The sequence below is a fragment of the Zonotrichia leucophrys genome, chromosome 12 (assembly GCF_028769735.1).
Source record: "Zonotrichia leucophrys gambelii isolate GWCS_2022_RI chromosome 12, RI_Zleu_2.0, whole genome shotgun sequence".
Classification (NCBI taxonomy): Eukaryota; Metazoa; Chordata; class Aves; order Passeriformes; family Passerellidae; genus Zonotrichia; species Zonotrichia leucophrys.
This window is the reverse complement of record NC_088182.1, coordinates 9,725,386-10,012,130: the sequence shown is the minus strand read 5'-3', so window position 1 is coordinate 10,012,130 and position 286,745 is coordinate 9,725,386. Positions and strand designations below refer to the sequence as shown.

Here is a 286,745-nt window from a genome sequence, read left to right as displayed (position 1 = left end):
GGACAGACATGAGCCTCAGCACCACACAATGTTCTTCGAGGAGACAACTTTCAAACAGCGCAAAGTGGTTACCTCAACATAGCTGGCATGAGAAGGAACTGGAGCTGAAGGTATTTGGTGGTTTTGGAGAAACACATAATGCCCTATTTCACCAAATACCATTATTTTTTTTTCATTTAAAAGCAATTTTTTTCCTATTTGGCTATGTTATGCCTGGAATGTACAGATTCCATTAATTTGTTCTCTTTGCTATTCCTTGAAATTTCTCCTCCAGCTGCTTTCTCCAACAGCAGACTTTGCAGACCAACTCTCTCTCCATATGCCTGCTTTTCACTGTGAGAAAATATATCTTCTGGCATTCTGTTTAGCAGAGATGCATGGCCCTTCCAACATCCACACTTATACACAATAAAACAATTAAATCTGTTTCTTTTCCAACCTTTTGCTGTGCACTCAACTTGCTAATTAATGCACTTACATGCTTGAAGATAATCTCATCCATGTTGGATCTGCATCTCCCATCCATGTGTGAAAAAAGCAATAAAATTCAGTGAAGAGAGGACATTTGGCCAGAGCCACAAGTTCTGCCTCTTTCATTCTATTCTAGCACAGAAAGCAGAAATAAAAGAACACTGACAAGTAAATTGGAAATCCTGGCTGCTTTGGAACGTGTGTTCCCTCCTCATTTCTTTACAGCACTTTGGCTTGCTGTTCTCTGTCATGTGAGCAGTGTCCAAGAGAGCCAGATTCTTCTTGCTTGGACATTGATGGTCTATGAATCAGCATTGATCCAACTGCCTTTATGGCCCAAGGGCTACATTTTAATCTTTTTCTGTCCCCTCAAGCTTCTTAAAGTTATAGGATAGATTGATACAGAGCCCTAACATTTATATATATGCCTTCACTCAAATCCTCCTTTCTGAGGCTGCTACAAAGCTTGAACACAATCCCAAGCCAACTGTTTCCACATCCAAGCATCCCACCCTTCTCTTACGTTTATACCACTTGCCCTGCTTACTTTGACTTTCTCCTGGCTGATTTCCCAGAATATCCTTTGCCTCTGGCAAGATAATTACACAAGTGTAAAATACTGTCACCGCAAAACTCTAGTTATAATATATGCTGTTCTCAATACACCCAAGGGACTGGAAGTCTGTGGGAGAGAAGTGCTAGTTCCTGAAGAGTTAATTATCTTTCATGTTCCAGAAATCCAGGACAGTCCTTCCAAGTTTAGCCTTTTGGATTTTTAAACCTGGGGTAAAACATTCAGGTTTTACCTACCAAGACCGAAATAGTGAGTGAGGGTAAAGGGGGTGGATTTTTGTCCACAAATTAAAAAAATAAAGTATTTTAAAGCAATGTGGGTATATTCACACCTTTTATTTTATTCAATACTTAGTCATCTGCTGAAGAGCAAATGGAAAATTTTAAGCTGCTGTCTTGAAGTGTTTGATCCACTTTCACTACACTTTTCTTAACTATGCCCTTAATAGAATGAATGTTACCAGCCAAATGCCAGTCAATGACACAGCAGAGACTAAAACCTCAGGTCAGTGACCTTTCATGGGCGCCATGAAAAAATTCAGCCTTCTTTCCAAAATTAGAGGGTGAGGATGATGACAGACAAGGCAGCCGTGCTGGCAGGGCAGAGTTTGAGAGCTGCAGTTCCAGCGTTTCATGGAGGCAGTGCATTGCTGTCAGCCACTCACCTCTCTGCTAGGTAGCAGCAGCCAGTTCCTGCTATTCTGGGATCTCACAGGGGCCAGGCACTCACCTCATTTCCCAAACCTGCCCCAGCCCTCCTGCTCCTCAACATCTGCCCACTGCCCTCTTTAACAGAGTCTCTGTGACAAAGGGACACAGAATTACCCTCTCTACCTCTTCTTTGCAGGCAATTGCAAAACATCCTGCCCATGGGAGTGTTGTTTACATCAATAAGGCTGTTCATTCCAATTTATGTCCATTTCTGCTGTTTGGTTCAGGCCATGTCACATATCTTGGTGACACCAGTATTAGCACATAGTAGTAAATGGATTTTTACCTTTACCATTAAGGGCAGACTGTATTCTTGTCTTCACTTTCACTGGTTTTGTTTTGCATGTGTGGTGGGAAGGAAAATGAAGTCAGTCAGCAAGGATTGCTGGCACTGGGGGGAATTTGAAGGTTGTTTGGATTGTTTGTGTGATCCTGGGATAGGAAGCCAGACGTGGGCGTAATTGCAAGGACAACAGGCAAGGCCAGGTAAAAGTTTCATGCTCTGAGCACTTGTTTTCCTTGTGCTACAGCCCTAGAAATGCACAGGGCTGTCTGAGGGAGGGCATAAGGCACCTGGAGCAGCAGGTGCTGATAGCAGATAATGGAGGGGAGCTTTGTGAGAACAGCCATCAGTGCCCCCAGCCCCAGGTCTCCTCCTTCAGCCTCAACCCCAGGCATTTGTTGTGTCTTTCTCAGTGGAAGAACAGCCTGATCCTGTTCCCATTACAGTTTCCAACTCCACCTATAACCTAGAGAGCATTGTGCCAGCTCTGCCCACAACCCCAAGGATACTTAGGTACTTTGCCTTTCTTAAATGTGAAGTGAGCTGGATCCTTTGAAAAATCTAGGCCAGAATATCTCAGATCTTTGTTTGGACTTGAGGATTTACTAGCTCTTCTGACATTCCCCCAAGTTCTTGTGTTCCTCAAAATCTTTCTTACCACTCCGTGTGTTTGTGTCTCCCTGCCTTCAGCTCTGTAAGGCATCCTTCAATGCTGACCTTCCTTCCTTGCACACACATGTACACTGTGGTATTTAAAGGAAAGCATTTCACTTTCACAGCAGAGTAATTGCTTTAAAAAAACTGAAAAGTGCTTTGCTTCAGCAGAAACCCTTACTTAGAAATAAAGAGGAACTTCTTATTCAAACAAAAGGTTAAACAAAGGACAGTGATTGCCACACTGCTCACAGCAAAAACACTGATCAAGTATGATTGAATTCAGTCCAGGATTATATTGATTATAATCACTTGGTATTCACTTTGATGAAACTAGAGATGGTGTTCTGCTCTCAGTTACACCACAGGTTTCAGTGAAATCGCTTTGAATTGGTACTGTTGACACAGGACAGCACACACCCCAAGTCTGTCATTCTCCCCACCCCAGCTTAGTTCCTCTCACATAATTGATGGCCAAATCTCCACTGCTGAGATTTAACAAGTACCCAATGAAAAAGGCCATTCTTCAAATAAACATTCAGGAAAATGTTAATAAAGTAATAAAATGTCCAGCAAGTCAGAAGCCCAAGTTTTGCCGTATGTCAGGAAAGCAAATTTTATTTGGAGCTTGGGAAGTAAAATTACAAAACAATTCCATTAGTTGGTAGAAATCCAAGGAATGGTTTTACACCCGAATTTTTGATGCCCAAATTCAGACTTGCAAATTACTCTAAAGAGTCCAGCATTTCTGGCTGGGCTGATCTATGCAATGAAGGAGGAAAATGGAGTTTAAAAATCCAACTTGCACACAAATCCTAACAACCCTTATTCTTATTTTACTCATCCCCATGAGCAGCACATTGAGGAGAGTATTTCAACAATCTGCGTAATTTTATCTTTCCTGTGTTCTTTGGATATTATGTGTCATCCCTGTTTGCACAATAGCCAAGTGCCTGATCCCGCTTTCTTTGCCAGCCATACATATCATAAATCAGTGAGCACAGTTCATAAATCTTGTGCCACTGAATACTGAATCAAAGTAGAGCTTCCTCTTGGTAGGAGCTGCAGGACTTCCCTGGGGCTGGGGGCAGCTGAAGGAGCCCCTGAGTACATGGGGATGGGCACAGGCCATCAGCAATAAGGGTCCCCTGGTGAGGTGCCTTGGCCAAGCACTTCCCAGTCTGCTTCTTCTCCTTGGCCCATCCCAAGCCCATCTCTATTCCAATCCACGTACATGGATTGGACAGTGCAACTTTTGCACCATGTCCCTGTAATCCAGTCTGTAAATATTCTGAGCAAGAGGAAGAAGGTCCACAAAACACTCAGACTTCTGTGGGTAGCAACTTTTGCTTTCAGTGACACGAAGGTTTCTTTCAAATATTCTCTATGTGTACATCTAAGGGAAGGCAACCAGCCAGCAAACAGCCCAGTTGTGCTCAGTGAGGCACTCCAGAAACATCCTTCACAAGGTGTATCATGGCCCTGAAAGCACCACAGCTGCTCTCAGCACCCAGCCAGCCAGGCTGCTCATGCAAGGACTCCTCAACCCAAGCAAACAGGAGCCAAATCAGTCTGAACACCAGATCTTTACAACCCCATCACTCTCAATCCCTTCCTTAAGCAATGCAGGATGGAGCACCTGCTGTGCTGGAAAGAACCATATAAAATGCAGCTAAAAAATACCCATATGCAAGGATCATCAGAAATGGGCTCAGCAAGCAGCCTGCACCCCTTCTCAGAGCTCTGTGCAGCAATACATCCCTGGATGTGGGTGGGGAACATTGCTTGTGCTTTGGGGAAGAGCAAGCTTGGAGTGACTCAGTGTTGCTTTTGGCTCTCTGTTTTTAAAGACACGGGGAGGAGAGGCTAACAACATCCCCAGTGAGCTGACAAAGAACCTACAGTGGAAACTCTCTCATTGCCTGATCTCTATTGTCCTGAGTAGTGCTCCAGTAGTGTAGAAATGCATGGAAGGTCTCTTAGCAGGGTCCCAGATGATACTGGATGATAGGGGAACAGGAATGATAAAACCTGGATGCATAGGAACAAAACCATGTGCAAGAAGTTATGCATCTCTCCATTAGACACCTGCAAAGTCAGTCTCATGCTGAGCTGTCTGTTTGGTGGATTAGCCCACAGAACTGCAAGACCTAAATTCCAGCTTAGCAGAACCCAGATCTCAATTTATGTCCCACCTAAACTTTGATGGGAGTTTTGGAAGTCAAAGAAAATGAAAAGCTTGACTTTCTTCCAAAACCCTGGCAAGTTGCATACCATTAACGCAGACATCTCTCACAAGCTGTTGGGGGATCACATTTGGTTATTCTTCACCTTATGTAAGGAGACTCCATCTACAACACATGAAGTCACTGAACCAAGGTAATTTGTTTCCCCAAAAGCAAGTTCACCCAAGTGAGGTGAAGAGGTTGTTATGGTGGATTCCAATTAAATGAAAACTGTATTTTAATCACAGTCCACCAATTATAAGTGAGGAACTGCAGTTTTTAGAGCACAGGGTAAGACCTTTCTCACTCTAGAAATCAAAACACAATACACTAAAATACCACTAGTCTTTTGTTTCCTTCTCTCCCTAGAAATAGTATCAGGTACCATCACATTTTCATACCTATACTCTGCACTGCAAAAATCTGCTTTAATACAGACTTTTTCCAAGCACTGGATAGCCACATCTAAGATAGCCCCAGGAAAGAGGTGACAGAGAGAAGGATGGACCAGAGGAACTTGGCTCCTGGAAAGGATCAGTGTGGTTTGCAGGACCAGAACAAAGGCAGCTAAGGGGAGGGAGCTGAAAAAGGGAGGTAAACACTCAACCTGTGCCTGCATCCACCTTGCTACTCCTGACAAATCTTTGCTTTAAACTGGGGATCCATGGGTTATGCCAAAGCAAAAGTAGAGTGCTTGCAGTTAGTTGCCTCAAATGCAGAGTAAACACTTCAGGATGCACAGAAAATAGGTGCTTTTTTTTTCCTCTTTCTTTTACATTTCTTAAATTTCGGGTTATCTGCTTGCTATGAGGAAGAATACCGAGCAGCAGCAAGAACACAGTGCCTTCCCACAACAGTATTCTGAGAATGACACTTGTAAACAGTTCCATCAAGCAGAGAACAATAATGCAATTTGGCAGAAAGAATCTTAGAAGCCAAGTTACACAGAGAAATTATAGTTAAAATTACATTAATCAAAACCAGTTAGGAAAAGATGAGAGGAAGACTCTGGCAGAACACATGTGGGATGTTACCAATTAAACTTGTTTTTCTTCCTAAAAGGCTACAGCATTCTTTTTAATTAGCCTCTGTCATTGTAATTCTAACAATAACCCTCAGCACAATTACTATTTGAGCTACTTGAAAACTTAAAGCATGTGCCCAGTTTCTTTAAAAGACTCCTCTGTGGACATCCAATGGGGTTGGGTAGAGAGAAATAAACAGCTTCCTTTTTCATTTCTGAAGCTAAGTTATATTACAAGATTTATTCAAATGCTGAGAAGCCATTCTGGGAATAGAAAAAAAACAATCTGTAACAAATAAATCAACTAGCTAAGAGTCAGAAATAAGCAGAAAGACATTTCTTTCCAGATTTAACTTTAATGTTCTCTGTGGAGCAGCACACTGGCATTTGTGAACCACCGCAGAGTTCTGCATCTCCTGAGCTCACAGCAGGCACACACTGGCATTCCTCCTGCTCCTGCTGCTGCTGCCATTGGCACTGAAGAAGTTAATGCCTCTAGGTTGCAATGCCAACCCCAGTTTGGCTAATCCTCTGGCATTACTACGCTATGCAAAATAAAGGCTTGGCTGAAATGAGATTAGAAAACCTAATGGCATTAACAAAAGCCTGACCTATAAAAACGACTTGAAATATAGAAACACTACATTTTTCGTGTTCTCTGCTTTAAAACACAGGTTCTCCACTTCTCTGTGCTGATACTAGCTCAGAACTAGAAGTGCAGTACTTCAGGCCTTCCAACTTCAACACAAAAATCTAACTCTTATAATAATAGGTTACATTTTCTCTGTCTGAATTTGTACTAGATTCTGGTCTTTGAAGTTTTTTCTTCCTCCACCACCAAGGACACATCTCTTTATCTCTACCTCCATGGTGTGAATTATAGAAGATAGTTAGGGATGACAGGAAAGGTGAGAGTTTGATAAAAGTTGCACAAGGTGAAAAATCTCAGTTCAAAGACAACCAATTAGACCTGCTCTAGAAACACACATTAAAACAATTACAGACCAAACTGGTAAAATACACCTATTGTTATCAATAATCTGTTTTCTATCCTGATTGTGACCCATTCTCTGTGCTGAAATATCCTAGTTGGGATAAAAATCTGCAGTATATTCAAGTTATTCCTTTCCTGTGGAAATGTGTTACTGCTAAAAGGGTCACTGCACTCTTCATATCTTTACTAGAAAACAGAAGGCACTGCCAGTAGATGTATCTGCTTTCCAGCTTTTCCAGTGCTTTTCTGCAGCAGTCCATACAAATGGATAGTTTCCCCTTAGACAATGGGATTCTCTGAAATGGAGTCAAGATCTAAAGAAGGATTTTGCACTCAACTCTGTATTATGAATGTTCACAGTGGTGGCCTTTATCCAGAGGTGTGAAATAGCCAGTTTCCATCTGGTCACTTTTACCTTCCTTCTGTTGTTACAGGAGGACAAGACACAAAGTGAAGTCAAGAGTCAGGAGAGCTGAAATGGGGAGATCATTTGTGCCTGCACAAAACACATCCAACTGGTGGGACATTACCCCAACAGCACAAGATAAAAGGAAAACAGGCAATTTGAGGTACAATGGAACACACTGAAGGACTGAGAGAAGGATTCAACCCTTATCCAGATAATGAGAAAAATATTCACTGTGATACTAAGGAGGTGTGAGATATCTACCTCCAGGCTCCAGTGTACCAACCAAGTATTAACTGCCAGGAATTCAGAGGAAAGTGTCTCTTAGTAATAATACCATACAATTATTTAATAGGCTTTTACACCATGCTATGAAGTATCTGTTAAAGTACTGGATGGAATACCTGGCTTGACCAACTAATGTTAAACAGGGTGGAAATACTCATATTTTGCCTTACAAAAGAACATCATAGAACTCACAACAAAGATTATATCAACCATGCTTTACAGCTTCACATATTCTTGTCATGTGCAGTTTCCATTAAAGGCTAATAGGTATTTTAAAAGCCTCTCAGCTCTTTTACAGAACAGAGCTTTAAAATAGCCCAGCATAAGCCATGTGGTATGCTGGCAAACGCTGTGTGTGTTGGCAGCCAGTCTGAGACCACTGCTGGCAAAATCAGGACACCTGTTGTCAGTGTTCTATCAAACACGATCATTTTAGCATTGGGAAAGTTTGGAACAGCTCCATGAAAACCTGTCTGATGTCAAGTTAGCATCCCAGCCAAACAGCAACTCAACTGAATTTTCAAAGTGTCATCAATTGACTAATGAAGTGACAGGAAAATTTAGATAGGCTCATGGGTGAAACACAGTGCATGTCAACTTGAAATATTTACTTGCAGAAAATACATATGCTAAAAATACTGTTTGAAAGGCACACAAATGTTATAAACAGGTATTTTTAGTGGAAGCCCCAGTGAATGAACAAGAATGACCAGAAATGCATGGCAAAGCAGGCAGAAGAATGCTTTGACAAAAAGCCATGTCAGAGATTGACATCACTGCTGTAACTAATCTGGGAACTGATGAAAAAACAAGAGGAATTGAATAGCCAGGATTCCACCAGTGAGGCTAGTTCTGCCCTTTCATGCTCTCCTTTGTGAGCATCTTTTTTGTATTTTCTTATTGGAAACAAGTGTCAAGTTATTTGTCAGTATGAAGAAGCATGATGTGAGCTTGAGAACAACTTCAGACCAAGGCCAGCAGAAATGAACCTGTGAGATGCTCTGGAGAACACAAACATTTGGCAGAAGATTTTTGCATCAACTGCTGCAGCAAGAGGGCATTTAGAGGAACATAGCTCGGTCAGAACAGAAATACACTGGGCACCACACTTTCTATTCCAAGGAATCCCAGAGATAGCACAGTTTATTTATAAAGCTACCCTGAGGCCAGCATTCAGAGAACTTCCCTTTTCCAGGATATGTATTGCTGCAAATTCAACTAAGGCTCCTCCAGAGAGAGGAGAACATTTGTGATTCAACACTAGTGGTTGCAAAATGCATTGCTATTAATGTCACTGTGATCTACCATGTATGTGGCACTGCCCAAGCCAGCCAGATTTATTTCTAGCATCAGTTAGGTCTGAGTTTGATCAGTAAAACTCTGGTTCTTACAGGAGCTGAGCTTGTCAAACCCAAGAAGTCTCCTTTAAGACGGAGGATACACTGAAGTACTCTTGAGAATCAGACAGGAATGATAAATTCTGATTTATCATTCCTGTAAAATCAGGAATCCCTCCCATGAGGAGAACAGGAAGTTTTTGAGATGCATGGAAAGGGGAGCAGCAGAAAGATAAAGTTACCCTATTCATGCCCCCAGCGAAGTGAATGGCACAGCACACAGTATGTGATGGGAACAGTTGTGTTACACAGCAGAAGCAGCTCTGATCCCTCCAGGCACTGGATGGAACAGGGAAGCAGCTTTTCTGCCATCAGCCTGAAGCAATGCCCTGTGGATAACACTCAGATCCCAGATGCAGACTCAGCTTGATAGGTGTAGCCTGGGAATGACTTCACTCATTGCCACGTTTATGCTGGCACAGTCAAAAGCTGAAATCAGTGCCTTTGGAAAGGGATCAAGAGGAAATGGTGAGCAGAAGAGTAAGGAAGTTCCAGAACATGAAAGAAATGGACAGGCATCCAGCAAAACATAAAACCAAAAGGCAATTTCTTTCCCATGTGTTTCTTTTGTCTCCTTTGTTACTATTAATTCAGTAGAACCTCAAGGCTCCAGAAAAGATCAATGTCTCTTTTCATTAAGACACACCATGTGAAATTTGGCCTCCAAAATCAATTATATCAGCAGAGACAGCATTTCTCCCACAGCAATAGGCCTTCCCTGCCATAAGGTGTTTTTAATTAAATAAGCAAGACCAGTGAAGGAGACAACAAAAAAAGATGAGCAGACAGATATAAAGTTCAAAATTCACAGAGCAAATCCTCAACAAGAGCAAAGAGAACCAGAACTCCAAACGTTGCCTCATGTGCTGCAGTCCATGACAATACAGCAGCAAATCCTGTCAAGCTGCACAGTATCAGCTGTGGATAGCACAGGAGAGAAACCATCCTTGCTCTTAAGCTGGTACCTAATGTCCAAAAAAAAATGCAGAAAGAATGCATTCAAGCCATAAATAAGATTACATTAAGCCATCCAAGGTGGTGAAAGTGGTACTAAAGGGTAGAGAACATTTACACTGTGGGAACATGCCAGCTCTCTGACTGGACTGAGATGTCCTTTGGGTAATACCAGGAGCAGCTACCAGACAAATCTTGCCAGTGTCCTTAAATTCTGCTGTTAAAGAGCTGCCTGAAAAGGTCAGATAAGCCTCTGTGATTGCATTTGTCTTGACTTCCCTGTGTACACAAAGTCCACTTACTACCAGAAATGTCTGGGGTATTGACAGAGAAATGGTAGTGGATAACATTCAGTTAGGATGGCAAACAGTGCAGCAAACCCATAATCTCTTGGCTCAATTCCAGCTCCAGTGCACATTTCCTAAACTACTCTGGACTTCCATTTGTTTACTATAAATGCAAGCAAGTCCAATAGTGGAAAATACACAGAGTAGAGGAGCCAGAGACCAGAGCACAGTCCTTAATACACACAACCTGACCCTACTGTGATTTTCCTCCCTGGCAGCACTAATTTGCTGTGAGTTGACAACATTTGGATGCACAGGGGGTGTTCAGACAGCAGTCACATCCTGGGTGCTGCATGGAAGTGCAGGGATCAGGTCCTCCACAACCCAGGGTGATTTGCACAGGCTGCACTAAGTGTCTGCACAAATATTACAACACCTTTTTCTTACAGGTACAGTGATAGCATTGGCCTCCACTGTTTTATAATTAACATCCTCTAACTATTCCATGCACAGTCAGCAGTAACTTTCACCAGGGTATTTTCCATGCAAACACATGCCAACAGTCTGAATTTTGTACTACACCACCCATCTGCATTCCCTCCTTTTTTTGGCTTATTCCTTAAGATCTGTCATATGATATAGTCAGGAAGAAGGCAGGGTTAATATAGAAAAACCCTCAAAAAACTACTGTTCTCTTTGGGTAGGAAAGATCACCACAATTTTCATGCACTTCTCTACAGATGCAGGATCCTAAAGCAGAGAGACTCTTAAGCGCCTGGAATGTGAACACTCGCAAAGCTGTCAATGTGGGGGAAAGGAAAGGAAGGGTAGAAAGAGATGCTTTTTTTTTTTTTTTGCAGGTGTTCCAAAGTGCCTGACTTGATTTTGGTTTTAATTAACACCCTGGATTGCTGTAAAAATTGAGTTTCATGTCTAAATCAATCTAAGAGTGAGATCAGAATAAGAGCTACAAGATTATTCCTTTGCAAAGTTAGATCAGTCTAGAGAAGATGCTACTTTATTCTGAGCACTATTTGGAGACATTTTTTATGTTAAGCACCATACCCCCAATTTTTATTACACAAAATTGTGTCTTTGCTCATGAATCTCTCTCTCCATTGGCTGACCTGTCCCTAAGAGGTTTTGTAGTGTCCTAAAGAATTCAGCTAAAAAAGAGTCCCCTGTCTTGTGTCTTTAGTTTGATACCAGCTCGGAGATGAAGGGAACATTTATCACTTGAATTTCTGGAGAAAAGTAACAATGGCTGTACCAGAATGACTCCAGGTTTATTCCAGGGTAACTGCAATCACAGTTTGTTACCAGTGCTGGAGGTTATGTAAACAGGCAGAGTAAATAACAGGTCTGAGCAAACAAGCCATGTCCTGTCCTCAGAGGAAGTCTGAGCACATCTACATGAGGATGTCCACAAGGGGAATGTGGAGTCAGGACTCATAAAGTCAGTGGAGTCAGACCACTCATAAAGGTGGAAAAACTCTGCAAATGCATCTCATTCTCAAACCTTCTTTTTACAGTTGATGCCTCCAAGAAAGCCAGCTTGCCAAAGGAAAAAAAAAATAGAAATCATCATATGGAAGTGAAAAAATGACAATAAGGAAACAGAAACCTCAGGGAGGGAATGGGGAGGAAAGGAAACAAGAGCAAATAAAACCATAAAACTCCAGCCAAAAAACCCAACTAATGAAATTATTACATAGTAATAATCTTGAACTAAGTCTGTCCTGCAACGCTCACATCATTCTCTCTCAAACTACAGTGTACAAAATAAAGGAAATGGGCTGAGATTGTGAATATAGAATATAGCACAGTATATATATGTAAGAGTGTGTATATATATATATATATGCATGCAATGTTTTCTCCCCCACAACAAAGCTCTCTAATAATCTCAGGCTGCAAGATCTTTGGGAAAGAGCATTTGCTGTGGTTGACAACAGCTGAATTCAGTCAACCTCTGGCTGACACGGCAGCACAACACCATTATTATCCTTTCTGTAAAAAGGCTGTTTCACCAGGGTAAACTCTAACACTCTTGATTTACTCTTGAATAACCCAATCTATTTTTGCTGAGTAACTTGGATCTGGAGTAAGGAATTCAAGGACACTCAATACATCCCACACAGGTAGCCGGAATTTTTGCTTTTGTTTTGGTTTATGGGGAGATTTTTAAACTCTGCCCTGGTTTAAGAAACATCACCAACATAACAAGAGTGTTTCTTGATTATTTTACTAGTATAAAAAAAGCTAATTAATATAAAACACATAAGGCCTGATTTGCTTCTCACATGGGGTTGTTCTTTAACAACAAAGCATGGCAGCCTTCCACAGTCACACCATTAACTCATTTCCTTTTTGGAATAGGCTGGTGACACCTATGGAGGCTGGTGCCAGGGAGCACTGACTCCTGAACCATGCCAAGGAATTGTTTGGGAGAGTGCTGCATGACCAGCAGCATGCCAGGGACAATGCCAATAACATAAAGGCACAGGTTAGTGAGTTGCCATCTCTGAGAACATTTCTAACATGCTTTTGTAGGCATGAAGGCTTAAGGGCTTAAGATTTTTCTTCTGCCACCACTGTGTAAGTACACATGCAAAAAAACAGAGGTAATATCCCCAGTATGGTGTTTATAGAAACTCACACTAATATAATATTACAGATCCTCTACCTTAAAAAGTTAGAAATACTGTAGAATAATTTGTTGTATTTGATAAGTTTATGTATAAACACTGTACTTTAAAGGCAAAACTGTTCAAAAGTAAAGTCCTAAGGAGTGCACATAGTTGGGAGGATTAAAGCTATTAAACATACAGAAGCATACATTGCCTGGGGATGTGTTAATCCACATTCTATAACAAGGCAATTACTGAAATCTTCAGGAAGAGCTTTCACAGCTTCCATGGCATTCAGCTGATAGAGATACAGTGATGGATTTTTTCACTTCTGTGCAAAAGGTGTTTTCTACACAAATGTAGAATATGTAGGAAGTCTTGGAACACCTCACCTGTGAGACCAGGTAACCAGCAACTGAAAATACACATTGCATATTTTGAAACTATGGATTTAGGACAGGGCTCTTAAAACCTTACACTTAAAACTTATCCCCATTTCCTGCCCCCAAACTATTAATAAATACCAAAGGACAAAAGAACACAGTTTGGCTTCAGTCAACTGGTGAAAATCTGGAGCAGCTCAGCTGAGGCCAGCGTAACTGAGATCAGAACTTGGCCCAGGCTCAACAAACTGAGCCAAATTCATTACCATGCTCTTCCCCTACATGTCTGCATATTAAAGAGCATGCTTTTTTGAGGGTTGTTTTTTGTTTGGCTTTTTTTTTTTTTTAAGTGCACATTTCAACCAGTCTAAAAGTACATTTTGTAATTGTAACAAAAATGCCAACTGACGTAAAGAAGCTCCCCAGATTTAATAATATTTTGCTTGGAAATGGGTGTAGAAATGCATGCATTTTCTAATCCAGTGTGCCTTGGCTCTGAGCTGTAGGAAACACCTTTCTGAGAAGCAAGAAAAGGGAAACTTTTCTCCCACATGCAAAGCTTCAAACATGTCAGCAATTACAGTTATTTTTATCAACTTGGACATTGTCTTTAGTGCTTGGATGAAGAAAATTTAATCAAGATAAACAAAGTAAAAGCAGCCAGAAATGAAACCAGAAGATTTTGGACACACTGTATGAGTCCAGTGTAAAAATCTTCCTTCTTGCCACCTTTTATTTTTATCAGTTATATATTTTTAAGCTGAGCCTGCAAAATGTAAGAGCACTGAATTTTTTAAAAAAAGGTAGTTATCTGTCTGCATCTTTGGTCTTCTTTCAAAAGATAAATTTAAAACCTTGCCAAGTTCTGCCCCCACATAAATAAGCTCTTTGGTAGTCAGTCTTGGTCCATATTCATGAATGTGGGCTTTGAAAAGCCTGGGCACAGCTCTGAATCCAAATCCATGGAGGGGAAGGGGCCATGCACAGCAACAAGAGCAGCAGAAAGAGAGAGAAAAGCAGTGGGGAAAGGGAGAGATGGGTCATGTCCTGGCATCACCAGGTACATCCCTGTGCACCACACCACAGTCAGACCTCTCCTACACTTTAAAGCACTGAGAGCTATACCAGACAGGAATTTTGGGTTCAGACAACAACTGAAATCAAAACCCAGCTCCCATAGCCAGTGCACAGTTTTCTCAGTAGAAGGAGAATCATCCAGTTTGCCTCTCCAAGAAAAGGATGGAATTGATGCCATTTTTCTCTTGTGATACAGTGAATTCTGGAGGGGACAATTGTTACCCACAGCACTGTCAGCTGCAGAAGATCCTAGGGAACCTGAAAACAATTGGAATTTATGATCAGCCTGTCTTTTCTACTCTGTTCCTAGCGTCTCCCATTGTCTCAAGGACTCACCCTCCTTATGCAGACACCCTGAGAACCTACATTCTTGGACATACACACCTCTCCTTTATGCATTCCTGGGACACTCACATGCCTCTCCTTTATGCATTCTCTGTCCCTGGAGCAGCTGTGGAGGGCTCCCTGCTCCTCCCTCCCCACCATCAGCTCCCAGCCTGGGCTCACAACACCCAGAGTGGAAGGATGATGACCTCTGCCAGGGCAGCATGGAGCACAGGCACAGACACCTCAAGGTGTGCAGGAAAGGGGCCAGACACACCAACCCCTCTTCTGCTCCTCAAGCCCAGGTGCTGCAGAGGCACAAGGAGATGCAGCAGGACTCTGGAATTCCTGCTTTGGCTGAGCAGAGGAGCTCTGCTGCTCAGAGCAGCTCCTGGAGCACCCATTGCCAGAGCCAGCCCCAGAGCCACAGCTGGCAGCAGCCCAGCCCACCTCCCTGGCCAGCTGCCCTCACACTGCTGTAGCCTCCAAGCCAGCTCTGGTGACTTCTACACTCCCTTAGGGCTGCTCCTGTCACAGACATCTTTTATGAAAAATTCTTTCCTTAAGAGTTTTTCTCCTGAGAAGCCTCAGAAACAAAATGTAAACAATGATTATCTGCTGCTGTGGAATGCAGCACGTGGATCTGTGATTGGCCCATGTTGATTGTTTCTAACTAATGGCCAAGCACAGTCCAGCTGTCCAGACTGTCTCAGTCAGCCACAAACCTTTGTTATCATTCCTTTTCTATTCTTAGCCAGCCTTCTGATGAAATCCTTTCTTCTATTCTTTTAGTATAGTTTTAATATAATATATATAATAAAATAATAAATCAAGCCTTCTGAAACATGGACTCGACATTCTCGTCTCTTCCCTCATCCTGAGACCCCTGTGAACACCACAGCTCCTCACAGCCAGATGTTCTCAGAGTGGCTGTGCACTAAATTAAGTCTGGCCTTAATAAAGCCTATTGATGCTGTCCCACTTAGCCAAGCTCATGTTTACAGGGATTTATTAGGCACTTAACTTCATGAAAGAGGAAAATATTTGCTTGTAATTTCAATTGCTCCGAATGGCTCTCCTGACTCAGTGGCCTCCAAAAGCACACAAATATTTTCCAATAAACAAAGAACTGGTTCAAACTGCTGTCCATTGAAAATGAAAGACTGAACACAGACACATTTGATTCATAAGATTTTTGCCCCCAAAAATCTGGAACAGGTACAACTTTTATTTTTTTTTTAAACTCTAAAGTGACTAAAATTTTCAGTTAGGATGTCTACACAGGGCAGTGACTCCTTTAGGCCTCAAGGAGTCACTGACTTAACCAGGGGGTGAAACAGAGCCTGAAGCTTGCCATTACATTAACCTCAAAAGCACAAAACACTTGGTCATCATTTTGATCCTTGCTACTCACCTCCTTCAGTGACAGACCCAACCAGAGATTTCTGGCATGCAAACACCTCTCAAACTGAGCCCATGGGTGGAACTATCAGTGAGTACCTTTCCTTTAGGTCAAATTTATGTACATGTGCACCCACATGAACAGGACCCAAAGAACTTGCAATGTCAGAAAACAACAGGAAATCACAAAACCAAGAAGTGACTAAATAACTGAGCCACTGCATCACGTTAGTGACTAGGCTGAATAGGCAAAAATCAATGAACACAAAGAAACTGGGCCAGTCCTCATCAAGAAAAAGGTGTTCCATTGTCCTTAAGGCTCCCTGTTTCCTTGTCAACAGTGGCAGTTTACCCCACAACTACTGTTTGTTTCAGTTTTTCAGCTTGTCAGAAAGCTTGTTAGAATGTTGTCAGCTGGGCTAATTTCTCATATTTATTATGCAAATACTTCTCTATTTGTTCTTGCTTTGTTGCTAGTTCTCTACATCTCCCTTCTGACTACAGAGCAGCCAAGGCACCAACCAAAATGTCAAATTATTTGTTGTCTGGCATATTGAATTGTGGTTCCTCATCAAGCCCAAGAGTTCTGTTTGAAAAAACTGGAATCTTATTGAACTGGTATTTGTTGATATTCATGCTGAACTGTATCTTGTTCTCTACTCCCTCTGTTTTTGTATGTTCCCCTCTCAATAAACCTTGAAATTTTCATTTAAAGCCACTGAAATTAGTCTAAGAAGAGACTCAAAGTCAGGCTCCATCACTCTTCCAAGAGAATCATCCTTAAGAATTTGAGGAAAGGGAGAGGAATGTGTCTGTTTTAGATTTTTAATAATCATTTCTTTTTGAAGGTCTATCAGACCTAAATAAAAAAATCATTGCCCACAGGTTTCTCCCCTTTTTTCCCCATCCTCTTCCCCATCCACCAGACCTTCAGGTACTTAACTGACAGCTGGGGTTAAACCACAACAGCACCTGCACAGACCACATTTCACTGTCAGTACAGCTCCTAGACATGAAATATTCACAACAATTGACAGAATAAACTGTTACAGTTAATCATATCAGTGGATTTAAACATAAAAATCAGATTTAGATAAGTTCTTCATAGTTTGGTACTCTGGCAATGAAGAAACTACACATGAAGCAATTACTAGCACTATTGTTTACAGGATATTTAGCAAGCCATTAACACTGGCCCAAGAGCCTGCTGGACACTCTGGTGTCCCTGAGGAGTGGATTTCTGTATCTGCTTGCTCTTAACACCACAGGGCATCTCTCCAAAACTGTGTACTAGGAAGAGTGCACACATTTTTGCTTCTTTAAGAACTGAGAAAAATCTTGTCTGTGTCAGAAGTTTTCTTCCTGAATTATTTCTATCAGTTGGCTTAGTTTCTACTTATTTATTGGTTTATTTTTTAACAGAGCAATTTAAAACTTTGTTAGAAACTTGCTCATCACATAATTGAGGTAAGCTGCATCTTTCTTCTCCCAAATGTTCTCCACAAGAAACAGGGTCTCTAAAGCAGATTTTGTGTGAAAAAGTTGCTCCGTCATTTTTTTAAAGGAATCTTCTGGATCCAATGAAAAACCAATAATTTTTCTTTTCTTCTTTTTTTTTTTCTTTTGGTCAGAAGACAGAATTTCCTCCTCCAAATGGAAGAATTTCAAAACTCACTGCAGCAATAATATCTTAACTCTGGATGGAGAGAGATCTTATTTCTCTGGAAATAGTTTTCTCAGAGGATGAGATGTTCAGAACAAAATGAGAAATTATATTCAGAAAGAAAACAGTGGAGTTCTACATGCAGCTTCCCACTTACTTCCATTTAAAACAAAGAAGAAAAGTTGCTTTTGTACAGTGGCCTTTTCTGTTGAGAAACACAATCAGCTTCCCACCAAGCGACATACATTGAACAATTTCAATACAGAGAGCACAGGAGAGGCTCAAATTTGATCTGCTTGATGAGTGATGCACTTGTCCCTGCCCAGGATTTCTTTATGTCCAGTTTCTTCCCATAACTGCTGGGTTTTCAGGCACAGGAGACTGAAGGGACACTCTGGATACCAGGAGTGCCATCAGCTCCCTCCAAGAGAACACTTCCTTGTGTTCACATCCATTTCTCACAGGAAAACCAACACCAGAAATATTTAAACCTCTTCTTGGGCTGCCACATTATTATTCTTAAGCCACTCTTTGAACTTCAAAATCTGAAAATCTTTCATTTATAGATAAGAATATTAATAAGATTTTTTGCATCATCTTTGGCATGATGTCAAGATTAAACATCACACACAACCATGAGGGAAGGCTCACACATGGAGCATAAACCTGGCAAAACCCAATTGTTTCACATATTGACTTTTGGGTTTAGAGGACTGTCACTATAAGGAAAACTCACTCAGTTTATTTAGCATTTGCCCCTTTCAGAGATTGCAACAAACTGATTGCTTTACCATGGACTATGAATCATAAAAAGCTGTGCTACATTCTGGAAAGTCCTTGATCTCAGCTGGGCCCAGATCACACACTTGACTCCTACTGTCAAAGAAGAAAAAAAATAAAGGCTTCTTTCACAGCATTGCAAATGTCATTATTTCATTTTGAAGCTTGTGATCAGCTCTGTCTTGTGATTATCAGCAAGTCCCAGCTTCCTCTTTAAAAAGTCACTGTCTAATTTCAGCGTCCTTAGAGAACAACATAATCCCATGGTACCCTTAAACCTCAAATGGTTCAATGACTAAGCCATAGGATGCTCATTTAACTCTTTTTGGAGAAAAACACTTCTTTTCACTGTTTTGGTGTTAAAATCCTCTATTATTTCTTTTTCCTCCTTGCCGAAAAACATCTCCACCAAAAAAAAAAAAGTTAGCAAACATGTTTTGAGATATTGAAAGCACTTCTCAATTCCAAAAGCTAATTTTGATTTTTTTCTTACAGTTCCTCCATAGTTTTTCATTAATCAGTGTTCTGATAGTCAAGCCAGCAATATTTAAGGAGGACTTAGACAACATTTAAAATTTTAACAATTGCTCTCCCATATAAAAGATTTATGTGTTTTCAATTTTGCAACACTCACTGTATAAATGCTGAGCTTTGTGTAACTGAATTACAAACATATTTTAATTTAAGATCTCACAGTACCTAGGAGCCATAGCTTTTAGAAAATGTTGCTCTTTTGGGAGAAAAACAGCCTAAGATTAAAAAAAAAAAGGTATACTGATGTGTCAAATAACATTTATTTCTTCTCCTTTTCTGATGCTTTGAATTGAAATTGTTGTTGTAAACTGTGCTTACACTTATTGGAATAGACTTACTCTTAATTGAGCAAATCTATCACTGTGGATTTTACTGACCAGGAATGGCAGGAGAAGCCTTGAATAGCATAACAATTGGGCTGCTTCTGCTTTGAGATCACATAGATTCAGAAATAATATTTTCATTTATTCCCATGGTTTTGAAAAGCCAATATTCCCCTAGAGAATGACTAAAAAAAAAAAAAATCTGATATTTTGATACTTTGCGTGATTCACTCTTATTTATCTTAATACAATTTTCTCTACAACAGTTCAGCAAAAGGGACTAGAGTCTTACACTCACCATATGTTCCAAATTATCACTGTTTGAAGCTTAAGTGGCAGAAAGGATGAAATTAATTCCTCTTTCCCTTTTAAAAAACACAAACTGACAGAAATAAGAGAATTTACTCCATCTGCTTCCAGTCTCAAGTCCACCTTGTAAAGTTCAGTACTTCAGATTCAGTTTGATACCAAAAGTGAAACATAGGATCAATAAAGGCATGCAAAATCTTAATAACAGTGAACTTATTTTTAACTGTATTGTGCTAAATTAGACTGGGGAAAAGAAAAAAAATCAAGTCCTGAACAGGTCCAGATAAAGCCAGAATTCCAGAAAAATACAGACATGATACAAATTTTATATCAGACATTGGCAACAAGTAGTCTGGTCTCCAAACTAGTTCAGTGAATGGCTCAGTCAAATGTTGTACAAAACTGTCAGGTTTACACTGCACAGATCTGCTGAAAAGCTTTTTATTTACAGCAGTATTTGTATGCAGCTATGCCCTGACATTCTTTCTAGAGTGCTTTTGCAAGCCTCCCCCTTGCAGAATTCCTCCTCTACCTTGAAAGCAATAAAGAGCAGATTGTTACCAGAAAGCAAAGAGTGCTCCAACCAGCTGAAAACACAGAGGGGAAGTAAATACGGGATTTCACAAATTACAATCTGGCCAGGGCTCTGCGATGGGGACAGAGCTCCAACCTCCAGCTCTCTATCTGCTGATCTCATCACTGCTGCTTCCCCCACCTCCCTTAAGGTCCTGCATTAAAACCAAAAGAAGCAATAAAGAGCTTGTAGCCAAAACACATGTTTATTTCAAAACTCTCCACACAGCCTTTAGATAAACAATTCCTGTGGAGACTACTGAAAATTCCTCTGTTACAATGAGGAAGGAAATGCAAATATTGGACTCTCCAGTATAACACAGACATCCAACAGCCTCCAAGGTCCTCAAAATGTTTTCCCCAACTTCTTCTCAGGGCAATCTTTCTTTCCACATCCTATAAAGTATATGAAAATGTACTTCCAGCATATTGAGGTAACCAAAAGAGGTACTCCCAGCTCCTCAAGGACAAGCACCTTGTTTCAGGGAAGCTCCAAGGTAATGAACTCAGCTTTAGCAGAGTGGCAAGAAGGTCCCTTAAAAACAAAGGAAGAGGTGGAATGGAAAGGAGGGTTCAGACTGAGCTGGATGTACCTACATTTATCGCATAAAGAAAAGGGACCTCCATAAATTGTGTGTTTGATAAACAGCCCCATACCATTGATAAAGAAATGCAGCCAAGGGGAAAGGTGAGCAGGGTAAACAGCTCCACTGCTCCAAAGAAAATGATCTTTTTTTTCCCTGACTAATGGCCTAGTGTGAAAGGAATGCAGCTGTCTGACATCCTGATGGTTTTGTTTGTTTTTGCAACAGATAATTGTCCTTTTAAGCTCCACTACCTCCTTTGTGTTATTTGTGCTGTCCAGGATAATGCTCAAGGCTATAAAGGCTGAAACTCAACCAGATCTTTTTTGTAGATATTCTGAGCTGCAATGCAACAGCAGAGAGCACTGCAGCCCCACAGCCTGCATCAAGTGTCCCCACATCACCCACCATCAGTCCTCATTCCACCATCTGCAAATCTCTGCCCAAATTTAATGTTGCTGCCCCTTCACTTTCCTTGAAGTAGAGGGTCCAACCACCTGCAGTGGGATTAACAGGAGAGAAGAGACTCTCATTTCATGCAATCCTCTCCAGAGCTCTGCTCTGCCAGAGGCACCAATCTCATCACCAGAAAGAGGACAAGTGAATTGGATCTCCTAGGAAATGGGGACAGGGAAATAATTCCCACCTTGAAACAGGAGCAGTTGACCTTAGAAGTTGTGGCAGGATCCTGCATCAGCTCAGACTGTAACAAGAGGCATCTGGAAATGCTTTTATATCTGGTCACAGAATAAGCCCATAAGAAGAAGCTCAATGGTTGCTGTTCTGGGAGTTCTAACTTAACTTCAGTTCCAGATAAAACATCTCTCTTATGGGTAAGAAGCAGATTTTAAAAAGGCATCTATTTATGGGTTCTGTGACTTGCAGTCAGTTTACAGGAGCCTGATTCTGGGTTTCTCACTTCAAGAAAGATATGGAAATGCTGGAGAGCATCCAGAGAAGGGCAACAAAGCTGGTGAAGAGTTTAGAGAGTCAATCATACAACAAATGGCTGAGGGAGTTGGGGTTTTTTTGACCATCCTTCCTTTCTGTGTCCCCTTTTACAGCTACTGTGTAAATCAGATTTCTCTCAAATAGCTTCTGCTAATCTGACAGCTCATCAGGGACTAACCCTGTCACTTCCTGCCTAAAGATAAATATCTGCTACAGCATAAAATCTGAATGAGAAGCAAGGGATGCTCTAGGTCAGCAGCTATCTTTGTATCACAGAGTGGGTGGGACCCAGGGAAAGAGTAAAAGCACCTCAAGCAGTATATTTGACACCAAAATAACAGCTCTGAGATAGGAAAAAGAGGTGAACCATGTTTATCCATGCCTATCCACCAGGCCACATCAGACCTGATCAATGTGGCTCACAGTTTGTATTAAAGGCCAGCGTGGATGTTCATTATTTAAACCTTTCAAGTTTTCCTCATATTGACCATTATGACTCCCTTTTACACTCTCAGTAACACATCCAGCCAGCTCTCATCTCCTAAACAGTGGCATCTCACAAGGTTACAAACCCTCCTGTCAAGAGGCAATAGGCCAACGGAGAAAACACAGCCCAGTCTGTAATCCCTTCTGCCCCACACACATCCACTTCCAGAACAAACAGAACAGTTACACATCCTCATTTCCTCCTCACTCCTCATTCCTGATACACCTTTCAGTGACGGAGGCAGGAGGTGAGGAGGAGACAGGGCACAGTGGGGATTTCAGGATGGGTTCAATTCCAGCTGCCTCGTGCCCTGTGTCACAGCAGAGGTGCCACACAGCTCACATTCAACCTCCTGAAATTGTCAGCATGTGGGTACCAAGGGAAAACAGAAGGGAGCCCAGATTTATTATGTTCAAATTATCACAACTTAAGGCACATCCAAGCCTGACACACGAATTAGGAATGACAGGAGCAGATGCTGTAAAATACATATAAAGAATAATGCATAATTGGGATAGCTCATCACACCTTTCCTTCAAGTAGCTGCATTTGCTGTAAATCCTGCTGCTTTTTCACTCCCCTGGCAATGGGAAGCTTCACTTTCCAGAGGAGTATCTGCACCATTAGCCAGCCTCCACCAACCAGGCACCACGAATGAGAGCAATACCTGAATTCTCCCTGCATCAAGAAGCCCAGGAGGTGATTACTGAGGTGTTTGCAGAAACACAAACTGACTCCAGGCTCAATAACAAAGCAGAAGAACAGCCAAAATGCTCAGGCCCAGCGGAGGTGTCACTGATGGCAGCTGAGCAGAGGTTTCAAAGATTGAGGGACATCCAATTGCCGCTACAGCAGGTCCTGCCAGCCCACGGACACAGCTCGAGGCCACTCCTCAAAAGAAACATTTGCAAACATCACACACTTGGAAAGAGAGTGGCAACTTCAATTCTGGTTTGAGAACCAAGGAATCCAGTCCTTGGTTCTTACCTTGAAGATTTTAAAACCTGAGAATAAATTATATCTATATATATAATTTATATATAAATAATATTATATATATAATTATATTTACACATAATTTAAAATATATTTATTTTATAAATACTTTATATATAAATATTTATATTATATTTTTATATGTATATATATATAAAATATAAAACCTGAGAATAAATATCCTAGAGAAAACTAGCAGCACCTTCCATCCCTAGCAAAGATGGTCAGAGTTTTGTTCCCACTCAGCTGGTTGCAGATCCAAGGAAGATAACTGAAATTACACTGTGACAAAAATAGAGCCCCTGAGCCGGGCATTGAGAAAACAACACCAAGCTACAGAGGAAAGCACAGAAATATATTTTTTCAGTAGAAGGCTGATGATTTTGGTGGCAGTTGAGCTGTACATGACTATTCAAAGGATGTTTCAGTCCTGTTTGGGCTCAAGTTCCTCCCATCCCACTATTTCTCCAAGAAATCACAAAAGACAACCTAATGCAGCAGCCTCCTAGAGAAATCAGGTGATTCCTGTCTTTACTGCAGAAAAGGCTGCATTTTAAAAAATTTTGAGTAACTTCTCTGCTATTATGTTACCAATTGCAAATATAAAAATATAGCAAGGACCAGGTACTGGTTAATCTTCAACTTACTTTGGTTAGAAAATTTACTCCATATTTTCATCTTGGAAATGCTGATGTGCCTTTGTTACTCAAGAGACAAAGCACATTCAAATTAATCTCAAGTCTGTGGTGAAGTTGATTAAGCACTTTTTACCACTCTGTCCCTTTGAGATCTGTCAGTTTAGGGTTGCAGAATGGGAGATAAGGTAGCAATCCACCAGGGCAGCCTCCTCCCTGTGCATCCATCCCACTGCAGCAGTAACACAGCACTGGAGATTTGCTCCTTGGAAAAAAATCAAAATGAGAAAAAAATAAAGTCATGTTCAGTCTTAAAGAGAAAGGTCTAAGTCAGCCTTCCAGAATGTAGCATTTAGACCCTGGAAAACTTCATTCTTGGATCCCAGCTTTACAGCCTGGCCCTAGAAATGCATCTGGTTTAACCAACTTCATCTTACCCTTTAGCAAAAAAACCAGCCATTGTCAAGGAGTTTCCTAACTGCCAAGAATTCCTTTCCTAGATACATCTCCTTCACTGTCCATTGTTCAATTTATTTTTAACTAACTACTTCAAGCTTTAGGCTTGATCTTGCTGCTCCTTGAACAATTCTTTTCCTCTGTATGCTAATGCATTTTAGAGAGTGTGTAAAATGCTAATAAAAATTTCACCATCTCCCTGATCAAATTAAGGCAAGTTATTACCATGATCTCTTCTCAAACTGCTGAGGAGAAGGGCAGGATAGCAGGGTCCATGGACGAATGAAGGAAAATGTTTTGTTGAAGGGGTCAAGACATGGGAATGGAGAATAATGAATGCAGTAGGAAGACCAGATTTGTGTAAGGCAGCATTACTTCTTGAGAGCGATTTTGCTTCACCAAGTGCAATTAGAAACAGCTAGGAAGGCAAATTTGTTGTGTTTATTAAACTACAGACCAAGAAACTGGAAAGGGAGAGAAGTAACACATCACAGTACAGAAGCAATCACAACAAACCTATAGAGACCTTTGTGTCTCTTAAATATTGTGCTCACTGTAGTTCAGTAAGGCAAGCCCCACTTCTCAGTGGCTACAGAGGCTTTGCACGTTGTAAGAACCTGGATGAACTCAGTGATGGTGAATTAAGTCAGCATAACACATGTTCATAATCAAAGCAGCCTTTCTAACCCAATTCAGCACTTTTCCCCCTCCCTTGCACTGCCCTAGGCAGGGCAACCTCAGGAAGTTGCATGTGCAACAGAAAATCTCCCACTTCCTCCTTTAATGTGCTCCCATAGCAGTTTCTATGGTCCTCACAGCTTCCCCACCTCTTCCACCGTGGTGCACTCATCTTGCTTTGGTTACCAAAGGGTTCAAAGGAGCACTGGAACAGCCCTCCTGGCCACTGCACACAGGTCACAATTACCCAGCAGAAACCAGGAGCTAAACAATTTGACTTGAACAGTATCAATTTCAGGAGAGAATCAACTCTGTTCGAGGCAGTCTGCTGCTGGCCACTGCAGCATTCAAAACTTCAGAGCAGAGATTTGTGCACATGAACAAATGGTTTAATTGCTTCTAATCCCATCTGTACCACACTTTCTCCTCCTAGGCTTCACCACATTCTGGTTGCTTACAATCATCTCGGCTCATTAAGTCTAAAGAGTTAAAGTTTTGACCTTTGCATCATATTCAGAGCCACTTTCCTACCATGTTAATATAAAGATGCTTCTTCAGCATGTTTTGACACATCTGCCCTGCTCAGAAGTGGCAGAACACCTCTCCCATGAGACATCTTGGGAAGAATCCACGGGAGAATTAACCAGAAAACCTGCATGGGAAAGACAGATGTTTATATGGGAGAAGAGCTGCCACTAATTACAGCTATTACAGCACTGAAAGGCGCCAGCACAAGTTCATGTTCAATGGAACAACATGTTATGATACAAAACATCCTACAAGGCCTGATCTGACCCAATTCCCAGAAGTTGCACCTTATTAACAAGTGCAATTACTCAAACAAAGGTATCCACAGACAAGTCCTGATTCAGTAACCTGCACAATGTGACTGGAGCTCTGGAATGTGGGTAGTCAGCATTACTTAGAGTGACTCAGGTCACTCTAAATATAAGATACCTACTTTGCCTTATAGCTTTAGAGGGTTTTAAATCACACATAAAATGATCTCATCATGTGCTGCTTTGAACCTTATTGCTCAATCAGGTGTTGCTAAACAGAAGCATTAAATGATTTATTGTATAGTAGATAGCACTCACCGTACAGAGAATTCCACTCTAATTCCATCAGCAGTTTGCTGTGCAATTTCTGGTGCAGGCAATATATTACTGTGTCCTGTATAGTAATTTATAGGCCCTTAAAGGTTTATAAGGGCTGAAAAGAGTGCATTGCATAATGATAGATGCTACAAAGTAAGTGTGATTTTGAAAGAGTCAGAGAAGCTTCTGAAGTCCAGCACTCAAATAGCCTCCACAGAACCATCCCTCTATCATTTGACTTCTTTCTCTCTGTCACTTGGCAGTCACAGATCTGATAAAACTGAGGTACAGCAATGTGTAAATGGAGCAGAAGGGAGATACATGCAATCTGAATTGGGTCACCATCAGTTAGTAGATTTGTGATAATTTATACCAGCAAAGATTTGAACTTGTAATTGCGCACACTGAGTTTTACTCACAGATTCAGAATCCAGTTTGGATGTTAAAGCCTTCTTGCCTTCAAGAGGTCTCAGTTTCAATGTTCAGAATTAGGAGGGGAGATAGAAAAATTATGGCCCATGCTTATTTTTCCTATTTCAGACACCTTTTTTTTGGTCATTGTATTTTGTACCTCATTCCCCCCTTGGCTGATTCTCTGTACTAAGGTGGAAGAAAGAAACCAGCATTCCTGTGCTTCAGGCACAAAAAGCTTTACTATAGCTGTGGCTATTTTGTGGGTATTAGTCTGATACATCATCACCTAAAGCCAGGGGGTACAGCAGCTTAGGGAAGAGACCAGAATTCACTATGAAAAGCAAATTTCGTGGAAAAGATCTATGCCTCCTGATGCATGGTCAGGTTCTGCACAAACCTGCCTGCTTGCCCAAGCCCCAAGGGAAATAAATCCTTGGCACTGTGAGAAACCCAGCCCCTCACCTGGCCATGGAGGAGTCTTTTCTCAGCTGCACAGGGAGATTTACCCAGGATGGAGCACGCTGCTCCTGCACCTGCCTGCTCTCACTTTGTGGTGGAGCAGGAAGGTCTTTAGTGAAATGAAATCAGCAGCAAGCCCTGAACTCCCACCAGTTGTGCTCAGCAGGAAGGAGATGCCGCATCCACATCTCCTGTGGCAGATCACCAGTCCCTCCAGAAGAGACTTCACCAGCTGGTGTCTGTCACCTTCAGGAACCACAGTGGGCTGAGTCCATACCCAGCTGTATCATAACTCTCTGTTAGCAACCTGTCCCTCACAGTAGGATAGAACAAAATAAACTGCTATAAAATAAAATAAAATAATGCAGGGTCATCAAACAACCTTCAAGCTTATGTGGCCATTTTGCTTCTGAAGCACAAAAATCAAATATATTCTCTTCCCATCTCCATTTGAAATTTGTTCCTGTACTAAACCCAGCTCAAAACCTTCTGTCATTCAAAACTGTGCTTCCCAGTAGTGCTAAGAATTCAGCAGCAAGTAGCAATTTAAAGGGTTGCACCTGATGAATTAGGTCCAGCTCAGTTAACACTTCCTTGTGGACAACTTAGAAACACTATGAATAAAAGCTACGGAGAGAGAGAATTTTGGAAAAGTCTTGCTTGATTTTGCTACAATTAGCAGTAAATTTGCTCATTTTATTTAGGAAAAAAGCAGCAAGGGATTATATGCACAAGGTGTTTGGAAAGAATGGGTGCACCAGGAGGCAAGACCTTGCTGGGAGGAACTTTACCTGCAGAGCTGCACACAGAAACTCTGACAACATGTGCTCACTGCAATGGTGCAGACAGCAGCATGGGGATGGGTCTGTGCTGTCCCCTCACTGATCTGTGAGGAGCTTTCTGGATCTGCCTTACCACTCTGGTGTTGCTGTCTAGTTGCTGTACACAGCCCAAATAAATTGATGCAGGTATCTGGTGAGTCCATCACCCATATCCAGGAGAAGTCAGAAAATTTCATCTACAGTGGTATAAAGGGAACAGATCAAAGGCAACATCTACCAGCACTCTCTTTGCCTTAAAATAAAGCATTGCCCTTACTTGTCCCACCCAGCACATGCTGCTCATGTGCAATGGCCATGTCCTTTAGAGATGTGCACATCAAGGGCAGGGTACAGCACAGAGGCAGGTCAGGAGGTACAAGGGAAACAGGCTGGAAAAACCCAACCAAACACCTCACACCAATTATCACTCATTCCATGCTTTTGTGAAGGTGGTTGATATTTGAAAGCAGCTGCCAAACACTTTGAACAAACAATTTTTATTCTGAAGGGATCTGGACCCTTTGCTGCCCTTTCTTTGTGAGTGGATGGCATTGTTTCTTCTCCACAGCTGAATGGCAACAGCATTTTGAAAAATGAATTACAAAAGGGGAGAACTGCAAGTACTTGTCTGAGCAGAAATTGCTTTGTTTGCCTGAGAGGGAAGGTGTTTATTTGGAGAACAATCACTCCTGTGCAGGCACCTTCAGAGACAGCACACACTCACAACCACAGTGGGGATCCCACAGCAGCTCAGCAGTGAGCACCAGCAGCTCCTGCCTCCAGAGAGATCACAGAGTCACAGAATAATGAGGTTGGAAGAGACCTCTAAGAACATCAAGTCCAACCCATGCCCTAACATCTCAACTAGACTACAGCACCAAGTGCCATGGCCTGTCTTTTTTTTAAACACATCCAGAGATGGTGATTCTACCACTGCCCTGGGAAGAGCATTCCAGTACTTTATTATTCTTTTGGTGAAAAAATTCTTCCTAATATCTAACCTATACCTTCCCTGACATAGCTTGAGACTGTCTCCTCTGGTTCTGATTAATTAATTAATTCTTAACTGAGCACTTTCTCAGTTCTCATCTCACCAGAAGCTGGCATTCCCAGGCCTGCAGCCAGTGATGCACCAGCAGCCATCTGTCTTGCTGTGGTCCCCTTGAAGCTAAACATGTTTTATTTGCTGCCATTCACCTCTCCTGATGTGAGCTGGGAAACAGAACCCTGCAGTTTGGGAAAATTGCTCCTCTGCATCATTTGAAGACTTGTGGTTTGACATAACCCATTATAGGGAGAACAGATCTGAAGATCAGTGCTCCCATACATCCACACGCCCAGCAGCCCAGGAGTCACTGGGGAGAGGAATTTGGCAATACAGGATGGGCTTCCATGCTGGTATCTTCCTCAGTCCTGCAGAGGGTCCCCTGACCCTTTCCACAGCAGCTCCCCAGCTGGGGCAGCAAACACCAAACACTCTCAGTGCCAGGATCTTGCACAATTTACTTGCAAGGCTTTGAGACAGATTCTGTTGCCTGTTCTGGGCTCAGGCTGGAGAGCAGGGAACGCTCCCATTTTAGCTTTGGATCATTTTGAACACATGATGACAGAAGCTCTGCAGTGAGGAGGGTTCTGCAGCATGAGAGCACACAGGCACGAATGCCTGTGACTCAGGGGATGGGGAGAAGAGCTCACACAGGTTCTTGCCCAACCAGGAGACCCTGCTGCATTCTGAGCTGCAGAGATACAACCTGCACTCCATTTAGGTGTCTCCTGGTCATGTGTTTCTGTATTGAACACCAAAATAACTTACAGGAAACAAATCAATGCAAAAACAACAGAAAGCTCACTCCTTGGTGCTTGTTTCCATGCCCTCAGTCCAAATGCCCAGGGTTGCCACAGCACAAAGGCACTTTCTGCCAGACTTCAAGGAGGAGCAGTGGATGGGTTTGGTGCTGTCTCTCTTCTTTGAACTGCTATAGCTCCATCTGAACTGGATGTAAATGCCTAAACCTGGGATTCAGAAATATCTGAAAGCAGATTTAAGCATCACAGTCATTCCCCTTTTCTGGAGTGGTCTGAACTAACTTTGTCACCTTTTTGACTGACAGAGCACAATGCAGGTCTCTCTTCAACTCTCTGCAGCATCAACACCTTCCACAGGCTTTTACTGCCTCTAAAATCCAAGACAACAATTTTTTCTCCAGTATTATTGGAAACAAGCAGCAAACATTCATTAGATATCCAAGATGACCCAAGGACAGCCATTATTTAGCTGACATTGAAGATCTGTGCCCATAAATCCCTTCACATTGAGAGATGCTTGAACAAGACCCTGAGACACAGATGATCACCTCATCACTTTAGAAATTGATCCCATCCCCTACCAAGAGAAACTATCACAACTTAAAATATTTTTGTTCTCCTTCCTTTTTCCTTGAAAAAGAATTCCCACTCAGATGCAGCAAAGTGGATGCATTTCAAGAACAAATTTAAAGCACATACACATCAGAGGGTTACAAAGGAAAGAGCACACACTCTCTGGGGCATTTTGCTTCAGTTCTTAGGCTCCAATTATACAAACACATAGGCCTGTATTTAATTTTAGTACAGAAACGGGCAGGTTTTGTAGCACAGTTGTGGAAACTCAGGTAGGCACACTCCCATCTGAAGATCCAGGGCCAAAGCCATGGCTCTTATTGGAGTCAGGGCTGAGAAATATCACCCTCCACAAGACAGAGGTGAGCAAGGTAAGGTCAAAAAATCAGAGCAGAAACTGTAAGAAAAGAAAACAGCCCTGTTGGCAAAACCACAGTGGATGGATCTGCACCATCTGTTTAATTTGGTCCTTTATTTTGGGGAAAAACTGCAGTCTGAAGGGCTTTCCATTTCTATCCACATGGGACACTTAATGAGTGTTCAAACATAGTCCATATGACAGCAGAAACGTCAAAGGGTTAAGCTCATAATCACACCAGAGGGGAGCTAGGGAAGCACAAGCATTCAGATGGAGAGCACCAGCCCAGACCATTCCCAATCCCAGCTCACATATTGGAGCAGCAATTTCCAGCAGGTGCTGTGGCCACCTTCTCACTGTGGTCAGGCTCTAAGTTATCCTGGTGCATTTTACCTACCAGGAGCAGCCTTGAAGGAAGAAAAAAAAATAAAAAGAAAGGAAAAAAAATTGACTTGTTTTTTCACAATCTGGGAGGCATCCACTCAGCAATAAATAGCACAGCGTTCATTTAGCAATATCCCCTTTCCTCCACCCACTCAGCCTGGGCTGAGCTTTTAGCACCTCATAGTCTATTCATCCTTGAAAGCCATCAGGATGCAAACAAGTGCTCAGAGGGGATCAAGGATCTGTGCCTTCCTGTGTATGAATCATTACAGCAGACTCACCGTGCTCAAGTGAGCCTCAGTTAAGGTACTTCCATCAGAGTTCCTCTCCAAGAACATGAATAGAACGGTTGAGTAGAACATTCTAGTCTGCATAGACTTTGAAATGCAGCTGCCTCTCCTCAGGTGCCCGGCCCTGTGACATGTCCAGCAGCATCACCAGGACCCAGGGGACTCAGCTGAACTGCTCTTGTCTGATTGTTCCCTCCCCAGGCACTGCGACTTCCACGGCAGGACCTTTCACAGCTTCACTCACAACTTGAAAGTTTTCTATCACAAACAGTTATCTATTCAATGTTTTAGATAGTTTTGCAACCTGAGTTGCCTTGATGGTCTTCCAGAAACTTGGCACAGCAGATTAACAGATGGACTATTTGGCATTTGAAGAGATTTGCTTTTTTGCATTGGTCAGATGTAGGAATTCGGCCTGCCCCAGGTAGGAGCTTATTTTACTGCTTTCTGTACTGATATAGAGATCAAGGATCTCAGTCATAAGCAGTCCTGCTGAGTAGGAGCTGTACAAATGCTGAACAAAAAGACACCTCATGCTTTTTGCTTCACTTTGAAATAGATATTTAGATGTGAGACAACAAGATCTTTTCCTGACAATAAGTACACGGAGCAGCATAAAGAGAGATGGCCAGCAGAAAAAAGTTCTTTCATAGAACTCCCTAGAGGAGGGGCTGAATGGATGCGTAAGCAGGCCTAGATGTGAAACAGGCTTTGGGAGACTTCCACAAAGCAGAGGTTTAGTGTTTTCTTCTCTCATCACTTAAAATCACCCAGACAAATACACACAGCAAACACAGATTTCACTTAGCATGTTCCCAACTGCGTCTGGTTAATTTATTTAATGCATCCGTTCTTTGCTCATAAAAGGAGGCACACACAGAAAATCCTGTGAATTTCAATCGTTCCTTTTGGGTGATAATTGTACTCTTATTATTTCTAGACATACTCCTGACAACTCCATAGTTCATTGCAATTCCCAGAAAAAAGCCCAAAGAATGCTGACTAGCCCTGTTTTTGAGGGAAAGAATAAGTGATGATGCAGACAGCTGTGAGACATAACCTGGTCAAAGTGTGAAATTGCAAGGCCATGGAAGCAAAACCCCTGTGCATGCCTGCAGAGAGAGCTGCACCTATGCTCTCACTCACTGTCACACAACTTCTGCATCAGCTACTGCTGCAGACCTCAGATCTAAAGAGCTGCAGAGCCTATTAGATGCCTAATCAGCCATGATTAATTCAAATGGAGCTCTCCCATTCACAGGAACACTCCCTGCTCCTGAACAAGAACAGCAGTGTTCTCCATTGTGTCTCAACATGCTCTATAAAGTGTGATGAAAGAGGACAAGAAATTTTCCTCGAGAAAGACAACAGCCTACTCGTGTTTTAATAAACTTGTACGTTTAGTTCTTCACGAGTGCTGACTTTTATTACCTGTGGCAAGCCAAAACTGCTAAGCAGCACAGCCCCGTGGGACAGCCCCTGTGGAGCTCTCAGAGCCCACATTAACATGCCAAACACGCCGGGGTTCACTTCTCTTTGTCCCTCTCACAGTCCCATCTGCTATTCCCTTAAAGAGAGACCCAGTTCCAACAGCACGGAGGAAGAAGTGAGTTCTGGCAGGTTTGGAGCTACATCTGCTGCTCCTTGCACGAGGATTGTGTATTTTAGAAATAGCAAATCACATCCCTGGGAGCCCATTCTCACCTGAGCACTGCAGCAGACAAAAGCCAAATAGGTTTCTCTGGATCAGCCTCTAGATTTAGGGTACTTGTAGGTGGAACTATTTCCTGCAGACAGTTTTTTCTTACTGAAGGAAGAAGGTGAGGGCAAGGTAAGAATTTTTCTTTCTTGCCTAAGGTGGATGCAAGGTATGAATTTTTCAAATACATGTATTATTCAGACAATTCACTTTACAGCACCTGGAATTGTGCACTGAAAAGGCACCAAATACCTCACAGACAGGAGTGCACACCTGCAGGGCTGATGCAAAAAAGCAAAACAGCAAACAAATAAAACCCAAAAAACCACACACCAGTTTCTATTAGAGGTCTTGCACTGAGACACCCAAAATCATCAGTTCTAACCAAAAGTCCCACCCTGAACCCTTAAGATCTCTCAATGATTTCTTGGTCACTCCCTGCCTCAGTTTCCTCAGTTACACAATCAAGAGATTAAATCTTATTTGCCAATACTGAATGTGGATGGCAGCAGTTTGGGAGTTGGTGGTGCTGTGTTTGGTTTTTTTAATCTGGGACACTTCCCATGAATTACTGCTTCATGTCATGAAAAAGCTCTGTCTTCTTTTTATTTTTTTCCTTTTAACAACTGCAGAAGCCCCAGCCTTGGCTTGGGGCATGCAATTCCAACTGAAAATGCCCAGAAATTTTCTCACAACCATAAAATTTCATGTGGAAGAACCATGCCAGCTGCATCAGCCAAATTCTGCTTCTATAACCCCTGTGAAACGTAAAGAGATTCATAAACCAAACATGGAGAAAGGAAAGTTCCTCCAGTGCTGTGCTGAGACAGCCAAGCCTTTCTCTTGCCACCAGTTGTATGAAACAACCTCTTGGTACTTCACTTCCAGCCAGACAACAATGTGAATGTTATCCCATGGAAAATGAGTTGTTGTAACCACAAAAAGAGGTGTTACAAGTTTCCAGGTAAGCAGAGAAAAACAGGAAACTAAGATGGATAAAGCAAATGTAAATTAAAAAAAAGTAAATAAAAAAGAACAACCTAACATCACAGAAATACATGCCAGGAGCTCCAGCTCTGCTGGCCCAATCCAGCTCTCCAAATACACCCAGAGGGTGAAACAAGCTGCTCTCACACACTTGCTGTGAGCAGGGTCTGCACCAGCAAGATAACACTGAGATAAATGAGCCCAGAAAGTCCAGAGAGTTCCTTACCTGCTGCCCTGGACCTTCCCTGCCAGCTCCACACAGGCTGGGCTCTCCTCCAGAGCCTTTTGGGATGAGAGAACAACACCAATGCCTCCCTCTCCCAAAGCAGCCAAACTGCTCACTCCTAAATAAAGGCAATTTCCCTCCGCTGTTTTAAACATTCTGCAAACTGAGCCCACCCACCCCTGCTGGCCAAGGGGCTCCTGTCCCAAAGCCCACCACCTGAACTGCTGTCCCTGGGCGCCTGGGTGCCTTCGGACAGCCACAGCCCCTGCACCTGCAGCCACCATCCCTCAGCTCTCACAGGGGAAGAAGGAAAGTGAGAAATTGCTAGAAAAGAGTCGCCTTCCTCCCAGTGTCCTGCCCAGGCTGTTAATTGACTCTCTCAGAGATGTTCACCAGCCCCTCAGCACTTTTGACAAGGAGGCTCTGCAGCCTGGGGGGAAATGACAGCTTTGCCCAGGGCTGAGAAGGGGATGGGCAGAAATTTGGAAGCCCCTTTCTCCTCCTGATAAACTGTGAAGTGTCTTGGGATCTGTTTTCAAGTTAGCAGAGTATTACAGGGCTTGTATTCTTGCAGTACAGAAGTAGTCCTGGGCTACTGTGAAATAGCCACCAGCTGAGGTACTGCACTGCTTTGTGAAGCAGGAGGTGACACGAGGCCAGAGCACACCATTAATGCAGTTTTTATAGGATCCCTGCACAGCCACAAGTCACTCTGTGATTTTACACCCTGCTCTGGCCATCCTGTAAAACTGCCTCTACTCTCCCCCGAGTTCACATCCATCATTTACTGTGAGTGTGAAGAATAAATGAAACTCTGTTTAATGGGGAGATTAACCTGCCTTCTCAAACCAGAGAAAATGTGTGGTTAGGGCTGTGAGTTTCCCTGATGCATCTGAATCATCAGTTTCATGGAAGGGAGCACAGGGTTGACCGAAAGGTCTGACCTCAATTTCCCAGGAAGAAGCCTTGGTGTTGTAAACTCTGCCCTCCTCTGCTAAAAAGGAAGCTATAAGACTAAGAAAAAAAGGAAGCTATAAGACCAAGACTTAGTTCATTCCTCCCACACATCACTCCTTTAAAGTACCACACCACTGCCCTAGGTTGATGCAGTTTATTCAGTTTTCTTCGCTATTCCCAGCTTGTCCTTAGAGCTGATGAAGTCATTTATCCTGTAACTTAATAGTAAAATTCACCTATAGAATGCACACAAGCTCCCAACTGGCTGCCAGATGGCAAGAAAGCCATCTGATTTCTATTAACTTTGTTGGATTTGAACCTGGGAGCTGAAAAGTCCCTCATCTCACAGCCAGTCTTGGCTGAGTCCCTTCCCTGCTGCTCTTCTTTCTTTGAAGATTGAGATTCCATTCACACAAGTCTGGCCAAGCACCACCTCCAGCCCCAGCTAAGCTAAACCCAGCTACCCATGTGAATGATGAGCACAAACTTGACTTTGCAAATCTTTGAAGTGCAGTGTCTGAGCAGACACTGGGAGGTGATCTCTCCCAGGACAAGCGTAGCCAAGCCACCCACACCTGCATCTTCCAGAAAGAGAGCTTCAAATACAGCAATGATTTTAAATTCACAGTTAAGTGTGACTGCTCACACCACACTGCAGTTTAAAAGCCATGAGTCAAAGGTATGCTAATCAACCCAGATCCATGGCAAAGCTCATAACAAAACCCAACTCTCTCTGCCCATAGTGCTAAGCTGTGACTAGAAACACATTCTTCCTTTATATTAGCACCTCCTCTGCCCAGTGTCATTGAGAACAACGAGATAAAAATTGCAGCAACATAGCTGGAATGGAAATTAGTTGGAAGTCTTTGATAAGATTGTCTTCATTGCAAGGTGATATTGCTTTGTTAGCTTCCAGCTGACAGCAGAGAACTGGCAATAGCTCTGTGCCTTGCATGGAGCCTGAAATGGATCCATTCCACCTCTGCAGTTGAAAATTGAATGTCATACATTGATTTTCTGCCCAGCCTAGAGGTGTTCTTCACCACCTGGAGGATCAGGCAGTAGCCCTGAGAGCTCAGGCCAGAACTGGAGATTTTGACAGGAAAGTTCTGCTAGATGTTACACCATAACTTTGTTTGAAGGGTGTGGAGGAAATGCTGTCACACGTGTTAACTGCGTAAAAGGCCCTTTGAACCACAGTTACCTGTTGGCACAGAGCTCAGTTAGGCAATCTTAATTGTTTGCATTTGATTATACATATAAAGAAAATGTGGAGCTGTGTCACATTGAACTAGGATATTTTCAAAAAGACGTGGACAAACAGCTCAGGAACACACTGCAGGAACACTTGGAAGTCTGCCAGGGGAAAAACAGAGGAGAGAGACCTCAGGTCAACCTTTTACATTCATTCATCTGACTGTTCATCTATTCACAGTCACCATCCTGCTCTTTAAGTGCTAGTGGGTTTTGGTAGAGCACAAAGAAGGAAAGTTTTGAGTGAACAAAACACAAAATCAGTATCCTCGTGTGGTGGCCAGTCCTTATGTTTGGACTGGGCTCTCCCACAGCATCTACATTTTGGGAGAGTGAAGGTTCACGTTCCAGACCCAGGTTCATATTGCACATGCAAAGAAGCACAGCAATGGGCACTTAGGGTGTTTTATGGGACTGGTGGCAGCCTAAAAACACACAGGGGAGCAGAAGTGTTCTGGTCACCCAGCGTACAGGCATCCCCCACTCCCCATGGCCAGGCTCTAGAAGGCATTTATTATGTTATTATGTAGTGTGGGAGTTTTGGTAATGGGGACACTACCAGAGATACAGAAAGGCAGCTGGTGTGGTTAACAGAGGATGCACTGTGGCTGTTTTATAGAGGAAGAATATAGTGATGACTAAGGGAGGAAAAACAGGAGAGGAAGAAGATATTCAATGTCAAAGGGCTCCAATGTACATCCTGATTTTTAGCATCACCCTTTAAGGGTCAACACATGTTTATGTGGAATGATTCCTGGGTGGTGAGAAAGCAAATAAATGTAGTTCTGTAGGCTATATGTCAGAATGTTCTTGACAGCTGTAGGTGATTTATATCTTAGCAGACACTGAGATCAGTGCTTGGACCACACTGGCTCTTTTCCCAAGACAAGACACAGGTCCATATAACACAGAGGGTTTAGGGCCTATCTGTCCATCTGAGACTCTCATGGGAAATCATATTTCTGATGCCAGGGGGAAAAAAGTTTCCATTTACTGCCTGCTGGCTCTGCCCCATGAGCTGCAGCATGTCATGTGCACCAGTGGTGCCTCAGCTGCTCTGTTTGCTTACAAAGCAGATGTTTGACAGGCACAGAAATAATTCCTTCAAGATCTGCAACAGCTGTGGCCAGCTCTTATTCAGATAAGAGGCCCTATATTTCTACAGCCACCCAGCCAAGGCCTTATGCAACTTGCTTAAATTGCCTTTTGAGACCCTGCCTTGCCAGCTCGAGTAAGTGGCAGATACCTCTCTATGGAGAGGAAAATAAGTCTTTTGTTAGACGTCAATTTGCTTTTCCTTTGGGCTCACATTTTGAAACACTTTATTTTTCCCTTGTTTTGGGAAGGTTGTCGTAATGTGGAGTCTTCATGCATCAAAAAACGTGCTGTTCCTGCCCCTGCCAGCTTCTGTGCTTTGGTGTGGAGGCATGTCAGCTCTGTCTCTGTAGGATCACAGAGCTGTCCTGAGCTCCACTGTTGGCCTCACTGGTGTTGAGTGGCTGTTTCCATAACCCCAGGCCTCATCCTCTCTTGCTGACACTGTTCACTCCCTGCAGGCTAGAGTCTACAGCTGACATGGGGAGGTTAAAGGGTTCTCTTTCCAGGACTAAAATATCATTCTGTGACCATCCTTAAAGGAAGGGGAAAGAGAAACCAGGCTGAGCTCATCAAAATCCTCCTCTCAACAAGCAGAAGAGAGTCCCAGAACACTTTTGCACACAAATGGGAAATGGAGGAATGTACTCACCTTGGTTGGACACGAGCCATCCTCAGTAGCTTAACACTGACCTAACATTGCACCCACTCAATAGAGCAAGCCCAGCACCAGGGAATAGTGCATGGTCTCAGCAGCACCAAGTGGTGCAGACTCAGCTCTTCTTGGCTTAAATGAGTTTTGCTATAGCCCCTATCTGTGGTGTTATCAAAACTTCCTGGTTCACTGAAATCACACCTGGCTCAGAATTTAAACACAGGACCTGTGTACACGAGGCAACAGAAAGTCTACCTGGAACATTTCACATGTGGTTTTTTGATCCTATATATGTGCTGATGACATGGAAGAGCTGACACCAAAGCAGACAGAATTAACCACAGATTTTTAATTGGGAACACCTTGGGGAAAATGCAGATGGAAGAAAAACTTCCATATTTCCAATGAGAAGCTGAGAATAAACCTGAGCTTCACCAGTTCAGACATGAGTTTCCTCCAGGTTGACTGCTCTGGGAGTGGCCATAACAAAGGTAGATCTAGGAAATAGAAAAAAACATGAGTGAATTTCAAAACAACAGCACATGACCACTCTTTGTAAAACAGGAGTAATAAAACCTCAAAGGAGCTATTAACACTTCACCATTCTGTTGTACCTCCCTCTGCAGACACGTGCCAGATTGTGACACCTTTACTCTGCACCTCACTATCTCTGTGACCCCATTTGATTTTATGGTTCAAAGCAGTATCTCAAGTACAAAGGGATCAGACTCCTGCCCTAGCTGGTGCAGGGTCACTCAGCTTAGCACTGATGAAAATGTTGAGTGGCTTTCCCTTGGCTTTAGTTTTGATATTCAGAGTCCAATGTAGCATCAGTTACAAATACAGAAGTCTGATAACCAAGGTACTCGTCAGGGAAAAATGGAAAACTGCCTGAGGAGTTAAGCACTGTTCTCAGTGGTTGATACACTGCATATTCAACATTATTTTCTGCATGAAATCTATCAAGGGCTCTGGCCTGCTCTTACACCAGATCTTACAGATTCAGATGAGGGACCAGCTTAGCTCCTCCTTGGAAAGGCCACTGATGTAAGGGAAGGTGAATCAGGAGCCTGCTCTGTGCTACATTTCACCACTGCTCAAAGGTCACCCACAGTGGCAATTCCACAGTGAGTAAAGTGCTGATCATTAGATCATCACAGCATGGCACAATCCTATTGTTGCTACAATGATCCTAATAAAAAAACCTTCACAAGGCTGCTCTTGGGTGTAGCCACCATTAATAAGCATTTCCTCTTGCAATTTATCTCAGTTAAATTAAATGAAAATTCCACTAAGAAAGAATGTCCATATAGCAATGGTATGCATGACATGATCCTGCAGGTAGCCAACATTTAAAAGAACTAAACAGCTGCCCAAGAAGACGAGGAAGAATGCTTTGAAGCACCAGCACAGTTTCAGGAGTTATTTCTCAGTAAAAATCTTCATTACAGTGTTGCTCTCTAACCAAGTATTTCCATTTCTGGTTCTCATTGCTGGTGTTTTATCTTATAGAGGTACTTCAGAATGGGGAAGATCTCTTCCCCTGAACAATGGCTCAACATGCTCACAATTTTGAGACAATCTGTATTAGTCAAAGGCAGAACTTGGACTGCCATGCCAGAATTTGGCATTTGCAACTTTTCTGCAAGCATATTTTTTGGTTTAACCCTCAGGTCAGACATGTTGCTGATATATATAGAAATTACTTTCTGTGGACCCAACTCAAATGAATCTGAGTGTCCAAAGAGGGAATTACTGTTTGCAACTGATTGCAGTTAGAGTTGCAACACAGGGGAGAGTGGTTTTTGCCTTTTTTGCTTTTTTCTCCCTTGTCGCCTTTGGAAATTTCACAACCGTCCGTTAGCCAGACTCTGAGTCTGAGCTGAGGATCTTGCAACACTGCCTCATCAATGCCACTGAAAAACAAATCTGTACCGTGTCATAACTTCCATTGATCCACCAGGCTGGACCCAAGCTGATAGCAGAGCAGGTGAGATCTCAGCAAAAGGAGAAGTCAGATCTCCTGATCCAGACTGCCCTGGAATTGCAGCCTGGCAGCACACCAGCCTCCTGGCTAGCACAGAGACCCCTGGCCAAGGCTTCACCCAGCACAAACTCTGGCACAGCGCAGTCAGGCAGGCATGTCCCAGCACAAAGAGAAGGATTCTCATGTCCTGGGACCATGGGGCACAGCCAGGAGAGGCCCTACAGCCATGTTATAGTGCAGGGTCTCCAAAGCCAGCCCAGCCAGAGACCCAGACATCATCCATCTAGATAGCCCCATCTAATCAATGCTCACTGGTCCTGCTCTTGCCCAACAAGACAGGCTTAGGAATGCTCTCATTGATGCTTTTGGAATATGTGGCCTTGAGGCTGCTGGTTGTGTTTGCAGTTTCCTCTTTGTTTGCTCTTTGTTACTGCGTTAAAGTAATTCTCCCTGCATGTACCATAGCCTGGATCTGTCCCATGTTCTTGTTAGTGGTGTCACAAGCAGGGTTATGACCACTTGTGACTGCACATGCTAAAACAACACTTCAGCAGATAAAGAAGCATTGGGAGCACTGACATCCTGGGGGCAGAATTCCCACTTCTGTGTGAAATGTCCCATGTCAGCAAACTGTCAAAGAGGGGGAAGCATGTGGAGCTTAAGGAGCTCAGCATCAAGCACAGGATTTTCCTTTAGATCTCATTCCAGGCTCATCAGAGAGACAAAGGATCAGGGACTTAATGTTGTCTTCATCTCTTTCATCCTGTATTCTTGAAGGGAACAACTGAAAACGTGAGAACAGACCTTTCCTGGAGCCCCTTCCACTTTTCCTGGAAATCAGTGCTCAGTCACATGAGAGGGTTTTGCTGCTCTTTAGGAATTCCAGATCCTGAATGAGGCAGACTGTAAACAAGGAAACCTGATACCTCAAGGACAGAAGGAGAGAACAAGATGTCCATAGACACACTGGAGTGTTTTCAAGCATTGCAATGTGTTCTGTGGTTTGTTTATAAATGTGCCTGTCTCTGAGTGTACACACACATATACACTCACTCCTGCAGAGTACATACTACCAATTTTTCTCACCCATCACTGAAAGGACAGAGAGCCAGTTGTAAACACAGTGACATTCTCCAGGACAGGCACTGCTCCTTTAGCCCAGCCCCGACCACAGCTTTGTGTCTGCAGCCCTGTGGTTTAAAACCCAGTTATTTTCTAACATAAGGCTGAGATTGCAGGGCCTTGTTTGTGGGTGCAAGCAGGTATATGAGTACCCACAAGCTACCACTCAACACCAGCCTCTCTTTACTAGTTGGTTACTAAAACCCTGTCAGGCTTTTAAGGAATGTATCTGACTTTGTGGCTGCTGGAGAAGAGACATGGGATGGGCAAACAGAGATTTTTTTCAGCAAATAAGCAGTGTGGTTAAAAAGAGAGGGCACAGATTCCTCAAAATGCACAAGGAGGAAAAAGAATCTTGGGGAATCAGGGTAGCAGCTGGATTGGTACATCCCAAAGGAAAATGAGAACTGCAGGAGAAGTTGAACCTTTACACTAGAGCATGCTTTTTCTCCTCCAAGTCAGATGCAGTTTGCAGTACTGTGCCAAATATTCACATTAACTACTAGGATTTCCTTATTTCTAAGATATTTTTATTCTTAATATTAAATATTTACCCCTTATCAGAAACTAGCCTTAAACCTAATACAGCTGGAACTCCGTCAGAAACAGGGTCAAAAATGGCTTCTTCACCCTCCATTTATAACAGGCAACTTTTGGACAGTTGGAGACAAGTACTTGCTATCCAGAACTTCCCAAGTGAGTTAATTTCTTCCCATTTGCAAAATGTTGATTGAGGAGCCCTGTTTGCTCAAGTCTGTTTTGGAGGCACAGCTCTGAGTGGTACTGTGAGAGGAACACTCACAATCACAGCATCCAGACCACTAATTAAAGCTTTATAAAATCCCAGCAGAAGTTACTGGAAGGATTCCCATTGATCCATTAGATTTTGGATAAGTCTTGAAATACAACAACTTAACTGATAAATGCAGAGACCTCTTCCCTCTCTTGCAGCCATTTCCCCTGCTATTTTAATCCTTTGCATGTCCAATGCCAACAGGATCAGTGGCCAAAATCTCTGCTGGGAAGGAAAGGTGGTTTGTTTTGTGTGTGGTCCCTTCAGGATTGGTGTCAGGGCTTGGTTTGAGCTGCCAGGTGCTGTGTCTCCATCTTCCCTCTGCTGTGGGCTCTCCAAGGCCTTGCAATCCCAACATGATTGTGCTGCTCTGCACAGAGTAAGGAGGGAGACCCATGGCCACTTCTGCCATATCCAGCTGAAATGGGCTGTGGCCTCTGGGCATTTATCTGAGCAACTCCATATAACAAAACTGTTTGCTTGCACTGCATGTGGAGCAGCCATCCAGAATCTTTTCTCAGTCCTCTCCATTGTTATGCTCTGCTTCAGCCAAGGAAACACCAAGAGCAAAACAGTGGAGAGGTGTAAATCTGAAACTACTGGAATGGAAAAGCCTCTGTCATCTCAAGGACTCTGGCAGTAATGCTTCTTGCTTAGGCAGCTGCTGGGGACTCATTTGGTTCTAGCCCTGAGCTAAGCACCTGCCAGGCCATTTTTCTGCTACAGTTTTACTTTCTGTAAAAATAGAACTAATTATTAAATGTCACTAACACAATTTACACCCATCTTAAGAGGTCTAATAAATAGCAGCAAATTCATGAGGAAATACGCTTAGACTTGAAATACAATGTTAATACTAATCACATAATTGAGAAATTCAGCTCCCCTGGAAAGCCAGAGGGGTTTTGATGCTCCTTTTGCTCCCTCCTGTTCAAGCGCAGCTACACAAACAACTCCCTGTGACTTTGCCATCCTGCCAACTGCCCCCCTTGGGCAAATGTCACTGTGCTTCCTTGGCCATGGAAATATGGGAAGATGCTTTTTACCCTCTGCAGTGCCATAGTGGGCAGCTGGGCTCTTACTGGGACAGGCCAGAAATCAGCCCCAATTTATCTTTTCATGCAGTCATAGCCTGGAGCTGCTGCAAGACAATTTTGGTCACAGATTTTCATCTTTGGATTCTCTGAAGATAGTTCTAATGGGCTGAAACATCTCAGAGGAAGATAAAAAAAACAGCCAACAGCAATATTTTTGGCCAATCAGCAAATTTTTTTCCCAACAGTCCATCAGTGTGTGGATGCCTGATGGTTTATGTCCCTTCTGATACTTTTCTCTCCTATCACTTATAGCTGTGAATCCTCTCATTAGTCATACTGCACTCATTCCAGCACATCATTTAATCTTTCTTCATCAAAACATCATTTAGACAAAGATGATCTTATTTGAAATGTGGTTGCTGTCATCACTTCCCTCTCTGCTGTATTTGTTCACTGCTCTATTCTTTTTTTAGCAAGTCATGCCAGGTAGTTTTTGATGAGTAACACACTGTTCATCTGTTGCTGTCATGTAGCCAACAAAGCCTCAAAGATGCCATCAGAAGTAAAAATAAAGCCCATTCCACAATACTGAAATAATATTTTCTGCGTGAGAGTGTCAGACAGCTCTTTTTTCCTACCATTCTCTTAATCCCTCTCAAGAAAACATCTTGTTTATTTTCACAAAAAGAAACCACAAACCCCCTAGAGTTCACTTGAAAGAAGCATTAAAAAACTAATTGCAGATAAAAGTTGCTAGAGAGGGTGCAGGATACTGCACATCTGCTTAGAGAAGCAAATTGTCCATATTGAGGTTGGTGTGAGCATGCCCAGGTCCTGGCTGAAAAGTCATGGATGCACCATGGATGCTTGCAAGCATAAGATAATTTATGTTATTGACGAAAATGTGTTTGCAAGTAAAGTACTGGGCTTCAGAAATGTGCAGTGCTGCCTTGCTGGTTGGAAGTGGCCAGCAGAATGCACTGTACGTGCAGCACAGATATAATCTGGATCATTGCTCAATGCCCACGGGGCCAGGGTTAATAAAGCAAAAGGGAACAGAGCACCAAAGCACTGTTGATATCTGTATGTGCACCAGGGACCGTTTCATTGGCTTTGTGGAGGAGCTTTCTGTCATGTAATTGCTCAATATTCAAAGCAATACTTGATACTGCTTATCCAGAGATCTACAGTTCCAACCAGAAAAACACACAGACTGACAAAAAGGGCAGTGTTGGGAAAGTCATAGCAGGAGTTGCAATGAAAAAGCAACTAGCCACAGAAAGAAATTCAGTATTCAAGCAATATGACATAAAGGTTGGTCTAGGATCTCTAATGGAATTGGATGTTTGGATAGCAAGGGTGTAATTCTGGAAGGAATTAAAGGATTCCCACTATAATGTGAAGAGGGCTGCAAATGATTCCCATCACAAAGGTAGGAATGAAGGTTAAGGATCTGCCCAACATCTTGTGGCAGAGAATTAGATAAATGTGGAGTCTGGTGAGTCCTGCATGTGAAACCAGTTCCTTTCACCTTCTCCTTGCCCAGGACAGCACATCAAATGCAATTTGTGAGGACACCCACGGAGGAAGAACTTGTGCTCAGGGGAAAGTTTCAAACAGGAGTGAGAAGGAAAAGGAGACTGCTGTGCCTGGGTCATGACAGAAGAGGAGCTGGGGTGCAGAAGGAGACAAGACAAGAGTGAGCAGGGCTCAAAAAAACACCCAGCCATCTCTGGAGGGAAGGTCTGGGGCACCCCACGTTCCCTTCTCTAACATACAGGGAGGCCCAGCCTCACATGGGCCAGAGCTGCTATTTCAGGGTCAGATCCAGAGCCTGGAAGCTGGACTCTGACTTAGGAGATTTTCCTCTCAGTTCTATCGGACAGAGTGAACAGGCTCTGCACTGTTCTGCATCTGAGGATGTGGCAGGGGGGACAGGAACCCCCTGCAGAAGCTTTTTATGACTTTTTACATGGCCATAAAAAGGTAAGGCAGGTAAAGGTAAAGCTGAGGTTTCCACAATTGCTTGAATGAACAAGTGCCTGTCTTTGCTTTGTTGAGTTTGAATTTGTCCCTGTCAGCAGTGCTAGGTTGTTGTTCTACTACAGCCCAATGGCCGATGACAATAAGATAATGCAGAGTTTGGACTGCTGGGAGCTTATAATTACTTCTTTGGAAAGTGATTGTAAGTATATGTGCATGCTCTCACACACACACATGCACACAGATACGCACATATATATGTTCACCCATTGATTCCCTGAACATCCTCTGTAAAAAACAGGGAGAGGAAAATAATACTTATAGATACTGAATAGACATATTACTTATATTACAAATAATACTTAAAGACACTGAATAATGAGTCTCAGATTGTAGGGGCTAAACCCCTTGTGTTGCCACTAAAACCAGAAATACTTTTGCCCTCAGTGGGGTGATAAGCCCTGGTTGTTCTTTTGTACTGTGGGGATCTGTGTCTCAGTCACAGATTCATAGATCCTCATTTGAGATCGTATTTTTATTTCTTTTTGGCAAGAAAATATTTTTTTATTCCATTTGTAGTAACACAACAAAAATTCCTTTGGAGCATTTTAATAATTACCACTGGTAATAATTTCTGTAATGATGAGTAGCAAACTGCTCTGGCAACATACAAGAAATACCTGTACTCTCCCCTAAAATGATGCCAGGCAATTGCTCAGGGAACTAATCATATTCTCCCATCCTTTATCACACTGAAAACAGGAAGAAATGACAGCAGAGCCAATGAGTTGGTGGCACCCCAAGACCTGTACCCATCACCAAATCAGAACTAGGAATGCTGGTGCACAAATGGACTCTGCCATGGGAAAAAAATCCCACTCTCAGCAGCTTCCTAGGATTGCTGTGGTAGGTGCAGGGTTTCTCATGTGCAGGTCTAATCCTGTCCAACACAAGCAGTTTAATACAGACTGCTAAAGACCCCCTCGCCTTCCATGGGCTCATGATCAAGTTGTAATTGCACAGCCATTGCATCTGTTTGCTTAATTAAAACCAGCTGTCTCTGTGAGAGCTCCCATCCAAGAAATAGCTGTGCAAATACATTTTTTACTGTTAATGTAAAGAACAAATCTGTGGCCCCTGCCCCAACTGGCCCTTCAAAAGCAGCATTGGTGTTTTAATTCCTTCCAAGTTCAACAAAAATGTGTTCCCCCAAAACAATCAGGTCCTGTCCTTTCCTACTATCCAGCACAAGGCCTGAGACATTTCCCATTTGTATGGATTTATTGCCTAGCAATTATAGTTCATGAAATCCATTCACAGTAAAGTGTGTCCTGGATACTCCCACTCATCCTGGCAAGCCAAATGTTCGACATCATGAGGGGTATAAAAATATAAGCAGTCGTGTTTGAGTCACTTTTAGTACAACAGATTAGTTTGCAGGGTCTGGCAGTGTTTATAATATAAATCACAATTTAGAGATGGGAAAATACTCTGAGATTATCTAGTTCAACTGAGTTTTTATGTAAGTATGTATTTTCTGCTGCCTTCATCAAAATCCAAATTGAGAAACGTCTTCATGTACAAGATTTCCACCACTTCCCTTTGGGATTATCCAACAACTTGACAGAAATCACTATTAGGAAATATACCCTGACATTTAGATCTACAGTCTCCATTGCTCAGTTTTAGCATCCCATTCCCTTCCTTTCTTTATCCTTCAGTGTTCACAGCCTCTGGATCCCTGCAGCTGGTTCAAGCATCCTGTCACTGTCCCAACTCATCTGTGGGCCAGTATAGACAAGGACACTTCTCAGCTCTGCTTCCCTTCACATCAGGAACCACCCTACAGCTCTTGAACATGGGTTTGTCAGCAGCAGAGACAAAAAAGGATTGCTAAGGACTGCTCAGTGGCCAAATGGAACAGGTATGCTCACATAAAGGAGCCACTTCCAGCATTTTGAATTATTTCAATTTTAATAGGTGTTTTTCCCTTCGGGTAATGGTTCAATCACCTTTCCCTTAGCTGAACCACTCCCCTGACAAGAAAACAGGAGCAACCAAGCGAGTCAGGTTTGGAGCTGAGGGCAGCTGCTGTTTACTTGCCTGCTTTGCTTTCTCCCAGCAGCGCTGGGTACGCGGTGGCCTTGACGCCGAGCAAGGAGAGACTGTGAGCATGGGGCATGCAAAGGGCATCTTCCCTCCTTGGCAGGAGGCCCTTGGCAGCAGCAGCAGCAGCTCCACGCACAGTTCAGAGCCCTGACTTCCTCCTGCTGACCCCCTGCTTGCTGCAGTGCCCTTGTGGGGGCAGCAGGGCTGGAGGCAGCTCACAATTCCCACCGGCTCCTCTGAGGGCAGGATTTCATTTTAAATGACCGTTCTCCTGAAGCAGTGAGGGATTAAAACTGTGCCACATGAGTGCACTGGTTAAAATGGAAGACTTGCTAAGCAGTTGCAGGGTCCAAAAAGAGTTACTGAGGGTCAAGTTTCCAGTTCAGTGAACCCTGTCAGCTGTCCCAGGGCACTGCCTCACTTGGGACAGCAGACACACACACCAAGGAGAGTTGGAGGCTGAGATTTCCAAAACTCAGGGCACTGGACACACAAAATCCACTTGTTTTTATGCTGATTTGGAATCAGATTCCTACCAGATCCAAGCCCAGAAATGCACACACTCTCCTCCTCCAAATTCAGAATCAGGTTTTCTGGATCTGTCAATGCCTGGCATTGCCACAGTACCTGCAACAGCTCCACTCCACACCACAGCCCACAAGGCTCCTGGAAGAGGTCCCAGGTGTGCTGAGAGGCACAGGCTGCTCCAGCAGAGCCATGCTGACAGGTGCTGTCCCTGCTTGGGTGCCCACAGGGCTGCAGTGCTCCCCCTGCATCCCTGCCTTTGGCACAGAGGAAGCTGCCAGCAAAGACATCAGGGAGTGACTGAGATTAGTGGAAAGGGAAGAAAGGAAGGAAAGAATGCAAGGCTAAGAGAAAATCTTTCCCTGTCAGACTGTCTGACCTCTTAGGAGTTGGGTACCTACATGCTCATATCACTTGAATATAAAAAAAGGCAGCATAAGGTGCACATCACAGAATTTCACAGAATTACCTGTGTTTTACAAATACAGAGATATCTTGCAGCAAGCACTGAACTGTTTTGTTGCCAACAGTTTAGCCATATTTTAAATAAGTGCAGAACAGAATATCTCTTTAAAAATGACTGAAACAAGCACCTGGCCAAACTAGGTAGCTCTGTCCCTCTTTTATTGAGGGCAAAGCTCCTGCTTGATCATCTTACAACATGCAACAACCTGCAGCTGGGAGAAGGATAAAGCCCTTCTCATAGAGCTGAAGTGTTTATAAAACAGTGACCTGCAGCAATGGTAGAACAAACACCATATCAGGTTCAGCTACTTCTGTGCCCACTTTCCGTGTGTGGAAATGTCACCAGCTGGGCAAGGTTGGCAAACAAGCAGAACAGCACCTCAGCCCTTTGTACAAACTCCTGCTCCTGAGGAATTGCCCCTTTTAACCCCAAAACATATATCTCCCAGGAGGCCAAATGCTGCTTTCTTCACCTTAGCACTTTCCAAAGGGCCCAGGTGAGGCAGGGCGTAAGAAGCAGCACAGTCCAGAATGCCATGGAGCCAGCGTGGAGCTGAGCTCCTGCACACACTGCTGAGAGCCTGAAGCAGAGCTGGTCCTACCAGCACAGCACAAGCATGGGTGTGTGCCAAAACCCCTATTTTGACAAAACAAGACCTATTTGTACTGAGCTCTGCAGAGCCAGGAGGCCTTCCATGGTTCCAGCAAACCAAATGCCCTCCACTTCTGTCTTAGGCTTAGTGCTCTGATTGTTACCCTGAACATGTAGCACAAAATGCCTTTGCTCTGCTGGGATCCCAGTTGCACAGGATGGAAAGCTCTTAAGATAAAAAAGTCTAGGGCTTCAATGAAAAACCATTCTGAATGCAAAGCTGAATTCAGTTCAAGGTCAGAGTTTTTCTTGTTCAGTATATCAGACCACAATATCGTTTGTAGCATGAAAATGTCAGTCAAAACCTCTGCAGCTTTCTGACAAACCCTGGCCTTTTGCAATGTGCACCTCTCTCCTGGGAGAGTGCAGTGTGAAGATCTACACAGTGTCCTGTCATCTCTGCAAGGTATTTCATCAGTCACCAGGCTGTTCTGCAATGTGCTTAACAGCAATATTGTGTAAGCTCAAAGAAAGTGAAGGCAAAGAGCAACTTTGGTAATCCCTGGCCAGGCCACTGAAGGTGATGAAGTCTGGGAATGGTCCTGCCATTCAGTCACATTCAAGATCCTGATTAGATATTTGCCAAGGCTTTTGCAGGTGTTTGCAGTGCTTAAGCAAGGAAGCAAAGGCTCTGAAAAGACATAGATTTAAGCTCTTTTACTGCATCAAGCTCTCTGACTCAATACAGAAAACAGTGTAAAATTTCATATCTGTGTTTCTTCTCTTTGCTGGAGCTAATACTTCTTGATATAATTGTGGTTTTTAATACCTTTATTTAAAAAAAGGCAATCAGCAGTAATCATAATCAATACTTTGCAAAAAGCAGCCAAGGGAGCTGAGCTCAAGGGAATGGATTGAATCAGCTTCATTGACATTTGGCCTAGTTAATATAACTGGAACTGCTCTTCTGTCTTGTTTAAGGAAAGAAAGCCTTGCCAACTCAGCACCACTAAACCCCAGACTGCTCATGAGAACCAGTCTTAACATTAGATCAGGGAGGGGAAAAAAGCCAACAAACCACCAACACCAAACCACGTTTGTCTTGCATTTCCTTGCAGCTTTCTCCTGCTCTGAATGACATTGCAAGAGCTGCCAGTGGCTTCCTGCTGCCCACGGGATTTTGGTTAAAAAACACCTCACTTTGCTCTCTGGAAATGGATATACTAAGGTAATTCACACTTGAACATGAGATGGGGTCTACAGCCTCAATCTTCCTTTCATTCCCCCATGCACTGTGGGGTGTCTTTTCATGCTGCTCTTCCAATTTGGGGGATAAACAGCAAAAGCCACAGTTTCCAGGAGCAGAGGCAATGCATCCAGACAGGAACCACTCCATGCCAGCCTCCTGGCAGGACACACACGCTGCCCTGAATGGGAACTTGGGTTTTTTCACATGGTGGATGCACGTGAGGATTGTTCCAATGAAAGGTGCACAAGTCCTGTATTGATCTTCCCCAGAGACAACAGCAGCACAGCGTGCCCTGGCCCTGACCCCAGGGCTGTCCACCCTGGCTGAGCTCTGGGCCCCTCCAGGGCCAAAGCCAGCACACAGGGCAGGTAATGTCACCCCTCTGATGGCCAGACAGAGCACATTTATCGATTGGGCAGGTGAACTCATTCCCATCAGCAGGGAATTTTGTTTAACATTGCTAAACATCTCCCAAGGAGTTCTTGTGGCTCATAACCTGGCACTGTAAGGCACAGAGGAAATCTGTACAGTGAGGGTTTTTTATGGAAGGATGGAATTAGGGCTGGGCTCTGGCAATTCATGCACAGCATCCTGCCTGCTCTGAGGATGCTGCACACAGCAACACCCACTCACTGACCACAGACAAGGATGCAAGCAGTCCACAGGAAAAACCCTACCTTTAACAAAGGTTAAAGCAATTCAAGGCTGAATCAAACATTTGTGCTGAGATACAAAGTCTTTTTGGCTCTAGATAACCAGTGCTAATTATATAGATTTTATTTTATGGTGACATTGCAAAGTAATGAAAAGAGAGCTCAGTCAATTCCTGGGTGAAATGAGCCCAGTTCAGCTCAGAGAGGGTTTCAGACAATAAAAACCCAAAAGCAATTGCCTTTAGGCAGAGCCCTGGCCTGTTAGCTCAGCTTCAGGGCCAAGGTTTGGCAATCCTAAAACAAAGACTGGCTTTCAAAAATGGCTCTCCCCTGTTGAGAAACAAACCATGTTTCTGCCATCCTCCCAACAGCACAGAGGTAAAAAGGTGTTTCACAGACAGTCTTGGAGACAAGATTCCCAACATTAAAGACTTACAGTCAAAATAAAAAGCTAAAGAAATAAGAGAACACAAAAGGAGGAAAAATGGAAAAAATTAAAAAGCAACTGGAGTGCACTGACTGGGGACCTTTGGGACACTCTGCCAGAGCTGTCCTGGGGACTGGCAGATAATCCCAGAGCTTTGACTCTGAAAACTTTTGCCAGCAGCATCCTTTGGTCTGAGTAACAAAACAGCCAAACACCTCAAAAGGGGCTGCCAAAGGCATTTGGATTCCCTTGTGACTAATTATAGATTTTAAAGCTGTTGAGGGAGCGGGTGTTTCCCCATTAATAAAAAAGTATAATTGTAAAACTCCACACCCCCTTCCTTTCTAATGCAGTGCACATAGGGAACCTCATACATCAACTACAAAGTGTGCATTGTTCTGTGTCAGCAGATAAATAATTTGCCATCTGAAGACTTGGAAGCTGTTCCCTTAGTTCAGGATTATTGTTCCACTTGAAGCATGAAGTTGGCAGCTTTACTTTCTTCTTCTTTTCAAGAGAATTGGATCGTTCTAAGACTTGAGTGACTTCCAGGCCAATAACTCACCGAGATATTTGTGTGAGCACACACATGCATTCTCTGGAAGGAGTTAGGTGGAGAGGTGATTTCATTTGTCTTTTATTGTCATGCATTCTTAACTAGATGCTCTTAAAAAAAAAAAAAAAAAACAAAACAAAACGTGGTGTTGAAACTGTTGCCTCTTGAATTTCTTTCAGTCATCTTTAAAATCTTTGATGCTCTATCTGCCAAAAGCTTCAAGGGAGGAGGAAAGGGCTGTGCTCCTGTTTGAGGGTTTATTTTTTGCTAAAAAAAAAATGTATGGGAGTGAATTTTTATTAACACATATCTGACCAGGGTATTGCTTTGTGGTCATGTCTGTCCATTATGACAGGCTGTCCCTTGCTAGGCTGCTGCAGCAATCAAAGAAACACATGTTTTCTAGCAGGCATGGATGGACTGGTCTCATATCCCTCTTTTCAATTTTTCAAAGGGGAAGTCCAGATCATTATCCAGTAGCCCCATTCCCAATTTTCAGTAGTCCATAAAACCAAAAAATCAATATAAGCCTCCATCAAGAGAGCAAATGTCTAATGTGGTTACGGTTTCATTCTGATACTCTTAATAGTAATTAAACTCTCTTGAAGAAGTATGTTTTTCATTGACTTCAGCAGGCCTTGGATGAGAAACAGTCTGGAGGTTTTTTGACAAAATGTTATTTTGACAGAAAATGCAGACTTGCTAAAATTGAAACAGTTCCTGGGAATAGCTTTCGCAGTGACAGCTCAGTGAAAACGCTGCTGTTATCTCAGGTCCACAATGTACTTTTCAGAACCAGAGCTGGAAGAGAAAACATGAAGTAGCAAAGTGCTCTTGGCCAGGCCATCCACCCTGAGGCAGCAGGCTGAGTCGGGCTCAGACTCTGGATTTAAACACCTCCCAGCTCCTCCAGGAGAATCCAGATTATTGGGCTTTAACTGGTTATAATGGGCTGCTTCTCCTCTCCACTTTGGGAGCTGCCAGTCCATCTCAGCACGGAGCAGAACTGTTTTTTGAAAGTTTCAAGTGTTCTTCGGGATAGGAAAAAGCGTTTCCTCCCAGCTGTACTTTAAATTGGGCCATAAAGCTTTACATTTGAAAGGGATTGTGAAACATGACTCAAACAGGATGCCCTCGGGGCTGCACACTAAAGACAACACCAGCTCTGCCATGAGCTTCAATGAGCACTCAGCTGTACATTTGCAGCTCCACATTTCATTAAAATATTTATACCTCTCTAAGAAAGAGTGGGAACATTCTGCCTAGAAAGAAAAATGTGTGTAGTGCTCACAGTCTCATTCTATATTAGGGATGCAGATGCAATTGCCCAGACAAAGAAAAAATTACCTTGAAAATCAGAGAATTCAAACAACACTGTTGAGACAAACATTCAGAGAAGTAAACAGAACTGAGGAGGTTTTTATTACTGCAAAAACAAGTGGCCAAAACCTCATTTGGTAGTAAGTGGCATACTTGCTGTGAATTCAAGAAGGTGATATTGATTTACACCTGCCTAGAAGTCATCACAAGAAGAGCTTATAATATGGACGCAGCATTCAGGGGAAATTGGAATATTTTAAGTCTGGGAGAGGTCCAAGAAGAAAGGACCTTCTAGCCAGAAGCTGTATGTGAAAGGGACTGAAGAGAAGCAGCTGAGATGTGGCATGAGCTGTGTGCCATGCCTAGCACGTGCTCAAGGGGGGCACAAGGAGCTCTCCAGCCTGTGCCACACCTCACACACCGCACATGAGGGCACAGCTACACCATGGACCAAGGTAACTCTGCAAGAACAAACCAGTCTGTTTGCTCTCCTAAAACAACATCACTGAGTGGCTCAGTGCACGTCAGAAGAGGGCACAGAATTTAAGGTTTGTTGGTTTGTTTTGTTGTTTTTTTGGTTTTTTTAACAGCGCACAAGAGCCCGTGGCTTAGAATGGGGTTGTGCAAGGATTGCATTAAACCCTGTGGTACATTTCCAAGCCTTGTTTGCCTGAACAATTGACTCTGAGCACAGACACTTATCAATAGAAGCCTAAGCAAATTTCAGAACAAGCTTTAATTTTTTTTTCTCCTGACTTGAACATCAAGGTCTGCCAGGGCTGCAGTTGCTGTAGCAACAGAAAGGAGCTCATTAAATGATCAGCCTGAAGGCCAAAGCTATCAGAGTTGGAATGACCAAAAGTTAATATTTAACCTAAATTCTCTTATTTGTTTAAAAACATGCATCTCACTTGTATTAGCAGCTGCCTCATGGACCTACTTCAAAAATAAATGTAGAACCATGAGATGACCAAAATTTTCATACATGTCCCAAAATAACGTCCAGTTCCTCTGTGGGGCAGGCTCTGAAAGCTGCTTCCTACCAGAAATCATGCAACAACATGCTTAGATAGAAACCTGTTTCCTCTGATCTTTTGTGTCTGACAGTCACTGGTCACTTAAGTGATTCCCATAGTTTATTGGCATTATACATTATTTTGTTTTAAGAGCTGAAGAAAAGGAGCCTTTTCTGGCTTCACTAGATTCTGTGCTTTGGACAACCATTCCAAGGGTGAGTTATGCTTTGCCTTGGGCCCAGCAGGCAGAACCAAATGGAAATAAATTGCTGTGGCAAAATTACATGACCCATCCCCTACTATTGCTTAAACATGTCTAGCCTCCCTCACTGCTGTCTCAAGTGCTTGGCAGGGCATTCTTTGCCCAGCTTTCAGTGTTAGCTGCTGGTTTTCTTCAATGAAATAGCATCTGTGGACAGCCAGGAGGGACCTACTGACTGTGGCTGCTTTAGGCTTGTCCACCAGCAGAGCAAGAACACACCAAAGATGGCCCTCACTTGGCCAGCTCCTGCTTCAGGAACACACACACATTTCCTTCTGTTCACAGACACCAAAGGACCTCAGCAGATCATTGCTTTCAGTGACTTCTCGTGGCTTCATGGCCACACCAGGTCCCACATGTCTCTGACAGCACCCATGCCAAATGAACATTACTTTTAATGAAAATACCAGGAGGAAAAGATGCGCCTCTGATTCCTACTGCCAGTCCTGGCTCAAAGAAGGGTTCTGCCAGCCCTGGATGCATTCCCCTGCCTACAGTTTGGTTTTGGGAGATCTCATTGCAGGTAGCAGCTGCTGATACAAACCATTTACACACAACCAGGAATTATTTGGTCAGTAATGCCCAAGCCTGCCCTGTCCCAAGGTAAAGGCAGTTTCTCAGGACAGATAGGGCATGGCAAGCCTACCTCATGGGATTTCTCCAGAGTATTCAATGCTTTTAATACACAGAAGAAATGACAGTTCACTGCCATTTGTGCATTTGTGACCTAATTAAACAACATTTTGTGATTCTGATTAAACAGCAGCTGACCACAGTCAGAAAAATGCAGGTCATGCAACCAAGTGCAGTGACATAGACATCACTGTTCACAGCACTTTCTTATACTTCTGATCCTCCTTCCCCTAGGTGTCAAATCCAGAGTGGAGACCACACAAATAAATCCAGCATTCAGGTTTGCACATTAATGGTCAGCAAAATCACCCTTCAAGTAAAGCTGTGAAGCTGATTATGTTACCCAACAGCTTCACAACCTTTATTGCCACTGCTGATGAAGTGGGAGGCCCCAAAGCTTTATAAATAAGTTGAAGGAGCCCAGCCCAGGTGTAAGTGCCTGTCCTGGGCTCCATTTTCAGGCTTTAACCTGACATTGCCTTTGCACCAGGACAGCTGCAGGCAGTGGGGTGGGAGGCTAGGTCTTAATCTAGTGCAAGACTATCTGTTTCATGCTAAAGAGGCATCATCCTTAGTTAAACTGTTGGGTCTCTTGCAGAGCTAGAAAGCAGTGAAGACAGACCTGAGACACCCACCCACACACCTCAGTGTGTCCCAGTTAGACAGTACCTTGCTTCACTATTTTTTATCCTACTGCCCCTTGTTCAGCATGTTCCAGCTGACCCTGTGATGGAGCAGAAATAGCAGTGTGGTGCCAGGATGGCACACCACAGCTTGCAAACAGGAATGGGAAGGAAGAACAGGAGCCATGGTGATGGATTCATCCACTTGGAGTTCTTTCAGCCACCCTGAGCTCAGAGCACAGGAATGACACTTGTCATCCTGAGACCCTGATCTTCCCTTCCCAGACTGCCTCTGCCAGGGCCTGGCATGCCTTGGGCACACTCCTACCCCAGATTCCTCCTGGGTCTCCTTCATCCTTTACCCTGTGTTCAACTTTGACACAAATGACCATGAAACCAACTAGGAGAGGTTTGCTTGAATCACCTTTAACTGATGCTGTGAAACTCATGCTCTGCAAGTCAGCAGAGATATTTCTGCAAGGGTAAGGCATGCTCTGAGTCTTCCCAAGGAGCAGTCCCCCAAAAACAAATAAATAAAACAATAATTTTAAAATCTTCCACAAAACAAAGCACAGCAGCAGAGGTGAGCTTTGGGAGTGGTATCTCCTGGCTGCTTTCTCCAAGCTGCACACCTCAAGGAGGAAATGCATTTGGAATTCACACAGGTACAGTCAGCACGGAGGAGAGTTTCTTGCCTGTCCCATCTCTGAAGTGCTGCCCTGTGTGATCCCACTGCAGATCCCTGCACATCTGCAGCTGTCAGGGACTCATCTCTCTCCCTGTGCTTGGTAATCTGAGGCTCTGCAGGAGCTGCTGCCCTCGCTGCCTTCCTAGGGCAACACTGGCTCAGCAAACACAAATATGTTTACTGTGGAAACTTTGTGCTTGCCTTACTGCCCTCGCCCTTTGCCAGGTGTTTTTCTTTTTATACCCAGAGGAGATGCAGAGCCATGTTCTAATATAGAAATATAGGTTCATGTGCATGTGTTTATTAATAAACAGGTGGGCAAATCTATTTTCTTGCTGCCTCATTTGAGTGATTTATTTAGTTATTTTTAGACTTGGTAGCTGTACAGCCTCAAAGCAGCCACATCAATGGCTGACTATTGTAATATATTGAAGCTACATTCAAGACTGATTTTTCCAGAGAGAGAAAAGAAAAAAAAATTGAAAAAGAAAAAAAAAAGGAAACATAGCTATAAGGGCAACCAGCACAAATCAGCCCTGCTTTCCACTCACCAATTTTAATGTTGCTGTCATTATTGTCTTTCCTAATGGTGCCCTGGGGATAAGCTGGAAAGAAATGCAGTGCCTAGATATACCAGGACCCCTCAAAGGGCTGCAGGAGAGCATCATGTCTGGGCATCCTGACTGCATTGCTTGGAGCAGCAACTTTCTGCACCATCTATGGGAATATTTACACACCCATGTGAGAGGCCATGGTTTCATCTTCTGCTATAAAAGAAGCTTGAGATTTGGCTTTTGTACCTCCAGCTTCAGGGCCATCAGAAACAGACCAGGCAGCCCATGAGAAGCCACACAAAGCAGAGGGGAATGAGAAGTTGGTGCCTTGGTAAAACAAGGGGCTACAGCCCCTGGTATTTCTTCCTCCATCAGAAATCTTGAGAGATGCTGGGCATTGAACCCAAGCAAATCCTTATCCCCCTGAGACCTGGCAGCTTAGGGATTCTCCCAGCAATAAAAACTCCCTTGAACAACCCATTTGTGTTATTCACAAGTGAAAGAAGATAAAATACAAAACCTCCTTTCCTGGGGTACTGCGTTCACTTCCTGAGGGTGGAATCCTCCCCAGATCCATGGGGACACACCACAAGGAGGGGATCTCACACAGCACAGCCAGACAAGAAGCACTGAGGAGATGCAAGAGCTCCTGAACAGTTATGGGTCAATCAGGGTCCCACAAAAGCTTTTGCTTTGACAAGACCATTCTTGCTGGTTCCTGGACCCTCTGGTTCCTCTCTCTGAACATTGCACAGAGCCTCCCCAAGGTGTCTGGGTTTTGGATCCCTCTGGGGATGCAGACAGAGCTGAGGAGGCACTTTCACAGTTTGGAGCATCCTCCTGCTGCCCTGTTGCAACAAGTAGAGTTGCTTGTCAACCCCAGCCAAATAAGCAAGCATAAATGCCAGTAAAAGAAAACATTGCATACATCCCTCATCTGGAAATTATTTTTGTTTGTATTTATGCTCTCACATGTTGTCAGGGTGATGTCTGGGCTCAAGCCCACACGTGGAAAAATCTGGACCGTGCCCTGTACTAGGAAACTCTCTAGCTCAGAGGCAAAACTGTGTTTGCTCCTCCTTGCCTCACAAAAAACAGCCTGTGTGCTTGTCTTTGTGGTTCAGAGCACAGCCTCTTTAATCCAGAGAAGAAGAAAATACACTGGAGAAGGAGAAAGCCCTCCTGTGTGCCAGGAGAAGAAAAATGAGAACAGGTCCAGAAAGGAGCATGATCCCCTGAGTCATGACTTTTGGCACAGCCAGGCTCTGCCACCTGAGCTGAGCCAGGGCCCTGTCCTACACCCTTGGGCAGAGCCAAACACAAACAGGGCTGAGCTCAAACACCTCACTGAGGGAGCACCACGACTTCCTGCCAGCCAAGCACAATCCATCACTGCCTGGGCTCAAACACCAGCAAACAGGCTCTATCCACCAGCCTCCAGCCCCTTCCACACCTGAGTGGAACCCATTTTCTCACAAAAAACACCCCAAAAGGTTCAACCACATCAATCTCAGCCCTCCCCACACAGTACCTGCTGAAGGTTCATTCCTCAAGGCCTCTCACGACACAGGCCAGCTCCTCCTTGTTGTAGTCTCCCTCCTTGATCACTCCCTGAAGGTTTCTACACCCAAACTCCCTCTCTAGCCAGCCCTGAGCACCCCATCACCATCCACCCCTCACCTGAGCTCCTCAGCCAAGATCTCTGATGAAACCCAGGCCCAGGTGAGCTCCCAGCTCAGCCCAGCAAGGAGAGTCCTCAGCCCTGGGCAGGGAGGGCTGTCTCAGCACAAACTGAGCATGAAGCCATTGCTCTGACAAATTCTGTGGGGTTTTTGCCTGCTCTGACAGACATGAGGCCTCTCCTGGGTCAGAACTCTTTTTGTGGCTCTCTGCACCCAGAGCCTGAACAGGAGAGGCTCCAAATCCATTTGCTGCTGCTTGTCAGGATCCCACATTAAACATGAGGCAGGACATCAAAAGCTGCTGTTCCACCTTTAGCAAGGAGGTCTATCCATCTCTGTCTTTGTGTCCATATGAAAAATTAGTGTAGCAAATGTCTCTGCATTGCCCCAGCACTACAGCTGAGCAAACACAGCAAAGCATGGCAGAGAATGGCTGAGCTTAGAAATGACCAGGAATATCACCTTGAATATTTAAACATCTCCTCTCCAGAATTTTTCTCTTTGCTAACACAGTCTTAGCTATGGCTTCATGAGGAGTCTTCAAGGACAAACTTAGAGAAGATTCCACTCCTCATTGTCTCTGGACAGTTGTGTGGCCACAACAAGTTCCCAAACAGCACTTCACTTAACCCCCCAGGTGGCTGCCATGCTTTGCACTAGAAACTTTATTTTTCTTTAACATTAGCTCAGTCACAGAACCCTTCTGACAAAATCACAACTTCTTCATTTCACAGGGGGAGCCTTGGTGGAAAGAAAAGGAGGAAGAAGGAGCAGCACCTCAAACCACCCAACATGGGCAGGTGTGGGTGTCTCATTGTCTCAGTGAGGGACCAACAAAGCAGCGCAGCCAGCATCCTGCCTGACACCACACTGCCAGTCCTGCTGTCTCTCCTGCCTCCCTTGCTCTTTTGGTGAACACTTTCATTTTTTTCCTAATGAGAAAGAATTTATTTCTTTTCTCAACAGCCCCAAATGCGCTTTATAAGTCCTTGTTAGACTGCCAGCTGAGTCAGGCTATTAGCTTTGCAAATGTACAGCAGAGACCCTGCTTGCAAGGCTTCCCTGTGGGTTACAAACACCTCCTCAGTCACTACAAGGTAGAAATCTCTCTCTGCCAACAGCATATCACTCTAGTGACTGGTTATTTGTTGATCAAACAAACTGCCTGGAAAGCAATAATTAGAACTTATCACAACAAGGAGTATAGTTTATTAATTCCCACACAAATTATCTAGTTCCAGAAGTTGAATAAAAGAGCAGGATAAACAAGATAGATTACATTGGAGTAGTTCTGTACTATCTTATGCACTCTAAATGCACTCTTACGCAATCTAAAATGTTTGGGTTAATAGATAACAGCTCGTGCATCAGCAGGTGATTTTCTTTAGAACAAATGTGTTTGAGAACAGCAAGCTGAAAGTATCAAAGTTAAGGAGGAAAGTTGGTGGGTAGATGTTTAGGAAGGTGGTAGAAGGTGCAGGTTGAATTTTTGTGCGAGGAAACCTCAGAGGGTGCTAATCAATCTCCTCACCAAAAGGGTGACAGCTTCAGCAGCATGGAAGTGCTTCATGGGGTGATAAAGGCAAGAAAAAAACCTGAGCTGAATTTCTTGCTACTTGCTGTGGGAGCCCACAAACTTCCACAGAAGATGAAGACCATGACCCCATCTTGCAGAGGTCACTGAGGGCCATTGCAATGACTCAAAAGTCACAAGCAGATACAGCCAAGTTGCTCCCCTTCTGCTCCCCAGGTCCTGCAGAAGCTGCAAGGGCCACCCCTGCACCAACATCACTCTTGCTGCATCAGCAAAACAAACATGTTTCTCATTCCTTGATTTCACCTCATGCAAGTCTTAAGCCTATCCAGAGGGCTACAAAGCATCCCCACCTCTCCCCAGGTGCATGTATACATGAGGGTGCAGATGGCTCCAAATCACTCCAAATCATTGAGCTGTGGTTGATGTCTGGGTCTGAGGAGGAACTGGTACATCTGGACTTCCTCAACAGCTCCCCAAGGACTATTGATCAAATAATTTAAATCCTTTTCCTGACTTTGCACAGTGAAAGTGACAACTGTCACTTTCACGAAAGGCTTAATTTCCCATTGGGAAATGTGTTCATCTTCCTCAGCTAGAAGATGCTAGAGAGCTGCCAAATACCATTGTTCATTTAGAACAGCTAATTTGATTCAATGAGATTGGCATGAAAATGCAGAAGCAAAGCCAGGAAGGTAGCTCCAGCTCTTCCTGGATTCATGGTCTTCCACCCATCAGGGATCAGTCACAGGCTATCAGGTAACTTGCATGAAGTCATCAGGACCAATTCTAATTTGGTAATCTCTCTTTTAGGCATGACAGAGATTGATTCACATTAAACTTTCATGGCTATTACTGATCTCAAGCCTGTTTTATCTGCCAGGGACACTGAGTGAGGGGTTATTCTTCAGGAGCCCAGGCAGGGCCATGCTGGAGAAGGGCAATTGGAGCTTGAGCACCAAACAAAATCCACCCAATGCCTTACTAATGTGTGTTTATTTATCAGCTCTTGGAATACCAACACCCTGCAAGGAGACTAAAGGTCCTGTGTGGCAGGTAAATGAACACCCTCCAGTTGTGCCATTAATGCCTAAGGAGCAAGTGGGAGAGTCCACCAGCAAACTTGTCAGCTGTAACTAACTTGGTTTTCTGAGAGGGGACAGATGGCTCATCACCCTGAGCTCCCCTTCCAGCCACAGGGGACCTGCCCAGGAGCATCTGCCCCTTCCAGCAGTGGGAGCCCACACCAGGGCCATTCCTACACCAGCCAAGGCAGAGCTCTCATCAGAGCAAGGGTTTCCCACCTCAGCCCTGTTCCTGGATGCCCAATGCCCTTCCCAGCTCCATGGGGACACAGAGCCCCAGCCAGAGCCCAGACCCAGCACAGGGGAGCTGAGCCCAGCACGGGCAGGGGTCCATGGGGCTGCTTGCTCCAGCACTGCCACCGTCAGCACAGCCTGGTGTGATTGCAGCCATGCTGGCTGCAGGATCACTGCTCTGACACGACGAAATTTCCAATCCCTTTGCCCTCCCTGATGCATTATCTGCCACCAGGGACGCAGGATCTGAATGAATCGAGCTCCAGCCAACTCTCTGAGGTCCAGAACATGTTGTCCATGGAAAAACAACACACACCAGGGAAACAAAAAGTGAGAGACTACCTGGCTGCTGTTTATAGACTTCTCAGAAAAAGTTAGCAGTCAGCAGCCAAACTCAAATACTCACGTCACTCCCTTATGGAAGGTGAGTTTTTAAATGTTTGGACGCTTTTCAGCCCAATAGCCCAATTCCTGTATTTGCAACCAAAATGTTGGAATAACTAGCAGGGCTTATGCTGGGGCCCACTGGACTCAGTAGGAAAAGCAGATGCCAGAATCTTTTTTAGATACATAACAGTAATTCTTTTTACTTCTCTTTTTGTGGGCTTCTGGACTCCACCCTCAGCCACATGCAAAACAATTCCTGGGTAGATCTTTCTACTAAATGCCTTTAACTGCTTATGGAGGTTTCTGGTTTATAAGGATAAATAATATTTCTGCTTTGGAAAGTGCTAAGAATCCCTAGAGTCCACTCCAAGAATCAGCTACAGATTCAGAAGAAAAGCAGAATCATACAAGGAAGGGACCTAAGGGACCTGAGGGACCGAGAGTGAGCAATCTCAAACCCTTCTCTTTGTGACTGCCAAGGGTCCAAGGCACAGCCCTCTGATTATTATTCACTAGACCTCCTGATGTAAAGCTGCTGTTGCCCCAGAGCAGTGCACAGCTCTGACACTGGCTGCCAGCACAGCCCTTTCTGCAAAAAGAGCCCATGGCTCTCTTTTTACTGGAAAAGACAGAACAGTGCCTCTTACGCCATAACTTGCTCCAGCTTCTGTTTTCCTTCCTCAGCTCCCTCACAGAAAACCATAGGCCACATTCACCTCTACTTTCTCTCCCTTTCAGGATGCTTTTGAACCCAACCTGAGCAGGGCAAGGGTTACCAGATGCACACCAGTGTGAGCAGGAGGAGAGCTGGCCTTCCCCACAGTCCCTTGTCACTCCTGTATTTCACTCCCACTCCACCTAAAACCTTGTCTTGCTGTGCTAGGGCAGAGATGCCCTCTTCTCATGATGGCCAAGCCCTGTCAGATGTTGTTCTAGTCCTCGGAGTGATTGAACAGCATTCAGGGGGTCAGTGAGATGCTGGCCAAGGCACACACGCTCCCCAGGATGTGTGAGTACAGGATGAGTGAGCTGATGAGAGCTCTCTGCAATAGACTCTCCAAGATCTGAGGTTCCTCCAGCCTTATCTCTTTAGGAGATCAAGTACTTACATGTGCTTTGAGCCAGCCTAACCACAAAACTACCAGAGAAGTAGAGCATAGTAGGGAACTTGGCAAGAGATGAAGGATGTGCTCCTGCTCCAGCTGGAGGAAGACCTGCACTGATCTGGCAGAGCAGATAAAGCTTGGACCTGTGAAACACTGAGCACTGAGGAGCTGCAAACCTCATGATCTGGATGATTTAACCTGAAAAGGCATTAAGTCTCAACCCTTCGAATATTCTTCATTACCTTTTTTTCACACGTCACACACCTTCAAACAACTCTCATCCCTCCCACAACCCCCCAAAAAATAGGCAAGAACAAAACTAAAACCAATGGAACAATAGATTAAAAGCCACAAAAACACAAATGTCCCAGCAGGAATGAGCAGGGGAAGCCAAGGACCTGTTGGGATTTGCAGTTCCTGCCTTAGCTGGGAAATGTTTCCCCTGGATAAGCCATGGCAGTCGCTGCCTTTGGCTTGTGCTGAAGCCAGTGGGAGCTTAGCACAACTCATTCTTTAAGAGCAACGTCTCTGAATAACAAGCAAGCATGGCATGGCAATAGCTGAACTGAGTGAATAACGGGTTTCATAGGTGCTGTCAAAAGGAAAATCCCAGCTGGCTCCAAAGAGCTTTCTATGTGTGTTGGCTGGTATTTCTCCCAGACGGGGAGGGCAGGTCCCAGCCCAGTACAGCACATCCAGGCTTACATAACCCAAGGGGCCCAGGGTAATCATTAACTCTGGATTACTGCCACTGCCTTTGTGCTGGAGTCACCTGGTTGTTTGGATTAAATGTATAGTGGCCATTTAGACAAGGAGAAGGCTCCTGGCACAAGGACTTCAGTGAAAACAACCCCCAGGGAGGGTGGGAAGCAGAAGACTGTTGCAAATATCACAGGTTAAACTCAAGCACTCCCCCAGGGACTTGCCAGAGTTGGTGCCTTCCATCACAACACCCTGCTCCACAGGCTGGTTTGCTTTCCACAGGGGTGCAGCTCTCCTCAAAACCACCAGGGTGAAAAGCCCCCACATCACACAGTTCAAGGGGGCAGAACTCTTCCTAGGGAGCTTTACCTTGGTGACTCCCACGTGTGCCACACCAGCAAGCAGGACCTCGTTCCTCTCCCCTTGGCGTCCTTTCCAAAAGCACACATTATCAGTGCAACCTGACTTTACCTATGTCCTGTCCTTATCCTTCTTTGCTTATCTGATGTCTCACGTGTGCTGTGACTCTGTGCCTCCTGTGTGTTGCTGGCATGTGGTCTGTGCCACTGTCTGGGGCAGAGGAGGTTTAGGACATCTTGGTTCCGCTCCCATTTCCCCTCTGTGCTGTTCTGTGGTTTCAGACTCATCACTGCACTGCTCTATGTTTAGCCACAGGTCACAGAAGTCAGGTCACCCTTCAGAAAGATCACTTTACTCCCATTTCTCCTGCTTAGTCCTTACCTTGAGTACAACCTCCCCAGCTGACAGCTCCTTACCTGTCCCAAGACTACTCCTTCACCACCACAAAAGGAACCACAAACCTTTTAAAACACACAAAGTTCTGGCAAGCATCAGGAACCAGATCACGATCACTTTGTGAAGGCAGTACCACTGCAAACACCTCAGAAACCAAATTACAGAGGTTTGAAATCAATGAGACTTAGGCATGTGTATAACTGTGCTTTGCCATGCAGAGAAGCTGAAGCCGGGGCAACTTATCCAGTTGTGGCATTAAAACACTCAAATATATGTTTATCTTCAGGTGGATTAAGTCAGGCTTAAGGCAGGGCCTCGTTTTTCTCATAAATCCGCAAAGGCCCAGCCAGGCCAGTAATTCCATCTAAAACAAACATCAAAATCTGTTTTGGAAATTTCTGCTTTTTTGGGACAACACTCTGGAAATGTCAATCATTTCAAGCAAAACTAACTCTGCTTTCACAGCAAACATGGCCCTACTCTTTTCAGCACAATATTGCAACTTTTACATAAACTTACATTTCCTTAGGTATTAACTAGAAAAACCCACACAATTCACACTCAAAACCCATACTTAAAACACACAAGAGAGAAAGGAAAAGAGAGAAAGAATACACATTTCATGGAAAATATTACAGGCTAAAAAAACCTTAGATTTCTGCCCTGCTGTGCTCCAACAGCAGGCATTTTGCATTACTCCACTTCGGCTTCAAGTATTACCTCTTGCAGAAAAATAGCAACTTCTGCCCCAAAGGCCTTGCAGGGTGAATTGCCCAACTTTACAGCAATATCAGAACTCCAGGTGAGATGGGGAAGAGACTGAGATGCTGGTTAAAAAAAAGCAGCTGGTTTAATAGATGTAGTGGATAGGGTGAGAACAGAAGGGAATTGCAGATCCTCTTGGTGCAGGCGTGCTAATCAAAACTTAAAACCAATGTCCTGAGCACTCTGGTCTTCAAGCTACACCTCAGGAGGTAACAACAACCTGGATTGCACAGAGCTTAGTCTGCCTCATCCCTTGGTCCTCTTGCCACACTCAAAAGGATTCTCTGGGAAAAATAATCAAGGGTCTGGAAAGCCCTGGCTCATCAGCTGGCGCTTTTTGGCGGCTGTTCTTCAGGGAGAGACTTTAATCCCTCAGTGCCTGTTAGTGTCACAATGATTCTTGGTGGGAGAAGATCTGGACCCACTGCACCATTGCTCCCATGGAGACTCAGAAGTGACTTTAACACCAGTCACGGTGCTGGTTTCTTCTTCCAGCAGACGCCAAAGCAAGCAGAAGCACAGTGCAAGGCATGTCCCAGCTTGCAGGTCACGAGAGCAGGGTGTTCATGCCCCTGTTGCTACAAATGGAAGCAATGGCTTTTGCAGAACAGGGCGTCTTCTCCTCAGGCCTGAGGCAATTCTTCCTAGCACAGCTCCTTCACATCTCTCTGCCAGGTGTGGGATTTGCAGCAGAGCCAACTGAGGTGCCCTGGCACCAAGACCATCATGCTGGGCCTTCCTTTAACAATCTAATCCTGTGACTACTGGCCTCATTGCTTGCTCCTTCCATCCAGGGATCACACAAAAGCAAATTAAGTCCCACAGTATCATTGTCATGTGTTATTATCCCCCTTTTACAAGAAAGGGAAGTGCAGAACAGGCAATGGAGTCCTTTGTCTTGGGTCACACAGTGCGTCACCGTCACCATCTGAAGCAGACCTTGAAGCCCTTCCTCCTCCACACTAATCACTAAAGCTGGAATTCCTTCAAAGCCTGCTTGCTCTACCTTATTAACCACTGTTTTACTGCATCTGCAGAGCTGTTCCACAGCAGTCAGGAGCCATGGAAGGCGTTTGTGTCCCAGGGTGGCTGCCAAGCAGGGCGTGAGGGCTCCAGTGAAGAGAGACAGCTCAGACATCTCACGCCTTCCAACAACTGAGATGAGAAAAACTGAGAAAAACTTCAGAACTGATCCATCCTCTCCCTGTTACACAGCACCTGAAAAGTTACGTCCAGGTGAATCAAAATTTCAGAGCTGGCTATAAAGGAAATTAATGAATAATAATTTCAAGGAGGGATTTAAAATTTCCATTTTCATTTTATTGTCAAAGTAAATATATTTTTATGAAGAACAAAAGAAAATATACAGAATTGTAACTTATGTACACTGGCTTTATAGGTATTTTTGTTTCCAATTTACACAAATTTGATACGTTATTAAAAGATATTTTATATAGATATGCATCTATGTACAGTTTTATTTACATACATTCATAGGATGTGATATAAACCAGTCAATAGATGATAGTTCATTTATATTAATTTCTAGAGGACAAAAGGAATGCATTCACTTTAGCCAGACCTGCTGCTCTCACACAGCATGGGCTCCTGCTCTGCCTAGCTCTAGGATCACACTTTCCTCCTTCCCATTTTGCCAACAGAAAAGACAAACAGATGCCGTCTGCGAATGGAAAGGAAATGCAACATCCATTGTAAAATCATCCCTAATTACTGAATTCTATTTTCTTCTAAAGCTTCGTACAATTGCCAGAGTTCAAAAGGAAAAACAAAACAAGAAGAAACACAAACAAAAATCACTTGCCTGCTACCATCTGATTATTTGCTTAAATTCCCTTCTTAGCCAGCTATCACACAAATTTGTTTCTTTTGGCTGCTGTTCTCACCCATGTGCCCACCCCAGCTGCACGGAGCTCTGACATGGCTGTTGGGAGGAAGAGGATTGGCACTGAGGATCACCCCCAGACCTCGGGCTCACAGCACTGTCCCACCAGCTCGTGTTCCTGCCACCCTCCCTGGGCACAGGCACATCCTGCAGACCCTGCCAGCACACAGAGACTCAGCTCCAGCTAGCCAGGCCCTGACTCTCAGTGGATGTGGGGATGCTGTGATGATGCTCACCAGGCACCCCCAGGGCTGGGGCTGTGCTTTCTCACCCCAGGTCACACGAGAGGGCAGGGGCAGAGACAGAACAGAGCTCACAGGCTCTCACAAACACCTTTGTGCTGCCTCGTGGGCAAACAGCTCTTCTGCTAAAGGCAGTGGATGCTGCAAAGCAGCCTCAAAGGAAAGCAGTGTCCTTTGGAGCCTGGCCATCCTTGCATCCCTCGGCAGCACGGGACAGAAGCACACACACAATTCCAGAGGCTTCACTCCAAGCCATTCCATCCAGCCTGAGCTTCTGGATTTGCTTGGGATGTGTCTTTCCTTAAATATATATATATATATGTATGTATGTATGAATATGTATACATAAACATTTATATATAACCCAGCCAAGGGAAAGGTAAATGTGAGCTGGGAAAATCAGAGATGCATGGAGGCACATTCCAGTGCTCTCCAAGCCCTGTCTCCCCCTATCCCCAACTCCCACTGTTCCTCCTCCTATAGCCAGCCCCTACAAATCCTTGGCTCAGGCAACCCAAAAACAAAGGAGTTGTTTTCATTTCAAAAGGAATTTGCTGTTTCCAAACTGAACAAATAGAGCAGCTTAATAAAAACTCACAATGAGTGGCCTGTACATGAGCAAAGCCCTCAGGAATGCCAGGGCTATAATTAACTAGCAGCAAGCAACTTTTACATTTTCCTGTGCAGCAGAAAACAGCTAAAAATAAAACACTGTAATTTCCAAAAGAAGCAGCAGCAAAGGAGAGACAGATACAAGGAAAGGAAAATAATATCCTTAAAAGAAAACAAAAAAAAAAAAAAGGAAGAAGCGCTCCGCTCCCCTGACCCAAAAAGAGCTTCATTCTCCAATCATCTTTGAAGGACATGGGGGCACTCAAACACCGTGGTATCAAGTAACAGCATGGACTGTTCTGTGGAGACAAATAAATTATCCCTAGGAAGGTGGTGGTGAGCAAAGTGCTGTGGTGGCTCTGGGCACGGCCGGCGGGCAGGCAGGGCAGGAGCCGTCAGTTCACGGCGCGCACGGAGCGGCTGCTGCGCGGGAACCGGTGCACCTTGACGTGCTTGGACAAGTGGTCACTGCGAGCAAACTTCTTCTCACACACTGGACACTGGTAGGGCTTCACCCCCGAGTGGGAGCGCCTGTGCCGGGACAGCTCGTCTGACCTGGAGAACCTGCAAGAGAGGAGAGGCCTCGTCAGAGAAATGGGGGTTTGGTGTGCTAAGTGTGGCACAGCGAGGTAAAAAACATCCCCCCAGGTCACTGGGAAATTCCAGGAGGTGAAAGGGACACACAGCAGGGCTGGGCTGGTCCCAGCAACAATGGAAACACACAGCCACCAGCCCTGAACTCACGGCAATGCACAGGGGCAGCATTGGTACCAGCCTTGTCCTGGACTCCATGGCATGAGTACAGCTGCTCTCGATCCCCCTGCAATCCCCTCCAAAGCCACCCTCACCATCTCTGTCCTGCAAATCCAAGCACAGACTCCTCAAGCAGAGATAACCACCACTGTCCTGCAGGTGAGGTCTGTTTCAAGTTCCCACTGATACAAGCACACCGCCTAAGTGCACCCAGTTTGAGAGGGATTCCAGATAAATCCAGTCAGAGCTACCTAGAAACAACATGAATTTATTTAGATCCAGATGAAAAATTGGCTTCCATGTGTGCTCCTGCAGGCTAAATAAAGAGTCATTAATAGCACCAGAGATGCTCAGCATTCCAACAGCTGAAATTCAGGTGGGCCCCAATGCCCATTTGCATAGTTATTTGCATAGTTAGCATGGGTAAATTAAATTAAGAATGAGCCTTTAATTACCAAAACTGTATTCCACAATCTTTTGAATTTTAGATATTTTCCACCTTCCATCTCCACAGAAAAATCCCCAAATAGCCACCATGAATCCCACAGGCTTTATGGAACCCAAATGAGCTGATCCTTTGGCCTTAAGAGCAGGGCTGGCTCTATTTCCACTTTGGACATGACTAGGAGACAGAGGGTTAATTAACAATGTCACACTAAAACAGCCCTGTCCAGATGGGTACAAAAAATTTGCTGCCTGACAAAGGGCAATTAAGGGTTTTGTTGCCAGAGCAGTAACAAAGAGCAGCACAGAAAGAGAGCTTGCAAGAAATGGTATCAGCTGTTTATTTACAATAAATAAGTGAAGTCATGGGCACTAGCTGAACAAATCAGGGAAAGAACATGTAGAAAAATGTGCCCTTCTGGAGCAAAATATCACATCACCAACAGAGCGAATACGCTATTTTTATGAAAGGGAGAAACCAGGACTGCTGGGCTCCTATGAATAAATCCCTCATGCAAGAAAAGTAAGTTTCCACATAAAGGTTTTAATTAGCTCTGATCTCCCGCCAACAGTTGAGTACCAGGGCATAGGCACTGGGAAAGCTGGTAATGGTTTCCTCAGTTGCTGCAGCTCTTCAGACTAGTCATGCTCCCCAGAGAGCACTCAGCCCCTGGAAAGCTGATCCAGGCACTCACCACGGGTAAGGTATGGTGTGGGCATCTCTCCCTGGAGCCATTTCTAGGAGAGATTCTTTCACCTGTTCACTTGGTTTTCTTCCCTTCCTTGCTCTGATATCCTCATGGCAAAAGAGTCAAATTCTCCATGATAAACAGGCAGCTGTTATGGAACTGTCCACCTGAAGGGCCATGACAGAATTTTCTCTTCACGCCTTCTATTTGTATGTTTGTTTTCTCTAGCACCCCTGGTCCTTTCAGCCATAGCTTCCCAAAACCACAGTCTGGACCCACGAGCAGCAGGGTCAGGGATTTCTCCCAAGTCCTAAGCAGTGAGCTAGTCCCAGGGCCAGATCCCTGTAGGGATGCTCTGGTAGGGCTATGGGTGAGTGGGCCTGGAGAGTGTAGGATGCTGCCTGTGCAGACTGAGTGTTGGGCAAGGAACAGAGCTGTGCCACATCCAGGGAAAAGAGGAAAAGCACTTTTGCAAAGAGCCATCCTCTTGTATACAGACCTCAAAGAAGCAAAACCAGATGTGGCTGTGTTGTCCTGTCCTATGTCCTTGGCCATTAAGGTCACCATCTGGAACAGAAGTGCAGTAGCACTTGGCTAATCCTGCACAAGAGCCTCACAAGTGCATTTTGAGGGAAATTGCACGGACGGTGGGGGAGAAAGAGGCACATGTCAGGAATGAGCTTGGATGAGTTCATCCGTTAAAAATACACTCTGCCTCATAACCATGTCCTTAGCTGAAGAGGCAGGAATGTTGCAACACTGTTCCCCAGCAGTGACGGAAAGATCAACTTACAGAGCCCACAGAAATAAACCTCAAGCTGTCTGTGTGTTTACAAAAAAACAACGCAAAGGTTAGGACAAGGAAGCTGGGAGGATCTGGCGGTCTGGCTCTGCAGTGAAATATCTGCAACACACTCTGGCACTGAGATCAACCCAAAGAAAGTGAAAATAATCCACTGTGGAATGCAAACTTCAAAAGGAAAAAAAAAAAAAAAAAGGAAGCCCCAAGGAATACCTCACTATTCTGTCACTGCCATTTCCAGGAGGATTCCTCCTTCAAAAGATAAGTGAAGGGATCTGGGAAATCCCACAGCAACAAAAAGAGCCTTCTTATCCTTCTATCTGGCAGGACCCCAAGGGACTGTAACTACATCTCCCGTGAAGAAAAGTCCTAGAGCTCCCTGATGTGTAGGATGTGTCCTGTGTCTCCCAGACACATGGGGTCATCCCTCTGTAGCTCATGGGACAAGAAAGGTCAATAGCTTTAGCCTGGTACTCCTGGTCCCTGCCATGGCCACCAGCCACTGAGGCCAACTCAGGCTGTACCTCTCCTCCACAGGGGAGTAAGCCTCTAGACAGATCCTTCCTGCCCATCCCCAGAGCTTTCCTGCAAGGAACATCACAGCTCCTGAGCACCTGCCATCCCCTTGCACAGCAGCAGCAAGAAAAACCAGTGCAAGATGCCTGCCTTGCCCCATGTCTGGTACTGCCCAAGCACACTCTGGCCACGTGTTAACAAGCCTTTAAACCCTCCCTGCCGAGCCAGGCAGAGCTTGTGGCCCCTGCTGTCACCAGCCAGAAGATGCAGTGGGGCATTTAAAGGGCATGGCCTCACCCCCAGCCTTGCAGCAGCTGCAGCTTTGCCCAGTGCTGTGCCAGGGAGGGAAGCAGGAGCTTCTCCTACCCTGTGCCATAACACAGCTGCTGCTCAGCTCTCTGGCCTGAGCAGTGCTAACCTGGGGTGCCAAAGGTAGAAGGTGGCACGACACAGATCAGTGCCCTGACCCATCCCAGGGAGCACAAAGGGTCACTGGCCACTGCCAGTGAGCACCACTCTGCAGACTGCCTAAAACAGCCCTGTGCCTAGGAAGGGCACAAGCAAGCAGGGCTCAGCCCCCATCAGGGAGGTGCTAGGGGTCTCCAGCCATCCTAAGGGCTTGCTGGGTACACACTCCAACCCTGGTGCATTTAAAACATCATGCACAGAGAGCTTGAGGAACCTTTAACCCTCCCACTGAGCTCAGGCACTTTGTGCTAGGCAACACTCTGTTTTGGTTTTGAAATTACTATCTCCAGTGAGATCAGCTCTTAAGTGTCTTCAGTGAAAAAATAAATACACAAGCACAAGAATGCAGGGAAAAAGGGGGAAAGCAGAGTTCAGCAGTGTTTTAGTGCTTAAATTCATTTGAGATTATGTAGACCTGGGAGCAAACAGAGTGGTCAGATGCACTGGACTTAAGTCATGTGAGACTAAAGTCACAGTTCTCACTGAACTTCTACAAAGGTAAACATGGTTTATTGATGAAAGGGAACTGAGTAATTCAATGCTCAGTTGGTTCTGGTCTTTGATGTGGAGCAGCATGCAGAGGATGTGCAGCAATCTCAGGCTGGTGCTAAGGATTGCTGTGAGCACAGGAGGCCTCTCCTGCTGGCTATAAACTTCTCCTCTTGCAGCAGAGCCCTTCCAAAGTTTGGGGGTTTTGGGGATTGAGATTGCAGCCCAGGCTGTGAAATTCCACAAGACAAACAGCACAAGAGTTTGAAAAGCCCTTTGCAGCAGCTGTTTGTGGACAAGACACATGTTCTTCATTATGATTAATTCCTCCTTCCTGTTGGACTCATCTTTAAAAAGTTGTGGTGGCTGAAAGTTCAGGGTGCTCCAGGCTGTGGGACCTGCACTTCTTTTGACCCTCCAGCCAAGGCAGCAAATCATTTGCCACATTTCGAGAAGAGAGGCACCTGTTGCAAATTTAATCAACCTTTATCACTTACTATTTTTCCTAAACGTTCCCCTTGGTTTTATATCTGGGGGAACACCAGTTTTGTGATAAGACAGAGCTGGAGAAGGTCACCCAGAGGCAATGCTTCAGGCTCCTGATCCTGAGCCACACAAGTCCCTGGGAGCGCTGGTACGAACCTCAGTTTGGATTAGACAAACCCTCACTGCCACACGTATTTGTCACAAAAAGGAGAGCTGTGCTCACATGCAAGGAAAGCCAGCAGGACACCCACAGGCACATCTGCTGCCTGTGCACACATACTCTGGCAGCCAAATAAAAAGCAGCAAGTACCTGTCCTGCAGGTTGGGAGCACCCAGCCCACAGTGTCTGGGACCAAACAGCTGAAAAATGCAGCTTTGGTGAGAGGGTACCCTGAGCAGCAAACAGCCCACGAGAGGTGTCACCAGGACAAAAGGAAACAAATCACCACCGGTTTGTAGAGCCACCATAATCTGATCCCCCCAGCCCTTCTGAGAAACAAACTTCAGCCTGGTCCAGCTGGAGAACAGAGGGTTCAGCTCCACTGTGACCTTTTCCCTCAAACCAACCCAGCCATCTCTAACTGCTGCATGTCTCACATACTTGCATTTTTACAAAACATTCTCCTGTTACTTTTTACCTCATCTGTTGCCCATGATCACAACCCATTTTCTCATTAGACATTGCTCACTGAAGCTCTGCAGCATATTATTTGCAAGAAATTCAATTTAATTTAACACAAGGCAGTTAAGATTATATTTTCTCCCATCACCATTTGAGGTGCTGTACATTAGCACTTGCCAGCAGGCAAGCCAGTAATAAAGCTAACTGGAAAGAGGGAGGAAGGCACTTGTCAAAGCTTCCTTAAAATAAAAAGCTGATACTTTTAAAAAAGACTAAATTTTTCAATTCATATTAAAAATAAAATAAAATATTTTTAAAAATTCTTCTGCCAAACATTTTCTCAATCAAACCTGCAATCTTTCATTCAAGCAATCCTTAACTCCACCTCAGCCTTCTGGTTATGTTGTTACATCTGACAGCTTTTTTGCAACTTTGAGTGGCACCCACGCATTTTTCTGAATCAAGACAGAGAATAAAACCCAGAGTATGCCAGAGTGTCACTGCCAGCATTTTAAGAAGAAGTGGGATGGAGTGCATTTTCTATGAAAGTGCACAGAATACTGCTTTTAACCATACTTGCTTATCACAGCCTTTCACTGGCCACATTTAGTCCCACACAGGGCTGTGCACAGCAATTCTGCCCTAAACCATTCAGCTCAATTCAGCCTCAGCCGGTGCTGCAACCACACCAATGCAAACACCAGGTCTTACCTGTGGTAACAAGCTTCACCTGACCCTCTAGAATGAAATACAGATTATGATGGACTGCTTTAATTTGTTTTAAGACACTAAAGCTGCTGGTGCCAGCAGGTGATGCTTTGCTATTTAATTTATCAGAACTCCTGCGTTACCCAACAGGAAGAAAAAAGGCCTTCATTGTCAAACCAACCAAACAAGTTCTGGCAATAGAAACAGTTTATAAATCTGAGTGCAAACCTACTTGCTCAGCATGTTAGGTCAAGTGAGCAAGAAGGGGAAGGGGGACTGGACAGAGCTGCACCCCAATACTGACCTCCATCCACAGCCCGGCCACGTGCACGCAAAGGGCTTTTCTCCTGTGTGCCTCCTCAGGTGGGCTTTCAAATGGCTGCTTTTCGTGTACATCTTGGTGCAGCCAGGAAAAGAACATTTATGCATTTTAATGAGTTCAGCTGCAGGGTTCTTTTGAAATTTCTGACCCATGATGATTCCCGTCTGCCCCTGGATCATGCCCCCTGGCCCAATTGGCTTGGCGGCGATGGGGACGGGAGCAATGCGGACAAATTTAGAGGACAAGTTCAAATTGGACGACTGAACTATCTGAGGCACAAGGGCAAATGTCTGTCCTTGGATGTTGACAAGGAGCTGTGCAATTTTAATGTTCTCCTGTGCTGGTCCTTGGGACGTGGGGCTGGTGTTGGACTCCTGTTTGATCTGCACAGGCTGAATTTGGAGCATAACTGGTATTCCATTCTCCAGGGTCACTCCTCCATTTGAAGCTTGGCCACCTTCCGTTGAGCTAGTCAACTGCTCATTTTTACTCTCTTTTAAACTAGTACTGGGTAGCATATGGTCTTTTTGCTGCAGAGAAGCAACAGAAACCTGGCTGCAAGCTCTCAAGTCCTTGGTCTCGCTTTTAGGTCTTTCTTTGAGCTCCAAGTCCATATTCTCCTCCAAAAATTCCTCAATTTCCTCAAGCGTGGGCTGAAATGGTCCTGAGTCTTCCATATCCACGGAAAATTCAGGCAACCTAAAGTACTCCTCTTTCACTATTGGCTGAAGTCTCCTTTTGTCCCACCATGATGCAGTGGTGGTGTTCCCCAAAGAAGCCTGGGACAATAAATAGTCTAAGATACTGTCCTGACTTTCTGCACTGGATGTGCTTCCATAGCTGGAGCTGAGGACCTGGGAGTCAGGGCTGGAACAAGAACAAAAGCTGGACGAGTCACTGTCATCTTCTGACAGGGGAGAGGGCAGCATTTGGTAGGACCTCACGCCAGCTGTCATGTCCCCAAAGTATCCAAGAGAAGACCTTGTTGATGAAAAGGATTCATCAGTAGGCAGCAAGTGATCCACCATTCCTGGATGATCTCTTAAGGATATCCCAACAGCATATACCAGGCAGCCAAAGTTCAGGTGAGAGCCTAAGTGCAGGAAAAAACAAAACAGCAACAGTCAGAAGTTGGTTTAATCATTTATCTCCATGAACTGAAACTCATAAAGCCCTCTAGCCCATAGGAAAGTACAGAGCATCCAGCCTCCCTGGGTACACAGGCTGCTACAAGCTTTGATAGGTCTGCACCACCCCCCGAGGACTGTCAGGGCTGAAGCGTTTTGCAGGATTGCACCACATATTTGCAAAAGAATGCTGTCAGAAATCATTTCCCAACCGTGCGTGTGCTCCAGATTTACAGCTCCCTTATAGAATATTACCAGCAAGAGAAAATAAATAACAAGCTTTCACCTAGCAGTGAAATCCAGAGCCAAAAGAGGGAATGGGAAAGAAAAAATAAAGTGTTGAAATTTTTACCACCAAAAAGAAACAAATAAAAAAATGTTTACTGCTGGTGACCATAAAATGCAAATCCTTTTCCTATCTTGTAGCTTTCCACCGACCTTATTTTTAACTTCCTCAGTTCTACAAATATAGGCTGTTCAGCATAATGAAAGGATCAATCTGGCAGGAGCCAAAAATATTTACTGTGCTTCAGCATTTACTAGGTGGATTTTCCCCTCCAGATGTAATGAATCAGTGTGCCGACGTCATCATCACCTGCACTGTCCTTAATAAGGCTGGCACTGAGCTAATTGCCATGCCCTGCCAGCCAGCTGGTGGCTGCTTTCACTGCTCTGCTCCTCTCTCTGCGGGGCAGGGGCTGAGCTGAGCCCCGAGCCAGCTGCTGCACCAGGAGGGCTGCACGGCATCCCGACCTGCAGCATCCCGCAAATCCCGGGTTCCGTGAGCCCATGAGCCCCAATCCCGCTACAAACCATGAGTGGCATCCCAGCCTGCAGCATCCTGGGTTCCATGAGCCCTAATCCCGCTGCAAACCATGAGCAGCATCCCAGCTTGCAGCATCCCGCAAATCCCGCTTTCCATGAACCCTAATCCTGCTACAAACCATGAGCAGCATCCCGACCTGCAGCATCCCGCAAACCCCGGGTTCCATGAGCCCCAATCCCGCTACAAACCCACAAGAGCAAACCCCACCCTGGCCAGCACAGCCATCCTGGTGCCCACTGACAGCCATGCTTGTCCTGCCCTTCACCATCTAAAACAAGCAAACTTCCTAGAAAGGCCACTGGGGAGGGGGAGGCAGGAGGGACATCTACGTATTATTTTATTCCCCACCTCTTTGAGGGAAAAGAACAGAAATTGCTTACGGACGGAGATTGTGCCCCTTAGAGAGCAAAGGCAGAGAGCTCGGGATGGAGCCAACACTGGCCCTCAGTCACTCGCTCAAGGTGACTGATTGGAAACAGAGCTGTACATGTGCATAATAAAACAACTCTTTCTGTGGAAGGTATGTGCAGTGCAGAGATAGCAGTCATTCGATCAGCCTATGAGCTGGTGTGTGTGTGTGAATTAGCAGGCATGTGACCCAGCGTGAAGGAAATGCCAGTCAATCTTGTTACACGCTGTCATTTTCCACAGGCTCTGCCGCTGTGGACACTTTGCCATGAATAGTCAATAGCTCCCAGTTTTGTGCAGACGAGGGGATGGTTGTTACTGCTGTTGCAGAGCATCTTTGCTGCCTCCAAAATCTCCAAAATTTGCCCTGTCTTTCCTTTTCTGGAGAAAAATCAAAAGGTGTTTGTATGCTCAGTGCTGCAGTGAACACAAGGCGAGGTATTTTACACAACACCCTTAAAGAGCTCTGTCCCGTTGGCAACATCATTAATATTTCCCAGGAAGGAGTGAGGGGAAGCCACATTTCTTAAAGACTTGTCTTCCTCCTTCACAGACGCATGGAGGAAACAGTGACAGGTTGAAATAAAGACTAAAAGTAAGATTGCACATTTTCCTGGTCTGTGTCCCGTCAGACAGCTGTGCCTCTGAACCAATAATGAGATACCTACATGTGCTGAACATGAGGAAGTTCAAGCAGAGGTTAGTGGCTCTGTTTTGTGACCTTAGCCTATAAACATGTCCTATAGTAAAAGCATAGAGTCAGAAGAACTGAACTATTTCTAACAAGCTTTTTTTTTTTTACTCTCTATATTGCTGGAAAGCTCCCCCAGCAGAAGTCCCATAGCGGAGTTATTCCAGTTTTGAAACAGAAAGCACCATCTGCTTCTGACAAATTGGTATTGGCATCTGGTAAGAATTCATGCAAGCTGATTGTTTCTGTCTTGCACCAAAAACTGGTGACTGCCTTGAGAAACACAGGGCAGAAAGGAAGACTTGCCCTCAGATGGTTTCTAATTCTTCCTCTAATGTCTGTATTATTCCAGCCTAACTTCTGAAGAATAGGGCTGTGAGGGAAATCTGGACTGCAACATGTGCTTTTCTAAGAAAAGCTGGCATGCTCTGCGTGCACCAAAAGCACTTGGTGAACTTCTTTTAAAAAAAAACAACTTAAAATGTTAAAGATTTCTTTAAATGCTTGCAAGAGCTGGGAAGCCACTATCAAAATATCAATATATTTCCCTGGGAATAGAACTAAACTGCAATTTGAATTAGGACTTAAATGAGGGAGGGAAAAAACTAATAATAAACCCCTAGCAATTGCTGTGGGCCGGTTACCTCAGCAGAAAACAGCCAGCAGGCTTGTTTTCCATCTCTTTTGACAAGGAACAATATCACTCGATGTAACCAGAGGCTTTTTAAGAGAGGACTGTCAGAGCCAAATAGATCCAGGCACATTACGGGCCAGTTCTGCTTTCTGTGCGCTCTCAAAACTTGCAGAACAGCCAAGAAGATTTTGGAGAATGCCTGGAATGCAAGATCGGGCCCTGGCTATATTTTTTTCCTAAAGGCCAGGCTAACAACCAAAATACTTTTATCCTTACTTTGCCTGAAGACACGGCCAAAAACAGAAGATTAGAAAACAAAACCAAAAAAAGCCGGGGCTGTGAAGGCCATGAAAACTAATGATGCTGTTTCCATAACACACTTTCATCTCTAGGAACGCTGAAAACATGTTAGAAATGTAAGCACCTATAGTGGGACTGCAGTCACTGCAAACAGCCTCTTCTGGAGTGAAATACAGCAGCTGTTCAGCAGCACCACCGTCTCCAACTTTTTTTTACGAGTTCCCTGGGTTGTTATGATGTCCTTTCTGCCAAAAACATGTTGTTCTGTTTAAAACCTGACCATCTAATTGCCAGCTAAAAAAAAAAAAAATGACAAAAAGCAAACCAGAGAAGACATATTTTGACGCAGAGCAACATTAAAATGTTAAGTGCTGGGAACTTGCTGAAACACGGGGATGTGTTTCCCAGCCTGTCATTTCTGGACACTCAGCCCAGCACAACTGATCACACAGCATATATGACAGTCATTTCCTACATTTATTGCCACAGCTTTTTCTAGTTTAAGACTAATCTCTTCAGGGTTTTCTCTTGTTCTAAATCTGTTCAGGCTGACTTCTGCTCCACAGACAGAGCCATAAACAAGAAAAGGAAGCAGGCCCAGAGCTTCTAAGAAATTAAAAGAGAAATGCAAAGGGGGAGAAAAAAAATAATAAAAATAATAATAAAAAGAAGCCGCGAGCCAGGAGTAAACCCATTTGCTCTCATCTCCTCCGCAAGGTGGCTGTGCTGCTCCCCGGACACAGCGGGGTGCTCAGGTTTGTTTTTCCCAAACCCGTTGCTCCTGGGAAGCTGCAGAAACATTCCCAAAGCGTTCTTCTCTGAAAACTATCCCGCTGCAGCCCCAAACTTTGGCTTCCATAGGAGGAAGCGTTTCACCTGCAGCGGGCACAGGCAGCGGCCCCGGCGGAGCGCACCCCGCTGCCGCTGCACCCCGCAACAACGCTGGGCAGGGAAAGGGGTGCGGGACACACACAGGGAATTGCCACTCCAGCACAGCACAGCCAGGCTCCCCTGGCTGCAAAACATGTTTGTTTGGGGTTTTTTTTAATCGTGGTTTGTTTGTTTGTTCCGTTTGTTGAGGGTTTTAAAAAATTATTTATGTATTGTTTATTCCTTCCATCTCTTTCAGGAGGCTTTGGGGGGCCTCTCTCCCCTCGCAGCGTGGTCGCGATGATCGGGATTAAACCCCCCCCCCTTCGCCGCCTGTCACTCCGTGGCACGGCACCGCTGCAGCCCGCAAACAGCCCCTAGCCCTGGCCGGTGCCCCGGCGGGATGGAATTCCATCTGCCGGCAGCAGGGACACAGCCCCGGCCCCGCCGAGCCGCGGAGGCACCGCCGGCGGGACGCGGCCCCCGCGCCCACATCAACCCTTACCTGAACTCCTCTGCGAGCCGGGGGGCAGCAAAGGCCACGGGCGACCAGAAGAACGCAACAACAACAACAACGAGAACGAGTGGGGGGAAAAAAACCCAAACAACACAACCAAGCCACAAAAAAAAAAAAAAAAAAAATTAAAAATTAAAAAAAAAAAGAGGCAAAAATAATTATGGAAATAATAATTTCAAAAAATCAAAAATTTTAAAAGGCACACACGCACAATAAACCCGCGGGAGTAGACCCAAGCAAGCCCCGAGCAGCAGCCCGCGGAGGCAGGAGCGGCCGGGAGCGCGGAGCGGCGGCGGGAGGCGGGCGCAGCTCCCCCGGGAGGCGGGTGCGCGGCTGCGGAGCGCGGCCCCGCTCCCGTAGTACTATATCCCCCTCACATGACGGGAGCCCGGCCGCCGCGGGGGAGGCCGGGGAGAGGCTCGACCGCGTCCGCCGCCCCCATTGGCCCCGCGGCGGCGGGGGCCGGCCCGGGCCCGGCCTCAATGGGAGCCGCGCTCGGCCCCGGGGCGGTGCTGCGGGCCCCGGGGCGGCCTGCCTCACGGGACGGTGGAAACGGGCTGAACTGAAACAAGCGGGGCTGGGAGTCCGTGTGAGGGTGATGAAACACCGGAGCAGGTTGCTCGGAGAGCCCGTTGTTGGTGCTCCATCCCTGGAAATGCTCCGGGTCAGGTTGGACGGGGCTCTGAGCAATTTGATCGGGTTGAAAACGTCACTGCTCCTTGCAGGGAGTTGGACTGGGTGGCCTGGTAATGTCCCTTCCACTGTGAGAGTCTGTGAGTGTGCAGACAGTCTCTTATCTCCTCTGGACATGTCCTGGAGATAAGCGAGTCCCTGCGGAGGTGTGAGGAGCCCCGTGCCCTCTCTCCTGCCCCACACCTGCCCCTTTCCTACCTGCCAAAGCTTGATGGGGGCATTTCCAGCATGCTGGATATGTGTCCCACACACATTGTTACAGACATCACTAGTTCTTCATACAAACATACATAATAATTTATGTATATGTACATACACACAAACACACTCTGGTTCTGCAATACTTGGTATGGATCAGGATCTATGCTCAGCTCCTGCAGAGGAAGCTCACAGTGGGGCCAGATGCAGCAGCAGTCAGTTTTGCTGCTCAGTCAGTGGGTTTCCAAATGCAGTTTTTCCTTTTTTCAGATTTCCTGGGAAGGTGCAGCCTGGGATATCAGAATGCAGTCCTGTGACAACACATCTGTGCACCCTTTTGTGAGGGCACATGGGACAGCACACCCTTCCTGCTCCCCACAGCAGGCCTCACTGTCCTGCAGGGAAAATGAAGTATTATTCTCATTTTATGGGGAAACAGAGGCACAGAGGCTCAAACAAAAGGTCTGTGGCAGAACCAAGATGCAATCTCATCTCTTTTCAAATCCAGCTCAATTTAAACTCGCAAAAATATCCTCCATCTGCATTTCTTCAGAATTGCCAGTAACACATCCCACAGCCTGGCAAACATAAACCAGTCCCTTCGAAGGGGGACATTCAGCCTCAACAAGTCTTGGCCAGGCAGCAGCACAGGGATGACCCTACAGGTGCTCCTTCATCCTGCTGGGGACCATCGAAGGAACTGGGGGTGCTCAGGGCTCTGCTCTCATGCACAGACCTCATTCTTCCTCTCCACATTGTCTCAATGAATAATGCATGAATACGTACTCATCAAAATCCCAGATACTATATTTGTACAAATACATCAGGGCCAAACTCTGCATTAGTGTAACTTCACTGACGTAAAAAGGATTACGTTGGTAAAAATGTGGGCCTTAAATATTTTTACCCAAAATAGATGTTTGGCAAACCTCGCTTTTCTGCTTTTCTCAATTAAACCCCCTTTGTTTCCTGAGTAGGTGAAGTTTACTGTGATTTAGCAATGCAATGGACATTAAATTTAGATACAGCTAAAATCTAAGCCAACAAGGCTGGGCTTTAATGGAATTTGAACATGTACAAAATTCCCTTGTAATGTTTATCCCATGAAAACGACCAAAAGTTGCAATCCTAATTTTATCATTACTATAACCTACCTAGGCACTGGGACATGTTAGAGGTTTCTCTAACTTGCGTTTTTCCACTTGCAAAAGGCAATGTCTTCATATTTTAGTCACCGTAGTTCTGAACTTTCTTTAAATTGCTAGAGATGCAGTGAAGTCCCATATTTACCTTAAGTGGAAATAAAACGGTATTTTCCCAGTTCTGCTTTTCAAGTTTCATCTGTTTTACTGGGCCCACAACCTTCTCACTTCCCTAAAAGCACCACTGGAGGCTGGGTCCTTTGCCCACTGTGCAGCTTCAGGGCTGTGCTGTTGGCTGTTTCTGAGGCTGGAGATAGGAAGGTGAGAATTTTCAGTGGGCTCAAGCAGATCCAGATGTGCTGCTGTGGGAGGGGATGCACTACCTCCAAGCCCCCTGTGTGGCTGCATGTCGTGATGGAGGAGGGATCTGATACTTTTTCACATCTGAAGAACCCTACTGAGCATCTCAGCCTTCCAGTACTGCTGGGAGGTGAAATGCAATGGAAAATATCAGGAAAGTGTAACTAAGGCATCTGTGTTTCTCACTGAGATTTCCCTGTGAGGGAAAAAAACAACAACAAAAAAAAGTATTAAAAATGCAGGCAGGCAGTGCACAGCAGCTGGGAGGAGAGTGCAGAGCACACAGAATGAACCCTGACCCAAGCTCACTCACACAGTGTGACAAGTTCTGGATGCACCAAACCTTTTGCATGTGTTAGATCCTGTTTGCTGTGCACACAGAATCCAGGGGAAACTTACTTGTGTGTACATCAGAGACTGCCTTCAGCATCCTTGGGTGTCCTGTAGAAATTGCTGTCCTGACCAGGCTGTTGGACATCAGTACACCCTAGACAAATATCCAAAGTTTTCTTTTCTGCTCAGGCAGAATTTCTAGACAGACAGAAGGACATGTTAAAACCAAACAAACAGGATATACAACAGCACATATTCTGATGCCTCACTACAGCACAAACCTGTCACCTTACAGCAGAGAATAATGGGAAAATGCACAAAAGTCACTGCCTCCTAGAATGCCACTCTGGGGTTGTCCTTTCTGAAACATCACTACAGCTTCATCCATTACAGCATCTTCCCTGAGCAAACATTTTAACAGAGAAACTTCCTTTCTCAGCTAGATCATATTTTCTTAACCATGAATCTGCTGAGAGTGCCTCAAACTGCAGACCTGGTTTTGAGGTCTGCAGGAACACTTTGGGGCATAAACCCAAAACTGGATATTACAAGCTCCAGTGGCAGATGGCAGCCTCTGAGCTGACTCAGCCCCTTTCCCATCTCTCTGTGATCTCTGCATGCACTTGTCAAGCTGTGAACTGGTTAATTCTTCTGAGCCCCACGACAGTGAAAGCCAGCTGACACACATCTAAGTTTTGCTCAAGGCTTTGGAAACACTACAAGCCTTTATTAACAGCAGGAGAAATGCACAGATTTAGACAAATATAATTACTTCTGATCCCTTTTTTCTGCCAACATTTCATGAGAACCAGCAATGGCTGGGACAAGATTTTGGGAATGAATTTTTGTGCATCTGTGACTGATGTCTCACATCAGCGTCCTTCATTTGGTATTACAGCACAACTGAGTCCTCATTCCATGCTGTAAAATACATCTGAATTTTCCCAACCCATCCATTTTGTGCATCAGGAAGAGATTTCCTTCCCTTTTTTCACCCCTTCAATAAATCCTTTGAAAATCTGTTGTTACTTCTGTGCCTTGATATTACTTGGGTATTTTCCATTCTCTCTTTTGCCACCTTTCAGGAGAGAACTTCAGTCAAACTGGTTGCCCTGCTCAGACAGCCTTTCTGGCACTGGCACAGCCCAGTCAAACACTGGTGATAACACAGAGTTAAGGTCCTTTTAAGTGGCTTTTGTCTGGTGGCTGTGTGCTAAAGATCTAGCCAGAAAAGGCAGATAAACCTCAGCATTCGAGCTTTAAAAAATTTTCCTGTAGATAAAAATTGCCCTGCTTTATAAAGTTAAAAAGGAGCCATAGGCTGAGCTATTCATGAGTTGCTTGGTGCCACATAGCACAGAGACATTAAAGGTGGGAAAGGCAGCAAAGGTTCCTCCACACTCAGCAGTTTACACCTAAGAATTGCCTGGCTCTGCTCATACTTTGCTTTTCCTCCTGCTCTAGAGGCTGACTTTTCCTGCCTCGGATTTTCTCCTCTTTTTTAGGTTGCTTTAGGTTCTGTGTTACAAATTACTCCTCATTTTTAAGGGGACTTGAAAGTAAAGTGAACTTCATGGATGGACAAAAAGAGGGATTGTGTTGCATTAGGTGAGTGCATTGCTGTCTTTAGAGGTCACCTGTGGTATTTCTGCCTCAGCCCTTGCTATTTCCCATTTACTGCAGCAGCAAACTATTAGTAATCTGATGAGCCAACCAGCCACCTGGCAAAACAAGGGTTAGTCAGCCTGAATTGATTATTCACACATTTCCATCTGATTTACAAATCAAGGTTGAAAGAAGCAAAAATAATCAAGCAGAGTAAGAAAAATAAATAAATAAAAAGGAAGTTCAAATTCTATTTGTTGGTTTTGTGTGTTGTTTGAGGGTTTTTTTAAGTTAGTCTCCTGCAGATGGATCCCTTCCATGTGCCACAAAGCCCATGGTCACATTCAGCTGAGCTCTTCTGGGCTTTGGCTTTCAGCACCAGAACAGTTACAGAGGGAACAAAAAAGCCTGTCAGACTCTCCAGTAATGTTATGATCACATTAACTTAGCAGTCCTTGACACTCACAGATAAGGACTGTAAGTTCTCTCAGTACTACAGAAATATTGACACAAAGAATATGTTTATCCCTGGCTGTGTCTCTGCAGGACAAGGTGGAAACAGCAACAGCAATCTCAGGACTTAATTTCTTTGGCCTTGCCAGGGCATCTGTGCTCCAGGGACAACAGTTTATTGATTTTGGGGTTTTTTTCCTTTCCTCCACTGGTTTGGAAATTATGTTGTCTTTTCAAGTCAGCATCACAGGTCCAGGAGGAGATAAGTTGGAAGAAATTCATTTTAGGATTATTTATGCTATTAGGCTTTTGACTGTTAAAGACAGTGGGGGGACCTGGGGAGAGTTTCTGATTTTCTCCCAAACTTTCTGTTCATTAAGAGAGAAAATGTTATCTGGCCTTCTGGCTGCATTTCTCTAAGCCATCTTTAGCCAGGTCCAGCTCCAACCTCAGCTTTCCATGTGCAACCCCTGCACTTTAATCTAGCAAAAGCACCCACGGAGCAGAGCTGTTCCTGCTGGAATCATGGACATCGAGGGAATCAGCCTCCCTCTGCAGGGACAGGGTGTGCTGAGTGTGTGACACACAAGTGTCCCATCACTGCAGGGACAGGGACAGGGGTGTGCTGAGTGTGTGACACACAAGGTGTCCCATCACTGCAGGGACAGGGGTGTGCATCAAGTGTCCCATCACTGCAGGGACAGGGCTGTGCAGTGTGTGACACACAAGGTGTCCCATCAGTGCCTCCCCTGCCTTGGGGGCAAGCTGAAGCACCAGAGCTGGGGCTCGGCTCTTTCCACCCTGGTCCTGAAGCTGCCCAGCAGGCAATGCCTTCAATGGAACACACAGGGCTCATGGCAAGGGGTTCCAGTGCAAGGGGCACAGCCCAGCCCAAGCTGCCCCTCCCGAAGATGACTCAGGGACAGGCAGGTCTGTCAATGTGACAAAACCCACTGACTCACCTGGACGAGATTCAGAACCCACTTCTGCTCATCCAAGTTTGAGAAAGCAAAATACACAAGAAGACGTAAAGGAAGATGTGGGATTGGATGGAGGTTGGCTCCAGCTCAGGAGTGGATCTGCGATAAACTGTGTTCCCCTGCCCTCTCCTGGAAGGAATACGCCAGGGCTGGGTGCGTTCCTGCAGGATCCTTCTGTGAGCCCTGCGGGCTCAGGGAGGGGCTGAGAGGAGATGCTGGTTCTGCAGACAGTGTTTACACAATGAGCAGCTATGACCACCCTGTGTCCACCGTGCATTGCCGACACCGTGTCTGCCAGACACTGGCACACCTCTCGAGGGTTTCAATGTCTTCAAGGAAGAGCTGCCTGCCTGTCTGGCTATTTGCATTCAATTGGGAAACAGAGAGGGTGACCCAACTGAGGGAATTCAGAGCCTCTCGCTCACCTTCAACAGCAAACACAAAGCCTACATGCAAACACAGTGACCTTGGCTCAGGTCACAGCTGGAGCACCACCGGGTCAGAAATGCAGCACCAAGGCATCAACAGACAGAGCTCCTGGGGGTACCAGGGCAGAACAGGCAGCTGGGACCCCATCACTGGGCCACTGAAAGAGTGAGAGCCAGCTCAGAGGTCAACTCAATCTCCTTGGAGAGACTGAGCAGAGAAAGCACGAAAGTCCTCAAACTTAGAAAGATCCAGGTCTGGTGCCTGGTCCTGAGCCTTCAGCTGTGATGTTGCTGTTACTGCTCCACACACAGCTCAGTAAATATGACCCATTTACATAGATTCACACCCAGATATATGAGGAGATTTTGCAAAGCTTCCTGCTCCTCCAGGGACACTGGAATTACATTCTTCTTTTTTCTACACATCAAACAGCCAAAGCAATACTAGTCCTGTCCTACAAAGGACTGATTAGCAAATCACTGCTGTTGAGATAATAATGGGAGCAATGAACCACAAAAGCCAAATGCACAAACTCTATAAATAAGTCTCTGGTTCAGTGGTTACAGCACAGGACTGGGGATCAGGAGCTCTGGAATGGCAGAACCAACCACATGTGCACTAGATAACCTCAGAAGTGTCTCACATGCTTCAAGCTTTCTTTCTAGTTGTGTTCCACCAAGTCTTTCTAAACCCAGAAAAGAGTTGTGCAAAGAGCTATCCTCTGGCATGTCAGGTGGGTAAATCACCTCCTTCCGACTGGGGTGCTCTCAACCCAGCATTGTAGGCAGGCTGTGAGCAAAGGTTGGTGGGGACATGATCTTTTAAACCTTGACTAACTCCGTCTTCATCCCCACCTAAAATCTTGACCAGTTCCACAACTGTTTTTTCCTTTCTCCACCTGAACATAATTCTTGTTTGCTGGCTTTGCAGTACTTTCAACATCTCTTTACCCTCCCTTTCACCCTCTTATCAAAGAGAGGAACTTCAATAAAGTAGTTCCAGCTGTTAAACAGCGAGTTTTGTATTTCCTGCTTCTATACAGGGTTAAAAACAATGTTTCTGTTCATCACAGAAATAAATGTTAAATGGAAGTTGAGTTATATCTCTCCTGTGACTAATGTTCTAGCTTGTTTTCCAAAGTTAATTCTTCATACGCTTTTTTCCCCCTCTTGTTCCTTTTTACATTTGTCCAGACTCCTGTGTTCCCATGGGACTAATTACCCACTCAGCAGTTACTCTGAAGTCCAATTGTAATAGCTGGCAAAACTCTGCTCCTCTATGCAAGCTTTTAAAATATTTCCTCAATTTATTTCAAATAGCACCACGCTCTGGAGCTTCTTCCCAATTTGTGTTGCCCTGGACTGAGATTTATTTTGCTCCTGTTGAGAGCTGCCTGCTTTGTTTGTCCCAGGGCAGATATTCTCAGCAGAATAATTAATAATAAAAAACAGACAAAAAACCCCAAACAACTGGATCACTCATATCAAAAAATATCCATTGTGAGGCAATCTTCTATTTTCTCATCTAGTGGGTCCTTAGTAGCAATGCAAGCAATGAAAAACCACTGATTCAGACCTGGTTATTCTTTCTTAAAATACAGGTGTGATCATAGTGTTTTCATTCTCATCCACATTATATTGTCTGAAAGTTTGGAGGAAGATTAATTACATATCCTGCAATCTAAAAATGCCCATTGTCTTATTCTGTAGGTGTTTGTAAGCAAAATATTTACCCCTGGTGGTGTAACAATCAATAATGGAGGGCTAAATTCAGATTACTGGCACCTATTTTTTTCTGCACAAACACTGCTTGGGAGGAAAATATGTCCCTTCCCAATTCTGCAACTATTTAAATGTCTATATGGCCAGGAGTGACTCACCTCATCTCCTTGCTCTGAGGTTTCACCTCCTGTTCCTTAAGGATAATAATCTTGGCAAAGTACAATACAGAACAAACTCATGTTCATAAAATGGATTTCAAGTGCCTGGTGAGGAAAATATAGAAAAAAGATTATGAGAAAGTCCTTTTTTTCAGGATTGTGCTAGAGGCAGAGGGAACATGGCAGCTTTTATGAGAATAGCCTGTAATCACTGAATTGGAGAGAACATCACATCTTATTGAGTGGTTTAATTCTTCCACAACCTCTACTTAATGACATGCTAGTTCTTCTTTTCCCTAGGGAAAAGAGATATCTAAACCACTGCAAATCACCCAGTTTTTGTCCATGTGGAATCTGTCTGCTGCAGAGGCTGGCACAGCAAGTGCCCTCAGCTCTAAAGCCAATTTACCCCAAGGATGAAGCCACATGTAGATGGTTTTGCACAAACTTCCACGTGGCAGTGACCGCCCTGTGAATTACTGCAGGCAGTCAGGTTTCCGTGGATACCATTAGGGCTTCTGGCCATCAGCAAGCAGCATCTCTCTTTACTACAGCGAGGCATTGATCCTGCAAACCTGTTGAAGTCAGCAGAAGTTCACTGTGGTAGTTCTCTTTGGAATTCCTGTCTAAATATCACAGCCCCTAAGGTAAATACTGGCTGATTTCTGCCCTGCAAAGTGTGCAGCATTGCCACACCAGCCCTTCTCCTCTCTGACTTGCTAACACAGCCACTCAAGGAAAATGCTTTTGCTTTTACACCTAGGAATAATCTAGATATCTCTATCAGAGAAGACAGAAAGGGTGCTGTTTTTGGAATGTCAAGTTCTTCACTTTTACCATGCAAAGTCTCTTATAATCACAATAATTTGCTGATGGGACCCACATCAAACCAACATAGCAGCACCAGTTCTAACCAGGGGTGTTTCATTGATGGGCTCAGCAGAGGATAATGAAATCAATTGCAAACTCTGGATCTTTCTAGCAAAATTTATTTGGTAATTAAATATCTAATTTCAAGACTTGTCTCAGTCATATTTCCAGCTCAAAATTACAGATTTTTAAAGATAACTCACCTCTGCATTTATATGTTAAAAACCAATGTCCCCCATTTTTGTAAGTCTAGCAAATTTTTAATAGCTTTCTACATCTTATAATTATGTCATTTCATGAGACAATAAAAATGTTCTTGCCAATGTTACATACTCTTTTCTCACTTTCCCAGGTCATGTCCTACATGAGGCCACATCCTGGGAGCAGCTACCCCCAGCAGCCCTGAGCTGGCTGAAGGAGAGGATGCTGCACCCAGCCACAGGCACTCTGGAACTCCTCCTGCTACATTGGCAACTTGGAAAACCTCAGGATTTCCAAAACCCCAAGTTGGGAGCTGTTCTTAATCTGTCATCAGCATTTAAGAAGATTCTAAGAACTGTCTGGGCATTTGTATAAAAATTGAAAACATCAAACACTCCTTCCTCAAACACCCCTGACCTTTGTGCAGAGCTGTCAAAGGGGACCATGGCTGGGGCCAGCACAGAGCTGATGGGATCAGGAACAGCATTTCCTGGAGCTCAGGCTGGATGCAACCTGTTCCAGGCTTGTCTGGCAGATGTGGGATGCCAGCAGTGCCTCAGCAGCAGGCAGGGCTGGCAGGGCTGGCACTGGGGCCAGCAGGTCACTGTGAATCACATCCTGTCACAGCCCCTGCCACAGCCCCCAAGGAGGACAGAGCCTGGGGAAATCCTGCCCCAGGGATGTGCCAGTCCCCTCCTTCCCTGCAGCACTGGGAAACCTTCCCTGTGGCACAGGGTCAGGTGCAGCACTCTGTGTCACCCCATGTCACCACGGCTTTTCTGGTACCTGCTGCTGCCTTCAGCAGCCCTCCACACAGGCATCCAAAATAGCTGCACACAGATAACTCCTGTCCTCCTCATCAGTGCCACAGAGACGGGTGCCAAGTCACATCCAGGGATTTACTGATCCCCTCTGCTGTGCTGGCTGCTGCAGCTCTGTGACAAGTGGCATTTGTTTGTGCCAGCCTGTGTCCCAAGCACAGCAAGGGCTGTGAGTTTGCTGCACTTTTATCTGCTCACAGGATGCTCCTTTTAAAATCAAGTCCTGTTTGCTTTCAGTCAGAGGTTCCTAGAGCAGGAATTTGCAAGGAAGATCTGGGTGTGTGAGCAGATCCCCAAGGGGCAGGGGCCACCCGTGCTGGCACTTGGTGACAGCTGAATGCCACTGCAGTGGCCAGCCCCTGCCAGCCCTGGGAAGAGGGACAGGATTGCAGCCTTTGACGTCATTCCAGAGGGATCCAGCTCAGACATCTGTCCCAGGAGGAGATTGCGCATGGCCCCCGAGCACGGGCACGTTGTGCAATGCCAGCACAGGCTTTGCTGAGGGATCAGGCACATCCCTGCCTCCAGCAGCTCAGCACCACCTGCATCAGCCTGAAGCGGGGAGGAATGGCAGGAGTTTGGCAAAGAAATTGGTGCAAGCCTACTCAAAAAACTGTTTAATAATTTGCCTCATTTAAGAGGGGATATCACCATGGAACAGCAAAATTATGAACAAAAGATCTGTTTGCCTCACAGGTAGGGCAGTTTGCATGGGGCAGAGGAGAAGGTTTCAATAATCCTTGTTTGTTTTTTTTCTTTTGGGAGCACTGCCTAATACAAATGGGTTTGGTAAAGATAAATAAAGGCCACAAATATCCCATTGGTTGGCAGGAGTGTGTGGAGATGTTTAGGCCTCGTCCAGGAAAGAGAATTAAAAGAAATTGATGGGAAGCCAGAAGATGGTGATGGTTTTGGAGTTGGTGGGAGGAAAAAATATCAGAGCACACTGAAGAGCTCCAATGCAGCCAAAGGAACACAGAAAGCCCCAGGTCACTCCGAGGATGTTTCTGCTGGACCCAGGTATGGGATGTCACCTCCAAGGAGGAAACTAAGACCCAACATTTCTGCCCAGGCAACAGAGAACCACTGGGCTCAAAGCTGGGCCAAAGAATGGAGAGGGTTGGAGGCTTTTCAGAGAAGGAATGAGAGCTCTGCTTTTGCCATAAGAGGCTGAGCAGAGCAGCTGCTGGGACAGCACTGGAGCAGGCACAGGCACCCCGGGTGAGCTCAGCTGTGCCATGGCTTTGCTGCACACCAGCAACAGGAAGGTGGCCCAGTCATCAGAGCCCAATGGGTGAGAAGAATCCTCATAAAAACACAAGCCAACAGAAAAAATGTCAGTCACCCAAACAAGAAGTGCAAAAGGAATAAAAATGCTGAAAAAAAAAATCACCTTGAGCAGAGGCTCCTGGGCCATACTGGAAGGCAGCCCCTGCATGGGACAGGGCCAGCCTGAGGACTTGGCATTTCTCAACCCTCTTCTGAAGCCCATTGAGACTCAGGCAGGAGACAAGAAATTTTGTCAGCTCCATAACTGCTGCCTCCTCCTCCCTCACACTCAATTTCCAGAGGAAAATGTGCCAGGAGCCTTCTTTGGCTGCCTCCAAGCCTGCAGACCTGCTGAGGAGCCACGTGGGCTGCTTCAAGGGGCTGTGTTGAGCAGCCATACCTTAATGGATTTGCCACCTGAAAAGAGATCAAGCTGTGACCCAGGATAAGCAGAACATGAAATCCCAGGTCTAGCACAGTGTATGGAGAGTGGAAGGTAAATCAGGCAAACTGCTGGAGGTTTCACTGGGCTTGGCCCAAAGCAATGCTCTATATTCAAACATGGAAACTCAAAACAACCTAAAAGACCTTCAGTTAGGAACTTCTACTGTAACAAAACATAGATGAATTGTAGTGATAGAACTCTTTGATTCCCCATTTAGTGTCAAAAGCAGAAAATTACTGACAAGATGCTGTAAGAAGTGTCAATAAAATAGAGTCTTTTAACTAATCCCTTGAGTATGGTTTAGAAAGCACTGAAAAGTTAGGATGACTGAAGTCTAAGCACTCTTTTTTTACAAGACACTTTCCCACAGCTGAATGAGCCGCCCCTGAATGAGCTCCATTAGATTTTATCACAGAAGTTTAAAAGTGGGAACTGGCAAAGGGGCCTGGATCTGCAGGACAGGAATCAGATGCTTTCCCTCCAGGGGACAGCCTAGGGAAATTTGGATCAGTGAATGTAACACACACGTGGCAGACCACTGGAGAGGGTCAGCCTGCTTTCCATACCTGGATGGTGTTGTGCTGCTGCATCAGAAAGGTTCACAGTCAGACAGAGGCTGCCAACCTCAGCAGGAACCAAAGCTGTTCCAAACCCAGGCAATTTACCTTGGCCATGCTGCTGCTGACAGGGGCAAAGCCAGGAGCAGGCAGGGAGCAGAGTCCCTGCTGAGTCAGCCAGGACCCCAGGGCTGCTGCTCTGCTGCTGAGCTGAACACATCTGCCAGGCTTGCTCAACCCTGGGGAGATGGGGTGAGGAGGGAAACGATTGCAGTGGGTGCTAAATGCACCAGAACCTTGCAGCAGCAGCAGTGGCTCTTGTCTGTGCCTGACTCAGCTTCCCAGGATTGCAAAATCCCTGCCCATATCAAATGCAGGTGGTAGGATTTCTAATTTAGAAGCTGCTTTGGAACAAGAACAGAGAAGGCATTCAAGGCTGATGGCTTAACCTGGCACAAGTGTGCATTCAGCCAGGTGAGATCGTTGCCATGCCCCAAAGACATTCCTATTGCAGGCTCTGAGAGCCATTGCCCCATTTTCCACGGGGGAAATCTGGCCTCAGGACACACCTGACATGGCTGGGGCATGAAGGCAAAGTGAGCAGCCACAAAGAACAACGCGAGGAGCAGTCCCAAGGCTGCCTCTGTCCCGATGCAGCAATGCTGATGCTCTGTCCAGGCAGCTGAGCTGAAATCGGGGCTCAAGGGAAGGGCTGCCCCGGGGCAGGGCTTCCCTGCAGGGCTGGGATGGGATGGGCTGTGCAGGAGGCATGCAGCTTTGTGTCCTGCTGCAACAAAAGAGAGTCTGGCTGGGAGAGTCTAAACCTGAACCTGCCCAAGGGGGACAACAGAGCACAGCAGAGACTTGGCAGGCAGTGACACTGGGCTGGGGGCTGAGGGGGAGATGCTGACAGAACATGGGAGGCAAACAATGGGAAACAAGTTCCCATTTCACCTCCTAACCTCTAAATGTCTAAAAATCTACCATCAGTCAGGGTGTGAGCCACTCACCTGTGGCTGTCAGTGGTCAACAAGGCACATCCAGAGGGCAGACAGGCACTGAGAGCTCAGCAGGAGAGCTGAGTCAGAAGGAGCTGTTTTACCTGATCCACTGGCCCCAGGAGATGCCTGCCTGCTGCTGAACTAGGGGGAAAGGACATTTTTCTATTGACCTAAGAGACCCATGGGACACAGGTGTCATTTGGTAGTGAGAGCATTCCCACCTAGGAAGAGAAAGCAGCCAAAAAACAGCAAAATTACATTAAGACCAATATTGGAAGCATTGCTGAGAGAGACAGCCTAGAGGCAGGAGAGTGGTTTTGGTGCAGAGTTCTGGCTATCCAAAAAGGGAACAGGGACTCTGAGTATTTCAATGATCACAGGGAAGCATCACGGGAAAAGACCTTTACCCTGCCTTGGGACAGGGAGTCATCTCTCAGAAATACCCACCTCCTTCCCCAGCAGCAGCTAATTCCTCCTACGAGCAGTGATGGAGTAAGTGATCTGCAGGTTGTTTTCAGGTGAGAGGCCTTTGAGTTAACAGCAAGTACAGGCCTGCTGTGTTAAATGAACTTTATTCCATTTGCAAAACATTGTGAGCTCCTCACACAGCCTCTGAGCTGGCTGCTGGCTGCATCTGCCAGGTCAAACTGTGTTGGAAGGATCTGACTCATTTCTTTCATCAGACCTACAAGAATATGATTCAGGAATAATCTGTACTGTCTCAATCAGCCCTGTAATCCTCCATAGTTCTGCCTCAATTCATCACTCCCTGGCAATGTCTTTGGGAGCTGAATTTGAGGCTCATTCAGTGCCAGTAAGGTGTGAGAAATTGGTGTATTGCACTAAATAGTTATTTAGTTGCTTGCACTGGGTGTTTGGATTCTTGCAGGAAATGACAATACTTATCACCCAAGGAGGTCAGCAAAAGAAAAGGGGTTAAGGGATACTCTCCTCATCATCCACTGGAAACCAGAACAGATTGTGTTTAGATGGGAACACTGGTGCTCAGGACAGCACACAGGAGACATCTCAACAAGGACTGCCCGGCCTGTGATGGACTCAGTGAGCCCAGGGAGGAGATAGGATCCAGCCCTGAGGCAGAGGGAGGAAACAGGGCTTGGGAATGAAAGGAGTAACAGGACCTTGGGGTGGAGTGTGAACAAAGTTGTAGAAAAGTCCAGGGCATGTCATAGAGCTGAGGGAGCCTCTGCCCGTCACAGAGAGGGCTTGGAACAGTGCAAGAGTCTCTCTGTTCAAACAATGCCTTTGCCTGATCTCTTAAAAATTGGAGATTAGAACAAGACTAAGAACTGCCAATCTGGAACAGAACAGTGGTGCCTGCATTCAAGCACCCAGTTTCCAACAGAGTCCAAATTTGGCTGCTTTAGAGGAAAATCTTCGATAGCATCCCAGTTCCAGGAAGAGTGTGATACACTGAGTGCTCTCTCCCCTGGGGTGGCCACAGAGCTGCAGCAGGGCAGAAAGGCTATTTATAAGTGTATCAGATGTCAGCTGAGCTCTTTGCACTTTCTTTTCTTGATCATACATCAAGTCTAATGAGAAGGAATACAGGCTGAGGGGAACAAATAAGCCCAGGTTAACGAAGAGATGTCCATCTAATACAATGCACACAGGGAAGAGGAGCAGCTGGCTCTGTGCCCAGCACTGCTACAAAGCCTCTGAAAGCTGAGCAAGATCACTTTACTGACAGCACAGTGAAAGAGGAGGGTTGAGAGTGCTGTTTGTGATGATGGTTCTACATTATTAGACAGAGAATTGTTTTCAGCTGAAAAAAACCTGGATCCAAACCTGTTCATAGAAATTTCATTATGCCCTCTTCTAAGGACATGCTGTGCCTAAAAAAAATAAATAAACAACCTGAAGGGTTAACTTTTTCTCTCCAGACTTGGTATGAGAGAGCTAGAATACAGATTTAAGCACAAAGAAAAGTTGATAGCTGTTCCAATTAACGTTCCAGCTAGCATCTGCTCTTTTTAATTAGTTGAAGTTTGGTGTTGTCTGGAGACAGGACTGCTGAGTGGAGCTGCACTGGATTATTTTCTGCTTACACAGCTATTCTGGTCCCTCTTGGTCCTTGGAACTTCTTCTCCATTTCACAGAGTCCCTTGTGTGTGTGCTGATACTTGGGCTGTGCCCTCAGACTGTTTGGATGTTTCACTGCAACAGGCTCCAAACCTGTGCTCCCCACTGGAGGGGAAAATGACAGAGAAAGGTATTTTATACAGGGCCTCTCCCCTTCCCAGCCATGTGTTTGTACATTGCTCCACTTCTTGAAAACTCAATTTTCATCCGCAAAAAGGCATTGCCACGGAGCAGATGGAGAAGGCTTCCCCAGGACCTGCCAACCTTCCTGTTTTGCTGGAAGCTCTCTGATCCTTCACCTCACTCTTTGTAACATGACCTCTGGGGATCTGAGCGTTTCAGTTACACACAGATGAATAATTTACAAGTCATGGCTGTTGCAATAAACAAGTCCTTCTGCTCTGCCCAAACATTCGACATCTTGTCTTAAATTTCCCTCGATTTGCAAAAACCCCCAGGACTTAAGCAACATTCAAAAAACTTTGGAGGAGCAACTGATGAGGGAAGAGCAGGGTGGCATTTCACAGCAGCAAACAGCACTGGCAGCAAGCATTCCTCTTATCTCCCAGCAGGGCAGTGACCTGCTGTACAAACTCCAGGTAGGAAAGCCACTGGCAGAGCAACCCCAGATGTAATATTTACCTAAGAAGAGACATTTCAGTGGAAAACAACCTGCAGGATCTGCTGACATCTCAGTGGGGAGGAGAACAGCGGTCATTCACACCAGTGCAGGCAAAAAGAAGAGGAACAGGATCTGGAATTTCAAAGCATTTCTGAGTAATGAAGCTGCTGTTGCGTGAGGAGTGTGTTTGTGCTGTCCATGATTCCAGCTAAACAGACATCAAACGTGGATTTGGTGCTTGTCCCACAGGAGATCCCCTGCCCAGCATCAGCACAGTCTGTGTTTCTGTGTGCCCATTTTGAGTATTCCATACTCAAAATACAAATGCAAATAGGCAGATCCTGCAAGAAAACAACCAGGCTGGCACTAAACATTCCTGAGCCCCTGCAGCTGGTACCCAGGGATGCCTCATTCTCTGGCAAGGAGAAGTGGATCCCATGAGACACCCTGGCAATATGAACCACAGTTTCCAGTTACAGATAATAGTTCCTGCACAAGCTTCTCTGGAGGAGAAGAAGATAGACTTCTCTATAGATAGATTGAAACTGCTCAGGAGCAAAGTGCACAACAGGGTTGTTTTTATCTTTAATCCATTCCACATGAGCAGAAAAAGCTTGGAGTTGTGAAGCATGTGCTTCCTTTTGCAGCTCAACCCATACTTTTGGTTTATTAATCCTTTCTGCTGTGCTCCATAAGCTCCTGTTGAAGAAAATTTGTGTGTAGGAGTTGCAGGATCAGCCCTTTTTTCCAGCTGCAGTTTCCCTATCTCCCAAAGTGACCAAAGCACAGGCTGTCACTGAAAGGGGCAATTCCATCTTTCCCCAGCCCTTGTGTCCCTCTTCCTCAAGCCATCACAGAGATCATGATAAAAAAGGATCTTTTCCTCAGGCAGGGTATTTTTCAGCTGGATCTGTTCCCGTGCAGTGACAGCAGCTGAAGTTTTGCCACAAAGCAAGAGCCAGGAAAAAGGCTGGAACTGTGCCTCAAGAGCTTAATGCAAAATCATGAAGTTTCAGTCTCAGGTTCCTGGGTCATTTGTCCGTGCAAATAATGTGGATTTATAGTCCAGTTTAAGAAAGTCTCCTTGGCTGCTGCTCTGTGCCTCTCTTTTGCACAGTGGGCCAAATGCAATCTCTAGTTCCCAAAAGAACTGAGCTCAGAGGGAAGTCTGGAACTAGTTACAGTTTTCATCTGGGGACCAGGTCTACGTGGTTATTCAGAACTGGCCTTGAAATTGCAACCATATTGTTTATTTATATCCTTACCAGAGCAAACCAGGGGGGTCACCCACTGAACCCAGGCTCAGCCTCCGCTGTCCAGAGAGACTTCACAAAATCTCCACTCTCAGAGATTTTCAAAAGAGCTGGTAAAGCCTTGAGCAGGCTGGTATGACTTGGAAGTTATCTCTGCTTTGAGCAGGGGTCCCTCTCCAACAGCCTCACCCTGAGATGCTCTCATTTTCCCCTGCATCTGCACAAGGCTGCAGATGCACAGCACCCCCAAGCAGTCCCACACTGCCTGAGCCACACACCAGGGAGCAAAACCAAACCAAAAAAGTCAGGGAGCAAAAACCAACCAATTCCCCACGGCCTTGGCTGTGTTAGCTGGGAGCCAGAGCAAAGCACACACCTTATCTGTGTGCAGATGTCTCAGCACACACCAGAATTAGCTTTGCATTGCAAAAGAAAGTGTCCCAGCCCTGGCCAGGATCCCAGGCTGCAGGCTGCAGAACATTTTCTCTTCAGCAGGAAGGAGCCTGCATCCTCAGCAAGAACAAGTGTGAAATACAAATCACTGAGCACCTGCTGCTCGTTGTCCAAGTCATCACACAGCACCCGAGTAGTGCAGTGAAAGGAAGAATGACAGGGACTCAATTTCCATATGGCCCCTCAGAAACTTCAGCAATTTTGATCCATTAGGCTGAAACCTGAGCTCTTGAAAGAATTGTGCACATTCACTCTGGATGAGACGTGCCATGAACACCCTGGGGCTGGGGATCAGGACACAGGGTGGTTCTGCTCCATCAGCTTGTTTGCAAAGATGGGAGCTGAACTCACAGATCTTCTTTCAGAGCCTTCCTCGGGGCCACTTCTCCTTCAGCCCAGAGGATGGAAGAAGGTTTCTTGGTGACGAGACCTGGAGACCTCATCTACAATGTGAAAGGCGCTCGGAGCAGCCGGAGTGGGAAACGTGGAAGGAGCCCAGCCCGGCGACACAAGGCTGCTGCCATCTCGTGGCTGCTCTGGCCAAGGAAAGGTGACCGCGACATCTTTCCAGCTGGAAGATTCTCCTTTGAGATAAGAAAGATCCTTCCTGCAAGTAAGCTTCAGCTGGGAGGAGCAGGGGCAAGCAGCAGTGCCAGCATCCTTGGGTACACAGGGAGTTTCCCATAGTGATAAGACTGCAGAGGAAAATTTTTTTGTGCAGGTACTGATTCCCCTTTCACCTTTCAACCATCCATTTCCCAATCATCCATTTCAAAATGTTTTGCCAACACTAATTAACCCCTCTGTGGAGGGGATCAGCATCCCTGTGTACCAACAGGGTGATGAGTGGAGAAGACAAGCAGCCCCTTCATGAGAAAATGATGGGTGCAAAGAAATCACAACATCCTGAAATCCCAATCCTAACAAAATCACAAATCCTCAAATCTCAGACATTCTGCTGGAAAGACAAGCACTGCCACTCTTACCATGCCAGCTGCCTGGCTTTCTCTGCTGGGCACCAAACATTCCATAATCCCAAAAGCTGGGTGCCCTGAAGCACCCTTGGCCTAAGGAGCTGCATGGTCAGCTGCACAGCCCGCTCCTCGCAGGCAGATTTTCCCATGATGTTGCACATGCTATTTATTCCATTCATTAACCAACTTAATGGTGGCTAAGAATAGACCCCAGATGTCCTTCTGGCCTTAAAAACTTCTCTGCCCTCAAGGAAATGCAAAGCTAAGTAGCTCATGGCATGTGAACCAATAATGAACCAAGATGTGAAGAGCTTGCACATTTCCAAGAATTCACAAAATACATCTCTGTTTTTAAATAATCTCTGTTCTGCTTTTGGGAAATAACTGGTTAGCAAGGATAGCTCAGAACAGAGTGATGGATGTACAAATGTTGAATTCATTGATAGAGAGATTGTGCCAGACAAAGCCAGAGCTGTTCAAATGTCTTCAGTTTCTGTTATCTATTTCTGTGATGTTTCCACTGCACAAGTTCACAATTCTGTAATAAACTGCTGTTTCTGAACAAAGACCATTTCATACTAAGCCTTTAGAAAATATGCATCTTTAGTACAATTTACTCCTGAATTTTAATTTTTAAAAATTTTTTTTGGTAATAGAAATTATTCTGTGATGTCATTTTTTATACATACTCCTCAGTGCATTTGGAAAATATCCCAAAATATACTAAAGATAGCACTATGGTTTTCTGCATCACTGCTAGAAATCAAAGCATTCATGTGCAGAAAAAAATTCTTTCTGTACAAGCATTTTTCTTCTGTTGCCTGAATCCAGTCTCTTGATAATCAGCAATTACAGAAAAGAATTCTAACAATCAAATGGGAGTTTGCACTTACAGAAATTCAGGCTATTTATTGCATGAGTTATTCAGACAGAGAAAGCTGCTTGGAAATCTATCAGTAAATGAAAGAAACTGCTATTTCTGAAAACTGAAATTGTATTGATAGAGATTCTAAAGGGTCTAAAGAGGAACACGACCCATTTGGAACAAATTTGGTCTTCTCAGAAATGGGAAAGGTTAAATAAGGGGATTTAAGGATCTTTTCCTCTATGAAAACATAGAGGAAAAGATCCTTAAACATTGCTTTTTACCAACTAATATTTTGTCAAACCCTCTACAGAATTGAATTATATTATATTATATTATATTATATTATATTATATTATATTATATTATATTATATTATATTATATTATATTATATTATATTATATTATATTATATTATATTATATCATACTATATTATATTATATTTATTATATTATTATTTCAGAAGGTGACACTGGGGGCTCTATAGCACTTTTTACTTGGGCAGCTTTCAGTAAAAAGCATTTTGTTCACCCATCCCATACTTTCCAAACTGTGGCTGTTCACACTTTGCAAAAACACAGACCAAGGCAGAGGTTAGGAAATTATAAATTAGGCGCTTTCCACAAGCAGGAGCCCCAGCTCCCATTTCCTCAACCCTCTGCTCTGCTTGGGTTAAATACCCAATTCCCGGGCCTGAAATAAGGGGGAATGAAATAAAGAACAGAGAACCCAGCCAGGCAAGGAGACCTCTTACAGCAGAGCAGTTTTCTCCCTTTTAGGGGGAGATTCAGACCCGCACGGGAGCCCCAGCGAGCGCCCGCAGGGACACCGACCCCAGCCCGCATCATCCCGGGGTTTGGGTTTGGGGAGCCCGGGCTGCGGAGAGCTGTCCCTGCATCCCTCCAGGGACCGAGCCCAGCCGATCCGAGCCGAGCCCAGCCGAGCCGAGGCGAGCCCGCCGAGCCCAGCCGATCCGAGCCGAGCCCAGCCGAGCCGAGGCGAGCCCAGCCGAGCCCAGCCGAGCCGATCCGAGCCCAGCCGATCCGAGCCCAGCCGAGGCGAGCCCAGCCGAGCCCAGCCGATCCGAGCCGAGCGCGCTGCCGTGGCCGCGCACCGAGCGGCGGGAGCGCGCGTTTCCATGGCAGCGCAAACAGCGGCGGCTGCGCTGCCCCGGCCCCGCTCCGAGCGCCACAGCCCGGCCCGAGCCGGGGACAGCGCTGGGGGACACCGCTGGGTGAGAGGGACAGCCCTGGGTGAGACGGACGGCCCTGCGTGAGAGGGACAGCCCTGGGTGATACCCCTGGGTGAGAGGGACAGCGCTGGGTGCGAGGGACACCCCCGGGGGAGAGGGACACCGGTGGGTGTGAGAGACATCGCTGGGTGACAGGGACACCCCTGGGTGACACCGGTGGGTGAGAGGGACAGCCCTGGGTGAGAGGAACACAGCTGGGTGTTAGAGATACCTCTGGGTGACACTTCTGGGTGACAGGGACACCGCTGGGTGACAGGGACAGTGCTGGGTGAGAGGGACACCAATGGGTGACACCCCAGGGTGACAGGGACACCCCTGGGTGACACCACTGGGTGACACCTCTGTGTGAGACACTGTAGAACAGCGAGCAAGGAGAGTGTGCAGAGAATCTGCTAGGGACGGATGTGTGACACCCTCTGCTCTGGGAACATGAATGGGTTTATTGCACTAGTTTTTAGATCTGTCTGCATAGTTACTTTGGCTTTTTGTTTTGTTTTGTGGGAGTTTGGTTTTGTTCGTTTGTTTTTTGGGGGTTTTTGGGGTGGTTTTTTGTTGTTGTTTTTGTTTTTGGTTTGTTGGTTTTTTTGCTTGGCAGCGTGATGCTAGGGAAAAGCACTGAATAAAGATTTCAGTGAATTAAAACCCTCAATGCCTTATCTATTGATTCACGTGCTACTGGTACGCCGCTCCTGAAATACAATGTCAGAGGCAGTGAGATATATGCCAAATTATTCTAGTAATGAAGCTTTTTTAATTTGCATTATTGACCTTAATAATTATGAATTAGCAGAGCTAGAGCTTCTGTGCCTTCTGGCATTGTTTCCCAAGTGCTGTGCAAACAATCTATTAAAAAACCCAGCAACCTCAAACATAAAATTCTTTAACAAAATGAATATTTGTAAGTTAATAATAGATACAGTTTCCTATACTTAGATAAAATTTTATTATAAAGCACTTTTTATCTCTGAGGGTTGCACTGACAGTTATTTTCCATATGCCACTGTCTAGTCCTGCTTTTCAGACTCATTACCTGTAGGAGGAATTTAAATCAACCACAGGAAAAAGAAAATTCTTGTGATAAAGGCTTTAGATTGCAGAAATCTAGGTGAGCACTAAGGGCTGAAGCTCCAGGTGTTTGCTGCTCTGTGAGGTTCACAAACTGTATTTGGGCATTTGACTGCCTGCCCACCCCTGCCTTGGTGGGGCTTTCTCCAAAACTCACATCAGCAGCACGGCTGATGTTGTTCCAGGACGTAGATGAGAGACCCTAGAGAAAAATATCCCCTTAAATTAAGCAAAGGTCAGAGAGGTTTGAACTCTTAAGTAACAGTCAAGGAGGTTCTTGGTAAATATACTTCAAGAACTGAAAAGGAGAGTGAAAATATTTGGGATATATTCAAAAGCCTAAATTCTACCTCAACCTCTGTGTCTCATCAGCAGTGAAAGTTTGACACCTCCAAAGAATAAAGTACTAATTGGGCAGCTGCAGAAAACACACAAAGCACCAAGGACAGGCATGGAAATTAGGCCAGATGAGTTTAGCTCAAAATACATAAAAACTGGAGGCTCTTCAGAGCAAAAACTGAAGCTCTAAAATAGCCCTAAAACTAGTGCAAGCAGAAGAGGATATTTTCTACAGCATCTCAGAGCAGTGCAGGTCAGGAATGGTGCCAGCAGCAGAATTGCATCAACTGAACTAATACCTCACTAAGCCCAGCTTGCTGCCTTTGGTGATTAAAGGATAGCTTTAACAATGCTCTATCTGTTCTTTGTAAGTGAGATCATTCCCACTCTGGCTTGTCCCTTAGGATCCATAGCAAAAACTACAAAAAGACCAGAGTCAGAGAAACAAAATAATAACCTTCAACAGTTTGCCAACCTAAAATGAAAGGCAATAGAGCTCTGCAAAGTGTGTCTGTGCTGTCCAACAATCATTCATGCTTATTGCAAGAAATCCACAATGCTGAAGCAATAACTGGGAAGAGCTTTAGTGAGTAAAAATGTAACTTGTGAACTAGTGACAGGAGGATGAAAAAGCATGGGTGTGGGTCAGAACTGGTGACTGGGTGGGAAAAGAGACAAGGGACTTGGGTTGCTTGCTGTGTCCAAATTTGTTTTGTTGTTGCTTTCCCATCAGTTTATGTGTAAGGAGGACTGTGTTTTACACAGCTTTCACACAACGCCGGGATGAACTGGAGGTCAGAACATATGTGTTTTCCAGATTAATGGAGCTTTTTGTTAATTGCTACAGACACTAAAGGCTCAGTGGTTAAGATACAGAAAGCCCCTAGGCCTGTCACAGCTGTAAAACTTATCACATCAATTACTGGCAGATCCCAGCTGACTGATTTATGATTTTCTTTGGGCCAGGGTCAAAGACACCATCCTGACATACAGCATCAACAACTAAAAGTCTCTCTTCCAAACTTGAGATGGAAACTCACCTTGTGTCAGGTAAGGAGACAATGCTCCAGCAATGTTTCCTTGTCAGCTCAGAGGAGAGGCCCAGAGTTCTGCCCTAAAACAGAAGAAATGGATAAAATAGTTACAGACACAAAAATTCCTGTCTCAAATGTTGTTGTTGATCATCAGATATGGCCAAGTGACATAAACCATACAGAGGTCTCAGTTTTGTCACTGCCTTCCCAGAAGCCCAATCCAGCTCCCTGCCCTTGATCCAGCATCTGCCCACACTCCAGGCGTGACCCAGCACATCCCACTCCCTTTGCACTGGGTCCAGATATTCAGCTTCACATCTTCTACATCCTCATCCTGGGTTTTTTTCTGTTTGGTTTGGTTTTTGTGTTTGTTTTTTTCCCAGAAAGCACAAAAGAGGATGAAAAAAAGCCAATGAAAAATCCATTTAAGCTCCCAACAGACACTGAACTTTTCTCAATGAGAGACAAGGAAATTAAGAAGGCACAGGAGGTATGTACACATGCTTTAGGCTAAACTGTATAATAAGCAATTACTAAGGCAGGCACCCACCCAACAGAATACCAAAATTCAGCACATGAGAGATCAAAGACCTCTTCATGGGAAAGCTGGGGATGTTCAGCCTGGAGAAAAGAATGCTCTAGGGAGACCTGATTGTGATCTTTCAATACTCAAAAAGTTCTTATAAAAAAAGAACAACTTTTTACACAAGCAGATTGTGATAGAACAAGGGGGAGAGGGTTCAGCTAAGAGAAGATGTAGATTAGATGTTAAGAAGGAATTCTTTACTGTGAGGGTGGTGACACTGGCACAGGTTGCTCAAGGATGTTAGGGATGCCCCATCCCTGTTCCAGGCCAGGTTGGATGAGGCTTTGAGCAACCTGATCTAGTGGGGTGCCCCCATTCATGGCAGGGATTTGGACCTAAATGATCCCAAAGATTCCAGCCCGAACGTTTCTGGGATTCTGTGATCTCTGGGAGGTCTGACTAATGCACATCCTGGCACAGTGTGAAAGGAAGCAGGAGGTCTAAAGCAAGGCCTCCTCACCTCACACTGGGGACTGACACAGTCTGGTTTTTGCTTAGGTTGAAGGGCACTGGACAATTATGGGGAAGAGCTCAGGAAGCATTGCACTAAGGATGTCTGCTGAGTGATGTCCTCACCCTAATCCAGGCCCAAACTGTGCAGAGAGCGCTGAATTACACTACAGTCCATGTGAAAGCACTGAGCAGAAACACCTTGTACCCTCCAGAAGGTTCTGGAGTGGGTTTGAACAGATCTTCCCAATCTGAATTTAATGGTTTAGATGTCCTTGTAGAAGCTGGACTGAGTTGGTTAAATGTTGGCTGTCCCCCTTTAACCAAGGGACTCCAAGGATGAATCTCAGAAAATTTCCATTTGCCCACAGAAATAACCCAAGAAGGCAAAATGAGGACACTGAGAGGATACAAACAGCTGGTGGATGGATGCAGAATACAAATCAACAGAATAATGACAAGTACTAAGAAATTTAGTGTTTCAGTTGCCTCAAGAGAGAATGTTATTAGGATTAGTCAAATAAACTAGGCAAATATGCATCAGCAGGGTATCATCACTGCAAGTTTCCAGGCTGTCAATAACTTACTCATGTCTTTAAAAACCACAGCAAACAAAGCACAGGATCAAACAGTCACATATCTGACTTCTCACAGGAACGTGAAAAGAGGAAGACCATGAAAGTCCATGAGAAAACTACTTACTCCACTAAAATGAAGGCAAAAAGTGGGTTGAGGAAAGCTTTGAAAAGGGAGGAAGAAGAGGAGAGCAGAAAAGAGGCGACCAGTGAAGAGAGACTGAAATACCTGCAGGAGATGCTTTCGCGGAAGTTGGCCATGAAAAAAGGTGGAGAACAGGCGCTGTCCTTGCAGTGGGGCTGCTCAGCTGGGTAACAGCCCAGAGCTAAGGCCAGAGAGGGATGGGCAGGGCAGCTGGCTCTGGCTGACCCTGGGGAGGCCATGCAGACAGTTCTGTGCTGTGTTTTCCAGCCCCTGCGTGGCTGAGCCATCTCCAGCTCACAGCCTGGGCTACCCCTCACTGGGCTCCACCAGCCATGGAGCGAGGAGCTGGAGCCAGCTGAGGGGTTGCAGGACCTTGTGTGGTGGAAACCTTTCTACTAAGCCAACCTAAAGTTGGATTTTAATGGATACAGGCCTAGATTTTCTGCCTCTGACATGAGGAGTAGATTTGCCATTAATGCCTAAAGGGCAAGGACCAGATTGTCCACTATATTCTCCCTGGTTTTACTCTATGAAAATCCATATGAAACTGATCCTAAGCAAGGTTATAACTATAATACAATAATCAGTATTGCTGACTCCCGTGCCAGCCAGATCCATGCTCATGGCAGCCTACATATTCATTGTGTTTTGCCTTGGCCATATTTCCCCCTCTCTAGCCTAAGCAACTTTATATTCTGATTTCAGATTATAAATTCGACAGGGAGACCTTCCATGGCTACCTACAGGACAGAAAACAGATCTTTTTTCTTGAGGTACATGGCTTTTAGCTCATTACTTTGTTCATTTAATTACTCTTCCCTGTGTTGCTTTGTTTTGATGTTTATTCTCCTGAGATCAATGCCTGGAGATCTTTCCAAGGTGGCACACATCAGAGCTCATGAACTGACTGTCCAACTCCTGCCTTACAGCCACTCAGAATCTGTAGCCCAAAAATTCCCAGCAAGAAATAAAGGAATGTAGGTCATTCCCATCATTCAGCAGCCACCATGGAAGCATCCCATTTGTAAGATGCACAGTTACACAGTACATAAACTGTGGCTGGGAGCCACTCTGAACTCAACGTGAGGAAATGGAGTAACCATGCTCAAACATTCCCATTAGTTGTCTTTTATTGAGCTGTAACCCAACTGAATCAATCTTTGTCAGCCAGGAGTTAATGCAGTGCTGGGACTTCTGAATTCTGTCTTTAGATTCTCTGCTTATTCAATATCATCCTTCTGAAATAACTCCTGGCCTCCATGTACCTGGCTTGCACTAACTCACCCACCTAAGTTTGAAATCCTTTCCCTTTCTGCCCACAACTCTCAGGGAATTTTGGAAAGCTAAACCAATGTACCTTCAAAACCACCCAGCTGATGTGACTGTGTTGCCTTTGGGGCTCATTTCAGCACACCATTGCAGTAAAGAGAGGGGAGATTGAAAAGATGGAGAACATAACAAAGGATGAGGAAAGAAAGCTGGAAAAGGCTGAGAGAAGGATGGAGAAGGACGCTGCCATGTTTGATGCCTTCCTGAAGGAGAACCACAATAACTCTGTTGAAGCACTGAGAAGGTAAGGAGCACTGAAGGAATCACCACTGTGCTGTTTCATTCTGGGCACAGGAATTTGCTGCTTGGCCTCCCTGCAGGGTTTTGGCTGAACACTCTGAGTTTCCCAGAGTTACAGTTCTGGTGGCACTTTCTCCCCACACATTCAATAAAAGGGAGGAAGGAGAACAACATCTAGGGAATGCCCTCACTGCAAAAGCCCTTGCTCTGGGGGCAGCAAGGAACCTGCTGGTGGCCCCACCACTTCCATTCTTCCCACAACACCCTTTACTGGAGGGAGATGCCTCTGCCCAGCCCCTCAGTGAGGGAAATTGAGCACTTTGGCCCTTTGCAGGTATCACAGGGGCACAGCTGCAACTGATGCTCAGCAGCAGCCAGTGAGGGAGGCCTCAACACTGGGGTGCAATGCTTTGCCAAGGACAAAGGGTCTTCAGGCAGAGCCAAGCATCTCCTATACAGGAGATGCTATATACATCTATAACACAGATTTGTAGGGCTCATATCACATCTTTTTCACTGTTTCATAGGCGCCTCAATTCACTACTCACTGCTAAATTGTTTAATGGCTTGTCTGTGCATCCTTTCCTAGAGCCAAAAGAGAAACCTCAGCAAAGACGAAGAAAATAACAGAGATCCAGGGACTCACAACTGAAATAAAGAAAATCCAAAGGTAAGATTGCTCATTACTCCTGCCTCACCTTTATCAGCCCCTCCAGTGCTACAGCTTCACAGTCCTTGCAGGGGATAGATTTCTAAAAATGTTCCATTTTAAGATCAAAATGTTTTGGGTTTTGTTTTTCAGATGCTGGCTTTGTTTCTAAAATAACTATTCTAGTTTTCTAATTATATTTTTTTTAAAGTATAGATATTTCAACTCCAAAATTAAATGCCTAGCATCAGCTTAAAATCCAAACAAAACTAAGCAATGCATTTTAATAGGGAGCTAGGGAAAGACAAAAAAAAGAGTATAATTACCATTGTGAGTTGAGCTGGAAAAATGTCTCATTCCTTTCCAAGTAAAAATTCAAAAATTAGCAAGCTCAGTTCCATAGCAAGAGATATGACCAGGGAAGATGACTGATTCTTAGTTTCCACATGAGAAACCACAAAGAGCACAGGTTCCTTTTTGCCTTTGCATATCCATGAAAAAATGTGCCCTCTCTCCCCTTCTTTGGATGAAACCGAATATCAAGAGTGAGAAAACCTGTTCAAACAGAACATTCCTTCCCTGCTAACAAACTTTGTCCACTTCTCTCACCCCAGTGACATCTCCAGATTTGAGGACACCCTGCAGGAGTACAAGATGTACAGGGACATTCTCTACCAGCTATCTCCAAAAGAGTGGCAGGAGGAGCACAGAAAAAGACACAAAAAGGAAAAGGATAAGGAAACAGAACCCAGGAATGAAGGAAGGGCTTCACCTCCCTCCAGCACAGAGCAGGGTGAGTGCCAGCACAGTGATGCTGCTGCTGCTGGGACAGCCCCTGGCTCTAAGTGGGCACCTCCTCTTGTCTCCAGAGCAGGGTCCCAGTGGCCACAGTGTCACTTTCACGGATATTCCGAGCTCCCTGCTGTTCTCAGAGAGTTTGGATTTCAGGGCACGCGATCTCAGGCCACAGCTTAAACACTTCCTGCAGCCTCTTCTGTCAAGAGACCTGTAAGTACCAGATGATGCAAACAAAGGATTAAGGATCGAAAAGAGCACTCAGCTGACTGGGAACCAGCACAGGGAATCCTACTGCTCACCCTGGCTGGGCATTCCAGGTTCTGGGGCTCACTGGAGCAAACTCAAATACCACAGAAAGCTGTCAGGTGTGCAAGTCAGTCCTGTGTGCCTGCTCCAAGTGAGCTCCATCCTCAGATCCTCTGCTGAGAGCCTGCCCAAGTGGGGCTGTCACCAAGACAATGCAAACAGAGGTTTTTAATCCTTCATGGCACAGGTAGAAGTGGAAGTGATGAGCAGACTGAGCTGCCAATAGCAGCAAAGAATCACTTCCCCTTCTTCCAGCTCTTATGCAGAGGGAGAAGCATTAAACAAATGAGTGAGTTACACTCACTCCCAGTGAGTTTAAAGGCATTTGGATCAGCACCCTCAGCTCAGGTTCATGTGTCATGGCAGCCCCATGGCCAGCACAGCCCAGGGCAGCACCAAAGGCAGCTGCTTGTGGACAGAAGGAGCTCCTGTGCTGCTTGTTTGTGTGCCCCCCCCACCCTACAGACCCCCCAATATCCCACAGTGGGAACGTGCAGAGGAGTAAACAGGGACAGTGAACAATAGCAATGTTTCTATGTCACTAATGAGATCCCTCTGAGCTGTCATTTCTCTGAGGGCCTAACACACAAAATGCTTTTTCAGAAGTTCACTGGAGGATGCAGAGAGTGAAGTCAGCTCGGATGAAGATGAGGTCAGAAGTCTTATGTTGAAAAATTTGCATTTTCAGTTTGTCCTATGTCACTTATCAATGTTACTAATTTCCCTTACCTTCTAACCATTAGTTACAGTTTTGAGGAGTTACTGTAGTTACAAATTATAAATGTACATTTATACATTCCTGAATGTTCACTTTGGTGGCACATATTATAAATACCTTAGTTTAACTTTCCTCCTTCAGTTTCCAAAACCCTACCATCATCTCTAAGCTTGCCATCCTCCAGTGAGATATGACATCATAAAACGAAAGATTTTTCAATTAGTGCAGTTACTGGCTTATGTCTGAAATTGAGGTTTTCCCACTCACTGATGTTTGCAATACTTTTTACTCCCCAAAATACAATTTGTTTTGGGGGTGAGCTGTTGAGGCAAAGTAGAACTACACACATAGCAGGAAGGATGTCCATGTACAAACAAACATGGACCTCTCTAGACGGAAGAATATTTGAATAGCCAGGGCTGGTGCAGACCAGCCTCCACACAGTTCAGTGGAACAGAATCTAGAGCAGGGAAAAGACTCATCACGTGTTTTCCTCTCTAGGAGCCCGAGCTCTACTTCACTGATCCTGAACAATTGCTTAATACTTTCATGGAGATGCTGGATGAGAACTTATCCTTTGTCCTGAACTCCCAGGATATTGCAGAGAGCTGGAACAAGGTCCAGCAGACTTTCATCAGCACACGTGAAAGCATGTGAGTGTGGCCCTGCAGGTGAAGGAAGGTCCAGCTTGCAGACATAAGTGACCCCAATGCCCCCACAGACACCTCACTGTCAGATACACATCAGGCTGCTCACACAGCAGGGTCTTTCTTTGAGCTCCTAGGAAAGTGTCCCATACATGCTTAATTTAGGAGGTAAGAGTTGAGCTTGGGACTAATTCCTTAGTCCTCAAGGCACAGTGGTGAATGATGCACTGAGCATCCTGGAGTCAGTGTCATTCTCATGAAGGAAGACCAAAGAAAGAAATAAGGCAGTTCCTGGAGTCATCAGTGCAAATGCTGACTCAGTGCAAAACCTTCCTAGAGGAAAGCAGTAGGGAACCCATCATGTGCCATTGTAATCTAAGTGTCAATGACAGATAGGTGTATATATTCCCATTTAAAGTGTAGTTTTTACATTTACAAAACCTTGAATGTTCTGTAATACTACTTCTCCCCCCCACCACCAGCACAGTAACTGCTTTTCCATTAAAAACCCCCGAAGTTCCCCGGGTTTTCAGGAAAGGCTGAAGTGTTACCTCCATCTGCCGGCAGCAGAGGGACCAGCCCAGGCTGCGGAGAGCAGAGCCGTGTGTTCCAGAGCTGCCCTTCCCAAACACCTCCTCTCTCTGCCCTCTAGGGAGAAGGAGCTGGCAGCGCTGAAAGAGCAGGTGAGCACCCTGCGAGCCTCCGTGGCCAAGGAAGAGGAGAAAGTAGCCGAGCTGAAGCTTAAAGTTCAGCTCTTTTCCCCTGCAGAACACGAAGGTGATGACCAGGTACAGGCTGGGATCCAGGCAAGGGGGGTTCACATGTGCACAAGTGGTTCCTCTCCCCCAGCCCCATCCATCCTGGGAGCAGAGCACACAGGGGCGTGCACAGAGCACACTGAGCACACAGGGGTACACAGAGCACACAGGGGTGTGCACAGAGCACACTGAGCACACAGGGGCGTGCACAGAACACGCTGAGCACACAGAGGGGCACTGAGGAGGGATCAGAGCTGTTTCCCAGCAATGGAAAGGCTGGTTTGGGGCACTGCTGAGGCAGCAAACCGGGGCAAACCTGTCTGCTCCAGGTGGGAGCAGGCTCCCAGACACAGCTGGGCAGTGCCACCTGACCCAGGTCACAGCCAAGCTGGGAGGATGAGACCAACAGGACAATGGCTCAGTTCAGCCATCTGTCCCAGCCATTGCCCTTGGCCAGCCAGGAAACAAGCAAATGAGTTTTATTGAGGGGATGAAAATATTTCCCTCACAGATTTCCTTTGGTTTTGGAGGGATATTATGGTTCCACTTGGCAGAACCCAGCTGTGGCACTCACCATATCTCCTGTCACCTCCAGGACAAAGTGCTCATAAGCCTGAACAAGAAGGTGCAGGAAGTTTATTTCCAGTGCACTGGAGACAATGAGGCAAACCTGCCAACAGTAGAGATGTTAAAGGTCATAGAAAAACAGCTCATTGATTTACTGGACAGCGTGGAGAGAATCCCAGCAGCAAAGATAGAAAAGGCTGTGAAAGACATAAGAAGGGAACAGAGAGCAAGGTAAGACAAGACCTTCTTCTGGAAAACATCTCTATTTTAACTGTTGACAGCTGAAAGAGCCAAATCAACCCCCCAAAAAAATCCTGTAGCAGCAATCTGAAATCCCATTAAAGCAATCCATCCAATTTTACTTCTGTAAGGGTTCTACATTCACAGTACTTGCATCTCTTCATCAGTGAACTGCAGCCCACAGCTACGTTAGAAAAGGCCTGCAAACTACAGCAGAAAAATCTAGAAGAATAAAAAAGAAAACACTAAACCCACAAACAAAACCAGATTCTGAGAATCGTAATTTTAAGAAAACAATTTCAGTAACAAAATTTAAATTGAATAAATAGAAAATTAAACCTCAAGTTTTAAACCTCAGTCCACCCTCCCCTGATATTTTGTCAGACTTTAATACGTACATAAGGGCATTTATCAAAAACTCCAGCTTTGAATTGTTTCTTCTACAAAACTTTTAATTTGTATTACTAGATTAAATAGTAGCAATAAACACAGTCAGTGTAAGTCCCAAGATGAGACACATTCTTATAGGCGCAGTTACACAAAATTTCACGTCACAAAAAACAAAGATAACTGAACTGGTGACTGCATCTGGCCATCCTCAAGTGGATCAGACAGATTAACATGAGGATTTAAAGCCAGACAGTGACATTTTGGTTCTGCTTATTCTCTTTCTCTGCATTACTATTCAGCTGTGTAGTAGAAAAGGTATGGTTCTTCTTCCTGATGTTCTGTGAATAGGTTTGCACTCTTAAATTGCAAAATAAGTATGAAAAACATTTCTTCTATGCTGGGGATGGAGGAGAATAATTAAGGAAAGATACCCAAAATAAAATAAATATATTTCATTTCATATATAAAATAAAAATAAAACTTTGATTTTATATAAAATATATAAATATATATTTTATATAAATATATATATTTATATTAAAAATATATATTTATTTTATATAAAATATATAAATATATATAAATAAAATATGAATAAATATAAAAATTAAATATAAAATAATTTTTAAACCCCAAATAAAAATATTAAAAAAAACCAAAAAACAAAAAACCCCAAACAAAAAACCCCCCAAAAACCAACCAAAACAAAAACAACACCAACAAAACCAAAACACAACAAACTCTACTAAGAGCATTAAACATTTTCCTCAAGTTTACATGGTTAAGACTGCAGTTTCTCTGCACCAGTGTTCCATAGCTTGAGCCCATTCCTGTTCCAGCACTTCATTTTCATCCCATCACTCCAGAAAGAGTAGGACCAGCTGCAGGCAGTACTTCCCTCTTACCTTTCACAGCCACCAGCTCCAGCAGCAGGTGTGCCCCAACCCCTGTGCTCCAGTGGTTGCATGGAAGGTGTGATGTAAATGTTGTGTTAGATGTTGATGCTGTGTGCCAAAAGCACAGCTGGTGCAGCTGCAAGCTGCATTTAACCCATCCTTTATTCCCTCTCTTCAAAAGGCTCAGAGAGGAAAAGCAGAAACAAGCAAGGCATCAGCAGGATGAAGGATTGAAAAGGGATATGGAAAAATCACAGGTACCTGAAGAAAATAAGGTAAGTGCAGGGGTTTGTGGAAACACCTCACCTCACAGCTCACTTTGGAGAAGCTGGGGGTACCTGGATATCAAATGTTTAAGGGAAAAGTATTCTTAAGGGGCCTCCACAGCTGTGTGGGGACGGCACCTGCAGCCAGGTGTAGTTTGCAGGATTTACCCAATTTGCAGGAGTGATGTAACTTTAGGCCACTGCTGGGAAGTCAGCCACAGTGCACAGGATTCCAGCTCAGTGTCCTTCCATCATCCTTCTCCCAGCCACAAGACTCCCTCCACTACCTGCCAGTTCTCAGTAAGCTCATTTCAACTCATTCCCTTGGTTGTATTAAACCAAGCATGAAAATTGGCAAATGAGGAACTGGGCAGCAGCAGGACACTCCCGATGACAGCAGCAAGGCCCTAGATCAGCTCAGCCACATCAAACCAACATTTTCTGACATATTCCATATCCTCCCACACTCAGCTCTGGCCCCTTGAGAGGCTCATGCAGAGCTCCTGCCATGGCTGCTGCTGCACCTTCCCCAGGTCAGCACAGCCATGAGGAGACCCTGGTTCTGTCACAGTGACAGCACAGGTGACTTGGGAACAGGGGCCATGAATCCCTGCCCCTTTAGCCAAGAGAAAATAGAGAAAATTTATTTGGATTTCCAACTTCCCATCCTCTTCCTGGCACAGGACTAATGAGGCTTTAGTCAGAAAGCAGTTGTAAGTGCAGCAGTGAGTTGCAGAAGCTGAAGCAGGAGCACACACACAGCCTTCAGGTGCTTCACACTCACCTCCCAATAGAGCAAGCTCACTCAGCAGACACCCTGCAGCTGCCTGGGGCACAGGGCAGGGGCACAGCCCCTCCCAGGCTGGCAGCACAGAGCAGCTCCAGTGCCTGCTCAGACACCAAGCACTGATGCAGTGCCTCTTCCTCCTCTGCAGAACAAGAAAGTGGCCTTCCCTTCCAACCCATCTGCCAGGAAGAACAGCCAAGGAAATAGATAAGGAAGAACAATTGTATTATTTTTCCTGATGGCACAGCCTTAACCACAGCTTACAGGGCTGATGCTGTTCTAGAAGTCTTTTCTAGCTCTACAATCTGTCAGTCTTTGCTCAGCTGAACTTTACTGTCCCATGAAATTTCCTTCTCCTACCCTAAGATTCCAGGGAAAGTCTGCAACCCCTTTTCCCCCCTCCTTTGGTATTTTGCCTAAGAAAATAAATAAAAAAATCTCTCATTTTGCTTCTCAAGCTCCTGCTAAGCACCAGTTCTTTTCTCATTCAGTTTTTGATGCCAATAGCACTACCTGTACAAACCTGAGCAGTGAGATCTATGACAGCCCTAGGTGACAATCTTTGTTAAGGCACAGCCAAGGCAGGTACCTCATAGATATTTATGATAATCACAGGTCTTCTGAAGGACTGTAAAAGCCATTATAGACTCTACCCCACTATAGTGGAGAATACACAACTGAAGGAAAACCACAAGCTCTCTGCAGAAATCAAGCTGCCAGTAATTAGCTTTGTGTCAGATGCATCCATGCAAAGAACAATACCCAGTGACAAAGTGACCATAAAAAAAAAGCTTTATTAACCCTTTTACACCAGCAGTTCTTCAGGTATCCATTGCCAGCAATGGAGCCCTAGCCAAGTGATCCAAATTTCTGCCCTCAAGAGGTTAGCACTTTACATTCACTTACAAAGCTGAGTGAGGTACATTTTCAGAAGTAGAAAGATTTGGTTGCAAGTCCCATAAAAAGATGGAGTGTTCCTTGGCCATTTTAATGGATTACAAACTGGTATGGTCCTTGAGAACAGAATAATGCAGGCATTGGGAGCTCGAGGTGTCTCAGCTTCCAGGGAGAGCACGGTGACCCCTCAGCACAATTCCTCCTCATCCTTCCTCCTCTCAGGAGGGGACTCTGTGCTGCAGCCACAGCCACCAGCAGATCTCAGCTACCAACTGGTTTGAAAACCCAGCCTGAGAGGGTTCAGACTTTCCCTGGACGTAAGCTGTAAACTCAGAGTGAGAGGAACAGAGAGACCTCAATGCTCAGTTAGGCTAAAGATAGAAAAATAAAGCTGGTTCAACCAGAGATATAATACTGCCTACAAATCAGGAGCTGAAGTTCACTGTAACCTGTATGCTTGTTTTCCTCCCCAAGTCTGCAATCAAAAAAGCATTTATATGGACACATACATAGTTCAAAAGGCACAGGAAGTAAAAGCATTTCTGAACGACCTCATGTGAATTTAACATCAGTATAACTGTAAAATAAATAAATATGTGCAAGATTAAAAAGACCACAACGTTCTCCTCTGTGACATATCTTATTTTGTAAAAAAAAAAAGAAAATACACATACGTGCATACACACACCTCACTGAGAATAAAAAAAAAGTACAAACAGTCTTTTATCAAACTCCTATACATACTTTTACAGGCATTCAGAACATCACCATAGGAAACAATTAAATTACTACCTTAAAACATAACCAAAGGTGGTTTATTTTTCCCTATACAACCCTATACTTATTTAGGTGTCTGCAATCCAGGTAAGTAGAGTACATACAACCTCTCCCCCCACCCCCAAGAGAAACTGCAGTTTTTCAGGGGCAAATCTTCCTGGGCAACAACTCTTTCCCCCCCAAAAAATACTCTGACAACTGCATATTTTGTAAACCAGCTCCAGGTGCATCTGACACTCTGGGACAGCAATAAAGAACACGTGTTAACAGTGTTCCAATAACAAAACAAAAACACCAAACAACCCTAAATAAAAAAGTAGTGACCAGTTCACAGGTAACTTGGCAGCGGTTTATAGATGAGATAAAAATCAAGGTGCTTAAATTTACATGACGGTCAACATTCCTCCCAAAAAAGGGAACACAAAGATAAAATAAACCTCTCTCAGATGCTGTTGGGCTCTCAGCAAATCACTTACAGTGAGTACAGTTCTATTGCAGTTTTCAAGTTTTGCTGGAAGAATTCAGCAAAGTATTTGGGATGCAGGAGCAAGGAAAGGGAGAAACTCAACATGAGCTACAAACTGATTCACAGCTAAGTTAACATTTAGAATCTAGCTTTCTAAAACAAAGATTTTAGAGCATCTCATTTTCATGGCATAGAACATTAATTTTGTTACATGTGACACTTTGTTCTGGTTTTCTGCCAAACATAGGGGCCAAAACAATCATTTTCTTTGTGTGTGGAAAACACTTGCAAAATTTAGCTCTTATCTCCTTGATGCCACTGGCTTCAGGAGGAGACCAATGGAAGGAAAGTTTTAACTGTCGCAGGCAGGATTATAAATTTGCATTTGTTAGCTGTAGAATACTTGCTTTCCTGTGAAAACAGTAAATATTACCTCAGTTTGAAGTGTAATAAAGTACTTCTCCCTGAAACAACACTGTACAGCAGTCTGCCTCAGCCTCTCAACCACCAGGCAGACAGGGTATCTTACACAGGCACATCAAGTGGGATTTTTAAAGAAAAATCTTTCAGCTGCAACTGTCTTAAGCAAATCACAAAGAGTGCAACCATACTTCAGTTCTCCTATTTTTCATATTTTCCTTGGAAAAAGACCCACACAGTAATCTCACTCTGTCATGATTGCCCAATTTGTTTTCAAGTAACTGCTCTTAATAATCCTCATTCCAGATCCTGTAAATTTATTGTGCTTCCAGTGAACTGAGAGTTATCAGAACCTGCATCATCTTCGGTGGAATTGTGTGGTTCCTGTTAAAGCAAACAGACAGCATGAACTTCTTTCACCTCTAGATGGTTTCAGTGCTTATCAGCAAGATTATCTTGACATTTATTCAACACCAGAGAATGCTTGGAATGGCTCAGAGGAAACCCAAAGCTTTCCCTACTTGTCTTGTACTTATAGGTTTTGAGGAAAGTGCCCCTCCTCAACAAAAAAGATTTATTTTCTGTCCTGGTGAAACCCACTTGGCAGGAATAGGTACATTGCAGGGTTTATAAAAAACGAGGTCCCTAAGCAGGCTTCTAAACTTAACTGACACTCCCACAAGGGCACCACTCCAAAATCTAAGTTCAAGATTCTATTTCCCATTTCCCACCCCACACTTCTGTAGCCTGTAACATTCCAATTCTTGTCCCTTTTCTTGACCCACCAAGTATCTGCAGGATGGGATCAGGAAAACAAGGGTGGGGCATTTCAGAAAAAATAAGTTTTAGTTACTCATTACTCAGTAACAGAGGAAAAAACAACCCAACCACTTCTGATGTGTCAAAGGTTGGTAACAGACACAAAATACTTTGTGCAGTGCAGCTCTCTGCTTATTATTCCTTGTGAATGGAATTCAACTCCCAATGGAAAACAAGGTATTTTCATCAGGCAGAACATGAGAGTGCTCACAGTAAACTGTCTTTACATTCAAGCAAGGAAATAAAAGCCAGAGGCTTGACATGCTGTACCTGAAGTATGTAAACAGGTAAATCCACTGTAAGCTGAGAATGTGAGGAGGAAGACTGAGAGCTCAGCTGAAAGGGAAGATCTCCCTCTCCTGGGGACTCATCCTGAGAATGCAGAAAAATGATCAAGTTACACAACCCCCAGGTAACTCAGCACAATATGGCAAATTTCACTCAGTCTCACAACCCTAAAATATCTGATAAAGCCACTGCACTGTACTAGAAAGGCCCTACAACTTAAATCTGAACCTAGCTCAGTGTACAACCTATTATCCTGTCCTCACCAACCTGGAACACTGGCAAGATCTACAGAGGAAGGAAGGGCTCCTCTTTCAACAAATCTAACACAGAAACATGCAAGAAGTGTCACATTTTCATGAAGGTGATACTTAACATGAAAGTTACAAATGTGTACATCCATCAAAAAACAGATCAATGGAGAACTCTGCCCATAGGTCTCTCCACAACAGAGCTGTTAGCAACGAAGGAGAAGGAACTTATCCTTTCTCTGAATACTACACAGCTACACCTGGCACAAAACCTATTACCTGCCATGCACCACTAATCAGCCCCCACGAATTAAGAGGTTCTGGATTTTTTAAATTCTAAGCTTTATTTCAACAGATAAGAGAAATAACAGTTTAGGCTGAAACTTCTTTTTGCAGGAACATTTTCATGTCCAGCTCATTTACTTTATAAATAAAAGGTAGAACAATGTAAGAACACTGCAGGCCTCAAGAATCCATCCAGAGGCAATAGTAGGACCTGAGTTCACAAACATTCAAATTCTTCCATAAATGGAAGTCTGGATAACAGAGAAGCTTAGCATGTTTTTTTTCCTCAGCTCTTACCTGGAGAAGCTGAATTTGCACATACTGGGCTCCTGTGGCAGGGTCCCTTATTGTCAGCCCTCCATTTGGCAAAACTATGTTACCACCCAGTCGACTGCCAGGAGTAGAGGAAGAAAAGTTGGTTGGGCTTACTTTACCACCCTTGTTTTTCCTCTGACCAGAACCAGATGCCCCTAAAAGAAAGCAATTTTAATATTTAGATAAATTTGCTAGAGTTTTCTGCTTGTATTTTTCAACATTTTGCAGCTGTTTATAGCACACAGCAAATGCCCACAGCAGTGCAATATAATTAAGCACCACCTGACAACTGCTCAAAGGCAGAGAGCACTCAGCTGCTGAACTCCAGCTGCCTACTGAGCACCTTTTTACCTGAACACCATTGAAACATCACAAACTGCAAGCTTAGGGCCCTCCCCTGTGGTAGCACAGAAATATCAGCAAATTTGTGGTGTTATAGAAAGGAATTAGGAAATAGGATTGCATTTTCTATCTTTCACTCTGTAACTCATTTCCTGAGAAGTCATGCACGTGATTTTTCTAAACTGTAAAAAAAGCATACTGAAGATCATTATTTACAGGAGGATTTCAAGGACTACTAGGTAGAACAGGCTACACAAGTACAACTATCACAACCTTAAGCTTCTTTTCAGTTTAAAGCAGGATGAACCAGCTGCTGCATCACAAGCTGAAAACCAAAACCCTAATCAAAACGAATATAAGAATACAGTCCTGTCAGCTCAGGTTTTTGTTTGGATTTAAAAAAAAATCTGTAATAAATGAAGGGCTTGTATAACCTGTATTTAAACCCTGAACTTCCCTCTACAGTATTCACTCAATCTAGTTAAAGCAATCAGAAATACAAGACTCTCTAGACCTCTTTGAGAGGCACAGCATACCATGAAGGCAACAGCTGGTGAAAAGTGGACTATTGGGAGTCTTGAACAGAAACAGGAATTTTCTGAGATTATCTTAGGAGTCATGCAAAGTGCAATCATATTTCTTAAACTAATGTCCAAAAGACATGTTTGATGATACATGCATGTGTTTGATAATATAAGGCCCTTTAGAACTAGCTTCATAAAGCACTTCTCCTTCCATGGGATGATTTGCTGAACCAGACAGAATGTATGCACATATGTATTTTACAAACACACAAACACAACAGTTCTCAAAACAGAATTAGTCTTGCCTCAAAAACTTTTGCCTTGATTTTCAGAGGAGGAAGGTCTAAGACACAGTAAGGCAGCACTAAACTCTATATATATGATACTGACGTATCATAAATCTGTAATATTCCACCCCAGCCCCAAAGGCCAACACATCTCAAACACCTGAGCCTGTGCAAGTCCAGGGAACCATGGACCACATTTCATCTGACAAAGGAATGGTTATTATTCACATCAAATGGCTCTGAGTCAAACTAAGAGGACACAGCTGGAATCATGACCTAAACTCACCCTGCACAAAAACGCTCTACAAGGCTAAAATATAAGAGAGATGTTTGAGTATATCTAGATAATCAAAAAATAAATTCCTTCACAGTTACTAAGTGAAACACAAAAGCAAAATCTAGGTAAAATTTCCATTGTCTGTACTGAGTGAAAGAACCCCCTAGGTAAGACCAAAAGCATAAACAACAGAAAGCACAGTAACATAATTTTTAGTTGTAATAAGAAGCAGATGAAGAGATGGACAGCTAGTGTCTTGTTAATAATCATGAAACACAGGGCACAGCTTTCTTTGTAAACTTCCTGTGAATCTGATATTCCACAGAATGTGATTATCCTGAGTAACAGATTGTACACCACATGCATAATTATTTTAACTATCAATAAACAGGACAGGACATTTAAGAATGTTACTCAGAAACCTGTTCCCACTGCACTGCCAAAATTACTAAATATATTTATTCAGTAAATGTAACAGAACTAATGGCTTCTCACCTGTGCTGCTGCCATTCCCTTTTTGTTTCTTTTTCTTGGCCAGCTGAATGGCTCTGTAGTCTGTTCTCGCAGACCCGCTGCTCTCCTAGTTTAAGGGAAAAAAAAAGCCCAGAGATGCAAGGTTTTTGGAATTAAGAACAAAACAAGATAATGAAAACACATACTAATGACTTCTCAGATGCACTTATCTTCTATGCTGCAAACACTGAATTCTAGTTTCCCCTGATCTTCTGATTAGTTTCAATAAATTCCCTGTATTTACTCAATTTCTGGAGCCCCACACAAGAAGAAGTTAGCTCCACATTTGTAAGTGCTCAGATTTTAAGAGTGTAAACATGTACTTCATAATATAAACAAAAAGTTACGTCTGCAATAACACAGTGAAACAGAAAGGGAAAAGTACTTAAAAGAGGAATGCAGACTGGAATGAAAATGCTGCAGTTACTGTTACAGCCCAAATCCTTCCCTGGAATGAAATGAACAAGTAACACGTCTAACACATTCTTGGGTGTTCTTGCAAATTCCTTTTCAGATGGGCGGCTGCTTAATTTGAAAGGTTCTTCCTGAACTGTCCCCACCAGAATTTCAGTATTTCTTAGAACCTGTCACCACACTGAATCTACCTGTGAAAACACACTACTCAATACATCATTCTACATCTTTCATCGGAAGAGAGACAAAATGCATGATCTACAAAATCTGAGAGGTCTCCCAGTAAGGTGTGAGCAGCCAGGGATACCCTCAGAGTCAGGCTGTCTCATCCAAGGGTGAATACAGTTACTCCATACCAAAAATGAGCTGCCAGTCACTGCGCCAAGATCCATTTCCTTCTGTGCACTGTAACTCCCTGGGGGGTTGGAGAACACAAACTGCGTCACGACTTTGCTGCCCTCCTGCTGACCAACCACATCCGAGCTGGGGAGCAAATTCCGTTCGGCTTTAACTGGTGTCAGTAACTCAGGCACGTTGGTGCTGCCCAGGCTGCTGGAAGGAGTCAAAGTGGCTGTGTCCATTGTTAAATTATTGCTGCATGTCAGCCCGTGCACATCCTGGCTGGAATTCCTCACTGACAGAGACGCCAGCGAACCCAAGGCTTCGGCATTGACAGTCTGAACATCATCCAAATTTAAAGTGCTTTGCTGTAGAACCGTTGCATTGGTTCCCAGCAGGAGAGAACTGTCCAGGCTCTGGGGCATGTCACTGCTGGCCACCAGGATCAAGGGATCCACAGCCTGGCTTAGGGAGCTGCTACTGACAGGCAGGCTGCCCCCCAGCGTGGAGCCCACCGAGGCCACGTCGATGGTGACGATGCCAGAGTTCACCAGCGCCATGTCCGCTGCAATTCCAGAGTTGTTACTGGACACATTGGAAAACAGGGAGACGAGGTCCATGTTGCTGAGATCACTCTGCCCTGGACTAGTGAGCTCACTGCTGGGGGTGAGGGAGCAGGTGGCTTCCAGCTGAGTTAGGAGATCTGCAAGAGAAGGGTTTGGTTATAGGAGAGCTTCTACAGACAACAGGAAGAAAAGGAAGCTAAAATTCTATAAAATTCTATATTGTTAGCCTACTAAAATATTGCCCACCTCCCCTGAAAGCAAATTTAGGGAAAAGCAGCCTACCAAAATAAGTTCATTCTTTTACTGAAAAGTGTGCTTATAAAAGCACTTGCCAAAAAATAACACTATGGCTAAGTACAGATTGTAGAGGAGTGAAAGGGGTGGAAAGAGAAATCCTTTTAGTCCTTATTCGTATTTTACACATGGCATGGAAAAGAACAAGCTCTGCTTCATTGAAAAATGCTGCAATTTCTCACAATTTCAGAGGTCATCCTCAAGTATCACTTTCTGATACTCAGAGATCCCACTGAATTTTAGAACGTGAAGCCAATTTCAGTATCAGAGAAGATTCTGTCATTCATATCAATGGAACTCAGATTTCAACATCAGTAATTACACATTTTCCTTAATAAAGCACTTAATTTTTCCACTGCACCCTGTGACAGCCACAGACAAACACTTTACCTGGGCTGAAGTTATGCTGCTTGACCATGTGCGTTTTCATGCTGTGTTTGGAAGTGAACAGTTTATTACAGCTGGAAACGGGGCACCGCGACTTCAACGAGTCCACATCCTGAAGATGTTTCTTGGAGTGAATATACAAACTACTTCGTGCTGAAAATTTTGCACAACAGCCTGCAAGAAGATATATAAGGCTTTGAAGGTTCAAATTTAATGAAGTTTCTATTTAATATTCATATTTAATGTCTTAACAAATCAGAATATCCTCTGCTTGCTGTTTTTCAGCACCTGTGCATACACTCAGAGGAACCACAAGAAAATAAACCTGTCAAAGGGTAGGACAGTTTAACAACCTCCTTCTGACAACCTGAAATTCTAAAGTCATTCAGTGGAAAGCACAACCTTTTAACACTATGGCATCTGAAATTCTTCATGACAACTGCTGGAAACACCATAAAAAGGAGAAACAATCAAGTAGAGCTGCTTTACTTTAGAGCTGAATAATCCAGATCACACCCAAAAATCTTTGCTTCTGGAGTCCCACTGAAGTGGTGAGGGTGGTCAAGCTACATTATGAAACAGAGCTTTTGCTCTGTCATTCCTAACTCTGGGAATGATCACGTGTTCAAAACTTCTGCCTCTTCAAACCCTGTTATAGGACTCACTCTTAATTGTTCCAGTCCTGTACCAAGCACACATAGCCTTTAGACAAAAATACACACCAGTTACCAGGAAACACATATGAGAGTGGAGCAATACCTTCTACTGGACACTCAAATGGTTTAGTACCAAGGTGAGTTATACTGTGGCCTTTCAAGTGTTCTGCTCTTGTGAAGGACTTCCCACAGCCTTCTACTGGGCACATGAATCTCCTGTCATCTTCGTGTTTCCTGCAAGGGAAGGAAATTGTCATTGGCATGATTAAATCCACTACTGCTTAGCTACTGGAAGAGAAACAAAGAGAAGCAAACAGCCAGTGGCTTAGGACAGTATAATCAGAAAAAGCTTCCTTTACCTTTTATGCCTCAGAAGCTTGGACATACTGGTAAAAGACCAGCCACAGCCTTCGAAGTCACAGATAAAAGGTCTTTCACCTTGAATAAAAAATGTTACATTAATACTCTAATACAAAACACATACTGCTACTAGAAAATATTAAAACCTGCTTAAGTTGAATTAATTTAAGAAAAGACAACTCAACCAGCCCCTCCTGCAATGCACTGCAGAGTGCTATCATATCCCTTCCCCCTCCTACAATCTGGGCTTTCTTTAACTCCATGGAGTTGCATTAGAGAGCACAAGTATTTATCAATCCACCTCATATCCTGAAATGCTTCAATAGTCACTAACAGCGTCACTCAGAAACACAACTGAACTGTTTTTCCTGTTTTCATGGTCTGCCACTGTGTCTTGATCACAAGACTGTGAAGTGTGATTTGGTTTCCATCACATCTATGAACTTCAAGTGACATTTGAAAAAACCTCAAAAGTGTAAAACCATGAAACCAGGAAAAGAGAGGACACACCAGTAACATGACAAGGCTGTATTTCAGTTTTGCAGTGGTCCTTACAAGTCAGGCTTGCTTGCCAGAGCTGAAATTTATCTTCTTACTGTTCCAAACCTTGGTACGTACATTCCACATGTTCTGAGAGTTTTTCACATGTTCTGAGCTGTTTGTTTGTATCAAGAGTAAAATTAATGCAATGTTTTGAACATCTATGAACTTGGGAATAGAGCTGGGATAGTTTTTTCTGGACAGAATGCACAATGACAAAAGCCACAGCTTTGCATATGTGCTTTACTACTTTGCATATGACAATTTGATTCAGCAGAATCCTACCCCCAGAAGGCCAAGAATCAAATGCTTTCTCTGACTCCAAATAACTAATGTCGCCCTTCTTGACTTCCAGGTTTTCCAGCACACTGCAGTCCACTTTCCTCATACCATGCCTTATGTAATTCCCTGTGTACAAATCATCCCTGTGAATGAATACCTGTGTGACTCCTCATGTGGATTTTCAGTCGGCAGGCCTTGTCATACTGCTTGTTACAGCCAGGGAATGAGCAGGAGAACTGCTCTTGCTCTCTGAAGTGGGCTCGATTGTGGGAGAATAATGCACTCACTGTGATAAACGTTCGCTCACAGCCTGGGGAGAAAAGGGAAATAGCAAATCTGCCTGACAAAACTCACTCACAAAACTGCTCTCTTTTCTCCCTCCCAGCTTTTAAGGAGTTACTTTCAGGCTCCTTTTTCAGGATATTACAAAGAGGGAAAGGGGAAAAAACCAAACAGTAAAATCCTACACATTATTCCCAGGAATAACCAATGTTTTGCCAGGGTGGGCAATCAGGTATAGCCTGGGTTAAGGCGCACTGAACACTGGCGCCGAGTCTTGCGGCGTTTCACTGCACCAGCACAAAGTCACAGGAGGAAAGGCACAGCATCCTCCAGCTCCCAAACTTTTCCTTTGGTAACTGAGGTGCTTTGGAGGAGAACCTTCCTTGACATTCTGGGGTACCACGAAGGGGAAGGAGCAGCGGGAGCAGAAGAAGTGTGCCGAGCGCCGCAGGGCCTCAGGGCAGGGATGATCCCAGTGTGTGGAAGGGGAGGGAAGGGAGCCCAGCCCCGGAGGCGGCTTACCGGGGAAGTCGCAGCGGAAGGGCCGCTCGGGCTCCAGGTGGCTGCGGCGGCGGTGGGCGGCGAGGCGGGCGGCGCTGGGGAAGCGCTGCCCGCACGCCTCGCACTTGTGCGCCGCCTCCTGCTCGTGGGCGCGGCTGTGCGCCCGCAGGTTGTACACGGTGGTGAAGCGCTTGGTGCAGCCGGGCGCCGCGCAGGCGAACGGCCGCAGCTTGTCGTGCGAGTGCAGGTGCCGCCGCAGCTTGTAGGCCGTGGCGAAGGACCAGGCGCAGCCCGGCACGGGGCAGCCGAAGGGCCGCGCCGCGCCGCCCCGCCCGTCCTCGCCGCCGCCGTGCGCCGAGAGCCGGTGCAGCCGCAGCTGCTGCTTGCGGGGAAAGGCCTCCCCGCAGCGCGGCTCCGGGCACGCGAAGGCCGGCGGCGAGCGCGGCCGCGGCCCGCCCGGCGGCTCGGCGGGGCTGGCGGCGGCGGGGGGCGCGGCGCCCGCAGGCTGCTCGGCGCCGGGCCCCAGCGTCAGGACGCCGTTCTCGATGCGCACCAGCAGGCTCTGGTTGTTGATGGTGATGGTCCCCGAGAAGGCGCCGTCCTCCGCCCCGCCGCCATCGCCGCCCGCGGGGGGCAGCGGTGCCGGCGGCGGGGGAGGAGGCGGCGGCGGCTGCGGCGGCGGGGCCGAGTCGGGGGCCTCCTCCGACGGCTCGGCGGGCGGCGGGCCGGGCTGGGCTCGCCCCTCTTCGCCGCCGCCCGCGCCGGGCTCGGCCGCGCCTCGCACCACGTTGAAGACGAGCAGGAGCCCGTCGCTGTCGGGCGCGGGCCCCGCCGGCGGCGCGCTGGGCGCCGGGCTGGCGGCGGGCTCCGGCTTCTCCTCCAGCAGCAGCACCGGGAAGCTCACGTAGAGGCCCGGCGCGGGGCTGCTGCCGGCGGAGGAGGCGGCGGCGGGCGGCGGGTCCCAGCCGGGCGGCGGCGGCGCGGCGGGGCCGCCATGTTGCGCGGCGGGCCGGGCCCGGGCCGCCTCCGCGGCCGGCAGCCCCTGCGTTTCCATCTTGGGGGTCCCTGTAGCAGCGCCTGAAACCGGAGCCGCGGGGCGGGGCCGGCGCGGGCCGCAGCGGAAACGCGGAGCGCGGAACCGCGGAGCGGGCGCGGCGCGGGCGGTGCCGGGGAAACCCGGAGAGCGGAGTGGCGGACGGGACGGAGCGGGGCTGCCCCGGGGCAGGGCCGGCCAGGGGTTGGTGGCAGGGTGGCACGGCAGGAGAGGCTCTGCGACATCCAGCTGGCACCGCTGGAGTCACCGCAGGGACTGGGGAGCCTGCCCATGTCCCTGCTAATAGCCGGGGAGAGTCCCAGAATTAAGGGACCTTCAATGTATAGAAGTTCTTCCTCGTGTGGAGGTGAAACATCTTGTGTTCTAGTTCATGGCCATTGCTCCTCATCATGTTGCTGGGCACCATGAAAAGACTCTGGCACCATCCCCTTGACACCTGGCTTTGAGATAGTTACATGGATTCATGAGAGCCCCTTTCTCTTGTCTGGAATTAATCAGCCCCTCTTCCCGTTGGAGATGTTCAGACCCAAAATCATCTTTGTGGCCCTTCACTGAGCCCTCTCCACCAGCTCCATGTCTTTCTCATACTGAGGAGCCCAGAACTGGACACAGCATCCTAGATGTGGCCTCACAAATAGAGGGGTAGGATTGTGTGTGCTCAGGGTGCAGCCACGCTCAGGGAGAGGGAAATTCCCGCTCAGGGAGAGGGAAATTCTTCAGCAAAACACCCTGCACACCATGAGTGCAAATATAGAAACAGCACTACAGGCCAGCCCTGGGCAATGCAGTCACTGTTCAAGCATGACCATGGCACAGCATCACCCAAGATAGAACATCACCAAAGAAAAAAAAAATCCTACAAATTCAGCTAAGGCGTATATAATTTTTAAAATTTATTCTGGGGCAAAACTTTCTCTGGGAGAACGTTCAGCTGCCTTATGGCTCTCCAACACTTAAGGAAAATGTAAAATCCTGTATTTGCTATTTACTAGCCCCCTGCTGCCATGGGACTGTCGAGCAGTCCCAGCAGATGGTGCTGTGATCCTTCTCCTGCTCAGATAATTCCTCCTCTCTGAGCATCGAACCTCCTGCAGCCCGGTGGACTAGGGCCAGACACACTCAGCTCCAGGGAAGCTGCAGCTGTGGGCACACCCAAAGCTCCACTGGGTTTGGGTTTTCTCTGTCCTCGGCAGCCCCAGCCATCCCAATCTGCCTGTGGAGGTCTTTGTAGTACCTTCTTCAGGTTCCTAGGAAGAGATGGGTCTGCACCCAAGTTTATTGCTTCACACAAAGGTGCATCCCTGGCTGAAGGATGTAAATCCTGTCAGCAAGCTCTTTCCTCCATCTGCAACCATGCAGATTGTCAGGGTAAGTGTCTGGATTTTAGCAAAGTTAAGGTGCTGAGATTCATAGGAAGGATGGTTCAGTCTGGCAAGGTTGAGGCTTCAGTGCACTGTGGAAATTCACTGATTGTGCAGCCCCTGCCCAGATCAGATCCAATGCAATGCCTACAGATGGATGGGTTTGAAACTTTTCCCTCAATTAGCTTTGTCCAACAGTGAGGTCAGCTACCTAAAAATGACATCAGCCCCCCCCCACAGCAACAGCCTATTCACAGTGTGAGCTTCTCTGCACACAAGTAGAGGACAGATAAATCAAGGCTCAGCAGGGCTCAGAAAGGGAACTATGCACTGGGGTTGTTTATGGTTTCTGTTTCCCTGCTATTTCACCCCTGACAGCAACAGGTTAATGTTTCCTTGTGCCCTCTCAAAGGTATTGTAAACCCCAGCCTGTTCACATTTGTTAAATGCTTGAGATTTGCAGTTAAAAGACCAAAGTAGATTTAAACATACACATATAACTATGCACCACATCACTGAAATAAACTCCAGTGAATAGTCACAGATAACACCAACTGCTCACCAGTTCACTGCCTCCCTGTAGCCCATTTTGCCTTAACTCATGCTGCCTCATTAACAGATTTCATAATCTGAATTTCAACTTGTAGCTGTTTATAGCACTCATCCCTATGGGTTCTGTGTGTCCCTACAGGCAGCACAGTTATAAACTCCCAGGGAGACATTAATCATGGCTATACTGGTGAGGTTATGTCCTCTGGGCAATAAGGCTACTAGGACAAAAATAAAGTTCCTTTTGTGCCTGGAATGTAAAGATGAACATGCTGGCAGGTACCTCAGTATAGAATAATATAAAGCTGAAGAATTTGTGATAAATGTTTCTTCAACACCTTGTCTATGGGGCATTTTCAACTCAGAGTAAGATAAGTCTATGGAACAGCTCTAAAGTCTTTGGTGCAAGAAAAGCCAGTGTATTTTCTGGTTGTTCCTCTTGACAAAGCAAGAGCCAGCAGAGTTTTTGGGCTATGAAGATGAATGGTTTCACATAATATCAATACACTAACTTTGGACCTAGTCCACTGTGATTATTAATAAGGTAATGCATAACATATGTCAAAGCAAAGGCTGTCAAATCTGCCTGACAACTGCTCCCATCTCAATCATATGGACTGGCAATGGGGGCAGGTTTTTTCCATAATGTAAAGCAATTCCTACCAAGTGCAGATTGCACCTCACAGAAGGCTCAGTTTCAAGCAGATGCCAGACTCTCACTGTTCATCTGGAGAGAGACACAGTACGTGAACAGAGTGAAGAACTCGTGATTCAAAATAAACTCTTCCATTTCTCAGCAGCAGAGGCAGTGCAGAACTGCAGAGTGCTCACCTGTGGGTACCAGGGGCTCCAGCAGGGCTGGAGTTTCACAGTCCTGAATCTCATTGAAACTCAAAGTCCTGAGATTCACAGTGGCAGCAGCACAGGCAGGTTTGTGCATGTAACACCCCTTTCCATTCCAGGAGGTGATGGACACAGTGCCAGGAGGCTGAGGGACATTCCAGAGCAAGTCCACAGGGGATGGGACTGCTGCCACTGTGTGTGTCAGAATGGAGCCCATGTGCTGTGCAAGGACCAGGCTGAGCATGAGACAGGACAGCTAAGAATTACTTTTGTACACACATTAATTTATATATTATCAGGAATAAGTGATTGTTTTGTTGTTGAGGAATTCTTTCCCCATTTAATTTTTAGGGAAAAAAAAAATCCCATTCTTTTCCCATCATGAACAGTTACTGCAAACATTTCTCCAAATGTGTCAGTGAAAAGACTGTTCCTGGTAGACCTGTCACAAACAGATTTGTCCCATTAATAAGTTAGAGAGGAAAAAAAACTCACACGGAACAGACATTTGCAAGGCTTTTATCATTTGGCCAGAGAGCAAAACAAGCCATCAAGGAATCAACATCAAATATATCTGCAGGAGCACCACTGCACTTGGAGTACCACTAAAGCTTCAGGGCTTGCTCCAGGATGTTCTCATCCAGCACCTGGTGAGGGAGGGTCACCCTCAGGGAGCCGTTTTCCTTCATGGCCTGGCAGATGGTTTCATAAGCAAAGGCATTGCCCGACCAGCAGCGCCTGGCGACCTGTCAGACAGCAGAACGGAGGGTGCAAAAATCAGACTTTCCTCTTGCCACATGTTTCTGCAAAAACTGGCACCCAACTCATGACAATAAATACTTCAACCCTCTGCCAGGTTTTAATTTCCCTTCTGATTTTGCAAGTAATTTTTGTAATACTTCATTTTTATGAGTAGTATTTGGGTGGATGTGGTACTTTTCCATGCATAACATTGGAGAGATAAACACTGGCAGAGCCAGGTACCTTGTAAACTTACAAAATTCCCTCACCAAAAACAATTGTGCACTCCATCCCAGCCCTGTAAAACTAGAACTAGCTTTGGATAACAGTATCATTTTAAGCAGTCAATGCTTTTGTAGTGGGATAAATATTTTAAAAGGAAAATGTCACTTCAGTGCATTTTCAACGATGACATCAAAGAGCCAAATTCTCTGCCAGCATGTAAGGATGAAATTCTACCAACAGCCAGAGAAATCATAAACTCGTTTTCCATCAGCAAAACTGTGTTTTGATCTGTGTACAAGCACAATTCCCCCCCAAAAACAAAATATTAGTGTGTGTGTATATATATATATATATATATATATATGAGTTTTGCTTACTCCATTGGAAACATCCCAGCTGAGCATCATCTTAGCTCGTTCTTCAGCTTCCTTGGACCCATCCAAAACCAGGCCAAATCCCCCATTGATCACTTCACCCCTAAAAAAAATTGTAAGAGAATCAAATAAAAATAATTCAAACCAATACCATGAAATTTACAGAATTTTTTTCAGGAAAAAATTTACAGCATTTTTTGTACTGCAAGAAGAAGGATGAGAATACAGAAATTATTCTGAATAAGAGACTATCAGTGATGTTTTATACTTATGATAAAAGAAAAGGAGTGTTTAGCAGGCAAAGGCCTAATTTCCTGACCTGCAGCAAACCTAGTCCACCTTTCTTGTAACACCCAGCTGGGAGTCAGGATCTGCTCCGAGCAGGGATATCAAAAATTCAGCTTGCTCTGTATCTCCTGAGTCCTGCACTTGTACTGGCTATAAAATCAGGTGGAGAAAGATTAACAGGTCTGATGGGCCAGAGATTTACCTGTCTCAGGGTGTTTTTAAAGGTTCAGCTCCTCATGTTTGCTGCACTACATCTAGCCAGGATCGTGAGGGTGACAGTGTGCTTACAGCAGCAGGCAGATGGATCTATTTATATTCTCTTGGGACAAATGACAGAGCATAAGCATTTTATTAAAAAAGTGTTAACCACCACTTAATGCACATCTGCCTCAATCATTTCCAAAACCATCATTCATTTTGTATGAGATACAGAGATGTTTAAAGACATTCAGTGCCAACTTTTCAGGAAGCAGACTTATTGGCAGGAGAAGAACAGAAATATGTTTAAATGAACAGATTATTCTTGGGAGAAATAACAGTCTGGTTTTAAAGGACAGGGAAAACACGTAGAGCAAAACATCTTGTCTGACTTCAGAATCTGGCCTGCTCAGCTCCCATTCCATGGCATATGGTGAATAGTGGTGGATGCAGCTGGGAGATTAATCTTGCTGCAAATCTGTGAGAGTTCTGGCATTGGTGCTCAGCATCAGCAATACCTGAGGGACAGGGCACATCATACAGCAGTACACAGTATGAGACATTAATGGAAATCCCTGGAGGCAGGATTTTGTCCTCTGAGTTTTATAGTTAATATAAGTTTACAAAATTTACATAGAACAACATCAGACATCCCCATTAATCAGATAGGAGTTAAGAGTCTTCCAGTCCAGGAAGGAATTGCTTCTTAATGTGTATTTTCTAGCAGTAACTTGAGCTTCTGAGGAAATAGGGAATTGAGGCTAAACTAGAGCCTCACAAACCTGAGATCTAATTCCTGAAACTAGAGCTCACATTTTCTGAGTTTCAATGGAATGTTGTTACTCATGTGATGTTAATTGCATTTCTACCACTACTCACATGCAGTACTTGTGTGTTAAGTAGGACCCAATCACAGAGCTCATCTGGAGCCCTGAGTTCCTTGCTCTCATCATCATCACATCAAATTCATTCTCTGAATTCTCTTCACTTTTCCATTATCAGATATGTCACTATTACAAATGCATTTTCCGTGAAAGGCAGAGTTGTCTTGAAAGTGACAGTTCTCACAGCAGAACATCACTGAATGAATTAGGTTTTTTAACTGGAAAATTTGAAACAAAATCATATTTTCAACTGAGATGTTTGAATATTGTAAGATCTGACTCTTCAAAATAAAATTATTCTTTTTGATTGACACTGTCAACTCTTTTCAGCCTGAAATTTAATTCCCAGGATGTTTGCACTGTGTCAAGTCTTTCACTAGCTCTGCTTGTAGTTTCATCTGGCTATGAGTACAAACAGCCAAACATCTGTATTTCTTGCAAATTCTACTTTTTGAATAGCTCATGTTGTTACTGTCCTCTCCAAAAGAGGGGACCAGACTGGATGACAACAAATGTAATTGTGCCAGGGCCAGTTGATCCACCATACTCTGCTGCTCCTGTGTACAGAGGCCAAAGAACAGAGCACTGCTCTTTACTGTCAGAGTCCAAAGCCACAGAAACCTCTGGACCAGTGTTTTATCAAGGTATTCCATAGAGAAAGATGATGTTCCTTCAGTGGCAAAAATTCTCTCTGTCCACAGAATCCCAAAGATCATCCTGTGAAGCTTAAGCATGAACAAGGAGCATCTGATCTACTTGCACTTTAAAAATGTAAATTTAAATTTTTAAATTTATCTTTAAAAAGGTACATTTAAATCCTTTCCATCAATTTCCATGGAATTACTCCAGTGCAAAACAGAATTACTCACCAGGATCTGTTCTACTGCCTGAAACCACTGCTACATTAAATGCCAATGTTTGTTATGACGGATTTTCTAGAAAAACTTCTCTCTGCCTTCATTAGCATTGGGTCACATTTTCAGGTAATTAAAGAAACATGTGGCATTTTGACCTAAGCTACCTCCTATAATTTCGAGATGTCTCCTCCTAAGATGATCAAAGAAAACAAGGCCTCTCTCACAATCAAGATGTCACACTGTCAACAGTGCAGATGGATTCTGAAATTGCTTCTGCCTTTTTGTTACTACAGGTTATCCAGGCTCTGTGCTAATAAACATTCTGCTGCAAACAAACAGGCAGCAAAAATGAATAACAACCATTTGCTGTAATTATAGCCAAGACCATGTTAATCTTAAGTCTCTCTCAGAGTACATGTGATGCAGATTCCAGCTAAATAAATATTAATCCTGCCTTTTCTGCTCGTCCCACAAGGCTGTAAGAGAAAATAAAGCATGTAAAGGGCACTTGTGCAGTCTCAAAGGGAAGACACGGCAGATCTGCCAGCAGTTCCAGGCAAGCCCAGCCTCGCTAGGAAGGACTGGCAGCTAAACACAGTGCAATCACTCATTTCGGAATTCCCAGGGCAGAACCTTGCCAATAACAACTGGATTTCACTCTAGTCACATGTGTTTTTCTTTATAAATATATATATGTACTTCCAAACCAGTTGATGACCAAAAGAGTTTATCAAAGACACAGAGATTCCTTTACAGCAAAGTCAGGTGGATTTTTAGTGCTCCAGAGAAAAAGCAAAGCAAGGTCAAAAACTTAAAAGCATCTATCTTTTCCAGGCAAAGAAAGCAATTTTTTATGGCTGGGGATTGTTTTCCTTCTTTTGCCACCTTTAAATTACTCCTGTGTCTCCTCAGAAGGCAAATGCAGCCCTTTCACCTGGCAGGTGGTGCCACCTGAGTTGAGCCAAGCAGAGCCCCTGCCTGGCCTGGCTCTGGGGCTCTGCAGGCCAGGACATTCAGTGACAGCACACGGTCCCCACAGCTGAGCCTCAGCACGGTAGCTTGTGGAGGCTCTGCAGACACACACCTGATCTCCAGGCCCTGCATTCTGCACTGAGGCACAGCAATTTAATCACAGAGGGCTGTGCTGCTCCAAGAACAAGGCAAGCAGGTACTGTTCGGCCCCCAAGCAGCCAAAGGAAATGACAAAAAGGAGAACCAAACCCTGTTTTTCCAGAGATATTTTGATTTCATTGAACAGCCACACACTAATTTTCTGATGCTTTACATAAATTACAGCATAAATCTGCTCTGCCTTGTGGCAAAGTTTCTTTTAATTATGTAACTCCAGTTACAAGACAACTAAAACAGTAACTGAAACAGTAAACTGAAACTGCAGTGTGGTCAGGGCCAGTTTCCTAGAGCTAAGGGCAGTCTCACCATTCAGCCAAGCTGTCATTGAATGGCAGAGAGGGCTAAAAGTGTCCTGGAAGGATTTGCCTTAGAGAGACCAGAAAGAAAGAGGATCATTTGTATCCTTTGAATTAAGCATCCTCAACGCACAGAACATTTGTGGCATAAGCAATTATTTTAGCAATTATAATAATTATAATTAGCATAAAAATATCCCAAGTACTTGACACAACATGTTTTGAAAAGTGATTTTCCTTGCTTGTATTTCATAAGCAGATATTTTAAAAGGTTAAACTCAGCTGAGGAAATTAAGACAGAACTTGTCTGCTGCTACCTCTGGAGCCTCAAACTGAGATGACCAGAATAGAAAGACATTCAGGTATGTGTTTTCCATTCAGAATTATGGAAATTGTGAATGAAATCATGGCTGTGGGTCCTCATCACTGAAATCAGCAAAGTCAAATCTTCACTCCATGTGCTTAAGTCCTCAAAGCTTTCTTTTCCCATTGTTCAGTTTTGCTCTCTTGCACCCTTCTATGCAGTATTTATGTCACAGAAATCAAAGGAATTAAGAGTGCAGCAAGGGAGTTCTTCAGCTGACCTGAAGGGATATTTTCTAGATTCAGCTCATCCAGATGAATAACAATTATCATAAAATGTCTCTGAGGATAACATCTGCTACAAGTTCCTTGACTTGCTGTTTTTGGCATATTCCAGCACTGTTTGAAAGAGGGAAGTATGAGGGTTCACCACAGTATTTAACAGAAGGTTGTGCCTCTTTTGACTGCTGACACCACCAAATGAAGACATGGCTATAAAATGGGAGAGGCTTGGCTGGAATATGCTGGAAAGTACAAATCAGAACTAAAGACTGCATTGTGGCCAGGCTTTCCCACTTCCTGCAGCTCTGCCAACCCAGGCAGCCTTTCAGTGGCAGATGGAGATTAGTTTCCATCTCCATATAGAATATTTCTTTCACTCTGCTTTTCAGTCTAAGCAATTGTCTTAGCTCTGCATGTCAAGTGAAGGAGGTGTTTAGTTCAGTCCTTACTTGGCTGTGGTTTTTAAAGCTACTGGGCACAAGCAGGGAGAGAAAATCTGGGGGTTTGCTGGCACCTGAGCTGGTTTGTCTTAGGAACCCCTCATGCACTGCAGCACAGGAGCACTTCTATTGGGGTCCCTAAGGTCACAGGTTTAAATACAGCTTGAGAGGAGACCTGAACGCAATCCAACCACTCGCACTCTGACTGTGCCTGTGTGAAGACAATGCTGGAAAAAAAGACCACAGCAGACTATCCTTGTCCATCAAATTAAGTTCTTCAAATTGTGCTGTGGCCAGTGTTCATAAACCTTTTCCTGGACATATGAGCATTAATTAGAAAAAGAGCCATACAACAGCATACTTGGCTTTATAATTTGTCCTTTCAGTCCTCGATTCCAAGCCCATCCTTCCCATCATCACAGAGTTCTCCTCTGGTACCACACATCTTCTCAGCAGTCCTGTCTCTCCTCCCCACACACACACAGAGCAGTAGGGGCAGGATTCAGAGCCCAGCCTTAGGAACACAAACCAGCTCTCACCAGCCAACGCCGCCCCCGTTGTGCAGCGCGACCCAGGTGGCTCCTCTGAACGCGTCTCCCACGAAGTTCTGCACTGCCATGTCTGCGGGGAGAGCAAAGGGGTTACTGCCCATGGGCCACACTCATTTTTGTGCTGTGCTCTCCTCCTCCCACCAACACCTCCACTGGGACCTTGGGAAAGCAGGGTTGGAGTCAAGTTTTACTCACAGATTGTCTCAGATATTTTGTATTTGTGGGGACCCTTGTGGCAGGAAGGAATGATGAATCTGACTCCATCTTCTCTGAAGGCTAATTTATTATTTTATGATACTATGTTAAAGAATACTAAACTATGCTAAAGAATACAGAAAGGATACTCACAGAATGCTAAAAAGATAATGAAAACTCGTGACTCTCTCCAGAGTCCCGACACAGCTTGGCACTGGTTGGCCATTGAGTCAAAACAACTCACAGCAGAATCCAATGAAACAATCACCTGTGGGTAAACAATCTCCAACCACATTCCAAAGGAGCAAAACACAGGAGAAGCAAATGAGATAATTATTGTTCTCCTTTTTCTCTGAGGCTTCTCAGCTTCCCAGGAGAAAAATCCTGGGCAAAGGGATTTTTCAGAAAATGTGAATGCAACACACACTGAACATCTCAGTCCTGGGAGGAACAGGCAAGAGAGATCTGTCTCCCACCCTGCCCTGACTTTAGAGGCAACAAATGCCAGTTTTACACTGTGGGTTATGAGGGTGCTGGTGATTACTGCATTTGTGCTCCCACACAGGCAGCTGAAGGACCTGACACTCTTCAGCTCTGAGATACTTCAGGGTGGAGAGAAGTAGAATGCACTCATTTGGGGTACCTTGTCATGGAAGAAAAGGCTGGACACATCCATGTGTGTGGATTCAAAATGGGTAGGACACCTGGAACACTACACACCTTGCAGTTCTCACACGTCTGAAATATTTTCAGATTGGAGGGCAGAGTTACTTCAGCCCTGTGCAGAAAGGCAGCCTAAGGCTAAGGAGTTGCATTTTGGGGACAAAGTTGGGATGAAAATTATATCCACCCCAATTCTCTGAATATGTCAGACTTTTACCCTGAGCAGGAACAGCTGAAACCACTAAGAAGGTTTGTCTAGAATAAACCCCAAAGAAATAAAATATGTATTTGTTTAGCAAACAAATACAATTTGATTAATGCATAGTTTCCACTGAATTGTTCACCAGAATTTTGAATACTCACTGCAATTTGTGCTAAAACATATACCCAGAAAGGTGGAAAGAGGTGCACACAGAGAATAAGAGTAAAATTTACTGAAAACATCCAGATTCAATTCAGGAAAGATTCTATACATATTTTGCCATATTTTTAACAGGAAAAATAAGCAAAACAGTGATATCTCCACCATCCACATCTGCAGACCCACAGTTATGTGCCTGATGGAAAAATGAGTTTACTTGAGTGCTAATCTATGTTAAACCCTTTAAAAAGCCCCATTATGGCATCTTTTATCTGACATTATGTCACTTTAAGAACACAATTATCATAATTACAGTGCTGTCGAGATTGAATGGGAGAGATCTGAATCTCCATCTTCTATAATGTACAGATTTTCTCCTCAGCCACTGGCCTGATAAGAGTGGAGCTTGGACAAGGAGTGAACTAACAATGCAATAAGTTGCTGCTCCTTGGCTTTGATAAAGGTCACTGGCTGCAAATGTCTGTGCTGAAATACACTTTGCAGAGCAGCAATGACCCATCAGGCTGAGGTATTTAAAACAAAATGAGACAAACATACATCCTGGAAATGTCCTGTGTGTTAAAGAGGAGCAAAATTTAACCTGAACCAGCTCAAAAGTTGTGTTAGAACAGGATAGACAGGAGAGAGGATGACTATGATGTTCTTTTATTGCCTCCAGAGGCTCATCTGGTAAAACAGATTTAGGCTGGGTTCTAAAGACCAGTGATATCAGTGGCCAACAGGCTTTAGATAAATCACATAAATCACAAAATGCAAAGAAAACCACAAAGCATGATAAGCAATGGGGTTTAGCAAGCCTTGTTTCTATTGCCCTCTTCAGAGGGCATTGCCTGATGATTACTTATGTTGCTAAGATGGAGACATTACTTTGAATTTCTGTTCTTTGTGCAGCTGCACCATTTTCTCTCAGCTTGTCAGAAACAAGCACTATTCAAGGCATCTATTTGCTCTATTAGAATTAGCCAACATGCTCAGAAAGTGTTGAAGTGGCACTGATGGACACAGTTAAAAGCCTCATTTCACCAGGAAATCCAGTTAACAGGGAACTTTCCTCCTTGAAATTGAGCCATAATTTAGTTCTATTATGAATTCCCATAATGGAAGTAATTCAATATGCTCAGCTTCCTCTATCATAATTTCTCCTTCTACAGCAGCAGATCCTCCAATCTCACACCTCCTTGTGATTGTCAGCTCCTGACATAGAGAAACACCACGGGGCTAGAGCTATTACCCTAATTTCCACTTTATAGATGGAAAATTGAGGAAGATTTAGGATTAAAAAGTGCTTAGTGCTTTATCCATTTTTAGGTCTCCAACCTGATATTTCTTGGGTTTATTTATCTAAAAGATGGATTCACAAACTGAAAAGCAGAGTCTGGTTGGCTCAGATCATTTGTGCAGATTTAAAAAGCTCCTTTTGTAGAGAAAATCTACATTATTTGCCCATAGTCACACTTTAAGTGAGCAGCAAGGCCTGGATTTTATTCTTATGCCTTTACTATCAATATTTCCTCATGACCAGAAAAGTTCCTTTCAGAAACTCCAGACTGTTTTCTTGAGTCCTCAAGCACTGGAATGAAAACAGCTGTGAACCTCTTTGCTTTCAGCAAAATATTATTATAGACCTGATTTTGAGTTTGTGGATTCCAAGGAAATCAGTCTGTAATCAGATCACCTGTTTGAAATAGTGAGATTCCAAATTAAAATCAAACAGAAGATACAGTCCTCTGAGATTCCTCTCCATTTGCACTCAGATACATCTGGTGCACTCTCATGAAATTTCCAGCAGTGTTCAGGACCTTTCCCATGTAACCAGCTCCACATGTCTGTATTGTTAAATCCCACAAAGCTTCTCAGGAAATCTGATTAATTTGGATTAAAGGGTGTTTTTTAAACAAAAACATTTAAAAAATGTTGCATACGAAAAAAAGCTCTTTCTGTTTTAAAGCCATTTCCTTACTGGCCCAGGCAGACAGGCCTCAGCTGTTGCACTGACCTGCACAAAAGGCTGATCCATCATAAATGTTGGATGTTTCCCTGAAAGGGCTGTCAGTCCCACTCACATCGTGGTGGTCTCTGCTGAGGACCACTGGAGCCTGGAAAAAGCCAAGGAGAAGATCGTGGAATCCCTCAGACTGATGCTGCTACTGAGGACCATTATCTGTTCAATTTACTTCTATCTTAAGTCTTCATATTTGGGGCCCTGCTAAGGAGTTACAGTCCCTGCTTTGTGCTCTCTGCAAATCACAGAATGATATGTTGTTGTGCTTGTAGGTGCCCAAACAGAAAATTAGACAGTCTCATCACGAAACACAGTTTCAGAGTTTCTAAACCCATCTCTCGCCTGCGGCAGAGCACAATAGTGTTGTCAGGCAGAGAGGACTGAGCTCTAACACTAACTGGCCCCATGTGAATGGCAAACACTTCTGCTGCCCTCAGTGCTTGAAGCTTTCTCCTTTCCCACCTGCCTCCCCAGCCTCAGATATTAAACACAATTAGCAGAGCAAATCAAGACAAAAGAGACAAACCTTAATCTTCCCTTCAGAAATGGCTCTGTTAATAGCCACAGCTATGGACACACGACCCTTCTGATCAGAATACAAGATTCTGGCTTGAGAGCCAACGACCTGGAAGAGAAAAGTGACAGAGGGATAAGATTCTCTGCCACTGGCTTATCTTCAGCTCCCAGATGAATGGAGTCACAGGAGTGAACCCTTTCCTTCCATAGAAGAAAGTGCAGATTATTTCTTCACCAACACCCAGCTTCCAGAAAAAAAAAATTAAAAACCCTCTTTGAACTTAGTTTTATCTTCACTCACACAATCCATGAGATGTATTTCTGTATTCAGCTGCCACTGCCCAGTAAATTCCACTTTTTAATTTAACCTGATTGCTAGGCTATAATCCCCCTATCAACAAATCCCTTAACCAGCAGCTGAGAAGTAGAGGTTTGGAACTGGAGATGGTGGGCTGGAAGAGAAATGAAATGTGGCAAGGAACATCTGTCCTGTGCAGCTCTGCTGTGCTTCCAGACTGGGAGAGCACAAATGAGCTCTACAGCATCACTTGTTGGCTTCACAGGGAGAGCCTGCCCAAAAAGGAAACCAAAGGATGATCCACTGGTGTCCTGCTTCCCACAGGGCAGAGGGATGGCAGCTCTTCAATCCTGTCTCCTGTTCGGGAAAGGGCTTGGGAACTGCACCTGTGAGGGGCTTGGTCCACAGCCATGCCAAGAGGAATATTTTGAACAGCACTGTGAAAGAAAGGTGGTTACAACTGGGGTGGAGGGTGAATCACAGATATGTTTCACTCCAGATAGAAGAGTAGATATTGCTGGATTATTTTAACATTTCCAGATGAGAAAGTGAAGGGGAAGAGCTGCTTCAGCTCATCCTAAAATCCTGCTGTGAAGAGAAGGGTTTCAATTGTCAGCCCCAAGAGCTACAGACTGTGTTTTCACTCCTGTCCATGCCTGCTTTTCCCCCCAGCCCTCAGTTCCAGGAGCAGCCCATCTGCTGCAGGATGCTGTGCACTCACCAAGCTGTGCCTGCCGGCTTCCCGAATCCAGCGGATGTTGTCATGGTACTGCTGCTTCACAGATGTGCTCACTTGGGAGAGAAAACAAGGGAAAATACAGCTTGAAATTAATGCAACGTGTTCTAAATTTACTTTAATTCATCTGGCAGCACTAGGGACTCACACTGTGCTCTCAGATACAAGAGTGCATATAGGAAATGCTGTATAAAGTTCTCTGTGCAGCTGATGCAGCAACTGCTTTGTTGTTTAGAGAAAGGTACAGGATGCCACTCAGGGCACAGCTGGAATGGTAACTCCCATTTGGATGTTCAGCAAACTAAATTAAAATGAAATATGGTTTACATGTACTATCCATTTTTGGTCACCTGTTTTACTGCCTACTTAATCCCAATCTACTACTAATCTTTGCTAAATTAGTTGTTTCATCAAACTCCATGACATTGGGTACTGCAATCCAGTCTTGTACCACATAGTGAATAACTCCTTTGAGGCAGCCAGCAGAAATTCTCAGAAGCAGCTTGCAACACACACTTGAGGATAAGTTACACCAATGAACATCATATCTGGGACACAGATTTACAGCACAGCAGTTATTCTGTACGTGTACCAAGATAAAATTGAAGCCTTTTATCCAATGAAGAGGTTTGTTGCCCTACATTTCTATGGAACAAAAACTGCACCAGAAAATTTATTATTCAGGGTTTACTTTATACATAAATCCACCCTACACCTTGCTTAGATGTATATGCTACCTAAGAAGACAATTATATAAAATGTCAATTACATATATAATATTAAATTCTATATGTTAGCATTCTACAGCTTCTCTTTTCATTTCTATCTGTCTCATTCCATCTCAATCAGCCAAACTAAAAAGGAACAAGAAAATATTTCAAGTGAAAGACAGTGAAATATGGCACATATCAGTCACATGGTGACTTCAGCACAATCAGCTGCCTCCAGAGGCCCAGCACCATCTGTAGTGAGTCACAAAAGGGATAAGGGGTAAGTAATGGGACAGAGGTGTTTTTCTGTCCTCATTTAGGAGGTTTTACAGCTCAAATGGGCTTACAGTGCCTGAAGAAGTTACTGTCTGTAAGCTCTCTCTCTGTGGGCTAAGCTGTGTCACATTAGCTTGCCCTGAGAGTCACACTCCGCTCCCAGGGCTCAGCTGAGGGACAGCACAGGGACCTGTTCATGCCCTGGAGCTTCAAGGCAATCATCTCTGCAGATGCCAAGACAGAATGTTCTCTGTTACGTTCCAGCTCTCACCCCTTTTCATGGCAAATTATACCATACAGATAACTTGTGTTTCAAAGTCAAGCTGGAGAAACTGCACACTGCTAACTTGAAATTGTCCCTGAGAACAGTGTTTGGGCTACTGCTGCTGCACTAGGCAGTATGACAGCAGTCAGGCAGGTTAAAACTAGAAAAAGGAAAGAGGAAAGTGTTAGAAGCTTACAGTGAACCTGTGTTAAACTCATTGTTCAAGGGAAATGAAAAATATGCTCATTCCTGCAGAGGCAGGCCTTCCATACCAAGAGCTTTAATGATCCTAAAGAGACCTGTCAGTGCTTGAGGGGCTGGCTCCAAGTGATAGCTCCTAAACTCTGCAGTGAGGATTAACATGTCAGCACTTCACTTTGCAGGGAGTGAAAGATGAAACAGCTGCTAGTGCTGTCCTAATAGGATTGTGCTGCCACTCAGAAGCTTTAGGGAAGAAGCCTGTAGAAGGTGATGGGCACTGTTCACTTAGGTTGCCATAGATGTGTAATGGGAGTTCATTGAAATATCTCTAAAAAACCCAATAAAACAAAACCAAAACAGAGAATGGGTTCCTTTTCATCACTTTTATAAGCTCTATCAGAGAATACTTAGCATGTTTTATACTTCACAGTGCACAGACTTACAGAAAAGATCTTACAGAGGAAAAGATCTACAGAAGAGAAGTCAGATGAGAATACTGGCTACAAGGACCTATCCCAACACAGCACATCTGTCCCTTACAGCCAGCCCCAATAAACAGTTGGATTTCATCAGTTATCCCTGGGGAAGTGGTGAATACTCCCTTTGATTTAGTCTTATTTCCTGCAATTGAAAAAATCTCACAATTTTTTTTTTTTAGAAAGACTTTAACTTTATAGTAACTCCATCTATCTCATTTGCTTAACTGCTGCCTCCACCTTCCCATCCCAACAGGAATGTGTTTTGAAGTCAGGCAAGCACTTATATTGCTTCTGCTATTTCATGGGCCCTTGTACACACCTAGGGTTTAAAATATACTGAAAAGCATTGTGTATTCAGAGGAACTGTCCCAAGTAACACAGAGACTGGCTCCCCCAGAGAGATTTACATTGTTCTGCATCAGCTCAGCCTTCAAACTACCACAGAGTTTAAAACAAGTTACACCCCAATCATCAGTGCTGCATCTCTCATGCAAAGGCCCTTTTAAAAGCTCAGGTAGCTTAGAAGTAGAAGCAGATAATAAAATTACATAAATCTCACAAAACCTGAAAGAAATTAATCTCCACAAAAGAAGAATGGTTAACAGTGGACTGAAGGCCAAGTTAAAAGTTTAGACTTGGAATGCAACAGAGTTCAGTTCTATGGAGTTTTTACTAAGTTTGTAGAACAGATTCTTTCATAAATTTCAAAGGTAGGCTCAGATTTCAGATATGTATGTGTATGAGGCTATCCAGACCCTAAAATTTGGTCCAAACCCAGGCCTCATAAAAAGTGGATTGCAAGTGGATTATTCAAGAATATATATGCATGAATGTCTATTTTCTGATCAAATTGTTTTTCTTTCTCTATTAATCAAATTCCCATTGTCCTGTAAAACTTAACAACAAATCAAATGGTAGCCTTGCCCTTAAGCCTGTTTTCACCTGTTGGGATTTTTTATATGCAATTTTTTTCATTTAAATTAAGAATATACAAGCAATTGTTCAATGCTTTTTGTTTGTGCAAGAGATTTCTTTCCCCAGCTTTACATTACATCTATATAAACACCCACATACTCCTGTACACAGAGTAACTGAATTATTTTCCAGCCTTGCAATGCAAACCATCCAAAGGTCATACAATGGTTCAGTCCTGAGAGAAGATTTCTGGAATCTGCAGTGCATGGCAGAAAAATTACTGCAGATTTCTGAAGACAGATCCAGCAGTACAGTAATGGATTTCACCCTCCCTTCAATAAAGCCAAGGGACCAGGCTTAAAAACATGGAAGCTTCAATACCCACAGAACAGACTAGGCACTTCTGGGTTATTGCAATGTGCTTAAATGCAACTCATTCTCCAGTGGTATTTCTTGAAAATTATTCCTAAGGAAAGATCAGGAGAATAGACAGAACCAAGGACCTTGCAAGGTCAGACCCACTGTACCAATAATTCACCTCTTGGGAGGAAAAGGAGGCTGGACATCAGCCTTGCATCATGAGAAGAGAAGAGTAGATTTATTCCAAATGAGAGACATCTGAACATGGTACATCCTTTACAAAAATACCACCCAGTGTTCTCCCAGTGCTTATTGTTCCTGAACAAACAGGAGAGCATTCAAAATTTCCACACTTCCTCTTTGTATTTCTATGTCTGTCATGAAAAAAGCAACAAGTATTTCAATATTACCAGGGAAAAAATCATTAAGCTCTTGTTCTCAAAATATGGTTTGGGTTTCTGATCCCTTTCCTTTTGATCTGGAAGAATTCCTCAGAATTCAAGGATTATGTTGTTGATTCTGGAAAGCACAAAATCTGGTGCTCAAAACAGAAGAGCTGAGGATTTCAGCGCTTGGGGACAGTGACAAGGCTTTGACCCTACTGTTTGGTAAGTGCAAGGGTAGGCAAAGGGGTAGGGCCTTCCTCTCCATCCTGGGACACCAGGATTAATGTTTGCTGACACAAAATTAGCTTTGTCTCAGTTCCATTCATAAGCAGGGGATATCAGCAATAGCCCAGTTTCAGGGATGTGGAAGAGTGCAATTCCTAGATCCTAGAGTAGCACACAGAGCCATGCAGGTGTTCCAAACTGGTTCCACCAGTCAGTAGAAATAGCTGCCAATCTATTAACAAATGACAAAAAAGATCTCAAAATTGTAATCACAAAAAAATGACACTGGATGGAGCACCACACCCAGGAAACCTGGGTTTCCTGTCACTGATCTCTTTGCTAAACTTTTGAAAGCTTCCCTAGGTTTTTATACCTCATTTACCTGTGAGACAGGTAAATGAGTCAAAGCAATTTGAGTCCTTAAATTACTCTTGGAGACCTGATGCTGAAAAATACTGATTGCCTTAAGGTATCAAGGCAACAAAGTTTAAAAACATCTGTAACAAATAGAAAAGCTCTTAGCCAGAATTGCTTTGGGATCAACATCCCTGGTGGTTTTCTGTTCAGGCTGCACTTCTACTAGGAGTTTAAACAGCAGCAAGACTTCCTGCTGACATGGAACCTGAAGGCCCTGCTTTCCATGTTTTCAGCCAAAAGCCAGCACACATTCCAGCTCTGGGTTTCCTGTTCTCTCCAAAGCCCCCAGGTGGGGAGTGGGATGATTTCTCACCTCCCTGGCGGATGGAGTCCTCCAGTACTGCCATGGCAATGGAGTCAGTGGTAGCAAGGTCCCGTGGGTCACCTGAGGTACAAACCCAGCGGAATGGCCCAAATCCCAGGGAAAAAATGTCCCTGGGAAGAGAATATGTTTCATTAAGAGATAGTTGAAATTCTTTCCTTATTTATCCTGGCTGCTAGCAGTGCTCTTTCTTTCATTAGCTGGACACGGAAGAATTTGAAACATTTTCAGTGCGCTAATCTAAACAGAAGCATCAAGGACCATTAGCTGAGAAATTAAACAGTGGGGCTTCATGCAGCCATCCATTGGTATATCAAAGTATAGTCAGGCCAGAATTCTGATAGTCATGTTGGACAGTTCAATCAAGTGCATCATCAGATGAACTGCAGCTTTCCTTCTGTTTCATCAAATATATTCTCCCTGCTGCCTGGTCTGGGTGTCCTTAACCCAGGCCAACCCTGAGTGCATCTGCACTGTCAGACAAGGGCAGGTTCTAACTGGGTGCCTGAGCCCAGACTCATTTGCTGTCCACATTGTTTATGTACAATAGTGGGGCACGTTTCGCTTGAGGGCCGGAAGAAAAGATCTAATCTGGTTGGGGCCTTACCCTGTGCTCAGGCTCTTATTCACATGGCATAGGCAAGCTAAGCATGAGTCAGAGGAAAATGAGTTACAAATCCAGTCCCTGAGCAGATCTCCTGAGCTCAGCTCTTTCCACAAGCAGCAATGCACAGTGTGGGTAAGAGGCACAGCTGGTGACACGGGCAGAAGAGTGTCCTGTTTCCATCATACTTTTAACTTCAGGGCACATATAAGGCTTGGATGATTTGGATTGATGTCTACTGCTCTGAAGAGACAAACCCTTAGCTTTTAGCACTTAGAAGTGAAGTTGCCTCTAGTCACAGTTTGAGGCCGTGACCTGGCTCTTCTTGAGCAGAACCGCTTAAGGAAAAGTCATGCAAAGACAAAATGCAGATACTCACATAAAGGAGTGACAGTGGCTAGCCTACACTAACTCTGGCATAACACTTGTGAGAGCCATTTTTCTACTGCTGTTGCCTCCTTTTGATCATTTATCATTGCAGATCACTGTCAGTCTGCACTAATCTCTGCAGTACTCTCCCTCTGAACAAAGGGAGGCACAAGGTACTCAGCATACTCCCAACTCTGCCCAACATACCCCATGATGTGCTGAACATAGGAAGGATATCGAAATTCTGTCTTATTTGCTCCTTTTTTTGTAACATCAGCACCTATAAAAGAATTGTAATAGTCAGTCACTTGACAGAGGAAAACTATAAAATGTAAAACTAGACTACACACAGATCCTATGAAAGTTGTATCTCAGCCAGGGAGGGTCAGGGGTCTCAAAGAGCAAGAGAGAAAGAAGGACTAAAGATTAGAATTACAGTGGCCAACCCTGTCCTATTTAACATACACAGCTGAGAAGATGCATGTAGGATTCTCCTCCTTTCCACCTACAACTCCAGGATCTACTCACCAGCTCTCTGAGCTTCCAAGAGAAAAGCATTGCCATAATCCCAGAAAAACATGCCCTTATCAGCTAGTTTGTTAATGGCAGCCACATGCCTCTTCAGACTGAAATAAAGAAGGAAAACAATTATTCTTGATAAAATATGAAAAAGGATAATATCATTAACTAACCAAAGGCATGAGAGTAGGAGGAGACAGAGGGAATGGAAAGACCCCAGATAAATTCAGCCATAACCCACAGGGCATCAATTGAGATGCTTTCAGTCTCTGTAGCACCTGCTATCCCCAAATCCTGAAGGGATTTACAGTCACTGGGAAAACTTAAATAGCAAAGAGGTGTCACTCCCATCTTTCAGCCAAGCAACACAACTCTGGGGATGGAAGCTGATAACAAAAACCAGCTGGCACAAAACTGCAGAACAGTTTAAGTAGCTCAGAAAGCAAGCAGAGAAAAAACTGAAAAACAGAACATCAGTGTTCTGGCCTCTACCTTGGCCCAAACTACCCTTTCTTTCCAGTAGTGGCCTGTACCCCCTGACTGCATGGCTTGAAGAGCAGCTAAACCCAAAAGTTAGGAAGATGAAAGATCAAAACCTTCACCTCTCTTGTACCAGTGTCCGGAATTTCCCTGGGTTGGAGGAGAGCAGCTGCTTCCCTTCCTCAAAGCTGAGCTGCACTGGGTAGTACCCCCCATTGAATGGGTTGTGGCAGGAGGTCTGGTCAGAGCCCAGGTCCACCAGCAGCTCTCCTGTTGTGTCCAGCTCATGCACCAACCTCTCCCTAGGGAGGACAGAAAATGAACACAAGGGTGAAGATCTCCTTTCTGACAGCACATTTCCATGAGCATGTAGAGTAACGTACTTGGCACTATATTTAATGTCTCTTCCAAGACTGGGAATTAATTCCACCTTGACCAAAAAGCCAGAGCATTAATGCACTCATTATCCACTCATACTACTCACCACAGATCTACCACATTCCCATGGTAACCCAGACTGAGGGCAATTTTATTCTTTCTTGCTTCTCTAGAAAATAATAAAAAGATTGCTTAAAGAAAATGCAACTCATTCTATCTTGAAATGTACAAATCACATGCAGAATCAGACCCAGAAAAAAAAAAAAGGCTGTGTATTGTTTTCAACACTTATCTCAGAAGCAAATCTTTCAACATTTACATAATTGTTAATCACGGATTCCACAAAGCTTGAGTGATGCTGCAAGTGTAACATTAGTTGTAATTGCTCCATGCATATTCATGAAACTAAACGAAGACACGTTTAACATGTACAAATGATGTGCAGCATTAGTAGTCACTAATACAGGCTGCTGCAGCTTGGGAAGGTGGATGCACATTCCAAAGCAGACCTGGAATGAGAAGAGGTGCCCCTCAGCCCCTCCTGTCTGCCTACAATGGCACAGGGCAGAAAGATGTGAGTGCAGGGTTAGGAAGCAGAGCTAAACTCACAGAGTTGGGTTACAAGTCATACCTAAGGCGAGCAATGCAGTGGTCCAGGTTGTTAGAGATCTCCATCAGCCACCCCTGCTTGTGGCGTTTCAGAAGCGCTGCTTCATCAACCTAAGAGAAACAGCAGAGATCTTAAAACTCCTGTTTCCCCCATGCAGTCATTTTTACCTTTAGCTCTTCAATGATCCTGCAGAAAAAAGTAACAAAAAATAAAGATAATAGCCCTACTATTACCTAGAGTTATACATATATATAGTAAAGATATAGATTATATATATAACTATTGTTCAGATGCTTATTTTTTACCTCTGACTTTTTTAAGCTTTCTGTTCTCTTTCACTCCAGGCTCAAAGCAAGAAATAGAATTTTTTGATACATCACTTCCCAAAATATTTTATGAATCTAAATTTATCATTGAAATTGTATAAGATTGTATAATTGTATTATTGTATAATTGTATTAATACTTAATATAAGCATTAAGTATTCCCATTGTTTCTTTTCATGATTATGTTAAAAGACAAAAATGTTTCAAATCTATTTTTCAAATCTGGCTATTTTTTGTGAAAATAATATTAAGAAACTATTTTCATTGATCAGCCTAGAGAGATTTCTGCCAGGCTGCCCAAGGTGAAGCTATGGTTTGCTGAATAAAATTAACCCTCACTTTTGTTCTTGGACTGCTGGTTGAAAACCTCAACCAAATATGGAAAGAAAAGAGGAAAGCATTTTCCTGTCCCAGCTGCCTAATGCCACTGAAAAATCGCACAGAGCAAAACCAAACTGTGTCTTTAATTCCCTCTTGCTTGAACTTTGAAGTTCCAAACAAGCTCAATCCCAAATCTCTGCTCTCTCCTGGGCTCAGCTCCTGTGTGTGCCAGTATGTACATGCCTAAGGGACAGCTGGATAAAAATATAAATGGATGGACAAACGATGGAGGCTTTGGCACAAATTCCATATCAATGGTCCAATATACAAGCTTGCACATCATTAATACATTTATAATGAGCTATCAGTGGCATAAGGCAAGAGGCAAAATTAATTTAAACCCATATTCTGTGGTAGCAACAGATTTAAACCCCCCACAGTGATGTGTGTGCATGAGAACACATGACCTGAGCATCTTCTAGTATTTCATTAAAACATTTTTTTCTTCTCTATAATCTTCCCCCATCATTTTAATTCCTTCTCGTTAAGAAGGTATTTATATGTAAATTAAATAAATTCTGTATTCAGGAGTTGCTTGAACACCAGGAAACCTTTTCTTTCCCAATTATTCTTAGCATAGGACACCATCCATCATTTTTTCACATCAGTAATGAAGACTATCCTTCCCAAACCCCGGATTATGACAATAACAGTGTCACTGCCAATGGAATTATTCAATAAAGTCAGATGCCATGGGGGACAGCTTCTTCTGAGATATTTAAATCAGCACAGGAGGAAAAATATTAAGTGGTCTGTATGAATTACAGGAATTGGGTTCACTTAAATCCCCACATAATACAGATCAGATCCATTTAAATGCTACCACATCCTAAATATTTTACTTTAGTTCCTTCTGACATTCCTAGTCTTTCTAGACTTGCTGGATCAAGAAAACTCAGTTCCTTTGAACCACACTTTCAAAAATATGCTCATTTTTGGATCAGCATCTCAGTAATTTAAAAAATTGCATGAAGAGGATGAGCTAATGCTGGCTCCGGTGTAATCCCAGAGAGCCCAGTGCAGCTCAGAGGAGATATCTGGCCCTCCACACCATTATTTAATAAAATTACAATCAGCTTCCTGTCAAACAAGAGAGATAAAATACTTGCAGCACTAATCCCTTCTGTCAGGGCTTCGGAAGCCCTGCCTGACAAAATGATCTCTTGCACAATTCAATGTCATTTGCATAAATAGTTCCTTAAATAAATAATATGTACATATATATAGCTATCCACATGTGCTCCTGAGACTCATTTCCGACAAGGATCATCTCACAGGAGATAAAAACCAGGCAAAATTCAGTCTCCTGAACAAAATCATCTGCAGCCATAGAGATGAAAAGGACAAAGGATGACTGTGAATGGCATTCACTGAAATCTTTCCTTTGTATTCCAGCATTTGAAAGACCACGATGACAGAAGTCTGAATAAAGATAATTTATTTGTTAATAATTTATTCAATAGTAAATTGAATAAATTTATTTTATCTGCAGGGAGTACCTGATGAGATCTCAAAGATGCAAACCCAGGTGCTAACAAAACCACCTTTGCAACCTTTCTGTAAAGCTGATGAAGCCCAAGCCTTCCATGGAAGACCTGAGGCAGCCAGGGTTACTGCACATGACGTGGGCAGTCTGACTCACTATGTTTTGAAGTTTAATTGTAACTCAAATGGGTCAGATTGTGATATTCTTATTCTTTCCATGCAATGTGACATGCCCACAGCAGAGGTTTCCCAGCTAACTGGCTATAAATGACTTTAGCTGAGAAAGCCAAGCTCCCACTCCAAATGTTCAAATGGCTCCTCTGACAGCATCATTCTGCATCATTTGTGAAGCAATTCTAAGTCCATATCTTCACAGTCTGATCCAATGAATGAATGAATGGAGAGTGGAAAATCAGTGAAAAATGTTCAGTAATGGGAAAAAGAGACATAGCTTAGAAAATTGACTATTTTCTGAGTTTGGTTTGTCAGGATTAGTTCAGGAACCTGTCAGATCAGAATGGGGGTTCTGACTCAGCATGAGAAGACAGAATGGCAGCACTGCTCTCACCTCTGCAATGATGCCCACACAGCCAGCAATGACTGCAGCCTTGGCCTGGGCCCCGCTCATCCCTCCAAGGCCAGAGGTGACAAACACCTTCCCAGACAGGTCCTCTGCCCTCAGGTACCGCCGGCCTGCGTTCAGCACTGTGAGCTGCACACAACAAACACAGCATCACCAGCAGCCCTGGCATTTAAACAGCTTCTGTCCCTTCAGCAAACAGACTTGGAAACTCTGGGGTCATCAGCACCACAAAACACTTTAATTCTTGAAGAAGGAAATATGTTTCAAAATAGTGTTGTGAACCATCTGTCCTCATTATGCTCATTTCTCTCACCATGAAATAAAATAATCAGTGGTTCCCAACATGCTGCTCTTGCAATAGAGAGACTTAAGGGTGGCTGCAAAGGACAGCTAGGGAAAACAGCCAAGAAATGTTTTCATATAACACATATATAAAACACATATATCAATTCATACTTCACATATTGTAGCTGAATATGAGCTCAGATTGAGACCTTGGTTGCAAATCCCTTCAAGTCTGTGCTCTGGATAAGACATATCTAAGTGAAAAATTAATTTTTTGTGGAGTGGACAGTGAGAATTTGTTTAGTAGCCAGAAGTTCCTCTCACTTCAACCCAACCCACTCCCACAGCCAGCCACCAGGGGAGAAATCCTCCTCCAAGAGTGCTGCCAGAGCTTTCCCCAGCTCCTTACCACAGTGCCATGGACGATTCCCTGAGGCCCAATGTAGCAGTAGCTCCCTGCAGTCATCTGGCCATACCTGGGGACAGCAAGGAGCACAGTGACGCCACACACTGCTCAGCCTGGAGTGGCACTTGGCCACTTGTGCTTCCAGTACAACAAAAACCCTCTGTGCTTCACTTTGTTGTTAAAGGTCTGCTGTTACCAAATTCTCAACTTGGAGTTTTACCATTAGCAATGCATCAACATATTTTTGGAGGAGTGTTTAGCTCATTAAATGGAGTTCAAAAATGCATGGATCAAAACCCTAGTGTAAATTTATCTTGGTGTTCAACACAGCGACTGGGACCAAAGGACACTAATTTTCACCTCACTAGAATCTGTGTGTCTTTGGGTTTCAGTGCACTCCTGCCTCTCAGACACAGGGACACTGTGGAAGCTTTTAGCCCAGAATGGTTGACCACATTCGTACTAAATTCCCAGAGAAGCAGGGCAGCTTTTTGGCTGTTTTAATTTATTCTCTCCTTGGGGCACAAAAGAAGGACAATCTTGTGCTCATCAACAGTAGAAGAGTACATAAAAATCATTAAAAAATTATCACTTTCTACTTCAAAGTTTCTTTTTGCATGAAAGAATGTTTTATAACTTGTGTTTTCCAAAACAACCACTGAAAATTAGAACTAGCAAGTGCCTTAAGTGGGTTATAATTAAGTCTTTAGGCTATTGTTCAGCCAAGCTTCACACATAAACCCAATATTAAATCCTAACAGACCTCAATTACATCCATATATATGTGGCTGAACATAACTCAAACTCTGAAGTAATTCCATTTAAGTGTGCATTCATGCTTTGCAGCATCAGTACTTCATACAGCACACTTGAAATGCATTTCCATTGAAAATTTTAACCAGTCACTGCTTGATGTCTGACTTATATTTTAGTCAAATATTTGATAGATTTTAATAGTGAGCTATCTTCTTACATTGTTACACCCAAAGCAAACATCTTCTCATATTCATCTCTGGAGGAATAGTTGGGAATAACCTAAGAAAACAACCAAAATAAAATCCACATAAGTAAATTAGAGATTTAAGCAGGTCTTTTAAACAGCCTAAATTTCTTTAACTATTTCTGTAACTATTACATAAGCAGAAAAACATTAGAAACAGGAGGAGTAATCCAGGTGTTTTATTTCATGTATTCTAGCATTAGAAAAGATGTCCAGTCTTCCTGGCACTGTGACTGCCACACAAGTTTTAAGGAGAGCAGTTCCCCAGCCACAAAACCAACCTGCAGGGGAATGGATACTGCATGGCTCAAGAGACTGGCAAGGAACCAGCATTTCCACTTGGCCACCCTGCCTTCCAAGCAAAGCAGTCCAGATATCTGAGTCTCTGATTAATAACCATGTTTGCTTACTGAGGGCTTTTAAACCTTTCAGAGTGAGCATAGATGAACTCCTTAGGGCAAGGAAGTGTCTCAGACTCAGTCAGAACAGAGGTTTTCTAAAGAGGAGGCAGTTGTTCCCTCCGTCACTGAAGATCAGCACCCGTGAGGTGATAGCAGTTGTGCTGGAAAAAAATGCTGCAGAATGAGGACCCCAGATTCTCCTCTGTGTGGCAGCAAATTCAGACAGTACAAATCATATTTTAACTCAGCTAACACTTGAAAATGAAACAGAATATGGGGGAAAAGAAGACAAGATGCCAATACCCACCATGCCATTGGTAATGACTAAACGAGGAGAACGCTGGTGGCTGGGGAAGAGCCCCAGGGGATGCCCACTGTACATCACCAGTGTCTGCTCTTCTGTCATCTCTGACAAATACTGCATTACCAACCAGAACTGAAAGGAAAAGCAAGGAAAAGAGGGACTTTGCATCTTACATTTCCTGGGTTTTGTGAAGCTGCTCATCTTGGAGAATGAAGGCAGCAATAGAGATAACGAGGTGCATCCACATATGGAATAACAGAGCTCTCAACACATTCTTGCTTTCAATAAAGTCCTTTAAGGGATATCACTCACCAGGAAACACAAATCAGCAACTAACATAAGTCTGAATAAGTTCCAGAATAATTTCTCCAGTACAAACCCCAGATATCCTTCACTTTTAAAGCCATTCTAATTTTATCTTGAGATTAACCACTTGTATTTGGCACTTTTCTGGCAATCCTTCCAAAGACAAACACTGCAAAATTTTCCCTATAGAAGTGATTAAACACTCATGCTTATTGTTGATCCTAATCTGAAATTCAGCATGTTCTAGTGCAATAAATGGTTTTTATAATGTGCACTTCAAAATGAAATAGCTTTTCTTCTCAAGGGAGAAAAACAGCTTTCATTATGGACACAGAAGAAAATCGAGGATGCATCCTGGAATACACAAATGTATTTCAGCCTTGTCTGCATAATTCAATAGTTACTCTTGATTAATGCCAAAATGCACACTTTGACCATCTAATTTGGCTTTAAATTTAACTGCAATCCATCATGTCTATGACAAAGCCCATTAAACTCCACAGGACTTCTAGCATGTGTCAACTAAGCCTGTGAGAAACATCCCTGTGCAATTTTGGAATTCAACAATTACTTGAAACTAGAGTTTCTGTAGGGAGACAAAATTTTGAGGGGAAAACCCCCCCAGAATTGCTGATCAAAGAGGCAGCAGTATCAGTGACAAATAAACATAGACACATGAGCTCTGAGGCTGTGATCTGAATTAAAAATTGTACAGATTTGAAGCCAGTCCCATCTAACACAGCCAATTCCCCAAGCTGCATGTTCAGTTGAACTGAAAAAAATTAGTCAAGTGACTGTCTTGCTTTTTATGGTTTAGTTTATGAAAAATGATGAATAATTGAATTCACGTCATAGGACCGAACAGGTGCTGAACTCTCAACTCCCTAGCAGCCTGGGAAAAACATCCTAATAAAACTAGGAGCTGTAAGATAAATGGGTCTTTTGGCATTGAAAGGCATAGCTAGCAAGGAGGAAGACTTGTTAAGTTAGCTCTGGACATAATTCTTTCATTTGAAATTATCCAGAAGAAAGCACAGGTCTGAATGGATGATATAAACCAAAGTGAACCTTTTTATTGTGAGTTTTGCAATGTTAGGATTTTAAAATTTTTTTAGTGCTGTTTTCAAGCACAAACAGAATAAAATGTTCTGTGGTAACTGAATCATTCATGTGATTGCTACGCTAAGTAAACAAAAATAAAAAGGTTTTGTTTGCTCTCCTGTGAAACAACTGCAAGTCATAGGACTGGCTTGGATGAGAACAAGAGAAAATAACATTTCTGACTTTGGCAGCACTTCTACCTCACCTTGCACCCTAACAGCTGCCTAAGGATTGTCAGATCAATAAAGGCCAATATACAAACTGCTGGCACTTCTCACCTCAGAAATGCTGGAACACTCATAGGTAACAGGCAACAGTTAATTAGCATCTATTAATTAATGCACAGAATAAAGAAATGGTGAGCATTGCCATGGTACCTCTTTTTGAAACATAAAGGCAGAATAGTTTTGCCTCTAAACCTACCTAAGGCTTCCATTTAACTTCCAGATTAAATTTACCAGATTAGGAAATTGAAACATGAATTTTCCTTTAACCACAAATGAGAAATCCCAGACTGGGTAGAAATCCCAGGTCACTCAGCCCCATGGCAAACTGAAGAATCCATTCTTTTCCCTAAGTCAGGAACTTCATTCACCTATTAGTTTTGCTTGGGCTCTTTAATAATGAAGAGGCCAGGTTCAGATAAAGCCACAGCAAGGTGAATATGTGATTCTTTATGACAGAAGCTGCCTTCTTAGGCCAGCTTCTGCCAATTCGAGTCAGAATTCAAGACCTTCCCAGCCTCCAGGAGCGATGCTGCTCTCTAGGGGGATGCAGCTTCCTACCTGTGCTGATTCTAACCTGCACTGCAAACAGAATTCTAAATATGTTGCTGATTCTAAAGATCTCCTGACAATGTTTCTCATTTGCATTTTGCAACACCTAAAGTGAGTATATTTATTGACTTTTTTTAATAAAAGAGAACAGATCATACAAATACAATTTAAAACATTCTCCGATTTTAGAGAGGCTTTAAACCAGGCTTTTTTTCTTAGAAGGTAAAGGTTAATGTCCATAGTTAAGTGCAACATGAACTAGAACAAATGTTAACAGCTAATCTGATTTACTTGGAAAATGACTCAGAATGGCACATTCTTCAATCAAAGCCTTTTTCTTATTCCACTACTTGTGAAAAATGTTGCAAAAAGTACCACAAACAGAGGATACATTTTTTTCTTTTCTAGATTTAGACTCTAAAATTATCTGTTCTAAATACTCAGGCCCATACATAAGCATCAAAGAAAGACAAAGACCTGGCCTTGTATCATCCTCAACAGCTCTGTGTTTATGGCGTCATGTTTGGATTTCTGTTGGGCTGTCTGTGCTCTCCTTGCTAAATAAAGCTCCCTCTATCTACACAGTTCATAACTGAGCATTCCCCTTTCCAAACAGGATGTTTTGGAGTATTTTAGGGAACAACTGCCAAGAATGATCCCAAACTGCCTGAGCAGAATGTGTGTGGGGGAGGGTGGAACTGGCTCTGTGAATTGCAAACCCAGCAATGTCCTACCTGTGCCCAGTTGCTGAAGACCTGACCATTTCCTCCATAAGTGACCAGCTCCTGAGGAAACTAAAAAAAGGCAATTCAACATTAAGGCAAGCACTTTTCCCAAACCTTTTACTGTATCTCTGAGCTATTTTTGCTCTCTCAGTAATAAATCTTTTCTAGAGGTTATTGCATCAAAACTCTCTATGTTCTTGAAATCAGGAAGTAACATTGTAAAAGCATAAGTTAAGAACAAAAAATTAAAATTATTTTTCAAAATTAAGTGTTTATTACTGTAACACTGTCACTGGGATGAGCTTCCAAAGACCCAGGAAGCATCAGCACTAATTTTTCAACATAAATTGTAGAAGCAATGTGCCAAGACCTGAGCTGTATCTCTCAGGCAGTGACCAAGCTCCTGTATACAGTGTCTGTATGTGTAAATTTTTCAGTATTTATGTGAGAAAACACACAGGAAATATTTTGCCCATTTTCTGCTGCCTGTGAATCCAGATTCCTGTTACTGTATCTTACCTGAGCCACAGAGGGATCCAGGTTATTCATGATCATCAGCATGATGGCAGCAGCTGATTTGGTCTTGCAAGGGTATTCTCCTATGGGGTAAGCTCTGAAAGGGCAGGCACAAAATTTAGAAGAAAAACTCCAGTTCACAAGAGCAACCAGAACAACACACCCCACTCAAATATCTCTGCATGCCAAGGATACTCAGGCTTGTCTGGGTTGCAGGCTTTTATTCAGGGGGGAAGAGTAAAGAAAAAATGCACAGATATGAAGTTACATATGGACCTTAACAGGCAAATCAGGTTTTAACTATTATCAGAACTAAGCAAAACCAAGAAATTGCATTAAGCTTATCATTTGCTGAATTATTTAATCACAATTGATTAATGTGGTGGCCAAGAATGCTCATTCCCTTTAACTGCATTTTTTCCAGGGATGGTGGAAGTGGCCTCTGCAACAGCTGCCAGGCCCTGCAGTGCCAAGGAAAGCAGCACCACTGGAAGTTGCCTTCAGGCTCATCCACCCTTGCTATTTAAGATTGTATCTAAGAAAAAAACTACTCAGCTTGAGTTTCAGAAAGAGTTTCCAAGAAACTCTCAAAGACTGAACTAGTTTAGAGAAATATGGACCTTGTATTCTTTGAAATGCACTCATCCACAAGCTGAGAGGTGAGGCATGGGAAACAGCCTCAGAGTTATCCCAGCTCAGGTGGCCTGGCACTGATGTTCTTAATGCACCTGCTGTGATAATCTCATTGTTTTCTTCTCCTCTCCCATCTGTTTGTGTGTCAAATTGCTCTGAAACTCCTACTCTTGGATTTATGCTGTAGCTGTTTAGGGCAGGGAGAGTTTCTCTGCTGTGTCTGCACAAGTTTTAGTACAATTGTCCTGAGGCCTCTAAGGAATGACACCAGAAGGAAGTAGGACCACTGATGAAGAGTTTTAGTCCTTCCTTTTCTGCAAGCAACATCATCATTACCAAGGCTGAAAATTCCTAAAAAGGGACAGGATCTTTTGTCATGGTTTCTAGTGATCTTCCTTTTATTGGGCCTTAGATCTTCAATGGCTGGACCCTTGCTTTGTGCAGGGAAAGTTACACTGAAAAGGTCAGGCTGAAGTGTGCCAATGACAAAAAAAAATAATTGAACATCCACTGTCCAGCTCATGAGCCAAGATCTGGAATGCATATTCCACAGATTCAGCAAATGGGCTCCTCCCATGATCCCATGCACTTTATCCTGGCTTTTTACATGAGGGTACTAAAACAAATGCCTTGTAGTCATTGCCAAACCAGGAGGGAAAGCCTTTGAGTTTTTCTACAATGCTTTATTTATAAAGATTTCTGCTGTTCTAAGCTTGATAAAAGAGCATTTCTGTGGAATGATACCAATTCATCAAGAAGAGATATTTACACATAATATTGCTCAGAGCATAAGAAACCCAACATCAATTGAGTGCTCTGGCATAAGAACATGACTTAAATGGAGCCATGGTCCCTGGGACATACAAAACAAAAATCAAATACTCTCAGACTACAGAGATCAAAAGGCATTTTCTCATAGTGAGACTACAACAATCTATTAGAAAACAATCAGTGAAATGATCACAAAATAAAAAAATACTTGAAGTTGTCAAAGGATCACTGATGCCAGTGATGGAAACAAGCTGCTGGAGTGTTTCATCCAAGCCTACATGGAAGGTGTCACCATCTGTAGTTTAGTACAGGGTCCTCTGAAGTCTAGCCCTGCAAAAACTTTCAGATAGTCTTCTATTTCTCCACTCCTTAGCTGAATTCTGTAAGAGCTCACCCCAGGCTAAAATGAACAGCATAGAAACATGGTTGTCTGTGGAAATCAGAGTGTTTTCTATTGCTTTATTCAGATTTCTCTATGGACATTAACCAGGCCCCTGCTGATGCAAAAAGGAATCAATCAGTCTAAAAAAAGCAGCTAGCCCCTGGCAGCCCTCACTAAATCTGTTCTGCTTCACAAACATTAGACCCAGCAGCCCTAGAATGAAGTGATGGTCCAAGACCAACAGGCACAGCTTATTACACACCAGGGTCACCTAAAGGTCCCAATGGAAAAAATGCACTGCCTTCCTTTTCAAGCCCAGAGAGCTTCCCCTGCTCTGACAGCATGCTCAACCAACCAGCCACTCACCTGGTCTTACTTCTTGGTTCAGCTGGGACTGGCACCAGCTCAGAACTATTGCAAGTTTGATGTCAAGGTTGTCATTGGAGGTCTCTGAGTAATGACTGGCCCCTGGAAACCAAGCCCTGCCATGGGGCAGTGTGTTTGGGATCCCTGTGTGGGGCAAAGCTGGGTTGCCACACACAGCCTGGATCAGTCCTTTGTGCTGACTGAGCTCTCCAGCAGTGACACTGCCCAGGCCCACCACAGCCAATCCAGAGGGGAACACTCTGCTTCCCTCCCAGTCCCATGGAGCATCCCAAAACACACAGTAACCCTCCCTGGAAATGAAATCACTGCAGTACACAGAATATCCAAATTATCAGAAGATAAGCTTCAGTATTACATTATGAAAACTTCTACAAGAGGTAAATTAGGATGCATCAAGGCCACTCTAAAGGTCAGTTCCACCGGTGAAAGCTGGCAAGCAAATGGCAGCTGAATACAACATGAACCATCCAGTCCTCACCTCATCTCAATATCTGGGCAGAATCTGTACATGTAAATGTGGCCATACAGCCTCAGCTCCTCAGCAAATTCTGGTGCCAGCTTCTTCTGGATTTCAGGTGGGAAATAACGCAAGGCATTGCGCAGAGCCAGCTGCCAAAAAACACACACACAAATAAACAAGGGAGAAAAACGAAGTACGAGAGAAATGGAGGTAAGTGGGTGGCCCTGAACTTTAACCAGACCCAGCTGGAAGCCTGCCTAAGCTGTTGCAAGGACAATGCAATGCAAAAGGCTAAGCTCACACCAGGGGAGCTTCATTCCTGCTTCCCTATTGAAGTGTTTCTACCTGCCTCTTTCCTGGTAGGTTCAATTAGGGTAAATGTGTGACCATCCCCTTCCCACCTGCCTCCCCAAACCTGCATGGAGAGACCTTGGGGATTTGGTAAATAGTGCTCAATCTTATCAATATATAATATATCAATATCACAGACAAACTCTCTCTCGCAGTGCCGGGGCACTGGAATACCAAGCAAACATTGTTCAGAAATCCTTAAAACTAAATCCCTAAACTCCACACACTGAAGATCCTACAGTACTTTCCATTCAAAACAGGACCTTGGCCCAGAGTTATGTGACATACTCCCAGATGAAGATGTTCCTGGGCTAAGTTTTATTGCAGATTCACTCCATTTAGCATTGTAATGTATAGCAGAGGGTGTTGGGTTCCATTATTTTATTGATGTTACATGTATCACTTCCAAATTAGCTAAAGTGATTACCAGGCACTCAGCTAAATCCTGCAGATGACACTACGTGGCTCACACTCCCTATTGCCTTCAAAGACATTAGCCATGGTTTGCAAAGTACAATATGTCCTTTTGCATGGAAGAACCCATAAATAAATCATTATCTTTAGTAACAGCCTGTTAAGGCATGTCTCTGTATTCTGTGTTTCACTTGATTGAAACCATAATGAGAACAAAGATTTTTGTCATCTTTAAATAGCCAGTTTCATGCAAAGATCTTATAAGTTCCCTGGCAAATGGCAACACCATCCAAAGAGGACTTCTACATGAAAAGATTCTCAAATCATATGGAATTTCATATCTTCCTTTGGCTGATTTTTTAATGGCTGTGGAAAGGATAGAGATCAAGTTTGCTTCTACAAATTAGAATTGCCATTCCACACACAAAATGATGAGGGGGAAAAATCTATTTACCAGATGAGAAAATGCAAATTCCATCTTCTAATACCACTTCATTCTTTTCCAGTTAGATAAGCAGTGATTTTCAAGGGTGTGCTATTAATAAACACAAAAATACCACCTATATCCACGCAATGACAAAATACACAGGGATTTCCAAAGTCAGTCTCAGAGGTGAGCAGTCATCACAGGGGGTTCTAGAGATGAGAAATTTCTAAAGCAAAAATAAAATCACCTGCACCCCTAAAGCCAACAGGCAAACACTGGTATTTTGGCTGCCTTTGAGAGCTACAAAGAACTGTAAGGCTTCCATTGTGGCAAGGATCACCCACAGTCTTTGATCAATATATTATTTGCATTAAAATGAAACTGATGGGCAAATATTTTTCTTCGCCATTTAATTCAAGCAAGAAAAATCTGTTTTGATTTTCAAATAAATTCACTTAGACTGAGCCTCTATCCTATTAATGTTACACATTATCAGAAGCCTGAATTTTGATGATGCAAACATGAATGAAACATGAACTTGAATGTAACATGAAATGTGGGAAAGGCACCTTACACAGACAATAGAGGTCTTATAAAAGAGGATTAAGACTATGTCTTGTTTAACTGAACAGAATAAAGGTGATATTTGATTGCTGTCTCACTGCAGAATAAATGACAAAGCAAGAAGAAACTTAAGGGAAATGCTGGAAAGAAATAAATTGCTGTGAATTACCTGTAAAAAATGTAGCCCCAAAATTAGAAGAATTTAAATGTAAGGTATCGTGAAACAATCTCTCAATAAAAGAGCCAGGGTGCTCAAAATTGCTTAGATGAAACCTGACTGCTTTATGAAAGGGCAATGGCCATGTGCATTGGGAAAAATTTTACATATTCATTATTGAGAAATAAATGGAGTAATCTGAGAAAGACACTCAAGGAGGAAATTCTAATAGGCTGATCATTATGCTTTTGTGGGAAGACAATATATTTCATTAAAGCACAATAAAAAGCCATTATCCTAGCCTTTTAGAAGGATTTATTTACCTCTGACACATGGTATTCAGAATATTTTTTTGCATTTGATATTTAGGTGATCTTCCTTTTCATAACTTCCACTGACAGAAGCTTAAGCTGCACACGCTCAGTACCTCTGAAAAAGCAGGTCCAGAGTTCACTGGTGTCAAAAATATTATTTGCAGTTATAATCCTGAGTTTCATAGGCTGTTTTAAAAAATTATCTGCTCTGAATTTGCTGAGTTACTGATTTAATTCAACTCTGTGCAATGTAAGCAAATGAAAAGTCTTCCTCTTAAATCTGCCAGCTGGATTTAGCATTTGGTTCTTGTGTTTAAGCTATAATCACTATTAGGGTGTCTTTTTTTTTATATACTCCCTAGAATTTTTAAATTATAACAAGATTCTACTGCTATTTAATCAAGATTTAGACCTCTCAATGCTAAAATATAATCATGACAGCCCATGTAATCCAATCAATCAGCTGTGAATTTCTTTGCTGGGGTATTCTCTTGAGAAATCAAGTAAACCAGCCTGTTTGTTAATTGGTGTTTGTTGAGGAGCCAGAAGGAAGCCTCTTCAGAAGGAATGTCATTCATTTCCATTTTCTGAAATGAATCATCAGGACTTGCAATTTAAGACCCTTGAGACACTCAGGGTTGCAGTCTCTGTTTACTGAGGGAAAGGGGAGCACAAAGAGAGGAAGTGACTGGTTTAACTCTGCAATTTCATCCTTAGTTCTGCCCCTTTTCCAGTGGGGATGGTGCTTCCCTCCCACCTGTAATCCTCTGCCTGGTGACCTCCAGACCCTGGACCTTTGGTGGCACTATTCTCTAGCAGCAAGTAAGATTGTGTATTTTATCACTCTGCCTGATAGGTCCCAGTTTCAATCAGCTCAGCTGGGAAGTAAACACGGAGATTTCTTACAGGCCATTGCCATAAATGGATGTGAAAGTTTTACCAAGTTCTTTATCCCCCAGATGTCCCAAAACAGGAGCTAATACATCACCCTGCCCAAACCACAGTTAAACTCATTGAAGCAGCCTCAGTTCTGGATGTGCAAAGAAATCATAAAGGTCAAACATTCCATTTTTCCACCAGAAGGCTGAAGAACAGCTTCAGGTGCTGGATGAGTTTTCAGGCTCTGGTTTTCAGCTCCTCATCCCAAGATGTGCCCAAGCAGGAGGCCCCCAGCTGCTCCCCAAGCAGAGCCAGCACAGCCAGGGCAGGCAGCTCACCCACCTTGTGCTACCTGAGGGAGGAGAGCAGAGCAGAGCAGCCCAGGGATGGCAGCCAGGGCCCACCAGCACTGCTGGCCATCAGACAAGAGCACGCTGACCTGCAGGCCCAGGACAAGCTCGAAGTGCAAGTCAGGACCAGGTGAAGTTACCACGGAGAGATGGAGCACAGAGATGCCCAGAGAGGTTCAGAGTGGAATGTCAGCCCACAGGAGGAAGAGCAGACCCAGGAGGGCCATGGCTGAGTACAGGGACACCCTGAACAGAACCAAAAACATCTCCAGCATAGCTGAGACTGCCCCCCAGGCCCCAGCCTAAATGGAGCCCCTGAGCCTATGGGCAGAGGGTGTGGGAGGAGGCCTCAGGAGAGGCTCATCAGGGCCATCAGGGCCATTACTGAGCTCATGCTGCCCCAGAAACACAGAATGCTGCAATCAGGGCAGAGGGGATCCTGGTGGGGGGATCAGCAGGGGACTGTAGCATGACTTGGCTCTGAGATCCATAAGGGAATACCTGTCTGGATAAAGCCATCCCATTTTTCCTGATCCTGAGCAGCACAGAGAAGTGCCCATTTTCCCAAGTTGCTCCAGCTTTATTGGAACATCAGTGAGTACAAAGCATGCAACACCCTTGCCCTGCAAAGCACACACCACACCTAGATTTTAAGGGTAGTTTCTTTGAGGCATGTTTACATAAAGATACAGATGCTGAGAAACTGAAAGCTAGGGTTTCCTGAGCTGTGGAGGGAGGGAAAGAGAGAGGATGTGGCTGTTTCAGGCCTCAGGCAAAGAATGCTGAAGGAAGAGAATTCAGGAAACATATAATCAGAATCAGTTCTGAGATATGGCTCAATTTATCCAAGAAGATTAAAACTGGTATGATAGGAAGAATTAGATACTTCTTCAGCAAGTCCCAAAACACACAGTTCTTTATAAATCTCACTTACAGGATTTCTGTTATAACCACAAAAGGAGGCCCAAGAAAATAAAACATTGGCAGTGGTAAGGTTTATTATTGTAACAAGAAGTAAAACTGGAATGAAGGCATATGAAAAGATGAAGAAATCCAGAGGAAATCACCAGAGCGTTATGAACTTCACTTCTGTCAAAGCTTCCCCTGAATATTTCAATTAGAAAGTGAACATGAAGCCATATATAAAGACAAGTCTTATAATATGTTCAGCATTACACACTGTCAACAACATCTGGAAGCCTGTCTCAAGATGACTTAAAAAAACCTTATAGACAGACAATCTTCCATCTACATGCTTTTCTAAGCATGGAGCACTTCTTTAAAAAGAGATTTTACTTTTCAGATATGAAAAAAATAGCAGCTGTGCCTCTAATTCTCTTAAGAGTTTAAGATGGAGGACTAACCATAAAGTAAATCATAAAGAAAGCCTTAAAACCTCTAATAGTCTAATGAAATATCCAACTAGCATGATCTCTTATCACGTGCAGTAGGTAAAATGCAGAGATGAGAGATGGATGTTACACAGTCAGCTGGGGGTAGAAAATCAGTCTACTGCTCCAAACCTTAAAGGAGGCAGGAAATTATTCCAGTTTCTATAGAGGGGGAGAACACCTTGTCATTGCCTTCCCTTCTGCAGGTTGGAGAGCAAGGTTTGGCGTCCTCTTGAGAGACATCATCTCCTGAAACTGGGACTCCTTTCTGCTACATCAGACTTCTGGGGAAAGGGGATTTAGGAAAGGCAAGGAATAAAACAGAGATGATTGGCAATGTTCTGACATGCAGTGAAACTCACTCCCCACTCCCTCATCTTCACAGCCATCACCACAGCCCTTCTGCACACTTAGTAACCACATTTCCATGGGACTGAGCTGTCCCAGGCACAGGCAGGATGCCTCAGCCATGAATGCTCCTGACATTGAAGTAAATCCTTTTTGGATATCTCACAGCTGTTCCTCTTTCTACCCTTTAACTGGACTCTCCTCTGTTTGTGGAAGTGACTTTGAAAGAATTTGACTGCTGATGCCAGTGGGGAACTCCCACGAAGGCAAGGAAGTTGTGTGCAAGTTGTTATTGGGGAAGGAACTTGTGTGCTCTGAGCAGAATGTTTCAGTGTAAGTGATGTTACATGTGATGAAGCACAGACTTCCAAGCTAAGGAACCCACCTTGTCCTCTCCCACACAAATTCCTAAGCATCTCCACCCATTGACCATTATCTTCTGCTGCTGATTTTTTTAGTCTTGAGCATGAAATAGTGCAATGATTATTTTGGTGTGTACGAAGACTATTTAAACAAAAAGAGAAAGGAAAATAATTACGCAACTAAAGACAAATCATTAACTCCCTACAAACTCACCTGAAACTCATGCTAGACTTCTGTATAAAATAAATAATCTTTGGGTTTTTTATGCAAATATGTGTGGCTGCTACCATGATGCTGATTCATCACCTTTGATGTTTATTGTCTTGGAGGGGTTAGCTTTCACTCACATACACATGCAATGGTTTTACAACAGCATTCTGAATTTCACCTCTGAGAAACGATGCTGGATTGACAGCATTGAAGTCTAATGCTTCTTGTTTAGCCATTTAAAGTCATGGAAGGTGCTGTGCAGAAAATCTCCCTCATATCAACCCAATTATTCTGGAGGAGGAAGAAAGGAAGCGAGCAGAAGGGCTTCCAGTCCTTTGTCCCATTTCAGAGTGCATTATAACACCAAGGAAATACATTTGACACAAAAGTTAGCTTCCCATTCAGAAAACTATCTGAGGCAATTTGCTGCCCCAAGCTGCCGTTATCTGAAAGGAAGAGAAATGTGGCCCTGTGAAAGGCCATGTTACCTTTTTCTCCTGGGCAGTGAGATTGGGTGTTCTCACGGGTGCATGGGGTATTCCTTTTCTCCGACCTTTGTTTTCAGGCAGGGGGTTTAGAGGGAGGCCACGACAGATTTCCTTCAGGCTGGTCATAGCTGCTGAGCAAATAGGAGGAGGAAAGGCAAGACAAACTGGAGAGGTTTGAGGAAAGGTACAAGGAAGAGTGCAGGAAATCAAGATGCTGCACGATTTAAATGTGCCACCACTCCGGGGGGATCTCCAGGAGGACAGACTGTCCTCTGGCTTTGGCAAGCAGGGCTGTCAGGCTGAGAGGGCAGGTGGCACAGGTGACACACCTCCCTGCTCTGTGCCATGCCATTGGCTCTTCCCTCCTCCCCCAAAATGAATGATTCACAGCTTGATTATTCTCTGGGTGCTTTGTCAACTGGTGTTGTGCTAAGGCATCAGAGAAAATTCAGTCACCTTCCAAATAACCTGATCCCCTCAATGCTCATATCAGAGTCGTGGTCTGGAGCAGGAATATTGACTGAGACATCAAGAATTGTTCATTTATGTTACTATAGCTTAGGAACTAATGAAAGTTAAGGATTAACTGCTCAGTTAAGATGGGCATTCCTGTTTGACACCCCTTGATATGGGCACTTCCTCAGATCTCACCAATTCATCTTCTAGACAGCAGCAGTGGTCATCATAACAGCAGAATCTCCCCCTTAGGTGTTAGCTCCTCTCAGCTCACAGGCATGAATGGATTTTCATAGCATTGAACTGGAAATGTACTCATTAGCACTGGAAGTGGATTTCTCAAGACAGGCAATAATTGGGAGGAATAATGAAGGCTCTCAGTCCTATGTCACTTTTATACCCTACAGTCAACAACAACTAGAAAGTCTTGCACTGCCATCCAGGCATCACAGGTAAATGAATGTATTTAACTTCGATTTTCCACTTAACAGTGCAACATGAACTTTGCTCTCCATTCTGGCTTGTTGTTGAAATATACAGAAGCTTCTTGACCTTTATTACATCCATTGAACCACAAGTGCCACATTTTAAGCCTGGTGAAATTAACTGGGCAAAGCATTTCAGTTAGAAATGAGCCTAAAACCTGCAAATGAAAAAATCCAGCATTCCCCACACAGGCAGCAATCAACAAGCAGTGGCAACAAAGCACAATTATTAAATGACAGCCTCTCATTAATGTCAGATCCGCTTTAGCTCTAGGACATCCTGCACATCCCCAGCTCCCAGTGAAGATGCTCAAGTTGAAAGAACTCAGAGCATCCCAGGGGAGCTGAGCACACAGCAGACTCAGACCCTCTGAAGGATAATGTCATTTACAGCAGGAGAATTTTGTTTTGTAATTATACAGTATTTCAGCTGCTTTCAAACAAAAGGCAAAGACAAAGAAGAGACAGAAAAACCTATAATTTAAAGTTTTCTATTGAGTTTTCATATTAAAAACACAAAAAAAAATAAAAGAGGAAGGTTAAAGTCAGAAAATTCTACCCCAAAATGTAGCCAGATAACCCTGCCTTACATAAACATTCCCACCCCAAAGGGATATAAATCTTTCCTTATTCTTCTTTGTTCAACCTACATTCTTCAAATCCCTTTAAGGTCTGATCCTGCACACACAGGGGGCACAAGAATAACCCTGTGTGTATTTACACTCCCATCAGACCTGCTTCTCCCATGGCACCAGCAGAAGTTAGTGGTGTTACACTGGTGAAGAGGGAGAGAACGAAAATGTGGGGAGCTCACAAACATCCTGAATTAGGATGTTTTCTCGGGCTGGACGCTTTCACCCCGTGATTGCCGCACACTGGAGCGTCTCAGTGTGCCAGAGTTCGGGGATTCAGGGATTCAGGGATTGTGCCATCCCCCCGCTGCCCCGTTTGTGCGGTGACCCCGGAGCCAGCCGCAGTGCCCGGGGTGCCGGGGCGGCTGTCATGTGCCGGCCGGGCTGGCAGAGGGTGCTGCAGGGACAGACGGACGGACGCGGGCGCGCTCCTTCTGCGCGCACACACGGACACGCACCGGGACACGCACGCACGGCCCGGCTGCGGGACCAGAGGATGAGGCTGGAACACCACGCCCGCCCTCAGCCCAGCCAGGACCTGCCCAGCCCAGAGGAGGTGCGGAGCCGATCTTAAAAAAAATTAAATTAAGGCAGAAAAAAAATAATAAACCCGCACATATAAAGCCCAGGAAAAAGATCACATGTTTTAATAATCCCCTTTGCAGCCAGACAGGACCAGAGAGGAGGAGAACTGAGCAGAACTGCGCGGTTAGGACGGAGAGATGTGCTAGGTAGAGGTTGAAGGGAGCAGAGACAAAACTTGCAGATAACTAACCCGCCCTGGGAAGGGCAGGACCCCCCTCGCTGAGCCCTGCTGTGGCAGAGGGAGGGAGGGTTCCGCAGCTCTCTCCCTTTGCCCGCTCCGGGGTGACGCTGGCACCGCAGCTCCATCCCCGGCCCGCCCGGTCCCTGCCGGGGCCGCTCCAGCCGAGCTCCCCGGGGGCTGCCCGGGCTCCGGCCCCGCTGGGCTGGCGCTGCGCTTGTTTTCCACTCCCCTGGCGCTCGCTGTGCGCAGCAAATCCCTTGGAGGTGGGGGGAGAAGCGGCTTCCGTGACAGCGGAGGGAGGAGGGAAATAAACCAAAATAAAACAAACGAAAATAAAAAGAGAGAAGAGCCAAGAAAGCACTTGCTTCTCATCATCTCTCAGGGACCAAAGCCAACTCTTCTTCTTATGACCCCGCGCTGCAGGGAGCAGAGGCAGAGAAGGCACCGGGGGCAGCTGCCAACAAAGCGGGGTCCGGGCTGCCCGCACCCCGGGACGTGCCACGGGCCGGGCAGGGCTGCCAGGGCCCAGCCGGGCACAGCCGAGCCGAAACCGCACGGAAAGCGAGGAGCAGCAATGAAAGTTTCGGAATAGCATCCGAAGGAGCTCCTGCCTGAGCGAGCAGAGCTCCGCGCTCCGCACCAGCCCCCGATGGTGCATCCCAGGGGCTGCGACAGAGATGTGAGCGTCCCCTGCCCGCTGCAGGGACAGGGGTGAAGGCGCCGGAACACCTCGCTATTTATTTATTTATTTATTGGGAGCAATGTATGGGTGACACCCAGAAGGCATCTGAGCCCTGAAAAAAAAAAAAAATCAAACCACCTCTGAACCCAAACGAGAAGGAGAAGAATGAGACAGCAGCCTTGACCCCTATGCTGAGAGGAAGGTGAGCAGAAAGAAAGGAAACACAGAAAAGCCATGCAAGCACCAAACCTGTAGATTACTGCAGGTCTTTTTTTGCTTCACTGAGGACAAATATTTTACTGACAGCCATGCAGCATAAAGGCATCATGCTGATTGTGTTCTTGGAATATTTTATTTCTGGACATGGAGAAGCAGGTAAGCAAAATAAATCAATATTGCCATTCTGAAACAATTTATCCTAAATTAAGCAAAGGGAAAGGGAATAGAAATCAGGTCTGTTTGTGAAAAATAAATTGTGTCAACATCTTTATTTTAGATTGATTTTTACAAGGAATCTGTGTTAGTCAATATATACAAATTCTTCTTATTCCCTGCAATACCCAGCTTTATAGTTCAGTGTCCTTCCAAACCTGATGTACAGGTTCATACACCCTTAAAAGAAAGCAGTGTGTCATTTTTGAAAACAAAAGAAAAGTAAGAGAGAAAGAAAGAGATAGATGGAGTGAGATCTGCTGGATGTTTTTTTTGAGGATGAAACACTGCCATCCTAGGCAGGACGAGAGTGAAATGACAACATCCTTGGAAAGCATCAGTGTAGGAATCTGAATTATTCTCTGTTAACTTAATATTGCATAATTAAAAATCAGAGACTCTGTTTAGGAAATCTTAACTGAATAGTTAACATGCAGAGGACAGGATTAAATTTGCATTAGAGAAAAATGGATTAAAACAGAAAGAGAAACTGATTAGCTGTGTGTATACATGTGGGTGTACAAATAAACATATATAGGAATGATACAGCTGTAATGGTATTTACATGGGGTTCTAAAAATACCTGGATTATGATGAAGACAAATTCCTTAAAGTAAAGGAAGCAAAGCACTGGAATTTTGTCCTTTCTGTTGTGCTTTAATATATCTTTAAGTTCAAAAAATATTAATTACAGGAATCAGGTCAGAAAAAATAAAAACAGTTATTGATGAAAAAATTCATCCTTGGTGACTTTTCCTTTGAGACACTGTCTTGGAATCTCTCTTCCTGTAGAGGAAAGAACTTCAATGGTTTAAATTTCACCTGTGTGCTCAGAGTACTGGGACAGGAACAACACTGCTTATGCAGGGATTTGAAAGGGCTCAGCCATCCTGCCAGTTCCAGTGGATTCAGCTCAGGTGATTCCCCAGCCAGAACCCCTCTGATAACAGACAGCACATTTCCATAACAGTGAGGGTTATGTTCTTAAAAACTGAACAGCTCATGAATTTCCATCCTGTTGTATGACCCAGTAACTCATTTGGGGAAGGGGCTGTCACAGCATGACAGGAATGAGAGGAAGAAGTACCTGTGCCTTAATTCTCTTATTTTGGGCATTCCCTGGCTCTCCAGGCTGGGATGCAGCTTCCCTCCACGATCCATATGGTGACATGCAGCACAGAAAGGTTGCAGAGATCTCTTGTGAAGCTGCTGACACTCTTGCAGAAGGCAGCCTGTTACAAACTAGCCTAAATCTGTTCTGCATCCAATTCCCTAAGAGAAAATGAATCTTCAAGGAAACACAGCTCCCAGCTGGCTGCTTAGAAAGTGAATCTTCAGGGAGGGGGTGTGCTCTGTTTGGAAATAAACTCACAGAAAATAATAGCGTAGGACATAGTGGATAGCAGCAAAATAACTGGATATTGAAGGTGATGCTGCAAAGGATTTAACATCCCCTTGAATAAGTGTTTGGTGTTTGAATAAATGGTTGCACAAACTATCAGGCTGTGAAAGCACAAGAGTTGCCTGTTAATTTTTAATTATTTATTTAGAGCTGAGACATGTACAGAGAAGTATGGTTTTGGCATATTTCACTAGCCTTTGAGGAGTGCAAGGCACATAATATTTGTGGGGAATCCAGTATTTGCCTTCTGCTGCCTCTGTGCAGAAAAGATAGTCTGAGTTGTCAACATTGACCCCTCAGACCTTCAAACATAATGGGGAAAAACATCCAAACACCTTGCTCATTAGACTGGAGCAGTCAGCTTGGGTTTATAACACAAGATGTGATGCTTGGACAATCCTTCCCCTTGTCTTGTAGGTGGAGGGCATTATTCCCCTCAAATCAGCTCTGCAGAGATCTGAAACTCCTGCATAAGGGACACTTAGTGGAGCTGACCACAGCTTGGGCTCCTGCTTCAGCCCCAGCCCTCCCCATGTGAGCAGTGCCCTGGGCCAGCTCTCATCCCAGTGGGAGCCCTGGAAAAGAAGGTGTGATGTGGCCAAAAATTGTCACTTCTACCTTCAAGCTTAAAATCAGCTACAGGACCTGGTTATTAGCAGGGCTTGTTTTCCTCTGTCTGAGATTGTTCAGCTGCTCTGCCAGTGAAGCTGCAGCTGCTGGAGCTCATGCTGCTCCAGAAGGATGGACACAGGCACACTGCCCTGCCCCAGCCTGGGATCTTGTTCTCCTCTCCATGCCTCAAGTCATGGAGGCAGCTTGGTTTCACAGCACATTCTGAATTTAACCTCAGAGGTATTTTGACAGCAGGCTCATTAGCTCCAGTTTACCGAACTATTTTAGTGCAGAAATACACCAGGATTTTCCTAAGGGGATGAAGAACTGCCAAACTTAGTGCATGTTGGCCCCAGACAAACCAAGAGTTGAACAGCTGTTGAAACCAGTGTTAAAGGGCAAAATTCTAGGTCTGACTAAGAAAAACTTGAGCAACTTAAGTCCCCAGGGTGGATAGATTTAGAATAACATTTATAAGGTCTTGGTTATTAAGAAAAAAGCTGAACAGATATATAACAGGTGAAATCCAGGTTGGACATACATGTTGAAATTGTTTCATTAAACACACAACAGAAGATGCCCAAAGGTTTTGCTCTTTCTGAGATATGTAAAATTTACTGCCCCGACTCACTGCAGGAGATTTGAACACACAAAATCAGAAATCTGCATATGGAAAAGAAATAAAAATTCTAATTCAAGTCACTCAGAAAATATTAGGCATCTTTCCAGACATATCAGCAGGTTTTGGATGAGTTGCAATACGACCTTTCTTCTGCTGAGTATCCAATGGAGGATGAAAAAGAAATGAAGAAAAAATATTTGAATCTGGTTTTATTTAATGTCTACAATGTTTTGGTGCATTACAAGGCTGTGAAGTAAGAGGTCTCTGTTTGAAATGGTGTCCCAGGAATATCAATAGTATGACCTCCCCTGAACTGTATGATTCCCTGATCACCAGATAACACCATTGTTACAACACGTGCTGGGCATGTGCCATTGACCTGCACTTTGTGGCACAGCTCTGAGGGACCAGAAAACAAACAAATAAATTAATCATACCATTCATGGAGCCAAGCCACCCTCCATGGAGTAAAAGCTAATCAAACTCAGAATAACATGCAGTGCTCATGCCTAATCAAACTGTTTAATTCTCTATGAATTATTCAGTGAGTCCTCCTGGCACTTGGGGTAAGTTGTGTGTTTGCCTGGCTGCTGTTTGTCTCCTGCAGCAGTCTCCCCTGGCTGTCCAGGCTCAACATTTCATGTTGTTTCCACAGAACCAGTGAGTGATGGACGGGCTGCACTATCCTTGTGGCCAAACAATGTTCTGCCAATTGATTTCTTTAAATACAAAGCTTTTAATCGACTGCAGGTTTTGTTTTCCAATCTCTCTCCTTCTCTCAAACTCCCTTCTGCTAATTTGCACTTTGTTCTTCTCCCATTTTCCTAATGACACAGCAGTCCAGACAGGAACTGTTTATTGATGTTGCTGCATTAGCAGGCAGAGCAGATAAACCTTCTTGTGACTGCTGTTCAGGAGAAAATACACCCTTCTTTCTTTTCAAGGCTCAGAAAAAAACAGCTAAAAATTCAATACAAAGCTAATAGTCCATTTATGGAAATATAAAAAGCAGCCATTCCCTTTAGAAAATGTTTCCTTCTCTGTTTTCTCACATTCTTGTCTGCAAAACTCTCCCTTATGCAACGTCCTTAATTTAGAACTCCAGCATCCCATTTCTTCTATGAAAGCTAGGTGGTGTCATCTATCAATAGAGATGGACTTTCTTTTAATTACATGGTATATTTATACATAATCATCCATAATCCAATAACATTTGTAACATGGATCCATCTTAATCAAAACTAAGTAACCTGACTCTAAGTGGGAACTAATGCTTGCTCAAAGCTTAGTTGTGAGACCAATCCCACTAAAATTCTCTGGAGGCAAAGATGACAGCTTTGTGCAGCACTGGGCAAAATCAGTTAACGCTGAATCTACTTTCAATACAGAAATTGCCTTCCTTAATTCCAGCAGTTTTTACCAAGCAGTTTGGACAGGAAGCTAAATGCCACCTGCAAAGACATCCTTGAAGTGTGCACTTGTAGCTCATTCTATCTTTGCTGACTTCTGGTGGTGCTGAGAATCGCCTGCTGAGCTGAAGGTGGGGAGCACAAAACAGAACAAACAGAGCCAAAAATCTCCATCTTCATTGCTCTCCAGATGGGTCTGCAGCTCCTCGTGTCTGTGCTGGCACAGGGAGTGCAGGTGGGACTGGGCAGGGGCTCTTCCATTCCTTTGGTCTGAGACTGTTTGGTGCTCTTGTAATCCAGAAACTGCTGCCCTCTGAGCTCTGACAGGCTCCTGGGACTGACATCATTGCCATACTAAAAGAAAGTCATTACCAGCCAACACACTTCAAATTACCTTGGAGGTGGCTTCCACCTGTTTCTAAGAGCAGACGAGAGCATTTGTGGATGATCACCTTCCTTGCTATCTGAAGTTTTAGACTGCTGTACACTGTATGTAAGCTAAAACGACACCAAACATTGGTCAAAGGGATTCAGTGGGCATGCAATAACTACTTTGCATCCTAACCATGTAATGCAAAATGCATGAGGTGTTACCTTTCTTTCCTGGCCTGTGCAGAGATGTCACTGAGGAATTAAGGACAGCATCAACTCAGAAGAAAAACCGTGAAAGCTGAATGCATTTTTGTACTTTAAACTTTCCTTTTGGAAAGAGGAATGTCCATCTCGTTCAACAACATTTGCAATCTCAGTACTTTCATAAGGCTAACTTGGAGAACCCTTTCTTGACCTAACTTGATATTTAAACTAATTTTACCTAAGGAAAAGCTGAATACAAATGCAGTGGGGAATTTAAAATTTGACCTAGAATGTTGAACTTATAGTTGACCTTTAACTGCTCCTAGATTACCCAGGGTTTACAGCCATCCAATGTATCATTGGAAGGGTCATTTCCTGCAGGACCTAAATCCAATCATATGACTTGTGACCTCTTGGATTAGATTTATGACCTTGCAAGGTCAGTCTTTAACTCCTTCTAGAGTGTTAAGTTGCAAAGAGAGCATTGTATGTCATTAGAAATGCAGATTTCTCCAGTGCAGTAATAAGTTTTGGAATGACCTTTAATTCCAGTTCACAAGACACCGCTGATTTTCAAATAAGATTAAGACTTTGTAGTTATCCCTACCATTTCTGAATTTAGAAGAATTAAGACTTTGTAGTTACCCCTACCATTTCTTTATTTAGAAATAAGTAAACATATACATTGAAGATACCAAAAATGCATCAGTATTTGCAAACTTGCAAATAGAATGCAATGACCTACCTCCATGTCAAGGTATTTAAACAAAAGAGACACTTCATTTTCAGCTTTACTACAAATTAATGACTCAGTTACTCAACATAGATATACAGGCTTTCTTTATGTGTTCATATGTGTAATTCGTGTCTGTAATCTGTTAGGCAGGAATCATCCCTTTTCTTAACGTATTGACAGTGTCTGGTCCAGTTTGACTTTGCTCTCTGATTACCATGAAAATAAAGGCATTGAACAGATTCACTCCTTCAATATGGAGTTTTACTAGAGTGAAAGTAAAAACCACAAGATTTCTCTGGTTAACCATAAAATTCAATAGACTGGCACAATTGCATTTTCAACAGAAATCAAAGTTAAGCACCGTAAGCACGAGTTTTTCTAGAGATCAGTTTCTGAGTTAGGCACCAAACACAAGGACTTATTGAGACACTATCCCAAAACTTTGTGTGAAAATATGAAGCAGCTCTCCTTCAAAGGTGTCCACTTAAATGTCAGACCCCAGATGATGACTCCAAACATTTCTGTTGTCACCTGTTGAGAAATACGTGAGAAACTCTGCTTGTGTTTCCTTTCCCTGCCCTTCAGATCCCACGAGGCCACGCGCCTTCCGCTGCAGCGGCCGCGCCTGCAACCCTCCCGTGGGGAACCTGGCCACGGGAAGGACACCAGTGACCAGCACCATGTGTGGCCAGAACAGCACTGAGCTCTTCTGCTTCTACCCAGAGCAGAACCTCCTCCACCACCTCTCCCCCGGCTGCGGGCAGCCCCGCTGCGCCAAGTGCAACATCAACCAGCCTGACAACTCCCATCTCCCTGCTGACATGACAGATGATTTTTTTGCAAACCCCATCTCCTGGTGGCAGTCTGCCCAAGGGGTGCACAGAGAAGAAATCAGACTGGACTTTGAAACAGAATTCTACCTGACCCACGTCATTGCTGTGTTCAAGTCACCTCGCCCAGCTGCGATGGTGTTGGAAAGGTCCCAGGATTATGGGCAGACTTGGAGGCCCTACAAGTATTTCTCTGTCAACTGTACAGCTACTTTTGGGCTCCAGGATGATCTCGTTGAGGAAGGCTCCATGTGCACTTCCAGGTATTCAGATGCAGTGCCCTGCACCAGAGGGGAGGTAAGCAATAATTGAGGTTTGGACTAAGTTTAATGTCAAACAGCTCAAGACTGCCAGAAAGCCAGAGAGTGTATCTCAAAGAGATACTGTGCATGTAAATTAAGAAAGGTATCCCTTCCCTGAAGGCTTTGTGCTAAGCAAATAATGGGGAAGACAAGGAGAAATTATATACACATCAATGATAGAAATGCTTTAGCAAATTCATTTTATGAGAGCTCACAGGATAATATGAACATTGCCTGATTTTACACTGCAGATGACCAAAACTGAACTAGAATTCTAGCAAATGTAGGGAAACACACATCTATAGAGTCTGATTTATCCAAACCATTTCCAATTTAGGATGGCATGAACTGCATGATCCTTCTTTTTCTTCTCTATATAAAAAGTCTTAGATGATTGGCTCACTTTTAAACACATTATTCCTCCAAGTTCAATGTTTTCTTGCTTTCCCTTTTCTTGCTGGTGGTGACTATGGCTGATTGTACCAAGCCATAGGCTGCAGGAATGAAACTGCTTGGAAGCAGAGGTGGGAGTGAGCAGCCAGGATTCATTATTTAATGGTGGGAAAAGCCCTCCCTTCCTATGAATACTCTGATTTGTTTTTAAGCACAAGCAAAAGAGTGTTTTCTAAAGAAATGTACAATTGTTCTGATAAGTTCCTCTCAGAAGAACATTAACTACTGATTAGAGCCTTTTCATCCATTAATCTTGAAACAGTTCAGATGGGAAAGACCATAAACATCATTGGTATCATTCATGTGCCTGTAACAGGCTAAGAAATCTCTCTGCATATTAGAAACCTGGAATGGACCATCTGGAGTAGTCATTCTGCTGGTCAGTTATCATTATTCATTTCATGTCCAAGTTAAATGCAAGTCAAATGCATCCAAATGTCTTCTGTAGGGAGGTTACAATTTGCCACGTCAAGAATCTCAGCAAGTAATATATTTTTCCATTCTTGTGTGCCTTCCAATCAAAAATCTGGAAGTACTTTGCAAAACCCAGCTAATGATCTTCAGCACACACACAAGGGTTCTGCTGCCATTTCACAGATGAGAAAAGAGCAGCACAGGAAGGTGAAGGGTTTTGTAAGAGAGGACAATTCTGGTTGAGTTAGGGACAGAATACAGAGTCTGAGGGAAATGCCTTGGCCTTAAATACAAAATAACCCTTCCCTCTCTAGTACAGTATCCCCTGCACTAGGCTGACTTTAGCGCTTACTTAACCTTGGGGAATATCATGAAGACCATGTGCTGCTGCTACAACACGTCTGAGAAGTGGATGACAGAAAATCAAATATTAAAACATTCATCCTATGCAAGCCTCTTGATTACAAGTGTCAAAGTGATTCTGTCAATTTGGGTGGCAACTACACTTAAATGAGTACGTGTGTGCTTAATCAATCTATGGCATGGTAGGAGATGTCAGGAAACAATAGTAACAATAAGAACAGTCCTAAATTTACAGGTTACAGATCCCAAATACTTTCAGGAACATGAATTGAATCAGTGCAGAGGTGACTGCCTCCATGGGACAAGTGCTGGAGCTTTAAAGCAGCACAGAGGAATCTGTACAGCAACTTAACAGAGGACGAGACAAATACTGTTTCACAGCACATTAACCAAAAAAGGTTGTCAGGGTCTGGACAGACTTTACAGAGACCTCTCAATCAATCCAAGAAATGTCCCTGTGGCAAGGGTGCAGAAGCACCAAGTTTCCAGGTCAGCAGTATGACATAGCAGATTCTTTTGTGAACTGAAATAAAGGAAAGCAGAGTGTGGCTATTTACAGTGACACCTGATCGGGTTTGCCTGAGTGACACTGCTGCTGTTACTGCAGCTCTCAGGGGAGCTTTGCCCACACACCTCAGAACTGCAATTTTACACCTTGTTTTGAAGATGTCACAAAAGTCACCAGGGCATCCCCTCAAGCACTGGCTCCAGTGACTTTGAAGGCAGCTGACTGAATCCCCACCAGGATTTCCTTCAGTCTTCTCTGCTTCTTTTTCACCTCCATTCTGACCTACCCAGTTACTGATTTTGGCTAAACCTTGGATTGCTGAGGGGCTCACATCACAAGCTGACAGCACGTCTGAAATGATCAAAACTGTTCCAACTTAAGTGCTAATTAATGCTCTGACATAAATGCCAGTTTTCCTTACTGAGGGGTTTGAAGTCATTTTCACCACATGAGACTCAGGTTATTCTTGGGTCCTATTCATTCTGAGAACAGACACAAATTCCTTTTCAAACAGGGTACAAAAGGAATAAAAAAAAAATTAAACCCATGCTGGGACACATCATGAAACAAGATTTCAGGTCAACTGGCTTCCAGAACTGAGAATGTAGGCATGAAAGAGGAAGGTGCGAGAGGTGCAGTAACCTACAGACTTTTTAAACTGAACTACGTCTCATTCAGCACATTCTGGCCACCAAAACCAGAAAGAGTTTCTTCCTAAAAGCAAGGTAAAAAATTTGTCAGAAGAGAAAATTTTAGGAGACTAGAATGGAGCAAAAGACTTTTGGATGGGTGACATGACAATGTCACAGCAGAACATAAGATAAGGCATATCCCTTGTCTCTGGTAGATTGCCCCTTATTTTTCACCTCTGACAGGGTCACATATCTCCATTCCATCTCAGATAAGATACATCTGAGACAGAAGGCATTGGGGAACACCTCATACAGAAATGCAAGATTACTCTCTAATACATCTTTTCCATTTTCTTTTACTCAAGCATTTGTTAAATCCCTTACTCCTGTTCAGATCCAGAGCACCTTAGTAGATAGAATCTATCTATCTGAAATCGTAGGATTCTCATCATTAGTTCATTAACTAAAACCAATATCACATTTTCAAGGTCTGTTCATCATCTGTAAGTCCATCTACAGGAAATATTGGCATGGAGTTCTATGAATCAATTGAGGTATTTTTTACCCACTTGTCCATCCATCTGTTCTTCTAACTTAAAAACACTGTACTATATAGGCATGGAGCCTAAAATGAGCCTCCAGGTCAGCTAACATAAACCAAAACTTTGGCCTAAACAAAAGGAGAAATTAACAGAGCATTGCATCAGGCATCAATGTGAGCTGCAGTTCAAACATCATGTGGGGGGGGAAAAGGGACTGAAATGTTTGAACCTGCATCCTGACAGCACGTGCACTTGAGGGTCTGAGAGATTAAGAGCACATTTTTAATAAACTGGAATATCAGGAAATGAAAACAAATGTTCTCCTGCATTGAATGGGATGTTTGCATGAAAGGAAGACGTTAGCATGCAAAGTGGGGTGGAACACTGACCTGCTCATAACCACCAGGCCCAGAAGGAGACCCTTCCCCTTCTGGGTCCAGCCAGTGGAAGGGAGTTCTGAATCAAAGGCTGGTTCATTTATGTGAGTGTCTGTGTGACAGATGACACCAATGAAGTGTGATATAATAAACCCATTACTGGAATTCACTGGGGGCTGGAAGAATTGTGTATGCCTGAATTAAGGAACTGGTTTCTATGGCAACATGTTAAGTGTGCCTTGCACAGGAGACCTGTTCATTCTCCGTTTTGTATCCTGTGGTGACCTCTTTAGGGACAGGAGTCTCCAGCAGTGCCTTTTGTCAAAGATGAGTGGACCCTCTGTAGCTAAAAGACATTTAATCACTCTTCTAAGCACACTCCCCTTGGTGAATGCCAGACCAGGACAGGTTGTGATGGGTGCTTCAAAAGCCACCAGAGAGAAGCCAGAGTCAACCCTGTGGAAAGGCTTTTCTTCTGCACTGACTCTGAAGCTCTGCTGCCTTTCTCCATCCATGGGGACCTCCTGCACCCAAGCACCAAACCAGGCCAGGGACAAGGCTCTGTGTGGGATGCATGGATCCTGTTCCAAGGACCTGCATTTCCCACAGTCTTTTCTCAAGCCTCTCTTTTACTGTATTCATGCCAAACCTTTTGATAAACAAAGAAGTATTCCCTGTGCACACACACACCCCCACACCCCTCATTAAAAGGCAACATCAATAATTCAAGAGGTCACCACTGAGGCTTCAGTGACTTCTTAGAGTTCTGATCTCATATGGCAGTGGGGTGGGTGGAAAGAAACCTGCTCAGCACATCACAAGGTTGAATTCCCCATAGCTAGGATTCAAAGCCTAGTGTTTGAATTGATTCAAAGTCTAGCACTTCAGTGAATTATCCAACAGTCGCCAGGACTGGCCTCTGAAAGTTGCATGATGCTCAGGTTATTCCAGCTTCCAGCTGGAAGGGATTCCAGGAGGGATTAGTCACTAGTGTAGGTAAGTGCCTGATTGGTGTGACTAGGGCTGTCTGTTCAGCATTTTGTTTAACTTGAGCTGCAGAGCAGGCAGAATGCAGAGGCAGGCTGAGAGGAAGCAGTGAACAGCAGCAGTGTAAACAGGCTGATAGCACTGCCAGCCCTGCTTCCCTGGAGGAAGAATTAAGGGGCTCAAGGATTTGTCTCTGAAGGGAATTTGAACTGACTCAGACTAGCCCAGCAATCCCATCCCTGGCAAGTGAACTGGAGGAGGGCACCAAGTGTCCTACTCTGACCTGCTTTGTGATGAACCATTTCAGAAATGTTTGGAACATTGTAAATCAGCCAGAAGGACACAGCAGTGGGTTTTTTAGCATTGCATATGAATTTTCTGAACACACAAAGCAGCAGATATCAACTTATTTTTTCTTATCACCTTTTTTTATAAAACCTTAGTGGAGTTGAAGCCATTGTTTTTTTTTTACTCCAGGTTTCAAGTGTGAAAAAAATTGTTGCCTAAAATGCTATGAAATGTAGTAATTTATTGTTGTGATTTTCAAACTCCAGGCAAAAGAACACTTAAATATTTGCTCTACAGTTGTCCACACTTCACTGTGACAGTGAGATTGTACATTTAGCCAAGTCTGTTCATGTGTAAGATTTCAGCCAAGACCTAGAGATGTAAATGGCTCCACTTACAAGAAATGGATGCTCTCCTATGAGAACACAGCTTGGTTGACATGGGCTGACACTGATGGTGATGGGGTGTTTCAACTTTCCCTGACAATCCAGCAAACAGTGAAATGAGCCTCCCTGTTTTCAGCCCAGTTCCCAGTCAGGCTGTTGCATCACAGAACTCCTGTGGCACCCTTTGCCATTTCAGAGCAAGCACCATCTCTTGTAATGAAAAAGGACATTGCATTTTGTGGGAGCATGGAAATGTTCTCACATCCCCACATAAGGGGCTGCTACCTAGAAAGGAAGGAGTTTTGCCCATTCCCTCTATACAAACTGAAAACTGAAGGGTTTTCTGTCCAATAATCTAGATTTTGTGTTCCAACTACATTACCTGTCTCATAGAAGGTACTGCTTCTCCTACAACCTTTGCCTTCTTGCATGGATGTACATCTGCAGATAACCTGAACCTACAGAATACAATGTGTTTGAGGAAAAGAAAAAGTCTGCCTTGCTCTTAGATTTGCCTGACTTCAATTATGCCATAATCATATTAGCAGCTGTGCCTAAATATTAATATTAAAATGCCACATCAGCTGGATTAGTGGAATAACCTCAAAGCAAATGCAAACTAAAGGCTCATCAATCCTTTCTGATTAGGAGTATACAGAATGAATTTAGGATGCCACTGTCTTGGTGGTAGCTGAGTTTACCCAGATCAAAGAAATTTCAAAAATCAAAAGAACAATTATTTCTTTAACAAGCTTCCATATTCCATACTAAGCTTTGGTTTCTAAGCTTTGTTCTCTGGAAGGACAGAAAAGCAGCAGATCTTGGCTGAAAAACACCATTCCATGAGTTGTCAGAATAGACCTTCTGGGAGAAAAGTTAGGTTTTCTCTGTGCTCCAAACAGTAAATCAGAAAAAAAGACTACTGTATCACAAGATAGAAGTCCATCAAATAAAACAGGATATAAGTCACTGGCTAGGAAAAATCCTGAGACAATTGCTTACTGTTCCTTTAAGAACAAAATCAACTCACATGGAAATCTCTTAATGAAGAGGATTTAGGAGTGATGAGAGTTTTTATTGCAGCTTCCTTCTGATGGACTCAGTATAAGCACACAGACATTTCTCACCTCATTAACCTGAGTGTGTGCAACATGATGAACACAGCTTAAGGATGATTTGTAATATCAAATTCTTGCTCTGCATAAGGATCCTCTTTTCAGGAGGCCATGCATTGGCACTGCCCTCCATTTATGATTCATATTCCTTGACCTTAGGCTATGAGTTTGCAAGGGGGAACATTTGTTGTGTCCACATCTCTTCTGACTAATACTGGCTGAAAGATCAGGTTAAGAAAACAGAATTAGATGCATCAGGAATGAAGAAGCAAAACCTATGGCAAGAAATCAAAAATCTGAGACACTGTCTCCAAAATGAAGATGATCTCTTGATTGTTGACAAAACAATGTGAGGCGGTGCCAACTTGCATACAGCAAACCCAGTCACCTAACAGTGGCTGCCTTTTAGCTCTGCACACTTACAGCATTTTCCTGACTTCTTGCTCGGAGGAAGGTCAGGAGAGGACAGGGACCATCTTTTTGAGGCGCAGCTGACTGACTTTTGAGAATGAGAATGACAAATATGCGCTCGGTGGCAGATATGCAGATAAGCACGAACATCCCACTCAGCATTCAGCTCCAGTGCCAGCTCCTGGTTATAAGAGAAACTCACGGCCTAGGATGGATTTGCACCAAGGGTTAAATTACAGAGGTGCTGCACACCTTCAGCTTCCACCCAGTTCAATGGAAAGATTTCTAGGGTGTCCCTAAGCAGACTCAGTCACCATCAGATTTTCTTCTGCAGCTGTGCCTGTGCTGCTTTCATGACAGCTGCACACTGATATTTAGGGAAACAACTGGGAGATTTCAGAGCAGTCCATTACAGCAAAAAAAAAAAGAGAACAGAGTTTGCTACCAGATAGAGATTTCATTAGAGGAGAAGTAGTTTTACAGTGAAAATCATGGGAAGCTCTTTTCAAAACTTGCACCTTAATTAAAAGAAAACGCTTATTTTTCATTATACTCTCTTCATATTTTTTACATGAATGTAATGGAAAACTGAAAATTCACACAGTATCTCTGGGAAATGAAAAAGTAATAATATTTCTGCTTTTCTGCAAAAGGCAGAAGTCAAATGTCTATCTGTATATGAAGAATTTGCTTCATGGGCTTTAGAATTACCAACCTTGGGAACTGAAATATAAGGAACAAAACCAGTGAAAAGGTGAAATGTCTCCTCCTACAGCTCATGACTCTAGAAGCTCAATAATACTTAGATCCATTTATAATCTAATCTTTAATACATTCATGCATCAATGGTTGAGATGGCCAAATCTTATCTCTTGCCTGTGATTATTAAAATTGCATGTATGGATATTCATCTCCAGGAATTCTCAGGGAATTTTCCAGATACAAATCTATTAATATTCCTCCCATTGCACAAAGTACTTGAATACCAATATTCCATTTTTATGGAAAGAAAACAGTGCATAAAACTGAGCTGCTACTGAAATCAATCCAGAACAGCATGAGGCCCTGGTTACTTGCTGAGCATTATAGTGAGCAATTGTGCTGGGGCTGGGACCAAATAGTTGCATTCCCCACTTTGTATTTTCATCAAAGCAATACCTTCTCCTTTTTTAAAGAAATAAAATTATTCCCTAAATCATATAAAATTGTCAACCCATATGTATAGCCACCACCAATCTCTCCTTATTTAGGATCCATTTTTCTTTAGGGTACTATAAACCCAAACACATTCATTTAAAACATAGTCATGCATTCATAACACAGAAAAAAGTTTAGGGAGTTGATTTTGTTGGGTTATCTATTTATTTTTAGCTAAATTATGCATTTATGGAAAAATAATTCCTAGGATATAAGGTGAGATACCATTTCTTTTTAAAAAACTATCCCAATCTAGAATTATTTGAATCAATACATATAGTAGACTAATGAGGAGAAATTACAGGTACTAACATCTTTTTCTTGACAGTACAGCAATCTATATGTTAAGGAACCACTTTCTGACTGGCACTTTCATGTGAGATGGAACATTCAGTCAAATATTAAAAGTGAGCCAAGAGACGATGATTACATTGTGCAATTGCCAGTGCCCAAGGATTTTAACCACCAATATTTCAAGGAGAATGAGGCATCCAGAAGAGAGAGAAATTCCATTTTCTAGTTTTACTCATATGTGAAATAAACGCTAAACTGATTTAATTATTAAATCAAACTGCAACCTCTGTGAAAAACCTACTTCTATTGGCACAATATATCTGCTGATCAAAATGTCTTTGATTTTTACAAAGTTAAGGAAGGTTAATTCCTTACTGGAGGTTGAATCCTAGAAGAACATTTAAGCAGCTCCCAGAAGACCCCAGCAGTGTTATGTCACCCAAATCAGATCTTTAACACTTAACAAGACTTGCCTTGGGAGAAATAAGGACAAGCAAACCCAGTCTCACCAGTGAGCTTATCCCAGACAGAAATGTGTCATGAATTAATCATACAAACAAACTCTTGTACCTCAGCTGGAATGGAATACTGTTTTTTTTCTTAAAAGGATGCCACAATCCCTATGGGACTTCCAAGCTATTAATGTCTCCACTCACAAATGGTGTTCTGTGTTCTAATGGGATATGGAAAATGCCAAAGCAACTCCTCTCAAGAGAGGCAAGGCCAGAAATGAAAATATTTGCAAAACAATAAAGCCACAGGAAACCAAACCTTTTTCTAAGCTGTCAAGCAAAGAAACGAGAAACAAAACAGCTTGGTGGAAGCAAGTGGCCCTTTGGTGAGAGAAGAGCCCCTGACAGCTGCTCTTTGCCTAAGGACCTCAGTGCTCTCAGAATGCCAATTACGACATGGGGAGGATGGATAATTGACTGGAGACCCCAAAATATGAATCCATCTGTTCAAACTTGTCATACCATGTACAAAATAGGTTTCTAGTAGCACACAGGATTTTCTTCACACCTACCATAGTACAGTGCAAGACTAATGCTGTCAAGAAGATAGTGTCAGAGAGGAAAAAGAAATGTTTTAGCCATTATCTGCCTATTTTTTTCAGACAGACCCAGTAAAAACTCCTTTCCTTCACCTCATTCACCCTTCCTCTCTATCTCCTGTGAGGAGTCCCATAGCTGCTCACAGCTGGGATCTCTGGCACAGACATGGGGCGTCTTGCTCAGCCTTGTATAAGGTACAAAGCAAAGTGACACAGAGTCCCCAGGCAGTGCAGAGGAGAGTGGCTTTATTGCAAGAACCAGGCCTTTTTAAGCAGTTTTAGCAATTTACACAGTTTTAAGGCACAACAAGCTCAAGCCAAGCAAGCACCACGATGTGGGCACGTGGCAGTCACACAGCGCGGCTCTCACAGCTCTCACATCTCTCTACCTCTATTCCAGCTGGGTCACTCTCCCATATTTCCCTTCTGCTTAGCCTAAGTAGCAGCCCTGAGCCATGATTTTACAAGGGTAACAAGGCCCTTATTTTATAAGGCTTTTCTTATATGCAACAGTATAAGAAGGTGACTGGCAGGAGCAGAGCAGATCTTGCAGAAACCAATGCTTTATCAATTACCTTTCAGATGTCTATTTTATGGAGTGAAGTGCCTCTAGCATTTGTGTTCTTAAGCCATTTATGTGGTGGGTATCCTCTGGAGGTCCATCTGAAAGGAGATACCATTTTAACTAAGTATAGAAAACCATAGACAATAATGCTAAGTGTGAGAAAAAAAGTGTGTTATAAGAGCTAGTGACTAAATAAACTGCTTTACCCTCAATTCCTCTGGTTTATGCCAATTTAAATAGTTTCACAGGGACTTTTAACCATTCTTCAAGACCTCTGAGCTCAGAAGGCTCTTCAGAACTTTTCCACCCAGTTTCCTGCCTTGGTCTTAGTTTAGCTGACCAAATGGGAAGGAGAGATGTGTGTGTCTGTACACAACCAGGTGCTCAGGACACTCAGAATCCACTCCGCCTCTGTGGGATCCACAGGGGACTGGGAAAGAGACAGGGTTCATATAATGACTTCCACCAAAAGATCAGACCATCCTGGATTAGGGGAACTGGACAGACATGCAGATTTGGTCTTTGTCCTGTGAATCCACCAGCAAGGGGAATGCTGGGCACCTGGACAAAACAGAATGAGCCATTTGCTTATGGTTCCATTGGCCAGGGGAATGCAGACATCAGGGTGGAAACGCCTGGGCTATTTTGTCATGGCTTCATTGGTCAGGGGAATGTGGGCACCTGCATTGCACAGCCTGGGCAATCTGCCCACAGCTCTATCAAACAAGGAGCTGTGGGCATCTCTGATCTCACCAAGCAAGGCTATCTGCAGCTTTGTAAGTAGCTGACAGTATAAGAGAAGAGAATTAAAATAAAATTTAAAAAAAAAAAGAAAGAACAGAGTTAATCAAATAGAAAACACTGTGGACAGGTGGGAGAGGTACAACTGCCTTTGCTGGGTTCTGTGCAAAGCCTGGCAGCTGATTCTGTTAGTTAAGGATATTTATCTCCCTATGTGCCATCAACATGCAACTGAACTATCTTCTAGGCATGCACCTCAAGCTCTTTTGTGGCTCCTGCAAGCTAAAAGGAGCAAAAGTATTTTACATGCTATAAACATTTAAACTGATCAGTTCACTAGGAAGAAAGAAAAAGCAAAACAGAGAGGGAGAAAAAGGGAATCCCTATGGAAACAAAGATTTCACTCTGCTAATACTAACAGAGTGAGTCAGACAGAGACTGTCACCACTTATAAAGCAGGGCCAAAGAATCCCAAGGGTAAATACCTCTGCCATGATGGAAAAATTCAAGCAGAGGAGAAAACTACTGTCAAATTGGACAGTATTGGACAAATTAGCACATCTAAGCCTGGAAACAGTGCTAACAGTTCTCTATTTCACTGGCCAGGACTGTGCTGCAGCCCTCCATTATCAACCTCTCCCAAAAGCAACAGAAACAAGCACACCACAAGAGATAGAGAAGGGTAGAGAGCTGGTGAGCTAAAATACAACAGTCACTGTTAAACATCAAGTTAGAACTGTGATGCTCAAAGCCCAGCTGTTGCTGCTTTGGGGAACTATCAAACAGCAGAAATGCTGTGACAAAAGAGTAACAAGCTGCAGAGAGCCAGCAGGCACCAAGCGCCTCAGGTCCTGTGAACTCAGTGCTCTGTAGCTGTTTATGAGTAATAAACCACCTGGCTGTGTGCAGGCAGGGCTCTCTCAGTGCTCACTTGCCCTAAGCTAAGCTGTGTTTCCACCATAGTTCAAGTGACCTGGGAAAAAAGTCTGATCACAGTTCCCACTTCTTTCACAGATGCCCTTGGTGCCTTTGTTTACCTGACTCTAGAACTCATGCTAAAGTCATGCTCCTAAAATGCTTCCAGAAATTGGGATGGCATGAACACTGCATTTATACCAATAAACCTTGGATTTCTCTGAGTGACACTGTTGCCACTGGGCTCAGAAACACAAGGAAGTAGAGCTACCTTGTCCTTGACATATTGCCTGAACTGCAAGAAGTGAGGGTTTAATGCTTTTCCCTAAAGATCAGCTTGGGATATTTGCTGTGTAAGCAGAGCACTATTGTCAGCTGTGGGATGTGAACTTTCTTTCTTTCAGGTGATTTATCGTGCCTTAAGTCCAGCCAACAAGATCGAAGACCCTTACAGCCCTGAGGCTCAGGATCTCCTGAAGCTCACCAACCTCCGCCTGCTTCTGTTGAAAAGGCAGGAATGTCCCTGCCATGGCTCAGGATTGGTAGAGAAACCCCAAAGATTTGCCCACTATGCCATTTATGACCTGATCATCCGGGGGAGCTGCTTTTGCAATGGGCATGCAGAGGAATGTGAGCTTGCCAACAGGACAGGAGTGATGGAGAACATGGTGAGTCCCAGCCATTTATCAGCTTGCCTGACTTGCTACTTGCTTCTGCTGCCTCAGCCTCAATGTACATTTTATGTGTGATCCTGTCCCAGCCTCCCTACACTTATCCAAAAAAGGGCAGCACAGTCAATCCACATTACTGAAATCAGCACTGCTCTGGGAAAATATTTCCTATACTCCTTTCTACAGTTTCATGTATAATAACTGATAAAAACTCTGGAACTCTTAAACTCAATAAATTGCTAAAAACCATGGACCTCAAGATACCTATAAATTGAAGGGGCTCTTCATAATTGAAACAGAGATCCAACCCCAAATATAATGAGTGAAATCTCCTACTTATATGCCTGCACAGAACTGAACTAATATCTTTGACATAAAGTCTGCCCTGGGCAGAATTTCAGCATCAGATCTCAGATTTTCTGAGTCTGTGTGACATGAGCAGTTCTGTCATGCTCAGGGTTTCAGCTATCACTTTTAGACTTTCAACCTTCTGTTACTTTCACAACATAGACAGCAACGTTCAAGATGTGAAAATAACATCTGCTCTCCCACTCTTTTATCCATGCATCTTAAAATAAGTTAGATTTTTTTTAAAGCCAAACCTTGTAGTAAAATTATTCTGTAGTATTTGGAGAGTCCCTTCCCTGTTCAATCTTTTATCTGCATTTGACTCCAGTTGTGCACAAGAGTTGTGTTTAAATGCACACTCAGACATTGAAATTCAGAGGAAATAACTGATGACTCCTTTTTGATTTAGCTGCAAGCATTGTGTAGAGAACTGTAATAACAATCATGAGCAGATTTAATCTAATCAAATATCCAGGTACATCTACACACATACATCAGAGATGGAATTCAAGCTACTTCAAACTAGTCAATATCTCCCCTGGATCCAGAAATCTCTGTCTCTGTATTGGGTTTTGAAAACCCAAATAACCCTTAAAACTATAGCCCCCAGTGCACTCTGACATAAAAGACTCAAGAAAAATATTATAAGCTAATTTCTGTCCCTTTAGATACATGGCACACTTGACATTTTGGTTGATGTTATTTTGGAATGTGTATTCATTGTCTTCCTTTCAACTTTTCTAGGTTCAGAGGTAGATATTGTAAGATAATTAGGACTGTATGACTTTCAAATAATTTCTGAATCTGTTCCATCTGTGGTACAAATCCAAGATTCAGCTGTACTATGTGATACTATCAGATTCAAATAATATAGACCCACTAAAATCATAACTGTGTGGAGAAAAGCTGTTTAGAGAGTGGATCATCCTTACTGCAAACTGTTAAATAGACACATAGTGAAATCAAATAGATGAATAACACACTAAGTGAATGCAGCTGGTAGAAAAATAAACATTCTGCCCATCAGAAAAGGAAAACACAATATTGTGTGCGTTACTGGCATAACCACTGTAAACTATGACTGGATATTTTTCCCACTGGTCACAAGGGAATAGAATCTTTTTGTGCCATCAATGACTTCACAGGGCAGAAGGTGAAATAGTTTTGATGAAATGCACTTCACGAGTGACTCATGTCCCAGGAGACAGGGGGTGGATGCAGCACATGATTCTCACAGATATTATCAAGTTTTTGTCTAAGCAAGAATTCAAACACAGCTGTGCAAAAAATAAGAAAAGCCTTCTGTAGTTTTAACTATCTCTAGAATCCTAGAGGAGGCCTGGAAAAGACCAAAGTGGGCTGGTTTGCAGCCTCACAGAAAGGTGTGATCACGCACACCTGAACCATCCACGAGGGAATGCTTGTTGAGTGAGATTTTCCTCACAAAGAACATTCAAACCTTCAGTAGTTGTTCTGGTTTTAACATTTTGAAAGCTCTTCTTTAGTGCCTGCCTAAATAATCTCTGCTGCAAATTAAGGTAATTCCTCCTTGTCTCCTCTTCCCCAATGCCCAAAATGAGCTGTCAATCCTCCTTCTGTAAATAGGACTGGAAGGTTCTCTCCATATCCTTCCTTAGGTTCTATTTCTGTACTAACCAGAGAAGTGTGAAACCTTAGGTGGTAAAAATTTACAATTCTACTCCCAGATCACACAAGCCTGGAGTAAAGATGATCATGCTACTGTAGTCATATTTTCTGTACTTTAGACATTACAAGTGTTTCTCAAACACAAGAGAAAACCAACTCCTGGAAGATCCAGGTCTCTGGATCCTTTTGCATTTTATCTAATATTTGCCAATAATGATATTGTAGTGGTGAGGGGAGAGGTCACATAGGTCCAAATCTCAGGGTTTGGTTCACACAGCTGGCATGAGGGAGTTTAACTTTTGGGCTTGAAATACATCAATCTCCTTGCCTACAAACAGGAGGAAAAGGCTTTTGTTGTTGAGGGTTCAACACCAATGGTATTTCCCATCAGCCAACCTATACTGCAAAAAAATCATTGCCATTTTGCAATTTCTTGGCAGAGGAAAGATGCTCTGCTTTCAGTCACATGGTAATGGTGGCCCTCATAAAACAGGGTGTGGAAAAGATGTTACAAACACTGCACATCCAGAAATAATCCAATTCAATCCACAGGCCACATCTAATATTTAAGGTACACAAGGGCAGAAAAGTCCCAAGACACACAGTTTTTAATGTGGATGATGTCACATCATACATAGATTGAAGGAAGAGCAGCTTTGTTTCCTGGGCTGCTGTTAGGTAATTAAGTAAAATGCTACAGAAAATAAAGACCTCCACAGAAAGTCTTAAGTAATATGAGTTTCAGCCTCTTAATTGTTCATAGTCCTCCTACAATGTATTTATCTTCTGTAGTTAACAAAGACAAAAACAATTTCATATAGAATACAACTGTAATTGCTTGATATGGGATAGGACCAAAATCTGAGATCATTCTGCACTTGGGTTTTAGAAAATGCATTATTGTGTTAAGTTGCAATTCTGCTCTTCCTAGTCTGAGAGAAATCTCTTCCATTTGTAATACTCCTAAAGCTGCTAAACTGATATTACATGAAGGCTAAATAATGGAGAAAATTAAAGCAAATTTTTTGATACTATTGAACCAGTATTTTTCAACACCATTTTGGAGGGACTGGATGAGCTATGGCTGTTGGATACTCTATCAATGATCAGTTTATTGTGGATATGTCACTTCAGTCATGGCAACCCATTCAGCTTCTGGCTTCTCCACTCAGGCTGCCAATAGGAAAAGCAGTTCCATGAGAAGCAATGTCACAGATGCCACAGTGTCATAGCAACAAATGGATATGAGAAAACTGCAGATTGTAAACCCAATGTCCAAATGGTGCATCATTCCTCATATTTTGAAATCTTCATAGTTTCATGCATATTTCTGGTCCTAAGTTTGTGAAAATACAGTGAGATCCAAAATAGCCATATAGGATCCAATGAAAATATTCTCTGACTTCTTATTTTGGAGCAAAACAGTAGTACTAACTCTTTCTGTGGGGCTTTCTTTTTTTTTAAACAAGCCATGCACCCCTCTCAACACAATTTATTTAGATTACATTTCCTGTACAAACTACTGAGAATATCGTGTTGGATAGGAGGAAAACTTTGAGACATCAAGATGGGAGCTGTAAATAGGCAAGAAACTTGAGGACAAACACGTCTTGAATTTGAGGTCTGTTGCTATTGACAGTAATGTTTTCTTGGTTTCTATTTAGCTTTCCTAGGATCAGAAAAATAAAAGGAGACACAGAGATGTCATTCCTCACCCAACTTCAATAGCTTTGTATGGTAGCTAATGGCAAAATTCTCTTTTCTGAATATCACAGCCTGCATTTTTCAAACTCTTACAAATAGTTTCCCAGTCTTTTTTTTTTTAATTAATGGGAGTTATTAACATGCTGCTGCAAGTGAAACAACTGCCAGGACCCAGCCAGCTGAATGCATCTAGTCTTGTTCTGTGGTTGGATGCAACAGAACACAATCCTGTCCCAGGTATTGACACTGCAGGATGCACAAAGTTCTGTGTGCCTCTGCAGAGCTGCCAGGTTTAGGATCTGCTTTGCTGGCCCATTTTAGGTGAGTCCAGAGGTGCTTCCAGAACAGTTTACAAAGCAGAAAGTGCACATGGACAGAACAGAGAATCTAGACCAAAGTCCTTTTTGCTTGCCAAACATTTCACAATTCTCTTTCTAGCTCATGAGAAGTTCGGAAAGAGGAAAGCAAATGTGGATGAAAATGTTTTTGTATAAAGCATTAGGGTGGTTTTTTTTAACTTGTTAATTATTGGTACCTAGAGTGCCAGGAAATTCTTACAAGTGGCCTCGGATGTTTCTTTTGCTTCTTTATCCTGTTTACAGAGACAAACTAGACTCCCTGTGGGCCTGATCCTGCACAACCAAGCAAATGGAAAGTTTTCCCCTTACTTCAAAGGGAGCAGGACCTGGTTCTAAGTAGGATTCCTTGTTTGGCATAATGGGGGTTACATAAGGTAAAACCTGCTTTTGTACATCAGTTTTCTAGGTGACCAGGCTGTTGTAAGCCTTGTAAATATTATCTAACTCCGCTTCACATATCTTGTGCAGTTCTATTCATAATCCCCAGCTAAGTTTTCACATTATCTGATTCCAGCTGTGCCCAGAACTCAGAGGTGCAAGAGGTGCCACTCACTTTCAGGACGTTTGAACAGTGGTATTTACTCATTACTCTGTGATTCTGGCACTCAGTATTTAAATACTGACTCTCATTCCCCTTTCTTCTTCCTCCATTCTTAAGACACTCACCAGGAGCTGGTGACCTACTGTAACTCAGATGCTATTTCAGCCTGACAGCTGTTCATTGTGTGCAGTTTGTTACAGATTCATAATGGAGTTACTGGCAAAAACAAGAGGACAGCTTGTCCCCAAAATCAATAGTAATCAATGTAGAATTCAGAAAGAAGACAATAAGCAAGCAGAATGAAATATGAACTGTGAGAGGTGAATTCAGGCAGAAGGTAGAGCTGTGTTTTGAAACTCTTACAGGCTGAATAATGTTGTCTTGTTACTGTTCAAAAACTCTTAGGGGTGTCAGTCTGAATATTCAGCTGAACACTATCACTGGTTTTTCTCCACCATTACCAATTCAGTGAATTTGGGACCAGCAGCAGCTCATTGACTCACTATGAAGATCAAAACCCACATGGGCTCAGGTGGCCCTGCCACAGGTGTCCAAGCTCTACTTATCCCTGTTCCCTGTCAAGTTCCTGCAAACTTAATTTATCAAAGTCACCAAGTATGAGCCAGAAACTGAGTTCCCTCAGAAAGCACCCATATGTGTAGTAGTTTTCTGACATATACATGTATTAGGCCTTCTCCCAAAAACCAACAAGTGACAGAGGAAAATAATGGCTTTTCTCATTCCTGATTAGAGCAGGAATTTGAACTGTCCATCTGCCCACAGCAGGCACTGTAATCTGGGGCTTCCATATCATCCATTCTCATTGCAACCTAAAAAAAGTTGAAGGAAATTTTAGTTTGGCCTCTTATAAGTTGTATGTGCTCTCCTTAGGACTTGATATTCAAGGATTTTTTATAAATGTGCATGGATATTCTTTTCATTTGGAGGGACCACAGAGCTCATTTGAACTGTAAGTGAAACAAAGCAGAACAGCAGACATTGTTTCATTTAACAATGCAAAATGACCCAAGAAAAGTCAATTTATTACAAGCAGGTAAGGGATAGCATCTGATGTCATTGCAAACTGCAGTATCCCAAATTTCTCTGGTGACATTACAGAGTGAATACAGAGTCTGAAGGCAAACATTTTTTCTGAATCAGCAACAGTTGCTCTGACCTGGAAGGCTTCCAAATTTAACCTTCATTCATGAAGAAAAACACCCCCAAATAGACTGAGAGTAGCCCAGGAGAAAGAGCAACAACCACAATGTTTAATGAAAGGACAATAGGTAAAGAAACTAAATAGGCAGAGAAAAAGCAAGAGGCTTTAGGTATTATACAAAGCTGAACAGAGTTTTAAAAAAAGGACAAAGAGGTGGAAAGTCTTCTTTCACTTTCTCAGCTGTGAATCAGAATTCAGGTGAAGAAGCTTTGTGCAAAGATGATCAAGTACCATGTAATTTCTTGGAACTGTTGTATGAAAACAGGATAAAGTTCTACACTATGTGCTATAAATCCACCAGAAGAGCTTGATAGAAGAACTACTGGATGAAACTCACAGCTGAGTATAGCAGGTCAAGCTAAATGGTTGGAACTGATCATCCTGGCATTAAAATGCACAAAGCTATAACCTCCTCTATGTCCTGATCCAAAGCTGCTCAGGTGGTTGATGTACAAATCAAAGCCTTTGGCAGCAACACCAGACTTGTAACAGCATGACTGTACTGTGAGACAGATGAGGGAATTAATCCAGATTAAAAATACTATTGCCAAGGGAAAAAAACCCCTCGGTTTAGCTTTTTTCCAAACATGGTTTGGTTTTGCAGCCCAATTTATACATAACTCAGGGCATGATGTAAGTGATAGCATAGCAAGAAATAGTAAGGAAATGTCTCAAATTGGGATTGTCCAAAAAAAGTTTAGATCATGAAGCCACAGTCTGAGAACACAGCTGCTATACCAAAACACAAAACTAGAACTCACTTTCACATGGCCATTTAACCCAATGTGATGGTGATTGACTATAGAAAAACATTTGTCTTCCTTTCCTGGACTAATTATATCCTATAAATTCAGGTATGTCAGTTTATAAATGTCTACACTTAGCAAAATTTATTAGAAAACTTCAAGTATGAGGAAGCCAGAATATCAGCATTTAAAGCAGCAGTTTTCATCTTTCAAAGCTGACAGCCTGCATTAGTGACAGGGGCAGCCCCAGCTGAATGCATTGGAGATCAGGAGTGCAAGAACACAAACTATTCCAGGGGATGCATGTGGGACTTCAGACTGGTATTTTGCAATGGGGAGGTTTATACAATCACACAATCTGCCTGCCTGCATCTTTTTCTCAGATCCATTCCCCACAATAACTTTGGAAAACACCATCCAGTTTCAAAAAAAAGTTTGTGAGAGCAACTGAACTCTCAGTACAATGAATGGGAAAGAGCCTCAGAGACAGGACAGTCACCAGAGTAATGAGGAAAAGCAGATGAAGGGAGATGTCATAAAAATGAATTTCATAATGTTTCCAAAGTACTCAAATATTGCAGCAATGAGCCCAGTGGAGAAGTTCATATAGGCCTAAACACTTTTGTACCTAAGAATCAGGATATGTCAAGTGATGATGTGTTACCTATGGAACAAAAGGACAAAGTGAAATATAGAGGTGATAGAGAAATCCCCTGGATCTTCATTTTTCATCTGCTGTACTAATACATTTATATGCATTCATATAAATCACTGTCATAAACTACTCAGGCTTTAGCTGAAAACTGGCTTTTTTCCTAACTGGTGGCATGAATCTTGCCTCTGCTGCTCACACCTTGCTCTTAAGGTTCCTCCACCTGGATTGCCAGCTCCAGATGAAGAAGACTGAAGTATCTCTTACTCTCAAAGTATCAGGTGCTTCTTTTTAGTCAGATATCCTAAAGATGCCAATGACATTAATCCAGTGGCAATCAAAGTGTTATTATTAGTGTCCTGAAGGCACTAATAGAACTTTAACAGCCCTGACCAGCTCCACCTGGGACTCTCACCTTTGCTCTCTCTTCATTGGCTTGGGGGTCCTATTTAAGCTCAGCTTTGGGCTCTTGTTCCTTGTTTGCATTCCTGCCTCTGGCCCAACATCCTGGGGGAGTGTTGGGGCTCTGCTCTACTCTCTCTGTACCTTCCCTCTGCACCTTTCCCTGGCCTGTGCTTGTCTCTCATTCTGCCCTCTGAATGGACTTTGCATCCCTGTTGTGTCTTTCTTGGCCTGTCTCTTGCTGCTCCTGAATTATCCCAGTCCCTTTCCTTTTTGTTTCTGTGGTGCCAGCTCCCTGCTCTGCCCATTGTGCTTGGGATGGTGCCTCCTCAGTAAGGGCCCAGCCTATGCTGTTGTAAACCTGAGATTGTAGCTTTTTGGCCCTTAAAGAGCAGCTGGTCCTTGTTGCTTCCTGACACTCCTCTTCTTATTAATCTTATAAATCATCATTATCGCCATGTAGATCTGACTCTGCTTTCAAGGGCATAGAAAGGTGTCACCATAGTTCCCCTGGACCTGTACTTGTCTGATTATCTTCTCTTCCCTGGCATGATATTTGTGATCCAGTGCATCCTGAGATTTTGCATTTGCTAGAGTTTGCAGTTTTCCAGCTTTTTGCTCACTTTAGTGAGAGAAGTGCGGACTTATTTTAGCAGTGAATAACAACTCAGGGACACACTTGTTCTTGTGCTGGTGTTGAGTGTGACTCTCATACTCTCCTGTCTTTAAGCAGTATCCCATTTCCTATTTTATCTCACAGTTTCCTGTATTTCCTTCTTGCTCTTTCCTGGACTTTAGTCTCTGGCTGCCTCTCCTATCTCTTCCTCTCTAACAGAACAAATTATCTCATTACTCACAGCCACCTCAGTTAACCTTATTTCAAATTACACTTAAATGTAACAGGTCTCTTCCACAGCTCAGCTTTTCCTGCATTAACCAGTCTTTCTGTGATGGCCACTTACATCCATTAATCATTTTTCTTGTGTGGTCAATGTGAGCTGTTGTTTGTCTCTGTTTTCTTCTCCTATCCCAGTCCTTTCTGTAATTTGTTGTCACCTCATGTTGCACTCTCTTCTGTAGCTGTTTCACCCATGAATGCTATCTGAGATTACTCTCCATGGAAAAATATTCCTTGATACACATGGTAGACTATTTTCATTTTGCTTTACCTTTGCACCAATACCAGTCCATTCTCTTTACCCTTTCTTAAACCTATGCCAAAAATGTTAGTGCCCAAATGTAACACTTTCTAAAAGAAGCTCCATGCCAGCTTCCCTGTTTCCCCATGCCTGCTCAATGGCTTAGACAAAAGGGCTGAAAAGCCAAGCAGACAGCCAGCAGGAGAGCCAATCGTCCTTCCACGTGGATTTGGGAGCTGTTCCATAGCAGGGATCACAGGTAGGAACCTCTTCTCTGCCTCTGTCCTGCTCACAACATGCCACAAACTACAGCTCAAACAAACCAGTGGGCAATGAGCAAACTAACACGTCTACTTTCCAAAGAATAACTCAGCCTTTCCTTTCCTCTCTCACTGAATTTTCCTGTTTATTTTTCTGAATAATTGTTCATGAGTGTTCACACCATCTGTGCTGTGCACTGTAAGCACAGGCTCCTGTGGAATAATGAATATTTGATCATGTCATTCATGACTAAAATGAGATTGCGTGGTTTAATTCGATCATTTCCCAACTGCACGGTCTCAGCACTTTTCATATAATTTTTTTAATATAGTGAATACAGAGTATTCTGTATTCACAGTGTTACATGTATTTCTAAACAGTAAAATGGGCTAACTTGCAGATTTTACATAGAAATAAGTATTACCTGAGAAAGTGATCTAGGATTTTGTTCTGATCTGGTTTAGAATGAGCTGTGAAGTTCAGGTGGAGTCTGAATTTTGGAGATATGCAAATCTATAGTTCTGGGTCAGGTTCTTTTTACCGTTCCTCTGTTCTCCAGGGGAAAACTTGAAGCCTGAAAAGTCAAACCCAAACAGCGAAAAGCACAACGCTGTTGCAGGAGTATTTTTAGCATTTTTGCCTTGTTCTCTGTCACTTTTCACGCTGTTCATGCCCTGAGTGCGTTTTTTTGTTGGTTTTTTGGTGCAGTGGGGCAGAGCTGTGCTGAGCTCAGGATCCTCAATAGCCCATGGAGGGACAGGGGTCTGACCCCTGATTTCTGCACATTTCCTGCTCTAGTACCAGTGTCTCCTGGCAAAATAGCAGCTGCTCTTGTGATAAATGTAGAACATGACTTATGGTACCACCCTTCCCTTTCTCTCACACCCTAAGCTTGATATTTCCTCCAATAAATTTATCTGTTAAATCCTTTCCCTGAGGCATTGCAAACAGATATTGGAATACTATTTATTCATTAAAAAAAACCAACCAAACAAAAAGTAGCAACAACATAAAAACCGTTCTGTAAGGCTGTTAATAAATCTGGGTAGATAGAATCTTGTGCACCAAATCACAGTTTATTGTGGAAGTGGCTGCTTTATTCCTGGTGTGTAAAATTACTTGAGAGCAGAAGTAGTTTCAATGGTAACTTTCTCTTTGAAGGCTGGACTAGCTCAGTTTGCAAGGTTTAGTTTCTGTGAATGCCTGTTTCCAAATCTGATATGTATTTGAATATTTCCATGACTAAAAATCATTATTGTGTTCCAAAGAAAGTAGGTAAGTACAAAGGAAGCAAGTTATTTATTCAAGTAATTTCTAAAGCAAATAGTCACAGAGAGACTTGATTTGCCCAAATACTAGCTTATATGGGTTTATGTACTTCAGCCCTGTACTTCAGGCATCTTTTGCTCATTTTTGTTGAACATCTTCTAATTCCTAATTTATCTGGTAATAATATGTTCAAAACTGAGCACAGCATTCCAGGTACAATTTTTTGTCCCCTTGTGGTCACAGTGCTCTTAGTTCCATAGCCCAAAACATTACTTTTCTACTAATCTAATTTATATACAGTCATATGTAAGTTGGCAGGCTGGTGATATTTTAACCTAAGTTAAAATATCAGTGCCTTCCTTACAGAATGGCTCAAAGCTCTCCCACTTTTCTGTGGGAGTACTGGTTGGTATTTTTCTATTTTTAATATTTTTGCTACATTTTAAACTGTGCTAGGATGTCCATGACTATTTCCTCATTCATCTAACAATTTAAAATTTTGTAATTCATGGCAATTTCACTTCCCTATATTTATACTCTCTTCCAGATCAGTGTTAACATCAAGACAGAGCCCAGCATGCTCTGTTAGCCTGTGCTCTCCTGTGACTTGGCTCTGCTAGCCCAGAGTACATTTGATACTCTTTGCATGCTCTTGCCCTGAACTTGTAAATCAAAATAAGACCTGTTAGCTCACCAAATTTAGAGTCTACAGGTTGTTCATCAATGCAGTAATTAATTAGCCAACTGAGAATTAAATTGTTGCTATGTGCATGTTGTAAGATACAGGAAAAATTCTACATCATAATGGCTGTGAAAAGAGAGCGCTTCACGTTTTAGCTCCAGGCTCTGTGGGTTTCCTGAGAGAGCCAGGCAGCCGTGTGGGAATTGTGCACAAGTCCCAGCTCCTCATGAGCTGCTGGGGACTCCACCTGTTGCTGTGACCATTTCACTGTGCTCTCTTTTCCCTGGCAGGTCCATGGGAAGTGTGTGTGCAGACACAACACGGCAGGGGACCACTGTGAGAAATGTGCTCCACTCTACAACGACCAGCCTTGGAAGCCAGGAGATGGGAAAACAGGGGCACCGAATGAATGCAGAAGTAAGTGGAAGGAGTTTACTGGCCTAGGCTATCAGGGTGAGCACTCCCCACAACAGCAGGCAAAGCTGCTCCACAAAGACTGATGCCGGCAAGGGGGGCTGCTTTAGCTCTACTTACAGTTCTGCTGTATCTGAAGCCTGCCTTTTGCAACTTTCCCCAAAACCCTCTAATTTTCCCTCTAATTTTGTAGATTCCCACAAAAGACCTCTGTGATTTACAGTAATGGTGCCATTACAGAAACTGGGGACAAATTGCTGATCACTGACAGAGAACTTCAGTGTGCAGGTTGTTCTTCTGCGCTGGGGCTATTGGGGAGTGGCATTTTCATGTAGCTGCACCCCCTCACATTCCAGGTTTTAGCAGGGTTTAAAACACTGCCAGATAGGTTTGGAAAATGCTCCACGATTACTGTGTCAGCTGTGAAAGCCTGAAGGACATTCTCCTGTCCCCACCAGAGTGTCGCTGCCACAACCACGCTGAGAGCTGCCACTTTGACCTGAGCGTGTGGCTGGCCTCGGGGAAGCGCAGCGGGGGCGTCTGTGACAGCTGCCAGCACAACACCGAGGGACATCGGTGCCAGAGGTGCAAACCTGGCTTTTACAGAGACAGAAGCAAGCCCCTGTCTTCTCCAGACGTCTGCAAACGTAAGTGACAGCCTTACGCGAGGTGAAAAATGAATGGTGAAAGAATCATTAAAATAACAAAATAATTTCTATAGAATCGGTAACTCTTCTAGAGGGTAACTCATGAGTATTACTATCTTCTCTTTGTATTCTTTTCCTAAACTACAGGGAGTTTTGATCAAAGTTGACTATCCTGATTTGTCCCCATGTTATGACACTTTTTTTGTGATAACTGATTCAATTCTCCAAATGCATTGCCTCCTGGGGAAAGGTACATTCTTCTTGTGTTTGGTTTTAAATTAATATGGTTCCTTTTCTCTTGAGGCACATTTTATTTACCTGGGGTTTTGTTCTGTACCTCTCAAGACTGTGTGAGCATATGTACAAGCTATTGATAAATTCCATTTGTTTGTGCAACATCTGTGCACATAAATACATATCATGGATGCAGAAGATACAGGAGGCCTGGAACTGTTCATATTCACTTGGGAACAAATACATCAGAACTCAGATTTATTTCCAGGCTCTACAGCTGTTATGAAGTGCTCTGCCCAAATTAAATACATCATTAACACTTCAGCAAAATGTGTCAGGGTGTGTCTCTGGCACAGAGGCACTAATGGCTGCACATAGAGGATGTACAACCTCTGGATCAAGATAGTTTGCACCCAGCCAGTCTGGAAAACAGCCCAAATCTCCCTCACTTAAAGTAAATGTTTCCTGAGTATCCTGCCAGGCTTCACATGTCTGATTCTATCTCACATCTGTTTGAGAGGTTGCTATTTCCAGCAATATACTTAATTTCTTTTTTCCCCTTTGGATAATTTTCCTTCCCCATAGCTCAGACATCAGTTGCCAGCATAGAGAACTTCATCCTCTGTTGTCTGACCTCTTGCCCACTGACATAATGAGCTTTTGAAGCTTTTTCTGGCCCTTTTAATGTTCTTCAACATTATTCCTCTTAAATGTTTAGGTTACTCCTCTCCCTAGGATTGTGAGTCCTGTGATATTACCTAAACTTTCTGTGCCCAACATATCCAATGTTTCTGCTCTTTTGCCTTCTTCCCACTGGAACTTGGTGACAGCAGACTGCTTCCACACATTTTTTTTCTTCTGATTTTCACTGTGCTCATCACAGAACATGGATCAGCAGACAGGGCAGAGGGTGAGCTTATCTGGCTCACCCTGTATCCAGTAGTGTTCTATGGTGGCCCCTTTCCAGTTCTGTTTCTACTCTGAGCAGATCTGCTACAGGGAAATATTGTAATGAGAACAAATTGTTATGCCAAAAGATTAGCTTTCAATCTCATAGCACCTGGAAGAATTTGTGTATGAACTCCTGTACTGAGCAGCAGGGAGATGGTGCAGTAACCTGCATCATGTGTAATACTAGATAACTGCTGAAGTCAAGGAGCACTGGAGAGCAGCAAAGAGGAAAAAACATTGTTTGAAAATACAGCCTATCTGTCTGGAAACCCTAGAACTGTTTGCTTAGATGAAATCAGACCTTGACTCTACGTCTGCCTCTCTTGTCTGGTCTGGTTACAGGTCTCTCGGTAACCCCTGCCAATACTCTGCATAGCAAGAGAGAAACTGTTCAGAAATTTACCTTGTTGAAAGAGCTTTATTCCTGCTGTGCCAGTCAAGCACAACAATGTTCTTTTCACCTGGGAAAGGTGTTGCTGCCAGCAGAAGGCCCCCAAATGCAATTGTCTGCACTCTGAGTTGCATGCTCAGGCCTAGAGAGCTCCATCCTGCTTCAGTCACTGAAAGTTATATGTCCTTTCTAGGCTCCTTGTTCTGTCAGTGGAGAAACAGAGGGACCTCAGGGAAATTATTTATTGCAGTCTAAGGTAGATGCCTGAAGCAGATGGACTGAATTGCCCTCTAAAGCATATCTATTTCCTTAAGAGGTAAAGGTAATGTTAGTCTGGTCTGCACTGGAGTTTCTCTTAGCTGAGATGAATTTAATTGGTTTGATTTAGCAGCAAAGGTAAGCACGACCCTATCTGTGAGTGATTCAAGTCAGTGGGACCTTTCCCAGGGGTCTAAAGGCATTCATGAATGTTTGCCATATCAAGATATAAGGAAAGGGCATTGCAGCCCACTTGGCTTTTACAGCAGCTGTGTGCACAATGCTTGTACCTCTGTGGGAGCAGGGGGAACTCTGGATATAACTGCAGACTTTGGAGGAAACTGGGAAGGAGGTGGTTACTCTGTGCATTTTCCCTTTTATTTGAGGAAAATAAGAGAATTCCTACAAAAAGGTTTGACCAATTCCCATAATAGGTAGCACTTTGCATGATGGAAGGCCTGATCCCCAAACAGTTCCCATGAGGATTGCAGGCAGTGTGTGAGTGTGCACTTTGTGTTACAGTGCACCTTTGCAGAGAGTTTTCAGGGAACACTTCCCTCTTTTGGTTATTACCAGAGACAGCAAAACCAGAAACACCAATGGAGACAGGCTTTGGTTAGAACAGGCTCAGTTTGATAGAGGGAAGCTTTTTCTTCCAGGACCACCAGGATCATCAACTAATGCTAAACTGAAAAGGGTTCTGCAGGATGTTCAGGATAGATCCTCTCATCTCTACACTTCAGGTTGAAAACTTGCATTGCCAGTAAACCTCATCTGGTGTAGTCCAAGTTGTTCAGGTTGTATGACCCTAAAACCAACTCTGGTTTCTCAGTAAAAAAAGTTTCTACTTTGAGCATTGCTAATATATTAGACAATGAGACCACCAGATAGATTTTTGTCATACCTCAGCCTGCTGATTATGAATTGAAGAGCTGCCACTTCTGGATTAACATTTCTTTTAGGATTTAAGTGTACCAATTCCAGGGCATCATCTCACTTTGAAAAATTCATTGCCAGACTAACAACACTAAATGAAAAACCCACCCAATGAGCAAGTGTTGAAAAGCAGTAATAAACTGCAAACAGCAGACTGAATGGATGGTTTTGGTGAGAGCAACCTAGTGCCCATCTTCCCATTTTGAGCTCAGAGGAAAAAAAAAAAACTTTCAATGGGAGATGAAAACTTGACCCTTGTGTACAGTAGATACTGAGCTGGGAAAGGAAGTCTGATGAAAAAGCTGAATGAAATGCTGTGCTAATCCCTTTGAGAAAGCACGCTTGAAGAGTGCTCTGCCATCCAGAGCAAAGTCTAGGTTCAGCTGTGACATCCCCCTCAGGCTCCCAGAAAGTTAACAGGACACTGCTCAGGCCCAGAAACAGTCTTTAAGCATTAGTCATAATAATGAATAGCATTCTCTCTTAATCTGCTCTGAAAAAAAAAAGTTGTATAACAATTGGATCTCCTGGCACTATCTAAACCACCCTTAGCTGACCCTCCAGTGTGAGACTGCAAAGACATTCCCTCAGAAAACAAAAAATATGCTGAAATTTGATATGAAAGTGTGGATCTGCTATTCCTTTTTGTCTACAGAAGTAGCCTGCCTCTGATCCCTTTGCTTCTCCTGTTCCTACCAGCTGGGATGAATGAGAGCAGGGTCATGGGCAGAGCCTTGTTTGGACACTGCTTAGATCTATATTAAAAAGAAAAAAAGGCATAAAAAGAGTCCCTGAGCAAGGCACACACCTGCCTGTTATTGGGGGTGACAACACAGGATTAAGTAGTTTGCATATAGACTTGTATGGGAGCTTTGACTCAAAAGCCTAATTGTTTCCCAACCAATGGTCAGAAAAGCTGCTGTATCCTTGGCTCTTTCCTGTGGCTTATTCCAAGGCTTAAGGGATCCTTCTGAAATGGCACCATCTTTTGTACTCACCCTTTGCTTAGCTTAAAAGTAATGCAGGCATGTAGACCCATTAAAAAGGGTCTCCAGGAAAACAAGCTTTTTTTACTCAAAGAACGAGGCTAGAAAATTAAAATGTGCCCAGATGCACATGCACACACATGGGCTGAAAGGCTCTGCTTCTCATCCTTTTACTTCTGAGCAGAGGGAGTGAACTTTTAATTCTAATATCACAAAGGCCCCATCACATCTTGGTTCAAAGTCTGTCTTAATCAGCCCTGACCACACACAGAGCTATCTTATTTCCTTCATTTAAGAAACATCATTGGCAGAGTCAATCCCCACACCTGACATGCTTTAAAAATCACACTGGTTTGATCATATACTCCCAAGATGCACATGTATATATTTCAGACTCAAAAGACTGTTTGATTTTTCATTTTGCCTGGGTTTTTTTTAATCAAATAGCAAGTCTGCTCACAGTTATATCTTATGCAGTATTATTAGACAAAAGTTATGGACAAGATACCTCGTAGGCCATTGACTTACTTGGAGCACCTGCTATTTTCCTGTAAGCTGGGACCATATTGTTACAACCAATATTATATTTTACATCTGTGTCTAATTACATGGGGAAGACAGCTGTGCTGAGGGCAGACAGATTTATTAGGGACTTGAGTGGGGACTGCAGTATGAATTATTCATTTTTCATTATTTCTTGTCTCATCCCTTTTACAGTAGTGTCTGACAAATACTTGGTACGGGAGTGAGACTAAAAGGCAAGAGGGTATTCCTGACACTCTGACCAATAGGCAGCTCTAAAGTAAAATTCTGTTTTTCACTATGCTACCGTCAAAGGGAGAACCAAAACAAACTGCCCAGCTCTGAGCCAGGATTGTCTGCACACCGTCCCTAACATAATTGATGATGCCTTTGACAAACAAGGCCATTGTCACACTGGGTGCTGTTTTGTTAGACAGGGAGGTGGATGGAGAGAAAATGAGGGTTTGCCAACAGAAAAGAAGCAAAATTCAATGGGAAAGGGTTGTCAAATATTGGAAAATGTTAAAGGGTAAGGGTTTGGAAACACGCTTTTATGTTTCTTTAATAGTGAGGTTTATTTGCAAATCCATGGTACTGTTAAACAGATAAAAACCCAGTCATCCACAGCTGCCCCTTCAGCATGTGACATGTGGGCTCTTATTTTAGGAGTTACCTTAGATCACAACTGGGATTTTGGCCATAATACTCTGGAAGCCAGACAATGTACCCACCCAAGCTGAAATGCTAAATAAACACAGACTGAGTAAAGAGTTCGCAAGCCACTTGTATAACTCATCTGAAAGTGTTGTACATGTACTGATTCAGCTTGCTTTCTGATGCACCAGAAGCTGTCCCAGTTTCTAACTGGCGAATATGTCCCACAGTTCATCTGGGAACATTATTTTTACTGAACTGTAGCCTCAAAATAAAAAAGGCGTTTTTGTTTTCTGCTTCCTCATCAGCTTTACCAATTTTTGTTTTCTGCTTCCTCATCAGCTTTCAGTCACTGTGCTGTAATGTTTTCCCTTATGAATAGGGTAGGAGAAGTTCTCATCTTCCTGAATCAGGTTCCAGTCTCAGCTGGGGATAGGGTAGTCTAATGATGTGAGTTACCCATCTGTTAAGTGACTCTCACTGATGAAACCCAAAAACTGGAAATAAGAGGGATAAAGACAGATCTAGAGGTTGGAGAAATTGAAGACATTTTAAGTGAAAGCTCCATGGGGAAATCCTACATGTCACAATATTACAGTGAAAACCATCCTGGATTCAAGTGACCCTGATGTTGAAAAATTCCTACTCCTTGTGTCTCAAACCTGTCTGCAATGAAGGAAGGGTGTTTCCCATCCTGATCTCCAAATCTATGACATCCATTGTTTTCAGTGACTGACAAACTAAGAATCCCTTTTTTTAGGGTGATGTAATCATCCCTGCAAAAAATGGGGCGGGGGTGAAATCCAGTTTAGCAGCAAAAAATGAGACCTTCCTTTGAACGTGTCAGGGCTAATGAGCACTTCAGTGTTCCACCTGCTCTCCAGAAGTGACAGCACAAGCCCTGGGTGTGCTCCCAGAGCCGGGGCTGCTGCCCCGCGCCAGCCAGCCCTTTGTGCCCAGCACATTGCCCGTGACAGCACGTGGCTCTTCTGTCCCTAGGCTGTTGTGCTAGAGCCCCCTGAGCACAACGGGCCCACATCCATCCACGGCAGTAGAATAATATTATTGAAATTATTGGCATAAAGAACACAGGGCGTGGGGGAAAAAATAACTATATGGTAAGCAGATCATAATGAGATGCCCTTTAAACAAAATTACTTGCCCTTCTTCTTGTACTATTTTCAAAAGGTATTTTCTTTTCCTGAGTTTCAAATATGAGGCTGCAGGTGAAAGTCAATCTGTCCCTGCTACATTTTAAATTTTCTTTAGTCATATATTTGCCCCTTTCCCCTTGGATAGTGATGTGTGGGATCAGAGTGTTCATTTAGTCTCTTATCTGTGAGCTCATGAAGAAAAGTAGTTTGATCAGAAACAATGATGGACAAACTTCAAAAGCTTTGGAGATCGTGTTTGGTTCAAATAAGCGTCCAAAAAGGCTGGCCTCTGATCCAAGCTATCTAAACACCTTGGGTGTCCAACATTTAACTGAAAATCTCTGTCAAAGCAGGCCTTAGCCACAAGATTTTTATTTCTGCCCTCTTCCAGATGGATGAAGTAGTGATGCATTACCTTTTCAGTTTGCTACAAGTAAAAGTCAGAGCATGCCAATTTCTTAATACTAAAGAGAGCTGAAATATGAAGGCCTGGAGTTCATTTTGATCAAACTTGTCTGAACATCAGAGTGCGTTTATTTACTGCTTGTATTTTACCTCTGCAGAGCTGCTGGCATGAGGCTTGGCCATCTCAGCCAGGTTCTGCCCTGATGGAGAGGAATCAACTGTGCTGGCTTGTGCCTCTCTGTGCATCCCTCCCTGATGCTGTCACATCAGGAATGTACCAGTGGTGTGGGATTATGACAATTTATTGTCTGTGCAGGAAGAGACACCCATGGGGCTGTAACTATCTGTTCTCCTGCCAAATTGCCTTGAGTTGCTAGGCTGGTGTGAAACTGGCAACCCTATTTCAAGGTTTTTCCTCCTATTTCCTTCAGCTACATGTAAATACATCTAGTAAGTTTAGAGGTCTTCTCCTATTCTGCTAACCTTCCTTGAAAAAAATCTGCTCATGCATTTGTAAAAAAGATAAATTATCAGCTTCTTTAAGCACATACAGTATTGCATAGTGTGATGTTCAGCACTTTAGAAAGGAACAGAAGGAAATCTGTGCACTCTTTAGAGGCAGAAATTGAAAATATGTTCCAGGTCATCTGAACCACCTGTATAATCTGCATCTACCCCAGAGGAAACAGCAGTTTTGCGAATTCTGTGTTTACAGGAAAGGCAATGTAGGCAATAGCTATAAATCTTTTCCTTGCCCTTGCTAGTGAAACTTTCTGCAAAACACTTTTAAAGTAAATTACCTTCAAGCCCCTTTAAAAATAAACACACAGAGGAGGCTTTCTGGTATCACTGGAAAACCCTGTGTGGTCATGATTTGTGTAGTAGAGGAGAGCTGACTTCCAAACACAAATGCTCACAGTTGTACTTGTTCTGCTTTGTCTAACAAATTAAAAAGAAAAAAAAAAAGTTAATGGAGGCTGAAATGTTTACTAGTTCTGACTTAAAAGTACTGCGCATGAGGAAGAAGGCACAAGTTTATCAGCCTTGCTAAAATGCCACTTAAGCAGCTGACCCTAATTTGAGTTGCCTCTTGCTGTGTGTCCATAGCTTGTGCCTGCCAGCCCATGGGTTCAGCCAACAGCACGTTCAGCAGCAGCTGGAGGTGCCACCCCCGGACAGGATTCTGCTACTGCAAACCAGGAGTGGCAGGTCCCAGCTGTGACAGGTGCCTGGTGGGCTACTGGGGCTTTGGAGAAAGCGGCTGTCGGCCCTGCGACTGCGCCAGGGACTGTGACCAGCGCACTGGGACCTGCTTCAATGGGTAAAGCAACCTGCCCTGGGGTCAGTCTGAGATGGGATCTGGGAAATGAAACTAATTCTACAGAAATAACAACAATTGGAGGGTGCACAATCATTTGAAAAGGAGGCTATAAATCATAAAAGGTTTTTTAGCTTACGTTTACACCTTTAAGTCCACTGCATTATCCAAGGCAGTCTTGAACAGATGAATCTTTGCAGTAATAATAGGCATTTCCACAACCCCATGGAAATATGTGCAGGGTCTTTAAGCACATCTTTGTTTTGTAAATAGATGGAAGAGTCTGCCGCTTATCTGTGCCCAGGGTAAAATGATTTGCTGAGCAATTGAAGCTATCCTCAGGTCCCAGTGACATCAACAAGTGGTCACTAAGTTACATAATTCCCTAAAAACAAACGTAAGCAAAAAAGGCCCAATTTATAGGTACTTTAAAAATGTTAAGTCAGCAGTGGGAGACCTGAATAAAAGCCTAGACCTTGTGATCTCTCTTTGTGGCATGAAGTCTCTCTCATATTTGCACTCCCAACCTGAAGAAAGCAAGCTCAGCATTCTGGGCACAGCCAAAGGCAGCTGTTTGTTTGTTTGTTTGTTTCCCTCCCCTGAGTGCCCTAAGGCAGTGCTATGCTTTGTGTGTCCCCAGCTATGACAGCGAGCCCTTCTTTAATGTCCCCATCGGGGGAAGAATTCCCGACCTCATCCAAACACCAAGCAACGAGAGCGAAGAGGAGTGGAAATGGAACGACCACGAGCAGGGATTTTCTGCACTGAGGCACCCAGGTACAGCCCAGAGCTTGAGAACATTTGGTTGCCAGTTCTTTCAACCCTCCACCCTGACTGGGTGTGCCCCACTTATCTCCAGCTTGTCTGTAGTATTTTTAGTAGTTCTCAGTTATGCCTGCCCTGTAAAAATCAGCACTTGCCATCACTGGTGTCTTGGCAGAGGTAACAGTGACACTGCATAACTTGATTTTTCTGAGATGGATATTGCTTTAACACCAGGAAGGATCAGCATTTCTTAGGTTATGGAATCAAACAAAGGTCTCATTACTTACATGATTTACAGCTGGATCTGATCTCTTCATTAGGATCAGTTTATTACCTGTACAATAGACCTCATGTGGGCTGCATTTTACTTGACAGTGCTGATCAGATTTCAGAGTAATTATTTTATCATATAACAAGAAACACATTTGCAAATAACTGAGCTCACTCTCCAACTTATTCATAAGGTTCATATAGATTATCGGAATTATAGATAATTAACTTCATAACTGATGATTGTTTGCTCTTCTTTTCTCTCTCATGTCCTGGCTCTTCTCCAACCTTTTTTATTCTGGGGTTTCCCTGCTAGAAAAGTGTGTGTGCAAAGAGAAGGTGCTCGGGAGTGTCAGTGACTTCTGCCAAATGAAATATGCCTATGGTAAGTGGGCACCATGCCCCCAAGCTATGATCATTTCACGATGTTCCTGCTATGCATATTGTCAGCTGATAGCTGTGAAAAATGACAGGATTGGTTAAGTCCTGAGAGGTAGGATTTATTCTGCCTTTTTTTGTCAAGTGACATGTCCAACTTCTGATCAGAACTTAAAAGCGTTTTTCATGCAAAGCTCTGTAGTGTCTCCTTCCCACCCAGTTAATTTACCTCTTACAGCACAAGGGGTGATAGAATAATATTCAGTGGAATGACTGGGCTCTGCATCAAGAAAAAAATGATAAAAACCCTCACATCTGAAATGTCTTTGCTTTTGCAGTCATTATGCAGATTCCAATAGCCATGCTCATTTACCAAGAATGTATTTAAACTGTTGTTTATGAACACCTGGTTCATGCCATCACATGAAGCAAGAAAGGAAAGCTCGGGGATCCAGAGGTTTGATGTTATTGTGGCAGGAGACAACAAAGCCTGCTTGAGGGGATGATCTACATGAGCCAGTCATGCCAAAAAGTTATGAGATCCAACTAAATTAAAAGGAACAGGAATTTATCATGGCAACCAGGTGATGGACCACAAAACAAAAATAGCTCTTCTGGTTTGTTGTGCAATCATGGAGTTTTAGTCATGTGACATGGCTGATAGGAAAATTCTTGACTTCCTTCCTGTAGACAGTCCCTTCCCACAGGACAGAATTTTTGAGAGGCCAGTGTTATAGCAAAACACTAACATTTTCTAACTGCAAATATAAAGTGTAGAATCAGTGCTTGAAAACAGACTGGTAGCTGCTGGTTGGGGGTTTTCACCCTTCCTTCTGTACACATACAAGTGCTTTCCTAGAATTTCCAAGTGTTTGACATCAGCCCATTAAAAATTGTTGCTAAATAACATAGTGAAAGGATGAGTTAACTATTTAAAAAGAAAAATTCAGGTTTTATTCCTTAGATTTATCTAAAAGATCCATCAGTGAAATGGACAAGCACTGTACTTTTCTGCACAACTGCACTTTAGGGGATTTTTCATGTCTTCTTTCAAGGTGTTAAAATTCTACCTTTTAGCAGCATTAACGAAAATTCATTTAAAAATTCATTGTTGGTTTCTATTTGGATATGTTTTCTGGCAGTAATAAAAGCAAGAATCCTGTCTGCTCATGACAAAGGGACCCATGCAGAAGTTGTTGTGAAAGTGAAGAAGGTCCTGAAATCAGGCAAGGTGAAAATTGCCCGGAGCAACAGAAGCATTTACCCAGAATCCTGGACCAACAGGGGCTGCACATGTCCCATTCTCAATCCTGGTAAGGACAAAATCCTCACTGGGGCTTTTGCTTCCCCTGAAAACAGTGCTTAGGAATATTTGTGATTAGCCTTTCTGGGGCAGCATCCTTTGATTCATCCCACCAAAGCATGTTTGCTTTCCAGCTCACAGTGCTCAAGGAGGGTGGTAAAGGCAGGAGGGTGGCAAAGGCATGAGCAGCAGCTGCCAAATCCCTGCATATCTGTGTGCAGAACCTCACTGGAATGAAATCATTTATAGCTATAACCCCTGAGCACAGCCCTGACACCGTGAATCTGTGTGCCCAGGAACCAGCAGTGACAGGATGCACAGGGATTTGTACACATAAGATGGCACATGCATAAGCTGGATGAAATTGGCAAAAATGCTGTATGCCAGATCCATATGAAATAGAGAAATTCTGGTTTGCTTCTTTCTTATTCTATTTGCTAACTAAAGGTTTTCCTTTTTCTTTTTTTTTTTTTTTAACTAGGTACTGACTATCTCATAGCAGGCCAGGAGGACTCTAGGACTGGCAAACTCCTCGTGAACATGAACAGCCTGGTGAAACCCTGGAAGGCATATTTGGGAAAACAAGTATCAGATATTCTCAGAACTGGATGCAAATAATTTCTGCTTCAGAAATTACAGTGCTGGACTTTGCCTTTTAGTAACACTGCAGTGAAAGGTGTAGTTAGTTCAAGCATTCCCATTCAAGATGCTCCTAGCTGAAGCAAGGAAAGCAGACTTGCCATCCCTCCTTTCATGTGCTTAGACAGGAAACTTGGGACATAACTACTTTTTTTAAAAAAATGCACAACCTTATTATACAGAGTTACCTAGTGCATCATATATAAATCACAAGTCAGTTGTCCACTTGAGCCTGATTCCAGACAGAATCATTTTACAAGGCAAAACTAAAGACATGTACTAGTGTTTCCATACTTCAGGTCAGAGTCTGATATTAATATGCATAAACTGCTTTCATAATACATTCATTACTGGAGTGTAAATTTTATTTATAAGTGACCACTAAAAGGCAGCAATTTCTTTCAGCTTTACAAGTGGCATAATACTAAATAAGCATATAAGAGAGCTCAAACTGATTTACCATCAGACTGCAATTATGCCAGTATAATAGGCTGCTTTCTAGAAGCCAATATTATCCCACTGCCTACAGAAACAAATGTGTGGCTTATCTTGGGACAGTGTCCTTTAGAGATGTGCATCATGTATCATCATAAATCATCAAGGCTTAGTGCTGAGCTCTGCTGCAGAAACCACCTTGGCTCAAACTCTATCCCAGCTCTGTGCTCTAGTACTTAGTCTGCAACACCACAAAGGTTTCACAGCAATAACTGCAAATAAGCCTTAATTATAGGAAAAAGCCAAAGTGTGAGGAACTAGCAGCTGCTCTAATACTGAAATTGTGACACTACAAAAGCCACAAAGCAGAAACAGGAGGTAAATGGATTGGTGGGAGCATGTATCACACGAGGTAAGCTGTAGTTCTGGGAGAGCAACCTGGCTGTTCCAACTGTGCTCAAGACCACTGGCCTTCAATTGCACTTAGTGCTTTCATTGTGCTTTATTTCTCTTGGTCACACTTCAGGGTAAGATGCTGAAGCTCTGCTTCCTTCCCATAGTGCCTGAGGATTATTTCTCCCTCTGCAAAAGTACAGGAGTGGTAACATCTGCACTTCAGGTAAAATTAGTTCTGCTTTGCAGAAGCATTATTTCTAAATCAATTTTATCCTACAGTAATCAAGAGGTAGCTACTTAAATCCTTCCCTAACACAGAATTGTGAGGAAATTGAAGTTTGAGATGTGTGTCCCCCATTTAAGGACTTACAACCAAATGAAGCTGATTGGAGCACTCTCTCTTCAACTAAGCAAAAATCACAATGAATCAATCTATTCTTTCAGGGAGTTACAGAGAAAGAGAAGTACACATGCTACTTTTGCATGTTTCAATTCCATGGCTAATTTTTAATGCTCCTAGGGAAGAGATATTTTCATTTAGCACTGACTGGTGAGACACCTAGAAACCCTAATACTAATGCAGAACAACAGAAGACCAGCCTACAACTTAAGCCATTGTTTTGTTCTCTTTACCAATGAAAACATAAAAATTCAGCCTCTTCCATTCTATTCATTGCTATTTTACTTTGAATTTCACATTGATTGAACAGCAGAAATATTCTCAGCTCATTTGGAAATGGATGACAGGCAGATCTTTAAGGAAGCAAAAAGCCCCAATTTGTTTCCCAACAGGATATAAACAGTGTTTCTAGTGTTTCCTCCTCCCTCCTTTTCAGGAAATTTCCCTTCCTCCACTGCTTTCCCCCTTTCACTTCATAATTTATTTGTTGTTACCTAAACTGGTATCCAACAATGTGGCATCTCCAACAAGCTATTTAATTAATGCAATAAAACACTTTTTAACCAAGGCAGTTGGCAGAATTTGAAATGTCAGCCTTATGAAATTAGGAGCCCAGCAACTGCTTTCTTTACTGTCTCCAGAAATTGTCTCACAATAAAAAGATTAACTAGTTCTCTTTCAAATATCAATAAAGACCTGTACATGAATTTACAGTCTGATCTCAAAGGGCCTCTCAGAAGAAATGAAATTCAAGTGTAGGTTTACAATTAACCTGAGCAATGTGCTTTTCAACAGGGGCCATCTTACCTGCAGGGGATCTTATTTAATGACAATGAGGATATTCCATGTTGGTTTATAGTCAGCACCATATTAAAGCAAACACCTCTATTATTTTTGTGCCAGACTGGTGGTTTTGTGGGGAGGGTAAACATCTGCATAGTTCTTCTCTGTCAATAAAAGTTATTTTTTGACACATTCATTTACTAGCATTACGAGGTACTGCTAGTAGAAATACATCCTTGAACCACAGAGTAAGAAATCAAGCACCCATTTTCCACACAGCATTCTATGAAGGGAATGAGTGCACAGTGAGGGGATGCTTTACCTTTCTTAGCAGCTGTAAGGAACTTGTAACATTCAAAAACAAATAACTGGACCTGCCATTCAGGGTACAACAAACCCTGTGTCCACCTACCCTTCACACCATTGTTGTGTCATCTGGGTTAATCTGCACTGTAGAATCACCACAAATCCTCCTGTGCTCCTTGTTTTGGCCTTCCTGAGCTGTCTGCTCACAGATCATCAACACTGATTTACAATAAGCCATTTTAAGAAACAAACAAACAAATTGGTGCTATAATCATTGCTGCACTCTACTCTTCCTCTGTTGGGTGTGTCTTCTCTCAGCTCCACCATCACCAACAAAACATCAGCTCCAGAGGGGTTAAAAGCAGTTGAAAAACACCTGCAGACAGGCTCCTGTTCAACAAAATAAAATCATGTCCAGTGAAGAGAGCTGACTAAGAATAAATGACAAACTGCTGGTAGCTCCCCTACACTGTCCCACACTAACACTGATAGAATTTTAATGAGGTAAAACAAGAGTCTGGAAGCACAAAAATTCCTTTTTTCCTTCCCTAGGAATAAGTAGGTTCATTGACGTGTGATCAGATCAGTGCTCAGATAACCAGGAGACACTGCTGTCAGGTTAACAAGGACACTCTCAGTCAGAACTGCTCAGGATATAGATCTTGTTTCCAAAACAGCCCTGCCAGATCCCCAGATCTAATGATCCCTACAATGGCCTGCAAGATCAGTGTCTCTCCTTCTAGCCACCATTTTGTTCATCATTCCTTTTGCAGGAAGAAAAAAAAAAGTTATTTTTGCACCTGAAGCAAGGCCATACCTCTAGGGAAGTTACTATCACAAGTTGAAGTCAGTTCTCTGCAATATCCTCAGGCTGTACTGCAGAGAACAGCAGAAAAAAAACTACTGAGTAACTTTTAATTCTGAAAATGTAATTTTGCCTAATTTTATTTTTTACATTTTAGAATCTAAGTTTTGTTAAAGGATCATCTAAAGTTTTAGAGGCAATCTTTATCCACATCAGGATATGTAATACATGCACCACTGATTCAAGTTTAAGTGGATTGCAGGAACAATCCTATCCCAACAAGCAGGTTATCACAGGTTATATATGAACTTGTGGCCTGCATCATATGCAGGAATTGCAGCCAGCTGATAACAGTCCACCCAGCTTTCAGAAACAGAGACTGTGTCATCACTGCACCAGAAGGACAAGGGTGTGCAAAAACTGCAGAATGATTAAAACTGAAAATCTGGAGTGTTACACAGCAATAGGATACGAGGGAGCATTTTGGGAGCAATAGTAGGTCTGTAGGGTGAATACAATTATAACCATGTCTTTTTATTCTAAAAACTAAACAGAGCAAATTCAACTGGAATTCCATCTAAATGTAACTGGCTAAGTAACTTGGATTGGAAAGATAGTCCAATACATCTAGCAGTGCTTCATGTATTGTTAACAGTTTCTGTTAGCTGAACTTTTATAAGCATTTAATCATGCTCAGCACATCAGCTTCTATAGACCAAAGATCAACTAAGGGCACAGAATTAAAAAGCAATATTTTCATAGTAAAAGCTTTCTTTACCCCCCAAGAACTACTTGTGACTTGACACAGCAGTGCCTATGACTTGACATAAGCACCTGATAACATAAAATCAGTATGAAATGACTCTATGAACACAATTTCTCAAACCCATTTGAATCTACTACTCTCTCTCCAAGAACCAGTAGCTCAGTGATGGCAGACACTATATATATATATTTATATATATAAAATAGGTAATATTTTATATATTATAAAATATATATATAAAATAAGAAACACATTAAAACAAGAAATTTGCAGCTCTAAGTTTTGTATTCACACAATAAAAATGCAACTTACCATCTGTTTATTTCACAAGCTTGTCACATATTGCCAAGGATCATTTTATCATCTTTATTATATATTAAAATAACCACTGATTGATTTTAGATTTAAAATTGAGGCATGTAACTATAGGAGGAAAATCAAATTAAGCAAATGCTGGGAAACAGAAACAAGGAGTTACATTGTCAATGCATTCACAAGTGCATCAGTTTACATAGCAAAAAAAAAAAATTCCACAAAGAACTATTTAGGATTAAAGCTATGACTTCCTTTCTCAAAACACTTGAAACACATTACACAGTGCTTTTCACAGTTTTTGGTCTAATATCCTTATACATACTTCATATTTGTACTGGATGCAGCACAACAGTCAGAAAGCAGCAAATCCATCCTGAACACACCTTCCAAAGTGTCAGATTATCCCCCAGGTCCCTCTGTCAGTATTAGGTGCACATCCCTACCCACTGTAGGCCAAGATTCTCACATTTTATGTTTTGTACACAGAGGCTACAAATACAGTTGCAGAGGATAAATCCAAACACTTTAGAGCACAAAGGCAATGAGGGGAAAAAAAGCACAGCAAAAAAAGAAAGAAGAGGCAACTTGTTAGAACAGAGCACCGGTTGACAAACAGCTTTTGCTTCCTCACAGAGTGCACTAGATTTCCATTTGAACAACCAGAAGCTCGGGTGCATGTGATTTTTTTCTAATTTAGTGCCCAGTGTTCATCTATTGCCTAAGTGCCAAAGATTATCTCTGCTGCTTTTGTGCCTGTTTACTCAGGTTAACTTGGCACTTGGCCTCTTATGCCTGAAAGAGCCACACTGAGAAGTTCTGTCTCACTTTGTTTCTTTGGAAAGCAGCAATGCACAATCCCTGCTATCACTGCCCTCAGAACAAAGTAGCTGTCAGCCACTTAACTGCCTACAAACTTTTTTCTGAGGATCCAACAGCTGCACTGAAATACAAACACCTCAAGACACTAAATCTTGACCAAAATTCCCCTCAAACATTCAGAAACATCAGTGGCACCGAATTCACTTAAGCAAGCAAGACATGAAAGTGCTACATGGAATTAATGCTGCTGAGCACTCCAGGGTGCTGCCCACAGAGAAAGGGAAGAGTTTGAACATTGCTGGACTTTGTGGCTGCATTACTGACACTACAACCCTTTGTGCTTTGGGTGAGGTAGCCAACACAAGGGGAGAAAAAAAACCCAACAACCGCAGCCACAATCTCATTTGAAAAAAAAAAAAATCTCACAGCCTATCTTTTGCTCAGAAAGACAAACAATGGAGTATAGCTTATCTACAGCTATTAAACAATATTGAACTATTAAATTATTTGTACCTTTTAAGTAATTTTCAAATATTTTAATAGCTGTTCATGTTAATTTGCTGGTTCATGGTCCAGTCTACTACAACTAATGAAAAAGCTTTAGGTTTTTTATGCCTTCCTGCCTGGGCTGGGGAGAAAAGAATAAGACAAGAATAAAAATCTGACAAGCTGGAGCAACTTCACAAGCCACAAATTCATTTGAGATCTGCTTAAAGCACAGAACAGTTCTCAAATCCAATCAGTGTTAACCAAAAACCAACCAAACAAAACACCACACCACAAAGACACAGGAGCTTCCAGTGAGGGTAAAAAGTATTTTCTTTTTAATATGCACTTAAGTCACAGTATCTGTTTTGAGATCATTACACCAGGTAACAATTTATTGTATCTCAGAGTATTTTACAAGTGCCCATCTATACCTTGAAGGAGAAGGTAATAACCAAAGGAACCCAAAAGCTGTATTTTCAGAGCAAAAATAAAGCCAGTGACCAACATTCTTTTCATTCATCTGAATCATCAGTAGCACAACACACCATTTTTAAAAATGCAAAAGGCATCACAGTAAGTAAATGAAATCAAAGACATTGCATTTCAAAGTTTTCCTGGCAGTCCTGATCTGATGCCAGTAGTAAAACGCAACCATAATTTAGTAACACCATTTGAAATTATTTTAGAAATTCTAGACCTAGACCATTTTCAGTGTCTTGCATCACGTTGGAAAAAATAAATCTTAAAGGAAAAACAATCATTTAATGTACTTTCTACTGACAGAACAGAACACATTAAATAAAAAGCAGCTACTGATCAGAACATACTGAAATGAAGACAGACCTGGTGTGCCAGTGGAATTTTAGTTGAAAGCTATGTACTTCAAGACATTACTCAAGTCACAACTCAAGGAAAACTTGAGGGTAAAGAACAGCTGTTAAAGTTTTAACTGTGTCCAAAACCAGGTTACACAGTACATACACACTCACTCTTTTTGCAGCATTTATCTGCAAGGCTGAAGCTCTGAGATTTCTCCTTCGGGAATAAATTATTTATTATGATACAGTGCACAGAATATGGTGAAACATTTCCTCACTACTCAGAAGACAGACACAGTGCAGAAGTCCATGTCTGAAAATGAGAAATGGAGACGACAGCCTCCTTGCATCTTCATTAGCTGGATCCTTCCTCCTCTTTGGCAGCAGAGGCCTCCATAGAGGCAGCTTCCAAATCCTTGCTGGACTTCTCATCATTTTCATCCTCTTGAGGGTAAAGATCTGGGTATTTTTGCATGCATTCCTGCATGGCACGGAATTGGTCCACACAGTCTGATCCCTTTATTTCTTCTGAGCTATAGTGGAAACAAGAAAAGGCTGACTTGAACTGCTCCCCACAGGGACCACTAGCCATTCCACCCAGACATGGGCAATTCCAATTGATATCTCCATTGGGCAATATCAATCCTGAACAAACAAGAGAGAAGAAAAGTTAATGCACCTTCCAAACAATGATTTCACTCAGGGCTGCAGGTGTGAACTCAAGCACCCATAATGCCATCTTAGTACTGCAGCTTCAAGGCTGATAAACACCTTTCACCTCCCAGCCAGCCTGTTTCTCCCTCTGATCTGTATAATCCTTTAATGGGCACAAGTGAGATTAGTTCTCTATCCATCTCTGAATTAAGTCCTTCTCCCTGGACTACAGACCACTGAGAATATTCTAAGGGAACTGCAAAACAGATGGAAGTCAAGTCAATCGATTTGCCAGACTGTCAGGGGAACAAGCAAGCATTAAACTCATTCCATATAAATAGTAAGACTTTAAATCCAGTATTAAGACTAGAAATCTTTTAAATCAAATCAAATGGATCCCTTTTTCTTCTTGGTTGAAATAAGCTCTGAAATCATAACTCACAACTTTCCCCCTTCAAATTTCAACTGGAAGACCAGAATTGCAAAAACAAAAACCAGTGTATTTGTAAAGATTAAGTCATGTGCCACAGAACACAAGGAACAGCAAGCCTGAGAGCAAGCCTGCCTGTCTGGCTGCCAGAAACCAAATTGTACTTTAGAACACAACTGAAAGGAGTTAAGTGTCACTTCACACTCTAAACTGGAACAGCTGTAAACCTCTGCTCTGGAACAGTTAAAGTCCTGACAGAAATACTTCACTGGTGGACTGGCAAGGTGAAGGTTTAAGGGCATATGTTGAAGAACTACTTTCCTTAGATTTTAAAAATTCAGTATAACAGACTTGGTCCTGTGGGCTTCTAGAGTCTCTAATGCATTTCTCTAAGGCAATAAATACATCTCCATTTCCTTTCTCTACTAGTATGAACATACACAAGTATGTTCATCTGTGAAGAACAAGACAAGAATTATGCTATGATCCAAGCTGGTTTCTTCTCCACTTGAACAGTTTGCTCTCCTCCTCTTTAGCAGACTTTTCTAACCTCATCTCCATGCTGAGTTTCTGCAGAAGCTGACAGCATGTGCATAAACCTTTCATTTTAAGCACCTTCCCTTTAAAAAGGGGGTATGAAAATACCACTGGCAGACAAAATAGTTGAATTAATTCTGATTCAAACATGAAATTATATTTAACACCTGATACAACCTGACATAACCTAAAATACTGTCAGAGAACTCAAGAAACTTATTTCTTGTCTTTGTCCTGTGGATTAAGAAAGTTCCAGACTCCCATGTGAAATTCCTTGGACACCAGGCTGCAATATCATTAATCTTGACTGGTACAGCAAAAGCATCTCAATCATTTCATTGCTATATTAAAAGAATATTTTATTGTGATTTGCAATTCATCAGAGATGTTCTCTAACTCAGCCAATGCAGCTGAGCAGAAAATTAGAGTCAGTCAAATCTCAGCATTGATCAGACTCTTTTTTCATTACAGAAAGTAACAGTGTCCTTAGCATGACTCAATGAACTGCAGTAATACTGTCATTTTCCATGGACCATACTTTATTTGGCAAGATGGTTTTGCAAAATATCTGTAATATTCACTGTACTGATAATATAACACCTAATCCAATGCATCACAGCATCTTCAGCTGCCTGGAGGAGAAGCAGGACTTCTGAGACAAGAAAATCAGTGGCTGGTGTCAGATTCCTCATTGCCAAGGATGACATAAAGCAGAAAGATGTTAATCATATGATGTAGAAGAAATACAATTTGCTTTGTAAACTAGATTTTGCAGTCCTATATTCCTCCTCACTAATATTAACTAGTCATCTAAGGTCATTTTTTGGGCACTTTAAGAATAAAAACACCACAATTTGGAATGTTCCTGAAGACACTAGAGCAAAAAAATTACTTGTAAAATAATTTTCTTACAACAGATTGGTCCTTTTAGAACCAGACCTGCCTTGTAAACATGCAAATCTTACTGTGAGTTATCCCATAATGAACACATTCTATGGTATCACAAGATCACTGACCTACACCTATTTTATCACAGATATAGCACCAGTTTCAGAAGTTCTGTGCACAGAAACCATGCTTTAGAAAAACAAAACAAAAATACAGATGACTAAAGCAAGCATTTCCTCATTCATAATCACAGCAGAATTCACACATCAATGAGTAAGTCCATCAGCAAGCTTAGAGCACAATTAAATCGGAAACAGATTTCACCCATTGCTCTTCCTGAGTTGCAAGCCTGCAATAGATAGGATTACTATTTTTATTAAAATTGAATTCAAACTTATTTCAAATGCAGCCTGAACCTCACTGATCCAGCGAGTCACAATCTACTTGAACCTGCACTCGTGGAAGAAGAAATAAGCCTGTTTAGATCACTGCAGATCAGGATTTGTGTGAGCAGTTGATTGCTGACATCTCACAACCTAAACTCTCCTGGCTCATGGAAGCTGCTCTTGTCATGGGCAAAGGCAGGCCCACCTGCATCTGTGTCAACACTTGTCTTGGACTCGCTGGGATGAAGTCCCACTGCTGTTCTGAGAAGAGTTTTTTCCCTGTAACATGACAAACACATCCAATAACAAGTTTATCTGCCAGGGATTCACAGTGCAAGATGACAGGAAGCAGGATTGAAAGGGACATCATTAGTCACAGAAACAGTCCTGTACATCTGATCATTCATCAAGTTCTTTCTTACAAGAACGTGGAGTTTGGCTTCATCAGTCCCCTCTAGAAACCACTTTAAAACTGTTTATAAAATCAGATGACAGGAACAAGTCTGGAAAAACTGAAGGGAAAGACCAGCAACAATGTGTGTCTGAGGTCCAATTCTATAAGTACTTCTATCCAACTTTCCCATCACAGCTGTAACACTAATAAAAACCACTCTGCATGCATAAAACTCATCATTGCCTTCTTCATATAAGCTTAATAAAATAAAAAAATGTTCAAACTGAAGGCAGCCAAGATGTCAGTGAAAACCAGGAATCTTTCATGTTTAAATTCCACCATCTGCAACACATAGGACTAGAAAGATGCTTTACAGTAACAGTATTATTTCAAAACCACTGCAAATGAATCCTTAATTTGTTTCCATCAGCCACAGCTGTCAAAAAGCACAGACAGTGAACTGTGATCTTCACTGCAGTATGAAATCCTAACCTGAACTTACTCCAGTTTGTCTGCTTTTCCATTTCTCGTGGCTTTTTTCTTTCAGTGTTTTTAGCTTAAAGTGAGTTATTAACATTTTGCCTACCAAACTCACCCAGCTGATACAACAACAACAAAATATTGACAGAAATAAGAGCAGTACACAACTGGTTTTTATCCTAAGGGAAACAGAACACAAGTTTTCCTGACCAATCTATTGATTCAAGTAGACTGCTCAAAGACTAATGTCTGTTAATGTCTGGGACAAAATAAGCACTACCAAAAATTACCAAATACCAAACTAGATGTTTATCTCAAGTATGAAAAAAGCCCCTACAATAAAACAAAACCTCAAACACAAGTTTCAGATGTATTAGAAAACAATGCAGATTATGGCAGATCTATATAATGCATCTGTTCTTTCCCAGATATGACTGGTCTCTTTGGCAGAGCAGAAAAGATGAAAAAAGCCCTTACAGGTAACTATACAACACTGGAAACCAAGTCTTCTATTCCAAGCAGAAGCTAAATTAGAAAAGCCTGCATGTTACATTGGGCACAGGGCACAGCAAAACTCTTCCCAATTTTCTTTTAAATAAAAGCCATGCAAGCCAGAGCTTCAGCATTTCAACATATTCCAAAGCATTTTACCCATGTCTTACTGCCCATAAGCTCCATCCCTACTGCTACATTCTGTGATATGTCCATTTTCTCTCCTCTGATCTAATGCACTGTAGCCCTGGGTCATTCAAGAGGTGTTTCAGACTTAAAAACACAGCAGTAATTTACCACATGCTAAGAAGAAAACTCAACAAACTAACAAAGAAAATCACACCACAAGAAATGTCCACCCAAACTTACTGACAGTACTTAAACATAGTTTATAGTTTCTCATTTTGAATCCCACAGACACACTGTGACTGTAAGGTGACATAAAAGCTCCTGGCTTTCCCCCTCTCTTCTCTGATCTAGTGCTGAGGAAGAAAGGGACCTGACATTCTGTAAGTGCAGGACTGCTAGGAAACAAACCATTACCCAAATATATGTGACACCAGGACATCAACAGACTTACCAGTGCAAGTGAGAAAAGCTTTTGGATATATAACTGACTACATACAGCAGTAATGAAAGCAGATAAATGCAGTAACATTTCCACACAAACCTATGTACGAAAAAAGTTAATTTTAATGACGTAGGAAGGTGTGGTTCAAATTACAGTACACACCATATCAGCTAACAATGAGACCCTGTGAGCTCCAGCTGCTAAACTGCTTAAATGCTGCCCTCTAAAGGTCTCTGAGACACTTTAGAAAGAATAACCTTCACTTTCTAAGTTTCAAAGAGTCTGAAGAATTGTCTTCAGCTTCAGTTGAGCTGAAACCAATGAAATCCCTTTACACAAAGTGAAGAGACCAAAAGATCTGCAAACAGAGGCAATTAGAAAAAAATAAACCTAAACTCACATTTTCAAGATAATTATTAATCCAGGGCAAAATGTATTAAATCATCATTATTGGAAGTATATTTCATTTAAATTATTTAAAATACATTTTTTTAAAATACATTATTTAAAATACACAACCAAAATATTGTAAGTCTTGGTCTCAGAAGTGTTCTGCTCTCTTAAATCTCTATTTGCAGGTCAGATATACTTTGTACAAGAACTGCAATCTTCATGAAAACTTTTATCTTTTCAAAGCATGATGATTACAGTTGAACACTCAATAATTTTAACTTACCCATCATGTGGCACTTAAAGATATTGATTATATTGCTACCATTATAGTATTAGCCAGATATTGATTTATATTAAATCAGATATTCAGAGATTGCCATATTAGGCAATTTCACATCAATGACAATAATATGTAACTCACTCCAGCTTCTCTGAAAATTGCCTGCTGTTACCTAAAATAGAGGAAAAATGATCATAATTTTCACTTGATTAGGCTCAAACTTTATTAATAAAAGGAAAAGGTATCCCTCCATATCTCTGACCACTAATCAAAACTAAAAGCCATCAACTGATTATCTGAACAGGCCACTAAGAAAAATCATTACAAGTGTAGAAAAATAAATACTGAAAGAAAATGTGTCATTAGTGATGTCCTAACCTGGCAGATAAAACTGCCAAGGGTTTGGGTATTTACTGCATAACCAGCTGCCCTCAGTCTTTAAATATGCTTAAATTTTTTCTAATTCATGCAGGGCTTGTTTTGTGTTGGACTTCTGTATGATGTAACACCCCTTACTTCTGTTCTGCTCACTACTGACCTTGCTCTTCATAAGGGTCATCTGGGTCATCTGCAACCAGCTCAGCACTGCTCGGTGTCTCATGGTCCTCCTTGGTTGCAAATATGATTCTGTCCTTTCCTACCATGGAGGAGACAAGAAGCAAAAGCTCAGAGAAATCTCAGACAGAAAAGAGTCATTTACAAAACTGCTGTACACCACAAGGTAATGAGACTTTCTATGTGTTTCAATAATATTGAGAAGGAACTGCTGTATTTAATCACCTTCAATGAGAACAGTTACTAGTTCAGAGGAACACATACACACTGAAATTCTGTTATTCTAAAGCTCCAATTTTCATAGCAATGTCCTGTAATAAACAGTACAGTTCACTAAACTGCTAAGTTAAAAAGCTGTTTCAAAACAAATTCAAATTATTCCAACACGAGGACTAACACAGGTGACGGGCTTAGAATTAAAAAAAAAAGTGAAAGAGAAACTATAATAAATAGAAGCAAAGTGTGCCACAGGAACTTATTAATAACAGAGGTTTTTGCTAAAGACTAGTGTAGTATTTTGCACTAATTATAATTATCTGAATTAAAAACTGGGGACAGCCATCACCATATAGAACTAACTACACTGAAAGGTGCTGTGAACATTACAAGGGATGGAAATCCAATGGAGCAAATTTCCTGCTCTTGATTTAAGTAAAACACTCCATAGCAAGGTCGGGGAGGTTTGGCTGGAAACTTCAGTAGTTTTAGTTTTCTAACAACCCTGCAAAGCTGTAACACACACTCTGAATGTGGAAAAAATTGTAAATTCCCCAAGAATTCTCCAAATTAATAAAGGCCACTACTGTAACTTGGCATATGAGAAATTAGAATCTCCTGGCCCCTCAGTGTGACCTCAGCCAGCAGATGATCAGTAACCTAACCTTGCTGAGTAACCATGCATTTAAACACGTCTGAAAAACAGATAAATCTGACACCTTTTAAAAAACAGAAACAGTTTTCTGACAACTCTGCACTGTACTCCAGCAAACTTTACAACGTGGAATGTTCGGTCATTTATTATATGAAGGGAGCTAGAAACACATGAACTCTAACCCCGTCACTGCAATTTTGTAGGGTTGCATAAAGCAACTTACAGATCTTGCAAAATTAAACAAAGCACAACATAAAGCGTAAAAGAGGTCCATACATTATGAGCACCTCAATACAGCTCATAGTATGTGGCCAAGTTTGTAACATAAAAATGGCATTTAGAACTATTGGCGCTTTTTTTCCAGTCTGAAACGTTACATTCAGCCACTTTACATGACTTAAGACAGCAAGAATCTTTATATATATATATGTAGATATAGACATTTATTTTACCTACGCATCTCCCACTTTAAGAGGTGGTCAAGCCTCATAAATACCACCACCTGTACAACATGATACAGATACAGAAAAGCTCGCAGTCTACCGCCCTGTCCATCGACCTTCAAAAGGCAAAGCCCCACACCTCTGGCCACTCAGCCAGGCTGGGATAAATGTATCCCCTGCGGGCAGCAGGCGCTCCTGCCCTGCCCGCCCGCCTCAGCCACACACGGTTCCGGCGGGCACCTCCGGGCCCGCCGCGGGGCCTCGCCGTCCCCACACGCCCGGGACCGCGCTGCCGCCTCATGGCCCCGCCGCCCTTCCCGCCCTCCGTGAGGAGAAAGGTCGCGGCGGGAGGAGAGGCAGCGCTGCCGCCGCCACACACGGACCGCGGGCGGCTGCCGCGCCTCCTCTCTGCTCCGGCTGCGCTTTCCCCTCAGGGAAACGGGCGGTCACCCTGCGGCGCACCCACCCTCGGCCGCCTCACAGCGAGCCCGCCCGGCAGGGTGACATTGTGAGGACACTCGGGCGCACCTTCCTGCCTGCAGTAGGACATGGCGGAGCCGGCTGGTGCCTTCCTCCGCAGCGCGCCGCACACGGGCCCCGCCGCTCCGCTCCTGCCGTCCCGCCAGCACCGCTCGGGCAGCGCCGCGCCGCCGCTCCACGCCGCGACCTCCCGCCTCCGGAAGCGCCTTCCCGGCCCTGAGGCGGCCGCTGACGCACCTCCTGCCGGCCGCGGGGCTCCGCCAGGCCCGGCCCCGCCGCACTACAGCTCCCGCCTGCCCCGCGCTCGGCCGCAGGGCGGAGAGACAGGGAGGCGGGAAGGGAAGGAGGAAGGAAGGGTTTCCCCGCCGCGGCGGGAACTACGCGTCCCGGCGTGCGCCGCTGCGGGCGGGGAGCGGCTCGGGGGCGGGGGAGCCCTGAGGCGGATGAGGGCGAGGCTGGCGGTGCGCGGCTCTGGCGGTCTCCGAGTTGTGGTTCCCGGGGGAGTGAGAGGCTCAGGATGTCGAGGAATGTAAGTGCTGCTCCCTCCGGCCTCGCCGCTGCTCCGTGCGGCGTCCGCCCGGCTTGGCCCGCTCGCCCCCGATGTACCCGGGCTGCGGCCAGGGCCCTGTGGCGGTCGCAGCCCGCCAGGCATCTCCAAATGATCTAGATGAGAGGGACGGTGTGTGCTAATGGCTTTAGTAATAATGCGGTGGGTGAAGGTGTGGGTGTTCATGTCTTTTAAATGGTCTTAGTGCCTACTGACTTTGGGCAGCAGGTTGGTTGCCGAGCTGAGACAGCTTGGCTCCTGACTCAGAAAGTGGCTCTGCACAAGCCTGAACTTCCGAACTTTGGGGTAGAACAGTAGGTTCAAGGTGGGTGGATATGTGGGAGGAGGTTCGGGAAAGCTCTGTCTACCTTCTGAGTAGCCAGTGGGGAAAGGAAAAGGGCAATATGCGGCTGGGAGTTCAGGATGGAAGGAGGCTGTGCCCTCCGAAACCTCGAGAGAGAAAACCCCGGGTGGACTCTCCCTCTATTCGAATAAAATTGCAGGACTTCTCTGTCTCCTCTATGCACATTGGCTTTTCGTAGCGTGATTTTCCGTGCACAGAGAAGTGCCATGGCCTGCCTTGGCTGCGTGCGTGTGCCGAAGTTGGATTTGGTAACTCCCCACAAGTTGTGTATGCACAGATAAACCCCTGGGCTCTCATGTTAGCCCTTGTTTTGAGTTATTGTTACCCTGGATATAATTATTTTAGACTGAGCAGGCACTTTTTTTACTGGTGAGGTGAATCATAATTTGTTATTTATAGCAGTGTTTTAGCTGGTCAGGAATTCAGGGCTATTACTCATTTTGCCATGGCCTGAATGCAGGGCGTGGACTCCGAATACAGAACCGGGAGGCAGACCGAAGAAAGCTTGAACATGTAGAACCACTATAATAGAAATGAGTTGGTTTTCAGGTTTTTTTCTGTCAGGCTGGAGTTTTATTTATTGAATGTGTTTCTGGTTTCAAAAGTGTGGTAAGGCATTTAATAAGTGTGGGAAAGTTTTGGTCCAAGGCAAGGGGTTCTGCACTGTAGGGCAGCAGTGCTAACCAAGCTAGAAAACTTGTTTTGAAACTGAATGCTTTCCCCTTTTACACCAATATTGCACTTTTGGTTTATTTTCAACAGTTCTCTGACCCAGGCAGCAGCAGAAAAGAGCATGTTAAAGTCACAAGTGAGCCCAAACCAGGGTTCCTGGAGCGGCTCAGTGAGACCTCTGGAGGCATGTTGATTGGACTTGTGACGTTTCTTCTGGCTTTCTATGTTCTTTTTACCAATGAAGTAAGTGCAATACAGTGTTTGTGCACAGCATTATTTCTTGACCCATGAGAAGAGGAGGTTTGGTCTGGGGACCTGGTGCTTGTGCTCGGGATGTAACAGAAAAGTGAAATCACAGGCCACAGGTAGTATTTCTCTGGAACGAGGCAGAGACAGTAGCAGTGTGTGATGAGAGATAAGCTCCAAAGCTTGTAAACTGATGATGAAACAGCCTGTGCTAAGAGGGTTGCATGAGCCAGCCCTCTTTTTTTCTTGAGATAACAAAAGGTCCTCATTTCTAGTGGTGTTACAATTACTTTAAAGAAATTCATACCCCATGTTGCAAAATTGGAATAGTTATTTATTTGTTTTTTCTCAGTATTATTTCTTGGCTTTAGATACAATTAAAAAAAAATAAGCCAGGAATCTTAAGACCCTACCATTGAAAGCATACTTGTTTTGGCAGTTTTGGAGTGGAGAGCAGAATTCTGTGGATTTTCACTTAGAGACTTCTTTTCATACCTCTACAAGAGGAAAAATAACAGCTCCAAATATTGATGACTTTGCAGAAAAAAAACATATCAGGATATGATGGTGAGGCAGGGAAAACTTCTCCCAAGGAGCCAATATAGGTGTGTGGAAAATTAACTGTAATTTGTATCATTTTTGCACTTATTCAGGAATGATGAACAAGGCAAGAGGTGCAGAGCAGTAAGTTTGGATCCATGTAGGAGGAATTTGGGTCTGTTTGAGAAGCTTAGTTGATGTTAGTGGTCCTGCTGCCTGACTGAGAAGTACTGCCCCAAACTGGCTCAGACAGAGAATGGAGAAATGAGTGTGTTTCCAAAATATGCCTTGGGCTGAATATACAAGCATTTCTTGTGGTCATCAGTTCACTTGTCTGCTAACCTTGTTCACAAAATGCTGCTGTGATGTTGATTCTCCACAAGCTGATTTCTGTTTTCTTTGTTGCAGGGACGAGCTTTAAGGACAGCCAGGTCTCTTGATGAGGGGCTTTCTCTTGTGGTCCCTCTTGACAGCATCCACAGCATCTCTCAGCAGAATGAGGGGAGACTGGTGCACTTGGCTGGTGCTCTGAGTACATCTAAGGTAAATAAAATAGAATCTTGAAGATATGAATATTTCATGCTTGGAGGGAAGGAAAAGTCTTTGACAATTAAAGTTTTGTTTGATATCCAGGGAAAAAAATATGGTTTTTCTCCTCCTCTATGCATTGGCAGTACCACTCAAGCTCTGGTTCTTGGCCTGGAATCAGGGAGATGCTGAATGGCCTTGCACTCCCTTCTTCAAGCCAATGCCAGCTGTAGCTGTGTTTACCCTCAAGCTGCCTTTTGTGGATAATTTCAATTGCCATTTGTGTAGGGAACCTGTTGTGTGTTGTGATATTGTTAAGTCTTCAGGCTCTTGCAGCACAGGAGCTCTGCAAGTTTTTACTTTTCAGTACAGATAACATTTTCCATGGTCCACCGTGGACATTGCTGAAGGTAACAGAGCACCTTCCAGCAAAACAGAATCTCCTGGTTTAAACACTGAGAACTGTAAACCCATAGTCAGCAGTTCTAGTTTCATTCTTCACTATGACAATAACTTTTGATTATGATTCTTCAGGTCAAATTTGCCAGAGACATTCCTTTTTGTCTTTCATAACATTTATCCTGTGTTCACCTGTGTGTGAGACAGTGCTATCTGTGAGATATGTAAATAGTAACAGTGAGATATGTAAATATTAACAGTGAGATGTGTAAATAGGTTCAGTAGTAAAAGTACAGTGTTTGAGGTTGTGAGGTACAGCGTTTAGACTGATTTGTGTTTTCTTTGATTTTTGCACAGCCTTTGTTTGACCCCAGCTATGGGCTCTCCATCCAAGCTGTCAAACTTAAGCGTAACGTGGAAATGTACCAGTGGGTTGAATATGAAGACTCAAAGTAAGTGAAAGTAATCTTTAAAAGTAGTTTGAGGCTGTTGTGTTACCAGGATCCTATCACAATTTTTTTCCTTTCCTTATACCAAAGGGGAAAAAAGAAACCAAATAAAAATCCCTCTTCATAGCCAGAGAATTCTAGAACTCTTGGATTTTTTTTCCTTTAGAGAATCACTTTAATTTCCTTGAGAGATGTTAACTGCTCTGCTAATAGTTGCAACCCAAATAGGGAAAACATTTCTGCTATTGCTAGTAATTCCACTAATGGTAGAATGTATGATGTAGGTGTGACTGCACAGAATTTATGTTCCAAATGTCTTTCATACCATATGAAAAAAAGATCAGAGGTAGTGAAGGTGTGAAAAATAATTTCTCAGTTTTAGCATGCTTATGGTGCAGCATCTGTTAGAGACTTAATTTGGGCCAGCTTGTCTCACTGTACTTAATTCTGTTTGTTCCTCATCAATCTGGTTGGCACCTCCTTGTTCAAAATGTGGGAATAAAAAGGTTGTGGCTGTTGAGCATTCGTGTTCAGTTTTCTCCTGGTACAGAAAAATCTCTCTTCAGAACAGGTAGTTCAGAGAAGAGTTAGATGATGTACAAGTCTGTATTGCCAGAGATCTGTCTGTGCATTTCATTGGTGAAGTGTGTTCTGCCCTGAGCAGGGGTGTGTGTGCACTGGTTTGGTTCTCATCCCAGCCCTTTTTCTCTGCAGGGAATATGAGGAGGATGGTGAGATTAAGAAAGAGACAAAGTATTCATACAGTAAGTTGATCAACAGGAAGTCCCTTTTATGCATGTAACTTTGAGCTTTTGTGTGTGTATTTTGATTTTTATTTCCTGAGGTAACTGAGGTGAAAGGAGATGTGTTGTCAGCAGGCAAGGGCTACAAAAAATCTGAGTCTTGCTTTGAAACCCCTAAAAGTTCAGAGGAACATCCAGGGATAGGATGCTTCAGAAATAGGGCCCATAAGGTCCTCAATGACCAGAGATGGGAGTATGTTCAAGGCTACACCTGAGATTACACTTCAGGCATGGAGTAATTTGGAATATGTCAGCTGTGAGCAGAGGAGAATAGACAGGGAAAAGCAGGTTAGCCCAGCCTGTAAGGGAGCCTATTGAGAACCTGTTTAGATGTTGATACCAGCCAGTGAAAACCACCAGCACCTTCTGATGTGCCCTGTGGCTTTTGCCAAGTGCTTTTTTGGCAGGAGCAGAACTGAGTGCGTTGTTCTGATCTACCCAGTGGCAGAAAAGTGCTCTGAGTCATTGTGTGTTTGGAGATTGGTCTCTGTGCTTCATTTATCTCTGATCTAAGCACAGGGATGTGTAGCGTGGGCGTGCAGCAGTTTCTGGGTGTGATCATATAAAACTGCTCAGCTGAGTGAAGCCTGGGGACCCTGTGCCATGGAGGTACATGAGGGCCAAAGCTGGTGGTTGTGAGCCATGGAAAACAGGCTCACAGTGATAGGGAACAAAAATAAATGCCGTCTAAAAAATCAGCTGTCCTCTCGAGACTGAAGGATTCTGTCCCATAAATGTCTATGTATGCCAGCCATGGACCCACACAGCTGCTTGATTACTCTCCCCTCAGCAGGACTGGGCAAGAAATTGCAGGAGTGAAGGATGAGTTGAAAGAAATATAGGGAGATGGCTTTCCAATTACCATTGGGGCAAAACAGACTCTCCTTGGGGAAAGTTTGTTGTCAATAAAAATAAATATTTAATTACTGACTTGTGTATTGGCAAAACACATTTGGACTCAACCTTTCCTGGGCTCAAGTTCACTCCAGACTCCTCTCCCTTTGCCTCCTGCTCCTTGTTATTACAAAACCAGCTTATTCCCAAAGAGCGGAGCCAGGAATCAAAGCCTGATCATGGAACACGCAAAAAAAAATCTGAGCAAAGTTGAGTTGCAATTTTATCCCAAAAATACCTTTTTTCACCCTAAATCTTGCCATTCCCTGTTAATATGCTAGGAGGAGGGATATATGTATCAGTGTAGACTATGACAGACATTGATGTCAACAGTATTACTAGAAGTGTAACCTAGAACTAAATGATTGAGAGGTGTCTTCAGTAACTGAGATCTGAGTGTCCTTTACTCAACCTCCTTGTCATTTTGTTTAGATACAGAGTGGAAATCAGAAGTTGTGAACAGCAGAAACTTTGATCGAGAAATTGGACACAAAAACCCGAGGTGAGGCACCATCTGGCACAGTCCCTCTGAACTCTGTCACTGGATCTGAGCAAATATGAAAGCTAAATGTCTGATTTCATATCAGAGTGCAGTAGATGGAAACTGCTGCTCTTTTGGTAGTTGGGAGAATGAAGGCATAAAGAAATTAGAGCAGCTCCAAGAGTGATGCCTTAACTTGTTTTTATGGCTCCAGCAGTATGCAGTCTAGACAGTCTCTTGATGGATTTGTTTTCACATCATGACAGTCATTTAGCTCTTTGAGTTTCTCCTGATATTTACCACAGTACCTTTTCTGTTCTATATATTACATACTGCAAATCAAGAGTTTGATCATAATTCTGGGACTAATCAGGGACTCTCTCTGTTCCTCAGTGCCATGGCTGTGGAGTCTTTCACTGCTGTTTCTCCCAACGTCCAGGTTGGCAGCTTTGTTCTTTCCAAGGGTAAGGGTTGTTTTGTACTGGCTTTGTGTCTGCTGTTGCATCAGCAGTGGACTTTGGGTCTTTCCACAATAGCTGTTGTGTCAAGTGATAATCAGGAAGCCAGCCAGCAAATTGGCCATTCCAGGTTAGACACTGGCCCTCAGCTTGGTGCTTTGTTCTGCTTAGGTCTCGTGGATAGAATTGATGATTTCAAGCAGCTGAGCTTGTCACACCTGGAGGATCCCCATGCTGATGTTACCCGAAGAGAAAATTATTTCTATCACAGTGACAACCCCAGGCGTCCAGAAGTAAGATGGGAAAGATAAACTAAAGCAGTGATTACCTGTGTGTGAAAAAGAAATTGGGGCATGTCTTATTTCTGTTGAAATGGATAGAAAATGGAGTGCAGACCATCACATAGGATGACTCCCTTAGTGCAGCCCTAGGGAACGAGTGCTTCTCTTGCAGAAAGCTTCCAGTTCACTTCTTTATACTCTGTGTTCACGAGTCTGCTGTGCTTTTAGGGATGGTGCTGGGAGGTGGGTTCCACCTCTGCCTTGCTGTATTGAGGAGTACAAACAGCTTGTTGTCTCATTGTGCTGCCTGCCCTGTTTTGCCAAAAGATGGAATCATGAGGGATGAACAAAGCATATCATGTGCTCCTGCAGCTTAATCAGAGGGGATATTACAAAACAACATTTCAGCTCTCATGTTTCAGTGGCCAGCTAGCCCTGAAAAAAGGACAGCTTGGAAATCATTCTGGCTATCTCTTGCTTGACATAAATGTTCAGAAAAAGTGTTGATAAATAAAGGCTGTTCCTGTGCTGAGTTTCTTTCCTGTGATTCCCCTTTGTAATATAATCTTTCTTGACTTCCAATCTTCTCTTGTTTGTAGGTGGGAGACCTTCGTGTCTCTTTCTTCTATGCAGGTCTGAGTGAAGATGATCCCCATTTGGGCTCTGCTGACAGGGTGAGTCTTAAGCTGTTTCTGTATTTTTCAATTCTCTTCCCACCTCAGAAACCAGTAAATATTTTTCCCTCTCTGCCAAGGTGACTGTGATTGCTCGGCAGCGAGGTGATCAGCTGGTTCCATATCATACCAAGTCTGGAGATGTTCTGGAGATTCTGTACCCTGGGGACCTCTCTGTGGAGGTGAGATATGCTCTTCTAGTGAGGGGTGAAAACTTGAGGTGGAAGTGCAGAAGCAGCAGAAGATGAAGCTCTTGGTCTCCTTCAGACCTGCTCCAGAGGAGGAGTTACTCATATAAACATTGGCTTTTCTCTCTCTTTCTTGGACAACAGGTTGTAGCCTGTGTTTGCTTCCAGGTTTCTGCACATTCTGGCTGTTTTCTTGAAAGATTGTTTCTATGCCCTCTCATTTTGTTTTTATTTGCTCCTTGATTGTTTCCCACTTACACATGCAAGCACATGCTTTTGAACAGGTCACATGTAAAAATAGTAAAAATCAGGGTTTAGTTAAATAAACCATTAGAGTTATTCTCTCTTCAGCTCCTAATAACAGGAGTTTAGGCTTGTTTGAAATGTTTATTACTATTCTGGCTGAGAAAGAACCTTCAGGCAGAGCATTATGCTTCAATAAATCCTGCATGCTCCAGCAATTTGGTGATTCATTTACTTCTTTTAGTAGGTTTGTTTCCGTTAATGATTGTTCCATGCCCTGCTGCAAAGAAAGCAGATGTCAGGAGTTTACAGGTGCTCGCTCCCAAAAGCAGTTAGAAAGCCTTTGTTCTGACTTGAAAGAGTAGCAGCAGAATCAACCCTCTGCTCTAAGCTCCAAATCTTCATTAAACAGAATTCTGTTTCATTGAAAATGAACTGGTTACAAATAAATAATACATTGAGTACTTGTATGTGCAAATAGTCAGTCAGTCTTACACATCTCTTACCATTTAGTGCTTTCTAATGTCCCAGCCATCTTCATGTGAACATTTTGTTGAGCCAGAGGGTCCCACAGCCCATCTTGGAAAGAATCTTAATCAGAATTTGTGCAAAGAGATGCTTTACTTTGCCTGATGAAATGCACACATACCTTTTAGGTTTCTTTCCCTGTATCCAGCTTGCTCTCTTTCCCTCAGCCATCAGTGGATATTGTTGCCTCTTCTCTCTTCCTTCAGAGTGAAGTCAGACTCTTCCTTCCTTATGACAGTTACATATTAGTGTCTTATTTTCCACAGGAAGGAAATTGTGTCCAATTGCAGCAAAACCTGGGTGCTTTCTGCCTGTGTTGAATGGTGCTTTTTAGGTTGTTTTAGTTATGAGAAGTGCCAAGTTTCCCCCATGCTGCACTGTTCAGTCTATTGCAGTGTACTGCCATACTGCACAGACCTTGCAGAATGAGCTGCAATGTATTTTCTGTAAGAGAAATTGTACTCCTAAAATGCTCTTGGCTCTGCTTGGCTCATAATGTACTGGAATTAAGAGGATCTTGAAAAAGAACAAGAAACAGGCTGCATGTGGTGGTGTTTGCTTTCAGGAGGTGTTTCAGAAGGAGCAGGAGGGTAACACCATGAAGACCTGGGCCCTCCGTGCAGCTGGCTGGCTCTCAATGTTTGTGGGCATCAGCCTGATGACCAGGATCTTTTACACATTAGGTAAGTTTTTCACAGACTGGTAAAATGATCTAGGAACAAGATTGTAACCTCTAGGGAGTTAATTCATTTGGAGATCAGGAGAAATCTGTTTTGAACTCAGATTTTATTTGATCTGAAAAGTCACTGCAGGTAAACAGGACCACAAAATCAAGTGGTTGCTTTGTGAACATTACCAAAACCCCACACAAATAACTTTTACCAGTCTCAGAAGATCCCAGCCCAGTACTTACCAAAATAAAAAGCTGAGGCATGTGTTGGGCTGATTCTTTCAAATCTAACTCAAGGTGCTGCAGTACAAATACTTTCTGCACCCACACACAACTGGTCCCCCCAACAAGTCCTAATCAGCAGTTGTATTGAAATATGTTTTTGTGTCTGGTTATTCTACACTATTGTAAACAAACAGCAAAAAAAGTTTTTGTTTATTCTTTTAATATAGAAAATGCTGGAGTAAAACCAGAAAAACAGGACAATGCCTCAAACTTGCATAAACTTCAGACATCAAAGATATCATTCACTTTGTAGATGTGAACTTTTTTTTTTTTCTGATTTATTTATCCATATACATGCTGCTCCAAGATTTATTATTGCCAGAAAGGAATTCTTGTGCTAGCAGCTTGTACCAGTTGCCCTAGACTTGCTCTATAGCTGCAGGGTTGTCTGTCTCCTCTGCCTCTCAAGCCTTGGACAAATCTTCAGACTTCATTTTGGATTACTTCCTGTGTGAAGAGATGAGGATAGCATTGCCTTATATGTTTAGCTGTCGCTTAATGATCAAGTGTCTTGATGATGCTCTGCTGAAGTGCCTAATCCAGTGCTCTGGATAAATAATTTGAGTGTGTCTTGTGATTGCAGCTGTTAGGGTGCACATCCTAGGCAGGAATCAGACTTCTTTTTAAACTCATCTTGCCAACTGCTGCATGCCATGTTTCATTCTCCCTGCAGTGGACTGGTTTCCCGTGGTGAGGGAGCTGGTGAGCGTTGGCCTGAAGGTGTTTGCGGTGTGTGTGGCCAGCTCGCTGTCCCTGCTGACCATCGCCGTGGGCTGGCTCTTCTACCGCCCGCTCTGGGCCCTGCTCCTGATGCTGCTCTCTGCTGTCCCCATCCTGGTGGCCAGGACCCGTGTTCTGCCCAAGAAGCAGCAGTGACAAGGAGGTGCTCTGGTCTTGAGCTGAGTCCTGGTTAGAACCTTCCCAAGTGCATTTCTGCCCGGTTCCTGCAGCAAGCTTACAGCAAATCACAGCTCAGCAGCGAGCACTGAAAGCTGGGGAGGGGGCTTGGGTGGGATTGTTGGTACATGTTATCCACAGGACTATAGAATGCTGTTTGTGGGAAGTCAGTGACACCAGCTTTGGGGAAAAAAGCATTTTAGGTGTGGGTATTGATGGTGAGTTAGTGAACAAGCAGATTTATACCTCTTACTGCTTAGTAATTCCCCCTGATTTGGGAACTGGCAAGTCCTTGCTGGGTGGGGCACCTTGTGTGTTTGGGAGAAAGTGCCAGCTGCATCCCATGGACCCTGGTTAGATGTCCTTGGGAAATGCATGTGCCTGCCTGCCTCTGACAAACCCTCCCTCTGCTGCCTTTCCTGGTTTGCACAGTCAGGAACACTCCTTTGGCTGGTGTGTTTGGCAGTGCACGTGTTCAAAGGGAAAACATAGCTTAGGTGAATTCCACAGAATACTCATGTAAACCTTCTGCTTTTGGACTGAGGATTTTCAAAGTCATTGATGCAATGAGTGGCCAGGTTAGCAGTGCTCTGAGTTGGGCAGATTTATCAGGACACATTGATTTCCCCCATGTTTTAAGTGTCTGAACTTGGTTTTGGTTAAGCATCCAAAATGATAGCCTGGACTGTATCTGAACAGTTTCAAAAGTTTCACTTCAAATTGCACTTAAAGGGGTACTCACAGGTCATTCACGTGTAAATAAAAAACCTACTGCCTTGGAACAACATTGACTTTTATAACTGAATGTGTAGTCTAAAATAGTTGGGGTTTTTTTTTGCTGTGTATACTGTTCCTTTCTTTAATTTCACTTAGTAAGGACAATGAACATACTCTGTGAAATTAAGTAATGGAAACATTTTTGCCTTACTAGTTTTCATAGATTTTAGTAGCCTAAATTGGTAGTTTTGTATCTTGTTAGAGGAATGCCTTGTAGTGTTGTGATGGCTCATGTTTATCTGCTGTAACCAGTACTTGAGGTTAGAGACACCCTTAAGTCTCTCCAGCAAGCTAGAGCCTGGCTTCCAGATGGAGCCCCCTACACTACTGTTTTGGGGTTTTTGTAAGTATACACAGTTCAGTACAAAAATAATATTTTCTATTATGAAATCTATTTATGACCATCAGAGGCGTGTTCTCTGTACCAAAGGAATTTGACTTGAACATACACAGAAGTAAACGTTTGCTAGAAATGATATTGAAATAGAAATCTGAGTTAGAAATCATAAATGTTTTGAGAATTTGTAATGACTTTTTTAGTGCTAATTACTTTCACTCTTTTGGTATTTGAATAGCCAGTTTGGTCTCACAGCTCTGTCCTGGTAAAACGAGCAGGGAGTGAAAGGGCAGGAACAGGAGCTGGCCTGGTGCGTGCCTGCTGTGTGGCAGTGGTGCTGCACAGCCTTCCTGCTCTCACAACACCTGCTCATGCTCCAGCAGTCAGGAACTCTGCTCCACAGGGGAGAGAAACTGTTCTTGAACTGCTGCTGTTTTGCCCATGATGCAGAATACTAACCAGCATTACTTATTGGAAATGAAGTGACAATTTTCTACTGAAGTGCTGAGCATTTGTATATTTAATAAAATACTGTTTTCCAAAGGTTGGGCTGTAGGCTTTTTTACTAAATTCAAGTATTGCATGTTTTATATCCAGGAATAATGTAATGTCCAGGTAGTTTGTAGCTTCCACAAAAACTAGTTTCCTGTTGTTGGGTTTTATTTTCCTGCAAATATTTCTGGTTTGGGAAGCTGCTCTCTGGTCTGTATACTGCTGCCAGCCTGGCATGGGTTTACTCCCCATTACTGACCAAAAAGTCAGTCACTTCCTTGCCTCTCTAAGATAATTTCAAAAATATAATGGTTCAACCTGACTGTTACAGCCCCTTGTATTTTAAGGAAACTGGGGGTTACCTGTGCATTCCAAAAACAGACAACATACTATTTTTTTCAAACTTTATTTTGATCTACAAATACAGTACAAAAATAGATTTTCTTCTCAACATAGTTACATGAAAGCCATTTTCTTACATCTCCTACTCTGTGACAATGTCTAAATTATTTTCCCCTCCATTGTTGAAGAGACTGTGTCAGTGGTCTTTAGATACATACTGCCAAAGACAGATCAGTATTTCTACTACAAAAGTGCAACAAAAGCTTATGTAGATTTAATATTCCTCTCTCAACAGATTTTTAATGCTATGGTACTGGATCACAAGAATTCTGTGGTTCTAGTGAATTTTGTTCCATCAGTGAGATTTAGCCAGGTTTATGTGTTTTGCTCCAGAACAGGATCTTGATAAGCAACAGAAGCAAATATGTATATATTCAAATTGCTTAAGAAGACATATTGAAGCCTAAGCTGGTAATAAGGATAGGGCTTCTCCCTTCCACAGCACAAGATTTCTGAGAGCAAATAAAGATGGCAGGCTCAAAAGCCAAACTTACATTACAAAATGCAAGTATTCTTTAGAAAATACTAATTCTTCCATATACTGATTTTCGGGGTTTTTTAAGACCTCAAAGGAAGTGTTTCCCCCTTGAGACAGAAAGGCCAGAACTCTACATCACCACTGATTTGGGTAAGCTATGGATCAAAGCAGGCATCAGCATTCCTTTGGCCACCTCTCTGCAGACATAAAAAGCAGCTGGATGCTTTAGTTCTGAGCAAGCAGGAAAAATGAAAACAAGAAAAATGGGAAATGAGACTGTTGATGACAGGAGTGCCTCAGGAAACTCCACTATTAGTGCTGAGTGATACAAAAGAGAGCAAAAACCCCAACAAAGCAAAGTGATCTTGGGAGGTGCAAGGTCCAAGGACAAAAGGAAGAATCTGATAGCTAAGTGATACCTGTGATCTCAAAGGAAACTGGACACTGAATTAGGTTGGTCCCTGCCTGCTCAGAAATACAAGTGCAGAGGAAGAGCCCAAGGTCCTAACTGGTAAAGAATACTTTTATAATGAGTTTCCTGCACCTGAGAACACCAAAGAAAAGTTTGCCATCACAATTTCTCAAAAGGGAACAACTGAGCTGCTTCTCCTCTCTTTTCTCGCTTGCTCTTTTTGGTTTTTATCTTTTCTTGTTTCTCCAGCTGGCGGTTCTGGGGCCAATACATGGCTGTGTTCCCCACTGTGCTCTCTGAGCTCGGAGCTCCTTCTTCATCAGAGGAGAATCCCCCTCCTTTCTCTGTCTCAGGTGCTGATGGCTCAGTCTGGAAAAAACAGGTGTGAAAATCAGAAAATCACTCTAAAGAATCACTTGTAACTGCCCCTTTCTAAAAGGGCTTGTCTTTGGTCACAGTGACACTGAGTGACCTTACAGAAGTTGCTTGCTCTGGTTTGAGCTTCCCACCAAAGTGCTTATATTTCTCAACACCAAACATGCTTGCATTTTTGACAACAGAAGAATAAAACCAACCTGTTTTAAAAAAATCAGGCTTTTCATCTTCTTGCAAAAAAATTTAAGAACTAAAACATCTAACTAAAAGAAAAAGTGCCCTACTCTCCATCTGTTAGCTACATGCTTAGCTTAGAGGAATAAATCTAGGAAGATGCATGACAAAACAGAAAACAGTAATAAAATTAAAAGCATGCATTCCTTTTTAAACAGTAACAAATCTTTGATGAACATGACCACACTGAACTTCTGGCCTAGCTTTTTTGACTAGCTGAAGACTTTTGAGCAACAACAGTCTGGAAATTTTATTCTACAGTTAAAATAACCTGTAGAAAAAGAAATTACTATGAAATAGAAATGCAGGATACCTTGATGGAGTAGCGTTGCTTCAGTCTCTCTCTGATGAGAAGTCCTTTTGTCAGCAGCTTCCAATTCCCCAGAGCTCTTTTCTCACGTTTCTGTGGGGGATTGTTATGGGAAAGAAAACTGTGAGTTTCAATGTATTTATGCACGTGAAATAGGAAAGCTTTAAGATTTTTAAACTGTCATCAAAAAAGCCTTGTGGCTTGTTGCTTACACAGCTCACCCTGTTTGACTGCCCAGGTTCAATGAAATTTACTTTGTAAATGTAACAGTAAGGAAGCTGCAAAAATAATTCTCACCTCCTTCTCCTTCTTTTCTATTTCTGCTTGTTCATTCTCCCAGGCAGCAACAAGGACCTCTTTATACTCCTCACACACCACATAGCCATCAGTACTAGGAAGGAGAACACAATCCTCAGTCAGCTGTAAGAAGGCAAAAGAAAGGGAGCAAATGTCTGCTGACCCAGCCCAAAAGCTACTGTCTGTCTCAAAGGATCTACAACAGCTCAGGTGTTCCCTTTAACACAAGATACACAAATTCTGCAGGACATCAACACTTGACAGGTGCAACAAAGCAGCTTTTACATACACTGGGTGTGAGTAGCCTCCATGAAAATCAAATCCAGTGACGGCTTGAGCACAGTCAATGTTCAACTTCCGTGCCACTCTGTTGAGGTTTGGCAGTTTCAGCTGCACACAGCCCACAGGTAACATGGACGGCAAGAAGAGATACACATTTCCATATTCATTCCGGGGAACCTGTTATGGCAAGATTAGAGAGAGATGGTGATAATCCTGCCTTCTGGAGAGAGGTGAAAATACCTGCTGCAACTCAGAGACTCCCTCCTGACCTGCTATGTTCCACTCCAGTATTCAATTAATATTCACATGACAAGGTACAAGCCTAGATTTTAGCTGCGTGGTTATCTCCTTGCAATGTCCTCTGCCCAAGCTTTGCAACTCAGGCTGTAATGCAGAGAATTAGCAAGGCAAAACATGGGCTAGGAAGATCAGAACAACAAAATGTTGACTTCAGCAGTCTGCACTCACTGCCTTTCAAGTGAGTACTTGTGAGAGAAAGGCCTCAGTAAAGTTTTGACTATTTCCTCCTGTGAACATTTACCTCTGAACTCCTAATCTTGAATCCAGATATTACTGACTGATCTCACATCTGAAACATACAACTTCTGGAAAAACAAAGCCCAGAGCTCCACACAAACCCCTTCCTTTAGCACCAGCCCTCTGCCTTCCCAGCTACCTTTCCATCCACTGCTATGGGAGGCTGATACTCCTCAGTCTGCCAGCGGCCGAACAGCGCCAGGTCCTCCCGGTCCCGGTTGGCCGGCTCTGCCAGGCGCGCCTTCCTCGCCCGGTTGGAAAATCCTTTCACCATCTGCAAATACAACAGCCAGGCCTGGAACGTCACAAGAAGCTGACAGTGGTTTCAGGTTTTCCTAGGACACCGAAGGAGAAGGTTCTGGGAGAGCAGAAATGCTATTTCCTAGCTTCAATATCCATTGCCTATAAATGACAATCCATGGAACCTGTAAGCCACAGGCAGAGATCCAGCAGTGCATATAAAACACTGGGATGCCTCTGGAGAAGGTGAAAAGGGAACAGTTCTGCCAGATACCCTTGGGGTGGGAAAAAAACAGAGCTGGGCTTTGGGCAGGATGTAGGAACTACAGGCACAACAGGCAGACAGTACAGCTACCACAAACCATGCAAGCACATGTGACATCTGCAGACGACAAAAACCAAAACAGAACTGAGGTTGAGCTTTAGAGGGCAGATGGATTGCACAGGAGGAAGTCAAACCCTCTTACCTTGTAAGGCACTTCTCCAATCCTCACCACTCGAGCTTGCTTCAGCCAGGTGTCCCTGGAGTGCAGCGTGTGTATGCAATCTCTGAAAAGGCCAAAAAGAAGCAAATGTAAGAATTTTCAAGTCATCCCTAACAGACCCACAATAAACTTATATTAGGAAAAATACAAAAGCTGTATCTTAGTGATACACAAATGCTGTCAGAGCAGCTAAATGCCTCAGCTGTTTATGCATGAGGCCTGAGACTACTGCTGATACCATCATGCAAATTAGCTCTCCAGTTTGTTACAAAGATCACACATGCAGGTGATATTTAGATGCACAACTCACCTGGAGTAGACAGCCTCTCCCCTGCAGTACCCCAAAATAGCAGCTGTCTCAGGATAGATGGCCTGGAATTTCAAGAGGTGTCTCTTCAGTGCATACAGAGGGTGGTTTTTGTACTCTCCAATTGCTGTTGGTAGAGGTTGATCTTGAAGCTTCACTTGAAACTGTAAGAATTATACAGAAAAGAGTAATTTCACAACTTTTTCACTACCCCTTGTAAAAAAATAAGAATGAATCAAAGGAAAAAAAAACACCAGAAACTTAGCAGAGGAGCCAACAGAACAAAACACTCTTGCTGCAAATAAGTACTTAGATGTGTACCCTGACCTATGCACTTCAAAAACAATTTCTGAGAAAAGTAATGCTAAACACTACACAAACCTCACTAGTAAGTTTCCAGCACAAGCTGTGCAGTACTTCTACTATGCAAACTTGTCTGAACAACCTCCATTTCATATTATTTCAATTTACCACTGCATGTTCCCTTATATTCAATCTCAACATTTCAAGTTCAAATACAAACCTCCTTCCTCATGGAAAGAGATTTCTAATGTTTTTTGCCTGAATGAGGATCCAGGGACTGGACTCCTGGCACTACATGCCCGAAACAACCTACTGTGATTTACCTCATTTTCTTCCTTCTTGTCTCTCTCCACATAGGGACTTTCATAGGGCTGCAGTGTCTCTTCCCACCACTCTGGGTCCACACGGCTCTTCCTTGTGGAGGTCATCCACACTGGGTCATATCTTTGTGTCACATCCCTGACACTCCCATCGTTGTCAAACCCCACAACGTAGAAAAGTGGCTTTGTGGCATGTGCAAAGCACAGCTGGGGCTGGCCCACATTGCCATGAACACAGTCTACACAAACCCACTTGTCCTCAGGCTCAAGGAAAACCTCCAGCCACTGGTCTGTGCCCATGGCTTTCCTCACTTCCTGCTGTCCTTCATCCTCATCACTAGAAATGATTTTGTTTCTCTTCTTCTTTGCTTGAGGCAAGGCTGGAGTTGTAATTTTTGCTGACTTAGTCTCAGCTCCACACAAATTTTCTGATTGCCTCGTTTCTGAAGTCTCAGGTTTTGACCTTTTCACAGTTGTCAGTTTTGAATTCTGGGAGGCCCGTGAGCTCCTCCGCCTCTTAGGGACACTTTCAAAATCCTCATCAGAGACATCACTCTCCTCCTCTGAAAGCTCAAAGTCCGAAGCACTGCCCTCATCACTTCCACTCTCTTCCTTGTAACACACTTTGGAGGCCACTCGTCTCCGGCGGTCGTTCTTGGGCCTGACTGGCACATCTTTTTCTGCTGAACTGCTCTCATTCTTTGATTCCTCCTGTTCCTGGCTACCTTTAGTCAGCTTTTGTGTCCTTTTGGTCTGGGCAGTTTTAGGTTTCTTTGGCTCCTTGCTGTTTTCTTTGCTCTCTGAGGATTTCTCATCCTGCTTGGCTTTTTTGCAGGGGCACGCTTTTGCCACAGCTTTGGGTGTTGTGGCAAAACTTTCCTGTCCCTCAGAGGTGCTGCTGTGAGACAGCCTCTTGGATGAGCTCTTTCCCTGCAGGGAAACAGGCCAGGTCACTTTTAGCACCATAGCTAAAAACATGGTAAAAAGAAAAGACTGAAATCAGCCCAAGGTTCATGCAGATCAATGGTTGGCAGACACAGTCAATTCAGTTGAAAACTTCAGGCAACAGGCTGAAGAGAGGTGTACTCATGCAGCAAGAGTTGCCATGTAAGTTTTAAAGAAATGTAAACCCACTGAAACGTTAAGAAATCTTTGCTGAAACACAGAAATTAGTGGCTTTTTTAAAGAAGAAAATTAAAAATTACAGGTGTGCACTTTCTGCAATGTAGATAGAACCTTGGTTCATGCAGTAAGTGATTCACTGCAAGCTATAATAGCTAGAAAGTTTTTTTAATCCTACTAAATCAGTGACCTATTCCTTATTCCACACAAACAACAAATCTACCTTTGGTCTTGTTTCCTTGAGAGGAATAGGCTGAAAAGACAGCACAAGGCGACACAGCAGCTGTAAAGCTCGCAGAATAATTAAAAATATCTGCAAAACAATTTAAATTGAGTCATTTAATCACAGGAGGTCTTGAGATAAAAATACAAGAAAATAAAAAGCTACAGAATCACTTAAGTCACCAATCTGCTTTCTTCAAATCCACCCCTCACACCACTTTGTGAATGACCTGACACACAGCATCCAAACTCATCAACCAACTCTGCACTTCCCAGTCTCTTACATGAACAAGCTCCTCCTCATCCTGTGCAGCATAGATGGCAAACCTCCTCTCCAGTGTTGACTGAAGGGGCTCTCCTTTTTCAGTGGAAAGCTCATCATTGACAGTGAAGGTTCCAACAAACCTGAAATTCAAGACACCTGCTTATTATCCAGTGTTTGTGACTGTATTCTTTAACTTCTGAGTTCACCCTCTCCTCCTCTAAAAAGGACACAAAATTTTGAAAACCCACAGAAAATTGCTAGTTACAGTTACCCCTCTCCCTGAATCCTCACTCTACATTCCATCAGAAGGGAGTTTTACCATTTCACCAGGTTGGAAAGGTAGACAAGGCCCACTTGGCCTGCAGGCACCTGGGTGAAGCGCACGGGGACGATGGACAGAGCGATGGCGAGGAGATCTGGCTGGCTGCAGATCCTGTTCCTGTAGAAACCATTTGCCAATAAACACAGCAAGTGAACCTGAGAGACAAGAGTTTAAAAGTGAGTTCACAAGAGATTTCCCTTATTGGAACTACTGTCCATGGTAAGCAAAGAATACTTCAATGCTCCTTTTAACAGAGAGAAGTGACAATGAAGCCTCCCAAACACTCTCAGAAGACAGCAAAGCTTTGTAAGTGAAGTCTTTGCAAGTGTCTCCTGCTCTACACAACTGGCAGTTTAATCCCAACAGAATGAGAAGATATCCCTCTATGGAGAAATATACATCCTACTCATATATATACTTTGAGTTAGAATTTTACTAACACAGGCACTGGTGTTTCTAATTCACAGTTTAGAAGGAACCTTAACGAGCATCTGTCAGGACTACAGCTTCTTTATTTTTTCACTTCTAGCCATTCTAACTATTTTATAAAAATTAGTTTCTTTTGACTACAAATCAGTTCACACACCTTAATGCTCAATTTCTTCCCTGTCATGGTTCTCTGTGACAAATACCTTGTGTGTGTCCTCACGAACCTCCTTGCTGAAACGTTTCATCATTCTCCGAAGGTACATCTCAAACTCAGCTTTTCTTTTTTCTCTGCAGAAGATTACAAAAGAAAGGGATGTTATGGGATTTCTGTGGACCTGCCTTTCTTGATTCCTGAACTGGGTCAGTTCACAGAGAGAATCCATCCCAGAGAATCTTCTGTGCACACTTAAGGAAAGGTTTAGTGACTGGCTAAGTGAGCAGGCTGTTAAGGGTTTGCAATAACACAATGTCATTCACTCACAGCTCTCCTTGCAGAGATCTCCTGCTGTCTCTTCACAGAAATGGAGACAGTAAAACACAATGAAGTTACACCCTTGATTTTCAAGGAAGCTGAAAAGCCTCCTCCATTCCTGTCAATTTCCACTGAAGATTTTTGATAGAACTGTCAGTGTGTAAACTGTTCTTCATCCCACAACCCTCCATCATTCCAACTCAATGGTCTGCACCAAGTGGGGATTTTCACCTGAACACAGCACATCAGTGACAGTCAAGACTTGGAGTATTTTTCACTTCAGCCTATAGCAGCACTCCACCACCTCCTTGTTCTTACCTCCTCTCTCTTTTCTTCACCTGCTCTGGGGTTTCGATCTCTATCTCAACAGGATTGCTTGGCAGCCCCACTGATGGAAGAGCAGCAGCTTCTTCTAACTTATCTGTAGCAGGTTCCTGAAGTTCTGTAAAATAAAGTATTAAATTATAAGTAAACATAGAGTAGATTACCAGGGAAGACTGATGATTGGATAAAACCTATGTTTTCCTTCTCAAGTGTTCAAACAAGTTTAAATAGAGCACATCCAGTAACTGTGAGCTCTTGGATCTTCCATAACACTGTGTGTGCCAAGTTATTTCAAATAACTGTGGGATGCTGGACACCTGCTGTTGAAGAATCACAAGCTCTTAAAAAGTGCTTAACATGAAAAAATATGCAATTGTTACCTTCCACATCCTCCCACTCATCTTCACTTTCATCATCATCATCATCATCGTTGTCAGTATTTTCTTCATCCATCTCTTTTTTAACAGGAGATTCTGTCTCTAATTTCATCTCCTTCTGAGGATGCTTCAGTGAGTCACTGTTAAAATCATCAAAACAGTGGTAGCATCAGGAAACAGAGATGCTTGTTTATCAAAGACTAAAAATAGGGAAATAAATCAAGCATGACCTCTGCATCAGTAACAACAGACTGAGTATTTGACAATCAAACCACAGAAAGAAATAATAATAACAAAAAGGTCTTACAGACTTGAATGATAAATAAATTTACCTGCATGTTTCCTCTTTGATACAACTCTCTTTATTTCCAGCATTCTTTTTACTTTCTTTTACTTGTGATTTTGCCTCTTCTCGTTTTGAAGGTTTGGAAGTTTTTGCTGAGTTGGAAACTTCAGTATCACAATCTTCTCCCTTTTTCCTAGCTGGAGCTTTTGAAGTCTTTTTTATTCTGGGCTTTTTCTCTTCAAAATCATCTGCATGTGACAAAAGAAATTAAGATTAATGTTAAAGGATGGAGTTTCATCTCCAGGGCAAACTGAAACAACATCTCCATGGACTTCAGTAGAGGCATCTTCAGAAGAACGAGAGCACTCATAGTGCTGAGCATGTCATTGTTTACAAATAGGCAGGATGTGGACAGTGAGACTATCGGAGGGAAATACTTACGTAACTCACAAGAAGTACTTAAAGATTCCTGTAGTCCTACCGATGGAATCGGCAGAAAACCAAGTCGTGCATGCCACTCTCAAGAACTTATTGCGGCGGGACGCTGCTCAGGAGAGCGCGGCCGAGATGAAACAACCCTGCACGGGCTGCTCAGCCTTGGCAGCGTGCAGGGCCCGCCTCAAACGGGTTTAACGCCCGGGATCTGGGGCACTGATCCCGCACCCGATAACAAACACAGCCGATAACAGCCGCCCTCCAGCCCGGCGTGCCCGTCCTTCCCGAGGTGCGCTGTCCCCGCTGTCCCCGACCCCGCCGCCGGAGCGGCCCGAGCGGCGGCGGTGGCGCAGCTTCAGCCCGCCACGGCTTCCCTGCCGCACTCACCCTCCTCTTCCTCCTGCTCCTCTTCCTCCTCCTTTATCAGCCTCCCGGAACGCCTCTTTTTGGCGGCCGCGGGCCGGGGCGATGCTCGGCGCTTTCTGGCCATGGCGCTGCAGGCTCGGGCAGCTCCGGCCCAGCCCCGCTCTACGGAGGGGAGGGAAGGGAAGGGGAAGGGGCCGGGCCATAAAGTCTCGCGGGCGGGCACGGGAGGCGGTTTGAAAGATGGCGGATGAGGTAGACCAGGTGAGCGGATCTCGGCTCTTTCGGCTCTTTCAGCGGCTACAGGGGAGGCTGCTCCGGGCTGCGCGGCTGGGCCGGGCCGGGCCGGGCACGACCGAGTCCCCCGTGAGGCTCGGCCTCAGCAGCGCTTCCCGTGCGAGGGGAAATCCTCGCTCGGCCGCGGGGTTTGTGCCGCTGCCGGGACGCGGGCAGGGCTCGCTGCGGGCCCGCTGACCCCGGGCACTGCCGGGGGAGGGAAAGGGGGAAAGCTGCGGAGAGCAGTGCGATGGGCTCTGAAGGACGGGGATAGCTAGGACGGAAATATGGGATATATATGACATATGGAAGATCTGGAGGAGGTCCTCACCCTTTTTTAGTCGTGATCCTCGCAGTGCGCCTTTCTCACAGCACGGGGCCTCAGGCCGCTGTGTGTTGGGGTTTCACGGCAGGCTCGGGGCCCGGCCTGGCTGCTGTGCTACCCAACGAGGGCTCGGCAGCGGGGAGTGCGCGGGGCAGGGTGCCTGAGAGCCCCTGAGTGTGTGCCCGTGTTAAAAAATAGCTTAGAAGCTGTTGTAAAATAGTTAATAGATCGTTAAGCACGTACTGTTAGTTTGGTCTTGGTAAAAGAGGTTAAAAGAGTAGTTATAAGAAATAGGGTACTCAACGTACCTCAGTAAAATGCAGCACCCCCCAAGCGAAACGAGCCAGCCTGGACAGAACTGTAATGGGCTAATCAACCGCCTTAAACCTTCATGGCGCAAATGAAGAATCCAAAAAGAAATCAACCCAAAGGACAAAAAACAGGATAAAAAGGGGCTTCTGACCCGCTGAATGCGTGCCTCTCCAACTGGGACATCGCTGCTGAAAAGAAGCCCCAGCACCGGCGCTGCAGCATCCTTGACAGGAACGCTTCTGCTCGGCCCACGGGCCCCCGTGCTTTAGGCTTTTCTTTTTCTTATAATAAATGCTGAGATCACTTTAGTACCGAGAGCCTGCTTTCATTTTTATCACCCGGGTACCTCCCTGTGCCGGCACCACTGTCAGCATGGGTTCTGCTCATTCAGCTGCACCGAGCCATGGCACAGCTGTGATGCTGGTTCCTGCAGTGTAACTGTGGCTGCTGGTAGGTAAAACAGTTCACAGAGTTAGAAAATGGATTGTGTTAGAAGGGACCCTAAAGATCACCTCGTTCCAATCCCCCTGTGTGTGAAGAATGATTTGCTGCAGACAGCTGAAATCTTTTGACTCACACTGCTTAGGGCTGGTGAGTGTCAGTGGAGTGGTACATCAGCAGCACTCAGGTTCACCAGGATGTGATGGAATGGTTTGAACTATTTGCACCTGTGTTTTCACTCCTTTGTTTTCTGTGTCTCACAAAAATTAAGGAGTGGAAAAGTTCCCAGCTTCCTCTGTACAAATAATGCTTTAATTTTTTTTTAGCAACAAACAACAAATACTGTAGAGGAGCCACTTGATCTCATCAGACTCAGTCTAGATGAGCGAATCTATGTCAAAATGAGGAATGACAGAGAGCTTAGAGGCAGATTACATGTAAGTAAAACTTTCACAATGTTGTCATGCTCATTCAGCTAAGCACTGGGCAGCCTTTCTTTATGTACCACAGTCTGTTAAACAAGTTTACCTGTAATATTCCACTGGTTGTTGAAAAAAATAGTTTTAAACATGAGTAATTGCATTTCATGCTTGAAAATGCAGAAGTGGTTGGAGGAAGTAGCTTAAGAATTGTCTTAGTTGCCGTAACTGTAATGTGATTAGTGAAAAAATCTCATTTCCTCAGTACTCTGTCAGCTATTAACTGCTTCACTAGAAAATCAAGAGATGTATTTTGTTTGTCTTATCTCCTGAATGATACCAAGCAACTGATTTCACTGCTTTTGGCTTCTGTTTCTCTGTGAAATAAGCAGTAATGCTGCAGGCCTCTTCATGTGATGTACCCTGAGGCCTCTTCTAGACTGAGGTCGTCATTATCAAACAAGAATCCCTGCAGGCACACCCTGGGAGGTGTGATGGGACAGGTGCTCAGCTGGGTTCTCAGATTCTTGCTTTCTGTTAAGTCAGCCTTCCTGAGTGCTGTGCTCTGCTGGGGCAGAGAACCAGTTACCCCATGAGTTAACTGGGCCTCAACTCCTTTGGAAACACAGAGATAATGAGGGATCCATGAGGGACACATGTAGGTTGCAATATATTTTTGTAAGGATTTTGGGACATGTGTTCAAGGTTTTGTAGCCCTGCATACCCTGTAAGTTGCCCCAGGAAATCAATTCCAGGAGGCTGGAGTGGCAGCAGTGTGGAGCTTGTTTAGTGTTAACAAAGTCTGTCTGTCTCTGAGGTCTTGTAAGTGCTCTCACAGAATGCTTCAGAGCTATTTCCTGCAGGTGTTTCAGTAAATGTAAATGTCATGCATTCTTTTTCCTGCTGCAGAGTTCTCATTTGTTTATGTTTGTGTTGAGTTGTAACTAGAGCTGATAGTGCTGTGTTTTGGTCAGACTAAACTGTTTATGTCTGAGAGTCTTGCTAAAATTCTCATTTTAATAAACTCATGTTTGAAGTTTGGAAAAAATAGTAAACTAAACTTAATTTCTACAGGCATATGATCAGCACTTAAATATGATTTTGGGTGATGTGGAAGAAACTGTGACTACAATAGAAATTGATGAAGAAACCTATGAAGAGATTTATAAAGTAAGGACTAAAAAAGGAGTTAATTTATCCTTACAGTTTTTTTTTTTTTTTTTTAAACTACACTGTGTTATATTATTAAAGTAGTTTATTGTTGGCTTGAACCAAGGTGTTTTGAACCAAGGTCTAACAGGATTTGGACAAACTGTTACGAAAGTATGCAGGACATCTAGAGACTTGGTGTTAATTCTTTTGATCTCTTTAGCTTGCCAGAACATTGAGTGTTTGTTGGAGTTGTTTCAGGTGTGTTTTTATGACATGACTGTTTTGCAAATGTAAACTTCTCTTTCCTTCTTCACAGTCTACCAAGAGGAATATTCCCATGCTCTTTGTCAGAGGGGATGGCGTTGTGCTTGTAGCTCCTCCATTGAGGGTTGGTTGAAGCAACAAAGGACTTAACCTTCTTGGAAAGTTCCAGACTTTTGGACAGTGGTTCACGTTTCAATCATGTCTCAAAATTCTGTAAATGTTTTTTATAGGATATTTTTGTCAGTTCTTTTGAAAAGGGGAGGGGAAGGGGAACCAGTTTGTCTTGCAGAAAGTACATTTCAATTGAAGCAGTGTAAAACCCCACCTGATCTCAGAATTAATGTAAACTGCTGTAAATTGCATTCCTTGTCACATTCAGTAAAAGAATCCCTAATTTTTTTTCTATCTTGGCAGTAGCACTGTCTTTTTTTTTTTTTTTGTTGTTGTTTTAAATAAATTTTGGTTTGTCTTTGAGATTTGATTTGTCATGTTTTTTGTGTTGGTGGGGGTCTGTGTTCTTCCTTAGAGCTAGTGCTTTATTAGATTATAGTATCAGCCTCACAGTCAAAGAAAGCAATTTCTTCAGTGGGTTGTTTTAACTTCTGTCCTTACTAATACCCAAGTCTTGCAGGTTACTGCTTTTGGGGACACCACTACATTAATCAATGGTGCTGTAATTTATGGCTCTATGTTCAAATTTGTGATGTGTATCCTCATTGTAGGGAAATGGTGTTTATGTGAATCTTCCACGTAAGGTAAAGAAGATGGGCTTCAGTGCAATGTTTTCAGATATTTTCATTGTGGCTTTGTTAGCAGTTGCAGTTTGCAAGGCCCTAAGTAGAGACTGAGGTTGTTGCTTACGTGCTGTTGAGTTGCCTGCTGCATTCATTTCCCACTGTTTGTACAATGTTTCAGTTCTTGAAGACCTGAAATTCTGCTGGATGCCTAAGGATGCTTATAAATTATCTGTAGTGAAGGTGCACTAGGACGTGAACAAAGCTCTTTTTTAATACATACTTTCTCATGCCCACCTTGCTTGCAGTTTACTTTCCTTCTTGTGTAAAAAAAGGACATTCTGCTATAATTATGTTTTAGAGTTATATGAGAGATGTAGGTCTCCACTTCCTACAAAGCTTGACTTTTGATTTAAACTTAATTATTTAGGTTCTCTGTAGGGTTAGCAAAAGCAGCTTACTCTGGCACTTTTTCCTACAGTTAGAAATCTTCATAAAAGGCTGTAGCTTGAGGCCGTGGTGAGGAATGCAAGGTCTGCCAATAATTTTTTCTCCATTCCTTTTTGTACTTGGATTTTTGTATTGGAGGACTGACATGATACTCAAAATGCTGCCAAATCAGGAATTTCTACCTTAATCAATTTTAGAATTCATATCTGTTAATAACACTGGTAGACTCTGAGAATGACAATGGATGTGAGTCCCACACATATCCTTTACCTGAGCCATATTTGCCAGCATAACACAGTTATCTGTATGTACAATATTTTTATATCACAGGATATCAGCACAGTGAAAAAGTCAGCTCACCTACATAAATCTCTGGAAAACTCATTAAAAATTGTCTCATTTGTTACTTCCTACTTTTTAAGTGAGAGATCATGGTGGTTGGCAGCTCAGTTATTGTCTAATTGATTTCTTGGGTATTTACTGCCTAGTTATAAAGATCTGTTATTGTTTTGTATTACTGAAGTGACCAGTAGCATCCTTGATCCTCTGATTTGAAATGATCTGTCTGGAGCAGGAGCCAGTGTAAGTCTCTCCGTCATAAATGTGGATTAAAAAAAAAAAAGAAAAAAATAAACATCCCTTCCCAAACAAACAAACCCCCACCAAAACAAGAAAACAACAGAAGAACATCACCCTAAATGAACTCCTGAAAAAACCAAACAACAAACCCCCCAAATAAAGTTTTAAAAATCCAAAGCATTTCAAAAGTTTTTTGCAGTCTGGTCTCTTTCATATTGTTCTTCCTACTTTTTGATCATATGTTTGCTGTATTAACCATTTGTCAAGATATCTATTCCTGATGAGTTTGAAAAATAATTTATGTTAATTTTCATTTTATATTTTTTCAAGGTTTCTGAAATCTCAAGGCTTCTTCATATTGTCTTATGTTTTCAGTCTGCTAGAACTTTTAATATTACTGAACATCTTGAAGCTTGGCTTTTTATTTCTAGCAGCTTTTTTAGACACTAGTAGCCTTCTGGTAAGTTCTAGCCTTTGGACTGCATCTTTTTTATAGATGACAGAATAATTTTTTAGTTTTTCCTTAAAGAATTTCTGTTCTTCCTGAAAACATCTCGCTCTTGGAAGCTCTTTTTTAACAAGACTATTACTACACAATTCCTTTTATCAGAAGTGCTGATAGAGTTAAACCTCTGGTGTTCTACTGTTTTTGGGACTGTTTGCTATCTTGAAATTTCTCTGTGGGCTTGTGAAATTGATTTTTGGATCTGACTACTGCAGGGCACTAGATGGTGCTGCTTTTCCTCAAATTCAAGCTTTGTTGGCTTTGATATTTGTAGCCTGTGTCAACAGGCCCTGTACTTGTCCAATTAGTCATTTGTTTTTAATTGGGATGACACTTGCCGACAGTTTTAAATTAACTCTGCTGCTCATCCAGAAGTAAAAATCAAAATATGTTTTGATGTTTATGTAGGCACAGAGCAAGTCCCCACAAGAGTTAAAGTGAAGCAGTGCCTGTGCCTTTGTCAGAGGTTAAGATGCACGAGCTCCAGGCTGGCAGCTTCTCTCAGAGAAGAATTAGCTGGAGAATTGCACCATACAGAATAAACTGAGGTTGGCCATTGTGCTGCTGAGCCCTGCTTGGAGAAGAACAGCCCTTGTTGTGTTGGTTCACAAGGTGGCTGCTGCTGCACCCACTGATTCAAGTGCTGTCCACTGCCTTCACTGGAGAACTCCACTGCTGCTCAAATTCACCAGAGGGGAACTGCCTGCACTTAGGTGTTTCTGTGCATTAAACTCCTGAAGAGACAAATATTTCAGTTCATTTCAAGTCACCACTGCTGCTGCCTTTTTTTTGACCCATGAAATTAGATTTTGAATCCATCCTACATATTTGAACAAGATATAATTATGTTCTAGGCCATGTAGGGTTTGAGGGAACGTGTTTTGTTTGGTTTTTTAAAAGTTGAACAGGGATTACATTATATGTTTCATTCCTATTCCCTAGCACAGGACAAGCCCAGGATTTGGACATTACTGTTGTAGTAAGCCTTGAGCAGTGTGAGCATTGGCAGGCTGCTGCAGGGATTCAAGGCTGGAAAAGCAGGGCAGTATTGATCATGTTGGGAATTCTGCAACAGCACTTTCTTCCCTTGGTGTTTCTGTTTCTGTTCTGTAGCTTTCATTGAAAATCTATCATCTGAAATACTTAAGAGAAAGAAACTAGTAAGTCTTCTTAAAAGATTTCCCTTACTAGAACCAGAGGACTGGGAAGGGAGCAGATTCAGTGCAAGATGACAAATGCTGTGCATTGTTTTTTGAAATGATGATGATGACATGTACAGAAAATCCCATCAGACTTATTAAGGTTTTAAGGCATTCCTGCCAAGATCACTGATGGGCTGAATACATCATTATGAGGGTGTAGGACTCCCATGTTTCTAAACAGGAAGCTTCTTTCATATGCTAAACAAAAAGAATGGGAAAGAAAAATAGAAAGTTCTGCAGAAAATTGAAGCAGTGTCCAAGCCAGCCTTTTTTGGGGGGAAGAATGGGTGGAAGGAAGAGAATAGATGATGTGGGTTGGAGCGGAAAACAAGAACCACTGACGGAAAAAGATGTAGTCAGAAGCCTTGTTCATGAGTGAAGTTTTTCATTGTTGCCCAAATTAGTTTGAATGGAAGAAAGGCCCACTCCCAAATTTTGGAAACTTAGTCCAAAAAGCTTATTGAGTTGTACAATGGCATTTGATCAGTTTATGATGTGATTGCCTGCACCAGCAGGGGACGAGGCAGGCGTGCTCACTGTCTGGCTGGGTGGACAGGCCGCTGCAGAAAGCACTGCACAAGAGCTGGGTAATGACTGACCACAAAGAGGGATTTTAGCAAAGCTTTCCTCTGGGTGGCACATGGTAAACGTTAATATTTGCTTCCTCAAGGTGCTCATGGAAGGCATCAGGATATTCACATGTAGGCATATTTTGAAACTTTCTCTTTGGTTTTAATCATGAAAATTGCTCTAGATTTTTAGAACCAGTTATTTAAAAATTTTCTTTTAAGGCATTATGTTTTATACACCTGGGCTGACTAAACATGGTGTTCTTGGGTTTCAGTCTGTTGGTTTAAGTCACCCAAAGCCCATGTTGTGCCTGCAGTAGGTGATGTAGTCCTCTAGCCTGTTTCGGGGTGATTTGAGCAAGGAACTTTCACCAGGAGCTTTAAACTGGCAAGTCAAAGCTTCAATTTGAATAAACTCTTCTGCAATAGTGGATCAATTTTAGCCTCTAAAGGCAACCTTAGTGCTGCAGGCAACTTACTCCTGTTCCTTTCTCAGAGCACTCAGCTATGGCACAGAAAAATTACCATCTTTGTGGGTAAGGGAGGCTGCAAAAGCCTTTGCTATCAATAGCACAGTTTATTGTGTGATTCCTAGTCTAATTGCTACCTAACAGAATTCGCAGTTGTGGCACTGCTGCTACAGTAAATTTTCATTTGCTCTTCTTGAATCCACTGAAGTGCTGGGCAGTAAAACCTCCAGTGTGATGAATCAAGTGTGTGTGTCACTGGAGCTCATCACTTAATGCTGATCAGGGTGAATTGCTGTGTCAAACTTTGACCAAGCAACTCATATAATTCCTTTCCCAGTCTATTTTTTGGCCATCACAAGAACTTTCAGGTAAGCAAACTATTTCCATTTAAAAATAAGAAAAAATGCTGCTCTAAATTTATGTTAAAGTATGTAGGATATTAAGGATAAATCCTGTAGTTTTCTTTATGGAATGCATTATTGAAATCTTCAGGAGCCTTCAAATTTCTAGCAGGGAAAATTTGAAACAAATGGTAAATGGTGCTCCAGATCTTGATTTCTTTAAATAACTGCTGCAACAGATGACTTTGTCACTCATCCTTAGCACATAATTGCAATGATTAAGTTGCCTTTTTATGCTGTAAAGGTGACATGTTAGCTGACTGAATTATCTTTTTCCAGCAGGTAACTGTTCCCAATTCATCCTGTGCTGGAGTGGCAATGCAGCATGTTGTAATTTGTTCTATAGCACCTATATTTAGTACTTTTTAGTAAAACAGTTGCCTCTCCCAACTGCCCAGATGTGTTCCAGTGGTTAGGAGCCTGAGGAAGAAACGAGATATCAACAGATAACATCTGAGAGCTAATTTGATTTGTTCTACATTTGTAATGCATTCCTCCAAGCTAAATTCTTGTTGACTGACGTGCTGCTCATAAAAGGCAAGAGATCCAAAGCTCCACTGCAGCCCAGGAGGATACACTGTAGTTAAATTGAACAAAATTCCCAACAACTTTCTTATACCAAACCTTCGGATCGTTATTGCTGCCTGTGGGTGTAATTCAAATATTCAGAACCATTTCTGAATTAATGTGGTCCTATCCATAAAGCACAGGCTCTAATCTCAATGGAGATTTTCTAACGTAATGGAGACTATTTTAATGTTTAAATGTTAAGCCTTTATATCTTACTTGCCCTGGATTCATTCCCTGCAAACCAGCCTAAAGCCAGCAGTGCTGTTTGCTTGCAGCTTCCAGGTTTGCAACATCCTGTGGGCAACACAAGATCTCTGTCCTCTGTACTCAATCCTAGAGCCAGCTGCTGCTGCTATTTTTGCTTTCTTGAGGCACTGTGATGCCCATACAAGGATTTTTTTCCCTCTCTCATGTGCAGTCTCATGAGTTAAGGGAAAATACTTTACATGTCGTGTTTCAGGTACTGAACATGATGTTCATTTTAAATTTCCATTACTTTTGGTTTCCTCTGTATTTTTTTAATACTGTTGTCCTGCAAACAGGGTAAAAGGTTTCATTCTTGTGAAGGGCTCTGACAGGCTTCCCCAATGGACATTTCTCCATCTGACTCTGGTGCCAGCCTTGATACACAGCTCTGAAAAGCAAGGGAAAATGTCCTTCACATGACTCAGCTGCACAGAGAGAAATCACAGAGAGAAACAGTCCCATCATCAGACTTCCTACAGAGACCTGCTGGTTCCTGACCAGGCAGGAATAAATACAAAGAGTTAAGAAGAACTGAATGTGATGTGATTTGTGGTCTCAAAAAATAATTCCCAGGAGTTATACAGAATCTATCCCCACTCATCATACTCAGCCTATTAGTGAAGCAAACCCTTCATTCAACATGTGACACTTAAAAGACTGTTGAGTTGAAATTTGATGTCAACATTCAATAAGTTGTTTGTTTGTTTTTTCTTACTTTATCAAGAGATATTCACCCACAACTTATACAGCAGAATTGTGAGATGCCTACACAGAGAGGTTGTAAACAGAGCATGAAAATATATGATGTAAGCAGCCAATTGGCCTCAAGCAGTTTTTTCTCTTTCATGGGTTCTGTTGCATAACTGTTCCCTCCAGCCTGGCTCCAGCATTTATGGGTTGGATGGTTATGTGAGAAACTAATCAGGGCAGTTGCAACTTCTAAGGACTAGGAAATTTTTGAGGATTATGGAAGCTCTGCATGTAGTAATAACATCCAGAGAAGCAAGGGTTAATTTCCATAGGATTCCTCCCCAGAGTTTCCTCCAAATAAATGCTCTGTAAGTTAGGAATGAACTTAGTATTTTGTGTCCTTTGAGCTGTAGCTTGGGGCAAGGGGCTTTATTTTATTTATTATTTTTTCCTTTTTTTTTAATTGTTCTGATAGTCAAGGGAGTTGTGTAGGATGACTACTAATCCTGGGTGTGTGTCTAAGAGAAGCACAATTACTGCAGGTCATGCTGTCCTGGTACAGATCCCTTTGGGTGTTAGGTTGCTTATTAGTCACCCTTCTATCACGACATCCTTTGTTTCCAACAAAAAAACATTACAGGAATGCAATAGCAAGAGGAGGAGGATTGCTTCATTCATAAATCTGAGAGCATTTTAAAAGGAGGCTATAAATTATTGTCTAATTTCTTTCATCTGAAGAAAAGAAAGCAGGATATTACAATTAAACATTTTGTCCGAGGTTGCATGCTGAGCCCATGGCAGAGCTGCTAACAGGGTACAGCCCTGTCCTCTGTGAAGGGTCTCAAACCCAGGAATGCTGCCTGGCCAGGAGTACATGGATCTTTGTTTCCACTGTTCCACTGCTAACATGGAGAACACTGGAACCTCCAATACTGAAGGCATTGGACAAAGAATTTAACTGAACCTACAGGATAAAACATAGTTTTGTTCTAGACATAAAGCAAACAAAATAATTAATGTTAGAGTATCAGTTTCAGTTTCCATGTGGGTTTAATACTGAGAAGATGAAAAGGTATTTTTGGGTATGAGATTTAAAAAAAAACCCAACAAAACCAAAAAAAAGGATCAATCCTGAATAGCTCCATCTCTAGTCTCTTTCTCTAGAGAAAGAGAGCTGATGGTTGATCAGACTGTTACAAAGTTCAATTCAACAAAAGGTAACTCAAAGGACAGAATAGAATACTAGGCTAAGAAACAAGATGTGATCCTCAAGATCTGGGAATGAGAAATTACAAATTTATTGTAGTCCTTTCTTATTCTGTTACCATAGAATAAGAGTTATTTATTAGCTAAATAACTCAGATGTCATGAACACACTGCTACCTCTAGAAGGGTTTTTGTCCCAGTAGCTTTGGAGCTACTCTAGGCAGTCATCTGACTCAACTGGAACCCCTGGCATGCAAACCCTGCTTGTAGCCATTTCACAGGGGAATGGAGAAGTTATCTGCAACATTTTTTATTGGTAAGATACCATATCTATATTAATCAGAGTTATAACTTTCCACTGGCAATCTGGGAAAGTAGATTATGATACCAGATCTCTTCATTACAGTTATAACATGAAGTCCTGTAAAGGTATTACAGAGATGGAGCTGCAGCTTCACTTATCCAAGCTTCCTTTTTCCAACACTCCTCCTTATTTAACACTGAGTTGTGAAATATAAATTATCTACTATGAAAATTCCCTTGATTATGTGAATTTTTGCATGATCATATTCCTTCAAATATCTTCACAACCAAGCAGATATTCTATTTCCATATTAATTTTGAGAGATAGGAGGGACATGCTCCAAAACAAACTTGGTTTGTATTTTTTAGTGACTTGTTAATATTAGCATAGGAGATGTGGGAATAAATCACACTGGACTCCATTTTCTTCATGGTGGAAAAAAGCCCTCTCTTTATTCACATAACTCATTTTTATACAGTTTCACTCTGTGACCCCAGTTGGTTAGGAGCTTTCTTGCCAATTACTTTATTGGTTAGTAACAAGCTGTTATTCTGCTTTAATTGGTCACTCAAACTCTTGGTGTGTACATGCAGGAAAAGTTGTTTGTGAGATAGTTTTCATTTTCCTATCCAATGGTGTAAACACAGTTTATACAGGTGCAAGTTGGTTTTCACCCAGGTGTAGCTTGTTGTGCTAACGAGCTGCTCACACCAGGATTGCTTTCACATGGAGCTTGCAAAGGGCTAGCCTGACAAGGCCAGCCATTGATTCCAGGAGAGCAGGCTTCATTTTATGAGGCCCTTCTTTATAATTTTTCTACCTTACTGCATCAGGACATGCATCACATGAGAATGGAGTTTGTCAGGAATCACCAAACCGATGGGTGAGTACGTTCACTATTCATTACTAACTCCTGAATAAGAAGCAGCCCTGTGGGACCTGTGCTGATAACAGGACTTGCACCTTGGTCTCATCCTCTTGAAGTCCAGATGAAGCCCCCCAGCTCCTGAATGCTTGCACAGTGAGCTGCCAGCCTCCTCAGCTGAGGTGTGACAGTGCAGCTCATGGGATGCAGGTCCTGGCATGTGGAATGCATTGGGATGGAGCACTGCCTGTTGGGATGCTGCAGTCTCTGTGGGCTGTACCTCGGGGTGCTCAAGATGAAAGCTTCAGCAGTGTGAAGCTCTGCGTGGGCTGTGTTTGGCCACAGGCTATGCTCACCATCCCTTGTGTTCACTGGAATGTGGAACTTTCCAGCCTCATGCAGATTATGTTTGGTTTTTTTAACTGTTTAACAAAACAGAACTTGTAATTTTCTGACCCTAAGTGGGAGTCACTTAAAATGCATTAGTCAAGGCGAAAGGAATTTCCATTTCACCCATGGCTCACACTAACCTCATTCTAAGCTCTTTTATGTTGAGAAACTGTCAACTGGACCATCTTCCCTGGCATGGTGTTGCCAGGCATTTTTCACTTTAGACTGAGGCTGTTACACAGAAACTCTGCATATCCCTTGGGTGTATTTTTACACAAGTGTGAACTCCCCACTTAGCTTTGTGCCTTCTTTGAATTGTGATTGATAAATCACAGCAGCCCAGCTTATCCTTTGTGGCTTCACCAAAGAGACTTAAATAAATTCTGGATGAGTTTTACCTTTTAGAGAAATGTGGCAAGCAATTGAGGAGAATCTCACAGCTGGATAAAATAACCCCTCTAAAATAAGCCAAAACATACCTGGATTACAATGTCAAATAATTTTCAACAAGGATTCAGACCATGAAGTATATTTCTGGTAAATTCCAGCTTTTTCAGCACATTGATAGTAGCTTTAGCCTTCTCTTTGCTCTCTGTAGATCTCTCTCCATATTTAAGTCCTGTTGAAGGTAGATGGACATTCATTTTCAAAATTCAGTGTTTGATCATCAAAATTTCTACTGGTTTTGGCAGCATATCCTGTCTCAGACAAAATGTTCTATTTAAATCTGTACAGTGTGGGTTTAGAGGAACACAAGCATGTGCCCATCTCCTCACCTTCCAGACCAAGGAAATATAAGTGGGGTTGCTCTTATCCTTACAGACAGCATCTAGAAAGGCACAAAGAGCAATCATAACAGGAAATATTCTTAATATGGGATTGTGTGAATGACCAGATGCTATGGAGGAGGGAAAACTCTGTGTGCAGCAGTTCTGCCTGGTGTAGCTTTGTGGCCTTATCGACCTGATGATCCATGGAAGTGGAATATTTCTTTTGTTTTTCTCCTAGAACTGCTCTGATCAATAGACTTTCCAATAGTTACATGATGGAATGACAAAAATGGTCCTGTTTCCTAAGAAATGTCTCTGGTGGCAAAGTTTTTAAAGGTCTGGGAGTTTCCCTATTGTATTTAATGGGGCTTTTGGCTCATAAACACATTAAACAAAGAAACAATAGATCCCTAGGGGAATTTTAAAAGCTGAAGTGTAGGAGCTTTAATAATATTATGAGGACCTAACATGTCTGATGTGGGAACTTAAATCTGAGGCAAGAATTATGAAAAGAATGTTCGAAGTGACGATTTAATTACATGATTTATTGTTAATAGTTTATTATTATATATGCAGTATCGGGGCACTCCTGGTGCTTTGCACATGATTACGGAATAGCAATTCCCAGATCAAAAATCTTGATCATGCAATCTTTATTCATGTAACTATTCCCCATGGTGCCTGATCTTGTTCCCTGTCAAAACTCAATAGTCTCCCCCAACACAGACCATCATAGACAATTAAAAGAACTTCAGCAAGAGAACACTGATTAATTATCCTCTCCAGAATGCTGCATATTTTGGTGCCATATATTGTATGGAAAAATATATCTATTGTGTTTTAGCAAACCTCACATTTTTCTGCAGCTTTAATTCTCAATTACAGTGTCAGCAAACATTAAGATCATTTCCATGATAGAAGTAGCTCATTTCTGGAAGAAAAAAGTTCACTGACTTGTCCCCATTTGCTTCAGACCCTGTTGAGTTAATGGTGCCAATTTATTTGCATGTAATTGTTCCTTCAGTGACCAGTATAGAAAGTTTCACCTTCAAAGACAGATGCTGAATGTGAAATACTCCTGCAAGCTATGCAGATGCTGAAATCTGTTTGCAGAAGGTTTTGCTTTTCTTTGTTTCATTCTTTGCTGCTTTGCACTCCCCTGGAAATGGCACCAATGAGAAATGCACTAAGATGGTTTTCCTAATTCTTCAGCTGAAATGGCTGCTGTTTATCCACTGGGTTGCTGCAGGCAGCCACAGAGTGAACACAGCTTGTGCAGGCATCCTTTGGCTTTTGTCTTTGAGACAGAACAGTTCTGGTGGGGATGGATCGAGGCAGTCGTGTGCAGGAGGCAAGGGAGGCTTTTCCCCCTGCATCTGTTACAGGACTTTAATATAACTTTTTGCAGCAGACTGTGCCCTTGCTCTCAGAGCAGTGGCATGTAGCTCAGATAGATATTCTGGCTGGGGATGTGTGATGGTCTACATGCCTAAGATTCCAGTGTAGTGATCAGGAGTCAGATTCTTATCTGAATACTCTTGGTCTAGACAGTGGGTAGGGAGCATTGCTAGAGGAGGAACTTTGGATGATGCCCAACATTGCCTGCTCCTGAAAATACCCTTTTTTTTTCCTTCCAAGGCTGTGTTAAATCATTATTATTTAAAAGCACTCTAAGGTGCTATAATTACCCAGGATGTTAATGAAGTCTAGTACTTTGAGCTGAAATGAGCATTGCTCTGGCCACTACCTTCATGGCACCAACCAATTTTGAGTTTACAGCTGATAACACAGAAGCACATTTTTGTGCAACTCCTAGTTACAATTAGAAATTTGTTGCCATGAGATGGTGTTCAGGTCAGAAGTCAATGAAGGTTAAAAATGGGATTAGGATCATTTCTGGAGGGTTGGTGTGTTTGTGACTGTTAAAGTCAATAGTTCTGGTGTGATCTCTCTGTGATAAAGTGTTGATTGTTAGAGAGTAGGAGGCTGTCCCTGAGGAAGAATTGCTCTATGCACACCCCTTGTTTCTTATATTCTTTACCTTATGTTGAAAACAATGCCCTGGGCTAAAGGGAGCTGTCAGCTGGCTCAGTGTGATTGTTCTTACATTCTCACATGTTACAGGTTCTTGGAAACTTTTGATTTCAGACTCTAATGGTGTGGCTCATAGCATTATTAGTCCTCCTTGTATTGTGTTCATGGCCACACAACCCTTCCTAAACTCCCTCACCCCTGTCTCAGCATGTCTGGGGCTGAATTCTTGAGAAAGGCTGGTTTGTAGCTGCCATCAATTCTGCACACAGAATTCTGCCCCCCCTGCATCAACCACAGCTCTTCAGAGGGACTGGAGATTCATTCACTGTGGTTGTGGATGGCTTGGGGATTGCTCAGCCTCAGCAGCAGATGGATGCTGAGTGACCCTCACATCTCCCTCCTGCTCTCTCCTTAATGCTTTGTCAATAAGCAATTTGGATGTGCAAAGTTGAAGTCTGGCTATTAAATGATTTATTTAAGGTACAAGTGAAGGAACTGTGAACCAGAATTAGGATTACTTGGGTACACAATGTTTAGCTTCTGGCCACTTTGGAAAAGCTTCTAAACCCTGTAACATATCAAGGATCAACTTCACAGTCACAGGCAGGTTTGGTTGCATGTCCTTGCACTTTTCTTTTCTTGCACTATCACAATTTCTAGACTAATATATTAGCAACTGTATGGTGCAAAATCATCTGGGACTGGGACAGGTTCACCCCTTCGGTCAGATATGGTCTGCAGGCTGTCACCCTCTAATCTGGACAGCTGTGGTTGTCAGAAGGCCCCTAAATGTGATTACTTTTTGTTAATTATTCTTGTGCATACTTTGGTGGTGCTTGAAAGCCCAAACTGAGATTGGGATTCCATTGTGTTAGGTGCTGTGCTAAAACACTCACCATGCTTCTGTCTTCAGTCTGTCTTGAGTTCAGCAAGGAGCATCAAAACAGAGCTGGAAATTAAATGTAAGGGATTGCTGGTAGGAATTGCCACAGCTTCACTGAAAACAGTGGGCATTCTCAAGTTCAGATTTTGCCCAAAGATATGTTTTCTTGAAGACTGAAGACATTCTCTTCACTTTATGAAACAACTTTAGACATGCTTTTTTTATCTGTAATGCCTGATATTGGTGGCAAAGCCCCACCACTGAGCCTGAAACTAGATCAGTGATACTGACATGATTGCAAAAATTTTCAACAGAAAGTGGAAGGAGAATTGAGATCCACTTTATCCAGAGCTATATGTTTTCTAAGTTTACTGTAAATGAATGTTTAAGAAGCAAGTGACCTCCTGAAGACCTCAGGATTCAAAGAATTACTCAGAAGTGTCCATACAGGTTAATGTGACCCACAAAATATCCATTACTCATTTCTCTTTCTGCGAAACAGCAATGCCTTTGTTTCTGTGTTTCTGCCTCCCTTTAACTTGAAGGCAACAACAGGACCTGTGGCTTTGCTTCGTGCATGTCACTGCCTGCCAAGAACAGCAGGCAAATGAGTAATGCTATTCCTCCCTTTAAATTCTTTCCTTGAAGTGAAATTAATGAAGATCTTTACCATGAAAGAGAGAAATCTGGTTTTGTAGAGAGGCAAAGGCAGACATTTAGACTTAGATTGGCTTTTCCCATTTTCAATTGTTTTTAAAATAGAGGTGGTGGAAATAGCTACAAAAACAATGAGAAAAGGAAAAGAATTATTTAAGTATCAGAAAACCCCTTATCATCTGGCAACTGGTGAGTTAGAAGCTAGTGAAGTGAACTTAGGAGAACCATTGTGCTCCAAATGGGAAATCCAGTCATCACAAAAACACCTTTCCAGTCTCTGATGCTTGATTGTCCTTGTTCACCTATTTTTGCACCAAGATCTGAGAGCTTGAGGACAGAACTTGCTAAAGGCCATGAGCTGAAAGAGCAAAAATCTGTTCAGCACCAAGTAAGCTGCTCTGCTGATTCTTCAAGGCCAGAGGGTAAACACAGAAACAGGGTCCGAAACAGCAGAGGAGATGGATGGTAAAAAGGTTTGCTTTCTTGTGTCTAAACAGGGTGCTTACCAGATTTTGGTGTTGTTATCATCACACAAGCATTCTCTTGTAAAATTGATACCTCCCAGCCCACTCCTTACCAGTAATGTAATAGCCAGAGGTCTGGGCATGGAATGGAAGCTCAGCACTCAGAGGGAGATGAGATCTTTCATTAGAAATTTGTGTCCACACTCTGCCTTCCCTGAGAGACCTTAAGGACAGGCAAATTTATAACACAAGCTGATGAATAAAAGGGATGCTTTTTTCACCCTTAAACCTGTTCTGTCTGGTCATGGTGCAGGAATGGTGGCAGGGTAATGCAAAGAAACTTCCACTATTGTTGTCTGTGCTGTTTGCTGTGTGAATGAACAAAGGGCTGCAATCTCCAGCACTGTTTCTGCTATGACAAATGCTTTGTAAATGCTGATGGATGGATCAGGGAGGATAGAAAGATAAAAGTTTGGCATATCTTGCCAGTTCTGAATTCATATATGGATCAAAATTGAAGTGTAATTACCACCCAGATCAAATTCTTTCAAGAGCCAGAGCTGTCTAGACCAACAGAAGATATTTATTTTTAGGGTTGATCTTTGTGGGTTTTATTAGCAATGCTGCCTTCCCTGGGGTAAAAGCAGGGGAGGGAAGAACACAAAATCCTCTTGAGCTTCCATTGTTAAAAAAAATGCTATGTAAAGCCTACAGGAGAAACTTAAATTCTGAGAGCAAGTTGTATATTTGGGATGTTCCTTCTGAGATATCCACTGCTCTAAACTGGCTTGAGGAATCAGTGTAATAAAACTGGCATTTGAAAACTCAAAAGGAAAAGGAGCTTTGTAACCCAAACAAGAGATATGATAATGAAGTTTTCACTTGAGATGGTTAATTTTACCAGGAGTCACAATGTTTGTATACTGAGGTTAGCTCAAATCTCTGTAGCTGCACAGAAGGAGGGAGTCAGACCCATTCTGCTAATGGTGCCACTTTTGTAGCAAACTGATGAATCATTGCTGGGTGCTGACATGCATTGCTTCTGTATTTCAGGTTTGCCCCCATGAAACTCCAGCACACAAATCTTAAATGCAGCAAGCACCAAATTCTTTATGTTCAGTTGGGTTGGGGAAATGAGCAATCTGAAGGTGTGTAATGAAATTTTTCAAGTGGGCTACTCATCAGAAAGCTGAAGATACAAACTTGGATGTGTTGTTAAACAACAAATCTAAAGAAGCTGGAGTGGGATCCAAGCAACAGCACTTCACCACCTCTGAGTGGGTGCTAATATTCCTTTTTGCCATCTGGGGAGATGACAGACCTGCTTAAGACTTTCAAAACATTCCACTGGTCTCACATTGATTGAGGGAGGTGATTCTGCCCCTCTGCTCTGCTCTGGTGAGACCCCACCTGCAGTGCTGCATCCAGCTCTGGGGTCCCCAGCGAGGGAGAACTCCAAACCAACAGAGGGCAGGTGAGATTAGATATTAGGAAGGAATTTTTCTCTGTGAGGGTGGTGAGATGCTGGCACAGGGTGCCCAGGGAAGCTGTGGCTGCCCCTGCATCCCTGGCAGTGCCCAAGGCCAGGTTGGACAGGGCTTGGAGAGCCGGGGACAGTGAAAGGTGTCCTTGCCATGGCAGGAGATGGGACTGGATGATCTTTAAGGTCACCCCCAACCCAAGCCATTGTATGGCCTTCACACAAAATCAGGTTTTATTTCTGCAGAGTGTGTTTGAACAGGACTGCTCTGCCCAGCAAAGCCTGGTAACTGCCTGTTCATCATGTACCAAATTCCAGCACTGGAAAGTGCCTGTGCTCAAACATGCTGGATCACAGACCTCTAGCACTTGCTTTGAAGAACCTTCAGTAAGGCAGCAGTAAACACGTTTCTTTCCAGCACCTTTTACAAAATGGATTTTCTGGGGAGGATAAGAACAAGAAAGAATGATTAGCACGGGATTCCTGCTTGGTGGCAGCAGCAGTTTATCAGTGAGAAGAAGCAAGCTGATGCTCAGCTAGAGGTGCCTGCCTGCTTCCCACCCCTCAGTGCAGCTCCTGGCCCGGCTGCTCCGGGCTGCTCTCCGCTAGGTGCCGGTGTTGTGCCGGGATAGCCCCGGAGCTGCTCCGGAGCCGGGCACCGAGCAGGGGATGGGCTGGGTTCGCTGTGTCCCTGCACAGCCGAAAGCTGAGAGGGAAAAGGCTCTGGGAAATGCTGCAGAAGTGCTGGCTGGTTGATGTGGGACTACAGACGGGTCTCAGATCCCTCATTCCCATGGAAATGTCTGTGGCACCTTTGCTGCGGTACCTGCGGCAGCAGGTCAGGGTGCAGGGCTGTGGGACTCCTGACATCCCTGTGCGTGTCTATAATGTGATTATTGCTTACTCGTGCTTCAGAGACAGCAGGACCTGTCTGTATTTTGAAAACATGGAAATTTTCTCCCTGGGAACAGGAATTATGTCTTAGGCAGATGTGGCCCCCCAGGTATTAGAATCAGCATTGTCCATATTCTCATATGGGATACGAGATGCAGTAGCCAGGATTGGAATACTGAACATTCTGGCTGTCAATCCAGTGGCAAGAAGGATAGATTAGAATTGATTTTGTTGGTTGTTTTGGTGGTGTTTTTTTTTTATTTTGTTTTTTTGTGTTTTTTTAAAGTTATGTCATAGTTTTGTCCTCTGATGTGCTGTTTCTATCATTTCTGGGCAGATGGACAGACAGCGAGGGTTTTATGTACTAACGAATAAACAAGAGAAGTGGATCAAGAGTGTCTAACTTCTCTCTCAGGATTTAAGAGCAAACATCCATATAATTTCCTGACTGTTGACAAGTCCATACTGGATAAAAGCAAACGCTTTCAGCCGCCATAAACCAAAGTTCTTTATTATACAGTGTTGCAACTGACCATTCTTGTTGACAGATTCCTTTCAAGATGTTTGGGATAAATGAGCATGCAAAAGAAAATTTTACAGCTGCTTTACATTTTGTTTAAGCTTTTAAGAGTAAGGACTGTAAAAGCAGTCCCTCAGGAGCACGTGTGTGTGGAATGGTGTGATTCTGTGTCTGAAATGAGCACTTTCTGACCTCTCTGTAACTCCAGGTGACAATGACCGGAGTGTGGGCTCTGCTGTTTGTGTACCTGTAAGTTCAGAAGCCAACGGCCTGGAGGACAGGACAATATAAATGCTTTGTCATGTGAAATGGCACATGGTCCCTTGTTTGTCTGTGGGTTCACATGGTAGAGCTGAAGCAAATTTCAAGGTGGTGCTGCAGGCTGTAGTGCAGGTGGAGCTGAAGGATTTGTCTGCCTTGGAAATAAGACCTTCTATGTGCATGCTCTGAGCATCTGCTTTTCCAGCACTCTCTGAGCCTGTGCTTTTCCAGCGTTCCCTGTGGGCAGCTGATGGCAAATTATGGCACTTAGCTTCTAAAGGCCAAAGCTCAGAATACATTTTTAAGGTACTCCTGTGCCTTTCCAGGTGGCACAGACACTCTCACTGCTTTTTTCTGGTTTCCTCTTGTCCCCTTTTCAGTGTGGCTGGAGAGCTCTAAGAGGTGTGACATGGGAATGCCGACAACAGATTTCCAGTTCCAACAGGGCTGCACCCATTCCTGCTCCCTCCTGACCCTGCTGGGGTGCCCTGTGCCCCTGATGTGGCAGCTCCTCTGTTCTGTCCCTTGTAATCTCACAGTGAGCAATGCTTGTTTTGTCCTGCATTACCCAAGAGCTACAAAACCTTACACTCTTGTAATGATGTTGCTAAACAAGACCCTCTATATGCACTGGGAATAAGTAGAATTTAATGTCAGGATTAGTACTGCAACATTTCTGGAGGCCAAGGTGATGAAGGGGTCCACAGAAACTCTCCCATCTCAAGGAGGACAAATCCATACAGAGGATGCCAAAGCACAATCAGGTTTTGTTCAGTCTTGAAATTTGAGGACATCTGGATCCAGATAAAAAGCTGTGGTCAGCTTTCTTCTCTAATATGAACTGAATCCAGACACCCTTGGACTTTGTGTTGAGCCAGTTCTGGAACCCATCCCCCTTTCTAATATTTATTGATCTACATCCCTTTTTTGTGGAGAGCTAAATTAGGAGTATTTGGCATTCTCAAAAAGTGGTCAAGACAGACACTCAAAACTAGGGGAATGCAAGAACTTAAGCTGTTGCTACAAATTCACTAGAGCCTTTGTGTCATATGCATTAGGGCATTGTCTTTAATCACAGGCTCACATACTATTAAATCTCTGTTTAAAGTGCAGGATGGATATTGCTCACTTAATGAGCAGCTATTTAATATTTTCTTTTATCTTCATTGTTCAGTGTGTACCCCATGGCTTATTTACTGCACACCATTCAAAGCCTGTTCTGAGTACTGAATTCTTAATTTCCTTGGGAGCTTTTCTTCAGCAGTCATTGTTATTGTATCTGGGTGCTTTACAGACATTGAATAATCTCTTTTTACAATGCCTCAATGAAATGAGGGGATACTGAACCTCTATTTGGACAGATGGAAAACAGAGATATAAAGATGAAGAGAAAACACTGCCAAAGGTTTTTGATTGTCTGGGATTTGATTATTTTTTTTCTCTGACTTCATGGCACCACAGAATATTTTATATATTTAAAGAATAGTTCCTACCAATTTTAGTTCTAGCTGTGAATATCCAACAGTTTTGCAGATCAGACTCTGGGGTCTCCTGTTGGATCCCTATGAGGACAACTGACAAGCTGTGGAAATGTGGATTAATCCATTTGCTTAGCAACACACAAGAAGACTGGTGCAGGGCTAGGTGAAATCTATCCTGCAGGAGCAGCACTCACACATCTGTAGGAGACATCTGGACTGATAAGGAGGAGAAGAAACTGAATTTCTCTACTCCCAAATGAATTCCCAAATCACTCTCTCTAGCTGAAACCTGGCAGTGAATCTTCTTGTCCCTTTGCCTTTGTCACAGCTTCTCATTTACAGCCTCACTTTTCCCTCTGAAGGCTCCTTTCCCCATGAGAGATGTTCACCAGAAGGAAATTCAAACTAAGAACTTAATTTGATCCCCATTACCAGCAACCCAGTGGCACAAGTGCTTTCCCCATCAGCCTTAGAGGTACCCAAAGGACACCATCCTTGACTGAAGTCTTTGCAACACAATTTGAGTTTCACAGGAACAGCACAAGACATTTCAATGATAAAAACTCTCTTCTCCTTCAGGATCTTTTATGAAGAATACGGATTTCCACATCAGCTTCTTTTTAAAATATGGCCACAATGATGTATTCTTATCCAGTTTAGTTCATGATAAAGGCCGACTGTTGTGGCTGAAATTTTCCTTCAGATAAATAAATCAGCCTAAGAGAGACACTCAGCATGGAAAATTTCAGACTGCCTAGCTAAAGGTTGGCAATGTTTGCAGCAATTGAAAAGAGGATTTTATAATGAATGGGAAGTGTCAAGCAACCTTTGTAATAATTGATTCTACCAACCCTTGCTTATAGTAACAATTATCAAATATTTCAGTAAAATCATCTCTGTCCCAGAAAGAAATTCCATTTTAGTGCCAAATCCTTCAGGCTTAATATCTTAGTTACTAAAGAAGCCTCATTGCCAACCTCCAAGTACTTAGAAAGGAATGTTCTACTTAATTCTCATTCATAGGTGTAATTCATGACTAGTCTGAACTTTGAGTGCACCTGTAAAGGCGCTGTTTGTGTGTATTGTATTGTTGGCAACGGTGTCTGTAGTAAAACTCATGGAATAGATGGCACAGTTAAGGCATTTTCCCAGGATAATAGGAATATATTCGTCAATTAGAGCAATCCAATTGAGATCAAAATCAGCAGGGATGGTAGGAGAGTGAGGTAACTGGCACTGCTCTTACCTGTGCAGTGTTTTCTACAGAAACAGAAAATGTCACTCTCCAGTCTTAAATAACACTAATCTGGTGTTGAGAATATCAGCAGTGAAAATGAACACAGTCTATCTGTGGGTAAAGGTTATTGAAAGCTGAGCCTATCTTAATTTTGAGGGTGTGTTTGTGGAGGTGATGATGAGTTCTGAGATTGGCTTTTCAGATATAATTCACAGACCAACTGCAGGGAAACACGAATTAGAGGCAGGAGCTCTGTTTGATTAAAATGGAACTTTGTCTTGCAAAGGGGTTTGTCAGAAAGGCACCTTCCCCCTCAACTGATTTCTGGACATAAATATAGATTCAAGTCAAACTTTTCTTCAGATTTAAGGAAAATTCAGATTTCTTTTCAGACCCAGATCTGAAATTTAGGACTATTCCAGTACATATTTGAAATCAAACAAACTTTTATCTGACAAGCTCAACATTTGTGGAAATGAGTATAGGAATTTATTTTGTGGCTCAGATTAATCTTTAGATAGCATAAACCCTTCTTTACAGTTCAATTTATGTTGATGTAAGAGTTCAATAATAATGACTAGCCAATATAGAATTGAATACCTCCTGGTTTTCCCTGTGAGCAGCTGAGTTTCTGTTTCCTTTCTTTTTTTAAATTTTTAGATAGTAGCAGTGAACCACAGGGGCTTTGCACTGGAGAATGATTTCAGGGAGTAAGAGGAGTATTCTCCTAAATAAATGTCTGTTTTCAACACTGTTTGCCAGCAGTTGGCAGGAAGATTCCATGTAAACATTACTTTAAATTGATTTAAACCCTACAAATGGTGCCCTTGTTGTCTCTACCTTCCAATTTTGTGTGATCTTAACAAAATATTGACTCCAAACACTGTCTTTGTCCCTGAGTTGTACTGCCCAGACATTTGGTTCATGGTTCTTGCATTTTAAATGTACTGTCTCAAAGAGTTTACCCAGCTTCTTTTCACCACACAGCAACGATGATTATTTCAATCTAGGGAAATAGGAATTAAAAAAAATAAATCAGTGTAGTTTTCAGGACTTCAAAAGTTAAATAAGAATCAAGAATGTCCCTCTGTAAAAGTGTCCCTGTTCAAAAGATCTCTCTCACAGAGATCGTACCTGGAATGACTTTTCACTCACTGATCCTCAGCCACTCCTTACAGGTGGGTGGAATGGAGGGTTCCTGACCCTTCTTTAGTCCCTTTTCCATTTGACTCTGCTGGGTCACATCTGGTCAGGAAGAAACCCCAAGGCTGCATTTCGTGCTAGAGGAGATTCCATCTCCTTTTCAGTGGTGCAAAGCATTCAGGGCCAATTCCCATTCTCCCAGGGCACAATGGTGGCAATCCCAATGAGGGGCAATCAGTCCTGGGAATCATTTCTTCACCAAGAATCTGTTCCAATTGCTCTCTGGTGCCTCCAGATACAGCCCTCATTTTCCTCACACTATTTCTTCTGTTGTACACAGGGCATTGCAGGGACAGTGCCAGATCCTCTAAAATCCTTGTGATTTTATTGCAGCTCTGTACTAATGTCTGTTCTCTTTGGGTGGGAGAGAGACCACATGCTTTTACTGGATATGTTCTGTACCATATTCATCTATTTGTAAGAGACCTCTGCCCTCTTATTTTATCTTCTTCACTTGTCTGTGTTCTGAAGCATCCACAAGTTCTTAAATATATGTTATATCTCCTAGGTTGCTCCATCTGATGGGGCATAACACTCAACATTTGAGCTGTCAGCAAGCTGTTGATGGGTACCACCCCTTTACAGTCCAATTTTTATGAGTTTGATATGAGAAAAAGTATTTTGCATTTAAATTCAACCATTCATCTACCAATGGGAAGGACTTCTACAACTGAAATATATGACTTTCCTCATTAATTTCTACATTTACCATAAAGTAATATTCTTTTTGTTAAAAAAGATCAAAAAATGGTTTATGAACTCTTAATAAGGAGGAAAACAAAGAACTAATGTTCTTCTTCTGTGACTGAGAGACTCATCTCTTGAGTGGTAGATCTTGCAGATGCTGGAGTTAAGTACATTTAGGGGCAGCTATACATTCTCTTATTTTTAAAACAGACAAATGCTATATTTTCTTCCTCTAAACTGATTTTTGAGTGCAGTCCATGGGACACTTTTAATGTTTAATTTTCTTCATGGCCATAAACAACCTTGAAATTGTGATTCATTCCCTGTGTACAGTTTGTCACTCTCATGCTTCTGTCCTCCCCAAAGCCATCAGCTGCAGAATTTGGGGTTGGAAACTTGACACTGTGCTGATTATGTCATGTTCTTTCTATGCCTGATTTGATCCTAAACTGTAGCCACAGTATAATGTCACCTGGAAACACATTGCTGGGAAGGTTTGAGAGTAGTATTTAGCTTCTGTAACTAAGTTTAGTTTTGGTTTGATTTCAATCTGCTTTGGATGGCTTTGAGGGGTTTGTTTGTCTCATTTCAAGAACAAATAAAGTATGCACATTTCCAGGTGGAAAGTGCAGCAATATAGCCAGCCTATAACCCATTTTAATGAGTGAGGAGCAGGGTCTAAACCTGGAGAGTTTTCCAGGAGTGCAAGGACAAGGACTGAGCCCTGCAGCAGCTGAGGGACACACGAGCATCACTTGCAGCTTGTGTACACTTGTGCACTCAGCCTGTCCACATCTGAGCTGTGGCTCCACAGAAATAATAATCCTGATGACTCTCAGAGACTTATGGCTTTGAGAAGCTCTCTGTAAACAAAAGAAAAACAAAGCCAGTCCAGAATGGCCTAAGCCGGATGAAATAAAACAAAGACATCTTCAACAGAGCAGTACTTTAAAAAATCATTTTGAATAGACTGGAGTGTTTGCCCAGATTTATGGTGATTGTGCCCCTTGAAGCACTTACCAAGTTTATATGCAGTTTGTGTGTGGTTTTTGAATACTCAGCACAAAATGACATTGAGAGGGGTATTTTCACATGCTCTGCTTCTCCTGTTAATTCATGCTCCCTGGGGCTTCTCACAGAATAATTTCAGATACTCTTAGCTAATATGTTCATCTGCATAACATTATCTTTAGGATTTCTCCCTCCTAAGTGTGTGATCAGTGTGAGTTTTTGAGAAGGTCATTATCTGAACTGGGATCTCAGTGAAGGGACAGGCATTCATGTGTACATCTTGAAGAGCTCACTGCAGTGCTGTGATATTTTAGAGTTGCCTAAGGTGCACTTTGTGCCAAGAGACAAATTGAGTGCCTGAAGAAAGAAAGGGCAAATCAAAGGGTCCAGCTTCTGCATTCAGTGCATAGGTCAGGCTGTAACTAAATGTTACCTAAAGCACATCTATTGGATTTGGAAAACTTTTACTCTTGTCTCTGAATACAAAAGTGTTTCTCTCACCAGTTGTATTACGCTGACTATCTTGCTTTTAAAAATAAGACCTGCCTTGATTTATCAAAATCCAAGCCTGGGCTGAGCTCTTGCTGTGATGGCTGAGAGAAATCAACCAACTGATGGTGCTGGGTTGAGCAGCATTTGGAGATGAGGCGACTCAGAGCTGTTAAGGTGGACAGCAGCTAAACTGTCTGGTTCTGCAGGCCTAACATCAAGGGATGCCTCAGGAGCTTTCTGACAAATACTTTTCTTCCTATAAAGCTAGTTTATCAAGAATCAGCTGGACCAGGTGTGGAAGTCAGCACCACACCAGCTTTGCTGGCAGCAAAAGTGCTGCAGAGCTCACCTGCAAGAGGACTGGGGTAGAATTCGAATCAAATCACTGTGAAGGACTTCAGCTTTTTTCTGACAGGCTGTCAATTGGTGCTCTCACAAGTACACACATGCTGTCATAACTTCAGGTCAACTTGCTTTAATTTAGTTATACAGAACAGAAGTTCCCAAATAGAAAGGCTGGACCAGAAATTGATGAAAAAAATAGCAGTCGGAATATGTAAGTTTGATGACCCAGGGATGAGTCCAAGGCCTGACTCAGGCTGAAAAAGGGCCTGAGTTTGTGTTTTCCCTGTCCTTCATGAGCACACAGAACACTGGGCAGGCGGAGCTCTCTGCTCATTGGTCTTTTCCTTCTCTTGGCCCCTAGCCCTGGCTTTCACAGCTTGTTTTTTACAGAGTAGGCTTTTGGAGGCAATGCTTTGCTCTCCTCACTTTGCAGGGTGCCAGGTACAGCAAGACCCTGACCCTGACCAGGGCCTTGACTGGAAATGAAGCTCATTGACAAAAGGTGTCGTTGTCCTCTGGAGCAATGACATCAAAGCCCATCAGGCAGGGCCTTGAGCCGGTCCCTTTAGTGCCATGGGCTTGATGGCATCTCAGGAAGGGTTTGAGGGGGCACTCAAACCTCCCACCCTGAACAGCTGGCACAGCAAGAGGCTGACAGAGCCCTGTGTGAATTATTTGCACAGGTTTCAGTGCTCACAGGATGTGTGCTCCACACAGGAACCCCTGCAGTGGTCACTGCACAGCTGAGTCAATGGGTTTTCTGAGTTTTTCTGCCCAAATGAACTCCAAAGAATATCAGCCTTAATTAAGGGCGGGGTAACATACTGAAATCCATGTCAGGTAGTGCAGCCAAGGGAAATTGTTATCTTGTTCACTTCAAGACAAATCTGTTGATTTTTAGGGAAGAAGAGAAGGTTTTATCAGACTTTTCACCCCTCTGACATATATTTCATATTTTGAGCCATTCTGCTGCTTTCTGTTCTCCAGGAGTCTGAGGCTTTTTCCTAGTACGGGATTATTAAGCCCAGGGATTCACAGAATTGCAGATAAGAGGTAGCAATTCTGGAGCCAGCCCAATGCTTGGTGTGCTCTCTGGGTTTGAAACAGATGGAAACTTCCTAACCATGCCTGTTATGGTCTCTGCACAGTCACTTCTCATGACATATTCAGGCTGTACTTCTCAAGATATTTAATGTTCTTAAAACCACAGCCCCCAACTCATGTGATTTCTGTCATTTGACTTCCATAAAAATAAGGTTTCTAGACCCTAGTTTGCAGAGAAAAGTATAGAAATTAAATCTCCTCAGGGGCTCAGGTAACAGCAGATTGAAGAGGAGGAAGAAACAAACACAAAGCATGCAAGCAAATCTGCGAGTTCCTGATTTCTAACCCATGTGATTAGTTTTGACAGGTGAGAATTGATTGTACTATAGGATAGGCTGTGAATTTGAGCCTTCCTTTTGAAAGGCAAGAGGCCAAAGAGGCAAATGAGAAGGCCATCAGCAAGTGTCTTTAAAATTACATTCCAGTAGAGAAATGGAAAACCGTAGCCTGAGAAAGCAGTAGCACAAACAGCACAGGAGGGAAAGAATGAGGGACCAAAGGCTTCATAGGGAGGGAAAGGATTTGAGAAAGCTGAAAGAATAACAACATAAAAAGAGGGCAAATTCTAGCATGATAAATATGAGATCATTTGGAGTTAACAGCCTGACATTACAATATCATCAGTGAGGTTGTTGCAGCTCTATTGTGTAAGCTACGTGCCATATCATTGTAAATGTTGCTCTCTAATGGCAATGTTTTGCCCATGTGGACAGGCACTCATACAGGGCACAAGCTTCTGAATGGCAATTTCTAGTCATAGGAGTGTAAATTGCCTGCAACATTAATGTAACACCAACTAAAACATCTCCTTTGCAACGTTGTTAGGGTGGGAAATGGATTGTAAATGCAAGTCTGGAGGGAACAGAAGTGATGCTGTTTGAATGTGCAATTTTAGGGGGGAACAAAGCTGTGCTAGACTAAGGTTATTGATTATAGCATTTTAAATGTGAAACACAGTGGAAAGCTATTCTGAGGAGAGGTGGCCTATGGACATCAACAGCACTGTGATATGTGAGATGTAACAAGAAAATGGTTTCAAGTCTGCAGGGAGAAGGAACAATGTCCCTTTACATGGAAAAGTAATTTCAGTGCAAGTCCTCAGAGACCTGTAACAATACTGTTTGGGTGTGAGATTCTATGGGAAATGAGTTTCAGTACCAGTCTGTTAGGTCGAATAAGGTCATTAGATTATGATGAGAAAATTATTTGTTGAAGGCTCAAACAATAGCCACAGAATAGATCATCAGCACCAGTGAGCTTCCATTTGAGGCAGCAAAGATACCCAGCCTTTCCTGTTCCTTAAGAAATGGAGGCTCAGCTTCAGCTCCCAAAGGAAGTGAGCAGCTTTTGAGATCTTTGTGATCTCACTGGGCCTCTGGGATGGCTGAGGAGCAGGTACAGCACTGCACATTGCCTTTTGCTTTTTCCCCCCTGGCATGCCCACTCCCCAAGCTCTGCCACTGTGGTGGCACTGTGCTCTTAGGCACAGGTGAGAATTTCTGTGACTGATCTGTTTTGCTCTGCAAAGCTCAGCCTGAAACAGTCCCAAACAGGGGCACAGGAGCAAGCACCATGTCAGGGAAATTTTCTCTTACTCACTTCCTGCAGGTACAGTTGTAGCAGGCCCAGGGGGGCAAGCTCAATCCAGATTTATTTCAACAACTCCTGCTTTTATTACACAAGTCTGTAACTCTCCCTGTGCCCAAACATAATCACAATTTGGGGAAATTTGAGCTCAAGCCATCCTGTCTGTCTATTAACCTTGGGATTTCAACAGCTTATAATGTAGTTGGGGTTTGCATTCAAATCTAAATTTCACGGTTCCAGCCAAACTATCTCAGCATAAGAGTCCACCAAAACAAGATTCCCATTTTAAGAAAAGAAGGACATTTTCCAGGCAAATGATTCACCTTGAGTCCTGTAAGCACAAATTCTTGGAATATAGTATTAAGTAATATTTTCAGCAGATGAGGTTATGATGATACAATTTGAATGTTCTTCTGTGTTTCCTGCTGTATATAGAAACAGCTTTTAATTGCCAAGGTCGTCAGCGTCCAAGAAATACCATAGATAGGTGGGAAGAGGAAGTGTGAATGAGCTGCCTGATTCAGTTATATATTTTGAAATATGATAAGCCATACTTATATAATTTATAGGCAATAGTTTCCATGATACAACTGTAAGAAGCTGTTGGAAAATGTAGTAGTTGTTGTACTAATATGAAGAAAATAGTTACTAATAGAACGATGATCTAAAGCATGACTGGCTTGCTAGTCAAAGTAGAACCTTTTCTGAAATTACAGCTCTGTGTGGTCCCACTGTATTCACCAAACCATGGTTGGTCTCTCTGATTGCATCAATCTTCTTCATGGCAATTAAGTTTTTCTCCAGTTCTTTCCCCTGTCATTCCAGAGAGAGACCTAAACTACTTCCCATGTGTCATGAATTTATGAAAACAATTAGCCATATTCTGGGCAAATGTGATGTCCCTCTTCTAAGTGTTCACAGCAAAGATAAGGAACTGCTTTGAGAGGGTCCAGAAAGAGCTTTTTTTTTTTTTCTAAAAGGAAGAAATCAACATTTCTGAGCCAATTTGCTCCTCTCTTTGGGTCTGTGTCACAACCTGTATCCTGCATCTCTCTTGTGGATCAGGAAGATGTGTGCAGCAAATATAAAGGGAGATTAATGTCAGAGGGAGTTTCAGATGCAAAAATCAGTTTGTGTCCATCTCTAGTTCCCAGGATATGCTGATATGAAATTTAAGGAAGGCTCTGTGCACTGGTTTGTGGTTCTTTTTCTGTAATGAACTGCAGAAGCAGTAAATCATATCCAGAAGCATGTAGTCATGGCAAATGACTCAGTTCTTTCTACTAATAAAAGCAGAGGCTTCGGTTCCTGTCTTACAGGGTAACTGATTGATTTACAACATAACAGCTTCTCTTTCAGGTTTCCTAGTATTTGTGTTCAAATAGATTTGGAAATCGAACCAATGAAACCAGAAGATAGGGACCAGATTGTGATCTTAATTGCTTCTGAGAATGGATCTGTTCAGATTTTCTAGATTGTAAAGGAGGAAAAGGCAATTTATAAAATCTTGTAACAATCCAGTGGAATTCTTTATCGTTGTTTGAATTAATCATCTGCCTATTATTAATCTTAATCCTTTGGAGAACACGGACAGCCTGTGTCACATTATCTTCCAGCAGAGCTCCCTGGGCTTTCAAACTTTCTCTTAAAAGGGCAAAGGAAATCTTATCTGCTGCATTTCCTCACAGCCATGTTGGCAAAGGATCTTGGGCATGGTCACAGCATGGTTGGAAGCAACATAAAAGCAGAACCCTTTATTATTGTACATGTCTTGGTTTTGGATGAATCTTCCCAAAATCTTGGAGCAACCACAGCTTATTCTAACTTTGATCAGCTTTGAGCTGATTTTTCCTTCTTCTGTATGGGAAAGCAGCAGCAAATCTGCTTTCCTTGGGGGGGATGCATTTGGTGGATACTGCGTGTGAAAACCCTGGGAGATTTTCCTCTTATGTACTGTGAGCCACTGAGCTTCATTTACACAAAGGGACATTCTACACAGAAAAGCTATAGAGACTTAATAAAATTATTTCCCAAATCCCTGCAGTAGATGGGTAGATCTCTGTTACATGGATGTACTTAACACTCATTCATCTTAACTGAGTAGCAGACCAACTGCAGTGGGGAGAAACTTGTTGAAGAAACAAAGCTTCATTAAAAAAAAAAATCTTTGTATTTTTAACAACAGTGTTGTTAAGACTGCAATTCAGTTTCTCAGCCTGGCAAATCTTCACCAGAGATTTCTTTGTAATTAATGGAGTCACTCTGAATTCACATTCAAAGAAGGGCAGAAGCATAATATAGTTCCTTTGGAATTCCTGAGTCTCTCTTGCTTGGTTTCCCAGTCTTTGCAGTGCACTAATTTAATCACTTATCTTAAATTGTTTATTGCTCTTGATTTTAATACCCAGCCCATCATGTTACAACACAGTACATTGGGAAACAATTTATGCAACCTTCTATTACAGCTGAGAGAAGGAAACGAAGCATCAGATATTCTTGCTAGCCAGAGAAGAGGGAACAGAAGCAAATCAGCTTGGGCTGTAGCAAGGTAATTTAAGCAAAAGGAAAACTTTTATGTAGCATACTTTAGCTGTGTATGATACTGCCCAGGACCAGTATGGAATCAGCATATCAGGACATCAGAACTTGACCAGAGAGCTGCATCCCAGGGAATAGTGGGAGATGGAGAAATTAGTTGTGCTGTGCTTGATGAAGTACTTTGGACTAGATGACAAGCTAGTATTTCAGTTCAATTTAAATGACCTTATGTCCATTCCTCTGTAAAAGGAAGTATCCGTGGGTTAAAAAACGCAATGGATGCACACACAGGAAATGAGGTGAACAGCAGAAATTACCAGATCCTCTCAGTGCTGGAAATGTCCCATTTTTCTTTCCCCCAAAGTGCACACATAAGAGCATCAGAGGTATACGCTTTGATGTCAACTCACATCTGTGCATTCTATAGCGCATACACAAATTCAGTATTCTTTGTGCTTTTGAAACACAGATTCCGTCTCGTTTCCCAGCGGTAGAACAAAGAACATTGATGGATGTCAGGGACCCATCACAATGGACCCAGCAGATCAGACTTGTGCTGTTCACTGGATACCACACACAGGCCATCACACTGGGAGCACATGCAGCCATTTCTTTCCTTTAAAAATCCAGCATTATTTTATTATTTCAGAGTCTTACATAACTGCGTGGTGAAAATGAGAACACAGATCTGGGCCACAAAACATTCCAACAATTCTCATTGCAAAAGAAACATAAACTCCAGCATCCATCAGACAATTTCTCCCTCCAAATGAATAATGAACATACAAACCCACCATCTCAGCTTGAGATCCTTTGCAAAAGAAAGCCCTCTGGAGTTATTAAAAATAATAATAAAGTAATCCAGGCTCCCAACAGACAGCATTTGAACATCATGTCAAGTTCCTATAAAGTAGCACAGCAACACCTCCTTTTACTAATTTCCCTGAGTCCCCAGTGGCTTCCCACTGCCACAAATTAAGCTCACATTCCTTTCTGTAAGCCTAGCAAAAATTGCAGCCCCAGTGTCCCCTGTGCCCAGCTCTTTGAGGTCGGATGCTTTGGGTTGTCTGGTTGTTACTCATGCCTCCCCCTGTGAGCCCAATGTTTCCCTCCCCATCATTTTCCTTTCACCCCCGGCGCGTTACAAACTGCGGCTCCTCCGCGGGGCGTCCGGAGAGTGGCTGTGCCGGACAATGCCGGGTCAGTGACAGCGCCAGGCGTGTGCTGAGTGATCTCACAGGGAGGGAGCAGGGCTCTGCTGAAGGCACCACTCTGCTGCCTTTCATTTTAATTGCATCTTCATTCTGACGCCTTGGCAAAGCCCGGGGATGTGCCGATGTGACCATCTGCGTCCAGTTTCTCTTTGTGTCTGTAGCTCTCCTTCCTTTTAATCTCAGTTTTATCTTCCTACTTTGTTTAGAACTTTTTGTTGTTGTTGCCTTCTTCTCTGCATATTCCTGATCAGCCTCTTCCCTTCCTTCCTTCACTTAGAAGCCCCACAGTGCTTGGCTTGGCTCAGCTCAGCTCACAGAGCCCCACCACGTGCCTGTTCAACATGTCCAAGGCAAGTTTCTATTGCTGCTGAACCAGGCCCAGAGAAAGCAGGGAAGTGTGGCCAAAATGTGGGGGTACCCATCACTCCTCACCTCCAAGAGACTCTAACTGCCATGTGGATCAGCAGCTCAGTCCTGGAAGCACATGGGTTCTTAGGTGGCTTTTGGGACCATAAAGCCAAAAGTGGTGGGAAGGTCATTCCTGTGACCAGATAAAGGTCAGTCAGCCTTTCAGTTGTCCTAATTAAGGAGCTCACAGTTTTGATCAGGGTACAGACACAGCCACAGTAGTGTCTGTACTCTTTATTTCAGTGACAGGAAGAGAACAGTGGTGGTGTTGAGATTCTCTTAAGAGAGTGACACACTTTGAGGTTAGGTCTAGGGGCACCCATTTTGTGTTTGTCAGCTGGAGTAGTAAGAGCCAGAGACTGGCAGAGTTTCCCATTGGATTCTGCTCCCTTGTCTTCTGCAGAAGTGTCACCTTTTTGTACTTCACTTTTTCCACACTTATCTTCAAAAACATAAAGATAAATAAAATTTTCCCTCCTTGTAAAGCATTGTCAAGGCATTGGGTGAAAGATCCAATACTGTAACAAAGTGTTATTGTCATTTTATTACTATATTACTATTCATTCAGTGAGCACGTTCAAGGCAAATTTGTTTCAACTGCACTACTTTTCCTAATTAAACATCAGCCATGAATGAAGCCACTCAGAGATAGATCTTTGTCCTGGAGCCACAGTCACCAAAGGGCAAAGCAAGGGCAAGCAGGGCTCCTCTTTCCCCATGCTGAACTAGAGCACAGCAGTAAATATTCATCAAAAATTAGCATTCCACTCACAGGCAGGTGGCAAATGTATGTAAGAAAGCCAGTTTCCAAACAGCACGGTTTTCAAAAATCCTTGGTGACAGGAAAAATATTTAAAGTGGGAGGAAAAGTGATCAACACAAAATGTTAAAAAGGCATTAGCACACGTAGAATTGGTGGTGACAGAGTTGTGGCTGACACTGCAGGCACAGAATAAGTTTGCTCATATTTTCACATGAAAGAAACCAAGTGAGAAGGAGAGTGTCCATACATGACTTCTCTTTCTTTACCTTCCCAACAGCTACATTTGTTTACCACTCCACGTTTCTCCCCTGAGATCTGGTATGTCTGGGTGAGCCACGTGGGTTGAGTTCCGGTGAACCTCTGGTGACATGGAGTCATGGGGGAGACAGAGGTGTGCAGGCAAGTCAGGCCAGACCTTCCAGAAGCTGGAAAGGAGATTGATCCCTCTGCTTGCTGACAGGATTGGCCCAGGGACTGCTCTCTGTGCAGCGTGCACACCAGCAGCCCATGGAAGGAGAGCTTGGAAGGAAATGCCCTGAGCCCAGGTTAGGATGGGCAATGCATGGTTGCAGCACCACAGTGCCAGCAGCTGGGAGGACTTTGGTGGGTTAAAGTAATTCAGGCCTTTCTCCCAAGCAGCTGGAGCTTGCAGTGGTGACTGCCATCAGGAGAGGCTCCTAGATAAAGCCTAGCCCTTTCTGGATGTCAGGTGGCAGCAATAAACCTTCACCATCCCTCTGACCACCTCTGCTTAGGGCCCACAGGCTCAGCTGTGCTCCCAGCACACAAAAGTTCTGCTTTGTCAGCAGCAGCCATCACTTCACCCCTTGCTCTGAACCTCCAGGGACTTGAGCACAGTTATTCTGCAAATGCATTCACAGCAAAAGGAGCCTGTGTGCCTCCCCTGCATGCCTCCCTTCCAGCCCCTGCAGCCCTCCTGACACAGGGCAGAGCATATTTCACCCTGCAGCCCCAGAGCTGGTTTGCCATGTGCAGCAGCTCCAGTCAGATCTCTCCTGGCCACATTCCCTGGCATGGCTGAGGTGCCTGGAATGTGTGTCGTAGGCTCAGCAGATCCCACCCAGGCACTGATTTAATCTGACAGTTGTACTTATTCACAGTGACATCCCGGGCAGCAGCAGCAGCACAGAATGTTCAGGCAGTGCAGGGAGGAGGAGGAGGGACAGGGATGGGTGGGTGCCACCAGCACAGCCAGAGCCAGGCTGAGGGGAGCTGGGGCTGCCTTTGCATTCAGCCTCTACCAGTCCAGCTGCTCCCAGAAGGAGATTATCACAGATACCCACTCAGTAGGCTCCCTCAAGCAGGGTAAATTATGTATTTGGAGAGAAAAGGGAGGGAAATAAGAAGTGCAAAGCAGACAGCATGATGGAGCTGTCCCCTGGCTGCTCTTTTTGGGGAGCACAAGTTGCAATTAGCCTGGAGAAACAGGAAGTTATTCTTTGCCATGAGACACCCACTGGGAGTTCCTGGTGGGAGCCTGGCCCTTGTTTTCCAATGAGTGTGAGTCTGTGGCAGGCTCAGGTAACTGAGCTGGACTGGGAGACCTGGGGCAGGGTGCCCTTCAGAAGGCAAAAGGAGCACATGCACACACATGGCTGAAAACGGGGCTTTTGTGCCAGGTCTGTGCAGCACCAGAACCTCCAGATTTCTTCAGGCCCATGGTGCAGGCTTTTGGCATTAACATGAGTTTGTGGCACTTACCAGATAGAAATGTTCTTTATGATTCTTCAGGGCTCTCTCTGAGCTGTGCACTCATTTGTGGAAATACTTTAACCTGAAAAATTTAATGCAAAATGGTGCTTTAGACATGCTCTGGCACAGAAACGGGAATACTGAGCTGAAACAAAATGTCCAGCTGTGTCTGCTGCCCACAGAAGCAGATCTGCAGAAATTTCTGTATTCCATCTGTAGCCTAAATTGTGAGGGAACAGGAGTGTGTTCTTCTCAATGCTAAAGCACTTGAGAAAAGATTTGGCTGTCAGAAATGAATTTTATGCTGCACTCTTGGTCTGAATATGTTATGTTATAATTGGGAGGTATCCCAATAAATTGAAGCACTTCTGATTTCTACTGTTTTGACCATGCTTGTGGTAAATCCTAAACATCTGGATTTGTTGTCTTCTGCATCTGACAGCCTACAAAGAGCACAGCTTTGCTTCAGAAGTCTGTGAAGCTGGGACCAGGTCTCAACAAACTCAGTTTAATTTTCTTTTTTAAGCTCATGCTGGGATTTTAAAAGGGTCTGTGTTCTTGTAGGCTGACTAAAATGCCAAAAAGGAAAAAAAAAAGGAGAAGAAAAGGAAAAAAAAAGTTATTGTAAAGACAGTGTCCTGAAGCTGCCTCCATTTGCACATTTGTCATTTGACAATGCTCTTCTTCCCTTCTGCTTCTCTTACAGTAAAGTCCAGGTACATTTAGGACTTTTTTCTGTTATCTGTGCAAGTGTGAAAGGATATTGGCTGCAAAACAAACTTCTGAAGACACAGGCAAAGGTTGCTAGGCACATTCTTTGTTCCAGCAAAACATTTAGGATTTAATCAAGATGGAAGAGGATCCTGAAAGGGATCTGTGCAGTGAAACACTCAAATGTTTGCTGTCTTCTTAGATATGGGGAGGGGAAGTGAAGATTTTCCCCTAAAAAAGAAGTTATATGCAAGACAGTCAAGAAACACTGCAGGTTGTGATGGCTTGGCAAAAATTATTATGCCTGCTCTTTTAAAATTGCTGCAAATTTTTAGAGCTGCTGCTCTTTGTGAGATATCACATTAAGTGTAGCTTGTTGTGGATATGCTTCTCTTTCAGATGAGAGTCAAGGCCAGGTGTTGCTGAGGTTCTGTTTTCTGGGGAGCTGGATACCTTCACTAACAATCTCATCCCATTCCCTTCACCCCATTTTGTCTGAGTGTCCTGATGTTTGGGTGACAGCCTCCTCCTCCTCCTGCCAGCTCTGAGGGTCCTGAGTGCTCCCTCCTTTCTGGAGAAGATGGCTCATGTGGTTGCTATTCAGATCCTCCCATGACTCACTCAGCAGTTGACATCAGCAAGTGGAAATAAATAATCCCAGGCTGAGGATCCAACTTGGCAGCAAAGGCAAGGGGTAGGTGACAGGGAGGGCTGTGGGCACAGCGTGTGCATTCTCAGGCAGCAGCAAGGAGGACACTTCTGCCCAAAAACTGCTCCTTCAAACCCCATCACCTGGCCAGAAAAGTAGTTCCTGCCTGTGAACTCTTGAATTGAGAAATTAGGTTGTTCAAACAATGCAAAACCAGCTTGTTTGTCAATAAGATGTTTGGGAATGAGCTTAATGCATTCAACTCCCAGCACTCACAGCATCACGCATGGGGGTCCAGACAATTGTGAGGTTTGCATTTACATTTTGAAAATAATAAAGAGTTTTTACTTATTTTTATTTGTTGTCTGGTGTTCTACCCTCCAGAATTCACAACTTGAAGCTGCACTTTGCGATAAGGAGAGGTAAAATATTTCCTTGCTATTTTATCCAAGCAGAATTTCTGGGTTTATCACATGAATTTAGAAGCTGGGGATTAGAAAAGCTATCAAATATTAAGGAGGACATAGATAAAAGCCTGACATTTGGCAAGCTACTATTCTGCAGCTGTAACCACTATCACTTTCAGAAGTGGGAAAGATCAAGGAGATTATAGAAATTGTCTCACAGGGGCAGTTTCCTAAGTTTGTGTGCTCTGGAACTGTTTGAAAGACTTGTATAAAATTTTTCAGGTCACAAAATGAGATTTTGCTTTCCCCAAATCATTCTGAATTCACAGAAATGGCATCTCTTTGCTAAGAACAATAAGAAGTTTGATAGAATACTTTTGGCTCAATAACAGGCTGATTTGGCAATGAAAGTAGGTCAGTTCCAGACTTCTTTTTCTATCCTTTCTTTTCTGGGTGTTAGAAAGAAAATATATTTTTGATATTAAAAATAAAACATTGTGAAATCATGCTCTGGCATAGGTTGGTTGCTCTTGATGTTTATTAAACAAGTGATCTAATTTCAGCTTCCAGCATTCATTATGAAACTGCCAGTTTAAGCTTTTCTGTCAAGGGAGCAGTTAAAAATTCCATTTTATATCAGTGAAAACTACTATTCCTTGTCCACAGGAAAGATGCCATTTCTGATATTAAGGTGGTAATGCCTTATAAGGAGTGGTTAGATAGATAGCCTTGGAATTTTCCAAAAAGTACTTGTTACTATGGGGAAAAAAAATCAAACAGATGGTTAAGATGAGCTAAAATCCCATTGTAGAAGACAGAAAGATTTTTCTTATTTGTGTGTTAGCCAGCCAAGTACAGGCGGTTGGAGACTGGGCTGTGTCATGACTTGTTGATACGTGAGAATTTCAAACTCCTTCTCCCCAGTAATGTTTTTCATGTGAGAGGACTACATGTGCCTTTATGGAGTAGAGTGAATGCGCAATAAGAAAATACACACAGGATCTGTGTTAGATTGCTGGGGATGTATAAGATGTTCAGAACAAGGCTGGCCCCTGAGGAGTTATCAGAAAAGGAGCTGAATTGTTTGTGGTGGACTGATGTGGTCCTCTGGATGTCACCAAATGAGACCATCTGCTTGTGGTTTGTAATGGCAGAGTGTGCTTTCCTCTCTCCTTCTGCAGCACCTGGTACCAGGGAATTTTTTCAGAAGCCTTGTGTTGGAAGTCTGGTGCCAGCCCTTGAGCTAAGCTTGGGGACATCAGCCTAAGTATGTTGTGGGGACATCAGTTTGCACGTGCCAGCAAACCCCATCCCATGCTGCAGATTTCACACGTGTTGCTACTTGTGTGACTGTCCAAATGCTTTGAAATCCTGAGTGTCCACATGAGCATTCCTGCTTGTCTGTGAGCGGAACCTGTGCCTGTGGACTTGGCTGGAGATCCAGAGTAAAGGACATGTTGCCCTTTCAGCTCCACTCCTTAGTGCCACTTTGAACTAGGGAGGCATGTGTGGAGCCAGCAGCTGTCCAGGCAGTAAAATATATCCCTTTATTCGTTATAAGAAGAGAATTTCTGGCCAGGCTAAAAAACTTGTACCTCTGTATCCTGTCTTTAGGATGCAGAGCAGTCACTGGTGAAGACAGAAGATGAGATGAAGCACAGAGTGATCCTTTGGCTGGTATGGCCTCCAGCCTTCCGGCAGTCTGAGGTTAGAGATCTCTTGAGTCAGAAATCAGGAAGTGTTGGCCTTTCTTAACTTGGGGGTTTCATGGAGGCGATATCCTCTTACTGTGGTGGTTATTTTTTTCTGGATAGGTTGCAAAAGCTTTGGATATGCCAATGTGTAAGTAGGGAGGAAACACATACCAGAGTGATGAGCATACCAAACTGCACCTTTGGCATAGCGCTGCAGGGAAATTGTGGAAAGGGTTTGCTTTGCCCCAGATGGAAAATTCTGGCTGACATCTCTGGCCATATGGCTCCAAACTGATCCATAGGAGGAATTTGAGGGATAGTGGGCAACACGAGACTTGTTTGCACCTGGTGCACAGTCTTGGTGGGAAACCATCACAGTGACTATGCCAGCATCGATAAGACTGCAGGGAGGGCATGCCCAGAGCCCAGGATCTGGCCCTCAGAGCCCAAAGGCTCAGAGGTTAAAGCAGCAAATGATAAAGCAGATCTCCAGATAAAGCTCTGTGCGTCACCATCCCTTCCGCCCAGCGGCTGAACCCACAGCTGCCCCCGTGCCAGCTGCTCCAGGGCACTCAGGGCAGAGCTGCTGCTGGCAGAACACTCCTTTTGTGCCTTTAAGAGGTTTGGCTTATCCAGGCTGGGACTGGGGGAAACTGTGTGGGCTGACAAAGAGTGCTTGTCCCTTCCCCCATGCACGCTCTGCCAGGAAATGAGTTTGTGAGATGCCGGCTTCTGCCTCCAATCTGCTGCCATGTGGGAGCCTGGCACTCACAGCCACCAGCGCACACACACACACACGTGTGCACACAGAGGGCACAAGTGCCAGGGCACAGCTGCTGGGGCAGCTTTGATCCCACATGGTCCAGGATGAGCAAAGGGGGCACTGCTGCCACAACAGGGCATGGAGCATCCTGGCTGTGCTCAGTGTGGGATGGGGAGCTCCAGTCAGTGAGGGGCTGTTTGTGTTATGGGTTTGGGTCTCTCCTGAAGAGGTCCCAGCCTGCAGAAATTCCTTGGGCAGATCATCAGGGAACGTTTTTCTTACCCTGAGAGCAACTGGGGATCTGAGACCACCTGGAGGCATAAGCAGCAGGATTAAAGGAGGCTTCCCAGCTGGGAGGGCAGGACAGGGGAAGTGACCCCAGCAGCCCTGAGCAAAGACATCTGTCAGCACAAGGACCACTGGAACTCAGCACAGAGCTGCCTGCACCCTTACTCAGCATGGCTGGAGCTGAGAGGGCAAGAATTTCTTCACTTTCAGCAGGAGGGAAATGGCACCATGCTTTGTTCCTCACATCTTAACACCTGCTGACCACTTGCAGTGCCTTAGGACTTGGGTTAGGGAGGATCTAAAACTCCTGAAAGTCAGGAGATGTGGATTGTGCACACTGCTTGTTCAAGGTTTGTGTTAGCAACACAGCATGTCAAAGCACTTCCAGCTCCTGTATAAAATACAGCATGTTCCCCTGAAACTGAATTAGTGCAAAGCAGATGGAGTCAAATATCTGAGTCCTTCCTCTATGTTTCCATAATTTTTCTTGAGAATGAAAAGCGATCAATTTTGATCTGGAGTTTTGCTGGGACTATTGGAAAAGGCTATAGGACAAGACCTATGTGGTTTGATTCAGAGACAGGTACTCCCCATCAGCACATTGTCTGGAGCAATGGCACACAAGTTTGGAAATGTGTACCTCCAGGTTTACATTTCAGGACAGGTGATTCAAGATTATGTAAAATCAGCTACTGCAGAAAGAGTTAATACTGAGGGATGTGGAGGGGGAGGCTTTGGGGAAAGTCAGGGTATCAGGTTTTCCTCTAAGGGGCTCTCAGATGATTCTCAACCCTGCCAGAAGTCAAACATCTCCTCCCAGTGAAGCCAAGGATGTCTGTCTTTTTGACTCAGCTGCCAGAGTCACATTGCAGAATTTGATCCCTGTGCAGTGTCCCTTCTCCCCTCTCCTGGTCAGCCTCTGCCCACTGCTCTGGTGAAGCCCGAGGCCCTCCAAGACAGTGACAAAGTGCCGGTGATGCCCTGCAGCCCCAGGCGGGGCAGCAGGTCCCGCTCCGCATCCGATCCCGTTTCAGGCTCCGTGCTGTCCCCTGCTGTAATGCTAGATGGGCTGAACAGATGGGGAGGGGCTGTGGCAGGCTCGGGCTGACAGCTGCTCTGCAATTATAAGTCTGGAATGCGATTTGAGGGGTGTAAGATACTTAGTGCTGGGGCCTTAGTGCAGCAACATGTATCAAATAGGTCAGGCTCTGCACCAGAGTGTGGGGAGGAGCTCAGCTGCGACCAGGAGCGCTGCTCCTTCTTTTGTAGGTTCATGTTTTGATAATTTTGATCATTGAGGTGTTACCTCCTCATTTTTTGACCATTTATATGTATG

The 286,745-nt window shown here is 43.4% G+C and overlaps 9 protein-coding genes and 1 long non-coding RNA gene across 15 annotated transcripts; 5 read left to right on the top strand and 5 right to left on the bottom strand.

The window, feature by feature from the left end:
- Positions 1–66,335: 66,335 nt before the first annotated feature.
- KLF15 (KLF transcription factor 15) lies at positions 66,336–79,732 on the bottom strand. Its single transcript, XM_064724241.1, has 3 exons — positions 79,389–79,732; positions 74,010–75,120; positions 66,336–68,292 (listed from the first exon to the last, which is right to left on the bottom strand). Exons 2-3 carry the CDS (start codon positions 75,053–75,055, stop codon positions 68,124–68,126), a joined length of 1,215 nt encoding a protein of 404 aa, XP_064580311.1. The 5' UTR covers positions 75,056–75,120; positions 79,389–79,732; the 3' UTR covers positions 66,336–68,123.
- A 20,322-nt stretch (positions 79,733–100,054) lies between these two features.
- CFAP100 (cilia and flagella associated protein 100) lies at positions 100,055–113,728 on the top strand. Of its 3 annotated transcripts, none has more exons than XM_064724024.1 (15): positions 100,055–100,162; positions 102,532–102,615; positions 102,983–103,089; positions 104,290–104,479; positions 105,061–105,128; positions 105,765–105,928; positions 106,514–106,594; positions 107,188–107,366; positions 107,443–107,581; positions 108,281–108,329; positions 108,897–109,048; positions 109,695–109,830; positions 110,396–110,598; positions 112,075–112,168; positions 113,095–113,728. In XM_064724024.1, exons 2-15 carry the CDS (start codon positions 102,594–102,596, stop codon positions 113,155–113,157), a joined length of 1,647 nt encoding a protein of 548 aa, XP_064580094.1. In that variant the 5' UTR covers positions 100,055–100,162; positions 102,532–102,593; the 3' UTR covers positions 113,158–113,728. The 3 variants fall into 3 exon arrangements, with proteins under 3 accessions (XP_064580094.1, XP_064580092.1, XP_064580093.1); XM_064724022.1 differs by having other exon boundaries at positions 100,061–100,213; XM_064724023.1 differs by lacking the exon at positions 100,055–100,162 and adding an exon at positions 100,322–100,340.
- On the bottom strand, positions 113,728–125,079 carry ZXDC (ZXD family zinc finger C). The gene is made up of 10 exons (XM_064724021.1): positions 124,047–125,079; positions 123,400–123,552; positions 122,420–122,498; positions 122,164–122,294; positions 121,408–121,578; positions 120,175–120,860; positions 119,387–119,471; positions 117,444–117,616; positions 116,596–116,697; positions 113,728–115,890 (listed from the first exon to the last, which is right to left on the bottom strand). Exons 1-10 carry the CDS (start codon positions 125,077–125,079, stop codon positions 115,804–115,806), a joined length of 2,700 nt encoding a protein of 899 aa, XP_064580091.1. The 3' UTR covers positions 113,728–115,803.
- A 3,068-nt stretch (positions 125,080–128,147) lies between these two features.
- UROC1 (urocanate hydratase 1) lies at positions 128,148–164,320 on the bottom strand. Of its 4 annotated transcripts, XM_064724313.1 has the most exons (21): positions 161,387–161,673; positions 160,175–160,280; positions 157,957–158,087; positions 155,309–155,402; positions 154,799–154,858; positions 151,885–152,013; positions 151,150–151,211; positions 150,180–150,246; positions 149,471–149,614; positions 146,732–146,820; positions 146,207–146,269; positions 145,845–146,024; positions 145,252–145,349; positions 144,931–145,003; positions 143,742–143,863; positions 139,180–139,250; positions 138,171–138,269; positions 137,639–137,738; positions 134,391–134,472; positions 129,176–129,275; positions 128,323–128,578 (listed from the first exon to the last, which is right to left on the bottom strand). In XM_064724313.1, the coding sequence occupies exons 3-21, from the start codon at positions 157,986–157,988 to the stop codon at positions 128,438–128,440; spliced, it is 1,806 nt and encodes a 601-aa protein (XP_064580383.1). In that variant the 5' UTR covers positions 157,989–158,087; positions 160,175–160,280; positions 161,387–161,673; the 3' UTR covers positions 128,323–128,437. The 4 variants fall into 4 exon arrangements, with proteins under 4 accessions (XP_064580382.1, XP_064580383.1, XP_064580385.1 ...); XM_064724312.1 differs by lacking the exon at positions 160,175–160,280 and having other exon boundaries at positions 128,148–128,578; XM_064724315.1 differs by lacking the exons at positions 160,175–160,280; positions 161,387–161,673 and adding an exon at positions 164,195–164,320.
- A 2,292-nt stretch (positions 164,321–166,612) lies between these two features.
- LOC135453234 (netrin-4-like) lies at positions 166,613–211,181 on the top strand. Its single transcript, XM_064724051.1, has 10 exons — positions 166,613–167,590; positions 173,590–174,131; positions 185,780–186,043; positions 197,309–197,435; positions 197,891–198,079; positions 205,678–205,891; positions 206,529–206,665; positions 207,240–207,308; positions 208,444–208,614; positions 209,086–211,181. Exons 1-10 carry the CDS (start codon positions 167,524–167,526, stop codon positions 209,220–209,222), a joined length of 1,917 nt encoding a protein of 638 aa, XP_064580121.1. The 5' UTR covers positions 166,613–167,523; the 3' UTR covers positions 209,223–211,181.
- Positions 211,182–215,795: 4,614 nt separating this feature from the next.
- Positions 215,796–223,639, bottom strand: CHCHD4 (coiled-coil-helix-coiled-coil-helix domain containing 4). Its single transcript, XM_064723830.1, has 3 exons — positions 223,478–223,639; positions 221,619–221,717; positions 215,796–216,220 (listed from the first exon to the last, which is right to left on the bottom strand). Exons 1-3 carry the CDS (start codon positions 223,497–223,499, stop codon positions 215,931–215,933), a joined length of 411 nt encoding a protein of 136 aa, XP_064579900.1. The 5' UTR covers positions 223,500–223,639; the 3' UTR covers positions 215,796–215,930.
- Positions 223,640–223,683: 44 nt separating this feature from the next.
- TMEM43 (transmembrane protein 43) lies at positions 223,684–235,230 on the top strand. The gene is made up of 12 exons (XM_064723829.1): positions 223,684–223,958; positions 225,103–225,255; positions 226,207–226,341; positions 227,083–227,177; positions 227,889–227,938; positions 229,304–229,373; positions 229,746–229,816; positions 229,982–230,103; positions 230,691–230,765; positions 230,846–230,947; positions 232,290–232,407; positions 233,353–235,230. The coding sequence occupies exons 1-12, from the start codon at positions 223,947–223,949 to the stop codon at positions 233,553–233,555; spliced, it is 1,206 nt and encodes a 401-aa protein (XP_064579899.1). The 5' UTR covers positions 223,684–223,946; the 3' UTR covers positions 233,556–235,230.
- Positions 235,231–235,572: 342 nt separating this feature from the next.
- On the bottom strand, positions 235,573–244,963 carry XPC (XPC complex subunit, DNA damage recognition and repair factor). The gene is made up of 16 exons (XM_064724002.1): positions 244,806–244,963; positions 244,030–244,231; positions 243,701–243,837; positions 243,315–243,438; positions 242,728–242,812; positions 242,093–242,250; positions 241,793–241,913; positions 241,510–241,599; positions 240,168–241,094; positions 239,545–239,705; positions 239,217–239,298; positions 238,649–238,783; positions 237,980–238,149; positions 237,691–237,784; positions 237,397–237,486; positions 235,573–236,843 (listed from the first exon to the last, which is right to left on the bottom strand). Exons 1-16 carry the CDS (start codon positions 244,906–244,908, stop codon positions 236,634–236,636), a joined length of 2,889 nt encoding a protein of 962 aa, XP_064580072.1. The 5' UTR covers positions 244,909–244,963; the 3' UTR covers positions 235,573–236,633.
- A 2-nt stretch (positions 244,964–244,965) lies between these two features.
- Positions 244,966–248,444, top strand: LSM3 (LSM3 homolog, U6 small nuclear RNA and mRNA degradation associated). The gene is made up of 4 exons (XM_064724003.1): positions 244,966–245,045; positions 246,462–246,572; positions 247,629–247,724; positions 248,023–248,444. The coding sequence occupies exons 1-4, from the start codon at positions 245,025–245,027 to the stop codon at positions 248,101–248,103; spliced, it is 309 nt and encodes a 102-aa protein (XP_064580073.1). The 5' UTR covers positions 244,966–245,024; the 3' UTR covers positions 248,104–248,444.
- An 8,147-nt stretch (positions 248,445–256,591) lies between these two features.
- Positions 256,592–278,902, top strand: LOC135453334 (uncharacterized). Its single transcript, XR_010441843.1, has 3 exons — positions 256,592–256,779; positions 276,727–276,809; positions 278,291–278,902. It is a non-coding gene; the product is annotated as an uncharacterized LOC135453334 (long non-coding RNA).
- Positions 278,903–286,745: the final 7,843 nt, after the last annotated feature.

Excerpts from the sequence above, each read along its gene's own strand:
- KLF15 (XM_064724241.1), bottom strand. The coding sequence starts at position 75,055 with ATGGTGGATCACTTGCTGCCTACTGATGAATCCTTTTCATCAACAAGG. Across the intron at positions 68,293-74,009 it reads TGGCCGGGCTGTGGATGGAG|GTTCTCCAGGTCAGACGAGC; the intron begins GTCAGTATTGGG and ends CCTCTCTTGCAG.
- CFAP100 (XM_064724024.1), top strand. The coding sequence starts at position 102,594 with ATGGAAACTCACCTTGTGTCAG. Across the intron at positions 106,595-107,187 it reads GAAATAAAGAAAATCCAAAG|TGACATCTCCAGATTTGAGG; the intron begins GTAAGATTGCTC and ends CTCTCACCCCAG. Across the intron at positions 110,599-112,074 it reads AGAAGGGAACAGAGAGCAAG|GCTCAGAGAGGAAAAGCAGA; the intron begins GTAAGACAAGAC and ends TCTCTTCAAAAG.
- ZXDC (XM_064724021.1), bottom strand. The coding sequence starts at position 125,079 with ATGGAAACGCAGGGGCTGCCGGCCGCGGAGGCGGCCCGGGCCCGGCCC. Across the intron at positions 116,698-117,443 it reads TGCAAATTCAGCTTCTCCAG|GATGAGTCCCCAGGAGAGGG; the intron begins GTAAGAGCTGAG and ends CTGCATTCTCAG. Across the intron at positions 115,891-116,595 it reads TACCTGTTTACATACTTCAG|GAACCACACAATTCCACCGA; the intron begins GTACAGCATGTC and ends TTGCTTTAACAG.
- UROC1 (XM_064724315.1), bottom strand. The coding sequence starts at position 164,320 with ATGACCAGCCTGAAGGAAATCTGTCGTGGCCTCCCTCTAAACCCCCTG. Across the intron at positions 146,270-146,731 it reads CACTGCATTGCTCGCCTTAG|AGAAGCAAGAAAGAATAAAA; the intron begins GTATGACTTGTA and ends ATTATTTTCTAG. Across the intron at positions 145,350-145,844 it reads CGGACACTGGTACAAGAGAG|TCTGAAGAGGCATGTGGCTG; the intron begins GTGAAGGTTTTG and ends TCTTTATTTCAG.
- LOC135453234 (XM_064724051.1), top strand. The coding sequence starts at position 167,524 with ATGCAGCATAAAGGCATCATGCTGATTGTGTTCTTGGAATATTTTATT. Across the intron at positions 167,591-173,589 it reads TTCTGGACATGGAGAAGCAG|ATCCCACGAGGCCACGCGCC; the intron begins GTAAGCAAAATA and ends CCTGCCCTTCAG. Across the intron at positions 198,080-205,677 it reads TTCTCCAGACGTCTGCAAAC|CTTGTGCCTGCCAGCCCATG; the intron begins GTAAGTGACAGC and ends GTGTGTCCATAG.
- CHCHD4 (XM_064723830.1), bottom strand. The coding sequence starts at position 223,499 with ATGTCCTACTGCAGGCAGGAAG. Across the intron at positions 221,718-223,477 it reads GTCCTACTGCAGGCAGGAAG|GAAAGGACAGAATCATATTT; the intron begins GTGCGCCCGAGT and ends CCTCCATGGTAG. Across the intron at positions 216,221-221,618 it reads TGACCCTTATGAAGAGCAAG|GATTGATATTGCCCAATGGA; the intron begins GTCAGTAGTGAG and ends TTGTTTGTTCAG.
- TMEM43 (XM_064723829.1), top strand. Across the intron at positions 229,374-229,745 it reads ATTGGACACAAAAACCCGAG|TGCCATGGCTGTGGAGTCTT; the intron begins GTGAGGCACCAT and ends TCTGTTCCTCAG. Across the intron at positions 230,948-232,289 it reads CTGGGGACCTCTCTGTGGAG|GAGGTGTTTCAGAAGGAGCA; the intron begins GTGAGATATGCT and ends GTTTGCTTTCAG.
- XPC (XM_064724002.1), bottom strand. The coding sequence starts at position 244,908 with ATGGCCAGAAAGCGCCGAGCATCGCCCCGGCCCGCGGCCGCCAAAAAG. Across the intron at positions 239,706-240,167 it reads ACAAGAAGGAAGAAAATGAG|TTTCAAGTGAAGCTTCAAGA; the intron begins GTAAATCACAGT and ends TAATTCTTACAG. Across the intron at positions 237,487-237,690 it reads TAGAAAAGAAGGAGAAGGAG|AAACGTGAGAAAAGAGCTCT; the intron begins GTGAGAATTATT and ends AATCCCCCACAG.
- LSM3 (XM_064724003.1), top strand. The coding sequence starts at position 245,025 with ATGGCGGATGAGGTAGACCAG. Across the intron at positions 245,046-246,461 it reads TGGCGGATGAGGTAGACCAG|CAACAAACAACAAATACTGT; the intron begins GTGAGCGGATCT and ends ATTTTTTTTTAG. Across the intron at positions 247,725-248,022 it reads CCTATGAAGAGATTTATAAA|TCTACCAAGAGGAATATTCC; the intron begins GTAAGGACTAAA and ends CCTTCTTCACAG.